This window comes from Rhinolophus sinicus, linkage group LG01, assembly GCF_036562045.2.
Source record: "Rhinolophus sinicus isolate RSC01 linkage group LG01, ASM3656204v1, whole genome shotgun sequence".
NCBI classification, from domain to species: Eukaryota; Metazoa; Chordata; class Mammalia; order Chiroptera; family Rhinolophidae; genus Rhinolophus; species Rhinolophus sinicus.
The window spans coordinates 74,679,774-74,968,131 of NC_133751.1; the positions used below are offsets into that span (position 1 = coordinate 74,679,774).

Consider the following 288,358-nt stretch of genomic DNA (forward strand, 5'->3'; position numbering starts at 1 on the left):
GTGAAAACAGCATGGACTCTAAATTTAAACAAACCTTAGGTAATGTCTTCAGCTACAGCACTTACTTGCAAACTAATTTATTTATCTGAGCCACAATTTTAATTTTTAATATATAGTTTTTTTCCCCACTTTTTTTCATTGTTGTTCATGTTAAATATTGTGATTCGGTCAGGAAAGCCCAGTTTAGGAGAGACAGTATTGTAAGAATTTGAAGAATGGGCTCTGGAATCAGAAAGACCAGGGGTTGAATCCAAGTTTTGCTGCCTAGCTTTGTGATTGGCACGAACTACTCGATTTTCTAAACATCCGCACCTGTCTCATAGGGGTTTTGTAAAAATTAAAGAATTATCTGAGAAAATACAAGTACATGGTACCCACTATATATATACATATATATTTTAAATGCAAGCTAATAGGTGTTAATTACCTGTCATACCCAAGGCAAATTTGTATGCTACAAAATAACTTTCATAAATTCCATAAACCAAAATAAAAAAAACTACAAAATGCTGCTAAATACATAAGTGACAATAATAGTAATAATTGTCACTGTTGTTATTAAGGCGTGAGATATTCCATTAATTCAATTCAGCTGTTACTAAAACACGGTCTTTTTCTCAACATTTTACTGATCGCCAATGGATTAAATGATGTTGGTATTTCCTAAATGAGCTTTATCTAAGTGAAAAGAAATTAATAAAAAACTGTTAAATTAATGTTAAAATAAACTCAACTTAGTAAGATTTCTTTGCTGTAATTTCACTTTTAAGTAAATACATTTTCTTCTGCCCATCTACTAAGGCATGTTAACAGGTAATGGGCCGATTCCATACCACATCTCAATTTTGAAAGATGACATTTACTCTTATGACATTCACTTTTATGACCACAGAGTTAAATTTTGAAATGGTGAAAAGAATGAATTATTTTATATTTAGACACTTCCACACATGCACATTAAATTTACTCTACAGAAAGACTTTAGATGGCTTTAAATTCTATTTGGAAAAGCCTTAAAAAAAAAAAAAAAGGATTTTCATGCATTGACTGGTTTGTGGTTTTACCTTCATATGTGGTTTTTTTAAAAGATGATATTTAAACCATATACTATATATTTTCATGTTTTAATCTATAAATGTTTTATACTGTATGCACTTTATTAGTCATACTGAGGTGTATGTTTGTATAACTATGGCTTGGAACTACAGACAGTCTGTGACTTAGGATGGTGGGATTAATTTTGACTTTATGATGGTGCGAAAGTTATGCATATTCAGTAGAAACTGGCTAGGCTCAGCTATAATTTTCAGTAGCTTAGGTGTATCAAATGCATTTACAACTTAATGATATTTTCAGCTTTTGATGGAGTTATCAGGACATAACCCCATCGTAAGTCAAGGAGAATTTTTAAATAAAAGACATTAAACATAAAAAAATAGTGACTATATGCTTAGTAAAAAAAATCTTAATACTTAGACATGGTTTATGTAGAAGTAATACTTAAAATGAAAGATAAAATCTGCTTTAAAATACAGAAGAGTCTTACTAAAAATATGTGCAAATCATTTGGTAAAGTATATGTATAATTATTAAATATACTATTTAAAAAGCGTAGGTTTAGTGTTTTTGCAGAAAAGAAGATAACATTGTGCTGTTAGCAATCAAAACCATGATTTCCAGATTGACTACTATGGAAATAAATACAATCAATACTATGGTAAGTTGTCCTGGCTTAAAGAGTCAAGAACACCTGTGTTTAACCTCCCCAAGAAAGAATTGAGTTGAAAGAAACTATTGCAGTAAAAGCCAACTTAAAGTTTTCCAGGGCTACTATTTTTGCACTTACAGTATCTAGTATTAATTTAGATAAACTTTATCTTTCTCCAATCTTTAAACAGTTCATAAATTGCATGTCATCTTCGAGTACAGAAAAGCACAAATCGTTAATAAGTGTTTGTGCTCGTTGTTCCTAGATCATAATTTTTAAATCCTGCTCTTATCATTTTGTCATTTTTTTTAAAAGAGCTATTCTTAAACAGCAAAGCAGGAAGATTTTGTAAAATCTTGTTTTGGGTTGCCTTCTCAAAAAAGATATGAAAAAACTGTGAAAGAAAAAAAATACATATGAAAATATTTACCCTCCATAGACTGAAGCTGCATAGAAAAATGAAAGAGAAAGGAATGAAGGAATTCATTAAATATATCTATTGCATCTCATTGGGGTCCAAAGTCCCAGTGTTAATCACTGTAATCTCTACAATGATAATTATTGTAAAAGTCTTGAATGTAAGAAGGTAATCTAGAAAAGGAAAGTAGAATTTGTGTTTGAAGTACAAGGAGCTATATGGGAGAAAGTATTACAGATAAAGTTCCAGAAGTCGTAGACACACGGCATGTACTGGGTACTCAAATACTTCAGTTTGGTTGGAACATAAGATCTGAAAAACAGGATGTTTAGAGTTACTTGCATGCTGGACACTGTATTGAATAGATAGTTGGGAGTCCTAAAATCATTTTTATCATAGTTGCGACATGAACAGTGTTGGAAGACTGGAAGACAGATTGAGGCAAGAAGAGATTAGATGTGGAATCCAATTGGGTGATTTTGCTGCAGCCCAGACACAGGATGTGTGGAGCCGACCCAGGAAAGCAGTAATGGCATTTAGTAGGTTTATGCAAAGTGTGCTCTGGAGGTAGAGTCAGTGATACCTGGCAAACAGTTAGATATAGATAGCAAGCAAGAAAGAGAAGCCAAAGAAGTCTGAAAATTTCTGGGGTATAGGAGATGAATTAGAGAGATCAGAAGGGTAAGCATTTGGGGGTGAATTGATGTGTTGAAATGATGAGTTTAATTCTTATTCACACTTTTAACAAATATTTATTGATATCCTATTATGTGTCAGAAACCAAGTTATGTGCCAGAAACCAAGTTATGTGCTGGGCACAAACAGATTACAGTCTATTGAGGAAGATAGCTGGGCTGTTTGATAATATAAACATATATAAACTTAAAAGTGTAACAAATGTGAAGGGGAGATGCCAAGTTACACTTGAGGCTACAATTAAAGGTGTGATTTGGGGGCTTCTAGAGAAGTACTTCTCCCACTACAATGACTCTGAAGTTGAAACCTGAAGGGTACATGGTGGGAACCAAATAGGAGAGGAGGGCAGCAAAGAGCCTTCCAAATCTGTGTGTGTGTGTGTGTGTGTGTGTGTGTGTGTGTGTGTGAAAAACAACTGCCACCACTGCTACAGCACCTATGGAGAGAAGGAGGATGACATGCATGAGAAATAGAAAGACGGCCATGTCACTAAAGTAGAGACAGTGAGAGAAGGAGAGGCCTGATTTTGGACAAGAGGGAAGAGAAAGAGCCGAACCGTGCAGATCCTTGTAGATTATGTTAAAGCGTCTTTTAGCCTAACAGCAATAGGATGACATTGAAAATGTTTAAGCCCAAAAGTGCCATAATCACCATATAAGATAGTTACACAGACTAGTGCAGAGATAGCTAGACGGGGAGAAGTGAACATGTTTAAGAAATATTTCAGAGGTAAAAATAATAGAATTTTATGATGAATTGGAAATTGTTCATTAGGGAGAAGGAAGGGTCAGGGTGACTTTTATATTTTTGTACTCTCCAACGAGATGGATGAGATGGGGATCAGTGGAAAAGGTCCACATAAGAGAAGGAAACTATGAGGTGAGTTTTGGACATAAGCAATTTAAGACATCAGGAGGATTTCCAAATAAACGTATCTGTAGCTATTAAAATTGCATAGATGTTCCTGAGGCAGGTAAAAAATGGAGGTAAAGACTTGAAAGTCGCTGGCAAGGAAGTGATAGTTGAAGCCATTAGCGTAGATGAAATCCTAAAATAAAATGCAGAATGAGATGAGGGAGACCAAAGACAGAACTTTAATAAATATCCACATGAGGAAACAGAAGGAAGACATCCCTGGGAAGGTAGCAGGAAAGGAATAATCATAGAGTTAGGAGTCAAATCTGAATAATGAAACACCATAGAGTTTCATGAATACGCAATTACCCACATTGCTCATATATAATCCCTGTCATTTATTTAATTATATAAACGGCATCAAAATGTGCAAACATTGCCTTTGGTTGTCTTCTGGATACCCTTTCCCCACCACTCTGAGACACACACACACATACACACACACACAATCTGTTAGGTAAGTATGAGTAAATGGTTACGAAAGTTACTTTTTATATTCCTCAATAACCGGTTTGAATTTAGACCAACAGGTTCTTGCTATATTCTATTGAGATCTAAAAAAAAAATATCAGAAGTAAGTGAAAAATTATCTCTGGCATTAAATATCAAGAAACTAGAGGTATTGTTTATCTGAGCTTAACTTGTTGAGATGTGGCATGGGGCCAGTTTAACTTAACAATGGACGGTATCAGCCTGTAACAACAAAGTCACTGGCTTACATGAAAACTGCAAAAGGATACTTGCCGTATTGTTTTGCCTTTGGAATGCTCCTTCCTTCCTTTCCTGTTTTGTTGCTGTCATAGGATGTCAGCTCAAATTTACTGTCATTGTTGTCATTTGGCCAATGAATATCATGAAACGTGGTAGGCGCTTTACTTTGTGTGACTCCACAAGCAGGCAGTCTGAAGTCTGACTCCTCTAAGGAGCTGTCGGATGGGCTGAATGTTCGTGGAATATAAATGTGACAGTGAGGTTTGTCTTATTTTTTCCCCAAGTGAAATTTACCTTTCAGAATTGCATCTCATACAAAAATTACGGTTTTTCAGAAATACAATCTTCCTTCTCACAGGTTTTCAAAACTAGCCTACAGATGTAGGTAGCATCCTGAAATTCCATAAGCAATTTTCTAAAAACAAAGACCTATTTTCATGGGAAATAAGCCTAAGGAAGGGTTTCTTAACCTCAGCACTATTGCATTTTGGACTAGACCATTCTTTGTTGTGGGGTTTGTCCTGTGCGTTGTAAGATATTGAACAACATCCATAGCTTCTATCGTCTAAATGTCAGTGGTACCCTTCCCCCAAGTTGTAATAATCAAAAATATCTCCAGACATTGCGAGAGGTCCCCTGGTGGGCAAAATCTTCCCAGGCCGAGAGCCATTGACCTAAGAGAAGGGCCTCAGTGTAAAGTAAAAACAAATAGAATTTGTAAAATTTGTGTCTGTGGAAACATAATTGAAATTTCCTATTGTCTTTTTGTCATGTGGTATACCTAAAAAATAAATAGAAACTTTTAAATAGTAAAATCATCTATTTATAGTAATAATATTCTAATCTTTCTTGTAATCATGAAAAATTAGGTAAACACTTTGAGGTGATTGTTTTTGTAGTGTTTTGAATTTTATACACCAGTTTCATTCATTCATTCATTCATTCATTCATTCATTCATTCATTCATTCATTCATTCAGTGTTTAACAAGCTCCCTCTATGCTCCAGTCATTAGGTGTTAGGAAAAAAAGCAATGAGTGAGATAAGCAAGGTCGCTGCTGTTCTTATACACTTTAATTCAAATGAGGAAAAACGCAGTGTACACATAAGGTGTTGTGAAGCAGAGAATCAAAACAGTTTGATGTAATTAAGCACACATTGGCAAACTATGTTGTCCTGTTTTTTGCAAATAAAGTTTTATTAGAACACAGCCACACTCATTTATTTATAAATTTCTATGGCTGATTTCGTCCTGCAACATCAGTCAATTAGTTGTAACAAAGAACATGTGGCCAGCAAAGCCTAAAATATTGCTATCTGGGCTTTACAGAAAAAAATTTGCAAATGCCTGTAATGGAGTGAGATTGGGTGGCCATACTTTACTAAATAATTGGAAAACAACTGTGATACTAAGATTTATGATAAATACATGTCTGGTCTTGGCCCCTTCCTGGCACATAACTCCTAAAACTCTTAGAATTTCCTAAGTGATAATAACAATAAAGGTGTCTTTGATTATTCATAACAGGCATTTCAACCACACCATATTTATATTAATGAGAAGGCTTTTGGAAAGCCCCCAAGGATGGGGGGCTGATTGCTGGGGTACCAAACAAAAAATTATAGGGTTTTTACCCCCCATCCCCTCTTACTTCCAAGGGGGGTGGTGGTATTAGTGAGTGGCTTAATCACCAATGGCTAATGATTTAATCAACCATGTCTATATTTATTGAAACCTCCATTAAAAACCCCAAAAGGGTGGAGTTCAGAGAGGTCCAAGTTGGTGAACGAATTTGGTACACTCAAAACTTCACAGGGTCAGAAGCTCCTGTGCTTGGGGTCCTTTCAGACTTTGCTCTATGTATCTCTTCATCTGACCATTTGTATCCTTTAATTTTTTTTGTAATGATAAATAGGTAATCTAGTCAATAAACTATTTTCCTAAGTTCTGTGAGCTGCTCTAGCAATTGAATCAGACTAGAGGAGGGGATTGTGGGAACTTCTGATTTCTAGCCAGTCAGTCAGAGGCACAGGTAGCAACCTAGACATGTGATTGGTGTCTGAAGTGGGGGTGGGGTAGGCTTTTCTGGGACTGAGCCTCTAGCCTGTGGGCTCTGATGCTAACTCCAGGTATATAGTGTCAGAACTGAATTGAATTGTAGGACACCCAGTTGGTGTCCATCATTTGGAGAATTTTTTGATGTGAGAGAAAAACTCCCACATACTTGGAGTACAGAAGTATTAAGTGAGTAGTAGAGAAATAACAGGAGAGTTTTTCCTAGACAACAACATTTTGCAGAGATAAAATTTAAACTGATAGCTGACTAGAAGGAATCAGTCCTGAAAAGATGAAGAAGAAGAGTCGTCAAAAAAAGAGAGGCTAGAACAAAACTCCTAACGCAAGAGTGAGCACTGTGGGTGAGGGATACGAATGATCAAAGATGAAATCTGAAAGATAATGAGGGCCAGATCATGTAGGGCTTTGTAGGCAATACTGGAGATGAGGGCTTTTACTTGAAGCGAGATGGGAAGCTAAGTGAAATATGAGAGTTTTGTGTGATATGAGCTAAATTACATTTTAACAGGATACTCTGGCTGTTCTGCTGAGAATAGGATATAGGAAGGCAAGGGAGGTCAATTAGAATGCTCAGAGTCAAACAAACAGACAATGGTTTCTTGGGCTGAGCTGTTAATAGCAGAGATAGAGGAAGAATTGGGGATAAATTTTGAAAGTTGAATTTATATGACTTGCCAATAATGTGGATTTGAACAATGAAGGAAGAAAAGTATTATGAATAATATCTAGAATTTTGTCTTAAGTATTTGCATGAGTTACAATGCTGTTTACGAATATGTGGCTCACAAGGGACGAAATGGGCTTGGGAGTCTATGATATCAAAATTTCTGTTTTGAGTCTATTAAACATTCACATGGAAATAACACATAAGTATTTGGATCTATGAGTCTGATGTTAACAGGGAGAGGTCAAAGTTGGAGAATAGATATGTAGAGTGGCTATGTACATCATATGTAAGGCCATGAGAGTGAGTGAGTTCATTTAAAGAGATGCAGATGGCGGCGAACAGGAGGTGGATACAGGCTAGATCCCTAGTCAGTCCCACATTTACAGATCCCCACAGGAGGAGGATGCAACAGAAGACATGGAGTATCTGGTATAGTAGAAATAGAACTAGGATATTTGTTGTTTTGGACTTGTCATACGGAAAACAGAATACTCCATTATTTTGTGAGACCAACCATTGATGTTTCCACTTTAGAAAAAACTGAAGATTAGTGAGATTGGGTGATTAGTTAGGAGACAGTAATCAGTAGAGTGAGGACTAAACACAGATCTTGTTCATCTTATATAGAGAGCTCTTTAACCACAAGATATCTGAGGGTACAGTTGGTTTGTGTCTAGTTAGCATCTAGCCCTCCCCACTCCACTCTCACTCTGTATTCCTAGAACGAGGCCCCCTATTCAGCCCTTCAATTTCCTGGCTCCCATAACTGTTTAACTGTTTGGAGGATGGATTAATGATGTAAGCCAAGCTAATCAGAGCCTTCCCTGGGAGTTTCCTCAAATGATTGGGAAAGAGAGACTCTTTCCACAAGATAATAATCTGTGAGAATGAGGAAATGTTAGAACCACCAGAGGAGAACTTGCTATCACATGGGGGACAGCTGGTTTACAAATAGGACCAACACAAAGGCAACACATGGATGTTTGAACCCTGGGCAATCCAGTGGGGTCAGAGCCAAAGGCACCACTCCCAGCAGCTCTTTACTCATTACTCTACTTAAACCGGTTTGAGGTGGATTTTTATCACTGAAAAACAGACAAAAAAATTTTATTTTTGCTTTTTCTTGTTTACTTTGTATACCAGTATACCTTCATTTATGCATTAAATAAAATTGAAACGCCAGTATTTAATGATAATAACATACCTTGATTTTAAACCAAGCAATCAGTTTAGCTATTTAATATACACAAATTTAAGGATTGTAAAAGCTTTTCTTCCCATTACTACTCAAAAATATTCAGTTATGTGAGAAAAATAGTTTCAACCAAATTGTTGGCCTCTTCAAAATGTCAACATTTTGAGAAAGGAATAATTTAGATTTTTGTTTGTTTGTTTGTTTTTTAATTTAAGACCACTCTCTTTTTCTCCTCTCCTTTATTTTTATAGTTTATGGATGGACAAATAAATTTTTCAAGGCACTGTTATGCTGATGGTTTCATTTGACCTTTTAACTAATCTTTAAAGTATACTATCATATTTACCTTCTTTCTTACTCTTGCTGCCCCTTGAGGTCTGATTTAATAAATTGATTCTCACTATGAGTGTTTAGTGTAATGCTTTTTATATCCCTAAATTGAAAATAAACTTTTAAACTTATGAAAAAAATATAAGTTAATGTTATTTGTCTATTAATATAATCAGTGTCACCATTATTATTATTATACCATTGTTCTCTTGAAAATTCTGCTTCTGTAAACCTGTATTGATATGTTTTGAGTGACAATAATCAGATATATGGGCCCTCCATTGTGTGGGGAGTGGAATAGGATTTTCAATTATTCCTCATTTCACTGGGATCAGAATGCAAAATCTGACTTCTGTTTCCAACTACGAATATTGTGGTCATCATTTTGGTGCCTTTTTCCCCCTTCTGGAATTAGACACTGTTTCATTTTTTAATTACCAGAGAGAAAGTAATATACTATTTTCTAGGACTATCTTAAAGACAGAGGAAGTAAAATTTTAGCACCCTATGGCATCTTTATTTGTAAATGCCCTCCTCAGAGCCTATTAATATTCTGATTGTACATACCACAGTCTCTGGGCTTCTAATGAGAAACTGGTATTTACTTCAGAAACTCAATGATTCTGGGTTTTGATTATGAACAGGGTGGGTTCCACTGAAATCCAAGAACAACCAACCTCTACAGTTAACTTTAGTCACTGCAGAGCTCATTCCCTCCACTATGTGTTTTTGTTACATCAAAAGTTATTAATTAAAGTTCTATTTGCCCTTTTTATGGCCTAATCTGATCCAGCTCTTTTTATTCTTGTTTAACACATCAGATTATTAATTAAATTTACATTGATATAAAACAATTTCCTTCACTATCAATACACCTTACAAATTTTTTCACTATTTGGACAAGCTAGCATTTATTAAACGCTTATATTCATACATTGTGCTTTAAAGACTATGCTTAACTCTTTTTCTGTTTTCAATGTGGATTTTATGAGATAAGCATTATTAAGGCCTCTTTGGAATGAATCCCACCCATTTCATTTCAAACTTCAAGTAAACGTTTTTGTGTCCACAATGATAAGCTTCCTTCACTAGTTAAGTATTACATACTAGAAGCTGCTATGTATGAAAAAACACAAACCTAAAGTATATAGAACAAAAATATTCTCCTCAAATCCTGTTTCAGCACATCTCTTTATATGTGTTATACATGAAGTTATAGTAATTTTTGTTCTTCTCTTGAATTCCTTTTTAAAGTTTAACCTTTGATGACACATCAAGGAAAATGTTGAAGCATTTCTAAATGGCTTACCCATTTCAGGTATTAGCTAAATGTTATCTGGCGTCTTGTGTTACATAAATTTGAATTTAAGCAATAAGAAAAATTATCTGAAGTGGATTTGAAGTCTCTGCCTTTGATCCTGGTAAGAGGTCCTTTAAGGTCTACTTAAAAACTTTCTTGCATTTTGCCCTGCTGTAGGGTAAATGGGTCCTACCGATCCAGAGAGTTTGGGGGTGTGTGTATGTGTGTGTGCATGTTTTAACTGATGGATGGTGAGAAAGTTTATTTATGCAATAGGCAAAAACATAGCTGAGTAGCATTTTGCATGAAATATACTTGAGCTGAAACAAATAAATGAGCACATAGCCCACAACCAATGGTAAAATGACCAAGTCCAACTACATCTGTAATGAGATCATTTCTGACCATCACATTTTTTTAAGACTTATTTTTTAGAGAAGTTTTAGGTTCACTGCAAAATTAAGAAAAAGGTACAGAGATTTCCCATATACCTCCTGCCCCCACACGCATAGCCTCCTTGCTCCATGATCAACATCCTTCACCAGAGGGTACATTTGTTAGAACTGACGAACCTGCACTGACACCTCATAATCACCTAAAGTTTATAGTTTATCTTAAGTGATTATCATATTTTAAGAGATACAAACTGGAGTATGGCCAGAGAAGAACACCAAAGAGGTGATAGAAACCAAATAACTTGAGGATTAGTTTAAGAAACTAATTTATCCTAAAGAATAGAAGGTTCATGGGATACATGTTGTCATATTAATATACTGTGAAGAGCTTTCAACCAAAAGGAAGATTGCATTTTTCTTTATGGTCCCAAGTGGCAGAACTGAGGTCACTGAAGTAGCTCTGAATACACAGACTTTGGCTGTTTGTAAGGAAGAGCTCTTTTCACAATCAGACATGCTTCAGGAGGAATGGAATCTCCTCTTAGTACGTTTAACCAAAGGCTATTATCTCACTAAATAGGGTTGTATAGTTGGAATTGAAACATTGGATAGTCTTAATCCAAAGATTTCCTCTATCCTAAGATGTTTCCCCATCTATCAAACTGATGATTACCTAGCCAGATATTGTTAGATATTATTATATTGAAGAAGACAGTGAACCTCCATGAAAAAGACCTCTTTATCACCTAAAATGGCATCAAGCCCATGTGTATAAAAATTAACTCATTCTAACCTCAAGCCAAGTCTGTTCCCCTTCTTGACTTCTCTATTTTTTATCAAATACAAATATGAGCAGATGTTATTTTTCACTTATTTTTAAAATCATATTTGGTTAGAGTAAAAGTCATGATTCTTCTTCTTTAAAGTGTGTCTCGTGTCCATCCTTTTAATTTTTTTCCCACTGCTAGAGCTACTACATCATTCCAGATCCTAAACTGCTCAAACCAAACCATGTCAACAGCCTCCTAACAAGAGCTTTTGCTACTCGTCGCCTCACTTCCATATTTTCTTATAGTCCACCACACTAATAATGACTTTCAAATATTGTATTTTGCCTTTACCCTCTTCAGCAACCCTTGAAATTCCCTTTTAACTACAGAATTCTGTACAAATTCCCAATTATATCATTTGAAACTTCCCATAATTTAGTTTAATTATCGTTCAAATTTTATAATTTTCAGTATGAACTTTCTGGCATAGGAGTTGATACTTTTCCTTCCCTTGGACATATAGACTTGATTACTTATTATGAGTCTTGTGTGCACTCCATTCGTCAACCTTTAACCTGCATCTCTGAACTTATATTTTCTTCCTTACACACCTTTGAAGGTCTATCTTACTTCCTCCCTCACCTCTTTTGCCCAAGTTAAACACCAATTTCTTTCTTACCTTTATAGTAGGCACTATAATTATATGTTTATATCAAGTACTTGTTGAATAAACTAGTAGCAGCCAGTTTACAGTGTGTAAGAGAGAAATTCCAGATACATAACGTAGTCCTGTTCACTTTCTACCAATAATATTGCTTAACTGTGCTTTTGTCATCTCAATTCCACAGTAACATTTATTTCCTACAACATTAGACCCTGAAAAAACATGTGGCAGTTCTATGTCAATACCCACAAGTAGAAGGAAAGGCTTCTACCTGATGCATTACAGTTAAAAGGCAGAGGGTACTCTGATACGTGAGAATTTAGAAAAAAAATCTTGCTTGAAAGCTGGGTGGTAGCATCTCAGTTTATTTTTTGCTCTGCCAAGGAACAGTTAATTTCATGCAAGAGTTACCTTGAACCTAACCCAGGGCAAAGCCTCTCTGGCTATTCTTTACATACATTGATGAAGCAGTAGAATTGTTTAATGCTTTAAATACCAAGTAAGGAAGATTATGAGAAAAAGAAGAGACTTGTAGGGTATGAATCGGTTTTCTTTCTTTCTGCCTCTTCACCTTCCACCTTCCCTTCCTTTTTCCTTCCTTCCTTCCTTCCTTCCTTCCTTCCTTCCTTCCTTCCTTCCTTCCTTCCTTCCTTCCTTCCACAGACTTATTTGTAACTGAAGGGGGAAAAGGACTCAAGAGATTTAGCAACTGGGAAGACCTGAAGTGGTATTTTCCCCAAGAATTTTTTAAACTTTTTTTTGTTTGTTTCCTAATGCTTCTTTAGAAAATTGACTAACTTTAACATGCAGTCTCTTTCTCTCTCTGTCTCTCTCTCTGTCTCTCTCTCTCTCTCTCTCTCTCTCTCTCTGCTGTTCACATTCAACTCAAACAATTCCCTCATTTATCCTTTTATGTACATTAAAAAAAAATCAATGTTCATAATTTTGATTGCCTTCTCAGCAATCTTCTGGTGACTTGTGAGAGTAAGATGGAAAATTGAAAAGAGGTCATTTAGAGAGCAGGCATAGGGGGAAGAAGAGTAGGAAATCAATTGTATTCACCATCTCAGTCCCTTCCCAGAGAATGCCTTCCAAAATGACGCCTTGTATTTTCAAATTCATGTTTCCTTATATTTAGATGCAACTGTAGCTGTGTAAGAAAGCCTTTGATCTATATTTCCTAGGTAAGTATTATTCATGTGATTATTCCTTTTTATTACTATAGAAAATACAAGCAGCACATATCTCCTGACTGAAGTCTCTGCCTGTCATCCTGGCTTGCTGGTCATGAAATTACATTTAAAAACTACGTCTGCTTTTTTATTAACACCAGAGATTAAATAGCAACATGAAGCCTTCTTGATCTTCTTTTTTTAATATTGGAAATTGACACTTTCTTCTAGTCAACAGGCAAAACAAAAACAAGACATGATGAGGGGTGGGGGGGAAAGAATGTATATAATTGGACCAAGTGACTTCCTGCTAGAGAGGTGTTTGATGTGGTGGTGGGGTGCAGATAACCAAAATCATCAACACTACCCCAAGCCTGACACTTCATAAAACACTACCCAATGAAGACATCTGTTATCCTGGAATAAATATAACTATTTGGAAAAAGGTAACATATTGAGCTCATATACCTACCATGTGAGAAAATCTATGACAATTTTTCAACCAGGCATGTACAATGTGGGTAAACTTAGTATTAAAGAGCAGACAGCTGAGTCCTAGAAACTTGAGATTGTTTAAGTAAAGCAGGCTGGGTCAGATGGCCTACATCACGTGTGTGTGCACATGCGCACAAAAAAATGTATAGGGGCAACACTGTGAAGTGAGAAAGGGGTGCTAAATGGGGAAACTATTGAAAATGATCAGATGATATTCATCATACTCAGGTCCAGCAGTGATTGAAAACATTGGAAATCTAGTTCATAAATGGTACAGTCTGATAAAACGTCTATTGAGAGATACTGACAGTTGACAGAGACAAGAGTTTTGGTGATGCACTTAATAATGTTGATTTTTTAGATGATGCCTGAGAGAGCTGGGGCTTGATTAGTCCCTTTTCTGATTTTTTGACATGCAGAACCCAGTTATTGGAAATTAATTCCACAAATGAATTTATATCCTTTCCTTACAGATGAAGATTAACATGGCATGTAGCAGTCCAGAAAGTTGTCCTTGGTGTGTCCTATGTTTCTGTATGTCACCTTATAAAGCCACTTTCTTTTCTAGATGATTACTGTTTCACTTAGTGTGAAAGGACACATTACCAAGTTAGTGGTTAGAATATACAAATGGATAAAAAGCAAATAACCCTCTTGGGTTTTTTGACTTCCGTTGTAATCTGGGGCAACCCATTCATTTACAAATAGTAAAATGAATTTAATAGGTTGTTTTAAAATGTTTCATTGTTTTGTGAAAAATATATTACCACAAACATTTTAAATCAATTTTATTAATATGAGAAAATATATTATTTCCTATTTCACTCTGGTTACTAGAAAATTTGCTATAAATGAAACATATAAATTTAAATATATTTAACTACATCGACTATACATAAAGGTGTATCTAATGACATAAAATGCTATACATAACCATGTAAAATTTTATACAAGCACATGCACACATGTATGACCAAGTGGAATCATTTCTTTTGGGGTTGGATTATTATAACATGGCTTTCCTGGTAGGCTGAGGCATGTCAACACACCACATTAAAAAGATAACCCTCTTTTCGATGTACTATCTCTTCCTTCCTGACTCATCTTGAACCCTATAGTCAATCATCTGAACTACTCTCTCATCAAAAGCCTTGATTTCTTTCATTTTTGTATTTCTGCAACACCTGCTCATGAAAACACAAACCTGTTTTGAAGCTACAGTCTTTCTTTCCCAGTACCTTGCTAGAGAAATTTATAAATTCTTCCAGCTTGGCATCAACCATCCAAGTCAGAGTCTCCACAAACGCCACTGCGCCCTCGGAATAGATTCTCAGTCTTTCTCCTACTTGTCCTTTTCTAGTTTTTCAACTCAAAACTTTCACTACTCTCCTCAAGTTCGCTTCAGTTTGAGAACGCAATTTTGTCTACTACTTCATTTGGTAGAGAGGGAGACTATCAAGCATGATCTCTCTCAACTTCTTATCACCTCTAGAAACGTATTTGTAATTAAAGTATACATAGTTTTATAGATATTATTTATGTATTTCCACACCTCCACTTTTTATTTTCAGAGATCTCCTTTTTTTCTATTCTCATAGGATGAGATGCCCTTTAATCTTTTTTTTTTAAATATATCTTTCAACACATACACTCACACTTAAATTTCTCTCAACCCCTCCTTAAATGTTGCCCTCCCTAACTCCACCAGATTCTGCATTCATCTATATATACTGTCTAAATTCTCTTTGCTGTCATTATACAGATTTCTTAAAAGACTAATTTCTACTTTTCAGTTCTTCACCCCACATTCTTTTCAATTGACATTGTTTCCACTAAGGTCACAAATGATCTCTCAATTGTTAACTCCAATAGATGCTTTGCAATTCTTTTGTGGTTTTTTTTGTTTGTTTGTTTGTTTTTGTTGTTGTTGTTGTTGTTGTTTTAATTGGACCCCTCTCCTGCATTTGAAATTGTAGTTTGCTCCATGGAAATACTGTACACCCTTGGTTTCCAGTATACCACACTCAACTGGTTTCTTTTGTGATCTCTCTCTCTCTCTCTCTCTCTTCCCTCTGCTTTTCTGAATTTATATTTATTTTTTTAAATAAAAAACTCAATGTTTTATTAATATGTGTATATCAAAATGCACTAGGACTATAGATAACTTTTATTGTGACAAATTATATCACATTTTACATTTTTCACACAAACTCTGGAGGGGAAATAAAATTATACATATTTTTCTGAACCAAGGCATGTTAGATGATCATGGAAATGTACTATGAAACATGAAGAATCCAATGGAGGTATGAAGGAATACAGAACGGAGACAAAGTAGTAGGTTTATTCAAATTTTGTTTTTATCTGTTTTTAACCCTTTGGTATAAATCCCTTTTTATTACAAAGAACAATTGCCAAATAAATAATTATCTGGAAAATAATTATCTGGGAATCAATTAGGGGAAAAAAAATCACAAAGAGTGATTGAAGATATTATTTTTTTCAGATATGTAACTGTTTAATCTGATATAAACCTTAGAATGGAATATATTAAGGCAATTGCTTACTTAATTTTACCCACTCGGCATTCTGTGATATATTTCCTTTCTGAAAATGTGTATACATTTCTCTCTCTCTCTCGCTATATCTATATATCTATATATATATAGATATATATATATAGATATCTATATATTTATATATATATGTATATATATCTCCATATATATCTCCATATATATGTATATATAATCTCCATATTCCATAAAACTTGTAATTTAATGATATGTTTATACCATAGGCAGTGCCAATTTCTCTTTGTCATCTCTTTCAGTTGCAAAACTTACATAAAATAAATGCCACATGCTATCACATGTATTTTACTTATTCTACATTTATCTAGATATGAATATGAGTAATGTACTTAGTTATAATATTCCCTTAAGCCACTGTGTTCCTACATGCTGAAATACCTTGTATACATAGTTTATATATTGTTTGGATTTGTTTAAAAGTTGACGCAATAAGTTTTTCCCATTTTCAGTCTTCCCTCAGTAAATACAGTTATTGTTACTATGAGTAAAGGAGATCTGTATGGGTGGGGAAGATATGGAGAGACCAGCACTTTTGTAGATAAACACAATGTGAAAACAACGAACTACTCTTTCATTATTGGCATAGAAATAGTGGCAAAGAAACAAAATTACTTCCCGAACCACATTTTATCACCTTACTAGTTGCAAAGAACATGTTTTGCCTGTTTTAATCAAATGAAAATCTTAACCATCAGAATTTAGGACTGGAAAGTATGTTTATAAGAACTCAGGATCCTTGACAGTAATAATTACAGTACTAAAATGGTTATTTAGGTGGAAAGTGGTGAGAACCGTTGAGAAACATTTTATCAGTTTCACTGGTTAGAGAAAGAATATATATATATATATATATATATATATATATATATATATATATATATAATTAATTTTTTTAAAGGCACAAAATATCACAACATCTGAGAAGCCCACGGTGTAAAGTTTATTTAACACCAACTGGAGTGGAAAGAAAATTCCAAAGCATGACAATCCAGAGCAATTGTTAGTAGCATCTGTGATAGAATTGAAGTTAAATAGAAAGAAATAGAAGGCATTTGTTTAATCTATGATCTTGTTGAAAGAAAGGTCCCAGCACAATAGCTTTTTCCTTGTAAGACTAGCCAGATGTAGGCCTTTCTAAGGATATAGCAATGGAGCCACAGAAGGAGAGATTACAAAGGCTGGGAGAGAATGGCATATAAAATAAGGTTTGTTACAATCAAAAGCAAATGTAGACCAGCCTTGAAGGTTGTCCCCTGAGCAGACAAAACCAGTTTAGTCATTAATTTAGCTTATAATTACCAATCACTGTGAAGACATTGCTTTCTCACTATATAAGCTGCTTTCTGACGTATACGCTGAGCTTCATTCCATTTTTTGGTTTGCGTGCTCCCGGTTTGCAAACTGTTTTTTTGAAGTGTGCACAATACATTTTTACCAATTAGTACTTCAGTGAGTCATTGGCATTACTTTGCTATTTCTGAATCTTTGACAGGTTGTTTTTGAGACGGAGAGAAATCTATATAAAGGTGACTCAGACAAAAAATACCAAAGCTGTTTGCTCTTCAGTTATTTATCCATAAACTTGTACAAAATAAAAGGGGCAATGTATATATTAGCAATTCCCATCATGTTTTTTAACTGCCCTGCCATAATTAGTGGAGACTATTTGGACAGTATTGTCAACTATTTGCTTTCTCATCAGCTTGATATTTGATCTGCAATCCCTCCAGAACTAACTGTAAAAGGAAAACACTCAGAAATTTAGAAAGTTTTTGTTGGCAATCAGGCGTTAATACTAGTCTACTCTATGTGAGGTTTACACTTCATCTTAGAAGCTGGGTGACTATTGCTTTTTTTTTTTTTCATAGTCAACAAGAAGCAATGCCTTAGACCTGTTTGGCTGCTGTCCTGGGTAGAAGAGTTTGGCAGCCCTAGGGAGATGAAATTCTTCAGCCTGGGACACGCCCCAAGTAGAGAAGCAACACCCTCTCAGCCACTACTCTGTTGCTATGAAACAAAAGACTAGGAAGGTGAGCAAAGCAGGAAGTCCCGCCTTTTAAGCCCCAGTTGGCTTTGGCTCCAACCCCAATGCTCACACCCACCCGCCCACTCTTTATTGGTCAGCTCCCTAGTGCCTTGCATCCTATCTTCCATTTCGTTTCCCTTTTCCACTTTCGTGCTAGGGTTTGTCCAGAACCCCCTATCCCTCGGAGACCCTTTCCATTTGGGACTGCTGCGAGCGGGCCTTCCTTAAGGGCCATTGTGTACGGTGGAAGACGTGGACTGGGTGGCAGTGCGAAGTGGACGGGCGCCTCCCGCCCATTGGCGCCACTCGCTGTCTGGCAGTGCATGGATGTGCCGGATTGGTCCAGCCTCGTGTGTTCCCGCCCCTGGCCCCGCCCCACGCCTGGGTTCTCGGTGTGTGTAGCCTACAGGGGTGGGGTGTCCAGCGAGTGGTCTCCTCCTCCGGCTAGTGCAGCTGCGGCGTCCCGCGGCCTCCCCGAGAGTCGGGCGGGAGGGGAGAGCGGGTGTGGATTGGTCTTTACGGTAATTGTTGCGTCTCCCTGTCTCGGTGGCCTGCGCTCTGGGTTGCTCCTTCCTTGGGAGCGTGGTTTTACGGCGATTACACGCTCCCTGCCCGGACTACCCACGCACTCTGGGCTCGTGCGTGTAGAGTGAGATTCGCGCACACGCGTGTCTGTGGACAGATACGGCGCCGAGAGGCCAGGAGGGAAGGGGGCACCAGGGAGGCTCGACGTTTCTTTCCGGCCAGGGGGCCCTGGGGCAGCCAGGCGCGGGCCACGGAGGAAGAGGGGATAGCCCCGGCTTCCAGCTGCTGTCGCCGCCGCCGTCACAGTTTAAAGAGGGGTATTTAAAGACCGGAACCCAGGCCCGGCCCGGGGAGGAGGAAGAGTGGGTAAAGCCAGACGGGCGGCTGTGATTCTGTGATTGCAGAAAACCCGGGGAGGTGCGTCTACTCGGGAGATGAATGCGGAGCGCCCTGGACGGATGGGGCTGCGGGCGCTGGAGATGCGAGGGGATACTTTGTCCTTTTCTCTTCACCTTCTCCTCCCCAGCTGAGGTCCGAAAGTGGCAGGGGAGGGGCCTGAGCCGGGAGGGGGGCCACAAACGTCCAGAAACAAAGCTTTGACCGACACCTCCACCCCCCACCCCCTTTGGGTGAGATGAGAGGCGATGAGCGAAAGAAGTGAACTCTCCTTTCTGTGCCCGCTCTTGTCAGTTTCTCACTCACTCTCTTAAAATGTTTTTTTTCGTTTGTTGGTTGATTTGCCTCTTCACTTGGGGGTAACTCCTCACCGCATTGGTCTAAAGAACTATGTTCTAGTGTCCATGTTCATGTGTGTGTACTTGGTGGTTTTAGTGGGGGAAAATACAAGTCCTGAGCCTTTGTTGACAAGAGACGTGCTTCTTATGCTCCTGTAGAAAACTCTTTACGTTTATAGAACTTGGTGAAATCGGAGTGAAAGTGCGGTTTTTGAGTGAGGCTCCCAAAAATGTTTCTGGGGGCTTCAGTTCTAGAATTTTGAATTGGGTTTAAGGCAGGGAGGGGGAGAACATTGTGGTCTTATCTAGTTGGAAGAAACCTATGTAAGTTGTTTGTTGTTGTTGTTGTTGTTGGTGTGAGTTGGGTATTAAGCCTTACCTACTTGAAATGTGAGAAGGATGCATCCTTAACGCTCAGTGTTCCAAAAGTAAATCTAAGGCCATTGCTACTAAACTTGTGTGTAAAGATTGAGAGTGCAAATTCTCATGCTATTGAAGTTGGATCTGGGACCCTGGAGTTTGTTCTCACTGATGGAGGAGAATGTAGGGGGTACAAGTTAACCAGTTAAGTTTTCTGTTTTGTAAATATTTTGATGACCTACTAACTTTTATAAAAATTTACCTCTCAAAGAACTAAGATTCCAGATGGCAAATTCTATGAATGGCAGAAACCCTGGTGGTCGAGGAGGAAACCCCCGAAAAGGACGGATTTTGGGTATTATTGATGCTATTCAAGATGCAGTTGGACCTCCAAAGCAAGCAGCGGCAGATCGCAGGACTGTGGAGAAAACTTGGAAACTCATGGACAAAGTGGTAAGTTCTGTCTGTGCCTGTATGTAGCCCTCTTCACCCTGGATATGGTTTCTCCACTTTCATTTATAATTGCTAATTAATAATAATTACGCTTTGGGCAACAATCTTCTGATTTGGATTGAACATTTTTCTTATATCCGCTTTGTATGTTTTTGAAAAGTTGGATTCAGAGCAAAGACTTTTTTTTAACCTTTTGTCCTACTCTTCAAGGTTCAAAGTTCCTCTATATGACTCAGATATGCAAAGATTTTACTGTTGGCTGCTCTTTGTTGGTGTATGACCATAGAATAGTTTGGAAGTGTTTGTTCTATCTTATGTGAAGTTATGTTTTTGTTGGATAACAAAGGAGTGCAAACAAGTAATTTAAGAGGTCTCTGATGGACCACTCTTGACAACCACAATGTATGATGCTGAGAATATTTACAGGGGAAAAAAACAGATTAGTCCTTAAGTGAGGAAGTAGTATTTGAGAGAGTTTCCATTTTCGTCTTTGAGAATTCATCTTCATTAAGAAACTTTTTTTTTGCTGTTGTTAATGGTAGAGTCACAGTTTCTTTCATCTATTCCATTTTGAAACAGGAAACCTTTTTGATTGCATATTGTTTATTGTGAAAGGAAAATTTATGATGGAGTTGGTGGGGCTGAGAGTATCAGAAACCTCTGTGGTTTCTACATGTTGCTTTCAGATGAACTATAATTTCACAGGAAGAAATCAAGCTGGATGTCAGAACCAGAATTAATAGTTCTTGCTTTTGAAGCGGTAGTACTGTCCTCTATATATTGGTAAATGTTTTAGCACCTTATGGTTTTATATAATAGATATTTGGGGCTAATTGTAAATTTATTTGATTCAGGTCTCTTGATATCTTTATAATTGTGGAAGTGGAGGTTTAAAAAAAATACTCCTTTGTAGGGATATGTTAAAACCTCCATGAAATCATATGGTAACAGTCATCTTTGGTTTGTAACTGTGTGCAAATATTTGCCACAAAAACCCACTGTCAGAGGTATTTGCAAATACAGGAAGGTGATAAGATTTACTTTATTTTCATTTATCCTTATGGAAAGTACAGATGGATAGATGAATGATAGGCCTGTCATTCTGTGGTTGGTGGTGCGAAATGCAGAGCCAGAATAATTTTTGCCAGATAAGTATCCTTAGTTTTGGGCTTCATTGTGACCTATTTAAGCTTCTGCCAATTTATTCAAATTGTGATATTAAAGCTCCAGACAGAATGATGTCATAGTGTCAGAATTGCAACTTGCTGCTTGAGGTCAGTCAGGTTTTGATTTTAGCATTGGATATTTAAGAATGAGGAGTATGCATTTGGAAAAATTGCATATATTTGGCAGGCACAATACTAGCTGTCTTTGCTTTTCTAAAGAGTATGGAATTGAAGGTCACTCTCATTGCCTAAATCATTATTTGGGCGTAAGAGAAGGAATCCAAGGTTTTTCTCTAACTTATCTGTTACTGACTGGGCAAGAAAAGGGTCAGAGTCTACCAGAGAGCTTCTCCTCCTCCTTCACCCCTTTCTTTGAGTGGTCAGAATTTGTACATTTGTGAGTGAATGTTAGAACATCAAATGAAAAACATTTATGTAAGGAAGTGGTGAACTATAGTTAATATAAAGTCATTATTTTTGAAATATTAAAAAATGTGTGCATAATTTTGACCTATGATTATTAGCATAAGTTGTACCCATTTTTAATTATTTCTCCATTACTTATGGTAAAATAGGTGGTTATTTGATAGTGAAGCTTCAATAAACTATGGTTTATTTTATTAACCCTTTTGTGGGTCTGGGTTTAGCCTCTCCAATTGAGAAACTTGCTTACAAGGAAATTTACTATCTCGAGTCAGTACTTACTGGAATGCGGGTGTGGGTGTTGGCAAAGGTGCCGTGTATGGCTTTTCCCCATTTGTCCTCGTTATATGTCCATGATGAAAACTGTGTTTACTTGTGAGTGAATTTGTGGGCTTTGTGGAGGGACATTACATAAATGTTGTAAAAGAATTCAGTATATTTATTGCTACTCAAGCACACAATAACAAAAAGGCATTGATTATTACTAATTGGAAATATATTTAATTGTGTAACATCGAAGCATTCCCACATGTGTTTATATTTTCTTCTTTCTCAGTGGTGAAGGAAGTGGTTCATAATATCAACATTGTCCTAGCGATTACATCAGGAACTTTATTATTAGTCCAAAAGTTAATCCCTTGACACATTACCTAACTGTTTTGTAAAATAACTGCAATAGCATGAGTTTAGCTTGTGAATAACAGAAAATCATAACTTTTAAGTCTAACCGGAAGTTACATAAAAAGCAGGGGTAACTGTTTAGTTAGCTTTTTTTTTTTTTTTTTTTTGGTGAAGCCTCTCCGGCCGTAGAAGTATAAACAAGAAAACAAGCTTTAAGTTTTTTCTGTCTCAACTACACATAAAGTAAAATAACTTATTTTACAAGGGATATGAAGCAGTCTTAGATTGTAGGGGACAATCTAGTGTGTAGTTTCACCATTCCCGGGCCTCTAGAATTTAAAAATGGTCAACTAAGATTTCAGTTCCAACTAATTGTTATGTTTTCAGAGAGCAGGCTTTCTATACAAGGTTGCTGAGAGTAGGAAGGAGAAATTGCTCAGTTGTGTTCCTTACCAGATATAAAGTGTTGTGTAACAGAACTTTAGTTGCATAGGGTTAGCATAGTGCATTCACCGAGAAAAAGAATAGTAGAAAAAGAATGTTCCAAAGCATCCCCTGTAGACATATTTTCTGGCCTTAGCTGCATGTGTCAGTGTTAAGTCAGTAGCTGACCCCAGACTCTTCAAGTCAGTGGATGTCTGTTTGATACAGTGACAGAACTACTACTCATCAACACACATCTAGGTTCAAATACGCCTGAAATGTGGAGTCTGTTCTAAAGCTATTGCAGAGATGGAGTTTCTGAAACACATGATAAACATTTATTGAGGGCCTACTATGTTCCTACTAAGTACTTGTTCCTGGGGATGCAAAGCTATTATAGATAAGATAGAACTGTGCACTTGACCTGTTGAGGAATTCAGAAACCAGCACGGAGCCAGGCATATAAATGGACGAGTGCCATGTAGCAGGGAAAGGGCTGCAATACAGACTATACAAAGGGCAGTGGGGGCAAAGTAGAGAACAACTGCCTTGTTTTTTTGGCCACTGTTCAGACACTTGTCTGTCTGGATTCTGCTGGCCACTGCCTTCAGAACAGCATGATTGTATTCTTGTTGGAAATGCTGAGGTGAGGAGGGTAAGGAAATGATTGCTAATCAGTATGGTAGGAATGATGATTTATTAATGTGAGGTTCCTGAGCATGGTTTTCACAAGCGTCTTAGCCAGGTGATGGAAAGTGGAAGAAACAATTTTCTATCTAATAGATACCAAATGTACTGAGCATATGTGGCTGTTCAGGAAATTAAAAAATAATTAATTGATGCCAAAGAGCAAAGCAAGTCGAGCACCTGTCTGCATTTTTGTCTTGCTGTCCTTGTCATTTATTTGAAATTGCATTACTGAAAGAGTTTTAAAAGCCTTTAAAAAGTGATGACAAACAGCCTTTTGCTGCCTTTTCCCCTCAGTACATTTAGTACATTTGTCAGGCTTGGAATATAATTCATTCTCTATCTTTGTAATTTTACTGTGACCATAATATATTTTAAAGTTTGTCAACCAAAGTTGAGTGGATTATATGAAACTATTTAAAAGAAAAATAAAGAGTAAATGTTCTTTTCTAAGTTGAATTCCTCATACTTCTGGGAAGAACATTGCATGTGGAGTAAAATTTAGGTTTTGGATGCCTATTGTTTGTATTTGTTGGGTTTGAGAATATCATCTTCCTTGGGCCCTTGGAACAGGGAATATCATTTATTTGAATTATTCTTCTCGTATTTCCTTTTCCTCAGTGAAGTTGTTATGTGTTAGCAGAATCATGGGTCCTGGTAGACTTGGATAGATGGTAACACATTAAGTGTCTTGGCAATTTTGTTTAGTACTGAGTTAGGTTCTGAATTTGCGCTTAATTAAATGAAGTTATCCCACAGTTTGCTAGTACTTATCACTTCTAGGAAAAGCTTTTGATAAAAGATTTAAAGGAATCCTCCCAAGGGTTACCTTGGTTTATCCTTATGGTACAGGGCATACATTTAGCAGAAGTAATCAGTTAGTAATCTTTTAACTTGTGTACAATTTTAACCATTCAGATTTTGAATCAACGTCTTACTTTCTTTCAGAGTTGCTTTATATGCTGTCTATTGAGTTCATTATTCACTTATCATATTCCAACTATAGAGAAAGATTTATAAATAACCATACATCTTGTAGCATGTAGTAAGTGCTGTGATATGGTATAAGGGCTGTGACATGGTGTGAGGTGGAGGTGAATCTTGCTGAGGGTGAAAAGTTGGTGTAGAGCGCAACACGTGGGAGGTACTATCCAGCTATTAACGTGAATGTTTTAGGTTCCAGTGAGATGGAGGACATACCAGGCTGAAGGAATGATGAGGTAAAGGGAGGTTGAGGAGTGAAAGAAGATCAAGTTAGAGGAAGATGAAGAGGCTTTGACCACTGGGTTAAGGAATTCGGGCTTTATTTATTTTGTAAACATAGAACCATTGAAATCTTTGAGCAGAGTGACAAAAAGTCAAGGCTATGGTGTGATGGATTATTCTATTGACTCTACAAAAGCGGGTTAAGAGAAAACAAACTTAAAAGTGGGAATAATGATCAAGAGAAATTAAAATGGACTAGGCAAGAAAAAATGAAGGGCTAAGCTAGGGAACTGAGAGGAGGTAGGCAAGCATTGGTTCAAATATGGGAGGCATTTTGAAGGTAAAATCTACAGGTCCTTGGTGACCCTTCAGAGACAAAGGATGAAAGAGAAAGTGAAGTGAAAGTGACTCTTGAGGTTTTCAGCCTAGTTAACTCTGAAGGCAGTGATGCCCTTAATGATATAAGGAACACAGGAAGAAAAAGAGGAAGCTTGGGAGTTGGTGCATGATAAGTTTATTTTTGGCCATGTTGGGTTCGACATGCCAGAGAGAAATCCATTTTGAAGTCAGAAAAGTGAATGCACAGTTCAAGAGAGAAGTTGTAACTAGAGACATATGTTTGGTAGATATGCCCATAGAGGTAGCATTTCAAGCTATGGAACAGCAAGAGATTTGCAAGGCAGAGTGGAAGGTGAAAGTCAGAAAAAAAGTCATAGAGATTGGAAGTTTTGATTGTGTGTCATGTTGTATCTGCAGTTCGATGGCAGTGAAGGAAAAGGAATCCCTCTAAGAGGAGTGATAAGAGAGGTAGGAAAAGAATTGGAGCATTTTGATTTTTTTGGGTAGAGACAACTTCAATAAGGAGATAGTTTCAAATTCTAAGGGAATTGAGTTCAAGTGGAGAAAACACAGTAGGATGTAAATTTAAGAAGTCATTGAATTTCATGAGTAGAGACCACTGTTGATCTTTCAGAGTAGTTTCACTTACATGATGGGTCTAGATTGAAAAGAGTGTGTGGATTATCTAAAGATTGTTCTAAAACTGTGGCAAGTAGTGAAGGAAGAAAGTTACGATAGGTAGCCTTAGGGTTTGAGCAGAGCCTAACATTGTGGTGGATGCTATAGGAGAGGTTCGCAGATTGAGGGGAAGGGATGTTGGTAGGAAATGATTTAAGGTGTACGGGAAGTAGAAATAGTTGATAAAGTGGCATCCAAGGGTAGGAGGGAAAGGCTAAGAACAAGTAAAGAGTAAATCCTTGGTAGGTAAGTAACTTCCACTTAGACAAAAGGGAAAGAAGGAAATATACAGAGTTATTTTGAGGGAATTTGTAAATTTTACGTTGGGTTGTCAGGAAGTGATATAAAGGTATAACATTTGTAATGCTTAACCCGTGCTTTAAAATTGTATGTTATAGAATAAACAATATATATTTTAACTGGTCTTCTACCAATTAAAGTGGGTAAATAAATACAACATTGTTCCGTTCTCATCCTGTACATCAAGGTCATTTTAGGAACTACGCTGTGACTTAAATGATACAACGATGCTCTTTGTATCTACTCTCTTGAGCATATATTTAAGAGTTTTTCATTTTTTAAGGGTTTTAAATTTTTTTTAATGTATTTGTAATTGCTGATGTTATTCCTAGTAATGAAAGAAGCGTTTTGAAAATATCTGACTAAACTTTTAGCTCTTTAACATATTAATATTTCAATAATTGTTACACTCATATTATCTTCCAATAGCCATAACAAAAATAATTATAAAATGTTCTGCCTGTTAAAAAATTCACATCAGTGAGTATGGATGGACTATATTCCACATCAGGAAGAAGGCCCTGGGCTTCTCAGCCTTATTTGCTGCTTTCCTGCACAAAACATTACAGACTTTTTTTGTAAAGGTTTAGGGCAGTATTTTGCTAAAAACAAAATGGTCCGTACCCTTAGTTCTGATTCTCATGATTTTGCCATGTTGTGGTAAAATATAAAATATGGAAGGAAAAGAAATAGGATAGAATAGTGAGTGCTAACTATGTGTCAGGTCCTGTGCAGAGCACTTTACGTTTTCTCTTCTAAGAATTAGAACATCCTAAGGGGTTTCCAGAAGAAGAAACTGGCGCATAGTTTTAAAGCTAGTAAATGGCCTCATCGTTGGTTTGATCGATTTTAATGTCTGTTCATAGTGGGAAGGTTCAAGTACACTTCTCCAATGGAGTAAAAGGACTCTTTCTCTTTCCATGAGAAGTAAATCAAAAGGATCTTTATCTCCTATATTTGATAAGATCAAATTCTTTCCCAAACTTTATACTCATTTTTTTAGGCAGGTTTCTTCAATGTATTATAGATATCCTATTTGTAACATTATCTTACTTCTTCTGAGAGGTTCTTCTTTTGTTCCTTTCCTCTTGTTCCTCCTTCCCTTCATTAAATATATATTGCACATCTATATGCAAGATTCTACATTAAGTGATGGAGGTAGACCAGTGAGATTAGATAGGTTCTCCACCCTTAAGGAAATTTCATTCTCATTTGGAAGAGAGATCGTGAACAAACGAATACACAATTGCCATTTTAATTACAGATAGTCAATTATTTAATGGTGCTTCTTATATCAGTCTTCTAAAGAAACTTTCATTGAAAACCATAAAGGAATTGTTAGTTCCCTCCAAATCCTACTTTAATTGATACACTATACTCATAACCAATTTTATATGCTAACCTTGTTTTGTAGAAACTTTTGTATTAATTTTATACTTTTTACATTTCATGCTGCATATATTTTTGTACTTTTGCATATTAGTGATGATTTGCTGAATCAAAATGGAAAGAACCTAAAGAACTCATAGATGCTTTTTATCATGATGATGTACTGTTATGTAACTGCAATAAGGAATCTTTTACAACATTTACATGAGGAACATAGACAAGGGATTCTTTCAGGTTTTCTGTACCGTCTTTAAAAAAATAGGATATTTCACTTTGCCGGTATATTACTTGGTTTAATATAACTGAATGCTCCATGAAGTGAGGTGTTTCATAATGCAAGTCGGCTATTATGTAGACACAGTTCCTTACTGTTGAAGCTTCCATTTGCTTCAGTAGAATTTCTTCCTAAGTTTTAGGGGCTGGTTTGAACTTTGTTTGCAAGAAATATGTTAGGTGACCTAATACCTCTGTTACCTTTTGGCTGGAAATTTTAATTAGGGCACAGTCAGGAAACTCTTTAAAATGCAGGAGTGTTCCAAGAATAATTAATGGCTTTGAAAATTCTTGTAGCACTAGTAAATCCTGTTTATATGTGTGCCTCTGCTTTGATTTGATTGAATATATATTTATGGTGAATACATATTCATGTATTTATTGAAATACATAGAGAGTATGTATAGATTAGGCATATTTTTATGTATGTCAAAGAATGAAGACATATGCAGAAAGAGTTGCTTAAAAATATTTAAATACATTTAAACAAATACAACAGGCAGTTGTATACTGTTATGGCGAGAGTATCTGACTCTTAAGTCCAGACATCATGGTTCTGAGCAGTAAACTCATGTAGGTTCCATTTCTGTGTTGTAGTATTGTCATGTCAGAAGGAGGGACTTGGTCTTGGTGATGTCCAAGGTCTTCTTTAGCTAGCTCTAAAATCCTTTTGAGTCAATGAGTATAATGGCATTTGTAGCCTAATTCCAATACTAACTGTTGTGCCTTTTAGTTCAAAAGCAAAGAGTAACATTGCTAATGAACCAATCCTTTCATGCACCAGTCGATTCTCAAGTGCAAATTTAGAAAACTGTGACCTGTAAGTGCCTTGATGAACTGACACTAGCCTGTTTTAGATCTGTTTGTACCACTCACCCATGGGCTTTTTGTCCCCGTGCTGCCCCCCCGCCCCCCCACACACCTCTTTGAATGACTGCATTGCCTGCTCTCTTTCCAGACCCTACATTCTGGTTCCTCTCAAGCCTTTGTACACCCCTTTGCCCGGAATATTCCTTTTACAAATTTAGGTGTGCCTTTGTTGTCCCTCACATGTAGACATGAGTGAACAGCGTCATCTCTCCTCTAGCCCTTCATACTCTCCTTTACAGTACTCACATTCTCCTGTAATGCTTTTCTAAGTCACTGGTGTTTTTCACTAGAAAACTTCGGGAGGACATGTCTGTGATTTATTTCTTCCTGTATTCCTTAGGGCCTGAAACAATGCCTGACACAAACGTTTGTAGAATTAAAAATGGGTCCTAAAGTACATGTAAATTTGCAAATGGAATAAAATAAAAATGTAAATGAGTTTAGCCAGGGATCATTAATTATATACTTGATTCTAATTAAATTGTGATATAGTTAGAAAGATCAGCCTAAGATTCAGAAGATGCAGGCTCTTGTGTTGGATTAATGACTTTTTAATAGTTCCTTAATCTTTGTAGTTCTTAGTTTTTTTGTTTTTTTTAATCTGAAAATGAATGGATTGGACAGGATCTTTACTAAGATCCCTTAGAGCAAGAATTACATTGCTCCTAAGTTAATTATAGAGAGCTTGGTCTCTTCTGCCAGACTCCTTGAGGAAGGAAGTATGTTCTAGTCATCTATAATTTCCTGGCACAAAGCTCAGTACCTGGTGTATAGTAGTTATTCAAACAATGTTACTGAATAAAGCAATACATTCCCAGATAGAATTACGATTTAAATAAAGCAAATGAGAAAAAGATCAAGTAGAGAATAGAAAATTGAAAATGTGTGAACATATTAAAGAACAGTGATTTGGAATGTCTGAAAAAAGTACCTGGGAGGAATTTTTTATTTATCAGTTAAAATATTCACCAGTGGAAGAAATGAATTTGCAACTGCCTAGTCCCCTACTACAAGTTAATAACTTATCAGTCTGTGACGTGTTGTACCACGTTTTATGTTGCTGAATTACACTGTGCCTGCTTTAGGATGTTGGTAGTGATATTTTTGAAATTTGTGCATACTTGTGATGCTATTTTTTAGTTTTAAGAAATTGAAAAACTACATTGTATATTAACCAGGATTTGTTAAATCATTGACGTCTTTGTGACTTCATCTGTCTTTAGGGGAGAATGAGCTTTTCTGACTATATCAGAGTGTCACAAAAATAGTGTAAACAAAGCTTCCTCAGCCCTTTTAATTATAGTTTTGTAAAAATAAGTTATTTGCTGTCTGAACCTTTCTGTTTCTTTAGGAGATCAAAACAATGTTTTTATATTTAAACTATGCCTATACTTTCGGGTTATTGACTTGAATAATAGTATAGTTCCATCCTGAAAATGCGAAAGTAATATATTCATACTATTTATGTATAATATATGTAAAAAGTATTCCGGAACTAGTCAACCAAGCCTTCTGTACATCCATTTGTTGGTTCTGTACTATATGCTACACGATTCTGTTTTAGGCACTGTATACAAAGAGGAGGAAGATACAAAATTGTCATCAGCTAGTATGAGAAATGGTCAATAGCAAGATTTTTCTCCCCATAAAACCATGATATGGCTATTTCTTAAAGAAAGCAAGTGAGCTAGTAAGTTTAAGAGTATTTTTCATTTGTTGATTTTTTGTTTGTGCTTCTTGAATTATTATTGTTCAACTGTTTTCTATTTGGCCCAGGCACTTTTATGAGTACTCAGCAGTATAGCCATGTTTTGTGGAACCTGAAAAATTGAGGGGTCCTTTTAATAACAAAGAATACACACATAAAAGTACTCATACAAAATTGGGTATGAAAGTTAAATTTTTTAGAACAATAAAGTCACAAGTAATACATTTTTTTAAAAATCGATAAATTCATAAACATCAGAGAATCTTGACTCTGTACATTTTATACTTTGATTCTCTTCCATTGTACACATATACCTCCCGTTCTGGGTACCACTGGACACATTCAAATTACCAGATTTGACCTGGACCTTCCTGCTGTCTGGGCTAGTCAGCATCGTGGGCACTTGAACTGTTCCTAAAGCCATTCTTTCATCACAATTGCTGACAACAACTTAACTAGTTCCAGAAGTGACTGCGTACTTCACACATACTTTCCACTAAAACAAAACTAAATGTGTTTCCAACTCAAATTCCAATTAGCCAGATTCCAAAAATGCCCATGGCTAGTCCAGTGCCACTCACCAGGAGGTTCAGTGTGATGGAAGGAGAGTCAGACTGGAAAAAGACAGAAATTTTCACCAGTTGTGTTTAAAGTAGCTTGCTCTAGAAAATTTGAAAAAAGCGAAAAAAGATGAAGGCCTTAGAAAAGAGCAAGTGTCTCTGGAACCCTCACATTTATACTTCACTAACTTCTCACTAAATATACCTGCATGAGTACATTTTGCCTTTGGTAAAATTGTGCACCTTCACGCTTATGTACACGTATGGTTTTGTGCAATTCCTTATGATTTCATTAAAAAAATTAATTTGGTTGGTTCCTTATGTCCTGGTTTGAAGGGTAAGTGACTAAGTCACATGAACATGTGGAAGTGAATATAGGAGTTGAATTACTACCTTGTCTTGCAAGCAAAAGGTCTTTTCAGGTCTGCAGGCAGCCATAAACGCCCCGGTGGTTGGGTGGCACCTGATGGAATGACAGAACTGTCATGTGTACTACATGTTCATAGGCCTGGGAGATAACAGTGGAGTGGAAAAGACTCATTCTGACCGAACACCCTTTTATTACTTAATAATTCAGTTATTAAAATTGCACCTCTTTGTTTTTTCTCCTTGGAGTTAAGAACAATATACCCAAACATTAACTAAAATCTATGAAAGCATTTTAGTTGGAAGTTCAATGTAATAAAATAATCAATAAATATGAAACATTGGGTTACCAGCAGAAGAGGCTCATTTCCTCATTTTTTATTTAAAAAAGAGACTGTTAGTGGTATATAATAGTTGGCACCCTGAAGTTTTCTTAACTCATGAACAGTGGGACATTGTAGAAGAGAGAATGAAAACTTCAAGGGTTGAACATAAAGGTATGACAAAGAAAAAAGAAAAAGAAAAACAGAACTGAATGCGAGAAGAAAATAGGATTCTAATTGTGAAAATAGGATTCTAATTGTATTAAGATAGATGCAAATATTTGTCAATTCTGTGTTGACGTTAGTAAGTTTAAGATCCAAATTTATATTAGGCAAAGTGAAGAAATAGTACTGTTTCTCTGTTTTTCTATGAAAGTATTGTCATTCATATTAAATGTTTTATTTTTGTCTTTGGTTTTAGGTCAGACTGTGCCAAAATCCCAAACTTCAGTTGAAAAATAGCCCACCATATATACTTGATATTTTACCTGATACATATCAGCATTTGAGACTTATATTGAGTAAATATGATGACAACCAGAAACTTGCCCAACTCAGTGAGAATGAATATTTTAAAATCTACATTGATAGTCTAATGAAAAAGTCAAAACGGGCAATAAGACTCTTTAAAGAAGGCAAGGAGAGGATGTATGAAGAGCAGTCACAGGACAGGTAAGAATATTGCAGACTTTATTTTTCTTAGGGTCATTTTGCTTTTTGCTTCATGGGCAGCATAAATGTCACCATGTGTTTGGGGGGAAATGTCATTTCATATGTGTATTCACTTTTCACATTATTTAAACCTTACAGTTTTACATAAATTTATGCTAATATCTCGTTCATGAGATAGTGTTCCTATTTTTTTAATAGACATGTTTTAGAGCAGTTTTGGATTTACAGAAAAATAGAAAGCACAGAGTTCCCATATGCAGTTATTTCTGTTATTAATATCTTGTATAGTGTGGTGCACTTGTTACAACTGATGAACCAATGTTGATACAGAATTATTAACTAAAGTTCATAGTTTATATTAGGGTTCACTCTGTGTTGCCCAGTTCCACGGGCTTTGACATTGTATAATGTCATGTATCTACTATCACAGTATCATATAGAATAGTGTCACTGCTCAAAAAGGCCCTGTGCTCCTCTCTATGGTTTTGCCTTCTTCAGAAAGTCGTAGTTGAAATCATACCGTATGTAACATTTTCAGACTGGCTTCCTTCACTTAACAATATGCATTTAAGGTTTTCCCTGTCTTTTCATAGTTTGATGGCGCATTTATTTTTATCACTGAATAATTCTGAATTACATGGGTGTGCCATAGTGTGTTCAGCCATGCACCTATTGACGGACATCTTGGTTGCTTCCAGTTTTTGGCAATTATTGATAAAGCTGCTGTAAATAATTCACATGCAAGTTTTTGTGTGGGCATAAGTTTTTAGTAGCTTGTCGGAGTAAATACTTGGGAGCATGATTGCTTGATCTTTTGGTGAGCCTATGTTTAGCTTTGTAAGAAACCACCAAACTGTCTTCCAAAGTGGCTTTACTGTTTTACATACCCACCGACAATGAATGAGAGTTCCTGTTACTCTGTATCCATGAGCATTTGATATTGGAGACAGTGTCTTTAACACACAGTCTTAATTGAATGTGTGGGTATGATAGGTGTGGGTGGGAGATCTAGCTTCGATTCCCATACTTTATTCAGTAAGAAACTAGACTGGGTGGCAAAGACTGAAGTGACCTCAACTGACTGACTCCTTATTTTATAGCCAGAATTCTTGACTTAGAATCTTCTCATTAAAGTTTGTTGTTTGGCTATTCCAGTGTTAATTTTTATGATCTATCTTAAACCCAATAAAGAAAATAATAGTGTTTGTCATTTCTGAAATGTTTTAAATATATCTAGAATAGTCACTGACAGTGACAACCTATTTAGATTTCCAAACAGAAAACAAATACAGTATTAATTTAAATATATATCAACATAGTTAAGTTGACTTTCAGTTTAAGTCACTGAACTTGTCTGGATTTTAGTTTCCTTACATATAGGAGAACCTCTATGAAACCTCTAATATTTCAGATTGGGAAATACTAGCCTAATGAAATACAGGATTATATAAGACAAAATTCTGTTATCTAGGTATGTAGATTATGAAGTTGTAAATACCAGCCAGATAACTCAGAGTAAGTAAAACCAGTAGATTCATACATAGAAAAACCCTCTGCCAAATGTAAAATGGCATAATATTTACTTATTTATAATTTTCTCTCTAAATTAGTGATGAACCAAAACATAATCATAGGAGTCTAACTACTTATGTAACTGTGGGCTCATCACTTAATATTCTTGGACCACAGTTGACACATCTTATAGGTGGCGAATCTTCCAATTGCCTTTTAGCTGTAAAGCTCTAAGACTCTCCAGGACTACTAAGGGGGGATTGCCACAAAGAGCTAGAAGTAAGGTAGAAACATATAGTGATTGTTTCTTCTTATAGACCTTTCAGGAATAGCCAGTGTTACTGTTGTTTCTCCGAAAATAAGACCTAGCTGGACAGTCAGCTCTAATGCGTCTTTTGGAGCAAAAATTAATATAAGACCAGGTATAATATAATATATAATATAATAAAGTCTTATATAAGTCTTACATAATATAAGACCCGGTCTTATGTAAGAGCGGGTTTTATATTAATTTTTTTGCAAAGAGATGCATTTGAGCTGATTGTGTCCCTATCTCCCTTTTTTTGAGGAAACAGGGTATGGGAAGTCAGATGTTTAAAAAAAAAATTTTTTTTTCACTTTGTTCTTCTTCCATTGAAAAAAAAAAACTTTTTTTTTTTAGAAATACCTTTATTTTTATTATTTAGGTTTAGTAGCCTCTCTCTTCCCCCTCCAGCAAAGTAATCCATTATACTTTTTTTTTTTTAGGGTCAGGAGAGAGTGAAGGTGTGTCTTCTCTAGGGGGGAGAATGAATTGGTACAATTTTTTTTTTGGATATATATATATATGATGTGTGGTAAACTTGTATCCCACTTTTACATCATTGGTAACTTCAAATTTTTTCTAATTTTTTAGATGTCTTATAACAACCATTTTTTTTGTTTTTTTTTTTTTTTTTTTTTTTTTTGTGGGAGCATATTGTGGCAGAATCTCTGTATTTTTTTTGTGTGCGTGATTTTTCCAGATGATGATATAGATTTTCACATTGATTGAGGCAACTCTAAAGTGTTTGTTTTAAGGTCCAAAAAAAAATTTTGTCTCTCCTAAATTCAACCCCTAAGACAAAGTTTATTAGTTTCTATGCTATATATATTTATTTTTATTTTTTTTTTGTGTGTCATGTGTGTTTTTTTTTCTGTGTGTGTCTGTGGCCAGTGTGTGTTAAAAAAAACTGACATTTAATAAATATCTAAAAATAAATCATAATGTTTTATTATTATTGGTACACAACACAAGGACATTTTTTTTTTTTTTTTTTTTTTTTTAATAATAATTTTTTTTTCACATTCTCTTTTCCTTTCCCTTAATTCCAAAAAAAAAAAAAGAGGCTAGTGTGTGTGCTTACATGGATGGGGCTTTTTGTTTGTGTAAAAAAAAAAAAAAAAAAAATTTCTTTTTTCATGGTTGTTAGGCAGCAGAGTATTCTGTTTAGTAGAATGACTTACCTAACATGAAAGACAAACTAATTATTGGGAATATTATAAATTCTCTGAACAATCTTTTTTTATTCTGCAAGTAATGTCACGAAGGACATTGGTATTCAGCTAAAAATGAAGGACAGTAATAGTAAAAATAGTCATTTGAAGTTAATTGACTAAACCAGTCAGTAATGCCTCTAGTGAGTTGGTGCTTTATTGAAGAACGTTGTGCTGGATGAGTACTTGAATCAAAATGTTTATTTTAGTGCTCCTGGTATTCAAAAATAAACTTCTTTGTGGATTTGCTTTACATGTAAGGGCAAATGGGAAAAATTCAGGTATCCATTTTAAACTAGCTATGTTTTAATTGCTAACATAGAAGTAGCTTGAGTTTTTAAAGCAGTTTCACATAGTGATAACTATAAAAACATAGAAATATAAATATAGCAAGTGGCACACAATGTATTTCTTGTGTAGAAGGCGAGAAGTAAAAATTATAGATGAATTTATTTACTATTGAAATAGGTAATGAGGGCACACAATGCTAGCCTCTTGCTTTGAGAATGGGTGGAATGATTTCTGGTAGAGGCAGGCTGAGTGCCTTCTTGACTTTAACAGTAAACCTCTTCCTTCTCTAGTATCATTTTTCCCCAAGTTTTTTTTTTTTTTTTAATTTTTTCTGTTTTTTCCTCTTACAAACAATTGAACCTCACACTGAGTTGGTGCTTCTCCAGCTGAGTGTCCAAACCATTCTGTGGTGGTATTTCTGGGAAGAGTAATTCAGTGATTTTTTTTGGCACACACATGGTTTTTGTGCGTATGTGTGGAGTGGGGGTTGGGAATGTTGTAGAGAAGGTAGAATTTATAGTAGTTTCAGGCACAAAGAGGAAAAACTTTATATCATATTGCTTAAAGTTTTAGTGGCAAAAACAAAGTGGGTGTGAGGGCAGTTATCGCTGACAAATGTTAACACCGAAGGAGGTACCTTTCTTCAGTGGTTTGCTGGCAGTTTCATCCGTTAACCATTTTAATAGTAACATATACTTTTTCATATAACATGTTATGTATTAATCACTGGCTCTGCAAATCCTGGTGTTGGACAATGATTTTAAGAACACACTGAGGAGATGGCCTAATGATATTCGGATTTTCCGTATTTTAGAACTGCTTCAGTGAACCAGAGTGCTACAACACATTTTTTTCCCCTCCCACACTCTGGTTTACAACCACTGAAACAAAACCAAAAGTCAACTGAGGTGGAAAATAGTTCTGCATTTGATAACCTACTGTGAAGAAAATAAAGGCTTTTAAAATATTTGTGCCAGAGAGTAATACATAAATGTGTTGTTATTAATGTCATTTCAAAGACCTGGACCATTTCTTATGCACGTGTGTTGTAGAAACAAATCATAGTTTGCATAGCTTGTATAATAATATTCATTCCAATTAAGATTTTTTTTTTTGAAAAAAGGTATTTTGGCATCAAATTAGTTCTAGGAGATGCTAGCCTTTATTTAAAATCTTTCAGGAAAAAAGTCTTTTTTCTCCGTTGACCATTTGGCTGAAAAAAGAAAAATGTGTATAACCTGTTACATTAATGAAGTTTCATGAGATAGTGTTCAAGAACATTTTGGAACTGATATATTAAAGATACATGGTTAAGTTAAAAAGTGAATCGAAGACATTAGCTACAACAATAACAATAAAAGCAACAACAAAACGCAAAGCTGCAGACAAACCCACTTTCTTTCTTTTTACCACTGTATGACAACATTACTTTGGCCAAAGAATAATGTTGCATTAATGTAAATGTTTAAATTTGTATAAACACAAAGTGTTGATTATACGGTCACTGAAGTAGTTTTAAAATTTCTTACGGGTTTTCAGTTTAGCCACATAAAGAGGTTCGCCGGTTTGCACAATTTGGGCTTTATGTAATGGTTTTAATTGTTACTGGACCTCACAGGTTAATGGCCTTGTTTATAATCTCACTTAATTCCACATTTTCTCATAGGCAGCTCTGTGCACTGTGAGAAGGAAATGAGGAAAGAGTGGCTGTTGAATTGAAGGCAGGAATCTCAGGGTTTGATCCTATTTCTGCTCCAAGTGTTTTTCGTAAGCTTGGTTGATTTCCTGACTCCGATCTATGTTTTTTAGCCTTTAAGTTCTTTTCTGGATAGTCACAATATTTTTTGGCTCAGGTATTTCAACATCATAGAACATGTAGTTCGTTTCAGACTAAGGCTGCTGTTAATACATTAGTTTGTTAAATTTTCAAATTCAGTAGTAGTTTATAGTAGAAATTTTGTTTTTGTTATTACGGTAATCATTTACAGGAGAATTAATCTTAGGGTTATGTCTTTTATAAATAATTTGTGCACTGTTGAATGAATTCCATTTATTCTATGAAATATCTATTATTTAATGATGCATGAGAGGAAATGCTTTATATTCATTTTAAGAATAATGTACATTTAAAAAATTAACCCAGTCTATTTCTCTTTTTTTATTTACAAATTGTGAAAATTGCAGTTCTTTTGCATTTCATGAGGACAAGAGACAAGTTACAAGTGGAAAAATATGATTTCTAAATAAATCAAAATAGGTTACTGATCTTTTTTGAATCTAAATATTTTAATATAAACACGTACAGTTGCTGTTTTTCTATATTTGTGTGTATTCTAGGTATATATTTTCCTTTTCAGTGGAAGTCTGAAGGAATTAAAATACTAGTTTTTGGTATTTTAAAATGATAATATAAAACTTGAGTTCAGAGGATAAATAGTAGTCAATCCTTTTAAAGTAGAAGTATGTCAGCCATATACGAAATGGAATTTTCTTTAGAAACCTTGAACATCTTCCTGAAATTGACTAACTATAAGTGAATAAAAAGTTTATTAAGTCTTGATAAGAATGCTTTCATTCATATTTCAAACATCTGGGAGATGTGAAAGTACTTTTTTAAAGTTTGGAAATGAAGGGGCTTAGTTCTTTAACACTATGAAAATAAGAGGCCACAAGAAAGTTATTTAGACAAATGTTTTCAAGTTAAACAAAGAGAGTCTGTTAGAGTGGGCAGGTGAGAACTTGCAGAATCTTTGACTGTTAAGGCCTTTATGGCTAACTAGTCCATGCTGCTTTGCTAACCAGATACAGAATGATTTTCTTGTTGATTTTCATGTAAGTGAAAAGTGAATGGGGGTTTTCCCCAGCAGTTTCCTTTTGGGGCATAGTGTCAAAATACAAAAGAGATCAAATTATTCAGATATAACTTAAAACTAAAGCCACTGTTTTTAAATAAAATGTTCACATTTAACCTCTTGTTATTTATTTTACTTACTTTTGTTTCAGCCCTGTCTTCATACCATTCAGCCCCAAACTCTTTGTTTATTAGTTGTTAAAAGTTTTATTGCAACTTATTTAATTTCCTTCCAAGTCAAATAATATATTATAAACACATGATATTGGATTTTATTTTAAAATTGGAGAATTCTTTTTCTTGCAGTTTAGTTTATCAAATGTTTATAAATTCCTGAGAGTGATCACCACTGTATTATAAGACAGTAAGCCAACTCACAAGACTCAAGTGAACTTGGCGTTATGGTTGAATACCTTTTATGTTTTCAGTCTTAAGGCAGCTTATTAAAATTGATGTTTTCCTTTCAGTAAATATCTGATGACATTCAAATTTGATAATTAAAATCCAGAAGCACTTAAGAAAGAATGCCTGTTTTTAGTTTCATAATAACAATACTCCCACAAAGAAGGTTGATAAATGATGTCTTTCAAGTGGCAGATTTGTTATTTAGTTAAAGAAAGCTCCTTTGGCAGTTTTTTACAAAACCAAATTAAAGTCTGTTTATAAAACAGACAGGCTGCAGTGATAATCCTATAGCCTGAGGAATGCTTGAAAATCTAGCCCTAGAAGCATCTTTTTCTTTTTAGCCATTTAACAAAGAAGTGGAATTTCCAGGAATCCAAACAGATTAGCATCCTGCAGAAATTGGGTAGGTCATAAAAATGTATTCACATCTGTTTTGAAATAATGGCTTCAGAAATAGTTTTCTAAGCCCATTTTTAATACTAATCTTGGGTCTCTTTCAACTCATTGCTAGAGCATGCATTCTTGCTTGAGTTTGCATTTATACACATATAGTTTGCAGGATAAATGTAGGAGATCATTACAAAAGGTTCACACTTACAGATTCAAATAATAAAGAGAGATTGAGGTTGCCTGTCTTGTTTAGTTGAACCATTAAGGAACGGATTAAACTGAAAGATAATTTAGATTTATTATTGAATTGTGTTACTTTGAATATCTGATCACGTGAACATGTACTCACAGAATTGTGGCTGCATTAGTTTCCTAGGTCTGTAGTAACAAAGTACGTACCACAAACGAGTGGCTTAAACAACAATAAGTTGATTCTCTCACAGTTCTGGATTCTAGAAGTCTGAAATCAAGGTGTCTGCATGGCTCTGCTTCTTCCAAACCCTTTGGGGCAGGATGCTTCCAAGACTCTTTTAGCTTATGGTAGCCCCAGGCATTCCTTGGCTGGTGGCAGCATAACTTCAGTCTCTGTCTTCCTCTGGTGTTCTCCTCTATGTGGGTGAGTCAAAATTTCTCCCTTCTTACAAGAAGAGCAGCCATATTGGATCAGGGCCTGGGCTAATGACCCTATCTTAACTTTCTTGTATCTACTGAGACACTATTTCTAAATAAGTTCATATTCACAGGTAGGGTTGAGATTAGAATTTCAACATATCTTTTTAGGGGACACAATTCAACCTCTAACAGTGACAAATAAGGCAGTGTAAAATTTAAACTAAGAAGAAGAAAATTGAAACTCACTGGAGTATGTTTATGAAAGTGTGAAAACTTTGTTAGATAATGCCAAACAAAATTGCTTAAAATTATTTTTTTGAATGACCTGTAGCTCAATATGTTTGTAGTTTTGTTTTCAGGTTTATAATAAAAACCATGGTGAATTAATTTATTGATTAATTTTTAAGCATATATTGAAAAGCATGGTGAATTTAACTTTCATCAATAATAAAACTTTCATATACATTGACGTAAGAGAATTTATAATTACCTTGTTATAATGTAACATTCTTACTGATTTTAATAATGTATAAAATGCCACCTCTCTTTAGAAATTATTAATATTATAACTATGTATATTTAATTGAAAGTTATATTAATAGCCCTGATTATCCTTGATTAAGAATTCCTGTTTTATTCTTTTATTTTGTGATAAACTCTGGAAGTTTAAAATAGTAAATTATGACTTACATTATTAAATCTGTTTACAAAATTTTCTGTGTTGCAAATAAAGGAGGTGGGAGGTGTTTTCTGTGTTGGTGGCATGGAGAAGGGTACATTTCACATTCACTTTGAGTCTCTAATACTAAGATAGAAAGTATTATAAGTATGATTTTCAATTAAGATTTCAGTGAATCAATTCAAGGATTTTAGCTTAAACAAAAGTAAATAATTGTTTCTCAAAATGGAATGTTAATTGGGTTAAACCAGGGGTCAGCAAACTGTACAGAACTAGATAGTAAATATTTTAGACTCTGTCAGATGGTCTCTGGCAACTACTCAACTTTACTTTTATAGTAGGAAAGCAGGCATAGACAATATGTAAATGAATTGGAATGGCTGTGTTTTAATAAAACTTTATTTACAAAAACATGGTAGACTAAACTTGGCATCTGGGCCATAGTTTGCCAACTCTTGGCATAAAGTATTAATACAAATTTTGGATGATAAAATTTTAAAAGTGTTTTCTCAACATAGACTGAGTAAATAAGTTGCATCAATTAGGAATGTGTTTGGCTAAAAGTAACAATACCTGACCCATAGTAGTTTACCTATATCTCTCCACATGCTGTCAAGACACCCACGTTTTTTCTGGCTTTATAATATTGCTTAGTATTAGGGTTTGCCTTTATTCTAGTCACCTTGTGGTTGTAGAATTCCTGCTGGAGCTGCATAGTTTTTAAGGCTACGAGACTTGAGGAAAGAAGGGCAGCACCACCTATGGCGGTCCTCTTTCTATCACTGATCAAAAGAATGTCCTGGAACCTTTCCACTCGACTTGCTCTCTCCAGCACATTTCTCTTAGGTCTTCTTAGGCCTGAAAAAAATGTGACATCTAGAACGATAGTGAAAACTTTTTCGTGTACATTTTTTTCTGTTCTTGATGCCTTTCTAGGAAAAAATAAATAAATATAAAGGAAGGAACAAATATACTAGGACAGTTTCATCTCAAACTCATTATCTTTTAAAAGAGAAAACAATTGTTTTCTTTCTTCTTGAGTATTACCTCATTCTCTAAAACATTTGAGTACTGTTAACTTCTGTTTAGAACCAAATAATTGAAAGCAAATAATGAGTTTGTGAGGAAGATTGAAATTAACTTGTTTCCCCCAAAATAAGACCTAACTGGACATGACCTCTAATGCGTCTTTTAGAGCAAAAATCAATATAAGACCGGATATTATATTATATAATATATTATATCTTATAGTAAAGTAAGACCGGGTCTTATATTAATTTTTGCTCCAAAAGATACATTAGAGCTGATTGTCCGACTAGGTCTTATTTTGGGGGAAACACAGTATGTTTTATAAGAATTATATCATTATCTTTGTTATCAATGTCTATACCTCAGATGCGAGGTAAATATTCCAACACCATTTTCTGTCTAGAGAAGCTAAATTAAGTGGCGCTTACATGACTTGACAGGAATTGTATATATATGTGTGGCGTATTTCTAAATGAGGTCTCATTACCAGTTGGCATGTGGGAGCTGCAGCTGTTGGCATCTGAAGGATATCAGTATTGTAAACCTTTATTTCAGCTTTGTTTCAGGCGGACTCATTTGAACAATTAGTACGTTTTATACTTGTGAAAATGAGGTGTTGTCTCATCTTTATTAAACCAGTGTTAATATTGTATGTCAAATGGTCAGTAAATGCAACTTTTTTTTAAACACGATAGCTTATATTCATTAAAGTCAACACTGTTTATTTAAAGCTTCATCTCTGAAGCATGCCTTTTTGTGTGTATGTGTGTGTTTCTGTGTATGTGTGTGTGTGGGAAATGTTGCCTGTGATTTTTTAAGCTTTTAATTTCTTTAGATGAACATTGTTGTTTTTTTTCCTTTGAGGAAATAGGAAAGATTATGTAAGTATTTTTTTTCTGAAATATATTAACGAAAATAAAATGTTAGCTTATTTTGCATATGCTACAAACATTCAGTTTTTGTTCTAAAAGTTTTTATGGGACATATTGATTTTCCTATGATTTTAACAACATGTGGGAACTGTCAAGTTTATTTTTTTCCAGAAATTTCAGAAAACTTTAATTTGACCAAAGATCTCCATTTTGGTCAGCCAGATCTCTTTTGTCTGATTCAAATAAGTTTGCATAGATTCAAGTCCTAAGAAACAGCAAATTCTTCTGACCAATTTTTTTGTGAATGTTTTTTACTGTACAATTTTGATTTTAATTTTTTTCTCCCCACAGTTGGATATGTAAAAATTATGTTTTTGTAAAGCAACCAAAGTCTTGAAGTTGCTAGTTTATCACAGTACTTTTTGCCCACTTTATTAATATTTTGTAAACTACAGCCTGTGGGCCAGACCCAGCCTGCGCTTCTTTCTGTAAATAAAATGTCAGTGGCACATGTACATTCTACCTACAGTGACAGAAGTGAGCTGTTGCCGTGAGACTGTATGGTCACAAAACTGAAAATATTTACTCTCTGGGCCTTTATTGAAAAGGCTTACTGACCGCTGCACTATTTCATACTCTTCTACAGCAGACATAGAAACTTGGCATTTAGAAACTTCATCATTTTCTTTCTCTTGATTTTCTTTTCTCCCCTATTTCTACCACTACTGTTTTATGAGTGACTGACCATTGTGATAGTCTAAGGGCAATAAAATGTTAATGGCAGGTAGTCAGTGATTGAGAACCAAAGCCCTGTTAGACCCCCATTTCCTATTTTATGTCAGTATTCTTATGTATATGATAATTTTAAAATGCAATAAATTTAAACTTTTTTGTAGCTTTTTTTTTGTTGAGTGTGTTTTTTGTTGTTTTTGTTTTAACACAAGGTAGGTCACTAGTGTCTTTGGCAGTCGTGTAGTCTAGTGGCTTTCCTACACAGTCCATGCACAGCTGATGCGTTCTAATCCTCTGGAATGATTGAGTCCAGATCCCAGACTTCCTGTAATACCTCTGTCTTGACCAGTTGGGCTCTGAGCATCCACATTTGTTAAAAGTGCTCTAGGTATTTCTGATGACCTGCCTGCTCTTAGAATCCCCAAGTCAGATGTTTTTTTATATATACATTTATCAGGGATTATTGAGATGGGACAGATGGGATTAGAATCCTGGATCTGTTCAGAACTCTTTTCACTTTACTAAGCTTCCTTTGTCATCATTGTGGGGATCCATTCCCAGTTGTAAGTTAAAGGATCCCCATAAAGATAAATTTCTGTAAGGCCGTTGGAGGAATGTTGTTGGCACAAGAAGGATTGAAATCCTTTTTATATTATTTTCAGATTGGCCTAATCACTACCTTAGACTTTAATTTTGCGCGCTAGCCTATTTTATGCTGCCATTTCCCCTTCCTCTTCCTATGCCCCTTCTGTTCATGTAGATCCTTACTGAGTTAAAGATCCTACTCTGCCCCCGACCCCATCTTTTTTCAGCATTTTCTGATCACTCTTTCCCAAACAGCTGTTTTTCCTCTGAGCATAGCATTTATCAAGGCCTTTCATATGGCACTTAACTATATACTGTCAACTATTGCTGTCTTTTAAAAATGGTGGAGAGATAGGTCATCTTAAATGTCTGTCTCATCATAACTTCTTTAAAGGCAAAAGTCACTTTTTCTCCTTTGCAACTAACTCCCACAGTATCCAGAGCAGTGCTCCATAGTTGGCAAACATTCATAAAATATATGATTATTTCTCTAGAGTTACTGTAGGATTATTCAAAAATCCTGATTTATTCATGGATTATGTTATTCTGGGGCCTGGAAACAGGAGGCAGGAAAGTGTCCGGTGAAGTGTCCAAAGAGACTACCTTTTAAGAATTTGTAGATAAACTCTGAATATTAGCTTCTTCAGATTTGGCAATGAGTGCCATTGAGTTTGGGAGGAAAAAATGCCCATAAGCGTAGTAATACCGTTATTTATTATAGAGTAATTATACTTTAAAGTAGTTCTTAATTCTGCCTGTATACAAAATGTCCTTACCATAGTGACACATTTGGATAAAGCTGGTGAGGTTACTACGGTGTGGAAGCACCTCTTTAATGGAATGTCCTTGTAATTACCCTCAGCATCTGTAAAATAACCCCCTGAATAACTTAGAGCTTCACCATTCTGCCTGCTCCCACAAACTACATGTGGCCATGAGCATGTCTCAAGGCTTTCCCACTGACTTAGTTCTCCTTCTGAGCTCTTAACGAGTGTTCTCACTTCCTCTTATTCTTATTTTAACATTTCTTCAAAGACTGTTTTTGTTTCTGTGCTATGTTGTATTGATGACTCTGAATACACAGGACTTTTCAGCAACTGGGGAATCCTCCAAAACTGTATGCTTTCGACATGAATAGTGCAGTTTCATTTGGCATATATTATTGACAGAGGTGCTTCATCCTTTTTATAGCTTGCTGTGCAGCAGATGGTCGTTATATCATTTGCAACTCTTCAGGGAGTGCATAAATACATGGGCACACAAAATGGCTTATTGCAATCCTCTTGTGTTCTTGCTGATGGGGGTTCCCTGATACAGATGAGGATTTTCAAACTTGCAAATTAGTTTCCAGATTTTAGCTAAGATGTTTTTGTATTTATGCATTTACTCAACTGCCATCTCTTTTTCTTGAAAGAAATTTGGACCATTGGATCTAGTATTCTTGCCATATATGCTGCTTGCTCGCTCTCTCTCTCTCTCTCTCTCTCTCTCTCTCTCTTCAGGCACATACCAGCTCTAAGGGACATCAGACATTCAGAATATGTAGACAGGGCTTTTAAAGAAAGGAATTGCTGTTCTCTTGTATCAACCATGCAGACTTAGAAACAGACTTTAAAGGAAAACAGAGGCCTGTGTGTTCTCACTGTGTATTATTGTTGCGCCCCCTCACATAGCTGTAAGGATTTGTCAGCAGTTTGTTTTGACTCACTATACCAAGGTGGGGGTGGTTTTCTGTGTTTTTGTAAGTTAACTAGTGTGGGATGTCAGTCATCTCAGCTTTACCATTTTGATTGGCCGTGATCCATCCTTTTCCCAGGCTATACTTTAGATCTAAAACTTGCTCTAAAATATTTGCCAAATAGTTTTGCTCTTCCTATAACCCTGGAGGTCAAAACCTGATCCTTAAGACATACACTCTTTTGTTTCACGTTGCCTCTGTGTTGTGTGTGCATGGTATTTGTACCAACTAATTTGGGAACCTCCTTCAGTTGTTTTTAATTTATCTTGATAGTTCTTATTACATAATAAAATTTAGTTTTATTTAATATGACAAGTTTGGGGACACTCCTAAGTCCACATTTTATTTCTTGGGAGGTGGTTTTAGACACATGTAACCACCATTGTTTTGATTAGGGATGAGGAAGTCCTTGGTAGCACATGAAAGAGAAGAATGGGTGCCTGGGCTTGATTGAATGGGTCTTCTGACTTCAGAAACCATTAACAAAGAGAAGGTGGCCTAGGCAGATCTGTCTTGATCCATCTGCTGTTTCCTAAGAGAAATGGCTTTCCAGGGAGTTGTACAACGTGGTGTACATCTTTGATATGACTTTAAGGTTGGGAAGTTAAGCTTTACAGGTGAGACACAAAAGGCAAACAGTGTTTTCCTTTAGTCACCCAAGGTAACCAGTACGTTTGAAGATCTTCTGTGTCTTATGTTCCTGATAACTTTTCATTATGTAACAGCTCTTTATTTACTTCCTCTACTGTATGTGTGGCATAATTCCAGCAGCAAGTTCAATTCTTCTTTGCATGCATTTATTGTGAACTGTCATTTAGGTGGGATTAAAATAACTAGAATTCTTTTAGCATTTTTCGGTACTTGACATTTAAGAGAGAGGCAGATGGCAAGTAAACAAGGTGAGAGAAGGACTTTATTTGCTGTATTACAATTTCAAACTACTGTAAAGTATTTTAATTAGATGTTATTTTAGGAAGTTTCCAATTCGCTGCAGGTCATTGAAGCTTGGACAGAAGCAGAATGTACACCAAGTATTTTAATATGTCAACAATCTGCTGCATGTGGTTGAAAGTTCATCTGGAACTAGTATGTTATATTTTTAAGAGTGTAAAAAATTTTCTGAGTCCCAGTGTGCCTTAGAGTAAAACTAATTTTCTAATTAATTTTAAATACTATTTTAAATTTTTAGGGGGAATCAAGTTGATTTGTTTTAAACACTTGAGAATTTCTTTTGTATCTTATCTCTTCTTTTAGTAAGCTCATGTCCATTTTTCTCCATGGTCATTACTTTTAATTTCCCACAGCTCTACTGGAGATTTTCTTCACTGTGAGATAGTAGTTGTTACTTAACTCAAAACTCAGTTCTTCAATTTTCATAAAGAACTTTTGTGAACTATGACTTCAAAGTTATTTTTTCCAGATTGAAGGTAGTATTTGAAGCTATTCATTGTGTAAGAAAATAAATTCATATGTGGAGTCTTCTCATGTTATTCTTCATAGAATTACGCATTTCTTTTCATCTGTGCAAATAATATAAAGATCTTAGAAAAACATTTGCTTCTCACCATTAAAATAAAAATAAAGAGCCTTGAAAAAGATCTGGTACTGATAGTTCATGGATGTTAACAAGTGATACGCTAAAGGCAGACTCCTTCAGTTGCAAAATATTACATACTTTGTACAACTCATCAGCTCAGGGGACAACATGCATTCATAGTTTAATTGGTGCATAAGAAAAGCTTTCAGTGAAAGGCCCAGTAGATGATTATTTTCCCCTAAAAATTACAGCATTTCTGAAGAATATAGAATCTCTCGTGATATGGTAGTACTAAAGTTAAAGTTGAAGGTGACTTTCTTTTAGTGGTATAAACTTTAGAGCAGATAACATTAGAATTTTGAAAGACCTACACACGTTATGTGTTTCGTTTTATTTTTTAACATGAATGAGTCCTTTTTTGTTTCCTTTTCAGTTTGGGTTTGTAATCAACTTATATAGTGAATTTTGTGCTAAAATTTGTTTTAAATATAACATGATAACATTATGTAACTTATTCCCTCCTCCATTTAGTTATATTAATCTTCTGGTTTCTCTTCAATTGGTAGAGATACTACTATATTTGTGTTTCCTTCAGCTCTTTTGTTAGTTTAAGTAGCACTTAGCATTGTTTTATTGGACCAATACCAACTACTGTGTATAACTATGTACAAAATAGTTGCTTGGATTCTGAGTGAAAGCCCTAGAAATGCACCATCAGGAAGTCTGCTGTACTCTTGTGTTATGGAGTTTTAAGAACTGTTTCTCCAGATGAAGTCAATACGGTAGAAGAAGTGCCGAGTTCTGACCTTCTTATTAGGCTAGAATTTCCCTGTGTCATGTGTTATTATATCACCAGAGTTTAACCCAGTCCTTAAACATTGTATTTTCAAATTCTTGAGCTCATTTTAATGTACAACAGGGACTTTTTGATAAAAGTTTTTAAGGATGTGGAGTTAAAGAGATCTTTTGCAGTAAGAAAAAAAAATTACCAGCAAAACAGAAAGGCTATTTAGTGGATAATTTGAGAAGGCCAGTTTATTCTGGACCTAGCAATCTTAAGATCTAGGAAAATAGTAACTTTCAGTTTTTTTTTTAAAGAAACATTAAAGGTTTTACTTAATTATGAAGTTCTAAATCCTTTGGGATACTTTTTTTTAAGTGATTGTTTAACTGTTTCAGAGGAAACTGTTACATAAAACTTAGAATTTTCATTTTAAAATTTGTACTCGTTTAAGATTTTTAAAAAAGCCTTATCTCTAATTAATTCATTGTCGATGTCAGTGGATTTAAAAGAGAAACATCATATTTTTGAAATTTCCATGAATAAAATTATTTGAATTCTAAGGAAAATGTCTAGGAATCTGAGTCTTAACTTTTTTTCAAATCAGGATTAAACACACACATTTATGCTTGAAATACGCCTGGATACTGAAAACAAATCTTAACACCATTTCTTATTCAGAAAATGAAACTGATTGCAGCCAGAAAGAGAATATCCTACCAAGTGTCTGTATGCCAAATAGGGTTGTAAAAAAAATGAAAATCATTAATTTTGATCTCACATTAAAAGTCTTTAATTTTGTCTTTAGTTTTCACTGGTCATGGGAATCAATAAGCCTGTTTGTCCCAGAGAAAGAATCTTGGTCTGCTTTCACTGTTCGGCTTGAAGCAAAATCCTGGCATGCTCTTTAGAACCAGCCTGCCGAAATGAGTTGTAGTTTTTATTTGCTGACCTCAAAATCTATTCTCGTTATATGAGACCATATGGTTGAAATGAATGGAAATTATGATGGCAATAACCTTGAGAAAAAACATGACAAAAAGCATTATTCATATGAATGGTTTATCGTTTATATTTCTCCATTATCTGCCTGTCTAGCCCCATCTCAAGCCAGTTTCCCTCAGGTCTTTTTGCTCCAGCCACTTAAGCCATTTTTCAGTTCTTCAGGCTTTCAGGACCTCCACATATCCACAGCTTCATCTGCCTGAAAATATTTCCAGCTATCTAACTCTTGCTCATCCTTCAGATCATAACTTAAATGTCAGTTCCTCAGCGAAGCCTTCCTTGGCTGATCAATTATTCTGCACATTATTTTCCCTCATGGTACTTCGTTCTCCTTTTCCAGAACCTGTCATAATTTATATGAGTCTGTCTTTTCTTCACCACTCTCTCCCTAGTGCCTACTCCAGTTCCTACACATAGTAGGTATTGAATAACTATGTACTAAAAGAAGAGGGATGAATACACACTAATCTCAAGACACATGCTATTTAAGGAATATCGTAAAACTTGGCAGGCATGGTTAAACCTCTGTGTGGACAGGGTCTATTGTTGGTTTTTCTTTTGTTCAGTTTTGTTTTCTTTCTGGGGATCGAAGGGAAAATTTAATAGTTATTAGGGCAGAGAAATTTAATTAAATCGGGCTTGTTAATCTTATGTGATATTTCTTTTAATCAGTTGAGGATTATTTTCATGTGCCATTTTAGAAAGGATGAAAAAGACCTTGCAGCCACATACATCACTCTGACCTGCTGATCCATAATTAGAACCATTGTCTGGAATGTGTTTTCGCATAGAACGACATAGCGTAGAAACATCACAATTACAAGGGAAATAACTTTCCAAACGTTTATTTATTTGGTGTACTTTACTGCTTAAAGTTAGCATATTTAAGAGTTTTACTGAGAAGTATGAAATTGGAACCCAATGCATCCATATTATAGTTCTTCTTAATGCCAATTAAAATAAAATTTCAAAGTCCCTATAATAAAGTGCTGTTGAGTAGTTTCTTGGTGGTAACTTTTAAGATAAGGAGCATAATATTTTGAATATATTATCTACGGGGTCTTTGATACACATCTGTCTTCATGAAACAGGTGAATAGCATTCAGGCATTACTTTATTCTGTCTTGAAAGAATTGCCATCCTTAATGATTGTATCATGTCAGATTATTTTTATAACGTTTTTTAATGGTTCCTTATTTGCAGTTGTATCAACCCGGAACTGCTTTGACTACCTTGTTAGCTTTACCTTAGTTTTCTGAACCATGTTCTCTACCTCCATCCATTAGTCAGTGTCCCATACTACAGTATTCCCTCCTTATAGCGTTGTTTATTTGGTTCCCTTTATTTGAAATAATTTAAAAAAATATCACGCTGCTCTCTTGCATACTCTTGAATAACATTTAAAGTTCAGCCTCACTTGTCTAATTTCACTTCCTGGATTGAGCCAAGATCTTTTCCACCTTGTTGCCTCTTCGAATTGCTTTCCCTTCCTGAAAAGCTCTTTCCAGGACACTTCACATTTTTTAGGGTGAGAAAAAAGATCTGAGTGTACCTATTGGCTCCTTTGATGGGTCTTCTTTGACCTCTCTATCTGAAATAGTTGTTCCAATTAGTATTGTCAATGTTCGTTAAGATTTCTTCCTTTTCCCACTTATGTCACCTGTCTTTCAGGGTATAGTTGAAGTTCTTATTCTTGACTCATTTTTTGAACAGTTTAGGGCTGTCACTTGAATTTTTTTTAGCTTCTACTCTTTGTCAAAACACTGTAGTTGGTAGTGTAGAAACAGAGTTCTGTTTTGATTCTTCGAATGTCCTATGTCTAGTTGAGGGACACGCAGAGTCCTCAGGATTCACAGAGAGGGGGCACCTGAGCCCACTTGGGGATCAGGGAAGACTTCCAGTGGAAATAATATATGAGCTGATACTCGAAGGTTGAGTAGCAGTAAGATAGGCAGGGCAAGGGTGTCATGTAAGACATTTTAAAGGAGTAGAACGAACGCACCTACATCAGGAGTATGTGAAAGTGTATTGTGTTGGGGTCCTGTGGTTTTGGGTATCTCAGCAGAATGGGAATGTGGGGATTTGGGTTTCCTTTGTATACTTTCTTTTTCTCTCATGCTCTCTGACTTTTCAACTATGAGCGTGATTGTGTTTCTGATGGGGGAAGGTGTAAGTATAGATCGGAAAAAAATAACCAGAAGGGAAGTTACTCTGGATAGCATACCACAGCATTTCATATTTAAATGACAGAAGTTTTGCATTTTGGGTATTTCATGTGTTAGCTGTTTATTTTGCAGTTTGTTGCTATTGATTTGTATTGGCAATGCTTCCCTGCTTTTAGTTTCATACTAGTGCCCATGCCATATGCACAGTGGGCACTCAGTACCTGAAAGAATCGACCAACTTTTTAGAATAGAGTTTGATTTTTAAGTTTGGTCATTTTTCTTCGTTGTGCCCTAATTGAAGTTACTTCACTTTAGGCTCATTAGATAAGCATTGGATTTCATGCAGGTGCGTGCCTTTGATACCCTAAAATGGCTTTTATCTCTGAAAAATATATGATCAGATATTTTCCTCTTATAACTTAAAGATTAAAATTTAATCTTAGACTGCAAGTTTGTTCAAATAAACTTTTAGGGACAGAGATAGTTTTTTTTAAAAGACAAAAAAATGTAGGTCTCCTCTCTTTACTGTCTCACAACAAAATCTGATTGATCTTTCTTGTTATTATATGACGCTTCATAAGGTTGATCCTATATCAAGGTTGCCAATACTTCCCCTAACAGAAGAAAAACAGTCAGATCCTTGTATTGCTGACTTGGGAAAGTACTACATACAGAGGAAAAGGCTTTGATAGGAAATGTTGCTTCCTCTAGGAAATGAAGTACAAGGATTTAAGTGTCTGTCACATAAACAAGTGACAACCTTATTAGGCAATTTTTGAACACCTATTCAATGACTTTTTTAGTACTGTTTTCCCATCGTGACTTGAGGATTTATAAGGTGGTTTTACCACAGACAGTCATGCAAGTTGTTTTGATGTTGACTGCAGTGCATTATGGAGGAGGAGTCGAAAGAACAGAGTATGACTCTACATTATAACTCTCTTATTTGTGTCTTAACATCTAGCGCAGTAGAATTCCCAAGTAAATGTTTAGTGAAAATGGAGTCAGGTCATATATACCTGATCGTTAGTTGGAGTTCTTGGGTTTACAGGTGTGCTGACTAATTATATTAAGTTAAAGTTAATATAAAGCACTTGAGTGGAAACAGTATTTAAGATAGCACTTTGAATACTGTTATTAGGGCTGTATTAAATTAAATTTTCAGCAATAATAAGTGATTTGCACTTCTTGTAGTGGCTTTCAATAGCAGGAGTTTCTCCTTCAGAGGGATAATCATTTAGAAATGATTATCAGCAGATGTTTCCAAAATTATGATAATGTATTTTTAAAAACTCTTTTTGCAATATGCTAGACTCAGTGATAGGAAAGTTTACATTAAAGTGAATGCTAATTAAATTGAGAGGTTTTTCTTTTTAGAATTTAGGTTCCTTCTAAGGATAATTGGGAGAATTGTGAAGTGAAACAGGGCTAGGAATTAACTGATCTCAGATCTTATTCTAATAGAAGTGGAGAAGAAAAAAAAATTATTTTAAGAGAGGTTCTTCCATATCATAAAGACAGCTGCAGTTTTGTGTGTAGGAGCTGATATTGTACCTTCACTGTGAGAAAACAACTGTGTAGATAAACAGTATTCATTACATTTATTTTAAGTGTTTATTTTGTCACAAACAACAAAACCAGATTGGAAAAGTAACCTGTAGTTCCTGAAGTAGGCATATTTCATGACTTTTATAAAAATGGTATTTTAAAATACTTTGTTACACTAGAGGATATTATAGTGTCTCCTTAGCAGTTACTACATAGGATGATAGAAGATTAAAAAAAAATGATCGTTACTTAAATTATTTTTTATTTTCTGCAAGATTGTAACTTAAAAAGAATTGTAGCAAGTTGTATATGTTAAATTTTCTGATCTAGAAATGTGGCCTAGAAGTTCCCTAGAAGCTTGTGTTCCATTGTGGTTGAGATGTTTTCTCACCTTTTTGAACTACCTCCTTGCTGCTGATGTAGGTGATATCTTGAAATGTGCCTGGAGAAAGTTGTGTAAAACTTCCTATGACCTTTTCCGGACTGAGGGCTAAGGTACCTTAGACCCACTGATTATTTTAAAAATCAAGTAGGTTGTATTCAGATAAGTTTATTTATTAGAATACTTCAATTTATATTTTATATATAATCATCTCTCTCGTAAGTGTATCACTCAAAGAAAGGTAGAGAGTATTTTGCTCCAGGGTCAATAGTAATATTATCTAAACTTAGAGATGTGTATTTATTTATTTTCTATACTATGCTATAAAAAAGTTTGAGGCTGAAATGGGAAAAATATTTTCTTCGGTGTTTTTAAAAATGTTTTAGTGTTTCATATACCTTTAATGTGTGTGGGCATCTAAATATTTTCTCCTTTAAGGAAAGATGATCTAATTTGGCTTAATTCCCTAAATGAAACTTCATTTAACATGTAATAAAAATAATTTTGTAGTTTCCATTGTCATCTGTATTAGAGGTTGCTAAATGCCCTCAAAATTCATTTTGCACCTTTCTTATCCTACTATAGTCCCCTAGTTTTATCTACCCATAGTAAAGACTATTTCCTGGGCTTGCATGCAGCTGATGTGGCCCCGTGAGTAAGTTCTGACTAATTGAATGTGACTAGAAGTGAGGTGTACAGCTTCTAGATAATGCCCTTAAGGGGAGGCCACATGTCCTCCTTTCCCCTTTTCTGTTCCCTGCTGGCGAGTGTGTGAGGATGGTTATGAGTCATCTTGGGCCACATATGGAGAAGAGTGATGGCACAGGAATGGTGGAACTTCAAGGGAGAAACAGCCTTGGTCATTGACCATCTCATAGACTAGAGCTACTTTTCCTATTTATTTTAGGAAATAAACATCAGTGTGAACCACTCTTTCTATGTCTCTGCCACGCACAGCCACAACTACATACAGTATTCTGAAGGTATTCACCAATTCTGCATTTTCTTGAGATTTAAGTTTGAAATTTGTTTAATAGTAATAAGGCATGGCCATGTAAATAAAGCTTTATTAACTATTCCTTGCTTTGCTAAAAGCAAGCATTGAATTCATACTAATGAGGCTCCTTAGTGTTATACTGTGATTTATATTACGTGGTTATTATCTGTGTTAAACCATTTGTGACTATCCCACTATCCCTAAGTCTGTTGGATTTTATGACCCATCACCGGTTAAACAGGATATTATCTGTTAATAGCCCAGATTTCCTTTGTTTGTAGTCCTTGTGTCTGCCTTACTGTACTTTCCTTATTTGATCTTGTTCTTTGGCTGGTGTCTGGGGAAGGAAACGCGGGTGCTGCTCTGCTGGCCAGTTCACCAGGGCTCCAGGACCTAATAGAGACCAGGTGCCTGGCGTTATTCCTGGACACACACACTGGTGAAATCCAGTTACTTGCTTGGGAAGTTAGTGGGCTTATGTTACGATGGGTGGAAAAATGCTCTGTACTTTGCAACCTTTTAGACTAAGTAATACCACTTACAAGAAATTGCGAATGTTATAGGAACCAAATTTTGCGTGGGAGATAGGAAAAAAAAGAGTTTCAAAATGATGACTGAGAAATTTTCAGAAAGCATGGTTTGGTTTGTCATTTTCAGTCCAAAAGGCAACTTACATCATTGCACTGGGGATGGGATATAGCTTCACTGAATGATAAGGTTTGCTACCCAAACTATTTAGTTACGTTTCACTAGATTGAAATACTCTGCCCTGGCAAAATCATTGTAAATTATGTGTGAAGCTCTAGGTAGGGAAGTTGAAAGAAGGGCTGTATTACATTACAAGAACAATGCATGTCCTTCTAGTGGTGTCCTTTCCAAGCTCCCTGTTTGTGGCTGTGCCAAATTCCATCCCATTCTGTATGCACACATATGACCGCATTCAAATATCACACCTCTTGCATGTTAAAGAAAACTAGGGAATGGCCATATGTAATCGTCCTTGCCTGTGATTCATTCACATTTTAAAATTCATTTTGTATCTGAATAGAAAAGTAGAGGGAACATTTCCTTCCCAATTAGTACAGAAAACCTTCCAGTAACCACAGTCTATATCCTCATCTGTGCAGCAATATTGGAAATCTCTTGTTTCACTAGAGCCACTTAATGTACCATTGCTTTTCGATTTGCTTTTTTATCCAGTGCTGAGACTTTTTTATAAAAAAAAATTTAGTGGACTGCGTTAATAAATGTTAACATAACTCCTTTGTCCCTAATACCATGGGTAGCATTTAATGCCCTCCAATGAATATTAGCTCAATGGATGAATGAAAGAAACAGTAGTGAGCAAAATTAATCACAGGATCCCTTTTAACAACAATAGTAAAAGATAAAGAAAACACTGCCATGATTGTATGCTAGGTAAATTCTTGACATTTTCTTTACTTCTGTATTTTGACAAATTAATACATTAGAGCAAATCATCAAAACTTCAAATAAATGGTTTTGTTACTTTACCTAGAAAATCATTTTTGAGTTTTAAATGAGTCAAGTGAATCATCATTTTTATTATTTTGTAATTTTGGTCAACAGTTACTACAAAACATTTTGTGTATGTGTGTTTCTCAAGGTACAGTTTTTTGGTTATCTGAATTCCAGCTCAGGGCTAATGAATGACCAGAGTGTTTCCTTTGGCTGAGACTTAGGACTGACTACTTTCTGCTAGAGTGACAGGCAAGAACTTCTGCGTTTTTATTGACTGCTTATTGAATTACAACATATGAGGAAGAGACACCTGAATTGTCCAAGCTAAATCTTCTCCTCCAATTACTGTATTACAGAGGGGAAAAAGGTTCTGTTTCATCGCCATACTTGATATTGTTTACAGGGAGAAATTAGTTGAAATGTGTCTGTGTTGTTGGCTATCTTTTTTTCTTTCTTTCTTTTTTTTTTTTTTTTGATGATTAAATATCTGTAAGTCATCTAGTTGATTGTTCATCATCCACGAGGACCATAAGTCTGAAGTATCATTTTTGAGTTCAGCTGCCTACACCTGTGTTCACGTACTAAGTGAATACTAAGTACTTTGTGCCCTGGTGATATGGGGTTAATGAAAAAAAGAAAACAAACAGAATTCGGTGGCCCCATAAAGACTGGGCAACAATTGCAAAGAAACTAGGGAACAATGTGTATTGAGGGAGCTGGATCGCTCCTACAACCTTGCTTCATCTGTTTTAGGACTGGTAAAGAAAGCCAACTCCAATCCTGTCTAGTCCAAGCTCTTCTAATGAAATTGAAATTTCTTTCATAGGGGTCTTTGAAAACATGGAGTAAGTAGCATGATTTCTTTTATCTTCTACTTCTATAGAAATTATTAGCAGTTATAGAAATTACTAATATTCAAATTGTTAGCATGCTTTTTTATTTTTTAAGTATCTTTATGTATATGTTTTATTCTTCAGTTACAGTTGACATTCAGTATTATTTTATGTTAGTTTTAGGTGTATAGCATAGTAGTTAGACATTTATATAATTTATGCGGTGATCCTCCCGATTAGTTTAGCACCCACCTGGCACTATACACAGTTATTAACTATATTCTCTATGCTGTACTTTACATCCCCACGACTATTTTGCAACTACCAATTTGTGTGTTTTAATCCCTTTATCTTTTCACCCAACTCCCCAAAACCCCCTCCCTTCTGGCAACCATCAGTTCTCTGTATCTATGAGTCTGTTTCTGTTTGTTCCTTTATTTTGTTCTTTAGATTCCACATGTACGTGAGATATATGGTATTTGTCTCTCTCAGTCTTGAATTTCTTAAAAAAACACAAAAAAACCCACAAAAAAACCTTTGTGTTAAGGCTTCCACAGTCTTCAGACCCCCCTGGCAGGCACATCCTTGCCGATAGCAACATTCGTCTTTATAGACTACACCCGCATTTGAAGGGAACTTTTCCCTCTAGTCTTGCTGCACTCCAGAACTGACCTTCATTCTAGGCAATCTTAGTTCTCACCTCATTGACTTCACTGTGAGGGACTCCTACCATTATTTCCCACAGCCACGTGTATCCCTGGCCAAATCATGCTACCTTTTTGGAATCCTTAATTCCAAAATCTCATGCTGCAAACATACCCGCCCCCACTTCTTCCACCTGTCATTTCCTTATATCAATGAAATCTACTCTTAAACTTTATTGGTATTCTCTGTTATTTGTACTTCATTCTTCTGGTCTCTTTATTTTCTTTTGGCTTCACTCACTTCCATACCAATTTGGATCCCATTAATCATTAGCCAGACAGATCTGAGTTCAAACTCTAGCTCCCAAAGTTACTGTGTAACTTAGGTAATTTACCTAACTTTTCTGCGTCCCAATATCCTTCCTTGTAAGAAGGGTATTACAATATCCACATAGTGAAGTGGTTGAGGTTATATAGGAAAATATTGATTAACTGCCTAATAGAGTTTAAGGCAGTTAGTGGTTATTACATTAATGTGAGCTGCCTTTATCTTTAATATTATTTGAGATAATGATGAAAGATGATAGAAAGGGTGAAAGAAGTTGGGGACAAAATAATAAAGAGTTAGGAATATAGATGTGGTCTTACAGAAGCTGTGGAAAACCATTGTAGGTTCTTCAGCAGTAAAGTGACCGTTTAAAATGCATGTGAAAGGTTACTCTAATATAATTTATGTGGGAGTGTTAAAGACTAGAGAACAGGGTAGGAACTAGGAAATTTGTTGGATTCATACACTGAAGCTATGGAATTCTCAGGTTAGTGTGTCTTGTTTAATATTTTATCTCTTTTTAATGTAGATCATGTTTTATACTGCATTGTTACATTTTGTACCACATGGTTTTATTACTTCTTTGTGAATGACTTAATACATAAAGAGAACACTTCATGTATGTAGTATATGTTAGTTCATTTTTCTGGTCAAGGAGATAATGTATTTCTTTTGAAGTATCTACTATCTTTTTGTCCTAATTGAGTTGTACAATGAACTTGAGTGTCCATAAACACAATTGAGGACGTGTCACACTGGAGTCATTTAGAAACCCAAAGTGCTTGGCTTTAAATTTCATAAGCATTTAAATTTGTTGTTTCGGTGCTTAATTAAAGCAATCTTCTCAAGAATTTAAATCTCATTAAATTGATTTTATCTAATTTCCATGACTTTATGTTATCAAAATACTCTCAAAGATGCCATTCAGATTTGAAATGAAACATGAGTGGAAAGATTCAGGTTCCCTTGATGATGTGATGGTGCATTATTTATTATCCTGGAAAGTCAATGTGTAACATCAGCCTAGGATGGTGACATAATGCCTTCTTACATTATTAGCTTCACACCTTTTCATCAGGAACAGTCAGTCAGAAGCAGATAAGAATGCCAGCTAATGGCAAGTCACTTTGCACCTTTGCACCTCAAAACAATTGAATGAGGAGTTGTTTTTAATCTAAAAACTGAGACGGGATAGATACATGGCAGTAAAATCTGTTATTAATGTACTCTCAAATATTTATTTTATTTATTCATTGATTCCTTCAACATGATTTGTTGAGCACATACTTGTCCTGGCTCTGATTTAGTCACACAGGATAATTATGAATTACTGAGCCTGATTCCTCTTTCATATAGATTAGAGAGTAGACAGAAAATATCAGGAAAACTAAACCACAGCTACATTTTGTTCTGAATGTTTTTTTCCTTCTCTTCATCTTTTTCCCCTTTCCATCCTAGCTCCTCCTTTCTGTCCCATCTCAGGGCTAAGGAGATGAGGAGATAGGACTTTGGACTATTTTCCCACCCTGGGGTTGAATCTTGGCACAGTGTCTGATAAGACATTAGCTGCAAAGCTGTGAAGGGTGACGCTGACTAGATTGATCCCTTCATCCCTCTGTTATCTGTTGAGGGCTCTCGGTGCCGGCCGTGTTCCAGGCACGAGGGATTCAGTGGTGAACAAACTACATGTGCTCTAGTCCTGGAGTGTGTACAGGACTTAGTGTCGCCAGCAGGTTCTGTGACTTGAAGCTAAACAGCGTATAATGAAACCAATATTTACCACAGGTTAATTGATATAAGCAAGATTTAAGTTCCCATGGCATCTCATCAATGTTACATAACGAAATGGTGTTGAATGAAAGGACGTTATTCTAGGACCTGCTGTACATTGTAGTGGGGGAGGCAGACCATGAAATCAGCAAAATGCTATAATTTCAGTTGGTGAGAAGTTCTATGATGAGGAGTAATCTAGTGTAAGAGGACAGAAAAAGAAGATGCTTCAGAGTAATGTTCTTAGGTATTATTCTGGTTACACTCCAGTATTACGTGCATGGTTCTGTCATTCCCTGACACATTCTCCAGGAGTGGAGATAGTTCTTCTTCCTGGAGGTCTAAGTCTGAAACAGAGAAGGTAGAAGAAATTGCCCGCTCCATGGCTGGTATGAAGTGGAGGGATGGAGGACACTGCCCCCCTGCTCTCAGTGCTCTTGCTACCTCATCAGATATCAGGCTGAGTTGTCTGCTTTCTCCTCCATTTCCACCACCCGAAATTCCACAGTTGGTATCAAACTCCTCTTTTCAATTGTTACTACCTTATGCCAGCTGTGACTAGGAATGGGCTAGGTGATGGGCACCAGGGAAGAATACAAAGAAAGAAGAAAGGGGCCCCGAGAAGGGAGGGCGGAATTCACTGAAGACAGCCTTTGCTTACTTCACAGGTTCCCTGAGCCAAGGCTGTGTTTGTGGTCTTCAACCCTTAAGGTGACAGAAACATGTGGCGTTTGGTTTAGGCTCTATGTACGTGTTTGTTAACTTGCTTGGACAGAGGAAACCAGTCTGTAGTCCATTTTACATGCATAAGCAGGTTGGTGTTTGACATTTGAGTCTCAGGCTGTGGTAACAGTTACCACAATAGTACACTTTACAAAGCCCATCTTATGCATAAAATTACTGTTTAAAGAAAGACTTAAAGAAAGACTGCTCTCTCACATTCATCCCTGAGGAATGAGCAGGGCTGCAGAGGGAGTTCTGATGGATTTGGCAACCTGTAGATCTGGAGTTTTAAGAATTTTGAGGCTCCAGGAAGAAAATACCAGTAGGCTTAAATTTAAGATTCCCAATTAACTGCCTACTTCTCAGGAGGACTGATGATGGGCAAAAACGGGTTATGAAAGAAGGGGAGTTTAGAGAACCTCTGAATTCAACAGGTAATGTAGGAATGGTGACAGTGTGGGGAGAAATGGGGAGAGAGAAGCTTATTTGAATTTTTTAAAAGAAGTAAAGGAAGCATAGTGGGGGAGAGCAAGAGCCAGCTATTTAGAATTAGTAGTAGGGCTAGAGTTTGGGGCAGGGGGGGGGCGGCATTGAGGAAGGAGAGTAATGGAGAAATGATAAAAATGGAAGCTCAAGGGAAAATCTATAGGGTGCTTTTTACCCTGGGCAGGGGAGAATTTCTCGGTGCAGAGTTTAGGGGACCTTGGCAAGTTAGAGCTCAGCACAAAAGAAGATTAGTTGCAACGTGAAACAAAGAGGGTAGTTGTGACCAAGATAGAAAAGCATCCTCCTTTTCAAAGGTCAGGATTGCTGAGGTGCACGTTCTGGTCCACGTTCTGCAGGCAGCAGGAAGCGGAACCCAGTAGGAAAGGCAGTAGCCTGTTTATCAAACCGTGCAGGTGATTGAATGTGTGTGTGTGTGGGGGGGGAACTTGGATTAGATTGATTGCTTTGGAAGTAGGATCTAAGCTAACCAAGTAACACGCAACCTGTATGTTTCTTAAAATGATTACTCTGAACTCAAGATTTTCTTGTAATGTCAAAATAGTGTGTAGATCTGAGCATGTGTGTGCTGGTGGGCTGTGGGCTGTGAAGGTCTGGTGCGGCAAGCAAAATGTGAAACTGAGTGTTTAAGTTTGGGGGGAGCGGGGGTCCTTCTCCCCCTTCCCCTTTAATGGCGTGGATGGAAGGTCTCCAAGAGAAGCAGAGATGAGAGCAGGCCAGGCAGCCTTCTGTTCTGTGTGGTTTTCTTTGTCAGTGACACATATTGTAGCCAGAAACAGCTGTTTCAGTGAAGTTCAAACTTGCCATCTATTTTCAGTAGAGGCAGGAAGAATGTCAGAGGTGATGTTTAAATTTTAGGGCCTTTTATAAGGGCCTGAGATAAAGCTGTTTAGACCTTCTGTCTTCTGTCATTTTACTTATCAAACTCAAGTGCAGCCTTTTAATTTCAACCCACTTAACTCCTGGGGATGAATAGGGCATTGAACGGATTCTATAAACAAGTACGTTTCTGAGCCATAAACAGGAACACAAGTGGCACAAAGATAGCATGTCAACAAGACAGGAAATGTGCTGAGAGGGACACGGCTGGAGAGCTTTCTCTGCCCCAATCTGGGGAAGGAACTCTGTTGTTGTCTTTGATTTAAGGAGCAGTGCAGTTGTAAATCACAAAATGCTGATGTACCTAACCGCCATTATTCAGTTCTCTAGGCAGTGCTACTGAGTGATACGTGAATAATATATGTTGATTAAACACATGTTGCTTTTTATAGAAACCACAGATGAAAAAGACAAAAAAGCAAGATGGATAGAATTGTTTGGGTACTAAGAATAGCAGAGGAGACACTGAAGAAAATTTTAAATCCTATCACATGGGAGATTTATTTTCCCATCCCATTTATTTTCCCATCTAAAAGGGTCCTACTGTTCTCCCCTTCACTCTATTTTAGATTTAATTGGTTTGTTTACTTTGGCTCTGAGTGTGCCTGAAGAGATACTAACCTCCCAGCACATGTAACTGACTGAGAGCATTATTTCGGTTCACTCTGAAGGGAGGAGATCCCATTCACCTCCCTTCAGATCCCAAAATAGAGAGTAGCAGTTTGTTCCAGAATTAACCAGCTGTGGAAAGATTTAAAATCTTTGCCTGTTAGCATGCTCATCCTAAGACTGGAACCTGGGCTGTTGGAGTTGTTCAAGAATTAGCAGGCCTGAGAAGTGTGAAGGCGTTTAATTTCTTTCACATTTGTCAGCTTTTCTTGAGCAGCTTTTTCCTTTCCTGTGCCTCTTGCATTTAGAGATATGTAACACGTTACCCCATTCAAAAGCGTAATTTGTTATGAAATAAGGTAAACATTGTCACTATATGTATGTGCGTATGCGCACAACTGTATATATTCATATATAAGTGCATATGAATAAATGTCATTATAAATAAAAATTGGAATCTATAGTAGCAAATGACAGAATCAAAGAAATTCTACATCTATACAATGGAACATTTTTGTAAAAATAGTGATTTGTATCTGCATGTGCTGGTATGGAACAAGTTTCAAGATTTTACACTAAAAGAAAAGAAATACAAGATGTAGACATGTGTTTTGTATGGTAACATGATGTCAACAGGGACATATACAGACACACACGTTCACATGGATGCTTGTTTATATTTGGATAATGAGAAGATGTGAGAAAGGATGGAGTTGTGACCTTGAAAATGAGAAACTCTGTTTCTTCCTCTGAAATAGGAGGGAGGAAGAAGATGGGCAAAGATGTAGAGATATTGAAATGATGAAAAAAGTAAGGGAAGTTAATGAGCACAAATCCTCCATGTTTTTTTAAAATGCACACTTTAGTACCTGAGAATCTTGAGAAAGCAGGGTCATTGGTTGGATGATTGCATACGTTCAGGGAGAAGAGTACAAATGCATACTTGGTACCAGCATACTGAAGTACACCTGACCTTTGTAATCAGGTCCTCTATCTATGTACCTTGCATAATTTCTCTTCCCATCCTCTCTCCCTTCCTTTCTCCCTCCCGCCCTCCTTCCCCCCCATCCTCACCCTCACCCTCTCCTTCCCCCTCTCTTTTTTCTTTCCTTCCCAGTAACATTTATAATGAATGTGTACTTTTATTGTGAAATTTTAACATCTTGCCTATAGACTTGTTTCTGTGATAGTGTACTACCTATTGGTAGAACTAGAAAGGACTGACTAGTTATATCGTTTGCTCTGGCACTGTTTTAGAAGGTGGATGTATAAACCTTTGAACTGTTTGTCATTGAAATCTTGATGGTTCTTTTAGGCAGACTTTTACCATTTGAGTAGTAGGTTATGTGTCTAATCTTTTAGGGACTAGGATTGTTGAATAATATTAGCCAAGCACCCAAATTATTTTGTGTTTGGATGTGAGAGACAGAAGGAGAACCTACAACACTTTCCTGAATCCTATAAAATTAGGTAAATAAAAACAATGGAATATTTAATTCTTACTTGACATTTGTGTAAAAATTTAAGTGTTGGAGATCATAGCATCATATGGTACCTCACAACTATCACTTCATATCCTACCTTTAAGAATAGAGGTTAAATATTTTCTTTAAACCAGATCTGATGAAACTTCATTAAAATTGTTGAATTAGTTTTTAAAAAATTAAAATTTCACTTTCCCTAGTAAAGAACAAAATGGAGTGGGGAGAGTAGCAAAGAGGGAAAACAAATTTTCTAGATCTTTTTAAGCCAAATGAATTTTTAGGTATTCTGTTGATTTCCTTGCAGTGGGACAAAGTCCAGTTTATCTGTATGCATTTTCTTGGTTTTATGGTATAAAAAATTTAAAAGTTATCCTCAAGAATTTCTTTCTGTACTTGTTGAGGCTTTACATTGTTAATTTTGTGTGTATGTGAAATTCATACAACTTAACTATGGTGATGGGTTTAAAACAAAGTAGTTGCAATCTCTAAGCTGGAATGGGTTATTTTCCTTAGTCACTATAAGAACAAAAAAAAAGGGATTGGTGTGGAGGAAGAGAAATGTTAATTGATGAGCATGAACTTTTGTATGTGGCAGTTTTTTCTCTAGAACCAAATTAAATGTTCCCCCCAACCCCCCAATCTTCTACTTTAAACTCGTTCTGTTACCTTCTTTTTTCCAAATCCTAATATAGTTAGGATAAGTGGACTTCATATATAAAGATGATTTTCATTTTAGGAATTTTTTTTCTATGTAATAGGAAAATAATGTATCAACAGAATTTTGGAATTGTTTGATATTTTATATGCAAAGGGAGGAAAACTGAAAGGAAGTGTAGCGCCCTTCAGAGAATTTTGCTAGATAGCAGTTAGTGCAAGGTTCTGATATTATTGTGTTTCTAGAAATGAGAGTTGAAACTTTTCAGGAGCAAGGAAACCAAAGACACAAGAAACACAAGAAAGAAACTATACTTATTGATTACTTTTGACCAGAAGTTGAGTTGTAGAACAATTCAGTTGAGTGTAGAAACTAAGTTATATTACCTCCTCTTACCTCATATATTTTGACCGAATCTTTTCATTTGACTTTCAGAGAAACTTCATGCTCCAACTTAAATATTTATATTTATACTTTTCAAATGGTTTTCACAATGGTTGACTATATTTAGCTGATATATGAGTCTAGACTTACTCAAGTTATATATAACATTTTGCCAAGTGTGTTTGAAGCATAATGGAGTTATTGTCTGCATATAAGTAGAAGAATTTCTGTTTTGCAGATTGACAGGTGCAGTTGTGAAGTTAAGTCGGACAGAATTGAGTTGAAACACTTTTTTTCAGTTTCCTTTTGCTCACCGATGTAACCAGTTTCTCTGAGGATTTTTCAAAATTATTTTTGTAAGTCAGTAGTACAGGCAAATCCTCACTTTTCTAAATCTAAATCTCTAGATTTTAGTTTTTCTATACTCTATACTTTATAAACTACTAAAACTCTTGAAGTGATGGAGTAGTTTAAAATAGCTGTATACTCTATTGTTTGTAATTGTTTAATAAAACTAACCTTCATGATCACCCATTTTTCTAAATTTCTATAGGTTTTTCATAATTTATTGGTTGAAGAATTCTTACAGTTTCTGTTATGTTTAGAATTATTTAAATAGTATTTGAATTAAATTCAGTGGTAATGCACAGTTGTATTTATGGTATATTATCAAAAGTAATGAAAAGCATACATGATTTTTTTTCTTTTGACTTAATTTTGAAATTTAGTTTGTTGCCTTAAAAATGTCAGTGCTGTTTCTCAACATTTTTATTGACGTGAAAAAACTGTGTAATCATTATGCTTTGTTTTTAAATTGCTCTTTTTCAATACGGAATGTTATTAACATGAGCCCCATTTTATTACCTTTTTAATGCCCTTCCAGTTTCTGTGACTGCACTGTAAATACCTGGAGATTTTATGTCTCAAGCCTTCCTAGTATCAGTATAAGAATATAATCTCATTCCATGTTGATTGTTGATGATGATGAATCATTAAAATTAATGGCTTATTTACTAAGTTGAATTATTATGGAATAAATAAAGGGTTTTTGTGTTTAAGTCTAGAAGCTAATTTTTACAAAATTATGCCCATAAATACAGTTGGTTATTACCAGTGTATTAGTTTCCATTCTTTGGAATAGGTGTTGTCAAGTTTTTCCAGGACAAAATTTCACTAATTCTGAGGAAGTGTGTGGTATTTTTAAAAAAGCCACTTCAGTAGTATTGTGACATTTAAATGAAAGCACATGGATTTCTGGAAACCAGAATATTTAAACAAGAGATAATATAATTAAGCCTTTTGAAATAATAATTGTTTATTTTCACAAGTGTATTTTCATTCCTGGAAACAAGTTTTGGCATAATGATTTAAAATGATAAATTGATAAACAAAACTTAATGCAAACTGGATTTTATTGGTTGTTTCAATGTACCTTCCTTTATGTATATGTATATAGTACATTGGACATTTAAAATGCTTATTAAATACCAGCTGCTTTTGCACATCAATCTGAAAACTTGCATAAGTCACTTTTCTGCCTGCTTTTATTGCCGAACTAGTGGTGTACACAACTCTTTAATTTTTCCTAAACAGTACATTCTGTTATTTCCTGGATTCGGGCTTCAGCATATTCCAGTTTTCAGAATTTGCTCTAAGATTTCCTTTGACCTTATTGTTTAACTCAGTGGCTTGGCTTCTGCTGCTCCTCCCACTGGTTTTTGAAATATTCACTTCTCTGGTTTTCAGTAACATTATCTGCCTCAATTCGTTTCTTACCTCTAAACTATTCTGTCTGCATTCCTCTTGTTGGGTTCTCTTCCTCCTAAATGCTAGTAATTCCCCCAGGTTTAGTCTTTGACCCAAGTCTAATCTTTCCTTGGTGATTTCACTTAACTGTCAATTATCGATGTCAAGTTTGTGGTTCTCTTGTGTCTAATTCTTTCTGTTCAACTTAACGCTAGTTCCATATTGTCTATGAACGTGGATGCCTGGAACTCATAACATCATCTTCCTGTTATTCCCCAACGTCCTTGCTTCTATTAGTGTCAGCAAGTTTAAAGTCATTTATGACTATTCATCCTTCTCATCTGGTTCCCTCCTTCATTGAGTCCAGAGTTCTACTGAATCTCCTCTTCCTTAAAAATAATCTTTGCTGCTGCTTCTTGTTCCCTATTCTTGCAGCTGTGTTATTTTAGCCTTTCCTCTCTCCTGGCTAGATTACTGTTAATGGCTGGCCTCCCAGTATCTTGTTCCTCTGTTGTGCTAAAGCTTGAGAAGTCCCCTTTAACACTTTAAACCCCATTGTGGGCATGTGCCTTTGTTGCAAAAGATTAAAAGTCTTTGTAATCTGGTTTCCTTTATATATCCTATCTCATCTTTCACTACTGTAGACTTATCTCCATCTATTTTTCATTCCTTCTTAATCCTAGAAACCTGTCAAGTTAATTCTTGTCTCTATGCCTTTGGTCACAATTTCCTTTCCCATCTATCTGAAATCTCTTCGGTTTACCCACCCAGGTCCTGTCCCAGCTCTTCCATGAGTCTTGGCATTGCTGATTTCTCTACTTCCTGAACTTGTTTTAGCTCTTAAGAGCTTGGTACCAATGTATGCCAAAATATACTTTGTTTTACATTGGTTGAAATTGTGGTAGACTTGTCCTCTGTTGAAATTTAGATTCCTTTGGCAGAGATCATTTATTTTTTGGTATTCACTTAGATATTTGCTGGACTAATCAACTTGATAGTGGTTGACTTGATTAAGGAGATGATCATTCAACTTTTGTTTCTTAAAAGTACTTAGCTTGACATTGGGTGAACACATAAAGTAGAATTCAGTTTATGCACCATTTACTCCTGTGGGTATTTCTAAAAGATACTTTTTGTTTCACTCTTTTTCTTGTTTTGTAGACTACGTTGTGGAGTGCTTTTATTTCTTTAAAAAAAAAAAAGTACTTTTTAGCATAGGGATTAATGAATAGTATTTGTAAGAGTTCCATTAATACACCTGTAACCTTCATATACCCAAGAGAATTAATAGAGCAAATTTAAGAAAGAGAAGCTTAAGTGCTAAATATGAATATTGTTCAAACCTGCTTAGTAGTTGTTTAAATGGTTTAAATGACATTGACTAACAGGTTTGTTTCAAGTGGCTTTGGGGCAATCAGTGTGCTCTTACTAATTATAGTTTAGCCAAGTGGAAAACAAGATTAAATCAGATAATACCACACAATCTTTGTATGTTTCAGGGGAACTGGTAAAAGTTATTATGGATATTCCATTGTAATATAAAGCCATTACCAGCCTTTCTTGTGTTTTTTTGCTTATCATCCTTTGAATCTCTCTTTTTACTACTACACTCAGAGCCTTGAACAAAGATATTTTTATACATTCAACAAACACATAGGTACCTGTAGATGTGTAAGGTATTCTCCCTAGATTTAAAGCTGTCTGCCCTAAAGCAAGTCTCAAATTAGGGAAATAATATAGGTATACAAAAGACATTAGGATTTTACAGAAGAGGATTGCTGGGATATGCTTTGAACAAAGTATAAAAAAGGACCCCTGAAGATGGATTTCTTATGCTAGGCTGGACTAATCATGGAGTTTTGTGGAGAACGTTTGATTCCATCTTCCAGAACAGATGCAGGGGGTGGGGGGTGTCAGTGGGCAGATGATGGGAGATGGAGAAACTGTACTGGGCAAGGTACAGGACAGCAGATACAAGGTATGTAATGCTGGTGGGGGAAGGGTAGAAAATACAGGTCTGGAGATGGGTAATGCCAGATTTTGAATCTTAGACTAAGGAATATGTCTCATATTCATTAGGATGTGAGGAATAATTGAAGAGCAGTGACATGACCGGAGGGATGTTTATGAAGATTTGACACCACTGTGCAGGAAAAATTGGAGTTTGATGGAATTAGTAATGAGGACACTTCTATCGAGACTGTTGTTATAGCATAAGTAAAAAGTAATTGAAGCCTAAATTTACAGTAGTGGCAGTGAGAATGGCAAAGAAGGAATGAACACAAGAGTGATTTCAGAAAAATCAGCAAAACTTGGTGCTGCATCCCTTTATGATTCCATGAGTACATTTAGTCATTCGTTAAGCATATACTATACTTTTATAGTATTTTCAAATATGGTCAGTGGTGGAAGGACTTTACTTATTAAAAGATTTTTATTGTAGCATCAAAGTCACTTTACTCTTATGACAAATAAATTAGATCAGATTTGTTACAGAATTTAAATAAAATATACTATTTTGCATAAAGCAAAACAAAATGAAAGCAACAGTTACTTAGCCTCAGTGATGCTTGTTAATTGATTTAGGTATTTTGACAAATCCTCATATCTGAGTTCTATCATCAAATTATATTTTTCTTATTATTGGTGCCATTGATGAGGAGTAGAAAAGCAGATTTCCCGGGAGGGAAAACAAACAGCCACAGTTTTCTAAGAGGAGTTGAGTAATACCAGGCTTGGAGTTCTTGTTATTGAAGTTTTTTTGTTTTTGTTTTTGGTGTTTTGTTTTTGTTTGTTTGTTTTTTAGGTATAGGTCTAACAATTATGTCCTAGTATTGGTTCTGTATGCATAGCTGCTTACTTATGCCTTAGATGTGAGTCTTTCTCCACAAAATCGTATATTTTCTGATATTTCTGTGATAAATTATAAATGCAATATTGGTTTGGGCCTTTGGGGGCATAACCTGATAAACCTTAGAAGACAAATGTGTGATTGTATTTTGGACTCATATGTTCATAGTAAAAATATACTAACGTTGAAGAGGAAGAGAAATGATGGCTTTTCATAACTTTACTAAAAAAACCCTCTGTGTAAAAATAATGTAAGTATAATAAAGTGATTAAGGAGCACCCACTTTGTGTATAGTAATAACAGAATAATTCTGTCAATAGCTATTGTCTGCAAAGTGGCTTTTCTTTTGTTCTCATATCTGTCATCACTAATTTTTAAAAATATTTTCCTCCTTGGAACAAGCCAACAGAGATAAGCTCCAAGACACCTATGTTGGAGATGTTGTTTAATCTACTTAATTTGACTTCTTCCTGTTTTATGTTTCTATTTGTCATTTAGAAAGAATGTGTTAGTGAAGTATTCTCTAGAGTTTTTTCTTAAACATTTTATCGCTCTTCTTCCTTCCAGAGAAAATGACCTACCATTGTTTCCTTCTCTGTTTGCTGAGTTAGCTGAATTTTACCCATTTAAAAATATTTTTTAAGAACATGATGAACAAATGAAGGAACAAACACTCATAGACATAGACAATAGTTTAGGGGTTACTAGAGGGTAAAGGAGGAGGAGGGGCTCTAGAAGAGGGTAAATGGGGTCTAATATATGGTGATGGAAAGAGAACTGACTGGGTGGTGAACACACAATGCGAGATATAGATGATGTAATACAGAATTGTACACCTGAAATCGGTGTAACTTTACTAATAATTGTCACCCCAATAAACTTGAAAAAAAAATTTTTGTTTGGTAGGTCAGTTTTAATAGTGTTTGAAATATTTTTGAATCCATGTGCTATTTCATGCTTTATCGTTTAAAATGCAATTTGCCATTTAATTGGGTTTGTTGATTTTATTTATATTTTATAGGTGAGAAAATTGGTAGACTCAGTTTAAGTAACCTGCCTAAGATGACTAAGTTGAAATAAGAAGTTAGGATTCTGAAATTAAGATATTTTATTTTATTTAAAACAGTCATCAAGGAGGAGCTTAGCAGTTACCCTACATAAAATTTTTATAGTAATAGAAACAACAAAGAATAAAAATCTCACATCTTCGATAGGTCTTAAATCTTAAACATAACCTATAAGGTCTTCTCTAGTCCATCTCTTACTGCCCGTCTTAGCTTCATCTCACACCAGATTTCTTGTGTTTCTTTGCTGCATCCACACCGACCCTTTTTTCCCCAGTTCTTTGGAATTGCTCTGTTCCCTTAGCACAGAGCTTTTGCCCATGCTCGTTTTTGCCTGGACCTGTCATTTCTTCCTTTCAGTATCACTAACTCCAATTTATTCCTCAAGTTTCCTTCCTCGGGAAAGATGTTCCTGAATTCACTGGGTGAAATTCCTTTGAGTAGCTCACTGCACAGTTGCAATATTACTTTCATTTGCATTATTTGATTCCTGCCTTTGTCACACTGACCTGTAAATTCTCTGATGACTGTGATATGTCTGGGTCTGTTTTTATTCACTGTTGTACCCCTCAGTAACCAGCATAGACATTGAGACATATGGATGCTTAGTAAACATTTGTTGGATGAGTGGATAGGTTTATAAAACTATCTTTGTAGTAAAACTATATTTATAATCAGCCTGTCATCTTTGTCAGTTTCTGCATTTTTATCTATTGTCTTTTTTTTCACTCTGTGTGCCACTAGCAGCAAAGCAGTAATGTGGATATTACTGGTAGGCTTAAGGCATGGGAAGCTAAGTTAAAACAACAAACACATTTTAGAAGGGGGAATGCAAGAAAGGGAGGGAAACCAAGTAGGAAAAAAGGAAATGATTTTCACAGTGTTACCGAATTTCGGAGCTGGGTGGAATATTGGAATTTATATAGGCAAATCCTTTTTTTTTTTTTTTTTTTCCAACTTTTTATTTTGAAACGTCACCCAGTCTCCCTCAATGTTAACATCTTACAGAGCTGGAGCACAATATCAATAGCAGGAAGTTGACATGGCATGATCCACAGAGCTCATTCAGATTTCTCCAGTTACATGCATGCATTCATTTGAATGAGTGAGAGAGAGAGAGAGAAAGAGAGGCCAATCATTTTTAACATGAGAAAATAGACGTTTCTAGACTTGCTTCAATGACTTGCTCAAGGTCACCAATCCATGAGACAAAATAATTGCTTCTTAAACTGCATGTTGCTGTCTGTCCACCAGCCATGAGTTCTACCATAGAATTCTACAAGTATCAGGATTGTTCATTATTAACATTATCACTAGAATTTGATTAATCTTCTTATATTGAAAGGTACTAAGTATGCCTCTTAGCCAGCTATGTTCATGCTCACAACATTTAGTTTTATCATCTTGGATCTATGTCAAAAATTTGAATTAAAGCCCTACTTTTGTTTTTACCCATCGGGAGCCCTCTAATATTTAGGGAAGGCCTAATTAAGGTTTCCTGAAACTACTGTTTAATCACTTGGATTAGAATTTAAAAAATGTTTTTAATCACATACATGCCTGCTAATGCTTTTCTTCTGGTAACTAATTGCTTTGATAATAAAAAGTAGTATTAAAGTGGAGACTTAATGGACTTTAAACATGTGATTTCTGAACTGTATATGTATAGTATATAGTATATACTTAATGTATTAAGCAGTGTTTTAAACTTACACCTATGACGTACTTAAGGTTTAAAATTATCAGTGGGCAACCATAGTATTTTCTGGAAGTAGCAGGCATTTATTCTTAAGTATAAGACATAAATATAAGAGTTTGATTTGGTGTTGGAATTTAATAAAAGTCTAATTTCTTCTTGCGTTGAAAGCAATTCTATTTAAAATCCTTTCTACATTTTCTGATTGTAGAAAAATGGCTTATAAATATGGATTACTTTCTCAAACTATGGAATGTCTTTGATTGAGATGGTTAAGTTTTCTAGCATTTGACATGACCAAGACAGTTTTAATCTTCCTCTAAATTTTAGTTTTGAGGTTTAGAACTAAAATTTTACCAGAATTGGTTATTTCTCCCCAAAATTCAAGTTATACCAGTTGAGTAGCTTCTAACTTGTTTTTGTAATTTCAGGAGGATAAACTAGTTAGTGGACTATGGAATATAGCTTGCCTTTTGAAATATGTGATTCTTATGAATTTAAAATAGAAATATACTGCTTTAAATAAATCTGATTCATGAAAGAAAATTCTGGGTATTTTAATTGAATGGTTTAATTTTTCATAAGAAAAAGTTTTTTAAGGTTTTGAGCCAAGAAATTTTATTTTAGTAGTAAAATAGTGAATGGTGTAATGAATGTAATTATAATGTAAACTGTATCATTAATTTCATTGATTAAAAATGAGGGAAAAACATTTCCCAATAGAAAATGTCTTTGTTTTGGCACTATTTCCAGGCAATCATCGATTTTAAATGGGCAGATATCCATAACAAAACCAGTTTCACTTAATTTGTAGAGCTCCTAGCAAGGATGAAAACCTATTTCTGGGTGTATGTTTTCTGTACTTGGTGAAGCATTAGCTTATATTTCTTCTTGAAGTCAGTGGATAATTTTAGTTTCTTTTTTCTTCTAATGTCTATAAACAAGTTTCTTTAGGAGTTGCTATTTTTGCTATCCTAGCTTATACTTAGCTATTAGGGAGTGCTGGTTCCTTGTTTCTAAATATCTCATCATTTTTTCACTGAATCTCTGCATTTCAGATCATGATAATGGAGCATTAAGACCATGTGTATAGTTTGCCATTGCTTTGTTGTTTTGCTACATACCTTTAAACAGTGTGTGACCTTTACTCCATCTGAGCACTCATCTGTTTGAGAAAGCAGTTAATCAACCAGGATTTGCAAAGGAAAACAATAAGAACAGTGTTTGGCAGTTTGCTGGGTCTGCCTGAGATTTGTACACATTCCTATCTCCCAGTCCTTGGTTTTATGACTCTAATAACCATAAACAAGAGTGAGCATAAAGCAGACCTTTTATTAAATACATTGGAATTAAAAAAACAAACAAAACGCTGGTGAGGTTATTATTTTCTTGTTATCGACTGCACATTTTTAGGAAAGTTTTAGGTTCACAGCAAAATTGAGAGAACCGTGCAGAGATTTCCCACGTATCCTCCCCCATTATCAACATCTCCCACCATAGTGGCACATTTGTTATAATTGATGAACCTACAGCAACACACCATAATCACCCAAAGTCCATAGTTTGCATCCTGGGTTACTCTTGTGTTGTACATTCTGTGGATTTGGACAAATGTATGACATGTATCTATCACCATGGTATCATACAGGGTGTTTCACAGCCCTAAAAATCCTCTCCCCCTCTACCCCCAGAACCGCTGATCTTTTTCCTGTCTCCATAGTTTTTCCTTAGATTATTCTTTTGCTTGTTGTTCTTCACAGATTGTATGTATGCTTAACAGTAAGAAAAAGCCTGAAGTAGCTGTTGGTAGGCTTACAAGTGGCTCTGTGACAGAAGCATCATATTGAGCTGGTTTTATGGTCTCCTGCTAACCTTCTGTCAGTTTTTAGGCTTCCACATAGAAGTCAAACGATTACTGACACAATTTTCAAGTAATGATATTCCATTCATGTCATTCACTATATTAATAATCTCCTATGATTAAATTCAAATGTTGAGTATATTGATTCCTGAGCTCTTTGTACACAGGATATGTGTTGCTTATATACTTAAAAAACAAAACAAAAAAACTACTTCTGACTTTTTTGTATTAAAATTGAGTATACTGAAACCAAATTAATTTTTAAACAATTTGTTTCGCTTACATATTTGTTTGTTTTTATCGGACTCTTCATTTATTCCTTTATCTAAGTATCTATACATTCATAGGGGTTTTTCTTAATTTACTTTCTGTGCTTCTGGTGTTTGGATATAATTTAGTCTTGGATTTGTCCTAAAATGATCTTTTAAATTTCCACATGAAAGCACTGCATTACTAGTTATTAGTTTCAGTAAATGGAATAAAAGCAACCTAATCAACAACAACAAATAACTTAAATTTTGGAAATATTGGCAGTAAATGATATCTACTAATGCTCTTCTCATCTTTAAAGTGCTCTAATCTGAATGTATGTTACGATTGGTGGCTCAAAGAGTGAGAAATAGTTATAGGTTCTGTTATTTATGTCAACTAAGAACAGTTATGACACATTTGCTATGTACAGAGTATGTGGGGCAAAACAAACGAAATAGAAATTTATGATTCCTGCCTTCAGGAAACCTAAAAAGAGTATAGTTAGATAAATACAGTACAGTGACTTAGGAAGTCTGTGATACACCATGAAACTGATGTAAAGTTTATATTACGAAAACACAGAGTGTGCGCAAAAGGGATCTCTGGTGAATGAATGATTACTTAACAGCTTACTGCTAAACCAGACTGCAAAACAAATTCACCTACGTAGGGATCCTTAGAGAAACAAATCTTACTAAAGCATATGGAACAATGATTGGGCATGACATAAGGTCGAGGAAGGGAGAACAAGATTAATAATTTAGCTTGGTCTTTTATAGTTTTAATGTTAAGCTAAGGATATTTAAAATAAAATTTATTTTTTAGGGTTTTTAGGTTTTTAACAAAAAGCATTTTAGATGAAAAATCAAATAATTTTTGTAGAAGGATGGGAAATTGATTTTTTAAAATTGTTATATGCAAAATCCTTTTCCTATCGATTTTAGAAGGTTCAATAGAAGAAAAATGTTAGTACTGAAACCTAAATAGCTAAGCTGGCTAAACAGACGAAGGACCAACAATAGCTTTTGGGGAAAATTCTATAAACATAGATTCCTTCTTGGTGGCTTGATTTCTGATTTTATTATATAAAGCAGTGACATATTTATTATATACAAAGTGATAGTATAATGAGTGAGTGCTGATTAAGGTATCTCAAGTTCCAATTCTCGCCCTGCTTGTGTTTCCAACTAGTTGTATGATGTCAGCAAACTTTCTGGGCCTTTTAACTTTATCTTTAAATTCATGGAGTTGCATCACGTGATCTCTAGTCCTTTCCAGCTCTATATTGATATATGAGATTCCACTTCAAAAGCAGTAATTCTTTTTCAAATAATCTTTGCACTAACAGCATAATCTTGAGAAGGATTTCAGTTGATTTTTTATTTTTAAAGCAAAGAAGATTTTGTTTTGTTTGTTAAATTTTTATTATGCTGCGTGTGTGTGTACATACAATGAAGTTTTGTTTTCCCTTAATTGTATGTGTTTCTCTGAACATTGTGGTGTTATTTCACAAATAAAACTATGTATTGAACTATTAAAAATGCTTACAGGACACATTCCAAATTCTCAGGATTTGTTCCAAGATTATGTGGCTAGTTAGCATAATAATTGAATTGCTGACAATGAAAGATATCTCTTCCTATCATGATTTTTTTGATGAGAAGTAGAATCTTTAGGGAAAGTGATTAATCTTCCTGTAAAATTTTATCTGGTAAAATTTACTTCAGTGAAATTTGGATGTATCGGTAGAAATTTACTTAAAAAGTTAGTTCCCCTTTGTGTAAAGGTATTCTATTAGATATATGTGTGACGAGCTGTTCTAACTACTGATTGATGTTAATATTTAGTTCGGTATTTTTGTTAATGAAAACTTAACTCATTGCCATAGTTAGACAGTGAATAAGCCTAAATGAATCTTGATTTGTGTCTCTGAACAGCTCAGTAACAGTAGCTTAGTAAATCATATGGCTCCAGTTTTAGATTTGTAATAAAAATGAATTCCTTAATACATATTTTTTTTAGTTTTTGGAAGTAACAGTGAATGTTTTACACAAACCCATGGTCAGAATTGGTCTCATTTAAGTTTCTTTAATTCTGGTAGATTAAGATTTCATTTCTAAATATTTCTATATTATTGATCTATGTTTTAACAGTTTTCAGATTTTTTTTTTCACTGAATCTTTTTTGGAAATTTATACCCATTAATTTTTAACTTAAAAATAAAAATAACCTGGTGTAACACGTGCTGTTTCCTGTGGCATATCTATTTTCTTTGAGTTGCTTTTCAGCCAGCTATTTGCAAAGCTTACTGTGAGGGGTTAAGGCTCATCATATCTTTGTGACCTTTAAAAAGAATATCCGCTTGCTGATAACAGATAGGGATCTCCTATTTACTGTCTCTGCCTTTTTTGAGAAGTTCTAATGAGTCAGTTTATTGGACCACATAAATAAAATAACAAGTTATACTTTTGCTTGGATGTGGAGTTTAGTTAATATTTGAGAATACACGGAGCTTTCCTTGGAGGACCTTGTTCATTGTCCTAAAATTTTGTTTGTGAGGTAAAGATTGGTTATGTTTGTTGAGATCTTTCCAGGCACAAGGCATCTGTGTACCTGAGGGTATGCAGTTAATTTATTTATCATTAACTCAACACATGCTATATATACTATGTAGTAATGCCACATTAAAGTAAGAACTAAAAATCTCTGAATTCCTGAGTTTTTAAAACTAGAGTGAATTTCATTCACATTGGTTCTTCATTTAGCAAACATTTATCCTATTCAGTCCCTGCTATGTGCAGGTCACGGTACTATGTTGTTTCCCGAAAATAAGACCTAGCCAGACCATCAGCTCTAATGAGTCTTTTGGAACAAAAATTAATATAAGACCCGGTATTATATTATTTTATTATACCCGGTTTTATGTTATATAAGACCGGGTATTATATTATATTATACCCGGTCTTATAGTAAAATAAGACTGGTCTTACATTAATTTTTGCTCCAAAAGATGCATTAGAGCTGATGGTCTGGCTAGGTCTTATTTTTGGGGAAACAAGGAAAGAAGTCTTGATTGATCAGAGTGCTGTGAGGTAGGCCCCTTTTTACTGAGCTTTGAGAATCCTTAGGAGGCGGTTCACTCCATGAAAATAAACTGAATGATACTTTGAAAGGCACTGTACTTAATAGCATGTAGCGTTTATGGTGGGGAATTGGAGACATACAAACTGCTGTACACAGGTAATTCAGGAGGAGGCTTGAAAAGTTAAACCTCAGGCCTCATAAATTCAGTCCCTCTCCTCTAATACTGAGACTGAAGAAATAAATAGAGGTTCTGTAATTATTCTACAAAATGTGCATTCTAAATCTCTTGGGTAATTATCACAACTAAAAAGTACACATTACAATAATCACAACTAGCAAATTACCTGGAATTGCTTTCTCTGTGAATATCAGTAACCAAAATTTGTACATAAAATGATTATGTATGAATGCTATTTATAACGGAATGCTTGTTAGCCCTAGCTGGTGTGAAGACTTCGCTGATTTCTTTAATTTAATTTTCATCAACACTACAGGTTTAAATGTTACCTGCCTCAGTGTCTAAGCCAAAGAGTAGTCTTATTCTTTAGCTAGAGCATTTAAATTAAACTGGTGAACTCCAACAATACGTTGAAATATCTACATATACTTACAAATTCCAAGAAAATATTAACTTCTTCATTCATACGTTAATCCCCTTTCTCACTTCATTAACACTTTTTCCATTATTAAATGAAAATTTCAGTGTCTCCTAAATGTTTTAGGAAGCAGTTCATTTTATAGTAGAGTCCACTGATCCTATAAAATGTTTGAGCTGCTTTAAAAATAGTTGCATCGGAAGTGTAGCTAGAAGGCATATCTAGATGGCACCAACTAAACTTATCTTCCTTTTCCCTTCTTCTGACTTCCTCTCCCCAAACGTGGGGACGAGTGAATAATTTTTATGGATAGACTCGTTTAGGATTGGGACATTATTTTCATCTTTTGGTCCTGGCTGTGAGTCCCTTGAAGGCTGAGTGGGGCCTGCATTGGTAGCGAGCGTTAGTGTCTGTGACTTAGATTTGGTATTTGGCACCCATGCGTTACAGAACTTGCACTTAAGCTTTTAGTTGACAACTCTGGAGAGCACTGGTTCCTAGTCTCTTTTGCCTCAGACACCTTTAAGAATCTAGTAGAGATCTATGGATTCTTTTTTACAGAAAGATGTACATAAGTAAGCACATGAACAATTTTGCATAAGTCCAAGGAGGAATTAGTGAGACTAAGAAGTAAACTGGGAGCTGCTCCAGCTGGAGGGGAATGGGAGTGAGAAGGGCCAGTGGTGCCTGAAACAGCACCACCTGTTCAGGTAACTGCAAATCCTGTGTGTGAAGGTTCCAATAAGGAATGAGGCTAAAGGCAGGGCCAAGGAATGAAGAAGGGCAGGAAGCCGACATCCAGTAGGATGTGGGTATATGTGGGGGTATGAATTTTTCCTTGAGGTATTGTAGATTTATGTCACATTACTGACATGCTTACAGGATTATCTTGAAAGTTATTAATATGATTCAGCTTACTATATTTGGCAAGTTGGATACCCTTTATTATCTCTGGTTCAAATATGTATATTTCCCTTTATATATTTGAAGAAAGCTGTTTCTGTTCCCTCTTACCATCCAGGCAACCTCCTCATCTTCTCCCACACATCCCTGAGATCTCTCGGGATTCTGTCCTAGGTTGCAGCTCAGTGTCCTGCTCACAGAGGTGGAGTCCTGAGCTTGTCACCACTTCCGAAGCCTGTTTTTGAGGAAATCCTATTATTCTTAATTCTTACTCTTAGGACTTTTATCAAACTTGTTAGCAGTAGGTTAGCTTAGAGTTGTGTCTCGCCCATGCCGGAACAACAATAGCAGCAGCAGCAGCCGCAGCAGCAGCAGCAGCAACAACAAATTGCAAAGGTGCCTTCAAGATGGGCAACAGGCAAGGCCCAGCCTGTTTGGGAAGTCCCCTAACTGTTCACTGCACCACAGGGAGTGAAGAAGAAAAGAGACCATTTCATGTAAATGGATTCAGTGATGTGGTTAAGCACAACGGAGTTCTTTATAAAATGAAAATTTTAATTGTTCAGACTCCTCTTAAGGCTTAATGCTTACTTAGAGGCTGAATGACTAATTTGACTAGCCATTTGTTAAGACGATTACTCATGTTAACCTTGAGTTCATTATCTTTTATGTAGCTAAACATATTTTAAGTCATCTATAATACATTGAAATATTCAAAATATAATTTCTCATTAAAAAGTACTTTCTTTTCTCACTTTTATAAGCACTGCATTTAACAGAGTGATTATGTATCATTTTAGCCTCCTATACCTGGGTATTGCAAACTGTTGAACTTACATGTTAAACCATTTGTGTGTTAATAATGACTGCTGCTTTTTATGTTATTTTTCTGAGTGCTTTAAGGATTATTTTTATTAATAGGCCGATATTTCAGATCCAGAGATAGGCTAAATCCTCTCTCAATTTTGGCTTTCAACTTTCTCAAGTTATGAGTGATTAAAATTTTTTTTTTCATGAAAACTCATTAGTCAAACATTCAAGAAATGTGTGTGTGTGTTTTTTAAATTTATTGGGGTAACAATTGTTAGTAAAATTAAGAAATGTATTTTAAAACTCTTCCCAGGGAAAAACAAAATTTTTAACCTGCCAGGGTAGCATTTTTTCTCTCTCTCCTTTCTCTTCAAGTGCTTGAATAATCCAAATGGGTCAACATTCTTTTTTAATAAAGTATGCATTTGACTGTCTTTCACAATTTATTTTTATGTTTACTTACTAAATTTGATTTGTGCAGTTTGTTAAAACCCAAATGTCTTTACACATTTTTTTTTTCTTATGCCAATATACTATAGTTGCAATTTCCCAATAGTCAGATAATACCAGGGATTTATTCTAGAATTATCAGTAGGTGTCCTTGGAATAATGCTTGGCTCACAGTGTTGGATTAGGGTTAGTGATTTTAAGGTATGTTTTGTTTTCCTAGAATTGGTATGTAATTCCAGGTTTTGTCAGCAAACCTGTAACCAGATAAGAGCTTGCCTTTTAAAGAATTCTAAAGTTCCTTTTTCTGTAGATTAAGCATGTCAGTCTTGACAGTGATTCCCAATCACAGCAATTCATCAGAATCATCTGGTGAGCTTTGAAAGCAACAGCAGTGCCCCCAGACCCTCAGAGGCTCTGACAGACTTGGCCTGGGGTGGCCACAGCAGGGATAGGCTCTACAGGCTCTTCCCACCTTGGGAGCCACAGGGCATTACACGCACCTCATCCTCTTCTCAGTGGTTTTCAGTGTTCGCTGCCTGTTGGGATCACTTGGGGAGCTACAGCAATTCTGATATATGGGTCCTACCCTTGGAAGTTTAGATTTCATTGTTCTAGGATATTGCCGGTGCATTGGGATTTTGTAAAATAGCTGGGTGAATGTACACAAAGGCAAAGTTGAGAACCACTGGTCATCAACTTCATTTTTTCAGAGGAGGAGTCTGAAGCCCAAACCAAAGAGATTAAGTGACTTGTCCAAGATCCACAGAGCAGAACCAGAAATCTGATTTTTGGACTTGTAGTCAAATGTTTTTCCCAGAACATCACATATTTTTATGAAAGTGTAGGTTTTGGCATGTCAGAAGAACCCACAAATTATGTTCCTTAGCTGCGTAGTGCAGAAAATGACAAATATTTTCTCTACTTTAACACTGGAAATGTGAACATTATCCAAGGTTTAATCATTACCTAAATTATGACATAAGAGAGATTAGGAGCTAGGAGTTAGACACTTTCATTTTAGAACTTGCACATATTATCTGGAAGCAAATTAGGCAAAGAAGACACCTCAACTAAAATGCGTTAGTCCAGATTAACTCCATGTTACTGTTTCTGTAGCATTAGTTATAAATGCTTGTGTTTATAAATGGGTCATTCTCTAGGAGAAGGTTGCACAGGCCTATATGGGGAGTTCTAACTACAACATACATTACAAAGTGTACTTTACAAATAACATTAATAGGAAAGGTAAATGTTAGAGCAGTGGTTTAGAAATACAATTTTTAGAATGTCAGCAAAGGGGAAATACTGCAAAAATATTATAGGCTAATGATATAGTTATATATTTACAGAACAAATGTGTATGGTCCTCTTAGGGCAGAGGGAGGATGTTGTTATCCTTCAGCCCACATCTAATTACCTCCCTAAACACACACACAAACCTTTTTCTAGATCCACCTCTAGCCCCCTTATATAACACCTGTACCTTGCTTTACTTACTTCACTTGTGTTTCTGTAGTTTGTAGCCTAGCATCTCCATGGGCATAGGGTGTGTTTAAGAAATATTTGTTGAATGAATGAAGTAGACTGCAAACTCTTAGGGTGGTGGTTTACAAAATGTGATCTGAAGGCCAGTAGAATCATCAGCAGTAACAACTCCTGGGAAACTTGTCACAAAAGCAAATTCTTAGTCTCCACCCCAGTTACTGAATGAGAAACTCAGGAGATAGAGTTCAGTCATCCATGTTTTAATAGCCTCCAGATATTCTGCTGCTCACTTCACAGGTGAGGATGACCACCCTTTTTTTGTATTCTCTGAAGGAACCTAGAATAAAGAATAAGATGGTAGCATTTATAAATCAATCATGGATGGCAGGTACTATGCTGAGTGCTTTACAGAAATTACAACAGTGTTTAGCACTTAGTATTCCTATCAGTTTGCTTTTGCTGTATCGTGAACCTAGTGGCTTAAGAGAAGAATAATTTCATCTCATGAGTCTGTGGGTTGGCTGGGTGGTTCCTGTGGTCTGGGCTGCTCAGCTGTGGCTGAACAGCCTAGAATGGCCTTACTCTGTGTGTCTGGAGCCTCAGCTGGATGGTTAGAGTTCTCTACATATGTCTTTCATCCTCAAGGAGGATAGTCTGGGCACATTCACATGGTTGCATAATGGTTTCCAGCAGCAAGGAAAGGGATCCACCAATGCACAGGAGATGTATAAGCCTCTGCTTCTGTTGCATTTACTAATGACTTATTGGCCTAAGCAAGTCACATGATCCAGCCTTGATGAAAGGGGTGGGGCCAAAGATTCCACCTCTTGATGGACACAGCAGTCCCATTGCAAAGGTACATGCATACAGAGATGGGAGGAACTTGTAGCTGCTTTGTAATTTATTCAGTAAATATTTGTTGATAGATTACAACTTGTTTATTCTTCGTAGAATATTAATGGCCTAAAGGTACAAGACAGATATCCTTTGAAAACAAAAAGGACATTTAAAGAAAATCACCTTTGTGATTATTTAACATCTTGCTCTTTTTATAGTGGAGTTCACTGTTTTATTCCTGCCTTCTATAGATGTTAAGGTCTTTAGGTACATTTTTTGTCTGTGTGTAGATGTGTAACAAAAATGGGTACAATAAATAATAGGTTCAAATTTTGAGATATTTCAATACAGCGTATTTTTTATTTTCTTTAAAAAATACAATTATATAGATGTTTATTTTGGAGTCTTGGTGGGGTTCTTCCTTGGAATAGGTTTATCAGTCATAACAATAGCTTTAAGACTATATACACCCAATTCAAGTTGTGTGTGTGTGTGTGTGTGTGTGTGTGTGTGATGATTGGCATAGACACCAATTCAAGGTATGTAGTACAATACCAGTTGCTAGGAGAATATTCTTTCATGCTATGTCCACCTCAGACCTCAAAACTGAGTCTTTAAAAATGTATTTTATTCTTTCTGGATTATAAGGTGAATACATACTCATTATAGAAAATTTGGAAATATGTAGGTATATACAAAACAATAAAATAAAAAAAAATCACATGTATATAATCTTACCACCCAGAGATAACAGCACAAATGGTGTTTCTGAATCAAATATTAAAATGCCTTTTTTTCTTATATGTATTTTAATTTTGTATGGGAGTAGTCTATTTATGAGGTACTAAAACTTCATGATGCAGCCATTGCCTAATCTATTTAACAAATGTGTGCTAATTATGCCTATTTTATGTAGTTAATAAAAATGTAGACTGCCATAAGGTAGGTTTTCCATGCTTAAATGTCCTGTTTCACAACTTCTACATTAAATGCTTTGTTTTTTCCTACTCTTTATTTTGTTCATTTGTTTATTCTGTTAATTCCCTCTTGGTATTTTTCCTTTTTTCTTCATTTTCTCAGTTGAAGGGACTTTTCTTTCTTATTATCATGTATTCTTTTCTCCCATTGTTATTCTTTCCTACATTTCCATCTTTGTTACTCCGGTTATTTTTATGCTTTTCATTTTTCCATCAAGACATGTTGTTTATTAGATTTTGAGAGATTAGCAGCAAATTATCGCCCTGGAGATCTCATTTTATCTTTTATCATTTCTTCTTTTAAAAGTATTGATACTTCTTCAGAAAGGAAGTGGGTCTTTCCTTAATGCTTAGCACTACCACTATTTGTGCTCTTTTAAGGAGTCTATCAACTTTTGGCTTTCTTTGTGATGCCCTGCCATCCCCAAACAAAACAAAACAAAAATTTAACTGCCTCTCTAAATTCCTGATCTCCTCTCTCACTCACATACATTCACTAACATGAGATTTTGACTTCTAGGCTGCAACTTTTTATTTGAAACCTTGTGTGTTTGCATAAACTCTTGTCACTCAAAATAAGCAATTAGGGTGAAAAAAAGGGGTAGTTCTTGAGTTTTAAAAGAGGAAGTTTCTTTTTCAATCTGTAACATCTGGTTCTGACCACAGGGGAAAAAAAGTGACTTAAATCCCTATTCAGCTTGCTCTTGCCCCAAAACAGTTTGATTTCTGATAACATTTTTATTTTATTGTAGCCTGTAGGGTCAGATGTTTTGGTTAATGACTTGTAACAGATCTGAAGGTTGTGCCCAACCCTTCCATTTCTCTGAGTAGTTACAAACCATTGGATAGGGTTAAATTTAATCATTGGTTAATGAAACTTGGAAGGAGAGAAATTATTGTTGAATCCCCTGTGTTTCTGTCTTGTTTTAGAGACAACAACAAAAAAAACCCAGACACATTAAATTCATCTACTGATGATATTTTATTTTTATATTTTATTTTAACTTTGGAATAGGTAATAAATTCACATGGGCAGAATTCAAAAGGTGCTATGGAATATCTATTTATTTTTAAAACTCCACTTTTTTAAACTAGCGCTTTGCATCTCTGTTCAATATAACAAGTTCAAAGTATCATTTTTGAAAAAGATAATTTAAAAAATAATTTTCTGAGATTTCTCTGTATGTTAGCTTATCGCTTACAAAAAACTAAATGTATAGCTGCTTCTGGTAAAGGTGTCACCTTAAAATTTGGAATGACCAAAATCAGGTGGTCTGGATCTGCTCTTCAGCTGGCACCCAAGATGCAGCTCAGTAATTAGCCCTCATCTTGCTTTTATCATTGTAATAAAAATAACCAGTGGGAACGCCCTTACTCCACCTTAAATAGGTTAATGAAAAGGATAGAGCTTCCATTTTCCATTATTCTTTCTGCTTCAATGTGTGGAATCAGGGAATGCCTGAGGGAGAGGAATTCATGCCCAAGAAAATCAAATAATCTTGATATCTGAATCTAAAAATTGCAACCTTAAATTAGGCCTAATTTTACCTACATTGACTTGCATATTTACATCAGACATTTGAAAGTATTTTATTGGAAAAGTAGATTTTTTTGAAATCCTGAGTTTATTATGTGAAGTTGGTTTTACAATGGAAGGAAGATGAATTTAAAAAAACCCCACATAGTATGATATACACAATGACAGGTTGAAAAAATGATGAGCAGCTTTCCTTCTGATATTAGCCTCAATTCCTGGACTTTGGCAATTTCACGTTCATCTTTCAGGGTGTTAAAAGATAACGTGAGGCATATTAAAATTTTTAAGATTTTATTTGAGCAAAAATCAGTTCAAATCTGGCAGCATTCAACTTAGAGGAAAGGAGAGAGCCCTGAGGAGCTGTACAAAAGGCAAGACTTACACACAGAAGGGTGTGCGAACAAGGAAGTTATACTAGGCAAAGTGGGTTGGTTTTTGCAAGGTTACTTCCCTCTAAGGGGATGACAGGAATCTATTAGGCAGATTTCCTAACTAGTGCTGATCAGGTGGTTCTTGACTGACTGGTTTAAGATTCCAGACCCATGTCTGGGGGGGCTGAAACCAATTCAGTCTGCGGATGTGAGGCTTAGCATAAGCAACTCCATTTTGAATGTGATATTTTGTTTTTGTCTTTTTTTTTCTTTTAATTTGGGAATATTGGGGAACAGTGTGTTTCTCCAGGGCCCGTCAGCTCCAAGTTGTTGTCCTTCAGTCTAGCTGTGGAGGGCGCAGCTCAGCTGCAAATCCAGTCACCGTTTTCAATCTTTGCACCGTTTCAATGTGTTGCGGGCGGCACAGCCCACCATCCCATGTGGGAATTGAACGAGCAACCTTGTTGTTGAGAGCTCGCGCTCTAACCAACTGAGCCATCCGGCTGCCCCACTGATATCTTTTTTTTTTAGTTGGGGAAGGGGAACAGGACTTTATTGGGGGAACAATGTGTACTTCCAGGACTTTTTTCCAAGTCAAGTTGTTGTCCTTTCAGTCTTAGTTGTGGAGGGCGCAGCTCAGCTCCAGGTCCAGTCGCCGTTGCTAGTTGCAGGGGGCGCAAGCCACTATCCCTTGCGGGAGTCGAACTGGCAACCTTGTGGTTGAGAGCCCACTGGTCCATGTGGGAATCGAACTGGCAGCCTTCGGAGTCAGGAGCATGGAACTCCAACCGCCTGAGCCACTGGGCCGGCCCGATGTCTTATTTTTAACAGGGGATAAGTTTGGACTGAAAAGTAGCCAGTGGGGAGGTCAGTCTCTTGAGGTCATAAGCTTGGTTTCAAGGACTGAATGTGCAGAAAAGAGCAAAGTCCTCTTCCTCCTTCTTTACCCAGAGAACCAGAGAAGGGGATAGGGATGGATATTCTATGTATATAGGAATATATATATATATATATATATATATATATATATATATATGTATATGTATGTATGTGTATATATATATATATATATATATGTGTGTGTATGTATAATATATATATAATAAATATATATTTTTTCTATATATATTTTTTTATTTTTTTATTGGGGAATATTGGGGAACAGTGTGTTTTTCCAGGGCCTATCAGCTCCGAGTCAAGTCGTTTTCAATCTAGTTGTGGAGGGCGCAGCTCACTGGCCCATGTGGGAATCGAACCAGCGACCTTGGTGTTATGAGCCACTGCACTCCAATCACTGAGCCAACCGGCCGCCCTATTTTCTATATTTATACACACACACACATATATATATATATATACTAGTAGTATATATATACATATAGTGACACATACACATGCACACGTATATATATTATACACTGAAAAATGTCCACATATTTATGATTATCTTTATCCGTTAATAGGTAGTACATCCATATATTTAAATAAGTAAGAGTTACTTAAGAACTGAAATCATCATGTGCACTTTGAGCCTGGTTTCTTTTTGTTCAGCGTTGTGATTGTCGATATCATCCTATTTGCTGCATGTTGTTGCAGTTTGTTTATTTTCATTAATGTTTATTATTTGATTTTGTGAATATTTCACAATTCATCCATTCTGTTACTGATGGACATTTGACTAGTTTTGAATAATGGTACTGTGAAGGGCCTAGAACATGTCTTTGGTGAATGCATGCATGCATTTCTGATGGATATATATATACCTAAGAGTGAAATTGCTGTCTCACAGGTTATGCATATATTCTGTTTTAGTAGAATTTGTGTATGTATTTTTAACATTTTACTATGTTTACATAATATTGTTAATTTTTTGGTCATTTAAAAATGAGTTAGGGCTGATTAATTGGTTAGCCTAGCTCACAAGAAAATGTTGCCTATTTATATTAGGACAATATGTGTGTGTGTTTGGTCTGTGACATTGGGCCTGTCACAACCTTTTCGAGTTTGCGTTTCCTCTTCTATAAATAAGAAGGTCCAAATAATTATATGATTTCCAAGATGCCTTCATCTCTATTTATGTGATGAATTTGAAATGTCATAAAAGAATGTTAGTATGCTTTTGTGGAATGTGCTAACTCAGGGAGAACAAAACTACCTGAGAAGGTGAATGTTGATCATATCATTTTCACAGTACATAATATTGGGATATGCAGAAATCTTTCTGGGCTTTCTGGTAAGCAGGCAGGACTTTTAGTAAGAGGCTAATTCACATAAGACTCATGTTACAATAATGAATTTTTCTTTCTTTACATGGTAACAGTTGTCAAGGAGTTTAACAGAGAATATTTGAAATTATAGCACAAAATTTTACTATCCAAATCATGTGATAACCTGGAATTTTATGTCCAAAGAAATCTTTGTATTTTGTGTTAAACTTTCCATTGAATTAAATGGATTAAATGGGAAATGTTGTGTTCAGTCTTATTTTTAATATTGGCTGACTATATTTTAAAAGTCATTCTTTTTCCTCCTGGCCTTTTTTCCATATATAATCTGTATTCAGAAGTCAGTTTCAGAGTTGGAAACAATGAGCTAATATTTCATAGGTGAATAATAACTAGTTATTAGAAAGCCATATTTAATTCATTTTTGTGAGAACCTTCTTTGACACTTCCAACTTCATTTCTTTTCCAAAGCTTGTAGTGTGTCCCTAGATCAAATTCTTCAGCTGTGATTAGAGGATATTAGAGTTACTGCAGGGTAAAACTGCTATACTCCCTGTGATTTTTCTGAACTTTCCCTCAGACCTGTCCATGGCTGAGAACTGGAAGTTATAGCAGGCATTTTAGTGAGTCCTTCATGAAGTAAAATTTATTCAATTTAATACAGTACCTTCCCCCCCCCCCCCGAAATTGTGTTCCCTCTTGTTCTTGTGGTGTGAAAACATTCCTTAATGTCAAATAGATGATTGGTTTTGTGTTAATGCCCTTTTGCAATCCTATGTTAGTTTTCCCTGTTTTTGTTGTTCCCCATTTCAAGGTCTTTTAAATGAAAGAATTTGGAAACCAGTGGTTTATAGGACACCTACCTCCATCAGTCCTTTTATATAGCAAAGCTGGCTTCTCTGTATCAGTTTTTCAGAGCCTCTTAGTTTTACCCTTGATTTATGACTCTGAGCTGCCTCTCGTGTTGGGCATGCCTGTATGCTTTGCCAAGAGAGTCTCTTCCTGCCTTTCACTTTCCTTCTCTCAGGTGCCAGAATGGAGCAGCATTGCCCGTAGGGTTCTGCCGCCGCCCCTTTCAAGCTTCCCCTCTCCCTGGCCCAGCTCCAGCTTCTGGTGGTGTGTTCTCACTCCAGCACAGGCTGCACCAAGATCTTTCTCTTTGATTAGATAGAGTTTCTTGTGATAAAATTAGTTGGGCCTCTTTGACATTTTTCAAGGATATTTATGCTGGTGGGTGAGCAGGGAAGCCCTGATAGCTCTTTGATTATTAAGTTAGAGAGAGAGATATAGCAGTTGGAAAAATCAGTTTTAGGTGGAGAAAGCACCTTTGCAGCATTTGCAGAAGATATTTTTTTTATATCTCAGCTGGCAGGTCTTACTCTCCCCCAGCCCCATCCCTCTGCTGTTCTTAAGGATAGAACCAAATCTAGTAGAAGGATGGCTTGCATTTGGGAATCTGAAAGGATATTGATGATTGAGGGAGATTATTGAAGGGAAACTAATGTGCTCCTTGCTCAAATTAGACATGGGTGAGCCGCACTTAACTGAACTGGTGATGTGTGTGGTCGTCTTCTATTTCCTGTAGTAGGAGGAACCAAGCCCTCTCTCTGACCTCTGGCAATGCATTAACCAATCAGCAGAAATGAGCTCTTCTCCAGGATAGAGATGTAGGGCTGAACTGGGGTGTGGTGATGAGGTTATTATCAGTCTAATGTTGATAATTTACAAATATGGAAAGTACAGACTGTCCCAGGACTGGGTCATCAAGGACTAGTTGTTAGTTCTGTAGGGTTGTTGAGCAAGAAGGTTGACAAATGGAAGCCCCGTCACTAGTTGCCTTTGAGGTCTGTCCTGAAAGAGAAGCTAAATTGTTCTAAAACAATGATGTTTCAACCCCGTGTGATGTAGCTGACTCCCAGTACATGGATGAGGTCATGAGAGGGATGGAAAGATGGGTGGTTTCGGACAGCAGAGTGGAATCTTCCACAAATCTTTAACTAGGTGCTTAGATCTTGGGGCTGTTTTACACGCAGTTTTACCTAGAGGCAGAACAGTGTCAAGTGAAAGATCTTTTGAGGTTCCTGCTAAACCAGTGGTTTTCAGCTGTTTAAACATGCATGTGAATCACCTAAATCTATTAATCTGCATTAACGTGCAGAGTATGATTCAGTAGTTCTGGGGTAGGGCCTGGGATTTTGCATTTTTAACAACCATGAAGTGATGTTTATGTTGCTGGTTCATGGATCGAATTTTCAGTTTAATTATTAAACATTTATTGTTGTTCTTGCCCTAGATCTTGAGTGCCAAATTGAAATCTAAGGCCCACAAAGTAAATATTGTCACTCATTCTCATTCATGTTTAGTCTTTCTTTCTTTACACTTGACTATGAAAATACTATTGACAATGAAAAAGATATACTTAACTATTCTGTGTTGTGTGTGTGTGTGTGTGTGTGTGTGTGTGTGTGTGTGTGAACTATGGGAAGAACAATAATAAATAATAGATATCAATAGAATCTAAATTAAATCCACCAATCAACATACTGGAAATTCTTTCTGATCCGAAAATAAATGCTAGTGTACGTACTGCTATTTGCAGACATATCATGCAGTACCAAATTCATATGTGCGTTACACCGAACAGATGTCTGAGAAACAGATTTTTGTGGCAGATTTTGACACAGGAAATACATCAGGCTCCATAAAACTTAATGGAAAAATGTATTGCTTAACTACGGTCCATTTTTAAAGAGCAGATTACAGTGCACTCAGTGGAATCAAACGGGTTTTATTCTTGAGAGTTTTGGCACTCTCCTACCCAGGGAATTATGTACAAGATTGTCACTTGGGGGCATGGTGTTGGATTGGTTATTGATAATGTGGTGTTTGGGGTTGGCCATATTGACTATTCTATTTTAGACCGTGGAAAATGGTACATTTCTTTACTACACTAAATATTTATCTGGTGAATCATTTCTGGAAGTGAGGGAATTACTGTGGTATTTTGAAATGGAAACACATCTTTTCAGCTGTGCATCACAATGTGATCTCTGTGTCTGTTTCAAATGGTAATACACCAGGGGCTGAGAGTCTGCCAAAGTACAACATCTGCTTCTGAGACATAGGCTTCTGGTGCATTTCTCTCTGTGTGCTATTGTTTTCTCAATTTGTTAAATCTAGATTATATTCCATCAAGGGTATAGGGAAGGAACCCTCAAAATTCAATTATTATCTTACAATAGGGAAAACTTCAACAAAAGCTTTTAAATTTGGATGAAGCTCTAAGAATTCCTGGTTATTAAATTATACCTTGTGATACATTTGATTGAAATTGGTTTTCTTTTTCAAACTGCCCCTACATGCAGTCCTCCCTGGGGGGATCAGGTTTGGCCATGACGGCCTCTGCATCCTTGAGCTGCCGGGTAGATGGTGAGCCTGTGCTGGGGGAATGGGCAGGCCTGCTGCACAGGGAGGCAGTTTCGTATCTACCGTGTGGTCTTGCTACCCTATCTGCCTCTTCCCTGAGTACAAGTCACTTCTGACCCTGCAGTCTGTCATGTTTCCAGACTGATCTACAGCTACATGTCTTTGTCAAACACACTTGCTGCTTTTGCTCTGGCGTGTTCTTCTGCCTTTCCACTGCCTCTCTGAACTTTATTTAGGAGTCCCAGAGTTGAGCACTTTTCTTTAGCTCCTGCATTCCTGAAGCACACTGAATGTACCTTAGTTATACAGTTACACTGTGTTATAATTGTGTTTTTATATGTAATTACCCACTTACATGATAAACTCCCAAAGGGCAGGGATGTAACTGGTTTTCATCTTACTGTCCCCGTTACTTACCATAGTGGCAGATCATAGCAGAGCCTCAGAAGATATTTGTTGAGTGAATAAATTTTATTTAAAGTCACTGGCATTCTATATATGTAGAGCACTATTTCTGTGCATATAAAATCGTTCTGAAAAACAGGGAGAACTGACATTTGTGCAAGCAAGCTAGACTTTTAGACAGCGAGCTGCATCAGGGGGTAAGGTATGTCAGGAAATGAAAAGATTAACTGGTAATTGCTTTTATAGCCTGATCTCTGTGGATTATTTGTAGCTTTTCTTTTTCCCATATTTAATTCCTTTACTTGATTAAGCAGGAAATAAAATTTATATGTTATTACACGATCCTTCTCCCCTTATTCTGGTGTTTACCTGAATATTAAAAATGGCTTTAAAAAAAATGTTTGGATTTTCTTATTACTATTAAGTTTTAAATGATAGGTATCTCCAGGAGTGGCATAAAGATTGATTCTTATGCTTATTGTATAAATTAAATCCTACAAGTATAGATATAGCAATACAGCTATAGAACAACCATGTCACTTAGAAGAATTTACATGGGTAGACAGGTGCAATGATCTCTTCAGCAGTATTTTAAAATGTCTTCTCAAAATTATTATAACGATGGTTTAGGTGCAGCTGGGCGCTAGAAGAATTATGCTAAAAAATCAGTATGTATACTTCAGCATTGATAAGTAAGGGATTATTAATAGTGTTTGGCTTTTAAACAGAGACCGGGTGAATAGAACTAGACAAGCCAACATCCAGAATGATTTCTTATCTAGACATGTGTCAACTGTAGTTATGTTAAATTGTCTTCAGAAAACATGTGGTTTAAATGGCGGCTCAATTAAAAGACTTCCACAAAGTCTATAAACATTACAGGTTTTTGCTTACATTTTACATATGATGTTAAGGGGATTCTCTCCCTTTGAGCATTTGAGACTTGTAGAAATTAAGTTTGTTGTCAGTAGCAATCAGTGATTAGCCTAATGGTATTTTCGCAGCTCAGTTAGTTGTGTGGTTATATAAATAAATATGTTTGGGGAATTCATTGTAGTAGTAGGCTGCTTTATAATTAGTACAGTCCAGATTTCTTGTTGCAACCTCTCTTGGTTGAGTGCAGCTTCTACTTTATGTGTTGTTGGCTAGGGTACTGAGCCAGAGAGTCTAGTGGCCTCACTCAACATCTGCTGCTGTCTTGCAGTTGGGGAATCACTAGAGGCTTTCTTGCATGACTGCTTGGGCTTCCTCACAGCATGGCAACTAAATTCCAAGGGTGTTTTCTAAGATGTAAAGGCAGAAACTGCAGATCTCATCAGGCCTAGCCTCAGAATTGATACCATGTCATTTCTACCACATCCTGTTGATCAAAGCAAGGCACAGCCTGGCCCAGATACAAGGGGAGAGGAAATAGACTCCACTCCATGCTGGGAAGAGCTGCATACATTTTGGGGTCATCTGTCATCCTCCATGTATCCTCTGAGATAAGTACTGCTGTAATTCATACTTTAGAGAGGAGGAAACTAAAGTTTAGGTTAATTTAGTACCAAAGATTATCCAGTTCCTAAGTGGTTTAAGCTCCAGTTTGACTCTGGAGCTCCAGCTTTTTACTATAGTAATATGTTGCCTTCAGGGTATATGTAGGCAGATTAGATGTATTTGTCTTTCTACTTTAAAGCCAGTATCTGATGGGTGGTTTTATTGATGTGGGTTATTCCCACAGACTGAAATAGTTAAGGGATTTGTTTCATATTATTGATTAGCCATCATGTGGTAAACATAACAGTCTCCCTAAATTTGGATATTTCTAAACTCTTGGTTGAGATGAAAGTTAAAAATTCTTCAACCTGATAGTATCCTATGCCTACTACACATATTAGCACATTTCCTTACCAAGAACAAATAAATAAAACCTACTTTCTAAACCTTAAGTTTCCCAACGGGGATACTCTCTTCTAGTAGTCTGCATTTTTCATATGGTTTTAATATTCTGGTGTTTACTATTCATTAACATTAAACACAGAGCTTTTAAATTGCCTTTTATTATGATTTTTAAAAATTTCTGCTGCTTTGTGGTTTTCTTTGTTTTGAGAGCTGATGTTATTCAAGGATTTTTCTTTGTTGGAAAAAGAAAAATAAATGTAAGAGATGCCTATTATGGTAAAGAGCAAAATAAAAATCAAGGCTTCCAAATATACTAATGAGTTTTTATACTTACTATAATTTCAGTTTTCTATGTTAGCTTTTTGTATCCTGACTTCAGGATTTCTGCAGTCTCAGACTGAGGCATATTGAGGAATGTCTGGAAATTGAAGATGCTATATAGCATGTTATACTTACATATAGTTGCAGGTTGTGAACTGGATCCACAATTTTTGCCTAAAGCACGTGGACTTTTAGTGCCAGACCCATCTAATCACCTCATACTGGCTGGAGTAAAAGTGATGATAGTGCCGTAGAGTGTTATGGGACCTCAGAACTTAGGTACACAATCAAGTCGTGTTATAGAGGACAAACTTCGGATAAGAGCAGCTTTCAGTTCATTCTCACAACAGGGAGTAATCAGACAGGTAGAGTTGGGTCTAGAACTCTGTGCTACCAGTGCCATGTTCTCCACCACTATATACCTGTGTTTCTTTCATGAGGCTTTTTGTTGGAAATGTAGAAACGAGTGCACTCATCTAGAAAGGCGCTATACCCACCACTCACCTACAGAATAAGTTACATCCAGTTTAACTTTTGCCAGTTTAAGAAAATCTTAGATCTATTTTTTAAAAATATGTTTCTTGTTGTTGCTGTATTCAGAAAGTTTAAGAATTTTGTAGTGTTCCTGGGAAAATTTTACTGCTAACAACTGGTAAATTATTACAGCCATGTTTTTCTGTGATTGCTTTACCTTTCTGTTTTTCATTTTGAAAGGAAAAAAGTATCAATATAATCTTACTGCTTAAAAACAAACAAACAACCCCCCCAAAAAAAACAAAAAAACACACAAAAAAAACACACAGCATTTCTCTATGGGGCCATAGACATCTAAATTACTCCTTTCTCTTGAACCATTATCATACATACATGTCATATACCTGGTAACCTGAAGAAAAATGTGGGCAATTGAATCCTCTGCTCATGTGTGACTATAAATTTCTTTTATGCTGTTGTATGACAAAGGATATATGTGATGTGCTGATTTATCTATATAACTATCAGGGACGTTCTTGCTCCTAAAAATAATTCAACTTGAGTTGCATTTTTTAGGAGACTATTATAAAGATAGGAGATAAAGTCGCCCATTAGAATTAGACTCTTCATTTTATTTAAGTAGTTCCTGGACTGTTTGATCTTTGTATTCCCTGCTTTATTTTATTCTAAAAATGTGAAATTATAATTGAGTCCTTCTTTTAGGGAAGGATTTGGAAAAATACTCGTGTGCCACTGGTGAATGTACTATAGAGGAAAGGCTAATCCTTTGGAGAAAATTGGGAATTAATAGTTAAGTAAATGGTCTGGGGTCCAGAGATGCCTTCTCAACTTAGCCCAAGCAGCCTGCCTGGATATCAGGGGGGGCCTGTCAGAGGATGTGGGGGCGCGGTGTCTGGAAATCTATTTACTGTTCCACAGACACACCATAAGTTTGCCTGAGAAAATCAATATAATGGCTTTTCAATGACATTTTTGTTTCTTGTTGAATATAAGAAAATTTCAAGAAAAAAATGAAGAGATAAATTATAAACCATCCAGAGATTATTGTTTTTTATTTTTGTATATAGCCAATGTTTGTTTCTATTTATCTATAATGTGATATTTAGCTTTTTAATAGAACTGATACTGTACTGGCATACTATTTGTTATCCTGCTTTTCTCCACACTTTTATTACGTGGTGTGCACATACACATAAAACACTATGATGTGGTATACATACCAGATTATACCCAAAATAAATGAGAATGTCTTGGCCAAATTGCATTTGTTTTTATTTTTATATTTGCCCTACCATATGAATAAAGATGATTTTTACCCCAGGGGAAGATGTGGAATAAATCTCATGATTTTAGTTTTCTTCTGTCAGTAACATAAACATGAGCCCCCGAGTGATGAGCTAGCTTTCTTCCTTCTGTGGCTTATTTGTCTTTTACTTGCTCCAGTCCAAGAGAGCAGGATTGAAGTTGGAAAAAGGTATCAATGAGAAAAATTTCCAGAGCTAAAAGAAGGATGTAACTGTCAGGGAACAGATAGTGTGATGGGAAACGATGTTATGCTTCCTCAGGAAATACGACAAATGTGTTCAGTTTACTAGAGTTTCTGGAAACTGCTCATGGGGAATGTAGCATTAATTTCCTTTAGCCTACTGATATTATATTTTGCCATTCACAAGTAAAATTTTTGAAAAAAATGGGAAAGAAAAGAAAGATCTCAGAACTCACAGGACAGAGACTTTTCCCCCCTCTAATTTAGAGTCAAACATGGTATTTTCAATTGTCTATTCAAACGGTTTTTGTTAAAATTCCTCATCAAGGTTTAGAAAGTTGATGCCTTACTGCATACATAGTTTCTATAAACTGTGTTTTTTCCTTTTTGTTTAAACTTCAGCAGAGATTTTTTTTAAAATTAGTTTCAGGTGCAGAAAACAATGTAATAGTTAGACATTTATCTTTTATATCCCTCGCACAGTGACAACCCCCTCCCCCATCCACTCCCCCTCTGACATCACACACAGCCATTACATTTCCACTGTCTCTATTCCTAATGCTGTACTCCGCTTCCTGTAACAATATACATATATAGATAGATAGATATAGATACAGATATAGATATGTGTGTGTGTGTGTGTGTATGTGTGTGTATATATATATATATATATATATATAAAAAAAATTGTAGTTGACATTCATTATTGTTCAGCTTCAGCTTCAGGTGTACAGTGCAGTGGTCAGGCATCTACATCTTCCCTGAGGTGGTCTCCCTAATGAGACAAGGTACCGTTCCTATCTATTTGTTCATTAGGACTGATTTGTTGTCAGAAAATCCTTTCCTATTTATAGTTCTTTAAATATTTTCATAGTCCTTGACATTAACATTTGTTGAATATCTGTTATGATTAAGAAGCCATTACAGGTAAAGTTAGACTTTTTTTTCTCCAACAAAGACTTTTGCTTTGATAGAAATACGGTGCAATGTGCATATAAAATAACCGTGATACTCTTCAGAGAAACCGTTATGCTGTGGCAGGTAATGTGAAATGGCAGGAGTGGTGTGACATTTGAGAGCCTGATAGATCACCTGGGGAAGGGGTATGGAAATGATGCCACGGGAGTACTTGGACATAAAACTGGTGCAGGTGAAAGTTAAACAGGCTGAGGTATAGAGCTATGGATCAGAGAGGAGGAAGAGATGGATTAACTTGAGGTGTGGATCAGGAAATGCAGACCATTCAGATAGCTTGAGGGAAGCACTGAGAACTGGTGTGAGAAGTAGTGGAAAGGTATCTTGGTCCCATGGAAAGTAGAAGTCCTTGAATAAAATATTATCTTGGAAGAATTTTAAACTGTATTATTTGAGTAAAAACCTAACAAAGGCCATCCTAGAAGTGTCAAATATGATAAAAATTAAAATAGTGGATTAGGGATGTAACAACTAAAAGATAATTAAGGATTTTCCATTAGAAGCAGTGAATACTCACTAATTGTCATAATTCAGATTCTTATTTTAGTACATGTTTTTTTTATTTTTATTTTTATTTTTATTTTTATTTTTATGGTGGCCTAGTGGAAATTTCAAAGAAAAAAAGTGAATCTAGATTTAAAAATAATGTTTCAAGGTCAAGTTTGTTTTGTTTGTTGATGACACTCTTCTCTCAAATTACTCAAGGTCATAAGAATATAGTTTAAACTTCGAATGTTTCTATTTCTTTGGAAAAGAACCTAACAAAATCAAACAAAATAAAGTTCTATCTTCTGGTTGCTTCTATGTGAATGACATACCTATTATTACTTTCCCCTTAGTTCACAGAACTTTCATTGTATTTTATCTTAAATAAAAAGGACTGTAGGAGTAGATTCGTTTTCTTTTCTCTTTCAAGTTATAGGCTGGTCTATATTTGTAAGATTTATCTTTACAAATGATACTTGTTACAGATTAGGTTGAATCAAAGGACATCTAACACCAAAGACAAAAGAGTTTTCTTTATTGAAGTAGATATTGTTAAGCTTTTAAACCAGATGAAAGTACGAGTGATCATATCATTCTGTAGTAGGGTTCTCATAATAAATTTCCCATGTAAAACTGTTTGTTGAAATCATCAAAGCGATGTCGTTAATCCTACTTTGGCATTGCCACAAAGTTAAAATAAGTGGCATTTAAAAAAATTATTTGGGAAGCTTTATTGCATATATTGAGATAAGGTTTATTACAGTCCTTTTCTTCATGCAAACTGCTGTCATAATCATAAGAGATTTTAAAATCCACACGAACGGCTTCATTCAACCTTGGAGTTACCTAATTTGTAGCCTAATTCACCTTCACTCTACCTACCCAGTGCAGGGCTCTGGTCAGAACTGCGTCACCCCAGACATCATAAACTCCTCTGTCTCTCACTGATGACTCACTTTTTTCTGGTTCTATCTCAGCTTTATTCCCACTACATTTTTCTATACCTTTGGAGATCTCTAAGTCCTTTAAATTAATTCAGCGTAGGTTCATGTCATCTTCATCTTTGTACCATCATTGCCTAATCCAAGCCTAGAATATAACAGACAATCAAGATTTGCGGACTAAATGACTGAATGGATGAATCAAATACTTGTCCGTTGTTCGTTGTGGAATTTCGAAAGCTCACCATAGTAATTGATGATCTAAAGTTGATGGTGAGTTTACCTCATTAAGATGGCTGTCAGTTTAATGAGCGATGGAAGAAAGACTACTATGATAAATATACTTTTAAACAGAAGTGGTAGGTAGAATTAATAAGTAATTTGTTGAGTGTTTTTAAAATTAGATATGTGAGGCTCTTACCGACAGGTCTTAATTACGTCTCATAACAACTCAGTGAGACAGGCATTTTTATTTAAACTTTTTAGAGATGAGGAAACTGATTCAGAGAGAGAAGTTAAGTAACTTTTTCAAGACTACTAGCAGAGTGAGGATATGACCATCAAACTTCAGGGCCAAACTCTTTAACGTAGGATAGTTGAGAAATTAAGTGGAATATCTTTTGAATGTCTCCTGGGAACTGGTCAAAGTGTACTTACATTTGAACACAATAGGCATATTCCCTGTTTGAGTTGTGTTTAAGAAAGGCATTTGTAAATTGTGCATTTAAAAAAGCAAATACTATATTTAACCTGATGGCAGTATCCTTGTTTTGAAGGATAGCCTCTTGCTCTTAATAGACCCTTGTAGGCCCCATGTTCGAGAGTATACTACACAGAGATCAAAGAGATGTCCAGGGTTCATCTTTCCCAGCCACAATTTTGGGCTTCACCTCCCTAGCCTTGTTAATAGAGGCGTATGTATTCTTTAATATAAGAAAAAGACCTTCCTTGGTTACCTATTTTACTGTAGTTTTTGGACTGACCTCACTTGCTAAATTCCTTTTTAAACAAACAGTTCAATTTCTATGAGGTAACATGGAGCGGCTTGAAAAATTGTCCTACTTTCTGTGTTGCAGGTCAGATCATTTCTGTGCGCAATTCTGACTTCTTTTATGACCTGGGGTAGACTGAGTCTTTGTTGTTATTTGGACTTCTATGACATTTATGTCGTACTCCCCTTAGACAGATTGAAAACTTGAAAGCATTTGGGCAGGGGTAATGGGTAAGATCCAGTTTTATGTAAGGTTCTCAGGATCCATCTTAATAATAGTCTATTCCCCAGAGGGGGAAATGAAAGACAAGGTTTTCACCAGCCTAGTCCCCTCAGAGTCTTAGGAACTGAAGTATTCCCAAGGTCAAAAACAGTGTGAAGTAACTCTATAAACCTGTCTTGGTGGGCACTGCATCAGAAATACAGTAAACGGAAATTGCTCTTTAACTGGACGTAAGTTTCATTTTAAGTGCCATTGTTTGTGTTCTTTATGTCCTGCGTTTCTTTTTATATTGAATTTATTTCACCTTGTAAAGATTAAGAATATGTTCTAGCTTTTAAATGTGAGAATTGAATTATTAATAGTTTTTGAATTAAAAAAAAAATGGTTTCCCCTTTCTTCTCCCAAAGCAGTACATTCTCACAGACTTTGGACTTCACTGATGTAAAGTGTCATTTAAAGTTTTTCACTAACTCAGCATTTAAAGCTTTTTATTTTCCTTGATTTATGACACAGTTGTTTGTTTGTGTTTTTGAATGGAGAAAATGCAAAAAAACTACATGCAGTCTAATTAGATTACATTCGTCGTGTGCCCCACATGTTCAGTGAAGGCTACTAATCAAATTTTGATTTTTATTCTTCAAATTTAATTCATTACCTCAAGATGGCTATATTGTTGCATTGCTGCCACCATATTGTGTCATCATAATCTGTCTTTTTTGCCCCGTGCTCCGTGATACATTTATTAAGAGTAGGATTGTGTCATTCTGTATCAAACCTTGTGTATGTCTAGTTCCCTTATGATGTTGTCTGTAGCCACCTTAAGCTACAAGGACTGATTCATGAACAGTGAAGTTCCATCATTTCAGTAGTCATGTTAATTCACTCTGGTTGAACCTTGCATTCTGTGCAGTAATGTAACGACTTTTGGAGAAATTGGATCATACCATTTTAAAGAAATACAGTGTTAGGTGATTGAATCCAGGATAAATGAGATAGTTTGCTTCGTAGGTGATATTCTTGATATTGCGGATGCATTACTCATACTTGATGGTTTTCATGTAGTTCACTTTCCTTCTCTCCCCCCCCCCCCGTTTTTACTCCTCTTTCCCTCCCTTCCTATTCTTCAAGTCTCCTCTAATATTAACATCTTTATTGGTTTACCCAGTATATTGAAATCCAGAAGTGCTTATTGATTACCCGGTATATCAAAATACTTTTATTCCATAATGGTTTCTTATAACCCAAAATCTCACACAGAACAAATTTTTAAAAAGGGCTTAGCTTGTGATGGTTAATGGGAAATCTGTGTCAGTCGTTAGTCAAAATAAAGTATTTGTTATACTAAAAGAATATTGCAAAATTCCTTATAAAATTAATTAAATGTATAAGATTATTGAGATTTTTCTTTATAGACAGAATTTTACTATTTTCATTGTTTTGGGGTAGGTGAGTTTCAGTGATGGAAACATAGTCCTAATTAGTAAGCATCAAATCCTTATTAAGCAGTCATCATCATTGGTCTTTTGATGAGAAGCAATCAAGTGCACTTAGGGAAAATTGGCAAAGTGTGGAAAATTTTCTTAATAGGAAAAAATATATCAGCTACAAAGATGTATGGCTCTCGCCTTTCTTCCTACTATGTCTAGATGGTTAGAGATGACTGTATTCTTGGAATTTACCTTCAAAATTGGAGGTTAATTTTTTTTAAATGGGTATCTAAGGGTGCAGAGTAGGGTGGGGAATTAAAGAAAGCACATAATGTATAGCAAAATACAGTAAACAAACAAACAAAGAAACCCATTGAATCGTGTAAAAGACAAAACTTATTTGTTATAATAAATTTAAATGACACCGGCTAACAGAATTAGCTGTCAATTCTTTTCCTATCTTGTTATGGATTGCAAGCACTGTAAATTAATCTTTTAAATAATGGATATCCAAAATGATCACTTCCGTATGTATGGTGTATGTGTGTATTTAAAAATGAAATATAAAATAAACATATAGTCTGTTATATGTGAAAAATAAGGTAACACAAAACTCTTGCATTGACATATTTTTAACAACTTGAATTTGAGTTTTTTAAAGACTGAAGGCAAAATATATGTATTTTCTTTGCCTTAGGTGTGCAAAAAATCAAATAACTTTCAGGAACAAGAGAATTCAACTATGTACACATTTTATAATTAAACAGTGATTAGTTACATAGATATTAGTGATTATTAGAACTTTTGGACAGTAAATTATAAAGATAAAATGTTACTATTTTTGTTTTAAAGTTTAGTGTCTGCATAGCCTGTGGATCAAATATCCAAAATGGGTAATCATTGGCATAGTGTTTCAGACTTTAGATCTAACAAGTAAAAAATGAAAAACATTTGGATATGATTAAAGAACAAAGAAGCAAGGGGAAGGAGAGCAACCATTTCAGAAAATATGGAACAACTGGTTCACCCTAATTATAGCCATCTTGATTTTTCTTTTTTCTTCTGTATGTATCAATTGAAAGTTTGGTGGAAAATTAACCCTTTTGCCTAATTATAGAAATAAATTTGTTGCAGATTTTCTAAAGTGACTTTATGCTTTGCCATAAACTCAAATTTCAAAAGTCAGTTGCAGTTTGTGTTGGCCACAATTCTTTCCTTTGATAGAGTTCAGCAGTTTACTTTTCATTTCCTAAGACTGAATTTCTTACATCTACCATCATCTAAATGAGGATGTGTTGACATAAATGAGAAGATCAAAGATTCAACTAATTAAAGACGTTTTACATTTTAATTAGGCTGAGTTGTGCGGAAGTGTGGCTGAGTCTAAGCAAATGAGGGAACATTATGCAAAATGATAATGATTTTGCAGATTGTTTATTATTGCCAGTCAAGCACTAACGTCAGGCCTGTGTTCTGACCCCTCTTTTTCATAAATCTTCTCATAGATAATAAAGGTTATGGAAATTCATCTCAATAGAGATGAGTTATTGAGATGCAGATTACTTTATACTTTATTGCTTTCTCTTCATTCCTACTTTTTGCACTTTTTATCACAAGTACCTTCATTTATTCTGTATTCATCTTATGTAGATAGCTACATGTTTCTTTTGTAAATGTTTTTAGAAAAAGTGAAACCCATTGACTTTAATGACACGTACATATTATATGATCTCTTTGGTACCTAACATGCTTTTTTGCTTGTTACTTGAGAGTCATTAAACACAGGGACATGAGTAAAAATGAAGTAAAGAACCATAACTTGCAGTGTCAAAGTCCTTTTGAAACATTGTAGGGCTTTAAATATATTGCAGATTTGAAGGCTTTCTCTGTTAATTTTCCTCTCTACTTACTTTTATTCCTAAACTAATTGCAGCCCCACCTCCACCCCTCAGACCCCTCAACACACACAGAAAAGCAACTGAAGTTTCAAAACGGAAAGACTGTGTATAGACATATTGAGTGATGATGATTTCTGAGGAAACAGGAATATAATGAAGCAAGGTCAGTTCAAAACTGAAAAGTTCTTTACTATTTAGCACTCTTTCAGTTTTGGGCTGATTAACATAATTAACATTGTAAACTTATGAAATTAACATTGTAGGAAGGGGTGCAGATGATGACTGTTATTCTAAAATATGAATCATGTCAGAATCCTCAGCACTTCACATGGAAATTAGAATAGAGGCAACATCTACATTTCCCTCCATTGCAAACCAGTTTTTCACGCTGTGATAGCTTTTTATTTCTAAAACAGAGATTTGATTATGTCCTTAGTCTGTTTAATCCATTTTGGCTCCCCCATTACTTATAGCAGGAGCTCTCGCTGAGGGGAACACATTAGAATTGCTCAAGGATCTTCTAAAATATGCACGTATCTGGAACCCATCACCAGAAACTCTGATTTTTTTGGTTGGAGTGGAAAGTGTGTTTGACAAAAACTTTGTTCATTGTTTCAGATGCCTCTTTATGTCATGTTCCAACAAAACTTTTTCCTCCTTTCTCATGCCATTTCCTCTAGTCCCCTTCTGCTCTTCTCTAGCCATACTAAACCAAGATATTATACAAATAGTTTTATTCCGTACTTCCATACTTTTGTACATGCTATTCCTACTCTCCATAATATCTTCTCTTCCTTCCCTTTACTTCACTCTATTCTAAGTCTTTCATTTGTCAATTACTTATTTTCCTAGTTTCTCCTCTAATGACAAATCTTCCCTTACTCCCCCATGTTGAAATAGTCACTCTCTTTTGTGTTTAGCATTTATATTTGATTATAATTTATTAGGTGCCCATCTCTCCCGTTAAACTCATGTACATTATCTCATTCATATTTATATTGAATGATTGTATAAATTAATAATAAGTGAAAATCCTGTTAGGAATTTCAATGTACAATTTATTGTGAACACTGTTTTTAGGTGCTTTATTAAATTAAGGTTCATGATCAACATCAAAACCTAGGTTGATACTGTACATAATTTTACTTTTCGTAATACATGATTCCATTAAAACATATGCATATATATATTTATTTTTTTCCTTCATTTTTCCCCCTCTTGTGTCTCTACAGGCGAAATCTCACAAAACTATCCCTTATCTTCAGTCACATGCTGGCAGAAATCAAAGCAATATTTCCCAATGGGCAATTTCAGGGAGATAACTTTCGTATCACAAAAGCAGATGCTGCTGAATTCTGGAGAAAGTTTTTTGGAGACAAGTAAGTAAAAATCATTTTATAGTTTTGATCCCTCTTTGAAGAATGACCCTAGACCTGCCTCCAGTTCCTTATGGTATAGATATTACTTAGTATTTTCAGAATGTACTTGAGTGTTTTTGGTTGTTTTGATTCCTAGTTTTTCTGTTTAGGCACCAAAAGTATATGTCAATAACTGAATAGTTTTGTGTTATTGCAAAGTAAATATCAATTATACAGCATCTATTTATATCATGAACATTCATTGAGTTAAATAGTTTGCTCTAAGAAGCAGACGTGTAAGAGAGTTTCTACACATGAGAAACTCATAACTTTTTATAATTTAATAAACAACACACAAGACACATACAAAGTAAGAGGCAGAAATGGATACTTTAAAGATGGCATAAATAAATTGCTCTGACAATTCAGAGAGAGGAACAGTTGCTTCAGAGTTTTAGGAATCAGGGACTGCTTCCTGAGGGAGGTGGTATTTAAGCTTGGTTGAGATCTGAAATTAAGGTGGGAGGAGGCCTTAGCACCCTGATTCAGGCTTTCTTAGTATCATTGCACAGAGAGTATACCTGTGTAAACAAGATACAGAAATGAAGATATTGTCATCACAAAGTTGCATCATATCACAAAATAGGTAGGTAAAGATGTCGTCCTTTAGGGACTTCCTGTGCAGACAAAGTCAGATGAGTTTAGTAAATAATAGGAATTGAGTGTCCGAAGCCAGCATAACTTAAATAAAACATGCAAAACTATTTTTATTATTAGTTTCAGGTGTACAAAACAATGTAATAGTTAGACATTTACACCCCTCACAAAGTGATAACCCCCCACCCCCAATCTACTGTTCCTCTGACATTGTATGTAGCTGTTAGAGTTCCACTGACTCCATGCAAAACTTTAGAAAAATTTAGTAAGATGATCAAGAACTGAGCATCTGGAGGCAAACTTGTTCTTCAGTAACCTTTTAAAAGTCCCCTTTGATGAGAGAGCACCTCAACATGTCCTTGAATGTAGGCAGAACCCCAGCTGAGTATTAAGTGATTGCTTACACATAGATTATTGTTTTCAATCTGGAGTTGAAAGTCTACACTTACACATTAACTGGTGAAACCAGACAAAATACTGGTATACATTTCTGGTGGTCTTAGCCCTCTGATACTGGTGAATTAACTGTAACATTGTGTTTCCTTTTCTTTTTCTAGAAAGTGGTATGTTTGTAGCTACCACAATGATTAGACTATACTTACATAGAGCAATGCACATTTTATTACATACATAATGTTTTGGATTTGAAAATGTTCAAGTATTTTTCCCACTTCTTAGTAGAATATATTCTGAATTATTTTTAGGCACTAAAGGAGGAAATGCCATTATTGCCATCAACGGGGACATTCTGTTCCAGAAATCTAGCTATTTGTAATGCTCTAATATCCAATCACAAATGAGGAATTTAAAAAAGGGTTCAATCTCATCTGAATTAGAATAATAGCCAAAAGTGTACTAATTAAATATTTGTGAATAGTGGAAAGCAGAAAGGCATTGCTGAGTTCTGGGAGAAAGAACTGAGAGAATTTCTTGAAGTTACAGCTCATATATTAACATTGTGAGCCTAATGCAAACAGTCGGTGACCTTTAAAATAAACTGCATCTTAAAATTTTAAGAAAATCTGTGGGACAAATTGTGGTATTTCTTTTTGAAAACTGAGAATTCTAGTGAGTTATAAAATGGTTTGCTTATGAGGAGGTCAGTAAAAAATGGAAAGAGTGCTCATACATTTTTCAAGAGAAGAGCTTATTTTGCTGGCACCTCAAGCCACAGAGAAATATGCATTTGAAGCATCTTTATTTTCCTTTATTTATAGCCATAGACATCAAGGGGCTGAAATTTCTGTTGAACTGCTACATGAGTTAAATCACTACTAAATCAAATGATATTCTTGAAGTATCAATTACGTCCTCTCCCCACCTTCCAAATCCTTGTACTTATGTGTCCTGTCTTCATGTACTTGAGAAAGCTACTTAATTTTTCTTTAACATTTTCACTTTTGGGATGAGAGCCAAATTTAAAGCTGCTTCTTGAACTCAGACATATTTCTACAGTCATCAAACCTAATGATTCTTTTAATAGATCACTGGAGAAACCATCATTATATTCTCCATGGGTTTTCACTTTATAGTTCCACAGTATTTTATTGAATGAGGGAACAATGAATGAATGATACAGCCTTTCAAAAGGTTGAATTATTTTGTCTTCCTTATGCTCTAATACTAGTTTGTATTTTCATATAACTTAGTTCTTATATGGAAGCATTCCTGTCATTTATTTTGCTACACATTGAGGGCATGTGAAAATGCTTTTATTTGACCTAACCAGTGCCTTTGATCTTAAAGCAGTATTTTTTCCCCAAAAACAGAACCATTGAGAGGTTAGTACTAAAAATAGCCAAACATATCATGATTTTTTATAAAGCAGCTTTTAGCTTAAGGAGTATTATTGTGACTTTTTTTCCCCCAAAAGGAATTGTCTGCAAGAATGGAATGCTAAGATTGAATTAAAATTGGGGAAAAACTATTTTTCAAAGGACTTTGGAAAACTCCTAAAGACAATTTTAGGATTCAGACTTTATAAAAACAGGCAGCAGACAATAATCTTTAGGCATCATATGTCTAATGATGAATTTCTGTGCTTCTCAACTGTTTTGAAGTCACGGCAGGGGCCGTCTCTCTTTTTAGGACCCAAGCCTAGCTGTCAAGATGCTCTAACACATCATGTGTCATGGTAAACTGGTTGGGAAGTTCTGTATTTGTTAAACTTTTATGCAAATTAATTGAATGGTTTAATGGTTGAGTCCTGCTTTTGCTTTTTTAGTTTGATGACCAGGAGATAGTAGAATTATGTAGGAAAAGAGAAATGGCATTATTGAATAAATGTGTCTTAAGTAAATTCTGCAAAATGAGACCAATATCAAACTGAATTTTCACACTTTGTTAGTAGTTTATAATCTAGAAACTTTAAAGCATGAAGCTCAAAAAATATGTTACTAGCTGTTAAAAAAAATAAAGACCCATTAATGTGTTAGACTGTGGATGACAGTCATTTTTCTAAGCAGGTCAGGTCACAGCCACTGGGCTACTTGTGCTAAGTACTTCTTGACATTGGGGAGATTTAGACATGTATTTGCAACCAAATTATAATTCAGCATGAACCTTGAATTCTAACACCTGAATCATTTTATGTTTCCTTTGTTCCCCTTTGTTTACTTTAAGTTCTGTTCTTCAAGTTCAAATTCTTCCCTGGCTTTCTAACTGGTCCCTCTATCTTCAGTAACAACCTATCCAGTTGTTTTCCTTAGTGAGACCAGTGAGCTCTCTAAAAAGTAGAACTGATCATAATCATTCTCTCTTATTTTTTTGCCTAAAGTGCTTCTATGAATCCTTATTGATTCTCAGTTAAAGTGTAAAATCTTGTTAACATGACACGATTTAGGGACTATTTTTTCCAGTTTCATCTCTTTGTACTCAGTTCATCCTCAGAGAAACAAACTACTCAGCACTCCATACTTATTTCCTAATGTGCTTTTTTCCTCCCCCCGCGACTTACCTAGTATGTTTGTTTCTCTATGTTGCACCCACTACGTGGGAAGCCAGTTTCCCTTGCCCTACCTACCCAGTGTTGCCACTTTGGAAGCTGTCTTTGAGTACCTGAATCTCAGGCGGACACCCCTATTCTGTGCTTCCAGATAGATACCTGTGCTGATGACTGTCATACTAGACTACAGTGAACCGATGACATTCACGTTTCCAATAGACTAGGAGGATTCCTTGAAGGCAGGGACTGTGCCTTACTGATTGTTATTTCTCAGAGCCTGGCACATTTCCTGGTATGTGTAGACACTAATAAATGTTAACAGACCATCTGAATAATTGAATGGATGGGTGGATAGATGAGTGATGTCTAGTCTCCGCTCAGATTTTTCAGTGCCTTTATTATCTACATTAAAAAAAAAATCTACAGTTCTCCCTGGAATACCTGTCTTCTCTTTTTCTTTTCTACCATCCCAGAATTTTGACACCCTTCTTCAAATCTAGTTCAGAAATCCCCCTTTCTGGGTTGTTCTCAATAATGTATGCCCTGACACACATTCAACTTTGAATTACCCCAAGCTTTGTGTTCTTGTTGTATTTTAGATATATTATTGAATGTATGTTTACTATGTGGGTCTTTCCAGCTCGACTATGAAGCTCTTTCTTGACTTTTTATCCAAAAATTAGTGAAAACAGATACATTTATTTGAGTTATGTCAAACTCTGTGGCCAATGCTTTCATATAAGCTAACTCCATTTTTAAAATAATCTTTAATCATTCTTTGAATGGTTATTGAATGAGTCCTTTGGGTGCTGTAGACATAACAGAGATTTAGTAATTGCTGGTTGAGTTCATGACATATTTTCCCAGCATTTAAGTTTTCTCTGCCTTTACTTATGCCCTGTGTTTTAGTCAAGTGGATTGTTTGGCTCTTTCCTGACACATTAACAGTTACAAGTCTCTGTGTCCTTTCTCATGTTGCTCCTTCCTTGAAGATGTTTATAATTTCTGGCATCAAAGTTATTACTAATCTTTCAGTGCTCATCTCGCTTCTGATTCTATTCCTATTATTACTTGATCTCTTCTTAAACTCCTGTAAGCTCTTGCTTATCCTCAGACATTTACTATTTTCATTGTTTCATTAAGATTACTTGCCTAGTTATCTTATTTCCCATTAGGCTATCAGCTCCATGAAATCAGGCCTATTTATTTGTCTTTGTATTTCCTGAAGTAAGCTCAGCACAATGTCTCATATTTAGACTTTCGAGAACTGTTGTTCAATTAATTCAAATGAATTGAGGACTAGAGACATGTGTGTGAGCATGTGCATGTGTGAGATAGAGAGAGACACAACTTACTTGCTTAATTGGGGAAGCAGCATGCTTAGGGGTCATCTGTGTTCAGGTTCTGACTGCAATATTTACTAGTTTGGTGACTTTAGGTGAGCTACTTGGTCTCTCCATGAATCAGTTTCTTCATCTATAAAATGGGGATGATAGTAATAATACCTACTATCTGGGGTTGCTGTGAAGGTTCAAAGAGTTGAAATCTGCCTACAAGGCACACAGAACAGTGTCTGGCACATAAGCACTTTATGTTGTGGACTAATGAAACAACTTAAACCTTTAATCTTGCTCAAAACCCCATGAGTATATTTATTAATTCTACAAATAATATAATTAATATTCAACTTTGTATGATGGAGATTCTGTAGTCCCTAGAAATCTAAAAGCAAAAGCCTAAATAAATAAATAACTAGTTTTCTAAAATTGTGTATATCCCTAAATAAAAGTAGGGTAGAATATGAGAAACTGCCCTGCTTACCATGGAAAAACATGATCTATTTAGAGCTTGGTTCATTACCTCTACCTTTGATTTCCTGGGGAAGTGGTATGGACCTTCTTTGGTTTCCTGTATTTTCCTTTCACTTTTAATAAGAAACAAAGGACAATGTTTTTTGTTTGTTTGTTTGTTTTTTACCTTTCCAGTGAGTGAGATACATGTTTTTCTATCATATTAACTAGATCAGTTTTCTCTCTAGTCAAAGAAAGGGCAATTTAGTCATACTTAATTAAAGGAGGGGTCGCATAATACAAATTAAAGACTCTTTCCAGGAAACTTTGCAGCAGGAGCTCTAGAAAGAAAGAGAAAAAGAACTGAAATGGGTCTCAAGGAGTGCTATTTAGTGTTATTATTTAGTCAACTCCTATTATTTCCTGTTTTAAAAAAATCAAAGTATCTTTATATCAATGAGGAAAATAAAATTAGAAGTCTGTTTTGTTCGACCCATTGCAATGAGATCCTAAATACAAAAAGCAAATAAAATGCCACATTATAATTTTCTACCTTGAAGCAATATGTATTCAATTTGAGGAAGACAGTATATTGAAACATTAATATTTAAAGTCAGTTCAGTCCCATTAGGAAAGTGCCTAAGGAATGTCACAGAAGTAACTTAATTATTTACTAGAGCGATTAGAGGATGGCTCTGCTCAGTGGAGGAGCTGGTTTGGTGTCTGGGTTGCACATGTTAGTAAAGGACTGTGGCAGTCTCTTCAGCAGCGGGCAGTGCTGTGGTGGGGACTGACTTGTTACCGCCTCTGCTCTAGAGAAAGGTACAGAGTAACTTAAAAGTTACATAAATGCCATTCTTTTTTTCCCCATCTTTTTTTTTCTTTTTCCTTCTTCTGTCTTCACTGTGAATCCCTCGATAAGTGACATTTACCTCAGTGAAATCACCATTGTTTAGGTTCTGGTTCTCATCCTTGAAACCTGATTTCATTAGAACCAAGAGTATGTTTAGAGAATGGACACAGTTTAACTGAGCTCACAAACTGATCTGTAACCCAGAACAATGGTTTTGTTGTTGTTGTTTTTCCCCCCTTGGGCAGGTGAGGATGCTTGGTTCACTGTAGATAAATTATGTGTGGAGCCATATCATATCCAGAACATTCCTTGGTGAACATGGAATCAAATAAAGGGTTGTAGTTTATGATCCACTATAGGAACCCCCTGCCTCAAAGACCAAAGTAATTGAAATTGTTATTATCTCTCGGCTGATGCCCTGAAAGCTCTATCCATTTCTGCACCTTTGGACTTTCTTTTTCCATCTGCAAAGTTGCATTTTTAAAGCTCTGTTCTTTAGAGCCCTGAGAACAGTGGGGACCGACTGATGGGTTTGATGTAGAGAGGTGGTCATATTTGCATTTTAGGTGGGATGCTCTTGGGGAAGTATGGGTAATGAATTTGAGCAGTGGTTTCTAAACCCATTTCATTGTAGTTCTTATCACTAAGTACTTTTTGAGCATATTATCTGTCTCTTTATCAATCAGTATCTATCATCTATCTATCTATCTATCTGTCTATCTATCTTATCTATTGAACAAACAAACAAAAAACCTTTCACAGCTGAAAGCTTTTTTTGTTTGTTTGTTTAAAAGAAAGAGTTTATTGAGCCACGTGCTAACCGAAAAAGGACGAGCGGGTCCTGGGGAATGCAGTCTACACCACCAGCAGCAGGGTTAGGGAGAAAAGACAAACACGTCCACTACCCCTAAAGTTGATGGATACTTTTATGCATTGTGTTTCAAGGGGGAAAAACGTTATTTTGAAAAAATTTACATTGGTTAAAGATGGGGGGGGCGGGGACAGGAAACGTGAAACAGGGCCAGTTCTATGATAGGTACATAGCTTGTAAGAAAGAAATATTTCCTACTTTTGATTGGTTACAGCCTATAGTCCTGAAAATTCATGCATATGCAGGGTGCTGTGGGGTCTGGTGATCCCTACAGAAGCTGATTCAAAGCACCATTTAGGAATGTGAGCAGTCTTTTGTTAGTTGGCCCACAGCTATTAATTTGTTAATTATTCTTTTTCTTTTCTCTCTTCAGCCTGATGTAATTTAATGTAGGACATCTCAGAACTTTTGTCACTATCGTCTGCATGCATATATATATATATATATATATATATATACACACACACACACATATATATACACATATATATACATATATATGTGTGTATATATATATAAATACATATCTACTACTATACAAATAGTATGTATTATTTGTGCATAATACAAATCAAGGGCACATAATATACATTTTAAAAATGATATAAAAATGCAAGTAGAATTTCAGTATTTTCTTCTCATCATGAGAAGGTTCATCTTGTGTGCCACTTGGAATCTGTGACTAGGATTGTTCCCCCTCCGCACAAACACACTTTAGAAACTGATAAAAGAGAAGTAGGAGAGAGATAGATAGGAGGCTGTTGTAGAAAACTAGGTGGAGATTATAATAATAATAATAATACACTTAATACATGAAATGAAATATAATCAATATGCAAATTATATGTAAATAAAAAATATATGATTTTAAGTATGATAGGAACATACAATTAACCATGCTTGATTATTAAGATTTCTGAGGTTAAAGAAGGTAGTCAAATATGATGCCTCAGTCTCTGATTTTAACAACTGGGTACCATTCACTGAGACAAGAAAAAGAAGAGATTTGGAACCGCATAAATTCAATTCGGCATATGTTCAGTGGTGTGCACGTAGACAGATCCATGTGATGATATCTATTAGTAGCTTAGATATACAACCTGAGGCTGTGCCAAGAATGTAGACTAGGGATAAGGTTTTAGGATTGACAGTACGTTTAGGAGAGTTTGCAGATTGACAGCCTGTAGAATGTTTTCTTTGGCCTCATGCAGTGTTTAAATAAAGCAATTAGTTGGTAATTTTTAAAAATTATTTATTTTACTAAAAAAGAATTGTATTGAATTTCATTGAATAATTGGGAGTGATGGCAACACTAGATCTGACTTCGGACAGGGCAACACTTGGCTAGACCTGGATGTCAGCTGCCCAGTTTAGATGTGCTCTCCTTCCAATATATTGTAGTTCTTACCTGGACCTCTTTGCTCATTTACATTATGTACCTGATCCCCAGATACTTGACTTTCATAGTCTCTGAAAGCTATAGAAGCTATTGGACTAACTGATGTAGACCATGAAAAATGTGCAGGGAGAATGAGAACAGATCCTTAAGGAATTCTGGTGAATGAAGTATGCACAGAGGAAATTGAAGGAAATGGAGGAGTCACCAAAAAAGTAACGAGAAAACCTGGGGACTGTGGTATTATAGATGCTAAAGGAAGATAGGGTTTAAACAGCTAGGGAGATGAACCAGATAATACTGCTTCAAGGTCAACTACCGTGTTTCCCTGAAAATACGACCTAGCCAGACCATCAACTCTAATGCGTCTTTTGGACCAAAAATTAATATAAGACCTGGTCTTATTTTACTATAATATAAGACTGGGTCTTTAATGTAATATAATGTAATATAATATAATATAATATAATACCAGGTCTTATATTAATTTTTGCTCCAAAAGATGGGTTGGAGCTGATGGTCCGGTTAGGTCTTATTTTCGGGGAAACAGTAGATAAAGACTTAAAAGTTTTCATTAGATATTGTAGCAACAAAGCATTTATAATCTATTTTCTCTTTTTAAAATTCTGCAAGTCTCCTTTATAACCAAAGTTTTAATAGGCTCCACGTGTTACACTGAGTAGATGTGTTGGGATTTTGGTGTGCACTGAGTAGGTATGTTGGGTTTTTGGTGTGCACTGAGTAGGTATGTTGGGTTTTTGGTGTGCACTGAATAGGTATCGTTGGGTTTTCGGTGTGCACTAAATAAGTTGAGTGCATTGGATTTTGCCCTGTACTGAGTAGGTAGATTAATGTGTCTTAGCCCCTCCACCAAGACTTGGTGATTATGGCCAAGCATCCTAATGGATAGAGTCTTAAAGTGTCTTTCCTATTCTGAAGTTTCTAAGCTCCGGAATGATAAGATAACATTGTAACCATGTCCTCCAAGTCTAACCTGTTCTTGTATCCCAACTTTGGCTACTAATTTTACTTTGTTTAAAGAAGTAATTAGTTCATTTTTTAATTTGTTTGCTCTGCCAAATGAGGAAAATATATTCACATTTGCGGAGACCATTAGTATTTCCTGAATAATTCTGAGTACTAAGCCAATCACTCAAACTTCTAAACTTTTATGTTTCTAAAGTATCATTTAAAAAGCTGTCCTGTGCAGGGCCCTATTTTTTAAAAAGCAGACTTCAAATTTCATGTTTTAGTTCTTGTCAGCTACTCAGTTTGATTTAATTCATTAAAGTACATTGTTTCTTCTCCTTGCTCCATTGTATGTCTGTCTAATGAATAGTTTACCTGTTCGTTATATTCATGATGGACATTGGGTTCTTCCTGCGATGGATTATTATCAGTAGTGTTGCTATGACCTTTTTTGTACATTAAAAAAAACAAACTCATGTGTCTATTTCTGTTTGGATGTATGTCTAGGTGTGTAATTACTTTCTCCTAGTTTATGCATAGTTTTAGCTTTAGTAGCTTTTAGTGACCACCAAAGAGGTTTCTAAAGTCCTTTACCAGTTTAGTCACCTATGAGCAGTGCTGAAAGTTTCCTGTTGCTCCGTAATCCTCCCCAACACTTCATGATATCATTCTCTTTTTTCCTCTAGTAAGCCGTCTGGTGGGGTAGAGTGGCATCTTAGTGTGTTTTTAATTTACATTTCCCTCATGACCATTGAAGTTGAGCCCATCTTTGTGTGTTTATTGAACATTGTGATTTTTTTTTTGTATGTGTGTGGAAATTATTTGCCCTATTTTTAGAGCAATCATTATTACTATTCAGGTGTCTTTATATATTATAGATAGGAATTTTTTGTTGATTATGTGTATGTAATTAGCTCCTCCCAATATGTGGCTTTGTTTTTCACTTTATCATATGTTTTCAAGAATACAAATTTTTAATTTAGCTTGTCCTTTATCCTTTGAGCATTGTGGGTCCTGTTTAAATTTTTTGCATGCTCCAAAGTAACGTAGACATTCTCTTAATGTTTCTTAAAAAAAACTTTGTTTTATCTTTCATATTTAAGTCCAAGATTCATCTAAATTGATTTTTATATCGTATTAGATAAGGGTAAAGATTCAGTTTATTACCTTTATTCCTATTTATTTGAAAATTTCAGAAAGTATTGTAAAAGTCAAGTATTTTTAAGTCTTGCTTTCTAATATATTGCTTATACATATAAATATAAATGGTATTTGTATATTGGTTTTGTATTCAGCAAGCATGTTGAAGTCGTTTATTCTCATAGTTTAATCTCCAAATTTTTTTGTATTTCCAACATATAAAATCATGCCATAGGCAAATACTATTCTTAATTTTAATCTGTTCTTTCTGTTATTCTGTAATATCGTTTAAAATGGTTTTAGTATATCCTTTATTCCTTTAAGTCATCAGAGCATATTAGAAATACAGAAAACAAATCACTTGTAATCCTACCATTATCCAATTGTCATCAGTTAAAATTTGTGTTGATCTCTCCAGACATTCTAGATAGTTTGTAACATTGGATCATAAAAGACATACAGTTTTTAAAATGCTATTCCCATTTAATAATATGCCATAAACACTTTTCCATGTCAAAAAATATTTTTTCTGCATAATTGTTAATTGCTGTAAATTATTCTGATCTATGGATGTAGTATGTTCTGTTATTACTATTGAACATATTTGTTTTTAATATTTTGCTATATTTTGCTATTATGAACAACACTTTGGAGAGATTATACATATATATATACATATATATATATGTAGTGCCAAAAAAAAGTATACACATTTTAGAAAGGAAAAAACTATTAATTGTAATGTTCAATGTATACCAATAACAAAAGATGAATATAAGTCACATTTGACTTCTGCAATTACAGGAGGTGCTCAAAGTGGTTCATCAGCATCCAGACATTTCTGATTACGGCAAACTACTGCTTGAGCATAGATAGCATCTCTTAAAATGTGTATACGTTTTTATGGCAACCCTGGTGTGTGTGTGTACACACACACACACACACACACACGTATACATACTGGTGGTGGCAAAAAAATGTATGCACATGACTTGTATTCATCTTTAGTTTTCATCATATATTGAGTATTACAATGTTAATGTGGTTTTTTCCTTTCTTAAAATGTGTGTATGTATGTATATGTATATATACACATATAATCATATATATGTGTATATATACATATACATACATATTTATGTGTGTGTGTGTGTGTATATATATATATACATATATATATATATGTGTATATATATATATATTGACATAATTTCTTTAGGGGAAATCCCTAGATGTAGGCTTTCTGGGTTAAAATGTATGGGTTTTTGAAACTTGCTGCCAAATTGCCTTCTAGTAATGCTGTGTAAATTCTCACTCGCACCAGAAGTATACTAGAGTTCCTGTTGCCAAACACCCTGGCCTTTGTTGACATTCACACATTTAGTATATGGAATTTTTTTTTTGTATGAGTTAAAAATAAAACCTACAGCTTCCTTTGAACTTGTGGTTCCATAAAAGTGTTTTGCGTTTCTTTGGGTGTCAATCTCCTAACTTTTTATCTTCCATTCCTTATACTTTTGTCTTAGAAGTGCAGGATTTTCACTTTAAAATATGTAATATCCTCAACTTTTCCAGAGGAGGAGACAAGCCTGGAAGGTTGAATGATTTTTCAGTTGCTGTCCTGCTGACGTGTTTGCAATTTTGTTTCCCTGTATCAGTTTGATCTTATTTTCTCTGTAAAAACACCCTATTTTTAAGATTTTAAAAGATAATTACTTTGTCTTTTTGGTAGACAGACCAGGGCCTATTATAATAATAACAGAATTATATGATAGCCTTTTGTTTACCAAGTTCCTGTCTCTCCTGACATTATATGAACCTACTATCACTTTTTATTTAGTCATCGAAAGAGTTCTGTATAGTAGGCGAATGGTAGCACACATTTCTAGGCTGCTTCTGTATGAAACACTCCCGTCAAACAGTCCCTTGACTTCCCTAGATACAGTTTAATTTAAAAACACAAATTTTAGTTGCATGCTTTGTTTGTCTTGGGCAAAGAGGAATAAGAGACAATTTCTGTTGTGGATCTCTATCCTATGGGATTCCCATGGTACATGCATCTATTGCTGTGATACCTGTAGCACATGGCACAACATAATATTTACAAGTCTTTCCACTTTTTAGATTGTGACTATTTATTTATATTTCTGTTCTGAACCTAGCACAATGTCTAGCACATATAAAGTATTGAACAAAGCACTTCACCTGTTTTAAGCCTCAGTTTCCCCATCTGTATGGTAAAGATGAGTATATTATATGCCTCAGAGTTTTACTGTGACAGACTCAGATTGTATATATAAAGTACTTAACTTTGTGATTGGCAGATCATAAGCCATCCATAAATGGCAGTTCTTATTCCCATTGGAAGTCTAAAGATCCCAAAATCATATTATTAGTAAAGTACCTGGCATTGGTCTTGTATTCCATTTTTTGTGGATTGACAGTTACTTGTGCGTTTCAGTGTATTTTAAAGTTAATGCAACCTGTAATTAAAGTGATTTATAATTATAATTGGCTAAAGGACAGATTAAAATATTTCTGGATTGAGGAGAGCTTGAAATTTAGGTGTCCTTTTTAGTACTCTTCCTTTTCTTTCTCTTCCTCTTTCCTTTCCCCAGGTCTCTGCCAGCACACTGACATTTCTACATATTTGTAAGACAATTTGCCATTAATATTTCCTCTCACTTTTTTTATCTCTAGGGGAAGAGGTGGTAGAAACCACCACTGTCTTGTTGCTACAGTTTAATTAAAGATGTGAAAATTCATCCCCAGCCCCACCCCCAACATACACACCTCAGGAAAGAATGTGGTAGCAACTTGAAATACTCTTCAGAAAGTTGAGATCCTTAGTTTAACAGTTCTAAAACAGTCTTTTTAAAGGTATCATTGTACTTCTTTTCTTTTTTCACTCGTGACCCCCCCCCCCCGCCCCCTCATCTTCTCCCCATGCTGGGTGTTTGGCTCACCTGATCAAAGGAAGCGTATCTGTTGTAGGAACGCTTGTATATAGTAAGTTAACCGAATATTGCCCATTCTTCTTAATTCCTGGTACTATTCTTAATGTTCCAGCAAATGCTTGTTTGGACCTTCGGTTTATCACAAATGAACTATGAGAAAGTCTTATTTATACACGTACTGTGGAAATATAGCTTGCTCCTTTGCTAATTGTTGTTCCAAAGTGTTCTGTTAGACTACAGTATTTTTTTAATAATTTGCTCTGGGAAATCATTGGATATTTGAAAAAATTATCTCTATGAACCTTAAATATTGGGATGAGGATAGTTTTTTTTTATAGTAGTAGATATTAAAGGTGTCTATTTGATCAATTTATGTACTTTTTTATGCTTTATACACAAGACAAATTGTTTATACAAAACATAAAATATGCCGTTCTTTAATCAGTAGTTCTTCAAATTTTTTTTTTTTTTAACGTTGAATATTATGGTTTTGTGTCCCTTATATGTGTTGAATATTTGGAACTTTGGAAAAGGAAAATGTATTTCTTAAGCACTGTTTCCACGGTAACTGTCATGAAGCTGGATATAATGCATATTTACACTTCACCGTAAATCAATAGCCTTCTAATATTATCAAAAGTTCTTGTTCTTTTAAAACAGCAGCATTTTGGTAATGTTAATTGGAGCCTGACGTGAGTTTCTTCTAAACCGTGTCTGATGTGGTGTCTCTCTTCAGTTCCCTGTGGTTTCCTGTTTTTTTCATACATAGAGAAAAGCCTTTTGATGTATTCAGCCTCGTGTTTTTTTTTTCTTTTAATGGTATATCAAACCTAAACTTTCTTATAACTACAGTATAGTATTGTAAACCCAGCTCACCATTTATTTATTCATGTTGCTACCGACCTCTTCTCTAGAATTTCTTCAGCACTTCCTTAAATATTCCGCCTCTATATTCTTTAGCATTACAGATCTTATTTCTACCCTGAAAGTGTGTGTCCTTCAAGGACAGAGATAATGTTTTGTATTTCCATAGTTACATTTCTCCGTAGTGTCCTGCAATTAATAGATCCAATCAATCAGTGACTCTCAAAGTGGCGTCCCCAGACCAGGAGCATCAGCAGCTCTGGGGAACTTCGTAGAACTGGAAGTTCTCAGGCCCCACCCCAGTCACACTGAGTCAGAATAGCTTGAACTGAGGATCAGCAATTTCAGTGCTAACAGTCCCCTCAGTGAGTCTGATGCATGCTCACATGTGACAACCAAAGCAGTAGGTCATTATTGAATGGATGTGCACGTTGTACATTTATGGTGATGCTTCCCTGGGAGGGTTGATATAGGATGGGCCAGTTTATTCTGCCTGAGTTTTATTTCTCAAGAGATACTGGTAAAGAAAACCCTAAGATTTAAATATATGCAATCTTGTAAGAGGGTGTGTGTAGCTCTTATGCTGTCTTATCGTGAAAACCACAGCTTAAAAAAATTTAAAATAATGAATTTTAGATTTCCTTTTTTACCCATTCAGGAGTAGGCATTTAACATTCCAAAAGGAAGAAAATTAAGGAATGAATAATGAGTAATTCTTATTTTCATGGTGGGGTCTAGGTGGGTGAATGTTGGGAACTGGTCAAGTAGGGTATGGGTCAGGAGACTTTTCCCTGAATACCATTCTGTGCTATTCTAAATTTTTGAACCATGTAAATGCATTACCTAATAAAAATTTTCATACAGAATATTTAATATAAATAATGAATACGTGTTTAATAAATAAAATGCCATGGGATAGACAGTGTGTGTAGTTGGTTAAAAATATAAAAATTTCCCTTTGCATTAATATGAAAGGTTAGATAACATGTGCTTTTCATCTCTGCAGAAAACATTGAGGTGGTGGCCTAATGTCTTGATGACTTTCCACCTGACCTTTCTCAAAATGGTGGATGAATGGTGCAATGAACAAAGAATTCTTACTATTATATGAACCCATCATCTTGTAATTATTTTAAGAAAATAGAGGGGGAGAATTTAACTTGATTAAAAGTTAAATAATCTTATGTACACAAGAGGTCTGACATACAGGACTCTGACCTGATACGTTCTTTCAAGGGCTGTTTGAGAGAAAAAATGATTTAGATTTTTGTCACATTCTTAGCAAATGGAAAATAATCCAGTTAGCAAAACCCATTACATGTGTTAGCAAAACCCATTACATGTGTTCTGAATTAGGAACAATATTCTCAACTATTTGTCTTTTAGTACAAATGCAATTATATTAATGTTATGACTTGAATTGCTCTGTTTCAATGGAAGGTATGTCTTATATGACATTTGATTCAATTACTCATTTTTTTTCTTGCACAGAACTATTGTACCATGGAAAGTATTCAGACAGTGCCTTCATGAAGTCCATCAAATTAGTTCTGGCCTGGAAGCAATGGCTCTAAAATCAACAATTGATTTAACTTGTAATGACTATATATCAGTTTTTGAATTTGATATTTTTACCAGGCTATTTCAGGTAAGTTTCCATTCACTTAATCCTTTCTTCAATTCTGCCTTCCCTCCCTTGTGTGTGTGTGTAGTGCGCATGTGTATTTGTGTGTACTTGTGTATTTGTCTTTCACACACATACATATGCACACTCACAAACAAATATATTGGAAATAGTCTCATTTTGGGTAGTCTATAATTTTAAAATAAGTCATTAGTATAAGTTTTTAGTCATTGCTGTAAGTTTAGAGTTTGTTTGGACTATCAGGCACTGTGAGCTTAACGGTTGCTTATTATATTAGCTTTGAGAAGATTCATGCAAAGGAGCTTTGTTTTAAATTCCTTATTTTGTTTCTCACTTTACTTTGTTAGTCTTTTGGCCAGTAACTAATCTAATGCAACTTTCACAGCTGGGCATTTGCTGAGGTATTATCCCAACTTCTCTTCTTGCCTCCCATATTCATTAGGTGAGAAGGGAAATAGTAAACTTGGAAACAGATAGCATATTTATAGGTGATTACTCTGGTGTGTACTGTTTTATCACTTGCTTTGCTCATTCCACTATATATTATAAACATATTTCCATGTCAGAAAATATTTTTCATTAATATAATTTTCCATTTTCAGATGCTACATAGTCTATCAAAATAGATTGTCATTAATTTAACAAATTTCTCTTTTGGAAAATTAAGATTTTTTTTTCCTGTTTTCTCCCTAATAGTTATGTCTTTGAGATTAATCTTCTTGTCTTGTTTATTATTATTTTTTTAATCAATCCTTTATAATTGTCTTTACATAGCTATTTTTAAAAATCAATCCTTTGTAATTTTCTTTACGCAGGTATCGTTATATGATGACAGCTGGATGCTATCATTTTATTCTTTTGTGTGTCTTGATGAAGTTTCCCTAAACAATAAAGACTTGAAATTTGAGTTTTGAATTTTGCTCTGCCAGTAAATTGTATACCATCTATGGATTACAATTCAAGTAGTCACAAAATGAAAGCGTTCCACCTAAAATCTTTATGATTCTGATAATACAAATTATATAGTAAGCGAGGTGAATAGATCAAAAACCAGGCTGTCTTATGTTCTGATGAAGTTCGTCTTCTTCTTATTATTTTAGTCTGTAGTAAGATTCATCCTGTTTGAAACATGCTTTCAACACAGAGTATAATGTTGTTTTTCACATCTCCCATGTTATAAACATTTTGCTTCTGCAATTTATGATTCTGCCTGGCACTAGCCTGTAAGGATTGGATGACTGACATATAAGAATGAAAACAAGATTGCATGGGATTAACTTTTAATTTATGGAAGAACCTGTTAATAGAAAGCAAATTAATTCTTGTCAGCAATACTTTTAAATACATTTTACTTTATTACAATTTTGCAGTCGTAATTCTGCCTGGGTGTATAGGATAAGAAATTAGATAAATGACTGTAAAAAGTGTACTTTTACTTATTTTCAATTTACAGCAGTTTCATGATTATTCCGTTGGTATATATAGGTTGTCTGTCAGCTTAGGTGTTTTTTTTTTTCAATGATCTTAAGATAAATTTTAGGAAAAAGTTGTGTTACCTGATAGTGATCATTTTATCATGGATCTTCTCCTTCCATGAAAGGTTTCTGATAATTTTCCAAATACTTTATTTAACATGATACAAAGACATGCTCAGTAGGAGGAACTTTGTTTCTTCCACTTGTGAAGGAAGAGAGCGAGGGTTATTTTCATACATTAAACCTAAGCGTTCATTCTAGGAAGAGTGTGTTTTTTGTGGGGAGGCTGGATGACTTTTTAGTGTGAATGTCAAATGTTAGCACGTCTCCGAGTTATGTCTGTAGCAAAGGTGTAAGGGCAACTTCATGTTGGGTAAACGCTTATCCAAACTGCTACTTCATGTTTGCATATATTTTCTTAGAAACTGTTTTACTTTGAAAGAACCCACAAATTCGTAATACTCTAAGTTGTGTATATCTTATTTATGCTTAGTGGGATGGGCAAGGAATAGAATCTTTATAAATAGAGCTACTGTGAAAAGTTTTAGATTACAAAATCAAAATCTTACGTGTGGACCGAAGAATGTCTAATCTCTTCTAAAACATGCAATCATAGAAGTAGCTAAAGAACTCTCATTAGCCCCTATATGTTTCTGAGATTCCTCACTTCTTTTGGTTTCATTATTCAAATGCTTAGATCATACATGTACCTTAAAGTAACATAAAATTGGTTCTGTAAGTAGAAAAAGATATATTAACTTTTACTGATCTTTTTTACATAACTTTAAAAATTGAGTGACAGTTTTCTTAAGTTATATTCTATATGAAAATGTAAGTTAATTGCATGAACAAATATTCTTCTGCAGCTGTGATACTGGTGGTTAACTGGCAGTGAATTCTTCTAGCTCTAAATTGTTGGAAATAAGAGTATTTAGCAGAGTAGGATCTGAAAATGGACAGGGTCCATGCTCAGGATTGGGGGCTGACATGGAGAAGTCGTATAAGGGTTTGAAGAAGGAGTCACTGGAGGCTGAGAGACGAAGTTAAGAATGCTTAGAAAATGAAAGCAGCAAGAAAGCTGGATACTAGTTACCCTTTTTTCCACTCTTCCCTCATCCTGTTATTCTGTCAAAACTTGAACAAATGCCAGGAAGTCATTGGAAAGAACTTGCATTGGCTACCTGCCTTATTTCCTCCTCTTTCTTTTGCCTTTAACTTTCTCTTTTTCGTCTCCATGTAGTTCTGAGATGCTGGGATTGGCAGGTACTGAAGTCCTGGATGGAAATGCAGGGATTTAGTTTATTTCTTCCCTCTCCCTAGGGCTGTGCTCCCCTCTTCCCTCAATTTTTGCCTCTACTGGAGAACACCGGGCTATTGAGAAATAGAGCAATAAATTTGAGCAGTGGCAGGATAAGGAATGAGTGATTTGGTGAAAAACTGTGAAATATATGGCATTAATGGAATAGGGAGAAAAAGAAGTGGAGGGAAGTCCCCCATCGTGGCAAAGAATAAGAGTATCTGGGCAGGCCAGCCAACGCCTGTCTCCCAGCATAAGTTGTAAGTTACTAAATGGCTATTCTTGAATAGAATAGAATTTGGAGAGAATGGAGTGACTAGTCTCCTTAATTCACTTCATTAATTTCTCACTTAATTAGTTATTTTTAAATTTCCAAATAATTTTGTGTTGATATGTGTGAAAAGATTTCCTTTAATCTCTAAAAACAAATTGCAAAAATAATTCTTAATCTCCAGAGCACTTTGTTTTGCCTTCTTTAAGCCATTAGCTGGCGTTTCTGACTGTGGGTCAGAACATAGTACACAGACTCTTTCTATTACATAAATATTTTTGCAGCTAGGAGCTGGCCCTCTGGATTATGTACTAAGAAATGGTTGCTAAACACTGCAGCTGTTGGCTCAAAACTCCAATTTCGTTTTTGTTTTTTTTTCACTTGTATTTTGATCTGTGCATTGGCTCTCTATAAACTTCAGCATTTTTAAAAACAACTCTTCCATTAATTTGTGTGGACTTTAATGTAAGTGACCCAAATATTTTATATTGTTTCCATCCTTGTCCTTTGTAGATGGGGAAGCCGAACAAAACAAAACAAAACTCAGTGCCTATGATAGCAGTTTTTTGTCGCTTTTTTAAAAGCATGTGCTGCTATCCTTCCAAGTATTGTTTATGCAATTTTTAGTTATGCCTTAAGAAGAAAACTAAAAATGTGTTTTGTTGAAATAGACATAGACAGAGCCTCCGAAGAGCTCATTTTTGCACAATTAGGTATTCCAGTGTGATCGGGAAATGCCCTAAAGATTTTTCTTGTATCAGGAAAGATTTAAAAAACTCTTCATTACTAAATCATTCTTTCTTTTGCTTAACAATAATGAGAAACAATTCTCAAAACAAACAAAACCAGAAGCCCTCTACCAATAATCACTTGTAGGATAACTATTTTAACAACTTTCACTTGGCAACAGAAACTACCCTTTTTTTTTCTTTTATGTAGAAAATTTGATTTAATAATCTGGAACATCAGATAGAGTATTACCAATTCCTTGGGAAAAAAATGTAGCCTCAGCCTTAAAAATATGGCAGAGATGATTCATTCACACCCTCAAGCAAAGTTGTCTGTCATTGACTGCCTTTTTTCTCTTGCCATGGTAACTAACTGGAGGGACAACTAATCACATTAAAGAGAAAATGATACAAACTGTGTGTGTGTGTGTGTGTGTGTGTGTGTGTGTGTGTGTGTGGGAAAAGTTTTTACGTAACTCAGCCCTAAACCGTAAACCTTTTTTGATTTTGTAATTGTGCAAGGATAAACCAAATGTGAATGTAATGAATATTACCATGGAAAGAACACTAGGCTGGGAGTCAAGGCCATTTAGACAAGTCACTCGTTACAGTGAGCCATTCAACAACAATGGTGATCATGTTTCTGACACTGCGTCAGTGCTGGTATCCCTTTGGTGAGCAAGGCAGACATGTCCCTTGCTCTCGGAAGCAACATTTGGAGAGAGGAATCATGTAGGTATTTGGAGAAAGAATTCTGGTAGAGGAATTGGCAAAGGCTCTGAGGGGTGAGAGTGCAGTTGTGTTCAGTTCAACAGAAAAGAGGCCAGGGCACATGGAGAAGAGGCAGAAAGTGAAAGAGTCCCAGCAGATGGGGTCAGAAAGGGCACTGGGGTCAACCCTGTGAGGTCCTTCTATGCCATGCATAAGGACTTTTGCTTTTACCCAAAGTTAGAGGGTTTTTGAACAGAAGAGTGATGTGGTTTATGTTCCAAAGTGATGACAAGTGCTCTACTGGGAATAGGATTTTTAGAGAAGAGAGATTATGTGGTTTTCCTTTTTACTCTCTATATTCTATTCCTAACAAATCTGTTTTCTAATTGTATTTCTCCAAAAAGAGAATGTTTTTGCATGTTTGCTGTTAGACAGTAAAAGGTGATCTAAACCACATAAGCTCATTTTCACATTAAAAATATCCAAGAGAATTTCTGTAAGTGTATTAAACTGTAAATTGCTATGCAACTGATAGTTGATATTATCTAGATAATATATTTTAATTTATTGCATTTTTAGCCTTGGGGCTCTATTTTGCGGAATTGGAATTTCTTAGCTGTAACACATCCAGGTTACATGGCATTTCTTACATATGATGAAGTTAAAGCACGGCTGCAGAAATACAGCACCAAACCTGGAAGGTAAGACTTTGTAGGAGTAATATTATGTGATATAGGTAAAGATGAAAAGTCTGTTATGGTTCATTCCTAAGGAAATCAGTACCACCTATGGGCTAGAGTGAGGGAAACGTTAATAGGCCAAAATGATGGTTCATAAGTGAATCCTTTAAAATGATACATTGTGCTCATTCTAAAACTTAGTATTTATAAAGTGAAAGAAGATGTGGTACTAAGAAGTTTGATGAACTTAGAGGTTCATTAAGCCTCAGTGTTCTGATTTTCATATTGGAGTAGTTACTAGCATATTGACTGTTTTTATGACATTTGCATTTGTATATAAAATTGTGTGTGTATATTTGAGTATCAGTTTCATGTTCATTATTTCAAGACATTCAATTTGGCTCTGTGATGAACACATAAGTACCTATAAATACATATAAACACATATAAGTACATATAAGTATACATATATAGTAAACACATATAAGCACATAAACATACAGAAGGTACCAAAAAATGTATACACATTTTAAGAAAGAAAAAAAAACTATTAAAATTACGCTAATGGTAATCACTTTGAGCACCTCTTGTAATTGCAGAAGTCAAACGTGACTTGTATTCATCTTTTATTATCAGTATATATTATTATAATTTTAAGACAATTTTTTCCTTTCTTAAAGTGTGTATACATTTTTTTGGCACCCTCTGTATATAAGCCCATTGTAATAATCCAAACCAATTTTCATGTCTATGAGAACTTCTTCCATAATACTTTATGCTTCTTTACAGCCTCAGAATTTGTTTTGTTTTCCAGATGGTAGAGGTTGACTCACAGAGCTTGGCTGTTTGCTCAGCCCTTTTGGTTTTGCCCAAGAAATCACACCTTATCATTTGGCAAATCTGAGATCAGAAAAGGTCTCTTCCTTGGTTCATGCGTTTTCCCCACATCCCACCTAGAAATGCAGTAGGCACATTCTAGCCGTTTGTGCTGTGGCAAGTTGCATGCTGGGTACATCAGTAATGACAGCGGAGATGTATCATTCCAGTGTCAGGAGACCCCATTCCAGTGTCCATGAGTGTACTGGTTTTCATATAGGGGCCGTTTCATGTTAGTAAGAAATTTGTTTTATTTTTTAAGTCTACACTTGTTTTCTAATATTGTTTTTATTTGATTTGTAGCACAAGTGTTATTTGTCCTTTAACAAAGTCTTTTCAAGTACAAGCCCATATTGTTGATTCCTTTCTTGGCCATAATGAAAATTTCCACCGTTTTTATATAAGTCTGTGAAAGAAGGTCATGGGTCCAGAGAACAGTTTAGCTCATGTTGAAGTCTTCTGTTAAGATGAGGAAGAGTTGCGTCTCAGTATGACCGTAATAGCAGGTCAGACGTTGTGCATGTTGACAGTGACTTAGACGAGTCTTTTCATTTTATTCAAACTCTCAAACCAGGTTTTTCTATAATTTTTACTGTCCAGGTTGGTGTCAAAGTGTCTTTTTATTCCTGGAGTATGGTTTGAAAGATGTTATATGATTGGAATTATGCAGTCTTACAAATTTCACACAGAAATTATTTGGGAAATTATCTTGTTCAGTTCTATAAATATGGGAACAGTCTCTTTTATGTTCTCTTGTTCAAGATCCAGAAATTAGTTAATGACAGTGTTGGAAGCAAATGACAGGTCTCATCACTATGGAATGGTTCTCTTAATAAAAAGATAGTGCCCTCTGAAAAAATGTCTTCCTTTTTTTCCTAACTTGCCCTGTAACAGTTTATTCTACTAAGTTTTAGGTAGGTAAAGATGAAATGTATAATCTATGGTAAATTATAATACGTAAAGTGTGATGGAGTATCAAAAATGTGTTTAGGAAAACTCTCTTAGTGAACAAATCAAATGATTTTGATAAATATTAGCTTTACAGAATATCTGTTTTAAGTGGTCCTTTCTTTGGAATGTGTTTCATATCTTTGGCTTCATGGTAAAGAAAATTGTTGGGCCTTTTCCAAGGACATTTGTGTTCCTCAGGTTGTGTTTTATTTGGGATCCAACTTGCAGCCATAAGTCTGCATGGAATTTTTCTGTCTGACTAAGCGTGTCACCAATAGGTTGATATTCTGTCTTCAGGTTCCCTAGGAAAATGTTTTTAAACTTAAGTTCTTTCCAGAGGTTTACCAGTACAAGGTTCTTAATATTCAAAATCACACTTCTTCCTTTCCTTAAAAACCCAGTTTTATCAAAAACAAAATCACATTGCAATACTAAATATACAAGTTAATTAAATCCAATGACTATGTAACCAGTATGCATTGCTAAACTGTCCTGTAAAGTTACTTTTGCAGTACTTGGTTCATCAATAACTAAGGTATATTAAGAAATACTTATTTTTGCCCCATACATATAGCAGCCAGTTTACTTAAATATAGCCAACAGATTAAATTGACCTCCTTTTGATCTGTGTAAAGGGTTATAAAATCCAGATATGGATATTGTGATGGCAAGACCGAGTTCAGTACACTTAGAGAAATGATCTAAAATGAAATAAGTAAATAGGTAGCTAAGTTAATGATAATGACAAATTTAAAGCCAAGTCAGTGTCTCCTGTCATTAGGGATTGATTTTAAGGGACTTGTCATTAATTTGATTTATATTTTTGAACTATTATGGCTTCTTATTGAAAGACAGTGAACTTGACAGGGTTAGGTGGCAGCCACAAACTTACCTAGTTTGCCTTCTCATTAATATAGGTCACCTCTTTTGAGCTCTTATTTAAAGATGGATGGCTGGAATGTTTGAAAGAAAGAGTATTATTTTAAAACAAGTTATTAACAACTAAAACTGCATAATTTTTAAATTTTAAAATAATGTATTGAATTCCATGCTAGAAACTCGCTCAATTTCTGTCTGAGGTGGACAAATTAAATTTTTATGTATTTATATTTATTTTCCAAAAATTATTTCTGTGCTAGCTGTTTTATACCACCAGCACTTTTATACAGAGTACACCCTAATGATGATGGCAAAAAATCACTTGATGGTTTACAACTTCAGTTATTTTCTCATGTAACTAGAGATATACTCGTATTTTTAAATGAAATGATCATTGCTTCTTTTACACATCAATAAATGGAGAACAACAATGTTAAACTAAGTTAGAAGATAGAAGTTTATATCAGGAATTCTAAATGATTCTTTTTGCTTAAAAAGCTTAAGAAATGGGGGTGGCTGATTAGGTCAGTTGGTTAGAGCGTGATGCTCATTAACACCAGGGTTGCTGGTTCAATCCCCGCATAGGCCAGTGTGAGCTGCACCCTCCACAACTAGATTGAAACAGCTACTTGACTTGGAGCTGATGGGTCCTGGAAAAACAAATGAAAGTTAAAGTTTAAAATAAACGAAAGTTAAAAAAAGCATATGTGGCCTATACTATTAAAAAAACAGGCTTAAGAAATTGTGTATTACTTATATATATTTTGAATGTGGTTAAACATAATTTTCTCATGTTTTACAGTTACATTTTCCGGTTAAGCTGCACTAGGTTGGGGCAGTGGGCCATCGGCTATGTGACAGGGGATGGAAATATCTTACAGACCATACCTCACAACAAGCCCTTGTTTCAAGCCCTGATTGACGGCAGCAGAGAAGGATTGTGAGTATGAGAAATGGGAGGCAGGGCGCTCAGAGTCACAAATGTGAAAAATACAGACCTCTTTGAGGTGGAGAAAATGGGTAGTGAGGCTGATGATGTGGTTGTTTGTTTTTTATTTCAAAACTAAGAAGTGTAGGCGCCCTAGTTTTTATTGTGCATCTCTTTAAAATAGTCATTTTAAGGTCACCTAATCATTTGAATGTAACTATGTTACAGAAAATGAAGTCCAACATCAAATGACGAGTTTATACCTTTAATAGGAAAAAATTAGAATTTAAAAGTTGTTTTGAAATAGATGTAAAACTGTGTGTGTGTGTGTATACAGAGATAATTCTTTAAAAATTGACTCCTGTTGTCTCATGTAACCCTTAAATTGCTTTTACTTTTTATTTTGACTAGTAGTACTAGATTTTCTTTCTCTTTTATCTGTTCTCACTCGTTCTTTCTTTTTTCTTTATACCTCCATTTTTAAATTCACTTTAATAATAAATCCATATTCCTGAACTATATGTTAATAGCTAAATTCAGTTTATCTGAAGCTATTCTTTTTTAAAATTTAAAAATAAATTTTCCTTTGTTTCTTAGATTATTGATGACTTCCCCCGCAAACGCACAAAGTTCAGACAATCTGATAGGTCCCTTCATAGCAAACATATCTCTAATTCATTTTAGTCATGTGCTGTTCTTTTTCCTTTTGTTGTATTTTCAGTGTCACTTCATCACGCTGACTTTTATTGCCCTTTGCTTTGCTGAGTAACTTGCTGCAGCATGGATTATAATAGTTTCCTAGCAGGAGAAAGTCGATCAGAGTCAGTGGAGAGCAAATGATTTAATTTATACCTTTTCAAAAGTAATTGCAAAAAAATAAAATATATAAAAAATATGGGATGGGATCTATCTGAAGAAAAAAGATGAATTTTTTAAAGTTGTGAGCTTTCTAAAAATAGTTCCATAGGTGGGGATGAGGGAGAAGGCAAGGGGATTAGAAAGCAGAGTCCGTAACCACAAGATTGCCACGGGGATATGAAAGACCGTTTGGGGAATATAATCAATAATGTCGTAAAGATTTTATAGGGTATCCAATGGACACTTGTCTTATTAAGGAGACCACTTCATGGACAGTGTAGGTGCCTGATAACTGTGCTCTAGCTGAATAATAATGAATGTCAACTATAATTTTGTATGTGTGTGTGTGTGTGTGTGTATATATATATATATATATATATATAGTCACAGGATGTGGAGTACAGCATAGGGAATAGAGTCAGTGGAAATGTAACAGCTATGTACGATGTCAGAGGGGTAGTAAATTGGGGGAGGGGTTATTTTGTGAGGGGTATACATGTCTAACTTTTACTTTGTTTTGTACACCTGAAACTAATTAAAAAAAATAATAATTGTATTTCAAACTGTGGTACCAAGTGTGTACTTCTTTCTTCTCTTAATTATTATAAATTTGTTCTCAGTTATTTATACTTTCCCTCTGATGCAATAGAGATTCGTAAGTGTAGCTTTTGATTCACTATGATTGCAGGATTTTTGTTTTTAAGAAAACGTGCTTTAATGTTTTAATTTGTAAATAGAGTTTATGAGCGGGCAAATTTGTAAATGGAGTAATTAGATAGCTTATTTATGTTGTTATAGTGCCTTCCATCTGTTTTTCCAAAAGTCAATCCAAAGTAACAAATTATGATTTGTAATCAGTACTCTAGCCTCTGAACTCCTACACAAATTAACTGTTAATATTTTCTCTCTCTCTCTCTCTCTCTCTCTCTCTTTCTTTCTGTCTCTCTCTCTGAGGGGTTTGGTGAGTTGAATTTGTGCTTCAGGGATAGATTACATTAAAATAGATCAGATTCAAATTTTAATCTGATTTTAACATAGATGAAACTTTTCATTTAGATTAAAATAGATATTAATTAGTTGGTTTTTTGTTGTTGTTGTTGTTGTTGTTGTTTAAGATCAGTAACAACCCGGGAAGGATGTCATCTAGTCCAGCTATTATTAGGATCAGGTGTTCTTTCCTGATAGTTAATCCAATATTGTTCGACATAGGTGATAAGAAAAGTTTACTTTGATAACCACCTAAGATTCTTCACTGGCGTTGAAAGGGCTTATCAGTAGCACCCTGAGTTGCGGAGGACAATAATCATTGAATTGCCCCTTATATATTAAATAGAGCCTTTAAAATTTTCCTCTACTTTATTGTCATATTTGTAATCTTTCATTTCTACATGTTTTTGAAGTGTGGTGAATAAAATGTTATATAATAATTTTAAAAATTGGCCATTTCAAGTTATAAAAAGAAAGTTACTTATCAGCTTTTGCTTACCACTTGTTTAATATTTGTAGACTTGTATCCCATAAGGGCATTCTAAATTTGTATCATATTCAGATGTAGTCAACTCCTTTTCCTAAATCTTAATAAAAAATTATTTTACTGATCTGTTACTACTATATGATAATTGTCTCTTTTAAGTTCATTTTTTTCTGGTTTTCCTGGGTAAATTTTAGCACTTACTAAAATATTTATAGATTCATTTGAGGATAAATCTTTTTTGTTACTTCACAGGATAGTTTTAATATAGTTTTTCCCTTTCAGATATTCACCATTGTAGTAGGATATTCTTAATTTTTCGTTCAAGCCACCTAGAGCAAAGATACTGAACAAAACCATAACTTAATGAATTGATGAAATTCGATGGTAATACGTATTACCATTTAAAAAAAATCTAACATAGGTTTACCAATACAGTAAACTTCATTTTAATGACTTTCTGAGTGAATAAAAACTGTTATAGCACAGCAAGATATCATTATTATTATAACGTTTAGTCTTATGTCAATTCTCTCTAATAATGGAGCCTTACGTTTATAAACCATTCTCTGTTTGTAGCTTGATATGAAGTGAATTAAACATGGAATTGTTAACATTTTCTAATTTCTTTAAACATTTTGTATATACATAAGTTTGTAGTATGTGTTGGATGAGTGGAAGGTGAGATGGAAAGAAAGAGTATGGGAAACTGGAGAAACAGGAACACCATAGAAGTGTTTAAATAACTTCTGTGGGAAAATTGTGGGCTTTAATTCCTTTTTTTCTTTCCTTGTGATATTAAGCATGGAGTAAAATGATGCATTTCACATTAACTGCCTCAGATAAGAGACATAATAGTTGCAAAAATATGTATATTCAACATATTTTGGAATAATACATGAGGGACCAGAAAAATAAATTGTGAACTTGCTTAGTGGCTGTAATGTTATAGAAACAGTGATAGACTACACTTTTGATATAAGTTACATAAAAAGGAGATATCAAAATGGGTGTTTGAATATAGGAGAATCTGATCAGATAACCTTAATTACAATCAACACTTGTATATTTATAATAATTAAGTTTGTGTTTATAATCCAGCTACCTTTATCCTGATGGGAGGAGTTATAATCCTGATTTAACTGGATTATGTGAACCTACACCCCATGATCATATAAAAGTTACACAGGTAAGAACAATTTTTGCAAACTTATTTATAATTAATTAGTATCTATAATGTCTTTGAAATAAATAAGATTCTCCACTTATACTAGAGCCACAATTATGTATAACTATTTAATGCAAAAGATACTTAAGGAATTCTAAAAGTGTTTGAAAGGAAAATACATTACTTTCTCTATTTTTTGGATTCAAATTTCTGTTGTTAATATTCTTGCTTCCAATATAATACTGGCACTTATGTGGGAATATAGATAAATCCATAGGTAGTAAGTAGATAAATGAGAGAGAGCCATAGGTTTAGAAAACTCCACAGCAGATTAGAATAATTATGAGCATTTCCTTTTAGAGTCGAATGAATAATTGAAGCCTAATGAAGATAATAACTATGTTCTTATAAAACCATTTTTGACAGTCTCGTAGATTATGAAGGGAATGTAATTTAGTAAAGCGTTTCTTGAGGGTGATGTTCCTTAATTATCAAAATCTAAATAAAAACATCTTTTGACTCTAGAAAATGTGTGTGTGTATGTGTGTGTGTGTATGTGTCTGTATAAAATCATTCGCACATACAAAGATCTGTACACCAGGTGTTCACTTTAGCATTTTTCATAAAAATGAAAAATTACAAAAATACCAACTATTCAATCATAGATTAAAAAAACCTGTTACACTCATACTGTATTATACTGTAAAGTCATTAATAGGCAGATGGTAGCTTTACATATTCACATGGGAATTTGTTATGTAAAATTGTTCCATATATGTGAAGCTCAATTATGTAACATTTCATTATGTAAAGTTAAATTATGTAAGTTCAATTTCTGTAAATAAACATGAAATTACCACATATGAACATATGAGTATAGTTTTACAAAAATAAAAATTAAAAAATATGAAAATGATAACAGTGTTTAACTGAGGAAGGTTCAGGGAATCATGGAGAGGATGAAAAGATCATTTTACATATAATGTAGTTTTAAGTTATGAACATATATTTTTATGTTTTATATAATTAAAAATCTAATAAAAAACAGAAATTACAGGTTTTGGGGAAGACAATAAAAATTAATTTTATTTTTAATTCTTCAGATTTGAGCCCCAGTGGTCTTGATGTTGTTATGTGAAACACACTTGTTAACATGTGTACAGTTCATGGGCAGTTTTTTAAATTCAATATATGATTTCCATTTTTTTAATTATATAGTGATTCTGTATTTTATAATATATGTAAAAGGACACTCATGAGAGAAAATGCTTCTTTATAAAGCTGTTGTTTAAAAATACCTATTCAGGAGTAGTGTCATCCCCTGAAATGACTCAAATATTTGACTAACTTACCCCTTCGGTTGTATTGAATTCTGCATCTAAGGTTTTAGCTTATTGTAATTTTTTACATAATTGCAAATTAGTTCTGTGGATGAGATGACCAACACAAATACTTACCTATTATTTTAGGGACTTCAGTGATTTATAATTTATTTTGCATTACTTTACATTTATTTCCTTTCCATCTTGATCCATTCCCTCCTGTCTTTTTCCTTAATATCTTTAAAAATTATTTATGTAGTCACACATATATATACCATGGTAGACATAATTTACTCGTATATATAAGTGTGCGTGTGTGTTTGTTTTCTCAACCATGATTGTAAGATCTTTTAAATGGTTAGGAACTAAATATTGTCATTGTTTATCCTAACCAGTGCCATGTACATAGACACTTACTAGAATAGGACATTGCCTTACCTAAACAAATTTTATTTCTATAATTCGTTTTCTTTGTATCCCTATTAAATAACACTTTAAAAATTTTCTTTACATTCACCATATATTTGTATCTTCTTTGTGACAGATCTTTTCAGTATTTGAACACTGAGAATTTTACTATGCCGTAAGATTCTAAACTAGTAAATCAAGAGAATAGAGTTTTGATAAAACAATTTTGGATCGCTGAAGTGATTAAGATTGGGAAAAGAGTATGCAATTTAGAGATTTACTATAGAATTTGAGGAAAATTTGTAAACTTACTGAGCCTCAAATATATTTTTTTAATTCAATATATTTTATTATGCTGTGGAGATTATATGATATGATGCATATAATGGGCCATAGTACCTAGCTTTCAGGAAGGGGTTGGCAAATGTGCTGCTTTTTTTCCATTCTGAAATTTCTAAAGATATTTATTAAATATCTATTAGATAGATATCTAATAGATATTTAATAAATATCTTTAGAAATTTTATACACACACACATTTACAGCCAGAATTTTATACACACACACACACACACACACACACACACACACATTGCAATTTGACAGTAAAATTAGATGAGTATGTGGAATTTATAAAGAAAAGTAAGTTATTTAATGCCTCTTAAAACCATACGTTTTTGTCTTTTGAATCACTGTGACTACTGAAGCAAGTCCCTTTCTAAAAGAAAAGCACAAAACAGTAATTCCAAGTATTAAAAAAGCTTATACAATCACTGATTAAAGGTCAAATCTTTTAAAAAATGATTATGTAGACCAAATTGTGGTTGTCAATTTAAAACGTCTTAAATGGTAACAAAATCCTGATAGGATCAAGTTTGAGGAATTTGTTGTAAGTTATTATATTGGAGAAAATTCAGTATTAACAGTTCATGATAAAAATATATTAACATTGCCTCTTTTTTCCAAATTCCAGGAACAATATGAATTATATTGTGAAATGGGCTCCACTTTTCAGCTCTGTAAAATTTGTGCTGAGAACGACAAAGATGTCAAGATTGAGCCCTGTGGTCATTTGATGTGCACCTCTTGCCTTACAGCATGGCAGGTATGCTCAAGGTTTAATTAGCAACATGGATTCCTTACATTCCCTATCAGTATTTCTCTTTTCAGTTTTCTTCATCTTAATGATTCAGGAAGTAATACTGAACAGTGCATTGTTTGAATGGTTGTTAAAAACAAAACAAAAAAAACAAACAAAAAACACTCATGTGTTTGAGTTTCTTTTATTTATATAGTTTGATTTTTTTGCTATTTTATATTTTCATTCTTCTGCATGTAAAATGTTTATATTAGTCATAAGTAGTTCTATAACACTATTGATTTCAGAAAGTCACTTATACATATTACCAACGAACCATATTTACACAATTTATTTTAGATCAGATTCTATTTATTTTGAAGCAAAGTAAATCCTAGTAGATAAATCTTATGTTGATGTTTCAACCACCCCTCTTTTCCTGAGGAGGTGTGGCTCCTGTCTCACTTATGTCTACGATTGCTCTGTAAGGCTAAAATAGGAGAATCAGACAGGAAAAGCCTCCCGAATACTTGTAGTTCCCACAGAAACAGGCATTACATTTTTCAATTTACAGAAGCAGAATTTAACATAAACTGCCTTCCCCTCTGTAGACAGATGTTCAATAAATATAAATTGATTCAATGTTTTTAAATAAGACCTAGAGAATAACTGATTTCCCCAAGGGCATCCTTCTATTTCTTTACATGTAATAAAGGTTGAGATTTTAAAGTGGATCTTTGGACAGATTTCCAGTTTTGAGGTATTTGGAGAATTCCCAGAATATTTTGATCAAGCCAATTTTTTTAAACTGCTGTTTAACAGTCAATATTGAAGTGAATATTGTTGATGGTGTTTAGAAAGCCAATAAATTTTCTAGCCTTTTAAAAAAATTTGCAGTTGGGTGTATAATCAACAATCCTACCCTGTTCCTGAGTCCCTGATCTTCTCTCCAACCCAGAACCTGTGCTTGCTTGGATGGCCTTAGAGGGTCAGGGAGGGGGAGTGCGGCCTCCGAGGAGCGCTCATGTCTGTTGAGCTCATTACTTGGTAATAAAGTGTAATGATTTTCACAATCTTATAAAAAGGGCCTCCTTCTTCTTTTAGGGACATTTAAAAAGTGAAGAAAAAGAGGAATAGTTAAGAAATGATTTACAACTGATTTACGTTTTCAAAGCCGTTTCTGATCTCCCAACATCTTCGTTACCTCAGTAAAACTTGTTCACCTTTACCCCGCTGTCTTTCATTTGGTTTATATTTTACTTTAGGTTTTCTTTGATGTCCTTGCTGTAACTTCTGTTTATCCCTTCATGATGTTGGTGAATTTTGTGCAGTACAGGGAGGAGCTAGAGGAAGGGGGATACTCAGCGTGGCATCAGCAAACTCACTCTCAACTGCTAGGCAGTTGATTGCTATTAACAGTAATCGTTTTGCCGACTTAGCAATGCCTTTTGGTAGATGACTTTCAAGAAATTCAGTTATGCTGGTAGAAGACAAAACTGTCTGGTGGCAAGTGTTTTTCCAGTGTGTCAATAGAAAGTGTTATGTGTTACTGACCGTGCAGGGCTGACTGGGATAGGACTACTTTAGGATGCTCTGCTTTACTCCATAACCATTCAATATTTCAGGGGAAGTATTAAACTGACAAAGAGGCCAATTGTGTTTGTCACCTCTTGGATGGACTTATGCCTTGAGTGTGGCAGTATGGTTCTCACAGGTACAAAGAAACTAATAGCTTTGTGTTTCTTCCTCAAGAAAACCAGAATTTTAGGCTGGTACAAACTCCCAGTGCTCTCTGCATGGCCTGTGTATTTCAGCATCTCTTCTTAGAGTCCCTGGTCTTGGAGTGCACACAGACATGCATATTGCAGAACTTGACATCTTTAACTTGATACTTACCTTATATTTGGAAGTTAAGTGGGTTTAAAGTCAGAAGCTCCTATTAGTTTGGCAGAAGCCTTTGATTAGTAAAGATTATTGTATAAAATGTTATACAAAATAGCTGTTTACCTGTAGCCTAGGGTGAGTTAAAGAGTATGACAGAATATAAAACAAACAAAGATTTTATTTTACGATCTGTATACTCCTTGAAAGAAATAATATCTTTTAACATTTTAGGGCCAGTGCTATATATTTTATTTAGTAAGTTTGTGAACTATTTGCAGTTAGTATTTTATGTGCAGTAGACACGGAATACTTCCCGGTTGTCACGGCTATTAATCCTTTGCCTTTTACATCACCACAACTTTTCTCTCTATTACTGAGCATTCTCCAAATGATACTAGCAGTTCCTCTTGCTAGTAGTTAAATGTCAGTTCCTTGATTCAGTTCATGATTTTTTCATGTTGTTCTAATGGCCATAATGGTCTGATGGACATATAAATGAAGATATGTCCAATCATATTTATAAACTGTTAATATTTGCCATTTCTCCGTTTTAGTCAGAAGTACTTCTCAGTTTTACTTTTAGAAATTGAGGAAGTGTGTTAATCGCCAAGCACTGAAAACCGTCTTTGACTAAAATTTTAGGAGAACCTGTATAAGAAAGTAGTAATAAAGTAGTAGTTTACTAAGTAAAGGGGTAACAAAAAAGTAACAATTTCAAAAGTACTCAGAAAGTTGAAATAATAATCAAAATAAATCACTCTTGTTACTAGTCAGTAATGTTACTCTGATCATAGAATTTTGCTTATAGGTTAATGGAAAATATGCAAAGGCATTATTTAAGCATTATTTTAAAATTCTTCCCACACAATTAATAAACATTAATTTATTATAAATCCCTCATGATTAATAAATATTTTTGATACATTTTACAGTTTGATATATATTCCTGTAAGCTCTTACCTCACTGTATTTGTATTACAAATGTTTGCATATTTGCCTTTCTCCTCTTGAATCTGGATTGCTTTATCTGTTTTAGAATTCTTCTCCCCAAGTGTGCTGTCTATCTGTACATTGGTAGTTACTTAGTAAATATTTATGACTATATGCTATAGATAATGTAAAGCAATGAGATGAGGAAGATTAAGATTATAATAAATAAAAAGACTTCAGTATTATAGATCAATTGTGAAAAGCCTTTGTAATGTCTTAGTTGTGTCCATTTCTCTTCTGAGAAGTATCTGTGATCTTTTCAAAGGACTTTTATCATGCTCGAGATCTGAGAATAAATCGTAAGAATTTTAAACCTCAGATCCATTTGTTCCATTCAGAAGCTGCTGGGTGATTCCCTTCAACTTTTCAGTTTGATTTTTTTCTACTTATTTTTGAGCCATGTTATTTTACTTTTATTGCTTTCAATAATGCCAGCACTAACCTAGAGGCAGTAAGACTGAGTTTCTGTTTGTTGCTTTTTCACACCAGGAAACATGCATGGTGATCCCTGGTGCAAGTTTTGTCTGCCCTGAAGAAATTTGGTCTTAGGCCAAGGTTTGAGAATTACAAAGTGATATTCTATAGTCTCTGTATCTCTGTGGGATTTTAGTGGTTAAAGGAAGCTTCAACTTTTGAACCTTTCCATTTTTTTTTGTAGAACCTGAATATCTCTACATTTACATATGGATTTCACACAGTGGTGCTTCCTGCCAGCCAACTGATCTGCTTTGGCAGCTTTCATATTGTTGTATGAACAGCAGTGTTTGACAATCATTGAAACACATTATTGCAAAATCCCCCTGTTATTTAATAAAAATAAAAGTCATAAAGTTAATCCAGTTTAACCACAGTTGACAGACATTAGGTATGCTAAAAACCTTGTATCGTAGCCTCAATGAACAGCTCACTGGACTTGACCTAATTGATGGTGAATATGAGAACAAAAAGAACAAAATCACTGAACATTTCCATAATTTTACAACTCACAGATGTAATGGGAAATGTACGCTATTAAGTCTTTGGATATGACTGCAGGTTGTAGTACATGTTTCTTTCAAATTTCTCTTTATTCAAATTGGTACAGGGCTAGAGTCCGTATTTTCTGATTTTAAAGCCCATGGTTTTGTTTTATAAGCTTGTTTTTTCTATAGGAAGAAGTTATCAAACTTAATTATGCACAGGAATAATTTATTTTGCATCCCCTAAGTGGTTTGACAGAAACAGACATAGATTGTTTCATTCATCATTCTCCAAGATCTCAAATCCATTTATTCATTCACTCATTCCTTCATTCCTTAATTCATTCAATAGTCTTTAAGCCGCTTATGTATCCCAGGTTCTGTACTAATCTCTGATCTAAGAAGACCTACCCTCAAGAAGTTAAAACTAAATCAAAGTTTTATAAAGTATTCATAATTACTTGAACATCCTGTTATCCTTCAAATTTAATTATGGATTCGAGACTTTTTTTTGTTACTTTGGTTGGGTATGCTGATATGGAAAGGATTTTAAAGGCTGCATGTCTGCCAAGAAGCTCTGATAAATCAGTCTGAGTCCAATATGAAGTATTATACCCTGACCATAAAACATTATGCCAGTGTGAACTTTTAGCAAGCAATTCTTCACCCACTGTTCCTTCCGTTTGATGCCCTACCTTGGTTTAATTGAAATTCATTGGAGACTTCAATTTTGTGTAATTAACAGAAACCCTAAGAAATGCACTGTACCAGTGTCAGTTGTTATAGGCTGCAAATGGTTACTCTTTAATTGCTGTCATAATGGCCCATTAGTCATGCTTCCAAAGAGGTGTTAGATACTTTTTTCTTCTTCTGAAACATCTCTGTTATTTAATAAATTGAATAAGCAAGCCAGAGTTTGCACAGAATACTAAATAAGTTGGCTCATCATCTCTCTAGAGGCATTTTTTGAAACAGTATCACTCTGGGTGTGGCATTTCTGTTGTACCCTTGGCAATAAAATTTGGAGTGTTTTCTTTCATGTCCACACTATTCCATGGATATTAACAAAATATTTTTTTTCTTCACACTGAATTCCTCCATTTCTTCCTTTTTGTAGTAGCATATTGCTTTGCAGGGTTATCACATAAGGTGTAAAGGAAGGAATTGTTTTCATTCTATGTGTCTTGTTTTGTTTTTCCTGGAATCTAGAAAATGGCTTCTGAGCTCATGAATAGCACAAATTCTAAACCATGTTCCTCAAATATTGCTTTCAAAATAAAAATGGATACATATAAATCAGTTGGATTGGCAGCCTTATTTTGAATTACTGCCAAGGACTTTAATTCAATTAAAAGTAAAAAAATGTGTAGTTCTCTAAGAGAGGGGAGAAGCCAGCACAATCACAGGTATGGCACTGAGAAATAATCTTCTACTGTATCTGTCTTCAAAAGCAACCAACCTTCAAATTTCTGGCCTCAAGAAAAAATTTGGAACCTTAGTACTACAAATAAGAAAATAATATTTGCCTTTAAGAATGTTATAAATTTGTCTTTGATTACACATTTTGTCTTTTTGTATAAATGTGCTAAATGTTGGAGCTCCTCTTTCACTTTGGGAGTCATGTAGGGGCTACTAGAGTTGTCCAAAAATATTATAGTGATGAACTGCAGTTCATGATCCTACAGATGACAGGAATGAAAAGGAGGAAACAGATAGGAAAAAATAAAATCTGGTAGACCCAGTGCTGGACTCTGAGTCTAGTGACAGCATTCTATAGACGCTCACTGTATAGTGATAGTGCCTGCACAACGGCAGATATCAGCACTTGGGAAACATTTGCAGTTGGCTCTGACAAGGGCCTGTAATAGGTGCTTTAAAAGTTGGCTCCATTAAATCAGACATCTTCAGAATGCAAGCTCTCATAAACTGCTTTAAAGTTTTAACTTGGATTCTAGCAACAAATATTTAAAAAGAAAAGCTCTTAGTATGTAAAAAAATATATCTGAACAAGGATTATAATTACTAGGATAAGTTTTGCATCTTCCTGTTAAAAGATGAAACTTTTCAATTAGAGCAAACAGAATATTCATTGATTATGTAGCTTCTTTAATTTGAATCTTGCAACTTGAACAAAACACTTAATTTTTTTCCCCGTTTTTGAATGATCTGTAGTAGGCATCTATTTTTAAACTTTATTTTGATTTAACCTAAGTTATGAATCTGAGATTGTGGAATTACTACATTCTGATATACTAGTGTAGTATAGTAATAGTGTAGTGGTGAAAAGATTAGGTTCTTAAAACAGACCTCCTGGATGTAATTTCTTACTCAGTACCACTTAGCTGTGTGACCTCCATCAAATTATTTAAACTCTTAATTTTTCTCATTGGAAAAATGTGGACGATAATTGTACCTACCTCATAGGTTTAAATGAGTTAATATAGGGATGTTGCTTACAACAGTGCCTGGAATTTTAGTTGTAATTGTTCCTAATGTAGTAAATGATTGTAGTGGGAAGACAACTCATATTTCTGGTTATTTTTAACTTAGATACAATAATAATTCTGCAGTTTTTTATTGTAATAATTTCATGGAAAACTTATGGATATGTTATTTTTTTTCATATGCTATGTTTCCTCAATTACCTTATTTCTTTGTTCTTGAGTCTATTTTTATAGTAATTATACCAATTGGAATTTGCTTAGCACTTTGGAAATCTTTGTATTAATTTATCTCCCTTTGTCTTTAAGGTGTCCCTTTAAATGTACATTCTTTAATTGTACCCTACAAATAAGATGAAATTGCTTATCCAGTGTCACATAGCTGTAATTAATTGGTGAATGTGGGATCCCAATCCAAGTGTCTTGATTCAGAATGTCTGTACTCCTTTTCTGATTCACTGTTTTCATGGGCCTTCCAAAGTAAAACTAGAAGTTCTAAGTCTAGATTCACCAATGTCTTCTCCCTTGTCTATCATAAAACAGCACCACAACCAAAGATGTCTTCCACAGGGGGTAATTAGTCTAAGATTACTACTATCCTCATTCATTCTTTCATTTATTCTTTTAACAAGAAGTTATTGAGTTTCTGTGGGGAATATTAATGTCTGAAAAGGACCCAGTTTACTCTCAGTATGTATATATATGTATGTATTCAGTTATTTGTTTATTTACATTTGTTTCTTTTTTTTATGTTAACTTCAAATCTGCATGAACTATAGCAAGGTAATATAAATTAGAAGTTACAGGATAAAAAGAAGTTAGACATGGAAAACACACATGCACAGTAAAAATATAAAATGCACTCTTAGATGAGACTCATAAGTTCTATGCTTTCTCTCAGACCTCCATGTATATTGTATATATGGGAAGGCATGAAATGATTGATGTTAAAGTACAAATAAATTATGCTACGTATAATGTTTATCTTTAAAAAAATTAAAAGAAGAGATAATATCTGAACAATATTTAAACAGAAAGAAATGTAAGGTAAATTGTATATACGACAATGGTATAATGATACTGGTGATATTAGGATTTTTACATCGGGTGTTACTGAGGAATGATGCATTTTTTGGATATTAAACTTTTTTTTCTATTTTTCTATCGATGTTGATTTGTTCTCAGGTTACCTAAAGTTCTTTTCAATATCATTAACTTATAATATTAATGGTTGGCATATGAGTGTGAATTATTTTATGATGAGCGTATTACATAGTTAAGTTTCAGATGAGTGTGGTACTCACTGATAACTTCTGTACCCTTTATTTTGAGAGTATTTCTCATTTGAGGAAGTGAAATCTACTTAGTCAATTAGAATGGTGGACTCCCAAGTGCTTCCTCTTAACATTCTCAGAATGTTAATATGTTGGAAACTAGAAAAGGAGTTATTTCTTGATATTTCTTCTTCATTAAAATATATTCCTTGATCTTGCATTAAGTATATGTTGACAGAAACATTATTTTAATTATTGGGGCACAATGCTAATTACTTACATGCCTATTGAAGACATTCTTCATGTGTATTCAGTCAACCATCTGACAGAAACTAGGGCAGAGTACAAAAGTGGCATTTGAGAATTTATGGTTAAGTTTAATTTGCATATGACAGTAGTCAGTTTACAGAGAAAGAGTGATGGGTGAAGTCCTATTAGTGTAAATACCATTAGGGAGACATGTTCAGCGTGATCTGTTTGCAAATCAAAAAGGATGTACATTGCAGCTGTTTGTTTGTTTTTTTTTTGTTTTTTTTTTGGTCTAGTGAGTAATATAAACTCTCAACAAAGATAAAGCTGAACAGAAAATATAATTTGTGATACACCCTCATAAAACAGTGATTCTAACACACATCAGTAATTTGTATTAGCATTATACTTTCAGATAGGAGAGATGGAGTAAAACCTAAATTGGGTTTTAGATGAACTCTTCCCAGTCTCTTCCTTGTAGAATCAAGATGCTGCTATTACCTTTTACCGCCTTCCCTTTGTAAACTTAATCTTTTCAGTTACCCTTTAGTATTAGGAAATAGATAACATACACTGTAAGTCACCCTTTACCAAAACAGCATGCAAATTGACCATGAAGGTTCTAAGAGAAGCCTTTGTAGCCAAATAGTGGTTCACACATTCTAGACGATGCACTCAAAAAAAATATGGCTTTAATGTTTTAGATTGAGTGGACTCATTTTTAGTTAGGATAATTGTATTGTAGTTATGTCTTAAAAGATTTTCTATTTTTAGATATACATACTGAAACAGTTACAAATGAATTTATGTAATGTGTAGGATGTGCTTTAAAATAATCCAGGGGTGGAGGGAGCAAGTGAAAATATAGATAAAACAGCATTGGCTGTGACTTGATAATTGTTGAAGATGGGTGATAGGTACATATGGATTCATCACACTTTCTCTCTGCTTTTTTATGTTTAAAATTTTCTGTAATTTCTTTTTTAATGTATGAATAAATTGACTACTGCTTTCCATCCTTCATACATTAAAGACACAAAGAACATCAGGTCTTTCACATCTTGCTCTTCTATATTAGAATCTTTTTGAAATTATCTTATGCAGATCTGTAAGAAAATTCCACTGGATGCACACAATGCGGATTCCTTTTGACTTTTATAATAAGGGGATTTTACCTGGATGACAGCATATATTGAATATACACTTAAATTTAATGATACTGTTATCGAAAGATAGGAGAAAGGTTTAGCTTTGCTTAAATATTTATTCCTGCGTTAGGAAATGTATCAATGTAAGATAGAAGAATTAAGTCTCAGTTTTATCATCTGTAAAATGATAGGGCAAATAATATTTAAGTTGCCTTGAAGCCCACCCGACCTGAGCATGTGCGGCAGTGAACATCAAATGATTCTGAATTAGCATGTCTATTTTTTTTACCACTTTAGTGCAACTATTTTACCATTCCAAATTCCTTTCTCAAATTATGTAATAGATAATAAGGGAATGTTCCAATTTCTTTTCATTAACCAATCCAAAGAGTGCTTGTTTATCTTTTTCTTTGGCAATGTCTGTGGCAGTGGAGATGTTCAATTTGTTAATCTGAGTGACATTGAGAAAGAATAAACTGCCTAGTGTAGGATCTGCCACAGAGTGAATGGTTGCTCAGTAAATTGGCCCATGAGAGGAAAGAGCATTATCCTACCACTGATCAGAGTATTGCTGTAGGGCAGTTAGAGCACCAGTTTCAAGTGGATGGGGCCAGTGTTTTGAGTTAAGTACTGAAGGGTTTCTTTAAAGATGTTAGCTTTGTTTGCATCCCTTGTCTCATCTCTAAAACAGTGCTAATTCATCCCATTTCTGCCTTAAAATAAAATAATTTTATGATTTTTACTATTTTTTAAATGACACATTACTGAAGTCAGGGTATAATGCAGAAACAAAAATATGGTAGTGAACATCCTACATCATCTGTTTCTAGAAGACAGCATTGTCTGCAGGGCAAGAAAAGAGTCTTGTCCTGTTTCTCTGACAGTTGTGAGTTCTTAGTGCAGTTAGATTTGAGAAATTGGATTGAGAGACTTTGAATAATAACCAATAAATGAATTTCTGACCTAAAAGTATTTGCGCACATCTTTTTGCAGTATCTAGTTTGAAAGCTGGATGAGAGGCGAAGCTTACTATCTCACATAGTATTATATTCCACATGAGATGTTTCAGGATTTCAGGCTCAGGACAGATGATGGTTTCTGAATAAGACTTACTTTACCTTTTTCCCTACTGATTACTTATAAATCAGGACTTTAAATACCCCAGCAATTAAAATGGCAATATTTAGCTATAGTTATATGCACAGGAACTTCCAGAATTGATTTTGAAATGGATTATTCCAGTTGATACTATTATTTATGATGAATTTTTGTCAAAAAGTCCTCTATAAAATGTTTAGCACTGGTACATTTTGGTAAAGAGGGACGTGATTCAGTTTCCAGTTTCCTGCAGGACTCTGAGGTTTTGATAACATTAAAATTGTAAGTGAACATTAAGGAGAATAATGTTAGGCTCCTTTTCTTTGGCACATCAAACTTTTTAAAAGAAACGTTTCTACAAAAATTTGAAGTTTGTAATCCTGACTGTCTACCATAATTTTGTTGGCTCCCTGCTCTGCTCTACTACCTTTTCAGGACAGATCTTCCTCCACGCCCCCCTGCCTACCCTAAAGCCTCATTTTTTGAGCTGTTGATAGTTGTAGAACATTAGCTCCTCTTGATACTACTTTATTTGAACAAAGACCGATCAGCACCTTTTGTGTGTTTGTTCAGGAGTCAGACGGCCAGGGCTGCCCCTTCTGCCGCTGCGAAATAAAAGGAACGGAGCCCATAATCGTAGACCCCTTTGACCCGAGAGATGAAGGCTCCAGGTGCTGTAGCATCATTGACCCGTTTGGAATGCCCATGCTGGACTTGGATGACGACGATGACCGAGAGGAGTCCTTGATGATGAATCGGTTGGCAAATGTTCGAAAGGTAAAACTAGAAACATGGGTTTGATTAGGGTGGTGTGTGGGCATGAAAAACAAATGGTGCTGTCACAAATGGGGTATGACTGAGTGTGTTTGGGTTTGGAAAAGAACGATTCAGGCATCCATCAAAAGAAAGGTGAAGATATAACTAATGTTGACAGGATGATGAAATTATAGACTGAGAAGGAACTAGACTCTGAAGCACTCTTGCTGGTTTTAAATTTTAAAATGAGAGATGGAGAGAGCTTTTGTGTAGAATTAAATATCATCTAAGCAATAGCAGATCTGTGAAGCAAACTTTAAGAAAGTAAATTATTAAAATTATAAATATGAACTGATTAAAAATGGTCTTTATTGGAGTCTTAAAGAAGAGTCTGATAATTATTTTCATACCAGGAAAGTCAGCCTTCTGTTTGTTTACTAAGAGGTCACATAAGATTTACCTTTGTGAATTTACCGTAGTCTGGGGTTTGCTTATCAATATTGCAGAGTCAGAAAATTGACTTTGTCAGTTCACTGAGAATGGATGCAGCAGCCTAATTGCAGTTTATGTAAGCTCACAAGAGACTAGTCAGTGAACCAGAATGCTAATTGAGTAATTTATAGACCAGAAATATAATGGCCAGGAGATCTGGACTCTCTGATATCAGGCTATTCTCTGAACAGAAAGATACATGAAATTCAGATTATACTCAGAAGTTTTTTGCTGTCAATATCAGAGATATGACAATGAGTGGTATAAAAGAGTCTGCAAATACTGTGTGAAGGTTGTCCCCCTACCCCGACTCACGGCAGACATGGCTCGTTTATCACGGCACTCATCCCTGCTGTAGGCCGTGTTCAGACTTGGCCTACACAGCCCTATAGAACCTCCACTGCAATTCATTACAATTTGACAGGTAACATGAAACCTATTTGCATCTAGGTAGAGGGATGATAATGTGTAATGGCATCAGATTGTATTTTGCATATACGTCTATTTCTGTGGTAGAGAAACACTTGGTGCAGAGAACATCTGAAGCATATCTTTAGGTTACTCTTTCTTTAGGGGTATGTCAAAGTTTACCTCTTGGCCTCCTGCATTTATGTTCCAGTGTTCCATGCTCACCGAAGACATACTCTTAGGAGTTTTTACGTACAGATTTTTGCATATGGAGATACGTTAAAATCACTAACATGGATACTCAAATTTAGCTTTGGTCTGGGATGATTTGTATTCTTCACCTCATTGGTTTTCATAAATGTTATTATTTAACTCAGAGAAACTACTCTTGATTCCACCCGTTATCCTGACAACATTTAGTTTTTAGTTTTGAAGTGTGTGATCCCTTTGACCCAAGAGATGTAACAAAGGAAGTAGTTATCATTCAGTAACCCTAAAGGATGAAGAAGAAAAAGCATCTCAAATTGAAACAGGGAACTGAGACTTGATTTTAAGGTCAACTCTTTATCAATAAACACTTATCAATATCCTTTATATGAACAAAACTTTTTTACATCTTTTATTTTATCAGCAACTTGGAGAGGTTACTATTATTCTTCTCATTTTCAGTTAAGGAGATGAGGCTCAGGCTAGACGTGGTTACTTTAGTAGGTTGTAGAGCCAGGATTCAAAATTATGTCTTCTGGACAATAATACAGTGATATATCCAATACCTCATATGTAGCTGTCTCATATGCAGAGTAATGAAATGGTTTCTACTAAGTCAGATTATGGCTTCTATCCTAGAATATTTATCATATACTGTTATTAATTTTAATTAATATTGGTAATAAAACAGTAAGACTTATGGTTTCATTGACCTGACACTGCTATATGTTTTTAAATCGTTGATCTCATTTATTCATCACACCAACCCAATGGTGAAGCTACTGTTAACCTGTTTTAGAAAAGGAGGAACCTGAGGAATAAAGAGGTGAAATAGCTTGCCTAAGATCTTAGTAATACTCTGTAACAGAATTGGTGCTTTATTGCAGGGCTTCCTAACTTCAAAAATCTAGTTGTGAGCCATCATGCAATATGCCTCTTTTTCCTTCTTTGGAACATGTCACACACAATGTACTCAATAGAGACAGCTTAACAACCTGCCCTCTGAAGGTCTTTTCAAGTTCTGTAATGGACAAGCATACTTTGGAGATATTGCGTGTTTGCTTCCAGCCCACTGCAATAAGGTGAATATCTCCATAGAGTCACACAAATTTTTTGGTTTCACATTGCATATAAAAGATATGCTTACACTATACTGTAGTCTGTTAACTGTGCAATAGTATTATATCTAAAAAAGGTATGTACATACCTTAATTTGAAGATACTCTATTGCTAACAAGTGCTAACACCATCATCTAGCCTTGGGGGAGTCATAATCTTTTTGCTGGTTGAAGGTCTTGCCTCAGTGTCGATGGCTGCTGGCTGCTGATAGATCACAGTGATGGTTGCTGAAGGGTGGTGTACCTGTGGCGATTTCTTAAAATAAGACAACAGTGAAGTTGGTGGCATCAATTGACTCTTCCTTTCACAAATGATTTCTCTGTAGTAGGTGATGCTGTTTGACAGCGTTACCCACAGTAGAATTTCTTTCAAAACTGGAGTTAATCTTCTAGAACCCTGCCACTGCTTTGTCAGCTAACTTTATGTAATAGTATTCTAAATCCTTTTGTTGTGATTTCAAGAATCTTTACAACGTCTTCACCAGGAGTAGATTCTATCTCAGGAAACAACTTTCTTTGCTCATCCATAAGAAGCACCTCCTCATTGGTTCAAGTTTTATCATGCGACTCCAACAGTTCAGTTACATCTTTAGACTCCACTTCTAATTCTAATTCTAGCCCTCTTGCTATTTCCACCAAATGTACAGTTACTTCCTCCACTGAAGTCTTGAACCCTTCAGAGTCATCCAAGAGGGTTGGAGTCATCTTCTTCCAAACTCCTGTTAATGTTGATATTCTGATCTCTTATGAATCACAGATGTTCTTAATGGCATCTAGAATAGTGACTGCTTTCCAGAAGGTTTTCAATTTACGTTGCCAAGATGCATCAGAACAGTCACTATCTATAGCAGCTACAGACTTATGAAATGTGTTTCTCCAATAATAAGACTCAAAAGTGGAAACTACTCCTTGGTCCATGGACTGCAGCATAAATGGTGTGTTAGCAGGCATGAAAACACCATTAATCTCGTACATCTCCATCAGAGCTCTTGGGTGACCAGGTGCATTGTCAGAAAGCAGTAATATTTTAAAAGGCATCTGTTTTTATGAGCAAGTAGTTCTAAACAATGGGATTAAAATATTCAGGCAACTATGTTGTAAACAGGTGTGCTGTCATCCAGACTTTGTTGTTCTATTCAGAGAGCACAGGTATAATAAATTTAGCATAATCGTTAAGGGCCTTAGGATTTTCATAATGTGAAATGAGTGTCTGCTTCAACTTAAAGTCACTAGCTATATTAGTTCCTAACAAGAAAGTCAGCCTATCCATTGAAGCTTGGAAGCCAGGCCTTGACTTACCTTCTGTAGTTACAAAAGTCCTAGATGGCATCTTCTTCCAACATAAGGCTGTTTTGTCTACATTGAAATTTGTTTAGTGTAACTACCTTCATTATCTTAGCTGGCTGGGTCTTCTGGATAACTTGCTGCAGCTTCTACATCAGCAGTTGCTGCTTCACCCACACTTTTATGTTACTGAGACAGCTTCTTTCTTTAAATTCCATGAACCAACCTCTACTAGCTTCAAATTTTTCTTCTGCAGTTTCCTCACCTCTTAGCACCTTTCTATGCATTAGACTTCTTGAAGCAATGTTGTGAATGGTTTGATCTTCTATCCAGATAAGTAAAACTGGCTTCATATCAGCCATAGGCTGTTTCTTTTTCTTATCCTGTATGTGTTCACTGGATAGCACTTTAAATTTCCTTTAAGATTTTTGCTTTGCGTTTGCAACTTTGCTTATTCTTTGGAGCAAGAGGCCTAGCTTTTGGCCTACCTCAGCTTTCGCCATGCCTTCCTCACTAATTTAATCGTTTCTAACCTTTGATTTAAAGTGAGATGTATGACTCTTCATTTTCATTTTAATACTTACAGGCCATTGTAGGGTTGGTTATTAATTACCCTAATTTCAATATTGTATCTTAGGGAGTAGGGAGGCCCAAGGAGAGAGAGAGAGATGGGGGAACGACCAGTTGGTGGATCAGTCAGAACAAATATAACATTTATTGATTAAGTTTGCTGTCTTCTCTGAGCGTGCTTGTGGTGCCTCAAAACAATTACAATAGTAACATTAAAGATCACAGATCACAATAATGAATATAATAATAATAAAAAGTTTGAAATATTGCAACACTTGCCAGAATGTGGCACAGAGACACAAGTGAGCAAGTAGTATTAGAAAAATGGCGCTGATACAGTTGTTCGATACAGAGTTTCCACAAACCTTCAATTTGTAAAAAATGCAGTATCTGCAAAGCTCAATGAAAGGTCTGCCTGTACCTCCTGAGTAATTACTAACACCCAATGAAATTTTAACCAAAAGATAAAAATAATTTAAACTGTGATCTGTTGGTGTTATCATGGAAATATTTATGCCTTACACCTACCTAATGGGTCACCAAATCCCAAGCAAATTCATTTAGGCCCTACTAATTGATATATAAAAATAGGACTATTAAATCTGTTTTCAGTATACTAGCCATGTGTGACTATTTAAATGTAAATTTAAAGAAATTAAAATTTAATAGCATTAAAAAATTTCCTTCCTCAGACACATTTGGCATATTTTAAGTGTGCAGTATCCACTTGTGTCATGACTTCCATATTGCGCTGTACAGATATAGAACATTTTCTATAGGTATTGAAGTATCTGATAAAAATAGATAGAAATATCTATTATCCAATAGATGATACTATTGGACAGCTTTATTAGATCATTCCTGCTGGCTCTTATTGGAACAATCTAGGTCTCAGTGCAAAAGACCTTTGTTTTTATTTAATAACCCAATGGTCTTAGCTTTGTCAGAATATTGACTATGGTCTAGCACTGGAATCAGCAAACTATGGCCTGTTTTTGTTTGTTTGTTTGTTTGTGTTCCTGTGAGAATAACCATTTTACAGTTTAAATGATTATATATTTAAATGATTATAAGTACCTACATAATTTCTGTAATTTTGCATCTTGGCTTCCAAAGTCTAAAATATTTACTCTCTGCCCTTAAGAAGTAGATTTCAGTCCCCAGGTCTAGGGCACCATAAGCATTTAAAAAATGTTAATTGGATGTATGGATAAGGGATGATAAAAAAGTATTTGAGAAGCATACAGCAGCTCAAGTAGTTCAGGTGACCTGGATGGTAATGTTTTCTGGCTAGGAAAACGGCATTTCCATTTTCTTTACTAAATGGATTTTCTTCTTTAATTGATTCATATCAGGAGAGGGGAATCAGTAATTCTTTCGGAAACTTTGTATACTTCACTGCTTGGGGGACAGCGGTATTTGCCCTGTATTAGTTTGGAAAAAGTTGCAGTCTTGGCTTGTTTTCCACTGAATTAAGTTGAAGCTTGAGCCAACTTGTTTCAATAGTGGCACTGACAAGTGAAAGGAATCACTGGTAACGTAAAATGAGCAGAATGCTCTAAGATGACACGAGTGGTTTTCCCTGATATTTTCACCACTCTCAAGACCATGTAAGTTTTGTTCCCCCAGGCACCCAGGTGAGCTTCCTGTCAAGGAAGGTGAGAGATTTTTACATTAATCTTTTCTTTAGTTTATGTGAAAAAGAGAGTGGTATTCTCAGACATCGTTGTCCCAGAAGTCCCACTTCAGTGGCTTGTTAGGCAGTCACCAGTATCATTTAATAAAGCTTTTGCTACAGTGTTATTTCCATATGTTCCTGTGGCAGTTAGATACTGGAGAAATTTAAAGATCTTATAATTATTTGTTTTTAAGTTGAGGAATAGTATTTCAATTAAATGTCTATGTGCACTGATCTGCCTCTAGTCAATTAAACAGATGGTGAGTTTTATAATATTTCATAAATCGCTACCACTTAGCTTTCAGTGAAACATAAATTTCAGTGTAGATATATAAGCATCAATTCTTTCTGAATAACTGGAAAAAATATTGCTATGATACTATGTTCCCATATAGCTTTATATATGCTTCAATTTCAGGAGTTACACTAAATGCTAATGTTTTGAGGACTGTCTTTTCTATTAGACTATTAATTCTTCAGGGCAGGGCCAATGTGTTATTTATATTGGTGTTCCCTGCTACCTAAACACAGTCAGTGAATATTTACTAAGTGAAATAATACATGTATGTGCATGTGTACAAGTTTTTTTGAGGGCAGTGACCTGATCTTATATATCTTTTTATCTTTTTTTCCAACCTGAATACTGAATAAATATGCACAATAAATTGAGTTATAGGTTTTATCTGGTTCTGTCTTACAAGTGAGATTATAAACAAATATCACAGGCATTTTGACATATTAACTCTAATACCTGAATTTTCTTCTTCCATGTTTTTTATCTAACTCATTCTTTTGCCTTATTTATTTAATCATTCATTTTAAAACCATTTCATTTTCTCAACTTCAAGAGTGATTATCAGTCATTTTCCAGCAGAATGATTCAATTTTTTTTAATCTGCTGTTTCAAGTATTCATCTTACCTTTCTCTTTTATAAACAGTTTGATGACTACGTGTGGAATTGTTTCTGCCTGTCTTAAGCATATTGCATTCTTTAAATTAGTAGTGCTTCCGTATCATAGAGGACCGACCTATTTGTATTTTCCTGTTACCATGGTGACACCCTGCAGCGGGAGTTAATAAATAGCATACTAAACATATAGATTATATTTTTAAAGTTAAGTATATTTAATAATGCTAATCTTTCAGAAACAAATAGAACCTATAAATCTATAAGTGTATTGGTCACCTTTCTTGATAGGGGCTATTTTATGATTTTAAAGAGTAGATATTTTAGATTTTGCTTAAAATTGTACCACTGCCCATGTCTTGATCTGTCAGAATTTCTAGGATAATTGACTCTGCTGTGAGCCCTCAGAAAAATTCCAGGGTGTGATTGGTAAGATCACATCCTTCTGACTTCATTCAGTCAGATCAGAGCTTAGAAAAGGTATCTGTTGCTAGTCAGTATTTTGTTTCATTTTGCCAAAGGTATAAAGGGGAGCCTTAGCAAGTCCTTAGCAATTATGTTGATAGAATGTATTATTCACCAAATACATAAAAGTACACACAAATAAAAATTTGAATACAAAATAAAAGTGTTCACAGACTAACCTAGTGTATGATTCCTTTGGTTTTAATCATTATATTTTCTTAAAACAGTATTTAAAATCTTAATGAATTGTTATATCAGAACAATTGTTATAATAGAACAAAAACAGGTGTGACCATAGGTCAAGGGAATTATTCTTCTTTTATCTTTTATTATACATTCTCCTAAGTTGCCATCATCAATTAAAATACATATTGCTGAGTGATGTCAGAAGCATGTGGTGTGAGAGTTCCCCCTGATCTCGCCCCTTGAAGTTACAACAAGTTGAATGGCTATAATTCAAAAAAGAATTCCTACTCAACACATAAACACATGTGAAAGATCCAGCTGTATATATGAAACTTTCTTTTGCATAAACTTAATGGTAACCAGTCAAAAAACAAATCATAACTGAGACACATAACATAAAAAAGGAGAACAAAAGGGGGAAAAAAATCATAGAATTCCACCAAACTAAAATAACAGAAAGACAAGGGCAAAGAAACAATGGAGACACCATGCTACCAGAAAACAAAAGATAAAATGGCTATAGGAAATCTGCGTATGTCAGTAATCACCTTAAATATAAATAGACTAAACTCATAAATAAAAAGGCACAAAGCAGCAGGTTGGGTCAAAAAATAACCCAACCATATGCTGCCTTCAAGAGACACATCTCAGCTGCAAGAACAAATATAGTTTTAAAATGAAAGGGTGGAAAATCATACTCTAAGCAATGGCATCCAGAGAAAATCAGGTATAATCGTACTTATATCTGACGAAATAGATTTCAAGATAAAAAGGGAAACAGGAGACAAAGATGGACATTTCATAATGATAAAGGGTACATTACATCAAAAAGACATAACACTGTCAATATACATGTTCCCAATCGGAGCACCAAAATACAGAGGGTGCCAAAAAAAAAAGTATACACATTTTAAGAAAGGAAAATTGTATTAAAATTGTAATACTCAATATATACCAACAACAAAAGATGAATACAAGTCACGTTTGACTTCAGCAATTATAAGAGGTGCTCAAAGTGGTTACCGTCAACATCCAGACACTTTTCATTATGGCAAACTACTGCTTGAGCAGTAGTTTGAGAATGTTGACGAAAGTGTCCACTTGTATACATTTTTTTTGGCATCCCCGGTATATAAAGCAACTACTAATAGATAGATCTAATGGAAGAAACTGACAAAAACACAGTTATAGGAGGGGACCTAAATAAGCCATTGAAGATGTGGATAGATCATCCAAACAGAAAATTGATGAGGAAATATCAGCCTTAAATGACACATTAGACCAAATGGACAACAACCAACATTTACAGAGCCTTTTATCCCAGAACACCAGGTTATACATTATTGTCTAGTACACATGGAGCCTTCTCAAGGATAGACCATATGTTGGGGCACAAAACTCGCCTCAACAAATTTAAGAAGACTGAAATCATACCAAGCATTTTTTCCAACCACAGTGCTTTGAAATTGGAAATTGACTGCAAAAAGAAAGCAAGAAAAAAAACAAATATGTGGAGATTAAACAACATACTACTGAAGAATGGCTAGGTCAAAGAATAAATGAAGAGAAGAAAAGATACATAAAAAACAAATGTAAATGACAATACAGCCTATGAAACTTTTGGTATACAGCAAAAGCAGTACTAAGAGGGAAGCTTATTTCATTACAGGCCTATCTCAGAAAACAAGAAAAATCCCCAATAAACAACCTAACGTGACATATTAGGGAACTAGAAAAGAACAAATGAAGACAAATGTCAAGAGAGGGAAGGAAATAATAAAAAATTAGAGCAGAGTTAAATAGAGAAAAAAGACAGTAAAAAAAAAAAAAAATTAATGCAACAAAGAGCTGGTTCTTTCAAAAGATAAATAAAATTGACAAACCCCTGCATAGACTCACTAAAATAAGAAAAGACTCAAATAAACAAAATTACAAATGAAAGAGGAGAAGTTACCACAGATACCACAGATATCCAAAGGATCATGCAAGAATACTGTGAAAGACTATATGCCCCCAAATTCAATATCTTAGAAGAAATAGATAAGTCCTTAGAAATGTATAACCTTCCTAGACTGAATCATGAAGAACTGGAAAAATCTAAATAGACTGATCAAAAGTAAAGAAATTGAAACAATCAACAAAAACCTCCCAAAAGCACAAGTTCAGGATCAGATGGCCTCACTAGTGAATTCTAACAAACATTCAAAGATTTAATACCTGTCTTTCTCAAACTCTTCCAAAAAATTGAAGAAGCAATACTTCCTAACTCATTTAAAGTGACCACCTTTACCCTCATACCAGAACCTGGTAAGGATAACAGAAAAAGGAAACTACAGACCAATATCTCTGAGAAATATAGATGCAAAAATCCTAAACAAAATACTTGCATATTGAATACAACAATACATTAAAAATCAAGTGAGGTTCATTCCAGGGGTGCAAGGATGGTTCAGTATGTGCAAATCAAACAATGTGATGCACCACAGAAACAAAGGGTAAAAAAATCAGATGATTATATCAGTAGATGCAGAAAAGACATTTGAGAAGATACAGCATCCATTTATGGTTAAACCACTTAGTAAAATGGGTGTACAAGGAAGGAAAGTACCTCAACATAATAAAGGCCACATACGACAAACACTCAGCTAATATCATTCTTAAGGGTGAAAAACTGAAAGCTTTTCCTCTAAGATCATGTACAAGACAGGGATGCCCTCTCTCACCTCTGTTATTCAACATAGTATTGGAAGTCCTGGCCAGAGCAATCAGCCATGAAAAATAAATAAAAGGCTTCCAAACTGGCAATGAAGAAGTCAAATTGTCACTTTCTGCAGATGACATGATTCTTTATGTAGAAAACACTAAAGACTTCACCAAAAAACTATTACAAACAATAAACAAATACAATAAAGTTGCAGTTGCAGAATACAGAATCAACATACAAAAATCAATTGTCTTGCTATATACTAACAATGCAATTTCATAAATGGAAATGAGAAAAACAGTTCCTTTTGCAATTTCAACAAAAAGGATAAAATACCTAGGAATAAACTTAATGGTTGCAAAGGATCTTTGTGCTGAAAACTACAAGACACTATTAAAAGACATTGAACAAGACAACAAAGAAATGGAAAGATATTCCGTATTCATGGATTGGAAGACTCGACATAGTTAAAATGGCCATATTACCCAAAGCAGTATACTGATTTAATGCAATCCCCATCAAAATCCCAATGGCATTTTTTAAAGAAATAGAACCAAAAAATCTTCAAATTTGTACAGAATTAGACCCCTGAATAGCCAAAGCAATCCTGGGAATAAAGAACAAGGCTGGGGGTATCATACTCCCTGACTTCAATTTATACTATAAAGCGACAATAATCCAAACAGCATGATATTGGCAGAAAAGAGATACAAATACCAATGGGATAGAATTGCAAACCCAGAAATAAACCCACATATATATGGACAGATAATTTGTGACAAAGGAGTCAAAAACATACAATGGAGAGAAGAAAGTCTTTTCAATAAACTGTGCTGGGAAAATTGGAAAGCCGTATGCAAAAGAATGAAACTAAACTGCTATATGTCTCCATTTACCAGAGTTAACTAAAAACGGATCAAAGACCTAAACATAGGACCTGAAACATAAATTGCATACAGGAAAGCATAGGTACTGAACTTACGGACCTTGGGCTTAGAGAGGGTTTTATGAATTAACCTCAAAGGCAAGGGAAGTAAAAGCAAAAATAAGTGAATGGGACTATATCAAACTAAGAAGTTTCTGCCCAGCAAAAGAAACCATCAACAAAATAAAGAGGCAACCAACCAAATGGGAGAAGACATTTGCAAATAACACCTCTGATAAGTGGCTAATATCTAACCACAGGGTTCGAGCCTGTGCTGGAGCAGTGAGGACAGGAATTACAACAAAATGAAATACAGGAATAACAGTAGACATTCTCAATGCAGAACATGTTTCTCTACAATTGGTAGTTCTGCCTCCTGAGGATGTTCAGAAGTATGTGGGGGCATTATTTGGTTTTCACAATGACTGACAGGTGGCAGAAACCACTGGCATTTAGTGGGCAGCGCTAGAGAAGCAAATCACCCTGCACCCCATGGTACCGTGCAAACCAAGAGAATTATTCTCACCACATGCCAGTAGTCCTCACGTCTCCCACTGGGCAACCCAGCTAGTCACAGAATGCAGTAAGCAATCCAGAGTCAACAGGTATATGTTTGCCCCTTAATTGCACTCCGTTTATTGATTTTCTTAAAGGTCTCCATGCAAAATAGCATTTTCTTGATCCATGTGATTAACAAAGAAAAAAAAAAACCTGCCTTGTCCAAGTGCTTTGTGATATTATAGAGGTCCTTGAAAACATTGTTATGTATTCGTCAGAAATGTTTGTATGTGTACTAGTGTAGGAGAAGCAAGCACTTGACCTCTTTTATGTACTTTGGGGTTGGCCTCCTGGGGTAGACTGGGAGCTCCTGGAAGGCAGAGGCGCTGCCTGCTCTTTTCATTGTCAGAGACTTGCATAGTACCTGATGCACAGAGTGCCACTGAGAAAAGTGGGGTTGTTTTTTTGTTTTGTTCTGCTTTTGTTTTGTTTTTTTAACCATACGATGAGTGGTGACACTGTTCCTAACTGCACTTTTCTTAAGAAAGCTGTGTTACCTGGAGTCCAGCAACCTGAGTTCATGTTCTAGTTTTTGCTATTTAGTTCGTGTCTTTCGTTGGTTGTTTCATCCCCTGTGCCTCAGTGACCTTGTCTGCGAAGCCCTACCTCTGAAGATTGAGATTAAATGTGTTAATATATGTAAAGCCGTTGGAACAGTGCTGGTACATAGTAAATGTTAGTATTAGTTGTTATATATACATTACCTAATGTTTTATATGTACATTACATAAGACTCGTGAAATATTGCTATACTTCTAAGAATTAAATATCAGGATATTTAAGATGTCTGTGGAAAATACTGTTACCTATCATTGTTTAAGAAGAATGAGACACCAAAACTATGTTGGTTTCACAAGGTTGTATTTTTTTAATGTAATCTGTACATAGTTAAGATTTCATTGCATGGCCACATTAAAATAACAGCCATCTTTTATGTTTAAAAGTCAGAGAAAATGCAAAGTTGCCAACATTTCAGCTGAAGTTCTGTTTTAAGGACTAAATAATTTATATGATCTTACATTAGTCTTATTTTCTCCATACGTAAACTGAAATGCTGAAGTATTCTCTAAAGTAAGGTGAACAACTATAGTAACTGAATAATAATTGCATTCAAACCAGCTGTACTTGGTATTTTGGAGCAATAGGGGTTTCACATGAGAGCATTTTTCAGTGACTAAAGTTTATTCCTTTAATTCCCACAATATTCTTGTTTCTCAGCCATTTTTATGGAAATATTTCTGAATTATGTGTCACCCTTCCCTGACTTCTCAAAATTGGTTATGCAGCTGAGGGAGCCAAAGGGTATAAGAATACACTGCCATCAACATGACATACTTCTGGAAGCTTACATTTTGCTATAAGATTTAAAGGGAGGTGGCACATAGAGAGGGGAAACCACAAATTTAAATTAAAATCACCTATATTTTATGTGATCAGGATGCAAAATTTATAGAAATGTTTAAAATATAAAACTTCAAAGAAATTTCAGTGTTATGGAGGCTGGTGAGAAACCAGGAGATTATGCCCTTCTCATAAAAGGTAGTTCGAGGAGATGTAATAATAGCTCTGTGTAGTTAACAGTGTTTAACATTTTAATGGAGCTGTGCCCTCGGGGTTATTCTGCTTGTGAGGCCGTTTGCACTTCTTTAAAGTAGACCCTGTTGGCAATTTTATTGACCATCTTCCTGTCAAACCTCAAAGAGAAGTCAGCTCTTAATCTAGTCAGTATTTCTCCAGGTATGTTTCTGTCTATCTTCCTGTTCTTCATTGCTTCTAATTTGTAGTATCTAAAAATTTCCATAAGGTACTAGTGGTACATAAACAATAATAATAATTTAAAATAGTGAACCTCGCTTTACACACAAACAAATATTCATGTTATTATAGTAAAGTAACAAGGTTCCCGTCTTGCAGGGAGAAATACAGCAGAAATTTTCCCCCTATTTAGAGGACTTTTGTTGTTGGTTGTTTGTGTGTGTGTGTGTGTGTGTGTGGTTTTTGTATTCTAAGACTTTCAGAGTAGTTTTAAAGCTTTTAGAGCAATAAAATTGAGAGACACATACACGTACAGAGATTTCTCATGAACCCCCTACTCCCATCCTTGCATAGCCTGCCCATTATCAGCATCCCCACCAGAGTGGTGCATTTGTTATAATTGATGAGCATACATTGACAAGTCATTACCATCCCAAATCCATAGTTTACATTAGGGTTCACTTTTGGTGTTGTACATTCTATGGGTTTGGACAAATGTATAGTGACATGTGCATTAGTATATCGCAGCGTATTTTCACTGCTCTAAAAGTCCTCTGTGTTCTGCCTGTTCATCTTCTCCTTTCCCAATCCCTAGCAACCATTGATCTTTTTACTGTCTTCCTAGTTTTGCCTTTTCCAGAATGTCATATAGTTGGAATCATACAATAGGAAACCTCAGATTAGCCTCTTTCACTTAGTAATATGCATTTAAGATTCCACCATGTCTTTTCATGGCTTGATATGGCTCATTTCTTCCTAGTACTGAATAATATTCCATTGTTTGGATATACCACATTTTATTTATCCACTCACCTACTGGAAGACTTCTTGGCTGCTGCCAAGTTTTGGCAATTAAGAATAAAGCAGTTATAAACATCTGTGTGCAGGTTTTTGTGTGGCCAAAAGTTTTCAACTGCTTTGGGTAAATACCAGGAGTATGATTACTGTATTGCATGGTAAGAATATGTTTAGTTTGTAAGAAACCACCAAATTGTGTTCCAAAGTATCTGCCAGTTTGCATTTCCACCAGCAATGAGTAAAAGTTCTTGTGCCTCCACATCCTCGTCAGTGTCTGGTGGTGTCAGTGTTCTGGATTTGGGCCATTCAAAAAGGTGTACAGTGGTATCTCCTTTCTGTTTTAATTGACATTTCCCTGAATAGATGTGCAGCATCTTTTCATATGCTTATTTGCCATCTATCTGACTTGGTAAGATTTCTGTTAAAGTTTTTGGCCCACTTTTAAATCCGATTGTTAGTTTTCTTATTGTTGAGTTTTAAGAGTTCTTCATATATATTGGATAACAGTCCTTTATCAGATGTGCCTTTTCCAAGTATTTTCCTCTAATCTGGGGCTTGTCCTTTTATTCTCTTGATAGTTTCTTTCACAGAGCAGACAATTTTAATTTTAATATTGTCCAGATTATTAATTATTTCTCTCATGGATCATGCCCTTGACGCTGTATTTAAAAAGTAGTCACCAAACCCAAGGTCATCTATATTTCTCCTATGTTATCTTCTAGGAGTTTGATAATTTTGTGTTTTACATTTAGAGATGTAATCCATTTTGAGTTAAGAGTGAGAAGGGTGTAAAGTCTGTTGTCTAAATTCCTTTTTTTGCATGTGGATGTCCAATTATTTCATTACTTTTGTTGAAAAGACCATCTTGCTCCATTGTACCGTGTTTCCCCAAAAATAAGATCTAGCTGGACCATCAGCTCTAATGCGTCTTTGGAACAAAAATTAATATAAGACCTGGTTTTATTTTAATGTAAGACTGGGTATAATATAATATAATATAATAATAATATAATATAATACAATACAATAATATAGTACTGGGTCTTATATTAATTTTTGTTCCAAAAGGCATTAGAGCTGGTGGTCCAGCTAGGTCTTATTTTCAGGGAAATACAGTATTACCTTTGCTCCTTTGTAAAAAATCAGTTGACAGTTTATATGCTAGTCTATTTCTTGGCTCTTTATTGTGTTGCATTGATGTATTTGGCTGTTCTTTGCCAGGAACACACAGACTGATTACTGTAGTTTTATAGTAGATTTGAAGTCAGGTAGTGTCAGTCCCCCAACTTTGTTCTTCAATGTCATATTGAATGTTCTGGGTCTTTTGTCTTTTTATAAACTTTAAAATCGCTTTGAGGATATCTACAAAATAACCTGCTGGGATTTTGATTGGGATTGTATTTAATCTATAGATCAAGTTGGGAGAACTTTTCTTTTCCTACAGATTAAAGCTTTTGGAAGTATGACTGTGTATAAGCAGTAAATGATTGTGTTGCTCTTATACCACATTCCTCACAAGCTCTTGTTTATCATCTAAACGGGAACAATGGTACACGTACTACAAAATACATAACATAAATCATTTATACTTATAAATTACATGCGTGTATGTGTGTGTGTGTGTGTGTGTGTGTGTAAATGTTTCTGTAATGGATATTTTCTGAATAATATTCTATATAGGGTATTTCAAAGATTTTAGATTTTGTTATATTCATAAATTAATATAAGAAAAGAATAAAGACAATAGTAGCAAGGAAAATACACTTAGAGTATTATGTTGTATGTGGTAAAAGTTTTATCAGTGCCCTTGATTAATTTTCATGCATTTAGAGAAAAATGTTGACCCTCTAAGAGCTCTTCTCATCGTCCTTATAATGCGTGTATCTATCTTGTTCAGATATGAAAATTCATTAAGTAAAACTCTTGTGAGAAATATTATAAAATTGCCTTTGATTATCTATGGGATTGTCGGAACTTTCATTTTATTAGTAATTGGAGAGGTTCTGTTCTCTCTTGTCCTGTTTTTAATAATAGCCTGACTGGGTTTGAAGTTTCTTACTAAATGTTTTGCCATTTCCATAATAATGGGTTTTATTAAAGCTTTTATAAAATTACTCTGTAAAAGGTGTGGGTAAAATGAAGAGCGACTAAAATAGAATGAGTCCCTAATTATTATTGGTAATTGCAGAGCGTGTTGAGACAGGCATTTGAGTACTTTACTTTTTGGGCCTTTTCTCTCAGGATTTGCTGTTAAAATTGCAAATTTGGATTTCTCTATTCGTTATGGTAGTCATTAGAATTCTATTCTAAATGCTAAAGAATTCTGTAAATTTTGTCAGAGAAATAAAGAATAGCACTTATCATTTCAGGAAGCAAAGGGCTGGGAAAAATTGGTGACTATGTAGACATAAAAGAATCAAATGGGGGTCTTTAAATTTCTAGAGCACCAATTTGTTAAAGGCGTACTCATCAGCTCCTAGTATTAAAGAACTTAAGAGAAATTGTTAGACAAATATGCTGGTGTGATGATAATACAGGCAGGAATCAAGGTGCCCATCTTTTGTATTTTGAGAAGAATGGAGACAAAAAATGACAATGTATTATTCTAAAGTTCAGAAAGCAAGTGTAATACTAGAAAAAAGTGAGTATTACCTAAAATCAAGATAAAGGAATAGAATTATACAAATCTGCTGTCCTGTAACTTGAAAGGATGGCCCATTCTTCCCAATCCTTGTAGTTACCTCTTTTTAAATGATTTTTTTATATTGTGTAATGAATTCTATACAGTTCATTCTTTGTCCACATCCTACTTCCTATACTTGACTAGTTAATTTGTGCATAGCTTTCCATTTTTTATCCTAACTTAATAGAGTGGACCGATAAAGATGAAGGAGTAACAAAGAATGGAATTCATTTAAGACAGTGACAGAAAGGACAGGATCCTTTTAAGAACCCCTTGATGAATGCCTTTTTATTATACTAATTAAATTTTGTTTCTTCATTAGGAGATTAAACCAGAAAAGCAGCAGTAAAATCTCTACCATAAAATAATTAAAAGAAAAATTAAACTGGGGGAAAAAAGTGTTTATAACAATTGTAACATGTAGAGGTTCACTATCCTAATATATAAATCAGTGAGGGGTGCATATAAGAATATGATAGATAATGGGACAAAGAACATAAGCCAGTGACAAGAGAAGGCATACACATGGCGAACAAATACTGTAATTTTTTTCTAATTATTTGTTAAGGAAATTCAAGTGTAAACATCAGTGTGGGTCATTAAAATGTCAATCAAGTAGCAAAGTAAACAAAAATTGAAACCTAAATATACTCTGTGCTTTTGAGGTTTGTGCAGTGGTAACCACCACACATGACTGATAGAAGAATAAATTGGTTTTACCATCTGGATAGCCAAAGGATTTTGTAAATATTCTTCAACTTTTACCTAGTTATGAGTTTATTATTCTATGCTCAAAACATTCTAGACTTCTGTCCTTAAAAATTAAAATGTATAAGGTCGAAGACTTCTTTGTGTTACCACTTTGTAATAGAGAAAACTTTAGAACAACACAAGGGTTCATAGCATGGCAATAGTTATGTAAATATTAATATATCCATATAACTCACCCTTTAGAATTACATTTATGAAGAATGTTTAGATTCTTTTGATATAATATTAACGAATGAAGAGTAGATTAAAAATTGTTTGTTTGTAAAGGAATCATCACCAATGGCTGTGTGTAGGTGTTTTCAAAACATCTTTATATTTTCCTATAATTCCACAATTGTATGAAATGAAATTATGTTCTTAATAATGAGTCGAAAAAATTGAAATGAAAACACAATTGAAAAGATAGGAGAGTAGAGCCCAAACCACTAAAACTCATTTATTATGGTAAACAGTTTGCTAACATGCATACCCCTAAATTCATGAACCTACTCTTACTCTTAAACTACTCTCCTCTTAGTATTCGTTATTTCTGTATTTGAGACACTCTGTAGAGCAATATGGAAAAATAGAAATATTAGTTTCAATTCTAGATTGTTGTGCTAATGGTTAGTGTTAATAACAGCAAATAATCCAAGTGGCATTTCTGTTTGACTTTTGAACACATTGTTAAGAATTTAGTCTACAGATACCTGTTTAGAAATTTGATTTTGTTACTATTGATTTGTGTAGGCCTGATAGTGAGAAGAATTGTGGACGACAGAAAAAAAATAAATAAGAAGGGTAGGAATATTTTGTTTAAAGATATCTCTGATAGAGTTATCTTCTGGTAGTGAAGATGAGCAAGCTTTGACTGGAGATGTAATAGATTGCATCTGTCACTTCTGTATCAAAATAGTCAATATTTCTAGCTATATCATCTGAATAAAAATTAAGTGTTTTATATCAGCTTTTATTTTATCATACTTCATTTAATTTTATTAACCCATAAAGTCTCCATGGAATGGATTAACCTTATTCTATAATCTACAGGAAACAATAGCAACAGGTGGTGATTTGTGTAAGACTTCATGGCGTTTTAAAGTTCTAGCTGAAATTTAAATATTAAATAGGATATGTGCATATAAAATTAGATTATAAATTTAATTATATGGTTGTTTTTTAAATCCTCATTTTTTTTATAATCAATTGACATTAGAACTTTGTCCGCCACACTTGAAATTCACATATTCCAATCAAGTGTATCCCTATCAACAAAATATCTGTTACTAGTTGAGATTTCAACTAATGCTTTCCTACTTTTCTATTCAAGATATTTTGTGTATATATCTTAAATCTGCATATTAACACAGAACAGAAATGGTAGTAATTATGAGGCATACTGGACACATCACTAAGAGGTGATTAAGTTACCATAGTTTACAGTCTTAGAATTTAAATCTGAGGATTGTTCCAGATTTGTTGTTTATTGTTGTTTTTCCCTAGTAACTCCCTTTATCACCTATCAGAAGTAGAGAAAGATAAATGGCATGAGTGATCTTGGGATAAGGATTAGATCTGTGGAAGGAGAAGGCAGAGAGAAGGGCTGAGGGAGATGTTTGTGGAATATATGTAGGGAATAATATAAATCAGTAGACTAACGATGACTGGCCACATCACTTTTGTCACATCTCTGCTTTAGGGACATTTGTTGCAACTGATGACTACCTGTAACAGGAAAATTGTGATACTCTAGAAATTAAAGTTCTTTAAAAAATCATTAGGAACCAATATATGGTGATGGAAGGAGAACTGACTGGGTGGTGAACACACAATGGGATTTATAGATGATGTAATACAGAATTGTACACCTGGAAATATGTAACTTTATTAACAGTTGTCACCCCAGTAAACTTTAATTAAAAAATCATTAAATATCCAAATATTATATAGAGACAGAGGTATAGTTTAAAGAAGAAATAATTTAGATCTATATTAAATCAATCTAGTTTGCTTCTCTTTATTTTCAGAAGAGAAAAAAATGGCAAACTGTCTATTTTCTGTAAGTTGAGCTGATAAATTTTGATGCCGTGAATTTTTAATGTCTCATCCAAAAATTTAATTATGAGCTGGGATGTGCAGCATTGTGTTAGGCTTCTTTTCTTAGACTTTCAAATAGAAAAGAGAAAAATGGTACTTATTCAAATAAATTAAAAGTGACCTTTTATGTGACCATCTACTAAAACCATCTACTTACAGTGTTTACAGATGTTCATAGTTGGCATTGACTTTTACCAGCAATAAAAATTAATGCAAAGTTTCAGTACTCTAATTGCGGAATTATTCATAGAGATAGCAAAGGGTTCAACCAAGGGTAATGCATCGCTATTGAAAGGGCATTGTTATCTACTCTTACATGGAGATTTTACTATAATTTAGGAGAACTCAGGGAAATGAATAAGTTATGGTAAATTTAGTCCATACAGTCAATAAAGATAAAACGATTTTTGTTCCTTCATATACAAATATGTCCTCCGTAAAATCCTTCTACCTGAGCCAACATACAGATACTGTCATGCTTCAAAATGAATTAGGGTTCAAATGTATAGTCTGTAATCACCTTGAGAATGCAGTATGAATTGTGCTAAGCAAGGTCTGCTTCCAGTTACATTCACAAAGCTGTTAGTGTGCTTGTCTGGAAGTATCTAGAAGTTGAAGGTAATATTGCTCCACCACACACTTTGGTTTGGATGTCTGTCTTGAGGATTTTCATCATGCCCTTTCCATATCTAACAACTCACCAATTTCAAATAAAATCCATCCCATTACTTAATTATACTAGGAATTTGGTAACTGCTTAAATAATAGCAATGAAATTGGAAGTCAAGTTTGGATGGTGGTGATGGTGGGCTGTTGGCTCTGTCAGAATTCTCTTTCCTGTTTCAGGTAGTGAGGAAAGCAGGAAGATAGTAGTGGAAGAAAAGTGCTTGGAGAAACATAGGTCTTGTTGAGCAAGCTGTCTTTAAGTGTGTGCTCCTAGCACTGAAAAATTTCTCTGTAAGTCACAAAGTTAATGAAGTACTATGTAGTCTATATATATATACAAAAATTTTGTCTGGGATAGGAATTGTGTGGATAGATAAGCTTTGCTTCTTGAGTCTTTTTTGTGAAGGATGATAACCAGGTCAACCATTTTTATCAGGTATGTTTTGCTAGTTCTCAAAGAATGTAATTTATCCTAATGGGAATTGTAGAGAATTAGATATCCAGTGACATCTCCTGATTTGAAACGTGATACTGTGGTACACATAGCTTTACGTCAGGAATTCTTCCTGTTCAGTCTATGACCATTTTCATATTGGTTTAACTCCATAAGGTTCAAATTCATGACCGTGTGAGGCCTCATCACTTTTGGGGTCAAATTATTATTTTGTTAAGAATCACTGGCTCCGTTAAAATCACTTTATGATACAGAGTTTCTACTTTTTCCTTCTTCAATTTAGTAACAATTGAAAAAATTTTGCTTTATCATAGGTAAGAGATAGAAAAAAGAATCATGAATTACTAAAAAGAAAAGATTCTTAAATTTGTCTTAAAATTATGTCTAAATGTATTGTCCTATTTTAAATTTATTTGGCTTCAGTTGAGAGAGACAAAGTCTTGAGAGTTTAATAATGTGACATTATTCAGGCATATCTGAAGTATGGTCTAGAAGCTTCTGTTTAGCCATTCAACTTTATGTAAAAACCCCTTTACATGGGGAAGCTTAACGCTTCACTCCTAAGTGTGGGCTATGCATGGTGACTTCCTTGCAGAGAATACAGTAGGGAAAGTGGGAGAAATGATGGTAACTTTACAGTGAAGAAAACTTGACAGCTAATACCTCAGCCAGGTCAGTATCAACAGTGATGAATCATATTGATGGTATGGACCCTTGATATGATGTGGACTTCACCTCTGTGGTCTTCCTTCCGAAAACCAACAACCCCAGTCTTATTATGAGAAAAGCATCAGACAAACCCCAACTATAGTGAATTAGAAAAAAAATGTCTTACACAATGTAACAAAGTGTGGATATGAAAACAAATCTATTATCCCATCTCAGATAAAGACAGAATGACTAAATCTTTCTCACTGTTGCTAGAGTTCAATTAAATTGTCAATTGTTGACATGGACTACTCTTATTAAAAAGGTGAGTAATGTTAGGGGAGAAATAGCTTAACAACAAGCTTAAAGGTCTTTATAAATACTAGTATTAGGAAACATGAATATCACAGCATGCTAGATTGATGCAGTGGGGGTAAAAATGAAGCCGAGATCTCCAAAGAGCTAGTAACAGTCTTGAAAAAAGAAACTGCCTGATACTTCAGAACAGAGTGTTGTTTATCCCAGTTAGGCTATTGGGATAGTTAGTGTGGCTTTTATACCAAGTAGCAATCAGGTTATCTCACATTTAAAAAAAAAAAAAAACTTCCAGAAATCTTCCAGAGTAGAAATAATTATATACGTAGAAATCGAAGTACTTGTTGCTGGCTTTTTGATGTTATCTACCAGACAAGATCAAAAACCTGTAATAGCATAGAAGTACATCAGTTTTTAGCAGAAGTACAGACTCTTTTAGATTTAGTTAATTGTTTTTAAAGAAAAAAACATTTAACTTGAGAATTTATGTGAAGGCTTGGAAAACATATTTGGGATCAAACCGTTTATTTTAAATACACAATTTTTTTTAACACTGTCCGATTTAATTGGTTTGTAGGAAACTAGACTATATACTAGATGCATATTTTATATGAAACAAAGTAGTTTCTAAGTTCTAGAATGTACTATAAATCAAAGACTGAAGAAGATTCCACACTACAGATAACCAAGAGCAATGTGCCTTATTGCACTGTGTGTTTCTGGTTTCCACATAAAATGTAGACAGGTTTCTAGAAGAATGTCTATATTTGATGATTTTTAAACTGTGCTTTTGCTATTGTTGTTTCCTAGGCCCTTTCTGCAATATGTAGGAGAAACTTATCCATTTATTCTTTACATAATACTGCCCTTAATGGACAATGTAAGCTCTTCTCATCTGTTAATCAATGTTTACTAAGTGAGTTTCTTTCTTTATTTTTTTTTTAATTAAAGTTTATTGGGGTGACAATTGTTAGTAAAGTTACATAGATTTCAGGTGTACAATTCTGTATTACATTATCTATATATTACATTGTTTGTTCACCACCCAGTCAGTTCTCTTTCCATCACCATATTTTGGATCCCCTTTACCTTCATCTACCACCCTCTTCCCTGCTTACCCTCTGTCCTTCGATAGATAATTAGATAAAGAAGATGTGGTATATATGCACAATGGAATGCTATTCTGCCATAAGAAAAGATGAAATTGTACCATTTGCAACAACATGGATGGATCTTGAGATTGTTATGCTGAGCGAAGTAAGTCAGACAGAAAAAGTCAAGAACCATATGATTTCACTCATATGTCAGATATAAAACTGAAAGCAACAAAAGAACAGGACAAACGAAGAAACAAAAACTCATAAACACAGACAATAGCTTAGTGGTTACCAGAGGGTGAATTTATTTCAATAGATATTCAATGGCAGATACCTTTTCCAAACCAAATGTCTTCCTTAACAGCTGAAAGGCATACACTTTACACATCCAATAAACAGCATCTTTATCTGTTTCTGTTCTAGTGCACTGAAAGGCAGAACTCACCCGTTACATCACCAGGGTCCTCTCCCCTTGCACAGAGAAGAAAGCCACAGACAGACCCTCTCCAGATCCCACATCTAAGTCTGCCACCTGTGCCTCCTCGCCTGGATCTAATTCAGAAAGGCATAGTTCGGTCTCCCTGTGGCAGCCCAACGGGCTCACCAAAGGTAAATAGATTTTATTACAAATACCAGGTAATAATTTTATATGACAATTATTGATAGCTCAGGTTCTTTTACATTTATTCTCTTATTTCTTGTGCTCTTAATTGTTTCTGAACAGCTTTGATAGGTTTCTCACTTCGTTGATGGTGAGCCTACTATCATATTCTTTGCTGTATTACTACAAATGTTACATAATTATTGAGAGAGAGCTCATGTCTGTAACAGCCCACTGATTTGCTAAAATAAATAGCAGAGTAGGTACAGTTATTCTGTAAAATGGATTTAAAAGGTCATTATATGTATTAAAATACTCTATCAAATGATATTTTACCGTCGTTTTCATAGTGTCATGACAAGAAAAATGTGATGGGAGTTTATTTGCATAAAGGCTTAAGGTGTGATAAATCATCACCCATGTTTCAAGGTGACCCAGAAGAGAGAAGTAAATGTACTTTTTATACCTGAAGCAATTAATTACAATATTTGCAGAGTAATTACATTACTGTTTAATATTAAAGACAAAATTTTAACTGTAAACCTAAGCCCACAGTTTTAGTTCTGTGCAGAGTTTTTCCCCCAAATTGGATAAGGGCATATTTTGCTTTATTAAATACAAGATTTGAAAAATTAATTCCATTTGGTAATATGCTTTACACACTAGTATTAGTTGGAGGCACAATAGTTTAGTAGTATTTGATTTTTCTACATTACCGTTAACTTGGTTTTAAGATCATATTAAGAGTTTTGGGATGTTATTTAGGCAGAATTATGTAAACACACATCACATTCCTTTTCTAATATTTTCTAACAAAAGCACAAATCATTCATCAGATTAACCAAGTATATAAAAATAAAAGCCGTGCAAGTCACATAGATTTAATTCAGGAGCATACACTATCTTCATATCTACATGTAAGAATCAAACTGTTTTTTGTGTTTTTTTTTTCATTTTAAGGATTCACAAAATTAAGTAAGGTCTGTAAATAATGCTGCTCTATTAGTTGTGATTTTTCACTATTCTGGTAGTAATTGATAAAACAAAGAACCAGAGCAAATATGCCCCTTATCAGCTGCTTCATATTGCAGAAGCGAATGAAAAAGTAGCAAAACCAGCACTCAATCTTCCAGAGATAATACAAATCAAGTTGCTCTTTAAAAAGTAGAACAACTTTGATTAGTTTCTTCTATCTCTCTTAAATCATAGAAACATGCAAATAACTTAATTAATGTCTCAGTATTATTTTCATATAAACCAGTCAAAATCATCGTATAATTTTGGTATTCTGCTACTGTTTCCTGTATAGTCCTTATAATTCTAACATTTGAATTTATGTATTCATTTCTACAGACAACTTCTAGTGCAATATTCCATTAACTTTTTAAAATTTCATTAACTGGTGATAAAAAGGAACTTATGAAAAGATGGCATAGGAATCTAATAAAGCTCCATTATTGCTTAGAAAACAAAAGCAGTAATGTACTAGTCTGGAAATCATTTCAGTGCGTGATATAACTTTTGAGGGTTTTTTCTCCCCCCCTCTTATGTCTCCTTAGTCTTCTCCTTGCATGGTGAGAAAACAAGATAAACCACTTCCGGCACCACCTCCTCCCTTAAGAGATCCTCCTCCCCCTCCACCTGAGAGACCGCCCCCAATCCCACCTGACAATAGACTGAGTCGTCACTTCCATCACGTGGAGAGTGTGCCTTCCAGAGACCAGCCAATGCCTCTGGAAGGCTGGTGCCCACGGGATATATTTGGGACTAATCAGTCGGTAGGATGTCGACTCTTAGGGGATGGCTCTCCGAAGCCTGGAATCACAGCAAGTTCAAATGTCAACGGAAGGCACAACAGAATGGGCTCTGAACCAGTGCTTATGCGGAAACACATACGTCGTGATTTGCCTTTAGAAGGATCCAAGGTAAGAAATAGGCAAAGCAGAAGCTAAACAATCTGCTTAAACTCCTCGCATAGGAGGTGGTATAAAAGGTTGGGCAGTGTTTTTTCTGTCTACTGTGGTACTTCCCTGCAGGTCTTTAATTATCTCGAAGTTGTAAATAATCAGAAGCTCATTAAAACTTGAATTTAAAACAAGGAAAAAAAATGGTTCTAAGTAATGATTTAATATTAATGTGAAGACACTAGACAATTTCTCAGATTTATTTCACCTTCCCTTATTTCATCTGCCAAAATTTTTTCCTGTTAATAAATGGTGGGAGAATCAGTACTGTTTTCTTTTGTTTGTTTTTGTTTTTGTTTTTTAATAACTCTCCTAGTTCTATCTAATTTGAAAAAAAGTTCTTTAATTGTAGTATATCAGTATTGGGATTGCTGTCTAGGACAGTATACCTTGTGCAACCAGGTAAAATAAACTTCTCACATATGTAAAAACACCAAGTCCAGTTCACTTCTTATGAAGCAAGCTATTTCTCCATAAAACTGAAAGAGACGGTCACACATGTTGAGTTCTTGAAGGATGTCACCACTATCATGTATATGTCCAGGAAATAATTTAAGCTTACAGGACCAAAGAGGCAGCAACAGAAATCATTGAGTTTAGAACTCTTAGTAAGCCCTTGGCAGAATGACTTATACCGTGTTTCCCCGAAAATAAGACCTAGCCAGACCATCAGCTCTAATGTGTCTTTTGGAGCCAAAATTAGATTAAGACCTGATTATTATATTGTATTATGTTATATTACACCTGGTATTATATTGTATTTTATATTGTATTATATTGATTATATTGTATATTATATTGCATTATATTATATTATATCTGGTCTTATATAAGACCCAGTCTTATATTATATTAAAATAAGACTGGGTCTTATATTAATTTTTGCTCCAAAAGACGTGTTAGAGCTGATGGTCCCGCTAGGTCTTATTTCCGGGAAAACACAGTTCTGGTATTTGTGTCTGTGATACTTTTGGCTCTATGATCAGATAAGTGCCATCTTCCCTCAGCTAAAGGAGGCTTGCCTCTTTTGAAGCCTTTAATATTAAGATGGTCCCATCTCTATTGCTCTTAAATTGATATTTTAAGGAAGTAACTTCTTCCTTCAAAATAATGGATTGCAGTTGGTGAATTCACCCCATAATACATTCAAGAAACAAACAAGTGTGAAATGTGACATGTTTTCAACTCCTGGGTGTGTATGTGTGTGAAAGTAAAGTGATGATGAAAACTTCATGTAATGATATTTCACCTCCATACTGTTCTGGGGTAGCCAGCATAGGAAAAGTCACAACAGTCTAGCATGGCATCCAGCACAAAAGGCAAGAGTGGTGGTGGTTTGCCATTGCTCTCTGCCAGTGACTATCCTTGGTATACCGTCAGTCTCTCATCTGTTGTAAATATGAACATCTCTAAAGGTTTCCTCCAAGGTCATCTAAATACGATGCAAATGGAAGAGAAAGCACGTATAAAAGCATCTCTGTGAAGCTTTCTGAAAATGGAGAGCTTATCCTCAAAAGAATGTTTCCACCACCCGATTGGAGGAACCTGCCAATCTTTTTTTTTCCCTTTAGTATCTATTACTTTTCATTCCTACGTGACCACACATGAGAGTGTTGAAGTGATCTCTAACATGAATTGACTAATTATATCTTAACAGCATGTTACAATTTATTTCCTGAATTGACTTCAGAAATACTTAAAATGTAATAATTACCTCCGCCAATTCATTGAAAACCTCTCGTTTCAAGTTTATTTTAGATACTATGTTAACATGGGTTTAGCACTGATATAACCTGCTCTTCTAAACCCTAGAATGCTGCCTGTTAATTTTTGTATGGAAGGCTACAGTTTCAAAAATCAAGGTTATAATTTCTTAGGTTATAGGCATGATATTTTTATTATAGGTATGAAATATTAATACTGACTTCAGTTATAAAGATTGCTTTAAATGTTTTCCATGTGTATCTCTATGTTCTAATCATTGATACATACCAGTATCCCAGAGAACGTGGAGACAATTGTAAAATTTCTCTCTTACTCAAAGCTGGATTTTACTCTTATTTAGTTCTATCTAAATAATCCTCATTAAGATTCTTTAAGGTCTAATCTCATATGCTGTGTATATTAATATTGCAGTGATGTTCTCAAAGTGAATTTCATGTGACAACTAGATTTAGCATTTCAAACAAAATTAGACTTCTAAGATTTCAAATTTCAATCTTGTTTGACATCTAAGGTGGATTTTAAGGAAGGATTTATATATAATTAATGTAGTAAATACTGTAAAACTATAAAACAAACCACATTTCCTCCTCTTGTATTATCTGTATGAAGTAAGAATGGTTCCACTTCAGTAAACCACAGGGTATGTCACAACTTACATAAAGTAGAAAAAGCCTAAATCCTGTTTTTATTTCACTGTTGGGAGACTTAAGAGGCTGGCTTCAGCTGACAACTGACAGAGACTGAGTCTATCTAGGATCCTCTAGTTCTGTTTCTGTGATCCTGGGTTGGAGTTGGCGTCTCACCTTACTTCATTGTACTTCCTCAATCCACGTGTATTTAACCACATATTTTTAACCACTTTCTATATGCAAGACTCCTGGTGTTCGGGATAATCAGAATCCCAATGTTCTCTCCCCTTTCAAATTTAATAATATACATTTGTAGAATAGAACCATTGAAATTCTTCAGGCAGAAGTAAAATAAAGCCAACCTGATAGCCTGCATTTTAACAGAACTAAAAATCTTATCAACACATATTAGCTAGTCTCTGGAATCAGACCTCAATTTTACTTCTGGCTCTAGAATTGACTGGCTCTGTGGATGCCAGCAACTTACTACATCTTTGCCCCAACTCCTTACTTTTTGAAATGGGATAATTATAGTACCTGCTATCTAGGAAAATACTCTCCAAATATCTAAATCCCCCTACCCCTCCATTCTGGTTTCGTTTTGGAATAAAACCAGAAATAACAACTAGACACGGAGTTTCAGCATAAATTGTAATAGTTGACATTTTCATTCAAAATAGTTGCCCTTTTTTTCCTCTTAAACCAAACTCATCTCTCTCTCCCCTTCCTCTCTCCTCTTAGTTAGCATAGTTCCTAGTGAATATTTGGTAAGCACTCAATAACTTGCTTGCTATTTTTATAATACTAAATCTGATGATAGAGGTGAAAGAGTGTTTGCATTTTGGGGTTGGGGGTGGGCAAGGATGGGGCAGGAAAGGGTGGGACAAGAGGACATCCACAATACAGGAGTACAGATGGTTTTATGTATGTTTTCCAACACTGGCCTTTAGCCAAAGGTAGAATGTAATTTTGTTGTTTAAAATAGGATTTTTTTTTTCTCTTTAGAAGAGTAATAGTTTCTATAGGTAGATGACATACAATAAGAGTGTATGACAAAGGACAGGGGATGAAAAAGAAGGGGAAATTATTTGGATTCAAAAAAGACTCATTTTTAATGAAACTGGTAGAAGTTACAGTGTAGTCTCACCTTCCATACCCAGTGTGCAGTTTAAAAAAAAAGCATCATGAAACTAAAGGGTATGGGGCCTTAAATATTTGGAGGTTGATGTGTTTTCTTCCCAGGTAACCCGTCAGTCTCTCCAAATGTAAACAAATACATTTTTTGTGTCAAATATAACAACTGTTATTTAGACTTGTTTTCATTAAAAGTAATACTTCAAATTCAGTATCACCTTCCCATTTTAAAGATAAGAAAACTTGGATACATACTAAAAGTTTAAATTAAAATTAAATGTACATATGGAATACCATAAGGGAAATTCATAAAGCTAAACACCCTGAACGTGGAGTGACAACTCCCTCCCCATCATCATGTGTCTTCTCTCAGTGTGCCAGTTCCCATCATCCATCAGAACCATTTGCCCTTTTTATTTGCATCTTCAGTAGATAAATGGCAGGGGAAGCAAGAATAAATTAAATTCTAATTACTCCATTTGCTAGTTGTAGAGAGCTCTGAGGAAAAAAGCCCTCTAATTCATTGTTAAAATGAAGTGTAAGAATTTTCTGTGACTTTCATTTACTTCCTCATCTCTTCCTCTCCTACTTACCATAATCAAATAGCTAATGTTATACTTTACTTACAACATGCCATCTGCTAGCTAAGAGTTATTAAGATTATTTATCTTGTTTCATTTTCTTGGTTGGAGATTTCTTTCCTATAGCACTGTTTTCATTCTGTGAAATTCTCAGGTTCTAGCCACATTATAAACCTGTTCCTTAAGTATTTTGTTGGCTAGATTTTTCTTATTGTTGATTGGTTTTAATTATCTGAGATGAAAATATTGCACTAAAATGTTCTAAAATGCCATTGGAAACTTGAAATTTATAGCCTTATTTCTAGATATTAACATTGTATCCAACGACCTTTATTCATTCCTCTTGAAAGATTAAAAATACTGCTGTTTCTTCTGTGATAAAAAGTACCTCTGACTTGTCATATGACTTCATGTGACATTGCTCTAAAATGACCTGTGGACAATAATCTGATAAAGATGTTGGCTAGATGAATACATCGAATGATTACACTTTTTGAGATTGTGGCTTTTGCTCTTCTGGTGGTGAGACTCTGGTTTACATGAACGACCTTAAACTTATCTACAAATCTCAAGGGCTGTCTTTTAGAAAATAATTCCTCTATGTACACTGGTTTCATTACTAATCGGATGTTGTGGAAGAACAAATTATAGCAACATTTTTGAGGTTGTGTATATGTGTGATTACGTGTATGAGATGGGGGAAATGAAGTGTGTTAGGGGTTTTGTATAAATAAAAAGATTTTTCTTAATTGTGCCAAGATTATCACAGAAACATTCCTCCCCCCACCCCCGTGTCTCAGGGGTCTCAAATGCTTTAACCTTAATTTTTAGGTAATGTCGGAACCATAAGAAAATATTTCAAACTTCAAGATTAGGATTAAATGTTCTCTCGAGGCATGTAAAAAATATTAATCTAGGATAACCTAGAATTTATAATAAATTATGTTATAACTCAGATTATACTTCTTCCATAAGTCTAAACTTCCCCTAATGTATTGTTATTCCTTCAGCCTATTTTAGCTATATGAGCACTTAGGATGCTCAGGATACTGTTGGGAATACCAAATGAAGAAAGCACAGTGAGGGTGACACAGGTATACCGTTAACTAAGAGATAAGACACAGTAGTAGCATCCAGAAAATAAACTGTGGAATCCCCAAGAAGAAGAAAAAAACATTCTAATTGAGATGCAGGGTAAAAGGAAAGAATAAAGAAAGCTTCATGTAAGACAGTCACTGACTGTAGACATTAGAAGGTGGGTAGGTGTGGGTTTTTTTGTTGATTTTTAGCCATGACAGGAAGGGGTAGTGTGGAGGTGGGAAAACATGCATAGTGTAGGAAGTCAATTTTGCACAGAATATAAGCCATATAAAAGGAATAAGCAGGATAGATAAAAATAGATGGCAATGTAGAGTGAAACCAATAATGGAGTGTCATATTCTACACAAAGTTATCTTTGATTTGTTAGGCAGGAAAGAGCTTTTAAAATTTTTTTGGCACAGGAATGATAAGATCAGAATTCTTAAGTTGATAGCATGTTCAGTGGAAATGTGGTAGATTTGGGGCAGTGAGCTAGGAAGGCAGAAGGGAAAGATGTTTCCTTAGTTGTGGGCTAAAGAAGGCATGATTTTATTTAGTTCGATTTCAGTGTGACCTTCAGTCGATACACACTTGGGCAGCTACAGTTTTCCCCTATTTGCAGACAAGCTCTTCAGGATTCCAGAGAAAATAAAATATTTATTTTTAGCTCAAAAAATTGGGAATTATGACGCTCCCTCAGGTAGAGGCAGCTAAAATGTTTTTAAGTTGAACAGAATGGGCGCAGATGGGAACATGGAATTCAGGATGAAATTACGTTAAATCTTGCCATCCAACCACTATTAGGTGATATAAATGAGCACTTTAGATGAACAGAAATATGAACATTGCCTAGTTCTTGCGTATTTAGGTCCTTTATTGTTTTCACACATGTGAAATCTTAGTCTATTAGGAAAAATGATGAAGAATTACTTGCTTGGTATTAGGCATGTTGTTCACCCTCAGTACATATTTTAGAGCAGTATATAAGATCAGCCATTAAATTGCGTATTTGCTGAGAGAATTTTAGTAAACTAATGAGTTTCTTCCAGCTGTACCCAGGGAAAGTCATTTCATTGGTTAATACCTCCATTAATAAGGTCATCTAAGCAGTCAGTTTTCATGTCAGCCCTACTGTGTGGAAAGCACTGAAGGAATGTCCAATAAAATGAGGAAATCAGAGTCCTTGTGCCAAAAGAGACTCAGTGTGGCATGACTGCTCACATAACTACACAGAACATAAGCAAAGTATCAGTTCATGCCAACCACCAAATGAATGTTTCAGGAAAGACACACTGGCTTTTCAGAGGCAGGAGAAATAGTAGAGGTTCTATGTGTTAACAGCGTGTCTAAAGCAGAGAAAATGCTGCTTGCATTTGAAAGCGTATTAATAATTAGGACAAGTCACTTAACTTTCTTGGGGTTATTGCTCTCCTAAAGGGTAAATAAACTGCATCATTAACTGTGCTCCATGGTTTTAATGATGATAGACTCTGTTGCCTGTGTGACTTGCCGAGATTTAATGGAGGTACACAAAAACGCTCTTATTAATATCTTTATTCTTTCATTTACCTAATGTGCAAGGTGAAAGCATTTTTATTATTAATGTTTGAATATATTGATATTCCTTTTCTCATAAGTTCACAATGTTCTGAGAATAAAATTATGGTTGGCTTATTGTTACATGAGAGCCAGTATAACAGAAACTGTTATTTCCATATCTCCCTTTTATAACTGCTGAAATTTTATTAGGTGTCAACAAGATAATAGATACTTTCTCCTAATAAAACAAATGATTGCATATAAAATCCATATTACATTTTCCAGAATGAATTTTAAACATACTCGTATCTGTGACTGAAACATCAAGGAGATTTGATTGAGAAAAAATCTTACATTGTACCCATTCTGGCAGCATTCACAGGACTCCAGTTAAGGGTGATTTTAAATACTCATTATCACAATGAGCATTTGTGGTTTGATATATATATATTTGTTTGAAAGGAATTTTTTTATGTTAAAGGTTTCTATTGAACTTAGCAATGATGTATCTACTTAGAAATTTTCTCTAGCAAAGTTCAAAAAACTGTGCCTTGTTCTGTTATTTGGTTCATAGTCAGAAGCCTGTGATAAAATAATTTCATTTAAAGATATATCTTGTCATAATGTAACTATGGTATATTGAATCTAATAAGGAAAGATATGAAAAAGAAATTTGAACTTCAGTACAGGAATTAGTTTTTAGAGTGAAACTTCAGGGCTATAAAATTTAGATTCTGTAGCTTTGAAATGCAAGTACTGATATACTTTAAGTGTATCTTTTAAACATGTTCATTTTCTTATTTTAAGGTGAAAGAAAAGGATATGGCCTTTTCAATTTTGCATTCTAAAGCTTCAGAACCATTTTAGAAATATGAAGGGGGAAAAACAAGAAATTGGTAGGTTATTGATTGGGTTATCTAGGACTATTCAAGTTACATTACATTGCCCCTTTTTGCCCCCACATCAGTCTGCGCCTTTTAAATATTAATTAGTGAGAGTTTGGGAAAGAGGCTAATGATAAAACTCTAAAGATTCCTGAAAGATCTTAAAGTATATTTAATCTTTTTTTGTGAATATGTCTTTGCAAAGTTCTTCTCTCTTTTTTGTAAGTTGCTTTAATTTTAAGTTGTTGGATTAATAAAGAGCAGTCGTTCAGACAGTTGGTACAACGTACCGTGTTTCCCCAAAAATAAGACCTACGCCGAAAATAAGCCCCAGTTAAGATCGTCAGCCAGATGGACGCATTTAGTATATTATGACAATGTTCCAGAAGAAGATGACATGACTGTAATTGAATAAATGTAGATTGTTGTACATGAAAAAAATCAGACATCCCCTGAAAATAAGCCCTAGTGGAGCAAAAATTAATATAAGACCTGGTCTTATTTTCGGGGAAACATGGTAACAGCATCCTGGAAATCAGAATGTCCGAATTCTGAGTAATTATACCCTGGCTCTCTATGGTACCTTATGAGCAAGGTGACAATTTTGTTTTGTGTTGTTTACATACTGAAAACTATGTATCAGATGATTACCTGCACTTTGTATAAGAAAACCAGGACATGTCTCTAGTTACCAGTAGTGCTGAAGCTTGAAAGAATAAAGACATTTCTGACTATACTCATGTACTGTTTCATTGAGAAGTTTTAAAATGTTGTGTTAACCCCAAAGAGGCATAATTTAGAACACTTTTATTTAGTACGAACTAAGATAAGAATCCCACTAGTGCAGCTTTTTTCTTTACTGAATCCTTACAGAGAACTCTTAACTTTTCAGTAAAAACTGATCATGTTTGGAGAGTTTTAGTATTTACTTGCCCACCTATCTATATCTGATTTATAGAAATTTAGCATTCCCTCTCAGTAAGTTTAAGAATCATGTTGTATTGTATTTCTTTCATATACCTGGCTACTACTTTTGGTGGTTGCGAATAATGAGTATGATACTACTGATTCTTAAGTAAATCAAACAATATTTAATAGAGGGGGGTGGTAGATGAGGGTAAATGGGATCAAATATATGGTGATGGAAGAACTGACTCTGGGTGGTGAACACACAATGTGATATATAGATGATGTAATACAGAACTGTACACCTGAAACCTTTGTAACTTGTCACCCCAATAAGCTTTAATTAAAAAAACTAAACTGATATTAAATATTATTTTCAAAATTCATAGATGTTTTAAAAGCTGCCATTGTGTTACGATCCTCCAATAATCAAATTGGAAACTAACCCTTTGATTGCTTTTCAGGTCTTTTCCAATGGTCACCTGGGAAGTGAAGAATATGATGTTCCTCCTCGGCTTTCTCCTCCTCCTCCAGCTACCACCCTTCTTCCAACTATCAAGTGAGTTTTGTTGAATTTGGAGAACATTTGTCTGTGCATAAAGATCTCATAAATAGTAGTGTTGAGGTTCTCAGCACAAAAAAAGTGCAGGGTGAATAGAAATGCATCAATAAAAATGATGCAGCCAGGTTTATAAAGTGAAGTACCAGAAATCAAGATCCTTCCTGATTCTTGACCAGTAACCACAGCATCCATGAGACTTACCTGAACTCTGAGATGACACATAGAGCAACAGGGTGATAAAGCTTAGTCTTCCCTGTTTCCAGGAAGAGGATAGAGTAGCACATGGCAAACAAGCTCGTCCTTCCAGTTTAGCGCTCTTCGTTGAAGATGTCACATTTTTCCCAACTACCCAGTTTGACATCAGAAGATAATCTTTGTTTCTTCCACTTTTCTCATTTCTCAAATCCATTTAGCCACAAAGTCCTGTTGATTGTTCTTTTGACGTTTTTCATATTCAGCTAATCTTTCTCATTGCCCTGGCTTCACCTTGTAGCTGGAACACTGAGCAAGCCTTAAACCTGGTCCTCTGATATGATCTCAGAATTAACATCAGTGGGAAAAATGAGTGAACATGGGAACACAGGAGGCACCAGGGACAGTCACATGGATCTACCCAAGTCAGGGCAGGCTAAAACAAAGTGTCCTGGCTTTTATGTTTTGTCACTCTTTAAGTTTTCCTACTCTTTAGATTAAATCAGGCTGCCTTCCTTCCCTCCAGCATATTTTGTTCACGCAGCTGATTTAATTTAAATTCTGCTTTCCCCAGATTACTTTCCTATTCAAAACCCAGCATTGTTCTTTCTTTCTTTTTACATTATCCTATGCTTGTCTGCCACTGTGTTTCCCTGAAAATAAGACCTAGCTGGACCATCAGGTCTAATGCGTCTTTTGGAGCAAAAATTAATATAAGACCCAGTATAATACAATATAATATAATATAGCATAACATAATATAATAGATAAATAATATAATACCGGGTCTTATATTAATTTTTACTCCAAAAGACGCATTAGAGCTGATGGTCCAGCTAGGTCTTATTTTCGGGGAAACATGGTAGCAGTAAGATCCACCGAATTTTACCCAACTGAAATATTGTTCAGTAATTCCTAATGCTTGCCTTCTCATCTTGTCTTGCTTTTTTTCTTGCTTTGTGAGTTGTTCCCTCCTATGAAGAACCTTTTCAGAATCTTTATTCTAACAATCCTTGACTCCAGCTCCGTTTCCTTATGAGAACTTCTGTAACTTTCAGTCATAATGCTGGTAGTTAGACTGATTCTCATTCCTCTACCTAGAGTTTCATGTCTACACATTTCATTAAACTCTGCTCTGCTATTTTCTAATTTATAAGTGCCTTTCCACCTTGAAAAGACTATCCGGTTTTAAGGGCAGAAACCTATTCTTGTATTCTCTGAGTTTCCCACATAACACCTTACTGCTTTTGCTGTATAGTGAGTACTGAAACTACCTGATTGCTTGGTTGATTGACTTTATTATCTGCTGAGATCCTCATTTCTAATTGAAAGTCTTAGAGCATCTTCACTCCATCCTCTGCTGGTCACTGAACTCCTACTGTTCATATGAATGCAAAAGAAGGATAAGCTAGCTACCAGCTCCCAAGAATTTACAAGCTACTTTAAAATGAAGTTAACATACATGAAATCACTAGAGAAAATCATGCACTACATTGTGCAATTCTAATTTGTTAGTTTTTATATAAGCTTGGAGAAGAGGCTGTTATAGACTTTCCAAGTCAAGGATGTTTTATAGAGAGGATGGAAATTTCCTGAGTCATGGAGGGTAGCACAATTGGAAAAGGGGGAATGCCTGAGAAAAAGCAAGAGTGTGAAATTTGACATCATTCAGGGGACAGTAGGAAACAAAACTAATTGGACTGTTCTCCAGTGGCAACATTTCTTGTAACTGCCACATACGTAGCAGACATAGAAGTTGGAAGCAAATACACGTATTTTATGTAGTAGGCTCTAAGTCAGTAAGGACATGATATTCTAGCATGAATGAACTCTGGATATATGTATACACAATAAAACATCTAAGTTCAATTACCTTTGATAACTTCGAAAACATCAGAAAATGAAATAAATGAAACTTGCTAATTAGAGATTAAATTTTCACATTCTGTTTATTAAATTCATATTGGCAAGTGGGATAAGAGACAGAAGTTGCATTTTGCTTCATTTGTATTTAATATTAAGTACCTGTTTCTTTAAAAATAGAGTAAGAATAACAAATTCATAATGAAATGTATTTTATTGATATTTTTCTAATACTTCAGTTTGTATGTGCATGTGGATATACTTTCTCCATATTTAGTCTTGAGTTTTCCCTCAGAAGCAATGCAGTTGCTTTACTTAATGACAGACATATTTTAGCAATGCATGCTTAACAGCAGTTTAGGTTTCTATTTTGCATGCTGCAAATTAACCATAGTTAATATTAATAATACAAATGCTGGCTTTTAATGGCACATTTACTGCTGCAGTTTATTTTTTATTCTGACTATATAGGTAGCAGTTGTTCATTATAGAAAATATGGAACGTATATGAAAGAAAGAAAAAAATTAAATACATAAATACAGATATCTACATATCCCAAAAGTCAGTGCTCAGAGTTCCAATATTTTTATGTTTTGGTCTTTTAAGACTTTTTTTACATCATTTAGATTATATTGTAGAGATAATTTCATGCCCTCCTTTCTCACTTAATACTTGAATAAGCATTTTTCTTAGTCCTTTATACACTGCATTTATTATAAAACTTGCATGCAATTCTGAAGTGAACGTTAAAATCAGACTTGGTCCCAGACCTGACTCCAACGTTAAGTATTTGTCTTTGAACAAGATAATCTCTCTGGGCCTCACTTTCTCCACCTGCTAAATGAAGGGATCCATTTATTTAAATCATCTCTGAAATCCTTTTGAACTGCAACTTTTTAGGTTCTATGCAATATGTTCTTTTAAGGGGTCTTCATCTGTAGTGTTAATTAAATATGAATTATTTGGCAACTTCAGTGTTCATTTGTAGTTGGTTGGTTGTGTCCCATTGCTGAGGCTAGTATGTGTTGGATTACTGCCCTGGTTTTTTATTTGTCTTTTATGTTTTGTCAACTATGGCCTCATTACAGTACAATGATTATAGACCCTTAGCTCTGGAGGGGCATAGAACAGAGGTCTTGGCAAAATATAACTCACTGAAATAGGGTTGTTGGATGTTCAAGGACCTATTTCCATGTTAGACTCTTATGTTTCAAAATCAGGCCAAAGCAAAATTACAGGTTACTACCTAACAGACTTTTGCAGTTCTCACAAGTGTTGAAAGCCCCAATGTTGAATTCAGTAATTTCAAAGCTAGCATTTACCCTTAAATCTACACTGTGTTCTTGTAACTATTTACCAAAGTATAATTGTTATGTTATTTGATGTTTTGTGATTCCCATTTACTTGATATAAGAGGCTACGCTGTGATAGTGTTTGCTTTCTTATACAACTATATGTTTACAATTATGTGACTCTTACTGTGTAACTTATCTTGAGACCTAGAAGAATATAGAATTTATCTTTTAAAAATATTGTAAAAGCTGAAACTGTATTAGTGTGTATAGATTTACTTATTTTTTCTTAACTGTTTTTTTGAAATGGTTTCTATTTAATTAACATCATTGACATTTAGCTATAAATATAAATTTTTAAACAAAAACTTGAAATATGGGTAATTATTATTTTGACGGAGAGAATGAAAAAAATCTTATGTGGATTATTTTTACTTTGTAGTGTAAAATTTTACTAAATTATATTTAATCTTGATATAATTTGATTTTTCAAAATTAAATGAAACCTGAAACAGTTAAAATATTTATTTCATTTGACACGATATTGGCAAATAAGCAAAGGAGTTATTGCAAATAATAATGGAATAATTACTTCCAGGTGAGATAATGTTCTGGAATGCTGAGGAATGCCCTTTTTTTAGAAGAGTATTTTTCTTGTGCCTTGTCTTTTAGAAATGGATCTTTTTTACTTTTGACATATTAAGCTTTCAAATACACATGAACCAGTTTTACGTGGCTCATATTTTTATAAAAAGGCTTTTTTTGTTGTTGGAGGTGGTAGTGTTGAGTATTATGATATATTTTCTAAACAGATGTTGCTAATATTTTAGTTCAATGAATAGGGAATCAATTTTACCTAACTATCCTATTTTCATTCAGTTGCGTGTACTGACTGGAGATTCAGTGTGAACAAGATAAAATCCTATCCTCATTAGAATTTGTGCTTTAGTGAGGGAGAACAGAAAGGAAAACAATATTGCACATTGTTAGGTAGTGATAAAGCAGGGAAGGGGATAAATAGTGATAGAGAGGTTTATACTTTAAATAAGGTCATCAGGAAATGTAATGTTTGAACAGAAACCTGAAAAGAAGTAAGGGAGCAAGCAAGCTATGAGGTTGTTTGGGTAAAGAGTATGAACAGAACTCAAGGGCAAAACAGTGAGGCAATGAGTCCCTTTGACATATTTGAAGAGCAGCCAAAGGGCAGTGTGGCTGGAGTTGAATAGGTATGCAGGAGCTAAATCATATGCTGCCTTTAAGGCCATGATAACTTTGGTTTTGTTAGTTTTAAGAAGCCAGTGAAAGGTTTGATCGGCATTATGACTGATGCTAGTTTGTGTTTTTAAAGAGTTTCGCTGGCTGCTGTGTGGAGAGCTGTCTTTCAGAAAGCAGAAGTGGTAGTGAGGAGACCAGTGGAAAGTGTAGTCATCTGATGTTGTAGACCAGTAAGAGATGGTCAGACTGACTGGTGTGATGGTGATAGAGTTACATGGCCAGCTTTGAGTTGCATTTTGATCCAGCAGTACCTGTTAATAAATTGGATGTCTGTGAAGTATGATAGTCAGGGATGAATGACACTTACACAGGTTTGGGCTAAAAAAACTGGGCGAATGGTTGGTGCCATTTACCAAAGTGAGGGAGATCAGAGAAGGAACATGTGTGGGAAGGAACCAAAGGTGGTAAAATGAAGACTTAATGATCTGTTGAGTTTGGGATCCCTGTTGCGCACACACGTCCACACAGGAGTGTTGAAAGGATAGTTGGTCGTCCCATCCAAACTTTAAACTTTATGTTGTTCAGGTAAGTATTATAAATATTCAGGTAAATATTTCAGTTGTTACCGGGTTTCCCCGAAAATAAGAACGGGTCTTATACCATATTTCCCCGAAAATAAGATCTGGTCTTATATTTTTGCTCCAAAAGATGCATTAGGACATATTTTCAGGGGATGTCTTATTTTTCCCTGTTCAACAATCTACAATTTATTCAAATACAGTCATATCATCTTCTGGAACATCATTATAATGTACTAAATGCATCTGTCTGAGATCTTAACTGGGGCTTATTTTCGGGGTTCGTCTTATTTTCGGGGAAACACTATATGTGCTATTGAGTCAACTTCCAACTCCTAGCGACCATATGAATGAGTGAACATTCTCATCTTAGGGTTTCAAAGTAAGACAGATGAAGAAAAATAGAGAGTAAGACCAGAAAGTGCAGCAGTGGTGTACCATTGCCTCCTGCTGCATAGTGAGTCAACCCACATGTGTTCAGGTCCATGGTGTCGCACATCACCAAACACCTGTGAAAGGAAACACCTCACAGGGAAGCATTTCAGTAGGTATTACATAAAGCTGCTAAATTCATTTCTACATTGCCTGTGCCCAAATGTAGTAGCTTGATTATATTCTTAGACATAGGAATATAATTCAGTGAGATTTTTAACAATATAGAAACTCATATATTTAAAGCATTCCCTTGGGTATATACCTGGGTAAAAGTATACCATTAACCCCCGTTGATGTTGTAGAAAACATATTTAGAACATTTCTATGTAGTAAAATTTCAGTAAACATTATCTAGTGTGGTCATTATCATAATTTCCTTTTATATACCTAATTGCTGTGGGGGAATAAACTAGAAATGTGGGTTTGTGAATGCAGCCTCAACTACTGCCACCTTCCAGTGAGTTATTAAGGGGTCCACACCTCCAAACAACATCTGCGTCTGTGAGTGTGTGCGTGCCTGTGAGTGTGGTTGTCTTTAAATAGTGGCCAAAGTGGTCCAGAGATGAGTAATGTAAAACTATAAAGCTAGACCAGTTTGACTAAAATGATGACCAAGTTAATGCAAGAGAGGAAAGTTTGTTTTATTTTGCTTTGTTTTTAACTGGAAAGTAAGGAAAAGAAAAAAAGTACTAAGCCGTGGGAGTTATTAAAGCAAATATCACATTGTGTAATTTTTAACAACTTAAGAGGAATGTGCTTGATGAACATTTTTCATCTTGTGTATGGTGCATACTAGGCTACGTTTCTTATGCTTCATGTCAAAAGACCAGGAAAACATGTTCTGTTATTTTTCACCTGAGGATTTGTACACAGTGTGTGCTATAGTTTTACATTAGTGCAGTTTGTGTTTAATAAGAAATTAGTATCACTGATTTAAATATCTGGTAGAAAACTTTTTTAAGGGAAGATAAGTCTATAATTAAGAACTTCTCTGTTTTTCTTACTCTAGTGAATGAACGTTGTTGCTTTTTTTTTATTAGTCTTTGAACCAGCTTTCATTCTCATACCTTAAAATCATTTTAAGAGTTGCCAAGATGATGCACTATTTTTGTTTGTTTTGCCTTTGGTGGATGAAAAATGCACTATTATCAAAGATGGCAGTCCCTATAAATAATTAATATATAGGGGATATGTGGAATGAGTCCTTCTTTTCAATTTGTTCATTATTATTGCTGTGGAATTCTTCTTTTATTAATGTATCATGTAGAAATGTATGTGCATTTGGTTTGGACCCACTGATATGATTCAATATTTGAAGCTCAGACTTAATTTATAAATCGATGAGATGATGCAGAAAAAAATCCAAATCTCCTGCAAAGCAGCTTGACTATCGTAACGTAGGTTTTCTAGTGTTTTGTGGTGAATCACTAGAACCTACTTCTTGACACATTGATAAAAAGTATTGAGGGCTGCAAGTATATCATTTTATTAACAGGCCTCAACAGAAAGAGCAATAGTGTTTGAAGAGGGTAAAAAATAAATATTATGAGCATCATTTTTCCTCCTTTTTGTTTTAGTATTATAATTTCTAAATTCAGATAGAATTGTAATCCCCCTCTCTTCTTTTATATGAAAATGACATTTGGAGGATGGCTGTAATCAGGGTCGGGGAATGCTACTAATTCCACTAATCTTTCCTTTTCTCTGACTAAAAGCTATGTTGGGAACTGATATTAACATTAATCCCCATAGTCTGACAAATCTGTTACTTTTAATTTACCATAAAACTGACTTATGATGACAAATAATTAGGTAGCCTTAGACAGAAACGTGAACCACTGGATTCTATTTGAAGATAGGATCTGTACTCGTATTATATTCTTTATACTGTCTCTGTTTTGTCTCTCAGAGGCACAATCCATTCATCCCTGAACATATTGATCCATTGATAGAAAATGTGTAGGGTTAGAAAGAGATTTTATTTTCATATTAAGTGAGTGGCATCTTCGTGTATTCCGTACACCATGTTCAAGCATTGCTTATGTTTCTGTTAACATTTCTCCACAGGCTCAAATGGAATTAGATAAGTGATTCTTCGGGCCACTGAAAATATTAAGCATATTTATGTGTGAAAGGTGCTTATGTGTAATATCTTAAATGAGTTAAAATAAATTTTTAATTGAAAGTTCCAGTTGTAAAATTAAAGCATAATTTATATACAGCAAAATTCACCCTGTTTAGTTACAGTTTTGTGAGTTTTCACAATCGCATAGTCACGTAACCACTACCACAATCAAGATATAGAGCAGTTCACCACTCCAAGAAGTCCCCCTGTGCCTTGTGTCAATTTCTCACCTCACCCCACACCCTGCAAATTACCAGTCTGATATATGTCCATATAGTTTTGCTTTTTCCAGAAAGTCATATAAATAGAATCATACAGTATGTAGCCTTTTGATTCTGGCGTCTTTCTACTTAGCATAATGCATCTGAGATTCATCCATGTTGTCTAGTGTATCAATAGTTTGTTCCTTTTATTGTTCAGAGTAAGTATTCCATTGTAAAACACACCATGATTTGTGTAGAGGAATTTTTGGGTGTTTCCATTTTTTGGAGATTGCAAATAATGCCACTTTAAATATCTTTCATATTCAACATGTATTGGAAAATTAGATTCTCAGTAAAAGTATAAGTTTCCTCAACATTTACCTTCTTGATTGCTAAATAAAGCAGACCCCCTGAAAGTGTTAAAAATAATATTGGTCCTGAAAAAGGTAATTTAAAACTGTAACTTAAAATTTGTTTCTCCAACTTAACAAGTGAATGAAAATAATTATAAATAAAGCTTATATTAAAGCTTATATTAAACCTAATAATACACCACACTGCCTTGTCTTGATATCATGAAAGAACCCTCAAAATTAGTATGTATATTATAAAACTTACTCTGATATATTGGGGAAATGACTTACATGTGGCAAATGTGCAATCATATCAAATACAGCTTTATTTTGTATTACCACTTCCTCCAAGCAGTGATTTTCTGAGTTAGATATTTTCCCTGTTAGAATTTGGGTAGTTACAAGAAATATGGACTAATGTGCATGGCAGGCCCTGAAGATTTGGTTTTAATAAAAGATATCTTTTAAAAAATTACCGTCAGATATTATTAAATAAGTTATCTTAAATCTAGAAAACAAGCAAAATAACAACATATTTAAAATGCTTTTCTAGATTATGAAAGGACCCTAAAAAGGATTGTTCTGTTGCCCTTAACAGCTTGGTCGTATATTACTCTAATCAGAAGTCATTATTTTTCAGTAAAAGCTTGTGAGTACCCTGACACTTAACCATGCCAGGCCTTTGTTGACTCAAAGCCTTCCTTTAAGTATTTTGCAGTTCAAGACAGAAATAGAAGACAGACAAAGATGAATATATAGAAAACAGAATGTCAATGAATGAACATACACTAAATACAGGTAGTAGAAAAGATCAAAGTTCAAAGAAAATTACCGTTTTGTGGAGCAATGTCACAGGCTGTTTATATAAAGACAGTAAAGATGGATGTCTGTACTTTGCTTTTTATCTGGAAAAGCTGATGGACTAATCAAGGTATCAAGAATTACTCAAATGAAGGAAAGAAAAGTACTTGGTAGGGTGATGTTTGAAGTATGCTATTTAGGTAAAGCCAGTGGGATATGCAGAAAGTCACCCATCTGATTGTATGCTTACCGCTGGGAATATAGAAGGCTCTAGAGGAATGTACCTGTGAGCCTTCCATTTCAGAGTGTGAAACTCACTAATGAACAACATCAGATCCTATATTCTTGGTTTGTTTCAAATGTGCACATGCAGAAAATGGATGTATTTACTCACTGAAGGCTCACGTGACTAACACAGTGAGTTTAACAAGAGGTGCATCTTTCAGTGTGTGTGTTCCTTGTGCATGACCAGTGTATTAACTCAGTAGTGATGGCTACAGTGCAGAATACACCGTGAATGAATGTTGATAATATAAAGAGGATGGAGTAGTGGGTGTAAGTGGTCGGATGGTTTACTTGGCAGCTTTAACATAGAACACTTGCTCTATTTTATTCCTCTGGTATCCCCCAAATTTCCCATAAGCTAAATGAATGACTGAAAAATTTCCCATGTCCCAAAGTTGGTTATTTTCTCCACTTCCTAAAGTAAGCATATATGATAGCTAATGAAAATTCTTAAACTGCTTTTTTTTACCATATACTTACTTGCAAGTAAAATTGAACCTCCTTCTTGAATGAATTTGTAAAGAGAAAAGAAAATCTGACATTTTGTAATTCTTTACAAGAATTGAGATTTCTCTTTTGGTGTTTTATACACATTGTTTTTATCTTACATGTACCTTTCTCTTCTGCTATTTTTTTAAGTTGACTTTATTTTTTAGAGCAGTTTTAGATTCAGAGCAAAATTGAGAAGGTACAGAGATTTCCTGTATACCCCCTACCCCGACATGTGCCTAGTCTTCCCTGCTTTGCTTTTCATTTCCTTCAAAAATACTCCATCTGTTGATTTGCAGCAAAGTGAAAGAGTAGGGGGAAATTACCCAAATGAAATTCTTTATCACTGGAGAGAAAATATAGAAATCAGCCACAACAGACGTGATTTCAGAAATGGTCTTTTCTTGTTTTATAATGCAGGGCTTCTTTAAAAACTCTTAAATCTTTGGAAGTAATCTGTGATAGGCAAATAGGAGAACATTCCTGAATATTTGATTGATAGGTCTTTTTCTTATGTACAGTATATCTTTGAATTGCATAGGAAGAACATTTCATTATGAATGCAAGAGTGTGTTAGGGCATGGAAAGGATGTGTATTTTTCTCCTTTCATTTGCTTAGAACCCATTCTGATCCTTGAGTTAGCTAAATTGATGTTCATGTTTATTATAAGAGCTTATGGAAGGTAGTGTTTGAAATTCCCTGCTCCTTTGCCTGTCAAATCACCATTTTGCAGTCCGTATCCTCACCAGCTGACCTTCACTTGGAATGTACATCTTCCAAGGTTATACCATAAAAGGTGTAACCCTGAGGTTATTAATAAGGTTATTAGCTTGTGTTCTGGGCACTGACAGTGGACTTTCTGTCACTGTGTCACTGTGCATTCATCTCACCATAAACTGTCATTTGAATTTCAAGGTCCTTCAAACAAACAATTCAAAAATTGGTATTGAAATAGTCTCCAAAGACAGGTAAAAATACACTTTTGAAAAATCTTCAAAGAAATTTTTCTTTGATCTCTGAATTTCCTAGAGACTCAGTTATATTGTTGAAATTTGAAAACCTTCAGGTTTGTCAAAATGTCTTCTTGTAATGGGCACAAAGAAAGCTCTTAAAATTGTTTTCATTCTAACTAGTGAGAAGAAATGAAAATGAGAAAGTTGTTTCAGGCTTGATAGCTGATATACCAAAGGCCTCTTGCTCCCTCTACAGAAGGTGCTTCAAAATTGCAGTCGAAAAGATTTGTTTCATTTTCATTTTTTAATTTTAATGAAACAGATTTATCATTGATGTTCATGGTGATTAAGAAAAAGTTTTAGATACATCTGTATCTCAAATGTCTTGCAAACTGGTTGGTTGTCCTAAAGTTGGTCAGGGTAGATTTGTGTGTTTCTACTTTGGTATTTTTCTCTTGCATCAGCAAGGATTAAACTCCAATAGCAACAACTGTGAAAAACAGTAGTTTTTGGTTTGTTTTTTTGTGTGTTTATTTATTTATTTATTTTTTGCTTGTTCAGCTTTGTTTTATTTTATTTATTCTCAGAGATGAGTAAAATGCTTGAATATTTCTTTTAATATTAGGTGATTTTTTTCACTTATTTTCATTCTTTTTTATTTAGCCAGAGAATTTAAGCCATAGAAGAATGTATTGTAACTCAACAACTTTTAGTTATTTTATTATTGACTTCTAATTATCCTGGTCATTTTTAGTTCTTGGTTGATTGAGGTGGAAGGGATAAAAATTGGAATTGTAACTTCACAGAAGAAAGAATTGTTTCATTTAATTAAACTGGATGTTTTTTTCAGCTATCGATGATATTTATAAGAGACAGAAAGTTTGAGCTTTCTATAAAAACTTCATTAATACATAAAACTATCATACATTATATTTATCATATTAATTTACCCATTTAAATTGAAACACAAGGTTAATATTTTAGTAGCTTTGGTTTGAATAATTTTATGCATTTTCTCTTACAACTCTAAGACCATTTTATCTGACAGGTTGCTAGTTTTTCTTATTGTGCCATTTAAAATTACACGTATGAAAATTATTTTATTCCATCAATAGAGTCTTAACAAAAGATTGAAAATCCTTTTCATTTGTATTTAGTATTAGAACAGCCCTTCTGATGTTACCCTGAAATTGAAAAATGAACACAAGTGACAAAGTAGCTTCTTTGATTTGAATATGTCACATCAGACTTCCTGTTCTAAATTATTATGCTTAAACTAGACTGGATTTTTTTTTCCCCTCTGGTAGGTGTACTGGTCCATTAGCAAATTCTCTTTCAGAGAAAACAAGAGACCCAGTAGATGAAGATGACGATGAATACAAGATTCCTTCATCTCACCCTGTTTCCCTGAATTCACAACCATCTCATTGTCATAATGTAAAGAATCCTCTTAGGTAAGAACATGGGCATCTTTTTAATCACCTCACATCTGCATAAGCATTATCATTTGTGGTGTTTGTTTTTAAGCAATTAAATCATCTAGTTTTTTAAAAAATTATTGATTGCTTGTTCAAAGCCTCCTCCTCCTAGATAACTATTTCCTGCATTACTTTCAGAGAAAACGAAAAGATGCAGATTGTTCATGAGTCAGGGAGTTATTTGACTAAATTAGTTGACTAGTAAGTCTAATGGGACATTTTGTAACCCTTCTTTCCCCCAAAACAAATTATGTTTTGATAAAACTTTGCTGTAGGTTATGTATAGTGGTGATTAAGTCATGAATTTTCAATAAGCTATTTCCAATCCATTTTATCACTTCTTAGTATATATCTCATGAAGAAAAATTCGTAATTAGAAGCTAAGGTATTATGCCAACCTTCCTTAGAATTTTTCTTCATTATGTAAAGGTTAATATAATTTACATTAATTTCCCTATTTGATGTGCTACCTACTTATATTCAGATCTTGAAGAAATTGAAAAAAAAAAAAAAAGCTAAAATTGTTTCCCTTAACTGTTTTTTTCCAAATCACTTTTTTTTCCAAGTTGACATTCAGTATTATTTTATATTAGTTTCAGGTGCACAGCATAATGATTAGACATTTATATAGCTTTCAAAGTGATTTCCCCGATTACTCTAGTACTCATCTGACAATCATATGAAACTATAGTAATCAGAACAGCATGGAACCATAGAAACAGACAGATCAGTGGAACAGAATAGAGAGCCTAGAAAATAAATCTCTTAACTGGTTTTTTTTTTATTTGTTTGTTTTGTTTTTTAATCAATTGCTCTCTGTTTTACTTCTGCTTGGATCAAATAAGAATGTGAGGAATAGTTTTTTCTTTTTTTTTCTTGTCAGTTGTTTATTCTCACTATAATGGAGAAATCCTTGAGCTTTGAAGTGGCAGCCCCATTGAGGTATTTAAGAGTTATAAACAATGGATGGTGTGTATTGAAATACTGGTTTGTGTTTAGGTAGAAGGATGATTCTGCATTTATATAATTGAATTAGTAAACCGTAATCTAATATTTTTTGTTTATATTTTTATCACACTGACATATATGAGGTAATCAATAAGTGAAATCTCAGTTTTGAAACTCCAAACTCCAGTGTTCTTTGTATAAAGACATCCTGGAGCCATGCTGGGAACACAGAATACAGCCCACCCAGCCTCTTGCCTTCCAGTATCTCTTGATTGACTGAGAGATAGGAGAGCTGTTGAACACTTCAGTCATCTATGTCATCTTTACTTAGTGTATGTACCATTTTCTTTTGAGGTCAAGTTAGTGGAAAGCAGTTTATGCATAGAGTGTTCCCTTCTTTTCAGATGAAAAACCTGAAAAATGTTTCCTTGCCTTTCTTTGAGTATCGTACTAAGGTAGAAAATGCAATACTTGGAAAAGGGAAGCACATCCACATTTTAACCAGAGATCTGTCTTAATGAGTGATCCTGGTTAGAAGTGTCAACACTCTCCAGAGTTATTAACCAGGATTATTAACACCCTGCAGTCCAGGGCTTCTTATGTCAAAGCAAGAATCAAAGTATTTCTTGCTAATTGCTGACATTTAAGACATTTGTTGCTAAAATAGTATCATTGAGAAGGCAAAGAAATAAACTGAGAGGCAATTTGTTGTCACAGAAGAACCAAATGTCTAGTACTCTTATTAGAGAAAGAAGTTATCCCTTTACATCAAATATAAATTGTTACAATTTTCATTTCCTTTGGCTCTTACAAATGTGTAGTAATTTTTAAAAACAAATAAAATGAGCTTTTTTGATCTCTGTGGGATTTCATTATTTTTCATTGCTGAAAAAGTGAGGGTTATAATTTTAATACTTTAAATTTTAATTGTCACATAATAATTGAATTTGCTATTTGGTGGCAAGCCTTCCAAATCCTGAAAATAAATTTGAATTATGACCACTATTACCACCTTTGTACTATTACAGAGAAGTAATAAATGTTGATAATCCCTAAACTTAATTTGAATGAGATTTTTATCTAATTTGTTTTTGAAAACTGACAAATTAAGTGTCTTCTTACGTCCTGTACAAAACACTCTTTAAGCTTAAAAACAGTTCTTTTTGCTCTGTTTCTTTTCCCCCTTTGGAACATGAGGAGAAGTAAGTTGTCAATATGTAGAAAAGTTAAATAGTAGATGAATAATTCAATTCAATTTCAGTAAAAATTCATCATTATTATGAAAATTCAATACATGATAACTATTTTTAAATGAACTGTCTCTGGCCCCTTGGAGAAATGTGGTCACCAGAGAGAATGGAAATGAATTTCAGATGAAGCACTCTTGCGATAACTATTCAAATATCCACTATCTCCTCCATTATGTATGTACGTCTACTTCTCCCCAAGAATTCAGAGTAAATTAGAGAAAAGTAAAACATAAACTCTGCTTTCTATAGCTTTGTGAGCAGAATAACTTGGTAAGCAGAGTTCATTGTTACACAGCTCTCTTCTGAAGACAGAATATGCTCTGTAGCTTCTCTTCCGACTGATATCTTCCCATGACCCAGTTTTATCCATTGTGTTCATAGTATGATTTCAACAACAAAAATACTTTAGTATTATCCTTTATAGACACCTAGAATAAATTATTTGTTGTGTATCCAAGGCCTTTGGTAAAGTCATTTCTGTACAGTTGTCAGAAGTGACAGAGTTTTGTTCATGGCAGGTGTGAAATTATACTAGATTCTAGGTTTTTCAATATGCCTATCACAATTTTAATGGAATTGCTGAATCTTTAATAACTCTCCATCTTTGATGGGCTCTAGTGCATTATAAGGAAAGCTTAAATTACAGAAATAAAAATCTGTTAAACACCATCAACAAATAATGACTTCCTTAGGATTGTTACTTATTTTTTGCCTTACTACATTTTGTTCTTCAAAAACTTGGCAAAGTATGATTGAACTCTTCCAAAACAGCATGTTAATTTTACAGGTGTGTTTAGGGTATCAACAATGTTTGTGACCCTTGTAAATCTTGTTTTCACTCAAAAAAGGAAGAGAGAGAGAGACTATTTGTCTTCAATGGGATATTTACTTGTGCCTTAGATAATATTAATTGTACTTTTTCCAGAAAAGAAAATTAAATTATATTTTCAAACTTTATTATATGAGCTGGCTTACTACTTCCCATCAGTGCCCCCCTACCCCAACCCCAAATGACTTAAATGGAAAGTAATATCCTTAAGATTTTTGTCCTCTGATCTCTACTTTAGGTCTTGTGATAATGGTCATTGTATACTGAATGGAACACATGGTACATCTTCAGAGGTGAAGAAATCAAACATTCCTGAGTTGGGCATATACATAAAGGGTAAGTATGAAACATAGTCTCTTTGTGTTCTACATTTCAATGGTCAGAATTTAAAGGCATAATTCCATGCCATTGTTGTACTGAAAATACATTAAGATTTTGTGTTATCCTCTAGGAGATGTTTTTGATTCAGCCTCTGATCCAGTGCCATTACCACCTGCCAGGCCTCCAACTCGGGACAATCCAAAGCATGGTTCTTCACTCAACAGGACGCCCTCTGATTATGATCTTCTCATCCCTCCATTAGGTTGAAACCTTTAAAAAATTTTCAGATAAGCCACCCCACCTCTTCTTTCAATTAATGTCTGAATTACCAGAAAGCAGAGTTCAGGGTATTGCAGACTCACTAGATTATGGATTTGTCTGAATTAGAATGGATTCTACAGGTGATGGTGGCTCTCAAGTTCCTATGACCATTATTCCGTTTAGATGTTTTAAGCAATGGTGTAAATAGCTGGCCATTGGTGAGGATTTTATCATGTTGTCTCTGCATGTGCTAAGTGCAATCTACAAAAAAACCTATGAGAGCATTGTTCATTTCCCAGGCACTTATGTTCTGGTAGATTTGAAGTGTTCATCTGCGATTTTCTTTAAGTACAATTCTTAATGAATGTGTACTTTTTCTTTCAGCATAAAATGATCCAGTTCCACTTAGCTAGTTACATTATGGAAAATTATATGGTTTGTTGTAGACAGCTGAGAATACATTCTGTCTTATAATCATTGAAAATACAACACGTCCAAAGAATGTCATTTTCTTTGTTTCAAATTTAATATGAAGAAGTTCACTAGTGTGTGTATGTGTGCGTGTGTTCATGTGAAAGTATACAAAGGTGTGTATGTATGTGAAAGTTGGCTGGTGCTGGCGTCTGTGTTTATTTCATTGATTCCAGGTAGGAAGCTTCTCACCCAGTTTTTAGAGGAAAACAGAACCTCCACACACCGTAAGGTTTCACAGTAACAGCTCACCGTAAATAAATGTAAGCTTATCTGAATTATTAGGCTACCAGACATGTGAAATGAACCTTTCGATTTTTTCCACAAACACCATCAGCTAATTTTTCCAATTATACTGTTGCAATGTCTTTTGCTCTCCTGTTCTTTCTGTAGTTCAGTGTTTCATTTTCACCTACATGAATTATAAGAGCCCCCTAACTTCTTTCTGTACCTAGTGTTCTTCTCCCTTCTGCTTCTTCCTACTATACACTGGTTTTTGACCTGTTGCCCAAGTCTTCATGATCTAGTCAGTATCGTCCAGTAGAACTTTATGTGGTGATGTAAGGGATCTGTGTTTTCACATGTGTGAATGTGGAACTGAATTTTAGTTAAATTTAAACAAAATCGCTGTATGTGGTTAGTGACTACCATATTGGACACTGCAGATAAAGGTTCCAACCTTTCTTTTTTAACTCCACCTCCTAGTGTACATCTCATGCTTTATGTATACTGTTGACTCTGCCTAGAAGACACTCTCCTCGCATTTGATGAATAAATACTTTTGAGACCCTGATATCCCAGACCTTCCTGTTCTTGGTAACACCTTGCTAAATGCCACTTTCTACGTTTCTCATCCCTCTTACAATGAATATCTCTCACTCTGTGGGGCCTGTGGGACTTTGACCTTGAATCATTTGTGAACTTTTCTTAGATCTCCTATAGAATCTAAGCTCCTTAGGTCAGGGCCTTATGATTTTGATCTCACATTACCCATGTGCCTAGCATGGTGCCTAAAAGGAACTTGAATGAATAAGATAATGTAGCAGATAGTTGAAAGTTGAAATGATGACAGAGCTCCCTCTCCTATACCTTCAAATATTTTAAGTTAGAAAAGTATTTATGATCATTTGGAGGAAACATTTTCAATATATTTTGCAAGGCAAGCTGGATGAGTGGTAAAACCATTTTCTTTTAAGTATACCTTTATGTTTAAGTCAGTAAATTTAAATACATGTGAATTTTTATTACTGGAATATGTGTTTGTATATACACTGTTTCATTCACAAAGTATTTGAGATTACAAAAGTACATATACTGCAACTTTATTTTTTTAAAGAATCAATATAAGGGAAAATATGGGTAGAGTAGTAAGATGTGGCAGGGGAAAAATAGACATAAAAGCATCCTACAATATTACATGTTCTAGTTACTGATGCTGAGAAATATCTAAATATAAGTAACTAGCTTTGGGATCACAAAAGGTAGTTCTATATTTAATTGTTCCTCTTTAGAGATATCTTATAATTAGAAAAATATCATATTCTTCTACTGTAGGTACATTTTCTATATATTCTGACAATGAAATATATGGAGGATTAACTTCAATGAATTAAAATCCAGCAGAGTAAATTTTGACAGATAGTCTATTCTGTGACATTAAATTTTTCATGCATAGTATGATTTTCTAATTAGAGGCTGTGAACTCGTTACACAGAGAATTCTGTTCTGATGGGGTTACTTACAATAATTTTTAGTTCAAACTTTCAGTGTTTTAATATTGTAAAGGTTACAGGTGAGTAGTATGCTGTTTAATAACCTGCAATGCTGCTTTTTAATAGAACTAAGAGATAGAAAAAGTTTGCATACATGTGTGTTTGTGTGTCTGTGTTGCTGTTCTCCAAACACTCCCACAAAATAATTAGCTCCCATTATCCAAGTCAGTGGATGGCTGGATAAACACTGCAGGTGAAGTTCTTTATAAGCAGCAAGAGAAAATAAGTTCTTACTTTGGCCTGATACTGTGTTTCGATTAATGTTTATACTGACCTTTCTTTAAATGCAGGTGAAGATGCTTTTGATGCCCTCCCCCCATCCCTCCCACCTCCCCCACCTCCTGCAAGGCATAGTCTCATCGAACATTCAAAACCTCCTGGCTCCGGTGGCTCTGGTAGCCGACCATCCTCAGGACAGGACCTTTTCCTTCCTCCTTCAGGTAGGAGAGAAAAGCCAAGGAAAACTTTTCACTAAAAGCAAAAATTATTTCTAAGACCGTGCTGTCAAATAAGCATTGGTTATTCATTGGTTTCTGTCTCTTTCGCATAAAATAGCTGTTGGGTTGGTTTGTTTGTCAGTGGGTTGGTTTAATGCCAAAAGGATTATAAAAATGGCAAAAGCAATAATAAGGAATCAGAATTTAGAAATGGTGCTGTAGAGATCTTCCAGTCCAAATAACACCTTATGTTGCAAAGGCATCCATTAGAACCAGAAATGTTCTAATCATTGGGCTGACAGTGACGGGAACAAAATTTAGAGATCTGTCTCCCCTGATGCTAAGTACAGTAATTTTTTTCTAATAAATTTTAAAAATTTTACTACATATGTCTAGGCTTATAGTTTTGTTCTATCAGAACAAAATAGTTTTATAGTTTTATCTATCAAAAATGTGATAGATAAATTACGTTGTTACAACATTGATAGGGAAGTTTTTCTGAAATATCTGTATTTTAATACTGTTTTGTTACTGTTTTATTTTTAATATCTCAATGTATCTACTTAAATTATTGGTCTTCATGGAAAAATTAATATATAACCTTTTTTTTTAACTCGTGAGGAGTAAAAATAAAAATAAACAATTAATGAACCATTCATCCACTCCATTAGTCAGAATTATCAAGAAACAAATATTCAGTTATATATTAACTGTTGTTGCAAGCTGTTCTATTGGTGATACTGCGATCTGTGCTTTGAAAGTTTGCCTCTGATTTGGATTGGTTAAACATACGGTAAATTTTCTTTCTTAACAATTGCTTTGCATTTCTGTATGTGATAAATCACACAAAAAAAAGCCTTTAAAAAGTGCAGTTTATCTTTGGCACCTATATGCCTCAGGGAAAACTTCAGATTTTTAACCTTTATCATTCAGCTTTATTGTTCATTTTTCTGTTTTTTGTTTTGTTTTGTTTTGTTTTGTTTTTCCACTTGGTTTGATAATTTAGAAAGTTTGAGGCAATTTGTGGGTAAGACACAAATTACAGACATATACCTTGGAATATATATAGCTTCACTTTCTAAAAGTAGTGCATTTTCAAGGCATAATTTTGAGTTTAATTTTTCATCAGTAAATATTGATTGAATTGTCCCCGGTGTAACCCACTCTGTTAGATGCCGCCTGGCCCTCATGGTGCATGAAGGCTACCATCAAAGGGCAAGGGTCATAACCCCTCTCATTCGAGCAAAAAGCATGGATAGACATTAGGCTCTTATTTATACAGCTACATATGAACACTAACGTTTTGCTATCTTTTTCACTTACACTTTTTCTAATCTTTGATACATGGACTTTAATTCAGATTTATTAAAAAATTGAATCACTCTAAATCTTAGTTAATGTAACCTTTCCCGGGGCTAACTTCTGGATAGTTTTCGGCCAGATTCCTGCAATGTATCTATCACCTTTTATATATGTGATTTAAGCCCCAGCAAATGAGTGTTTAAGGTAGTGCCACCTTTTTAAATTAAGTCAAGCTTTCCAGGAGTTGCAAGAAAACATTTTATACAAATACACACTTTTACCTGTTTTTATCAAAAGAATTAATTGTAATTTTATCGTTCTTATGCTTTATGTACAAATCTTCATTAAAATGCTCTCAAAATTACTAAAAAAAAGTATTACTTCAAAATGAAAATATCCCCCTTTTATTACCGAGTTTCCCCGACAATAAGACCTACCTGGACCATCAGCTGTAATGCGTCTTTTGGAGCAAAAATTAATATAAGACCCGGTCTTATTTTAATATAAGACCGGGTATAATATAATATATAATATAATATAATGTAGTATAATATAAATACCAGGTATAATATAATACCCAGTCTTATATAAAATTTTCCAAAAGACACATTAAAGCTAATGGTCCGGCTAGGTCTTATTTTTGGGGAAATATGGTAGATAAAACAAAGTTGTATAAATTGTTTTATTTCATATATAGGTTTGATTGTTTTGATTTTACTTAGCTGCCAGGGCACACAGCAGCAGTTACCCTTAACCTATGGTGTGAGGCCACCATGGGACCAAGCATTGATTGTCATTAGAACCTACTCACACTCTCTCAACCTCCTTTTAGACATGGAATTATTCCAATGTTGATTTCCCTTGTTAATAAATCCTTCTAAGAAAATACTTCTTTTTTCCTTTTCAAGCCTTTCATATCATTAACATGACAAATTTTAGTCTGTTGTCAGATCCTTTGTGAAATCCATTGAGAAAAACTATTTTTATTCCATTTTAAACCACATATATTAGCTCTTCTGCTTTTCAAAAGAAATATTTTAATTCTTCTTACATAATATCATAGAATATGAAGGTTTCTTTCAGCTCATAAATACACATTGACTGTCATTTTGCAAAGTATTTAATACATTACACTGTCTAAAATACAATAGAAGATTCACAGCAGTGGTTCTTCACCTTAAGAATTGAACTTCGTGAAAAAATACTCTATAAATGTTAAACGAATGTTTAATTCAATACTTGTAGAACATACAAGGGGAAAAAAGTGATTTTCAAATTTAAGGAGACGGCATGAGCATTTTACAGCTATTGTTTTCACATGTTCAATGTGTAAAATTTTAGTCCAGTGTAATGGTAAATCTTTTCTGGCATTCTTGAGACTTGGTTTCGTTGAGGAAATCATTATCCCCAATTAAAGACAAAGGTTGGGTTTTCTCATGACGTATTAAATATCTAATCAGACCTACCTCTTTATTCCAGTATCCCGTGGCCTGCACACTTGTGTCAGGTCCACCTTTCCAGCCTTAAGGCCCAATGACTGCTCTGTAGTAGTCTCTTCAAATGGCAGAGTCCTGTGTTTCTGCCATGGAGCCTCAGGACTTCCATAGGATCCAAGGGGGAAAGGCCGCCACGGCTCTGATGGCGGCCTTTATCTAGTTTCTAAGTTAGGCCCTCACATGAGACTTCTTTTGGCAAAATAGTAATGCCCGCTGCTGTGCATGAGCCATCTTCTCTGGACAGGCCAGTCATATCCTAACAAAACCTGAAGAGTCCTCAAAGAAAGCTTTACAGTTTCCTGTCTCTAAACAGGGCGCTACTGCGAGCGTTTATGTGCTTTTGTCTGAATTACAAAAAGGCACTACTTTTGTGCTGGTGGGTTTAAACAGCCCCCCACACACACACACTGTGTGCCGGAGCCCATGCTCCAGGAACCAAGCCAAGGCTGTATTTATGTCTGCTCATTCCCATAACTGCATGTCTTGGTGCACTGCACAAAATCCCCAGTGTCTTCGGCAGCCCTTACTTTCACTATTTTTCTTACCTGGATTCTCTTTTGAAGTCCTTATCCAATCTTAAAGTCGCAATTGAACTCTAAAAGCTAGCAAAATTGACTTTATTAGAGATTAATGAAAATTTTCCATTTGGATCCGGAAATGCAACTGCCTAAGTAAAATACTAAGACAATTTGGATCATTAGCAACAGTACTGAAAAGGATTTAGAGGATTTTGTTGACTGTGGCCTTTACAAAGCACTGTCATGATGTGGCTACCACAGGGCGTATGCTGTTTGAAGGTTGTGCTCACAGAGTTCAGATCAGAGCAGGAGTGAGGTGCGGTCTTCCCCGGGGCTTAGGTGTTGAAGGATTGATGGGCTAGAGCGGTGGTTTCAAACTGCGGTCTTCAGACCAGCAGCATCAGTATCACCTGGGGATTTGTTTAAGATGCACATTTGTAGGCTCCACCCAGGGCTTCCCAGATCAGAAGCTCTGGGAGAAGAACGCAGCAATCTGTGTTTTCATAGGCCTCCTGGTGATCCTGACGCATGGCCAATTTTAAGAGTCACTTGAGTGCGATATTCCTAGAGGTGTGCAGCCAGGGTAGAAAAGGGAATTCAAACCATACCATGTAAACGACAGTAGATTAAAGAAACTAAGGATGTTTAACCAAGAGAAGGGAAGACCCTGGATAGATATAGAGTTGTCTTTTATTGCAATAGTTGTGAAAAAAGGATTTAATTTCTTCCATGTCTCCTCAGAAGGTAGAAGACCAGTGAGAATTATTAAGAATGGAAATTTCATTCATCATGAGAAGCAGCTTCCTAAATTATTATTCTTGTATCTCAGAGGGGTAGAGAGTTCTCCAACACTGGAGGATTTAATCAGTGGCCAGATTGCTACATAGTGGGCATTTTATGAATGTGACTTAAAGAGCGAGGGCAGCTGAGAGGGAGGAATTTTTTTTCACCTAAATAGCTCTTCAAGCCCTATCTAGCAATTAGGTCCCTGCACTGATATTCTTTTAAATTTGGGGCGATAACTAATAAATTTTCCAGATGATTTTGGGACAGCCTGAGGAAATTGTATTTGTCTGTTTTTCTATACTGGAGTAAAAATTTGGAAGTGTTTCAGATTGTGGAAAAAATTTTTTAAAACGTCCGCAATGCCTCCTTCCAGAAATAACCATTTGATAGGTTTTTACAGCATAATTTTGATTGATGCATATTTTCCCACTTTTTTTGTATTTATAAATTTTTCAGTTACAGTTGACATGCAATATTATATTAGTTTCAGGTGTACAACATAGCGATTAGACATTTATTTATCTTATTAAGTGATCTCCCGATAAGTCTAGTACACATCTGACATCATTACAATAATATTGTAAGAATACAGTATTATTGACTATATTCCCTATGTTGTACTTTACATCCCCAGGACTATTTTTATAACTGGCAAGTTGTACTTCTGAATCCCTTCACTTTTTTCATAGAGACCATCATCCCCCCATCCACCTAAAAACCATCAATTGTTCACTATATTTTTGAATCTGTTTCTGTTTTGGTTTTTTGTTTGTTTTATAAATTCCACATATAAATGAAATCATATGGTATTTGTCTTTCTCAGTCTGACTTATTCACTTAGCATACCCTCTAGGTCCATTCATGTTGTTGCAAATGGTTAAGATCTCGTTCTTTTCTTGTGCTGAGTAATATTCCATTGCATATATGTACTACCTCTTCTTTATCCAGTCATCTACTGATGGGCACTGAGTTTGCTTCCATATCTTGGCTATTGTAAATAACACTTCAGTGAAGATAAGGATGCATATATCTTTTTGAACTAGTGTTTTGAATTTCTTTGGATAATACCGAGAAGTGGAATTACTGGGTCATAAGGAGTTCTATTTTTAATTTTTTGAGGAACCTCCATACTGTTTTCATAATGACTCCCAATTTGCAATCCCACCAACAGTGCATGAGAGTTCCTTTTTCTCCACATCCTCACCAACAATAGTCATTTGTCGATTTATTGATGATGGCTGTTCTGACATGTGTGACGTGGTATATCATTGTAGTTTTAATTGTCATTTCCCTTATGGTTAGTGATGTTGAGCATCTTTTCATATGTCTATTGGACATCTATACATCTTCTTGGGAGAAATGTATATTTAATTTCTTGCTCATTTTTTAATCAGATTGTTTGGGGATTTTTGTGCTAAATTATATGAGTTCTTTATATATTTTGGTTATTAACCCCTTATCAGATTTATCACTGGCGAATATCTTCTTCCATTCAGTAGGTTCTCTATTCATTTCTTTGATGGTTTTCTTCACTGTGCAAAAACTTTTTAGTTTGATGTAGTTCCATTGGTTTATTCATTTATTTTTTTGTTTATCCTGCTCGAGGAGACATATCCAAAAAATATTACTAAGAGTGGTGTCACAGAGTTTACTGCTTATGTTTTCTTCTAAGAGTTTTGTGACTTCAAGTCTTACATTTAAGGCTTTAATCCAGCTTAAGTTTATTCTTGTATATGTGGTCTAAGAAAATGGTCTAGTTTCAGTTTTCATATGTATCTGTCCAGTTTTCCCAACACATTTATTGAAGAAACTGTATTTACCCTTTTGTATATTTTTGCCTCCTTTGTTATAGATTAATTAACCATAAAGACATGGGCTTATCACTAGGTTCTTTATTTTGTTCCATTGTTCTGTGTGTCTGTTTTTTGCCAGTGCCGTGCTCTTTTGATTACTGTAGCCTTCTAGTATAGTTTGATATCAGGTAGCATGATACCTCCAATTTTGTTCTTCTTTTTCAAAATTGCTCTGGCTATACAGGGTCTTTTGTGGTTCCATATAAATTTTACAATTATTTGTTCTAGTTCTGTGAAGAATTCTATTGGTATTTTGATAGTGATGGCATTGAATCTGTAGATTTCTTTGGTTAGTATGGACAAGTTGAATGATATTAATTCCTCCCATCCATAAATGCATGGTATATGCTTCCACTTATTTGTATCTTCAGTTTCTTTCCTCAGTGCCTTATAGTTTTCTGAGAACAGGTCTTTTTCCTCCTTGGTTAAATTCTTTCCTAGGTATTTTATTCTTTTTTTTTTTTTTGCATTTGTAAATTGGATTGTTTTCTTAATTTCTCTGATAGTTCATTGTTAGTATATAAAAACGCTACAGATTTCTGAATATTAATTGTATGCTGCCATGTTACTGAGTTCATTGATCAATTTTAATAGTTTTTTGGTGGAGTTTTAGGGTTCTCTATATAGAGTATCATGTCATATGCCATTAATGACAGTTTTATTCTTCCTTTGCATGCCTTTTTTTCCCTTTTCTTGTATGACTCCTGTGGCTAGGACTACCAATACTATGTTGAATAAAACTGATGAAAGGAGACATTCTTGTCTTGTTCCTGATCTTAAGGAAAATTCTTTTAGCTTTTCACCCTTAAGTATGATATCTGCTATGGGTTTATCATATATAGCCTTTATTATGTTGAGGTATGTTCCCTCTATCCCCACTTTGCTGAGAGTTTTTGTCATGAAAGCATGTTGAAGTTTGTCAGTGCCTTTTCTGCATCTATTGATATGATCTTACAAATTTTATCCTTCATTATTTTAATGTACTGTATCACATGAATTGATTTGTGGATATTGAACGACCTTGCATTCCTGAAATAAATTATACATGATCATGGTGTATATTCTATTAATATATTGCTGAATTTGCTTTGCTAATACTTTGTTTAGGATTTTTCATCTATGTTCATCAGGGGCATTGCCTGTAATTTTTGTTTCATTTTGTTTTTTTAGTGTCTTTGTCTGATTTTGGTATCAGAGTAATAACTCTGGCCTTATAAAATGAGGCCATTTTTTTAGAGTAGTTTGAGAAGAATAGGTATTAATTTTTCATTGAATGTTTGGCGAAATTAATCTGTGAAGCCTTTAGGTCCAGGGACTTTGTTTGTTGGGAGAGTTTTTATTACAATTCAATTTTGTTAGTAGCTATCGGCCTGTTCAGATTTTCTGTTTCTTTCTGATTCAGCCTTGGAAAATTGTGGTGTCTAGGAATTCATCCATTTCTTCCAGGTTGTCCAATTTCTTGGCATACAATTGTTCACAGTATTTTCTTACAATCCTTTGTATCTCTGGTGTCGGTTGTCACGTCTACCCATTCATTTCTGATTGTGTTTATTTGGACTCTTTTTTTCTTGATCAGTCTGGCTAAGGTTTAATAAATTTCGTTACTCTTTTCAAAGAACCAGCTCTTGGTTTCATTGATCTCTTTTATTTATTTATTTATTTATTTTATTTTATTTTTTTAGATTCTTTCATTTATTTCTACTCTGATCTTTATTATTTCCGTCCTTCTACTAACTTTGGGCTTTGTTTGATCTTTTTATCTAGTTCCTTGAGGTATAAGGTTAGATTGTTTGGGATTTTGTTTCTTGAGGTAGGCCTATATTGCTATGAATTTCTCTCCTAGAACTGCTTTGGGTGTGTCCCATCCATTTTGGGTTGTTGTGTTTTCATTTTCATTTGTCTCCAGATGTCTACTGATTTCTTCCTTGATCCCATGGTTAAGCCATTCATTGTTTAGTAGTATGTTATTCATCCTCCACATGTTTGTGTGTTTTTCATTATTCTTTTTGTATTTGATTTCTAATTTCATACCATTGTGATTGGAGAAGATGCTTGATAGGATTTCAATCTTTTTAAATTTATTGAGATTTGTATTATGGTCAATCAAATATGTGGTCTATTCTGGAAAAGGGTCTGTATGCACTTGAAAAGAATGTGTAGTCTGCTTCTTTGGGGTGAAATGTCCTAAAATTATCAATTAAGTCCTATGGTCTAATATGTCATTTAAGGCCACTCCTGTTGATTTTCTGTCTGGATGATCTATCAGTTGACACAAAGGGGGTGTTAAAGTCCCCTACTATTACTCTGTTACTATGGATCCCTCCCTTATGTCCATCAATGTTTGTTTTATATATTTAGGTACTCTGACGTTGCGTTACATCCTCCTGTTGATTGATCCCTTTTTCATTATGAAATGCCATACTTTGTCTCTTGTTACAACCATTGTTTTAAAGTCTATAGTCTGATATAAGTATTGCCACCCCATATGGTTTTTTGTTTCCATTTGCATGAAATATCTTTTTCCAATCCTTTACTTTCAGTCCGTGTGTGTCTTTCAATCTGAAGTAAGTTCTTGTAGGCAGCATATGTAAGGGTCTTGTGTATTTTCCTTGTAGCATATAATCCATTTACATTAAATTTATTGATAGTTATATAGTTATTGCTATTTTTAAAATTGTTTTCTGATTGTTTTTGTAGTTCTTCTCTGTTCATTTCTTATTCTCTTGCTCTCTTCTCTTTTATGTTATGACTTTCTATATAGTGTATTTGGATTCCTTTCTCTTTATTTCTTGTGTATCTCTTGTAGATTTTTGGTCTGGTTACCACGTGCTTCAGATATGCAAAGCTATGGTTATAGCTGTTTGTTTTAAGTTGATGGTCGCTTAAGTTTGAACATAGTATAAAATCACTACCATTTTTACTCACCTCTCTCCATGTTTATGTTTTTTTATTTTTTACTGTTTTGTGCACGGGCATGTGTGTGTCGCTTAATTTGTTGTAATTACACATAATCTTCCTACTTTTTCCCTTTAACCTTTGTACTAGCTTTATAGTTGGTTGATCCACTGCTTTCACTGAGAATTTGTCAGTGAGAATTTTTTTCTTTCCTATATTTTCTTATTTATATTTTTGTATTTTTCCCTTTCCACTTATGAAGTCCTGTAACATTTCTTGTAATACTCTTTTAGTGGTGATGAACTCCTTTAGCCATTTCTTGTCTGGGAACCTCTTTATTGCTCCTTCAATCCTAAATGATAGTCTTGCTGGGTAAAGCAGTCTTGTTTGTTCATCTTTGCCATTCATCAGTTTGAATATTTCATGCCAATGTTTCTTTTGACAAATCAGCTGACAGTCTTATGGGAGCTCGTTGTTCATAACTAACCGCTTTTCTCTTGCTACTTTTAAGATTCTCTATTTGTCTTTAACGTATGGCGTTTTAATTATGATGTATCTTGTTGTGAACCTCTTGTTTGGGACTCCTTGCTTTCTGGATTTGTATGTTTATTTATCTCACTAGATTAAGGAAGTTTGGGTTATTATTTCTTCAAATAGGTTTTAAATCCCTTGCTCTCTTTCTTCTTCTGGTTATTTCTTCAAATAGGTTTTAAATCCCTTGTTCTCCTTCTGGTACCCGTATGATGCAAATGTTGTTATGCTTGATGTTGTCCCAGAGGTCCCTTAAACTATCCTCATTTTGTAAAGCTTTTTTTTCCTCTTGCTGTTCCAAATGGATGTTTGGTATGCCCTTGTTTTCGGCTGTTCAGTCCTCTGCTTCATCTAATCTGTTGATTCCCTTAAATGTATTCTTAATTTCAATTTTTGTATTCTTCATTTCTGACTCGTTCTTTGTTTTCTGTCTCCAATTTTACGTTTCATATTTCTTTGTTGAAGTCCTCCCTCAGTTCATCTGTTTTTCACCCAAGCTCACTGAACAACCATATAACTAGTGTTTTGATGTCTCCATTTCATTTAGTCCTTTTCTGTAGTTTTCATCCTGTTCTTTCATTTGGGACATGTTTGTCTCCCTATTTTGGCTGACTCCCTGTGTTTTTTTCTATGTATTAGGTAAATCTGCTATGTCTCCATGTCTTCGCAGAGTGGTCTTATGTAGTTGATGTTCTGTGGGACCCAGTTGTGCAGTCTCCCTGGTAACCTGAGCTGGGTGCTTCCAGGAGTGTCCTTTCTGTGGGTTGTGTGTGCTTTACTGTTGCATTTGAGCCTTCATTGCTATTGGCATGTCATGGGGTGGGTTTGACCCTTACGCTGACTGACTGAGGACTGGCCGTGACTATAGAGGTCACTGTTGTGCAGGGGGCTGACCCCATGGAGCAGGAATCATTTTAGTGGAACTCTAGTGCCAGCTGAGTCTGCCCTTCAGGTGAATCGTTTGTGAATGACTGGTTGTGTGGTGCTCTGGTGTGGTCTGAAGCCCGCCACCAGGTGTGTTGGTTCTGGAGCCTCTTGGGAGGGGATCCAGTGAAGGTCAAGATTAGGTACTGCTTTTGCCAGGCTTGGTGCCATTTGGTAGGAGTTACAAAATGATCTGTGGTAGGTTGCCACTGGTACTGGGCTTGGAGGTGCTTGGAAGAGGCTATTCTATGAACCAAGGCTGGATGCTACTAGTCTCAGGCTTGGGCCCCTTTTGTGGGCACCACAATGTAAGTTTAGGCAAGTTGCCACTTGTGCCATGTTTGTGGCCACTTCATTAAGGCTACATTTCAAGCCAGGACTGGCTACTTCTTATACCAGGCTCTGGCTACCTGATGGAGTTACAATGCAAGTTGAGACAAGTCACTGCTTTTGCTGGGCTTGGAGTAGTTTAGCAAGAGGTACAGGGCACACCAAGGCTACACACTGCTTGTTTGGGGTTTGTGGACCTTTAGGAAATTCTGCAGCTCAAGCCAAGGCAGGCATCTTGTGTGGAGGAGGCACCATTCCAAAGTTTAGCCAGGTATGCAAGTTGGATGGGGAAAGGCCTCAGGGAATCACCAGGGTTGGGTGAACAGTGATAGCCAGGTTAATGGAGGATAGATTTAGCTCCCACCTGCACAAGGACGGCTGGGAGAGCACTCAGTAAAGGAACAATGGTACCTGCCGGCACTACCGTCCCTGAAGAGAGCTGTCTTGAGCCCTGCCCCTGCAGCCCTCACCCTGAAGCCAGTTAATGTAGTTCCTTCCACATGTCCTGGTGCTTTTCAAGCTGCTGCCTGTGCACTGGAGCTCGGAACTAGTGAGTCAGTGTTGGGGCTCTTGAAGATATGCAGCACCTAGTCCTCCTCTCACTGGCTTTCACAGCTAGATGTGATTGGGACTCCTCTTCCCAGCTGGAGCCTTGTATTGAGGAGCCCAGCATGGGGTTGGGACCCCTTGCACTTCAGGGGGGGACCTCTATAGCTGAGATATCCCTCCTGATTCTTAACCACCACACCTGATGCATGTGGGATCTGCCCATTTCACATCTCCCTGCTCCTACCAGTCTCAACATGGCTGCTTCTGTATATCCTCAGTTATAGGACTTCTGCTCAGCTAGTCTTCAGGAGGTTCTATAATTTAGTTGTAAATTTGATGTGGTCCTGGGAGGAGGCGAGCACAGTGTTTACCTAACTCTGCCATCTTGACCAGAAGTCTTTCCCACTTCTTCTATAGTTAGCAAACCTTCTCCTTCCTGTCTTAGTTTTTATAATCTCTAAAATAAGTTTTAAGTATTCAATTTAGCATTACATACTGTAAAATTACGCTCAGTAATACTTTGCTTTTTAGAATAGATTAATCCCATCATGTTTATTTATTCATTTCTCATTTATTACTGTATAAATGGTACATTGGCTGTGGTATTTTCAATTTGTATGTTTTAATCCTAAGTGTGGATATAAAATTTTATTGTAATTAGTTTTTGAATAATTTATTTTTAAAAACATTATTGCTTTTCAAATTTGCCTTATCAGGAGACAGTTGGTAATTATTGTACTCTAGGTGGTAATTGCATTGTATATCTTTTCCCATTGAAGCATGAATGTTTCCAACTTTACAACTGGCTATAAAAGCCCAGTTTACCCAATACCTGACCAGTAGAAAACTTAGCATGAAGCAAGACAGGACATGGTAGTGATTCATAATTGAACTATAAATATTTTTGTTGTTCATAGTAATATTTTTAGTTAACCTAGTGATTTGTTAACTGAAATAGTTTAGTGGAACAATATCATACAACTGTATATTTTGTAGTTTATATATGATTCTGCAATGTATCTAGAATCTCATGTATAGCTTTAAATAAATTGATAATTAGAAATAGCATATATGACAAACCTATAAATTACCTCTAAGGAAATAAGAAAAAGTATATGTACTGTAAATGATAATCTTTCCTCCAACCTGTTGTATCAGTGATGTTTTAGAATGCACAAAAACTGAAAGTACATTTTACTGAATATTTAAATGTAAATCCTTGGGAAATGTCTAAATTTATGCAGAAATCACCATATTTGGTTCCTTTGGTTACTCTTCCAAATCAAAACTTAACATTTGTTGCATAGTATTTATCTTCGCATTCCTTCTTAATGTTTCAGCAAAATTAAACAGGCTAAACCATTGACTCTTCAAATACAGACAGCTCAAAATCTAAGACTCATTTTAATGTTGAAATTAATGAAAACAAGTTAAATAGCCTTGCTTAGGTCAAAAATTCTCCAGCAAATCTGGGGATCATTATTGTATGTAAGTGAGTGAGGGGGGGATATGATTTCAATTCTTGCCTTACATTATCTTGTCAAAAATTAGTATAAATCAGCATGAATTTCCTTCTTAAATAATGAAACTTACATGTTTTTAATGATGAACTCTAATAGAAGTTACAACAATGAAATATAATCAGCTCTTTTTTAGTATTTACAATTTTAGCATTATGATAGCAATTCAAATTTTATGGATTTGTCAGTGAAATTCATATGTTTGATTTTGAATTTATGGAAAATCTGAATATGTATGGGTTCACTTTTCGTAGTTAAAAGTAAATATTTATGAAGTACCAGCTAAATGGCAGGCAGTGTTCTTAGTACGATGTTTGTGTTAGAAGATAAAATTCAAGCAGGATGAATAAGACAAGGTCTCTGCCCTCAAATAAACCTCCAGTAGTACCTTTGGAGATCTTGGCAGACATAAAAGTAAGTAATATGAGAGAGGAAAACAGAGGAGCCTGAGATGGAAGTAGTGGCTAAATAAATTATCAGTGAACCAAAGATTGCATAGGTAATATTCATCTACTCAAAACAGGAAGCAGTTCTATAGATTTAAAACCATGTATTACTAATTTTAAACCAGTTAAGTTTATGGTCCTAACAATTTAGTACATAGCATCGAGAAAATCTTTTTCTGCCTTTAGTTCCAGTTAATAAATATCATTAGAAGTAGTGAAATTAAATAATTTGTCTACAATTTATGTTTTCAGATTGCCCCCTCTCTGACTGCAAAGGTGCTAAAAAATAAAATCACATTTTACTCTGTGTTCAAACCTTAATAATAGCACAGTTTTTAACAATTGAATTTACTATTCAGTGAGCCAATTAACAACAGTGATTTTTAACATGATGCCCATGTAGTATCATTTTTTAAAAGCACCTATATACAGGAGATTTCAGATAACATGAATTCATTTAATCTTCACAAATCCAAAATGTAAGGCCATTTTATAGATTATGTCTGCCTACTACTCAGAGACATTAATTGATTTGAAATATTCTTAATAGACAAAATTCAACCACCTGCTTTTTTTTACTTTTACAACAGTTTGTATTCATTGTACAGGAAAAATTGGGATAGAAAATAAAAATTAGCAGCAGTTCTACCAACAATTTTATAATTAAAAAGGATCTAAAAAATATAAAACTACATAGTAGTCTGTATTAGAAAGTAGTCTAGGAATAAATGAGAAGAGCATATTTGAGCAAGTGATAAATAGAAAATATTCAGGCAGATCAAAAAATGGTTAATGTCAGTCTTGAAATTAGTTTTCTAATTTTTTTCAAAAACTGTGATCTTTATAGAGAATTTCTAGAATTTGTTCTTCAGCTAACTGGCAGAGACAATCATTCTAATTTGAAAATTACCATTATTTTCAAGATCCCTTTTTTGATCCAGCAAGTGGTCAAGTTCCTTTGCCTCCTGCAAGGAGATTACCAGGTGAAAATGTCAAATCCAATAGAACATCACAAGACTATGATCAGCTTCCTTCATCTTCAGGTGAGTTGGCTAATAATAGTAATAATAATACCTTACGTTTGTATAGTGCTTTTTGGAGTACCTTTCTATTCATTATACCATTTAATGAGCACTGCCAGACTAAAAGTACTTTTATCACTTTGCAAATGCTTATAAAGCTTGTATTTTGAGAGTGCCTACAAAATTGCCTCATAGAAAAGAGACAATACAAGTCATACTATAATCATTAAATGAAATGCTGCTGCTCTGCTTCTTCAGCAGGCTTTCCCCGACCACCATATCTAAACTAGCTTCCCCACCACCTTACACAGTTATGTTCTTTCCCCTTCTTGGGCTTTAGTTTTCTGTACAGCCTGCACTGCTGCCTGAAATTTTGTTCACTTATTTGCTTGATTGTCTATCTCTTCTGCTAGAGTATTAATGCTTTGAAGATAAGACTGTTTGGTTCTCTGCTGTATCCCCATGTGTCTAGAAAAATGCCTAGGATGTGTTTTTTGGATGAGTAGAAGGAAGGAAGAGTTACTGATGTGTGTGTTATGCAGAACATACACATCTTTTGAGCAATAGGAACAGTATTTCATCTCATAATTGTAAACATCAGAAGTTTTTCCTATGCAGATATTGTTTACCATTTCAAGATTTTTGTTTTTTTTATTTTTAGGGTCAAACCTCAGTTCGCAGAAGAGTTGTTAATAGTGATACCCCTATGTCTTGTAACTTCTGAATCAAAATAATGAGCTGTTTTCAGAATTCTCAACACAGTAGTTCTTACATACTTGATGACATGCATGGGAGATGCTGAAATCCCTCTATAGTTTTATAAGTTTTAACACTTTCTCAGGAAAGCATAGAAAATTTTATTAGCCTTTTCAAATTTTGGTCCATGCCATCTTACCAATTTATTTCTAGTGATTCCAAGATTTCCATGGGTAGCCAATGAAATACTGTAGTTCAAGTCAAAAGGATAGAATTCCATATTGATAAAAAAATGTGAAAGTCAAGATGGAGAGACAATATCTGACAGTCTCTTTGTAAATGAAGGAAGCAAATCCCTTAAGAAAATAATGTTAAAATACAACTTTAAGAAGAGTACCATGACTGATTTAAAATAATATTCAGTACCAAAAACTCTGGATTAAAAGAAACATTTACTCAAGTTATGGGAAGAGTTGTGGCCAAAATGCTCTATTTTCACAGCTTCTTTGCAGTTCGCTCCATAATATGTGAATGCTGTAGAGCCCAGAGGAACATCATTCACATATGGTTTCAAGTGGTAGGAATTCCGATTTAGCATTACACTGGAAATTTTAAGGACAAACCTTGAGTCACAGACCTTGTTGAAATATTCCCAAATAGGCATTTACCAGAAGCCTGAACTGGCTTTTACTTGAGTGATAAAATAGTCCGGATTATTACTCTGAGACCTTTAACTAACTGTAACATCAAATATTTATTTCAACCTACTCCCTGAACTCTCTTTACAAACATAGTCAAACCACAGAAAATAAGATACATTTTCCAACAAGATATTTGCTCACATGCATGCAGCTCCCAGGGCTCCCACGCTGTCCACATGTTTATTTCACACCAACAGAGGGACTGGGTTTGCCTTCTGGATTAGGTCTTTCCATCAAAAACTTGACAGCAGATGCTATGTGCCTTTAGGATTCTAATAGCCCTGTTTTGCAGTAATGTGTTTTTATTAGGTTGGTGCAAAAGTAATTGCAGTTTAAAAGGTTAAAAAGTGCAAAAGCCACAATTAATTTTGCACCAACCTAATATTAAGGCGTTTTTAAGATGACCCTTGAGGACTCTGATAAAATTACTGAACATTATAAATTCAATTTCTCTTGGTTTTATTATGATCTAAATGACTGATAGTGACTTATTTATCAACTTTCTATGAAAAGACTTTCTAAATAATTTAAAAATATAATTTGATTTAAATATACTTTCCTTATCCTCTTATCTAAGAAGGATGTGTACATGTATATGTATCTACATATACAAAGACCCTTCCAAATGTTTAATCCTCTCCCCCTAAAAGTTGTTTAGATGTAATAATTGATGTTTAATGATATGAATATATCATAATGATAATCAGAAATAGGTGGATTTACATATATCTGTATATGGGGCATTTTTTTGCTGGTAATCTGCTTATTTCTTCATGTGAATATACTGTTTATATGGTGTTCATGTCTATTACTACCTATGTTTGAGTTTTTACACATTTTACAGTTAGGTTTTCTCTCTCTTGTTGTAAGATATAATGTACTACAGTTTGAATACTATTCTTTAAAAACCCAGGGAATCCAGCTTCTAGTCGAATAACAGTCATAATGATGATGTGTATGTGTGTGTACTCATGCTGGTGAAGTGCATCCTTAGCGCTTGAGATTTTTCATATGCATAGTGTTTAGAGGGCAGTTCAAGGTAACACTTGAAAATAATGCTAGATTTTCAGCTAGAATTTTAGCACATAACTTGTATTAACTGTGCTTGTAACTGATAAAAGATCTTATTGCCAAATACACCGACAAAATAAGGGAGGCCTCATTATAAAAGCAATTAATTCCAATGCTACTTTTTCTGTACTAGCTTAAAGGAAAAATAATTGAGTATTGAATGAACTTTATATTAATACCACATATTCTATAGTTATCTCCATTAAGATCTCAATTGGAAATCATAGATTCACTTCACACAAGGGTTGGAATTGGGTGCTGTATTACTGACATGATGTTTTAAGATATTGTGTTTCAACAAAGGAAATTCCCTGTTATAGTTTTCAAGTTCATTTACCTGAAATGTTTTTTCTTGCCACAGTATATGTGAGGATTTATGTATTTATTTGTAATTTAGTGAAAAGTATGTATTGAAACATGTCCTTCTAAAATTAGATAGTGTATCCATAGTGGCAACAATTCAAGTTTATAACATAAATGAATTCCAAATCAATTGATCCAACTTAGAATAACAAAATCATAATGATGATGTGTTTGAGATTTCTTTTGATCAGTTAAATTTGTGTTTTATTTTAATTCTCAGACATAGTTGAGAAAATCAGTATTCTAAGACTCTTGATGTCACTTGATCCCAAGTGTTATCACTGAAATACTAAATAAGTTTAGAGATTATGTAGAAAACAATCGTTTTTAAAATTGGTTAAGCACATACTGTGGGCCAAATGCTATGCTAAGTATTTTAAATATATATATTATCTTCCTCTATATAAGCTTTACATAACAATTTATATAGTTATAAAGTGTAACTAGGAAGTGCAGATAAATCCAAAAAGGCCCACAACAAGATACATCATAATGAAAATGCCAGAGATTAAAGACAAAGACAGTATGTTAAAAGTAGCAAGAGAGGGGCCGGCCCGGTGGCTCAGGCGGTTAGAGCTCCGTGCTCCTAACTCCGAAGGCTGCCGGTTCGATTCCCACATGGGCCAGTGGGCTCTCAACCACAAGGTTGCCAGTTCAATTCCTCGAGTCCCGCAAGGGATGGTGGGCTCTGCCCCCTGCAACTAAGATTGAACACGGCACCTTGAGCTGAGCTGCCTCCCGGATGGCTCAGTTGGTTGGAGCCTGTCCTCTCAACCACAAGGTTGCCGGTTCGACTCCCGCAAGGGATGGTGGGCTGTGCCCCCTGCAACTAGCAACGGCAACTGGACCTGGAGCTGAGCTGCGCCCTCCACAACTAAGACTGAAAGAACAACAACTTGAAGCTGAACAGAACCCCCCACAACTAAGATTGAAAGGACAACAATTTGACCATTGTTCCCCAATAAAGTCCTGTTCCCCTTCCCCAATAAACTCTTAAAAAAAAAAAAAAAAAGTAGCAAGAGAAAAGCAATTAGTCTTATGGGACCTCCTTATATATAACTGTCAGCTGATTTTTCAGCAAAGTTTGCAGGACAGAAGGGAGTGACACAAAATATTCAAAGTATAAAACAGTAAAGGTCTATAACAAAGATTACTCTATCCAGCAAGGCTGTCATTTATTATAGAACCAAAGGAGAGAGAAATAATTTCCCAGACAAGTAAAAGCTAAAAGGGTTCATCACCATTAAACCATTATTACAAGAAATGTTAAAGGGACTTCTTTAAAAAACTATCAGAAATAGGAATAAGAACATATAGGAAAGAAAAAAATTTCTCATTGACAAATTCTCACCTAGTGAAAGCAGTGGATTAACCAACTATAAAGCTAGTGCAAAAGTTAAATCACAAAAGTAGGAAGATCATGTCGAATTACAACAATAAATTAAGTGATACAAACACATACACAAAAAAGTAAAAAATAATAAAACAGACTGGAAAGGGTTTGTAAAAATGGTAGTGATTTTAGACTGTCTTCAAACTTAAGCAACCATCAACTTAAACTGCTAGAACCGTAGCTTCACATATGAAGCGCGTGCTAACCACCAACCAAAAATCTACAAGAGATACACAAGAAATACAGAGAAAGGAATCCAAACACACTATAGAAAGTCATCAACATAAAAAGAATAAGAAAGGAAGAGAAAAGAACTACAAAAACAATCAGAAAACAATAAAATAGCAATAACTGTCAATAAATTTAATGTAAATAGACTAAATGCTCCACTCTAAAGACACAGCGTGGCTGAATGGATAAAATAACAGGATCCGTACATAACAGTATGCTGCCTATAAGGGACCCACTTCAAATGAAAAACACACACACAGATTGAAAGGGATGGAAAAAGTTATTTCATGCGAATGGAAATGAAAAACAAACTGGGGTGGCAATACTTGTATCAGACAAAATAGACTTGAAAACAATGGCTATAGCAAGAGACAAAGTAGGGCATTCTTAGTGATAAGGGAATCAATCCAACAAGAGGATGTAACCCAACATAGGAATAGAATACCTAAATACATAAAGCAAATATTGATGGCCATGAGGGAGAGAGCCACAGTAAAAGAGTAATAGGGACTTTAACACCTCTTCGACATCAATGGACAGATCATGCAGACAAAAAATCAACAAGGAGAGAGTGGCGTTAAATGACACATTAGAACAGAGGACTTAACTGATAATTTTAGGACATTTTACCCCAAAGAAGCAGAATATGTATTTTCTTTCAAGTGCACACAGACCCTTTTCTAGGATAGACCATATGTTAGGTCACAAAATAAGTCTCCATAATTTTAAGAAGACCGAAATCCCATCAAGCATCTTCTTTGATCACAATGGTATGAAACTAAAATTCAGTTACAGAAAGAAAACTGAAAAATATACAAACTTCTGGAGGATAAATAATGTTCTACTAAGCAGTGAATGGGTTAACAATGGGATCAAGGAAGAAGAAATCAATAGATATCTGGAGACAAATGAAAATGAAAACACAACAACCCAAAATCGATGGAACACACCCAAAGCAGTTTTGGAGAGAAATTCATAGCAATACAGGCCTACCTCAAGAAACAAAAATCCCAAATAATCTAACCTTACACCTACCTAAAAGAACTAGATAAAAAGACCAAACAAAGCCCAAAGTGAGCAGAAGGAAGGAAATAATAAAGATCAGAGTAGAAATAAATGAAAGAGTCTTTAAAAAACAAAACAAAAAAACAAACAAACAAAAAAAAAACAGTAAAGATCAATGAAACCAAGACTTGTTCTTTGAAAACACTAATAAAATTGATACACCTTAGTCAGACTCATCAAGAAAAATAGAGAGAGGGTCCAAATAAATAAAATGAGAAATGAAAAGAAGTGACAACTGACACCACAGAAATACAAAGGATTATAAGAAAATACTGTGAACAGTTAATTATATGCCAACACATTGGACAACCTGGAAGAAATGGATAAATTCTAGAAACAGAATCTTCCAAGGCTGAATCAGGAAGAAACAGAAGATCTGAACAAACCAGTAACTCCTAACAGAATCGAATCAGTAATCAAAAAAATCCCAACAAACCTGGACCCAATGGGTTCACAGGTAGATTTTACCAAACAGTCAATGAATAATAAATACCTATTCTTCACAAACTATTCTAAAAAATTGAACAGGGAAGGCTCCCAAACTCATTTATGAGGCCAGCCTCAGCCTCATACCAAAACCAGACAAAGACACTGAACAAAAAGAGACAAAAAAAGAAAAAAAATTTATAGGCCCATATACCCGATGAACACAAATGTAGAAATCCTCAACAAAATATTAGCAAACTGCATCCAACAGTACGTTAAAATAATCATACACCATGATCAAGTGGGATTTATTCTTGGCATGCAAGGCTGATTTAATATCCACAAATCATTAACATGATACACCAGGTAATAAAAATGAAGGATAAAAATCAGATGATGATATCAATAGATACAGAAAAAGCATTTGACAAAATCCAACATACTTGCTTAACAAAAACTCTCAGCAAAGTGGGGTTAGAGGGAACATACCTCAACGTAATAAAGGCATATATACAATTCCACAGCTAACATATTCAACAGTGAAAAGATGAAAGCTTTTTCTCTTAAGATCAAGCACAAGACTAGGATGCCCACTGCCTTCTTTATTCAACGTAGTATTGGAAGTCCTAGTCCCAGCAATCTGACAAGAGAAGAAATTGACATCCAAATTGGAGAAGATCTAAAATTCATTTGCAAATGAAATGATACTCTATATAAAGAACCCTCAAGATTCCGCCAAAATCTATTAGAAATAATAAGTAAGTTCAGTAAAGTATCAGAATACAAAATGAATATTCAGAAATCTGTTGCATTTTTATACGTCAATAATTATCAGAGAATTTAGGAAAACAATCCCATTTACAATTGCATCGAAAACAAAGTACCTAGGAATAAATTTAACCATGACCTGTACTCAGAAAACTGTAAGACACTGAAGAAAAATCGAAGATACAAATAAATGGAAGCATGTACTGTGCTAATGGATGGGAAGAATTAATATTGTTAAAATGTCCATACTACCTAAAGCAATCTACCAATTCAGTGCAATCTCTTTCAAAATACCAATGACATTTTTCACAGAACTAGAATAGATACTCCTCAAATTTATATGGAAGCAAAAAAGCCACAGACCAAGAAGAAAAAAGAACAAAGTTGGAGACATCATGCTATCTGGTAGCAAACTCTGCAGTATGACCAAAACAGCATGATACTGGCATAAAAATAAACACATAGATCAATGGAACTGAAAAGAGAGACCAGAAATAAACCCACTCCTATATGGTCAATTAATCTGTGAGAAAGGAGACATGAATATACAATGGGGTAAAGACAGTCTCTTCAATAAATGGTGTTGGGGACACCAAATAGATACATACAAACAAATGAAACTATCAATTTCTACACCATATACAACAATACACTCTTGTATATTTAATAGATGGATTTAAGACTTAAATGTAAGACCTGAAACCATAAAACTCCTAGAGGAAAACATAGGTAGTAAACTCTTTGACACTGCTCTTAGTAATTTTTTTTTTAATAGTCTCCTCGGGCTAGGGAAACAAAGTAATAAACAAATAGGACTACATCAGACTAAAAGGTTTCTGCACAGTGAAGGAAACCATCAAAAAAATGGACAACCTACTGAATGGGAGAAGATACTCGCTGATGATCCATCTGAGAAGGGGTTAATATCCAAAATATGTAAAGAATTCATACAAGTCAATACCAAAAGAACAAACAATCTGATTTTTTAAAAATGGGCAGAGTACATGAATAGACATTTCTCCAAAGAGGACTACAGATGGCCACTAGACACATGAAAGGAAGCTCAACATCACTAATCATCAGGGAAATGCCAATTAAAACCACAATGAGATATCACCTCACACCTGTAAGAATGGCTATCATCAGTAAATTAACAGATAACAACTGTTGGTGAGGATGTGGAGAAAAGGGAACCCTTAATGCACTGCTGGATTGTAAATTGCTGCAGCCACTATGGAAAATAGTATGGAGGTTCCTCAAAAAGTTAAAAATGGAACTACCCTATGACCCAACAATCCCACTTCTGAGTATTTGTCCGGAGAAATCCAAAACACTAATTTGAAAATATATGTGCACCCCTATGTTCATTGCAGCATCATTTACAGTAGCCAAGATATGGAAAGAACCTAAGTGTCCATCAGTATAGGAATGGATAAAGATTTGGCACATATATACAATGGAATATACTTGGCCAGAAAAAGAATAAAACCTTGCCATTTGTGACATGGACAGTATTATGCTAAGTGAAATAAGTCAGACAGAGAAACACAAATACATATTATTTCACTTACATGTGGAATCTAAAAAACAAACAGCAGCAAACTCATAGATGCAGGGAACAAATTGATGGTTTTCAGATAAGAGGTGGTTGGTGAGCTGTTTGAAGAGAGTCAAGGTGTTCAGAAATACAACTTGCCAGTTATGAAAACAGTCAGAGATGTGAAGTACAGCATAGGGAATATAGTCAATAATATTGTAATAACTATGTATGTTGTCAGATGTGTATCATACTTGTCTGGTTGATCACTTTGTAAGTTACATACATTTCTAATCACTATGTTGTACACCTGAAACTAATATAATATTGAATGTCAATTGTAATTGAAAAAAATTTTTTTCTTAATTGTACATGCATTTAACAATGATTGCTAAACTGATTTTGGAGATGCCCAATGATAAAATCAAATAAAGACAGTAGGAAAGGAATAGTTCCAATGACAAAGTGATGGGAGATGTTATTAGAATTGTGAAACTGTACTAGTGATCTCAAAACCTGAATTCTGATCATTTTTCACCTGACATTAGGAATCCACTCACTATGTGGCTTTCTATACTCTTTATAGCAGCAAAATCAATCTGCTTCTCCATCTTAGATCCTTGAGCTGATCAGACCTGGAAGATTAGGAGACAGAATCTAAGGCAATTTTTTTTTCTAAGTATGTAAGTAGTACATACACATTGTAGAATAAAAAGAATGGGGTGGGGGGGAAGTCACCTCTAACCTTGTCGTCTATAAGGAGCATTATTGCCACTTTACAGTACCTCCTTCTGTTTTCTCTTCAGTGTGTCAGTCCTGTCTCCATTCCATTTAACATAGTATCGGAAGTACCTTACATCATTAAATTTTTAAAATAAGTGTAATTTTAAATGATGGTATGATAGTCCATCATTTTTATGTATTCTCAAATACTATTTAATATTTTAAAAGTCAGTTTAAAAGTCAGTCTGTTTAAAAGTCATTTAAACAGAAACCCTAACTTTATATGCAAGAAAACTAACACATGAAATACCTTTGCTTTTGTCTAGAAACATAGAAACTTGGTGTTGTAGCTATTATAAATAAAACTTAATAAACATTAATAGAAATAGGAAAATGTATTCATCAGTATGATGACATTTGCTTATTAGACACATCTTTGAAAATAGGGACTAAAAAACATCAATAAATAAAACCCATCAAACGTTAGATAATGAAGGAAGTAATACCATGTTTCCCCGAAAATAAGACCTAGCTGGACAATCAGCTCTAATGCGTCTTTTGGAGCAAAAATTAATATAAGACCTGGTATATTATATTACTAATATTATATTATATTATATTATATTATATTATATTATATTATATTATATTAATTATATTATATTCTAGGTCTTATAGTAAAATAAGACTGAGTCTTATGTTAATTTTTGCTCCAAAAGATGCATGAGAGCTGATTATCCGGTTAGGTCTTATTTTCTGGGAAACTCAGTAAGGACCTCTTGTGGTAGAATAGTTTGTTAGCCACTGCAGTGGAAGTACCATCCACTCCTGGAGATGCAGACAGACAGCAGTGTGTCTCACCTTTTTTTTTTTCTTTTTCTTTTTTTAAATCATAGTCTGCCTAAGGGCCTTTTTAGGCCTTGCTTCCCCTATTCAATCCTGCCCCCCTGCAACAATGAAAGTTGAATGCCACACATATACTACATCTCTCTGTGGCCCTTAGGAGAGCCACAAACCCTGTTAGCATCTAAGATCTTTTTTGTCCGTCATGGACCTGTCGGGATGATACTGCCCTCATTTAGAATGCATTGCATAAAGTAGTCACTCGAGGCATTATTGTAACCATGCTTTCAGCAGGCTGATTCCCATGCCACCTAGGACTTTATGTCTCTTCTCTTTAAAGTTCAGAAAATGAAAATTGCATCCAGATTTACCCTTAAACCAGTGCTTCTCAAATCTTTCTCCACACCAGAGTTAACAACACAGGGACTAAGGCTTTAACTAAAAGTGAACAATCACATGTGTGAAATTGCTTCGACGTCTGTGTAATCTCAAAAATGTATGCAAATTTTGCATCGTATTCCTCAGTATGTCTGTATTCATTTCAATATTAAAAAATATTAGCATTCTCACACCCTTGAGTAAAACTGGTGCTCCAGGAAAATGTGCTATTTATATTAACATGTACTTACTTTGGTGTTGTTGCCTTTGATCATAGGAGTTTAAAAATACTAGAATAAATGCATGCCCTTCCAGTGTTTTTAAGGATGACATTTGGCCAGGTACAGAAATTCCCATAGAGCTGGTAAAATTCCGTAGTCATGCCGATGTATTACAAAATGACAATATAATAACTTTAGGGGAACTATGAGATAGTTGTATGTTGTTTCATTGCTGCCTTCTAGTTCCCACGTCCTAAAGTGAATAAGGAAGTGGTGTCTCCTACTTTTAGACACGGAGAAAGAACAAGTGGGGACAGTGAAGGCTGCCTCGTGAGCTTTGTGAAGACATGTATACAAAGAGGGATTGGTTTTAAGCTATTTGCTATAATGATCAGCATGCAAATGTTTTTGTTTTTCTTTAAAATGGCTTCATTATTCAGCTTTTAACATCTTGCTTGTTAATATCTTGCTTAAGCACTTTCTATAGAATTGGCACTAACAACAAATTCCATGTTTTTTCCTCTTCCATACTTCTCAGACATACCTCTTCATTTACAGTAATTGCTGTTTTGAGTATAGCAGTTATCACTGTGAATTCATTGTCCTTTTTGTTTAATGGTTTCCTCAGCACATACACTGAGCATACCATGAATTAATTTGCATACTTCCTGAGACAGGATGAATACCTCTAAAAATGGAAATGAAAAAGTAGATTTGGAAAGTGAGAATACTAAAAGTAAATTGCTTATCTCACGGTCCCTCAAAATCTTAGTAGCCAAACTGAGATGCATCTGACCAAAACAATCTAACAAAAAAATTAACATATTCCAAATTAAATATTCACTGATATGTAGAAACTTATATATAACTGGTGGCAAAAGTTACAACACAGATTCCATTTTACTTCCATTTGTAGGCTCTTAATACATGATACAGTTCAACTTCTAAGCACTTGTAAGATTCTGTAGAGATCTTAGCATCATTTTGGTGAAATAGATTTTGAATTAGGGCAATGAGGACTAAAATTAAATGAGCTAAGAGCTATGAATTCTGGATTTAAAGGAGGAATCTATCAAAAAAAGATAAATAGTTGCTTCAAGAAGGTTTTGGGGTTTTTTTTGCTTCAAGGTTTTTTTAAATATCTAAAAATGTCTTCAAAATCTGTCATGATTTCTTCTAGAGGTTGTTTAAATCATTTTCTCTAGTTGCTGTGTCAGATATATTTTGAATGCAAAAAAAATACCAGTTCCAGGATAAGAGAGATATTTTCATTACTCTAACTAGAATTTTGATTTGATCATAATGTGTGTGTGTATCCCTGGTAACTTAGGTTATGTGTACTATTTATTTTTTTCCAAGTAAAGAATAGCTTTCTCTTAAATAAAATTAGCCATCTAAATTCCACTGCATTTGGCGAGTATTAATTATAGTAGCCTCACAGGTAGGTATGTTTTTTGGGGTTTTTAATAGGTGCCATCTTTTTAAATGTCATCTACCAAGATCAAAGATACATGTGTTTATTAATAATCTAAAATCTTTAAGTCCTGAGACTTCATGACGGTTATATTTGATGTGTCTCTGGCTTCCAGAGTACCCTCCCATGTCAGTAGTGTGTATACATAGCTGTGCTTTTCACACATGCTTCACATTTATGTGCCCTTCTCAGTATTTTGGACAGAAACAAAATAACATTAGCAAACCTCAGAAAATTTCCAGCAGATTACAAGAAATTTAAGACTTATATTTAGGTCTAGATTCTTTTCTTACGGAAATCAGAATAGATGAGATTTCAGTGTATTGATTCTGTGGGAATTGATTAAGGAAAGGCTTGCTAGAATTTCTGATAGTTTTTTGGAAATGATTAGAAGCAAAGTATAATTTATTGTCCATCTCTGCATGACAAAATGGAAAGACTTAATAGAAAACTGGAACCTCAAAACCTGGTAAAAAAAGGAAATTTAGCAGACCATAATAATTTGAGATGTTCAGTTACAAATGCAAGAAAAAATACAGACTTAACAAGAACCAGGAATTAATATGTTCTTGTGTATGAGCATAATTTAATAAGTTTTATCTACCACCATATTTTTTTTTCCGAACTGGGCATTATCCTATAAGAAATAAAAAAAATAAGTAAAAGTAAGACTATTTTCCAATTTGGTGTAAAAAAGCATTTTTATCCTGGATGCTTTTATTTTATGCATAGTGTATTGATACTGCTAGAATTGTGACTAGAATGATGTTTTTTTACCAGTTGGCATTTCATAGAAAAATTGCATACTTAGAAAAACATGAAATAATGCATCCGATAACTTTTTATGATTTAGATTTGATTATTAGTGAAAATACCCATTTACAGTATCTCCTGAAACTAATGGGAGATGTGGCAAGGCAGCAGAGACCGGGAGGGACAGGAGTCAGGAGGCATTTGGATTCTGGCCTCACCTTCCTCATTTATTAATACTTATCTGTGTCCTTGGATTTATCATTTGGCATTTGTCTGTGGTCTTAAGAAAAATATTAAATAAATGTTGATGTCTACATAGTCTTACGGTATTTCATGGCATAAATTTGATAATTTTAGTTTTATGTCAGAAGCCTAGATTTTTAAAAATATTAAAGTACCAAATCAGACATAAGGAAATCCATGATAAAAATGCCCTCTCAAATTACTAGCCCGTGACCTGGTGATGTGTATGGGGTGATGGCCTGTAATGAATTTTCTTTACTCTTAATAAGACTATCTTCCATTCATGGGCACTAATGTCATTTGATTTAACTCTGAGAGACTATTATCCTGAGGGGGCTGATCTGGAACCCATCTGGCCCCTGCTCTTGTTTCTGCCGACTTTGCTTTTTCTCAAGCAAGACTTCCCATGTTGGAATCTGGATAAAGTATTTGAGCAAAGCACTTCTTGTTCAGCCCAGCGACTAACAGTAGACTCGAAGCATCTACTCTTTTCTTTTTTCCCCCAACCTTGGTATCAGTAAGGCATCATTTTACAGCATTATTAACTTGAAAAAAATCAGAAAGGCAGAAACACTACAAAGCATGATTCTCAGCAGTTCTGCGGTGACATGGGTGGGTTGGAGGGTCTGGAGCAGGTGTTCTGCCAGGAGTATCTATGAGCTTGTAACAGAGTTTCTTCCCAAGCAAGTTCCTCCACCTGGTAAGTAAGTCTGAGCTGTAGTGCCAGCGTGAAAACCTTTCTTTTTCAGACAGGTTTTATTGTTTTCTTCTGTATCTCATTCCATATGTCTCGAAGAGTAATATGCGGAATTGGGGATACATTTGTGTTAATTTATCAAAGTTCCAACACATTCTATCTCAGTTTTCTAATGTTCAAAATGAGGACAATATAACCAACCCTACAATAGTATATAAAAACGTAAAAAGGATTTATTTGTAGAGATAATGAAAAAGAGGTTTTCATATAAAATGAGATCATACTAGTTATTATGTCTATTTTAATCTCATTATGTAAATGATATTTCTCTTTAAAATCTAAACAGATGGTTCACAAGCACCAGCTAGACCTCCTAAACCACGACCCCGCAGGACTGCACCGGAAATCCACCACAGAAAACCCCATGGGCCTGAGGCGGCACTGGAAAACGTTGATGCAAAAATTGCAAAACTAATGGGAGAGGGTTATGCCTTTGAAGAGGTGAAGAGAGCCTTAGAGATAGCCCAGAATAATGTTGAGGTGGCCCGTAGCATCCTCCGAGAATTTGCCTTCCCGCCTCCAGTCTCCCCGCGTCTAAACCTATAGCAGCCAGGAGCATAGACACCCAGGTGTAGAGCTATCGGTGAATATTCCAGGACTATGGAAAGGAGAGAAGTACAGTGGAATTCAGCAGAGAGGGTGTCTCCTCCTCACGTGGCATCTTGACCGAAAGAGGCTTGGAAAGGCTGCTTCTCAGAAGACAGCTGCTTGCTCAGGATGTCAGCAGCTGCGGCTTCCTTACTTTTGCTAGCCATACGTTTAAATCAGGGTCGAACTGACAAAAATAATTTAAAGACGTTTACTTCCCTTGAACTTTGAATCTGTGAAATGCTTTTCCTTGTTTACAAGTTGACAAAGTTGCAGTTTGTTTTGAGTTTTGTTTTTGGTTTTTTGGGTGGTTTTTCTGTTTGTTTGTTTGTTGTTGTTGTTTTTTGATACTTGTACTGTGTTCTTGACAGACCCTTTGTAGAGTGGTCAGGTCTGCTGTAACATTTCCCACCAACTCCCTTGCTGTCCACGTCAACAGCTGAATCACGTTCATTTCATTTTGATCTCACCCATCACACCCCCATCCCGCCACCCAGGTCCAATTCCATTTCTCCCATTTACAAGATGCTTTAAGGGTTCTGATTTTCAACGTATCAAACTAATGCAAAAAAAAAAAATGTGTGGCCTTCACTACTGAGTCTTTTTTGGAAACCATTGCTTTTGAGAGATGGGGAAAATCTGAATGTATAAAGCATTTTTTTTTGTCAGTGAACTGCCTTTTGTAAGAGGTTTTCATATAATATAGAGGAGCTTCCCTTTTTAGTGTAAGTTTGGGGATCTTTTATCTTCCATATTCTCATCTTTGTCATCCCAGGGGTGTCACGACTGTAAAAACCTAAAATATTAGAAAGCAACTACTGCAGATGTGGGAGAAATACACTTGCACATGACTATGCCTTTTAAAGTTATATAATGAGGTCCCGTGTGCCTGCATTACTTTAAGGATAGTGAATAAGAGGGCCGTCTCCCTGAAGTATATTAATAATTTTCAAATAAAATTATGGTCAGACCTCTTCTAAAGTAGAATAGAGTTCATTTCCTATTTGAGTGATTACTCAGGTCCCTAACAGGTTTAGGAACCAGTTCATATTGCAGCAGAAACATTAAATCTTTGATGCACTGTTAAGTGCTAACGCTACTGTGGCAATGTTTGTTTTGCAAAATTCTTAATTTTCTCTCTGCCATCAAATTACAGTTCCTATTTAATTTTTAGATTCTCTCATTGCTTCACATAGCTCCATCTAGTCAGGTGAAAGAAATTTATATAGTTTTGCCTTTTTTGCAAAATGGAGGTTGGTTCTTCAGAAACCGTGTTAATACTTTTAATAAATCTACAAATATTTATTGAGCATCTGTGATGTGCTCGGCGCTGTTTTTAAAGCACAAACTGCCGCAAGCTGAGTTCAATATGTTTTGTAATTCTTTATCTGCACTTTCAATGGTAAAGTCTCTGATGAACAAAACCTGGAAGGTTTCCACCAAAGCTTCAGAATTTTCAGGCAGTTTTTGCTTTTCTTGTGAGAAGTTAGTGGAGGAATGAGACAAAACCAGGTCTGTATAAAATGTCTGCACCCACAGAAGGTGTTCTAAATATGGACTAATTGCAGGGTTGTGCATGTTTCTGCCACTCCTTCCTTCACACGCAGTGTGATATAAAAAGATACATCTGATAGTGAGCCTCTCTTCAGGACTTCACAGGACATGACCAAACATCCATCAGATCCCACAAAAAGTAGTGCTGTTCAAGACTTGTGTGGTCGCCACGTTAACCTGGGAGGGGAACCGATGCATTCCTTTGCAAAGCGACACATGCCCTTGACAGTTTTGCTATAATGATACGAGGTACTTGAAGAGTCAGGTCTTGGATAGTTTGTGCTTGTGTTTTAATTTCTTCAGGTGAGTCTGAGCTGATTAATGTCCCTGGAAGGGAATTTTTAATTTGCCTTAGATGTTCTCCCTGTGAGTTAGAGATATGAGTGCAGTTTTGTTTGTTTTTTTTCACACATTTTAAAATTATATTGGCTAATTCTCCATTGCTTTATGAACTCCATGTTATGTCATCATGGTTTTTCACTTGTTTTATCAGTTTCTGATGTCACGTTGGAATAGCACTGTATATTTTGGCTTTTTTATGACTCGCTGATCACAGGTACAGTCTAAAAGCCAAAAGTTTCCACTTTATTTGATAACATTGTTATGACAGACTTAATAGATTATGGAATGGTGTAAAATACAAATGTTAGAAAGCAGTACACTGTTATTCAAACAGTTTTCAAATGATGTGTGAAAATTCTCCAGTGAGAATTAGAAGGATGATGATACAATAAATTTACACCTGAAAAATATTTTTAAATCTATTTTGCAAAGAACACCTACTAGCCTCCACCAAAATCTCTCTGCATCTTGTACTCAATGGCAACCATTAGTTTATCATTAAAAACAATGAATCAAACACTTGTACAGAATGGAACGGAAAGAGGGACTCTATCAAACACTGTCATGAAAAACCCATTGCTACCCATTACCTATGACTTACCAAACTCAAAGAAAAAAATTTAAGGAGATAATTAAAAATATTTTTCATTATAACAGTGACTGCCCATTAATGGTTGGAAATGATCCAGACTGGGTTTCACTGTAATCCAAAAAGTTAGACATTCCTCTCATTTGTCAAGACTGGGTAATACGATTATTTTTTAAGCCAGTATGTTATATAATCCCTAATAATTAAAACAAATCATGGCTAACATTAACCTCCCCCACCCTGCAACATGTCCTGGGAGTAGAAGTACTTATTGTCAATGACAGTCAAGTAAATGAATCTCCATAAACTTTTTCCCGCTTGATGTTGTCTGTAAGAGCCCAGCCAAATTTTCTGGAATTGAATCAGAGCAGTGCTTATTATGGTTAACTTGAACTCTTTCAACAAAGATGACCCTGTCCATTTCCCTTGCCCACATTGCAAATAATCTTCATAATAGAGCCCTAATTGCAACTTCCAACGTCCCATTTGTTAACATTTCACACAAAAGAATACTTGCAAAGATTTCATAATGTGAATTTTTTTTTCAGTTCCAGAAGCATTTTCTACAGTTTGGACATTATTTTTCCTTTCAGATTTTCAACTTGAAGCTTTAATTTGCACTGAACTATCTAACCTGGTTAAAATTTTGATTATTTTTCTTAAGCTGACAGATTTGGAAGCAAATTGCAGTATGTTTTCAACAATACAGGTACTGCCTGTTAACCTGGAATTTTAGTGCTTCTAGCAAAAGTTTCCAGAAAAAGACAGCAATAGAGTGAAGGGTTTTCTTCCCCATTACTATTTTATTTTTTTTAAATGCCTTTTTAAAACTTGTCTAATGTGGCAAAATAGTTATGTGTTCAATTAATTTATATTTTATGCATCCTTTTTCAATTCTGGTTATTATGTAAATTCAAGTACTTTATCTGTTCTTTTAAGGTATTTTATAAAATGAATTAACTAAATGCAGAGTTGGTATTTTATTTTTCAAATGAACACAACATTTCTTTCAGAGCATTTCTATGTTGTAATTTTTCTTCATGTTAAGCAAAAGACATTTAAGAGCTAACTGGACCAAATAATGCAAAGTACCCACCCCAGATGATTTATCAAATCCCAAAACCATATCATTTGAAGATATTTGCATAGTCAAGCTACTCCCATGTGTTAGAATTGAAAGTCAAAGTTATATTAAGGTTCCAAGTAGGAAATACCATATCTGGGAAAGGCTGAATGATGACATACCATATACTTGATAACTCCTAATCAGCAGTAACATCTGTTCTCTAAATTGATTTTTCTAATTTGTTACTGGCCAGTGTGTAGTGGGGAGAGAACAATGGAGATAACAATGTGAAGAACTACTTTTATATCAAGAACCATAACAGAATGTTGTGAAAGTAATGGTACATGCAAAATCCCATGCTTAGTAAAATTATACCCTTAAAGCACACACAATTAAATGGGAGATACACATTAGTAATTCCAATACAATAAATGCTGTACATAATTTATCGCACTGTAAGGGTATTGTGTGCTTACGGTATGTGTTTAAGAACTAACTTTTATTGGGCCCTTGATAACGCTGTTTCCCCGAAAATAAGACCCAGCCAGAAAACCAGCTCTAATGCGTCTTTTGGAACAAAGAGTAATATAAGACTTAGTATTTTATATTATTATATTGTATTTTACATTATATTACATTATATTATATTTATATCCGGTCTTATATGAATTTTTGCTCCAAAAGACGCATTAGAGCTGATCGTCCAGCTAGGTCTTATTTTCGGGGAAACACAGTATGTTCAAGGAACTTAGTATTAAAGCATTTTATTTAATCCTTTCAACAACCATCATGCCTCTTCGAGGACTATGGAAAGAAAGTAGGGTTGATGCATTCCTTCTGGAAAGTTTGACAAATGAAAGGCTGAACAGAGTCAGCCTAAAAGAGGAGCAAGGATTTTTTTCTTGCTAAGAAAGAACTTGGGGAGGTAAAACTTTTCAATCAGGAACAGTGCGCACGGTAACACTGTTATTTAGACAAAGGCAAGAAGCAGTGGGGCTGGAGGAACACAGAAGAGACTAGAGAGGGTCTGTCAGTGCCTAAAGTGGAAGGACAGTGCAAGCCACTCAAAGATCCTAGGAACCACAGGATTCAGAGTCACTGGCTGGAGGTCAGAGATGACAATAACTGACAATACTCAGGAATTAGGGTGTGCCTAGCAGGAAGAGTTGCCATGTCAAATGACAATTAGACAACAAGCTCTGGGAAATTTAATTTGCATGCCTTTTCTTTATGTCTGTCAACTGTTTAATTTTCAAGGGAAACTTGGGCAGTACTCTTAATTATCTATTTTTTTCTTCTTTTGATCCCTACTGACTACCCTCTTTTGGATCTGAATTATGACTCCCTAGAATTTTGAATACCCTCTAACTGACCTTCATGGCTCTAGTGCAAAACAGAATGAAGTTCCTGAAATTCAAATTCAATGTTAATCCTTGATCTAAAACCCCTTATGGCTTTTTATGGTAGAGATTCCTTTTCTGCATTGTTCTTTATACTTCCCAGCTCAGCTCCTCTTCACTTTTGTTGAGCTTGCAATTGTTCAAATGTGCTCTGTCTTTGTGCATGCCAGTCCTTCTGCATACTACTTGCCCTTTTTCCAGCCTGGCCATCTCTTACTCTTTAAAGCCAGATCATGAATCATTTCCTGTCTTGTCCCACAGGTTGAGCTGAGCAAGGTATCTTTTATGTCTCACACAGCACCAATATCATAATACTTAACGTGGTTTTACAATTACTTCAATCCATAGATGGCCCCAACTACACTGAACTTTAGTAGAGGAAGCATGCCTAATTTATGCCTGTATCCCCGAGCGCCTCATACTGAGCCCAGCACATGGTCACAATAAATTGTTTCAAATAAATAAAAATTGCACATGTAAGTAGCAAGTAGTGGAAACAGTCCTGAGTTCTGGTTTCAGCTCTGCCACTAGCTACTGGTGTGGAAGGGCATCTTTTCTTTGACCCTGCTTTTTTCACACAGGGATGAGAAGATAAGCCTACTCCCTAATGCCATTACAGTAGATACCTAAGTTTTTTGTTGTCATCGTTGTCACTGGATGAGGAGCAAAGTTATTTAGTAGTAAAAAAAATCAGGTTCACAAAGTAAAGGCTAGGAGATTTAAAAATTTGGTAAAGCTCAAACCTGTTTTCTAGTAATTTGAGAAGCTAAGAATACTTAATTCTTCATAATGAGGTTATGACAAACATGTCTATTCAAAAGATTACTACTCACAGACTCCCATAACAACATAATAAAGGTTAAGAGTGCAGGCTGTAGTCACGATAGCATTGTAGGCAAATCCTGAACTCACCTCCAACCACGAGCACATTAAAATGACAATTAGGAACACTGAGAACCACCAGAAGTCTAGATGAATGGAATTCCTATAACTAGGGATATAAAGAAGCCACGTGAAGATGGGTAGGAGGGGCAGAGATATGGTCAGGGCCAGTCCCACACCCACAGTGTAGTGAATTAATAATAAATGGGAGGGGAATCTTTGCTGCAGAGGTCCCCCCTGAGGAACAAGAGGTCTGTGCCCCACAGCAGGCTCCCCAGCCCAGGAGCCTGATAACATCTGGCATTGAACGCTAGCAGGGATTACTTCCTAGAGCATTGAAGGGCAGTGAGATTGAGATAAAAAGATTTGTGCACAAAATCACTTGCTCCGAGCTCCAGCATAAGGCAGAAGTTCCAGCAGAGCCTGCATCATATGGTGAAGAATTAAATTGACTAACTTCAGGGTGGGGGCTGTAGGGGCGAGGATTGGTGAGAACTCTTTCAGGGGACAGAGCACTAGTGGGCTCCACTGTATCTTTATTGGGATTTCCTCCCACCTAGCTAGCCCGGTGCAGGCAAAGACAAAATCTATAGCTCTCTATTCCATTAAAATGTAGCTCTCTGTTAATACCATTCACCCCACCCAACCTAGTTGCCCTGGTCAGAGCCAATTCCAGTGACTCCAAACCCTCCACACAAGCAGTAGCCAGCCTCGAAATGCACCTCAGTCTCCTGGATGTGCTCAGCTTCAACACAAGTGGCAGTCAGCCTTGGCTCACTTGGCTTGTCACTGTAGCTCCTATCAAGCAGCCCCAAGCCTGCCGCAAGTGACACTGGCCTCGGTTCACATTGAAACTCCCAATAAGAGGCCCCAAGCCTGGCACAAGAGGCAATCAGCCTCAGCTTGCATCATAGCTCCCACCAAATGGTCCCAGGCCTACCACAATCAATGGCCTGCACCAGAGGCCCTCCCAAAAGGCTCCAGAACCTACACACCTGGCAGCCAGCCTCAGACCACACCAGAATTCCACCCAAGAGGCTCCACAACCTACACACCTGATAGTGGCATCAGCTGCCACCAGAGCCCTGCTAAAGCAACTCCTGTCCCATGGGACCAGACCCCAAACAAAAGCTCATCCATTGTACTCTTGATCAGTCCTTACAATCAGCCTGAGGGTCAACTACACCCACTGACATGTCCGCCGCAATCACAGCCCAACTACAACAGGAGGGCACATGCAACCCATATAGGGGACACCTGTGGAGCACATGTCTCTTGTGACCAGGGAGGACTGTGCTATTGGGCCACACATTTCACCCTCTACATAAGGCCACTCTTTGAAGTCTGGGAGATACAGCAGATCTACCTAATACATAGAAACAAACACAGAGAGAAAGCCAAAATGAGGAGAGAGAGAAACATGTTCCAAATGAAAGCAAAGGACAAAACTCCAGAAAAATAATTAAATGAAACGGACATAAGAAATTTATCAGATACAGTTCAGAACAATAGTTATAAACATGCTCAACAAACTTGGGAGGATAGATGACTCAGTGAGAATTTTAACAAAGATATATATATATAATGTCTCAGAGCTGAAAAATACAATAACAAACTGAAAATACACTAAAGGGAACCAATAGCAGATTACATTATACAGAAGAATGGAAGATAAGGTAGTAGAAATCACCCAATCAGAGCAACCAATATATATATATATATATATATATATATATATATATATATATATATATATATATTTTTTTTTTTTTTTTAAATGAGGATGTATAAGGCACCTCTGGGATAACATCAAGAGTACCAACACATGCATCAGAGGTGTCACAAAAGGACAAGCGAGAGAGAGAAAGGGCTAGAAAACCTATTTGAAGAAATAATAACTGAAAACGTTCCTATCCTGGGAAATGAAATAAATATACAAGTCCAGGAAGCACAGAATCTGAAACAAGATGAACTCAAACAGGCCCACATCAAGACACAACATAATTAAAATGCTAAAAGTTAAAGACAGAGAATCTCAATAGTAGCAGGAGAAAAGCATCTAATTATGTACAAGGGAGCCCCCATAAAATTTCCAGCTGATTTTTTCAACAGAAACTTTTCAGGCCCGAAGGGAATGGCACAATATATTCAAAGTGATAAAAGAGAAAACCTACAACCAAGAATGTTCTAGATATATTAGCCTACGTGCTGAAGCCATTAAGTTAGGTTACCAGCAAGGTTACTATTCAGAATTGAGGGAGACATAACGAGTCTCGCAGACAAGTGAAAACGAAAGGAGTTCATCACTACTAAACCAGTATTACAAGAAATTGTAAGGAGACTTCTTTAAGTGGAAAAGAAAAGGCCAGAACTAAAAATAAGAAAATAAAGGAAAGGAAAACAAAAACTCACTGATAAAGGCAATACTTAGTAAAAGTAATGGATTAAGCAATTATAAACCTAGTATGAGGGTTAGAAGAAAAAGTAGTAAGATCATGTGTAAATACAATATTAAATTAAGGGATACACACACATACAAGATGTAAAATATGATTACAAAAATATAAACATAGCAGGGATGAGTCAGAAATGTAGTGTTCTTAGATGTTTGAACTTAAGTGACCATAAACTTAAAATAGTCTGCTACAAACATAGCTATGTGAATCTCATGGTAACCACAAACCAAAAACCTGTGATGGGTTTTTTGTAATACACACACACACACAAAAAAATAAATAAAAAGGAATTCAAACAAACTCCTATAGAAAGTTATCATGTACAATAGATGAGAGCAAGAGAAGAACAGAGAAGAACCACAAGAACCAGAAAAAATTTAATAAAATGGTTATAACTATATAATTATCAATAATTACTTAAATGTAAATGGACTAAATACTACAATCAAAAGACATAGGGTAGCTGAATTGATAAAGAACAGAAACTATACATATGCTTCCTATAAGAGACAGACTTTAGATCAAAAGACACACACAGACTGAAAGTTAAGGGATGAAATAACTTATTTCATACAAATGGAAACAAGAAATCTCTGGGGTAGTAGTACTTACGTCAGACAAAATAGACTAAAATAAAGGCTGTAACAAGAGACAAGGAATGGCATTTCATAGGGATAAAGGGATCAATTCAACACGAGGATATAACTGTTATAAGCATCTATGCACTCAACATTGGAGCACCTAAATACATAAAGCAAATATTAACAGACATAAAGAGACATCAGAAGAAGTACAATAGCTGTAGGAAACTTAACCCACTTACATTAACAGATCCTCTAGACAGGAAAACAGTAGCTTTAAATGACACATTTCAGATGAACTTAATTGATATTTATAGAACATTTGAACAAAAAAGGCAGAATACACATTCTTTTCAGTGCACATGGACCCTTTTCCAGCATAGACCACATGTTAGGCCACAGAACAAGTCTCAATAAATTTGAGAAGACTGAAATCATATCAAGCTTATTCTCTAATCACAATCGTATGAAATCAAGTACAAGAAGAAAACTGGAAAAAAACATGAACTCATAGAGGCTTAACAACATGCTACTAAACAATCAATGTGTTAATGTGGAAATCAAAAGTTATCCTGAAACAAATGAAAATGTAAATACAAATGTCAAAAATCTATGGGACACAACAAAAATAGTTCAAAGAGAGAAATTCTTAGTGATACAGGCCTACCTCAATAAACAGAAAACACAAACAGAAAAACCTCAAATAAACAATATAACTTACAGCTAAAAAAAAAAAAAGAAGAAGAAGAAGAAAAGAAAGAAAAGAAACTAGACCACTTTCTTACACCACATACAAAAATAAAGTTAAAATGAATTAAAGACTTAAATATAGGACCTGAAGCATAAAACTCCTGGAAGAAAACATAGGCAATAAACTCTTTGACATTAGTCTTTACAATATTGTTTTAAATATGTCTCTTTGGGCAAAGACAATAAAAGCAAAATAAACGAGACCACATCAAACTAAAGAGGTTATGTACAGTGAAAAAAACCACTAACAAACAAAGGGAACCTATGAAATGGGAGAAGATATTTGCAAATGATATATCTGACAAGGGGTTAATATCCAACATATATAAAGAACTCATACAACTCAACATCAAAAACACAACCTGATTGAAAAATGGGAAAAGGACCTAAATAGAAATTTCTCTAAGGAGGACATACAGTGGCCAACACACACATGAAAAGATGCTCAACATCACTAGTCATCAGGGATATGCCAATAAAAACCAGAATGAGATATCACTGCACACCTCTGAGAATGGATGTTATAAAAAACACAAGAAAAAATAAGTGTTGGCCAAGATATGGAGGAAAAGAACCTTCGTGCCTTGCTGGTGGGATTGTATACTGGTGCAGCCACTATGAAAAATAGTATGGAGATGCCTCAAAAAACTAAAAACAGAACTACCTTATGACCCAGCAATTCCACTTCTGGGTATTTATTTGATGAAATTGAAAACACTAATTTGAAATATAAATGCACCCCATTGTTCACTACAGCATTATTCACAATAGCCAAGATATGGAAGCAACCTAGGTGTCCATCACTGGGTGAATGGATAAAGAGGAAATAGTACATATACACGAGGTGTGAACAATTCAGTGAATGTTTAAATTAATAAAATTTATTACAGTAAAAGACACATTGCCAGTAATCCCCCTCAAAATACTCCCGCTCGTTTTGAACACTCTTATCCCATCACTCTTGCCACTTTCTGAAACAGTTCTAGAAATCCTCTTTCATGATTATCTTTACTTTATCCTCCATCATGACAACGCTCCATGTCACACATTGTTCTGGTATGGCAAATTCTGTCAAATAAAAATCTTATGGTGTATCCTCATCCACATTATTCACTGGATCTGGCATCATGTGACTTCTGGCTCTTCCCCAAAGTCAAAATGGCCATGAAAGATAAACATTTTGAATCTATTCAGGACATTGAGGCTGCGACGACAGTGCAACTAAAGACACTCACAAAAGAGGACTTCCAGAAATGCTTCATAAAGTGGCAAAAACGATGGATGTGTTTGAAACGAGGGGGATTAATGTCAATGTGTCTTTTACTGTAAAAATATTTTTTATTTTTATTTATTTATTTTTTTTAACTTTTATTTATTTTAAGTGTGTTTTTCCAGGACCCACCAGTCTAAGTCAAGTAGTTGTTTTCAATCTAGTTGTGGAGGGTGCAGCTCATAGTGGCCCACGTGGGGATCGAACCAGCAACCTTGTTGTTAAGAGCACTGTGATCTAACTAACTAACTGACCGCCTCAATATTTTTTTTCCCATTTAAACGTTCACCATATTTTTTGATCATAACTCATAAATGCAATGTTACTCAGTCATAAAAAAAAAAAAATGAAATCTTGCCAGTTGTGACAACATGGACTGACCTACAGGGTATTATACTAAGTGAAATAAATTCGACAGAGAAAGACAAATACCATGTGATTGGACTTACACGTGGAATCTAAAGAAGAGAGTAAATGAGGAAACAAAACAGAAATGAACTCATAGATACAGACAACAAATTAATGGTTGCCAGGGGGACGGAGGGTGAGGTAGTGGGCAAAAAAGATAAAGAGAATTGAGCAGTACAAACTGCAAGTTATAAAAACAGTCATGAAGATGTAAAGTACAGCATAGGGGATATAGTCAGTATTGTATTATAATAACTATGTATATGGTGCCAGATAAGTACTCAACTTTTCAGGGTGATCACTTCATATAATATTGTCTGTCAACTATAATTTAAAATATATTTTAAAAAGAAATAATATGCATACCTTTTACATAGTGACATTTGAAATTTTTCTTGATCCAATAAAATATTATATTAACTGAAAAATAAATAAAAATAAAAAAATAAAGAGCGCAGGCTATTGAGCCAAATTGCCTAGGATCAATTCCTACCCCTACCACTTCCAAGCTTCACGACCTTAGGAAAATGTCCTAACCTCTCTGTGCATTAGTTGCCTCATCTGTAAAGTGGAAATAGCTAACACACACCTACAGTAAAGGATTGATAGGGAGACTCAATGAGAGAATACAGATAAAGAAGTTAGAATATACCTGGTACCATTAAATGCTCAATAAATAGCAGCTCTCATTACCATGTAACCTATCCAGGGAACTTAAGCCACATTTCACCTACCAGAATCCCCAGAGAAGACAGCAAAGAGAGAGTAGCATGCCTGATTTTGTCCTATTACTTCCTATAGCAAGGGGTAGACCACAGTGAAACAAGACTGTTCTGGCTAAGCTCAGGGAATATGAAATTTTAAAGGGTAATGAGCTACAAATTCAGCTGACAAATTGCAGAGTTGAGTTTTTAACATAAAATATTTCGTGCCTCACACACTCTTCCTGTGCTTGCTACTTGAAGCCGAATGCAATGCAGGTAGAGATCAGAGATGGTGAGATGACTGGACCACCAAAGCTAGTGTGGCTTCCTCAAGAGCTGTTTTCTACCCCATTGACCATCAGTTAGACCAAATATTCACAAGTTCTTTATTTTATTAATAGATGAAAGCCCTTTTTTTTTTCAGTTTAGTTTAAAATCTAGTTCAGGCATGAAAAACAATTTTGTCATTGGTATATAGAGAAAAGTGGTATTGCTAATGGGTTCCTTTAGTTCCCTCATACTGAGTGCGACTGGATGTTGAAGAGGACTTTTTCTTTTTTCCTAGAATTAGGGTAACGCTCCAAAGCTGAAAATGAAAGATGCAAACTAAGTGCCTCCATATTCTAAAATCCCACCTAGCAAATCTCTGCAGGACCCATGAAGAAGTTGGTGGTAAAACTCTCTTCCACAGCCCCCAAAGCAAATAAGAAGATAATGATGGATTTGATGGCTGATCTGGAAGTGAGTGATGGGTGAGAATGTTATGCATTGAAACCACCTCTCCCAATTCAAGTAATGGTACCTCCAGAAGAGAGCCAGTTAGAGATTAAAAAACTGTCACTTGATTCTACTGGATGTCCGCTTATGCCATAGATTTAACTGATCTGCCATCTGTGAATAACTGAGCAGAGTGAAAACAAAATGGTCAAGAGGAGTCTGCAGTGAATTACGTGACAAGCAGCCCACCACCGAGAGGGCAAGGATACATCACAATTGCACGGGACAAGCGGATCCCTGTCAAGGCAGGTGAGCTTGAACCATTGCAACAGGACCCAAGAAGCCTGCCTGCCAGGTTCTGTAAGTGAAGCAGCAAGAGACTCTGGGGTGTACACGACTGGATCAGGCATGAGGGAGTCCAGCCAGTGGATATCACTTACCTTGCATGTCAGACAATAACCCAGCAAGTGACTTCGTAAAGAACTCGCAAATGGTCGATGACAGAGTCCACATTTAGGGGCTTACCACACAGATGAAATAAAAATAAATCAAGGACGGACTGCAAGTGCACGTCTCATGTATAAAGAATATTGGCCCCCTTTCTTTAACTCTCTCTCCCTTGTCCCAATCCTGAAGAAGCAGAAATATGAGAGTGAAGAGCAATGGTAGAACAGAGTCGATCTTTCTCCTTTTCTTCTAGCCCTGAGGTTGAAGCCTGGCCAGGGCTGGGAGAGGGTGGACTGACTACACTGGATTAGAATGTTGGTGACCAGACAAGAAAAGAGTGACTTAATATTCAAAAAGTAATAATGAGAGAAAAAAACATCACACCTTACCATGTTGGCAGCCATTAGATTGAAAGTGTTCAGTCAACTGGTTACTAAAAGGAAAACAAATTTCATTTCAAATGGACTCACTGGTTTCCTTAGTTTAAAAAGATAGAATTCAAAGTGAGATGGCCATCCCTAGAGGGTCCTTATCTGGGAAGATGCTGTGAGCTGCACAGATCCAGTTTGTTTTTCTGGGAAAACCCCCAGCCTGGCAAGCTCAGTCCTGTCCAGCCCTCAAGCTGACTCACTCACCCACAGTCTCTTCAGTGGAGACCCTCTTCTTTTTCTCACTCAACAGTGTAGAGTCCAGTCTCATCCCCAACTCTCCCTTCACTGCAGACCCTCCTTCTCCCCCACTAAAATATTGAAACCTCTTTTGTTACTTTGTTTATGAAGTAAACATGGGGCCATGAAATAAAACATCTGGCAGCAACTTACCTAGAATATCAGTGACTGCGCTGAAATTATTCTCAAAAGGAACTACACGTTTCCCTGAAGAAATGTTCCAACGTAAAATGCAAATTATCTTTGCAGAAAATTAAACTTAACCACAAGTACTGAGGCCCTAGGCTATTCAGACATGAATCAAAAACAGTGGTACCAAGGCGCTTATTTGTATAAATGTTTAATCAGGAGCAATGTGCAATGTTACTTATCTGGAATTTCTTGCAAAATAAGGGAGAATAGATGGTTGTAAGCAAGACTAATGTATCTCTATTGGGCTTTTTAATCAGTGCTAACATAATTAAACATTTATATAGCACTTGGGGTTTGAGAAAGTTTTATATTTCCTTTTCAAAGTTATATTTCTCAAAACTCTTTTGAATAGGTACATTACAGTTGGCATCTTCTCTTTGCACATAAAGAGAATTTATGAGCCAGAGAACAAAATTAACTTTCCCTGGGTCACTCAAGAATTCACAAGAGCTAGAATTATAATCCATCAATTAGTTTCATGCTGAATGTTAGATATAAAAAAAAGGCCTAAAAACAATCAGGCAAGATCTATGCAATCCTTTTGTGGGCAAGAAACGGAATAGAAAATGAACAAGTGACTTTCACCTATTATTGTTATTGCATATTGCAGCAAGTGTGGGCCAGAAAGATAAATATGTTTAGTTACTGACTGATAGTTTTTTATTAAGAATAGTTTAATTGGCCAACACTATCCTGCAAAGTAAACAGAATCATGTAGTTGAACCTGAACCACATACAGCAAATTCTACGATGTGATTAGCAAATTGAAAATGTCCAGGAGTTAATCAATCTGTATTCTGAAGCGGCTTAGCACTACAGGTCATTCCAGCTAGCTATTTTCAATGTGCCTAATAACCTATTTTGTTATTAATTTACTGTGTATATTAAAAGGCAGAAAAGAAAAAAAATTACAGGGTGCCATTTCTCAACAAAAGAAAGGCAGGTAATTGCTTGATTCAGTGAAAAGCCAACAAATAGGGAAGGAGAACAAATAAATATTCTCACAGGTTAAATTTTTAAAAAATACATCTCTTTCATTTGTGAAGCTCTGATGTGTAACACAGAAGCACTTTTGGCCACAATGCTATTAATCTCTAAGAGGCTATAAACTTGTCATGTTAAGGACACCACAAATTTAGCTTGAATATGCTTTGCTTTTCACATTAATAGCATGTAAGGACACTTATGCCTCTCATCATCACTTCAGCGCCTTGAGAAGACCAACGTTCTTGTTCTTCTCTCAGAGGACCACTACCACTTCAGTACATGACTTGTCAAATCTTTTGTGATATTAATCCCTTCAATTAATCTCACAGTGAGTTGAAGATGGGAACAAGAGCTCTGCTTCACTTTAGAGATCACACACCATCATCCCACCTGGAAAATTCAAAACTTTTCAAACCCTCCACATTAATTAAAATCTGTTCAGCTATCAATAAGGAGATTCAAGCTTCACTTTCTTCAAAAAAAAAATCAGGGATGTGAACTAACATTACAGAGAAAATGCTAAATCACAGCAGAGGTTTAAGCAGAGCTCATGCTCTATTTAATTTTGTGTTCTTCAGCTACATTGAACTAACTCTGGAATCCTCACATTTTACTTCATGCCCCAATTTCTTCACCTAGAAATAAGAATATATGACACAGATTGTGTGAAAATCCACAGATGAGTTTAAAAGACTTTAAAGGGCTTTAGTGATGTTCTCTACATTTTTAAAAGAATATATTCACAAATTCTTTACATTTCTCTTACAATCAGGAACCAGAACTCTCTTTCATTAACTGTTTACAGATTATTTTTTCCCAATTGCCCTAACATTCTGCTTCCACATGTAATTGAATCTCATCCAAATTCTTAGAAGGACATTCTAGAAAGTTGGTCATCTCAGTGAAAAAGCCCTCAGAAAGAGTTCTGGCATCTAACATTGTTCACCCACAACTTCAGAAGTCAGTCTATAATCTCATTCTACTCTTAACTTTCTTGGCATAGCAAGACACAGGAGAAATACACTCAATGAGATCAGATAGGTGACTGCCATTTTTGTTTTTGAGCTACATAAGCACGTCATGTCATTTCTCTATGCCCATTTCCTCATCTACAACATATCAAGTTTAGAATAACGTTTTTCCACAGATTCTTTCAAATCCCAATCTGTATGGTGGGGAGGATGTAACTAAGATGGCGACATAAGAGACTCATGAATTTTCCTCCTCCTGCAGATGCACTGAATATACAGCTACACATGGATCAATTTTCTCTGACAGAAATCCAGAAACTAGTTAAGTGACTCCTACATCAGGCAATTGAGGAAATACCCACATCGAAACAGGTAGGAAAGACTAAGATGCACTCTTGCCATAAATCCCAAAGCACAATTCAATCTGGAGGGAACCCCCAAGTCCTAGCTTCTCCCTAAGGAGGGAAAGGAGAGATAAAATGGTCCAATTTTTCAGTTACAAGATGACTATGGTCTGAAGATCTAATGTATAACAATGTAACTATAATTGATAATACTGTACTGTATAACTGAAATTTACTAACAGAGTAATACTTAAGTGTTCTCACAAAAAAGTAAATAATGTGAGGTATGATGTGTTAAATAACTCAGCTGTGGAAACCCTTTCACAATGTCTATGTATATCATATCCATCACATTATACACCTTAAGTGTATTACATTTTTCGATTATATCCCCAATAAAGCTGAAAAAATAAATTAGGCATGGAAAAATAAATTGATATGGGAAAATATTCTATATACACTACTTAATCTCTTGATAATGACTGTGAAGACAATCAAACTTTACGTTTCTTTGAGGTTAAAATTTATATTTCCTTTTCATTAGAGGACGCGCAGAGTTAGCTTAATGACACATGAGTCACATACACCTAATTCTGTTTGTTGCTTCCCCCATGAATAATAATCTGGAAAGCTTTTCAGACAAGGGTGTACTTTCAGCTGAACTTCAGCAATGCCCGGATTTGGGAGCCAACACAATTTCAGGCAGCACTGCAGGGAGAGTTCTGCACCAGCTTTCGGCTGACTACACTGCTGTCTTTGGTGTATTATTAGGGAGATTAACTTTAAGCACTTAGTGGTTTAGTTCTGAGCAAGACGAGTGACATTTTGTTTCCATTAGGGTAGTGGGTTTGCAATAAATCCCTAAGTGTTAAATTCTGGGAACCTAGAGATAAGCAGCTGCTGAGAGCTTTGCATTCTCTCCTGTTACCTGAAGATGCCCACAGCACATCCTGCAAAACCTCCCCACTTGAAGAAATCTTTAAAGCCCATGTGCTAAATGTGAACTTATTTGGGGCATTACAGATGAGCTATTTTCATAGATGAATAGACCTGGAAGGGCCCTCAAGAGCTCATCCTGTTCAGCTTCCCAATCTCATTGCTTGTTATCTTAATAGATATCCACACCAGGTGCAATCCAGACCCAGTCTTTGCTAGATTTCTGACTAAGAGCTGTTTGCTATTCTTTGTCATTTCATAACATTCCTTCCAACTCTAAAGGGGAGTTCACAGCATGCACAATCTTTGCTTAGTTATGTAAATTGAAAGCAACGACATATTCTTGACATTGCAAGACTATTCAACATTCTGGTCGTGTACACATATTTAACATATATTTAGACACAATTAAGTTTCCCTTAGGTTTGTATACTCTGGCTACCTGTAATTCAAATATTATCAGTGAACATTGTTCAAACTTTAGCTCAAGCTATGAGTACCACATGGTGCCAGTTACAATCCCATGCTTCATTTTCGCATATGCAAGTTTACTGCTGAGGAACACAAAGGAAATTGCTTCATTCAAAATTATCCACCTTAAGGACTCAATGTCCAATGGAATGGAATGCATGCATTAGCCCCCAAATTCCCCACAAAAGATTTTTACTGACAGACTAGTTTCCTTATCTATAAGGAAAAAATGGTAGTACAGCCTCTCATTTATTTAAAAGAACTTGGGAAAAATTAAATAAGTAATATCTTGAAAAGTTCTGAAAAGATTATTCAAAACCAATTAATAATATATTGAAAGATACATTGTTTTGACCACTGCAAATGATTGCGCTAGTGTATGGTTAGTAATTCTGTCTTTGAAGTGAGAAAGGGGACTCTTTTGAGAGACAGTCACATCCTCATTTGAGGCCCCCAACCCCATCCCGCCCGGAAATTAATCAGCATGCAGCAAATCTGCTCTTTAGTCAGTGTTAAAATTGTGGCCTGCTGTGCCTGCCAGCCTGACACAGCAATTACAGTGCAAGAAGAAGACATTATTATCAATCTCAAGATGCTGTTCCAGTGACAGCCCCCCAAAAAGGGAGTAAATCAGAGGAAATGGAACAAAAACGACAGGGAGACAACTGTACAGAGAGGAACAGAGCAAGGGAATGCAAGAAACAGATAAAACAAGGCTCTAGAGGAGAATAAAGATATTAAAAGGACAGAAAATATGGGACCAAAAATTCACTGCTGACTCATTTTATTTTCAACAGGCACATTTAGCAGTTTGAGCATATGTGATGAGCATTAATAAATAAAACCTAACAGAACTTGGGAAGTGGGATGCGAGCCTGCAATTTATTTTCCACCATTTGAGATTTAAGATGAGAGTAGAACTAGTTTTAAGGACAAAGTGGTAAGTAGGGCAAGGTCATTTGGGAGGATCTGTCAGTCCTGTCCATTTACTTCAACACATATTCATTGAGTGTCCATTCAGGGACCCACATTATATAAAATAACAGAAATTAGACACATTTCTTACCTCAGGGAGTTCAGGGTCTGGGGAGATGATGGGAAACATTCAAAAGTAGTTAAAATGCATCAATTATCTACTTACAAGTGTGACAGCCTTGTCGCTGCTGCTGACACTTAATTCAGCAGATAATACTCTCAGGGTACATATCCTCACCCCCACTCTCACTGCCGAAGGTCCTTTTATCTCTATTCTTTTTACAACGCCCCACGCTCTGGAATTTTCTCTTTCTCAGTGACCGTGTCAAGGAACATTCCTGGTAATTTCTGCAGAACCATTGCTGCCTGCTAGCTGACTATGGAAAAGAAACTGTGTATTATAATTTAGGAATATAATCTAGAAATTAAACATAGAATCTGAGAATTAAACATATGGATTTTGGACTCAGGCAGCATATAGTCAAATGACTGGACTGCGTCTTACTACCTTTATAATTTTTGACTTGTTACTCATCCTTTCTAAGTATTATCTATAAAATAAGAGTTAATAATTGTATTGACTTCATAATACTGTTGAAAGGATTAAATGAGCATAGAGTGAACACTTAAAATATTAGCTATTATTTTCTGTTTAGGGGGTTGTATAGTTTTCCAGGGCTGTCATAACAAAATATCACAGACCAAGTGGCTTAAACAACAGAAACTAATTTTCTCACAGTTCTAGAGGCTGATCAAGATCAAGGCTAACAAGATCAAGGTGCCATTGGGTTTGGTTTCTCCTAAGGCCTGCCTCGGCTTTTGGCCACCCTGGTGCCACTTGTTCACAGAGGCTTTTCTGTACACACACAGGCCTGGTGTTTCTCTGTGTGTCCAGGTTTCCTTTTCTAAAAAGAACATCAGTCAGATTGGACTAAGGCCTACACATATGACCTCACATAACCTTAGTTACCTCCTTAGAAGCCCTGTCTCCAAATACAGTCAAACTCTGAGGTAACAGAGGTTAATTATGACTTCAACATATGAATTTTGGGAAGGACACAATTCAGTCCCTAACAGGAGGTCCAACATGCTTACAGTAAATTTACACACACACACACACACACACACACACACACACACACACACACAATCAGTGTGACTACCTCCTAGAAGATGTAGAAATTTTTCCATCACCCCAAATGCTCTCTCATATGCCATCCCAATCATTACCATTTCCTCTTCCAAAAATAACCACCATTTTGATGTCTATCATAATAGATAAATTTTGCCTGTCCTTGAACTTCATATAAATGAAATCATACAGTGTATATTCTTTTGTGTCTGGTTTTTTTTAGTCAACACTATATCTATACAATCCATCTGTGTGGTTCCATTTTGCAGTAGTTTGCTCTTTTTAATTACTATGTTTGAATATACCATACTTTGTTTGTTTATTCACCCAATGAGGGGCATTTGGATTGTTTTCTGTTTTGGGGTGTATTATTAATAAAGCTGCTATGCACACTCATACATTCCCTTGGTGAACATATGCATTCATTTCTCTTGAGTGGAATTAGTTATTGAGAGGTATATTTCTTAATTTACAAGTGAAATTTTCTTGGTATCTTTTTATTTCTAGTTTAACTCCAGTATAGTTAGAAAACATGCTAAATTATTTCAATCCTTTGAAATTTGTTGATAGTTGCTTTGATGTCCATGTATGGTCTATTTTTATAAATATTCCACATGAACTGATAAAGAATGTCTATTTTGCAATTGTATAGTACAATGTTCTATAAATGTAATTGGTGCCAATTAAGTTAGGTTGACTACTCATGGTTTTTTTTATATATCTTATATGCATTTACTCATTTTCTGATTATTAAAGCCTCGAGTAATTATTATTTTTTATGTTTCTCTTTTGTTTTATTATCCTTATTTATATATATTGAAACTGTGGATTTAGGTGCATGTAAATTTGGACTTTTACATATTCCTATGAATTGACTTTTATCATTATAAAATGTCCCTCACTATCTCTGGTAATATTTTCCTTTAAAACTATTTTTCTTACATTAATAAATTCACACCTATGTTATTTTGGTTAATATGTTCATCATACATTTATTCAGTACTTTTACTTTTGATCTTTCTCCATATATTTAAAGTATATTTCCTATACATATGCATAATTGTCTTATTAGCATGATCATGTTTGTCTTTTAATTGGAATATTTAGTGCAGATGAATTTCAATTAATTACTCATATACTTGGAGTTAAGTCTACTTTTTTATTTGTTTTCATGACTGTTTCTTGTTATCTTGCCTTCCTTTGTATAAACCAAGCTTTTAAAAATTATTCATTTTTTCCCATTATCAGTTTTTAAATAATACAGTGTTTCATTTTTTTTTGGGGGGTAGTTACAAATATTATATTTTTCTGTTTTAAAACTGAATTTCTTTTTGACTTGTTTTTATAAATTCCAAGTATCTTCTGAAACTACAAATACAGTCCTCTATGTTCTTGAACATGTTATCTCTATTCACTTTAAAAGTCTTTTCTGAAAATATATCTAAATCACCTATGTGTCTATTCCTACTACCTGCTGTTTTTCTTGGTATCCAGTCTTTTTTTTATTTTTTTATTTATCTTATAATTCTCACTGGAAGCCAGACACTGTGGATGAGAAATTGTAGAGGCTGTTAATATTTTCTTTCTACAAAAGGATGAAAATGCTTTTTAATGGTATTCAGAATTCAGGTCAATCACTTATTCTTTTGAACAGAAGGTTTAATCTTTGATAGGTCTGGCCAGCTGGGTTTTGATCTTAGTTCTAGGATATTATCTTTCAGAGTGTCAAGGGAATGCCTAAGTGTTTTACAGGGACCCTCCGAACTGACAGGATTTCAACATCCATTTGCAAGTCTCCCACTTAGTACAGCAATCTCTACTCAGCTCTTCAACCTCCAGCTGCTGCTAACCTCTTGGTTTTGTGAAATCTTTGTGCAGTTTAGGAGTCAATAACTTTAGAAGAAATTACAGATGGATTTTTATCCTCCCTTCTTTATGGCTTTGTTCTTTCTGAAATTTTACCTCTCTAATGTCTGTCTCCTCAGGCCAGGTACAATGAAGATTTTTGTTTGTGCTCTATTCCCCTGCCTCGTTCCTCTCCAGTATCATCATCACACACACACACACACACACACACACACACACACACACAGACATGCACACACACATGCCAGTTCTTGTGTGTTTTTTATTGGCCAGTGGGTTAATCCAATAGCAGTTACTCTCTCATGAACAGAACAGGTACTTACTTCTGGCTACTGTTTTAAAAATATTAGTGTGGTTGCCCCCAGATTAAATTTGAAGTTAAACAATCACTAGACTTTATTGCCTTGATCAAATAGTGTTAATGAGTGTGGGTTTCTAGTACGGCACTCCTCAGGGAAATTAGTGGTGCTGATGGGAATATTATAGATAGTTATGACTATAAGGATAGTGTGCAGGTGAGACATACATGAAATAGTCTCTCAATAACCATGTGTTTAGGGCTTTAAGAAAGTGTACAGTGAGAAAAAGGATGAATAAATGAACTGGGAAGACAGCAGGGAGTTAGTAATTATATGGAAAATGCATGTCAAATAAAGACCATGGAGTCAAATAAACATTTCTGAAGTGCCTGGGTATTTAGTGCTAGTAGAACAGATGGGTATTTATTTGGGGGTATTTTCCCCCAAGAATTTACTAGTATTTCTGAGGAAAAACACAAATTAAATGGCAGATGGTTACTAGACTTATCATGGTCACTTCATAAAGTATATAAATGTTGAATCATTATGTTGTACATGTGAAACTAATATAATATAGTGCTGGTATGCTAACTATACTTTTATAAAAGAAAAAAGTACTTACAGGTCAAAGAAATAAATAAAAAATATTAAATGAAAATTGCAGATAAAAATTTAAGCACTATATAGCAGTTTAGAATAGCAATAAGATTTCTGAAAGAAGTATAAAGTAGAACTCAGTATATATATATATATATATATATATATATATATATATATATATGTATGTATATGTGCGTGTGTGTGTATATATATATATATATATATTGGAGAGAGAGAGAGAGAGAGAGAGAGAGAGCTTAAACCTATCTCCATTTACAATAAGCTGAAGTGAAAGAAAAAAAAAACACAACCAAACAGGATATTTAGCTCCAATTATCAACAGGATAACATTTTTTAATTTTTGCACTTTCTAGAAAATAAATGCTGCCAACTTGCATTTTACCCCTGCACTTTAGGGTGGCAGGTCAGTTTTAGTATATGTGCTGTCGAAGCGAGCACCAGGTGGCAGGTCAGAAAAAACAAATTTGCATGCCTTAAATAGAATGTTACGGTTCAATGAGAGTGTTCTGTATTTTCTATCTTTTTTTTTTTTTTTTAATTATGAAATTCTAGGGCTAAGTTGGATGCAGGTTAGCAACATTTTAGACTTGGTGGAACACAAGATTTTTGAGGCTCTGAGGGTTTCAATACATGTTGTTTGAAGTAGGATTTAGACTTAATTCCATTTATATGTGCTTGCCCCCCAGATTTACTGAATCACAATCTTATATTATTTTCGCCAAGCTCTAAAAATGTTTCTGACACAGAGCCAAGTTTACAAACCACTGTTTTAAACTGAGAATTACATTTTATCACTCCTTAATTTGCACAGTGGCATTCAAAAATTGAACATAAAACACCCGTGTGTTCAACTTCAGACAGACATTTTATTAATCAAAAGGAAGTGAATATATTCCTCCCAACATGAAATTAAATAGTTCTAAAGATGAAGGAGATAGGAAATCTTTCCTGACCATTGTGACTCTCCTATTTAATTGTGATTCATATCAGAAGTAATGGTCATTTTTGATGCTTAGAAAATAATGTAGAATTTCTGGTCAGGAAATATGAGTGTCTGTGGAACTGAAATATGTCCTCCTAAAAATAAATAGAGATGATGAACACAATAAAAAAAAATGTTTGATTTCATAACAGAGCTTGTAAGAAAGGGAAGAAAATCTCAAGGTGCAAGACACAAATAGTGAACTGAATACCAGGGTAACAAACAAGTGAACTTATATTGTTGCTGCCCAAGGGGCTGTTATTGTTCTGAGTTATGGAGGGGCTTGTTTTATAAAGCTCGCACAAGAAGAGTCGATTGGACTGTGGGTCCATGCAAAGTAGGAGCTAAAACTGAGACTCCTACATAAAAGTATTATAGGACCTCAAAGGCTAAAAAGTCAGCAAAAGGCAGATTATGGAAAAGTGTACACATACACACAGAGCATGAAAGGGAAGCTTACCTGTCTTGACCTAGACTCTAGATAGAAAACAAGTATCTCTTGAAAATGTGAAGAACTGAGGTTTGAAAATCCTGCATATTGAGATCTTGAAATAATAATACCTTTGAAATGATAGAGTATAATCTGAAAAATAGCACAAAATGAATATAGAGAATACTTGTTAAGAAAAAAAACAAAAAAAACATAAGGGTGAAAAAGGAACAATAACATTTTTGAATAAGGACTAATTAGAACATACAGAAATAGAATAACTGGAAGATGGATCTGGTATGTTATGGTGATATTCTTAGGGTCCATGGAAGAGAGCTTAAAAGCAAATGCCGCAGAAAGATAGATCCCATGCAAATGGAATAGTAGATTGATAGAAAAATTTTTATTTCTGCTGTCAGCAACGGAGACAGCAAGATTTAACCTCCTGACTTCAGTAACCAGAAAACTAAGCCTGCATATGTGAAAACAACTGTTTTCAGACACTGGGCCAAAGGCAGTTTTTGACCAGGGACAGAGAGCAGTGGAAACTAAACAGTCTGTGGCAGCCTTATGGAGTTGAGAAGTTGGAGATCAGTGTTACAGGAGACCAACACAGATGAAAGTTGTGGGTAGAGTTCCAGAAAAGGAGAGAGTGATGCAGAAAAGTGCCCCCAATACCTGCCTTAGCTTCCCCTTGAGTCTTTACTAAGGACTGTGCCACACATGCATAGAGTCAAATTCCACCAACCAGAATGAGGAATGATCAGGAAGTTGCAAGGAGAGCAAGTCCCAGAGCTCACACTGGGTAAGGGTTTATTTGAGTTCCAACCAGAGTGGAAAGTCATCTGTGGTCATCAGGTCACTCAATGGAGATCTAGCTGCATAATGTCTGAGCAGTGGGGCGGAATTATCCCTAGAGTGTAGGCAACTTAGACCCACCTTAAGAAAGCTTAAAGGCAAGCTCAAAGGCACCAAATTGATCTGTAAATAACTAATGTTAAAAGTAAACTGTCTTAAAAGTTAGACAACAAAATCCACAACTTCAACAGTGATCATCATAATACCCAGCTCCCTCTCCATTTACCAAACATGCCAAGAAGCAAGAAAATGTAACTCATAACCAGGAGAAAACTCAATGGAAACAGATGCAGAGATGCTTAAGCAAGCATACAAGTATATCACAATTGCTATCATAACTTTGTATATATTATTTTTGTATTTAAAGGGAAATACGAATATTAGAAAATTGTAAGATATTAAAAAATACAAGACAAATGGAATTTCTGAAGATGACAAACACAATATCTGAAGTAAAAATTTTACTGGATTGGCTTATCAGCAACTTAAACATAGTATTTAAAGATATATCAAAAACATACATCAAAAGGAAGCACAGGAAGACTTCAAAAGGAGCATCAGTGACCTGTGATCTAATTCCGAATGTTCTAACATGTATATAGTTGGAAACCCATGAGGAGAGGAGAGAGGGGCATAGAAAAATATGTGAAGATACATTGTTTGCAAATTTTGAAATTTGATGGAAACTGTAGACACTGATGGAAGCTCAACCAATCCTAAATAAGATAAACTCTAAGAAAATCACCAAGTCACACAATTTTCAATTCTGAAAAACAAATACAAAAAAATCTTACAAGCAGCTTCTCTCCCCCTCCAAAAAGAAATATTGCATGCAGAGAAATAACATTTTTAAAGTGGTAAAATAAATAAACTCTCGATCTAGAATCTACATACCTAAAACAAACAAACAAATGAAAACAAAACAAAACAAAAACCTGAAAAGAATGTTCTTTCAGACAAACAAAAGCTGAGATCATGCAATTTAAGTCAAAAATGACTAAAAAAACATAAACTTCCGCAATAACCAGAGAGTAGAAGGAATTCTCGGTTTCCAGTTCCAGACCATTTCATTTGATGCCCCAAAACTAAGGTGACCTTTTCTGATATCTCGGCTATACATATTTTAATTTCAGTTCAGTGGGGGGTAATCTAAGCTATTCAATAAATGGCTTTGGGACAACCAAGAATTTATAAAATGTAAATGTAAATTGTTATTTCATACAACAATAAATTTGAGCAGGAGTAGATACTTAAATATGAAAGACGGAACCATAAATATGCTAGAATACAATGTGGGAAAATACATTACCTTGTTGTGGGGAAGACCTTTTGAAACAGGACATTAAAATCAGAAAACATAAAGGTTATATATGTGTGTGTGATAGATGGAAAAATACATAACTCCACTATTTTCTCTTCCCTCTTTCAGAACTATTGGAGGAATAAGGCTCATGAGATAGAGATCAAAAGATCAGATCATTCCTGATAGAGTTGGCTGGGGAACAGGACTTCATTCCCCAGCCAGTTTGCTCTCCACCATCTGAGATACTAGTGTGAAAACTGTCTCTGGTGGAAACATGGTGCAAGAGGAATGAAGTTTTCCTCAATGGATAAAATTCATAAACCCAGTTATATAGAATAGCATAAACAATCACAGACTGGGAAGTATATATTCAATGTATATCACCAGGGACATACTCCCAAGTTTCCACAACATATATACTCTAATTTAATTGGATTCAGATTATAAATCTTGAATCTGGGGCAAGAAAGTGGTGAACTTCTCTGGAGGCTCCAAGCGTGACTCCTTGAGAAAGAGGGTAGCCTACACTGTCTTCCCAGCTCCTCTTCCATCTCCTCATTCCGAAACTGTTTTCTCAGATCACTAGTATTTGCCCTGAGTTGTCCAGGGAGGTAAAGAAGGCAGCAGACACACAGATACTTTTGTTACTGACTCTACCACTTTTTGCATTCAGTATGGATAAGTATCTTTAAAAATCTGCAAAAATGCATTCTAAAATACCATCCATCTTTGGTTGGCAGGATAATGTTGTATTCTTAATTTTCCCCCAGATCTATTTCCAGCAATAGAGGTCAAGGGAGACTCTGAGATCCCATTAGCTCTGAATCTCATGGAGTCATATTAAATCACTGACTTCCCTTATTGTTGCAGTCTTTCACCAACTCCTGGGTCATTCCCCTTCATTTCTCAATATGTGAAGTCCTGGATGAATAAAAGTCTCTCTCACACTATTACTGTTGTAAATCTTAGTGATTTTAATATAGAAGTTGATGATCCTTCCAACACAGTGGCCTCCTGGCACTTTGACCTTCTCTACTCCAATTATCTTGTCTTTTATCCTACCTCAGCCACTCACTCCTAAGGTCACATCGTAGACCTTGTCGTGGCTAATAATTAGCTCTCTCCACAATCTCCATTTCATGCAGCAAGTTCTCTGACCATTATGTCCATCTAGTGTCCTGACTCCTGATCCCGTAACCTTACCAGCACCTCCAATCTATTGATCCTACCGCCTTGGTATTCTTCCTACACCCGGGTGTCCTCTTTCCCCTCCTGTCACAGCTTAAATTCTCGGCCAACCATTATAATCTTTTCAGTGCACACACTTTCATTCTTTTACCCCTCTCGTCATCATATTTTCTTAGCCATACTAAAGTTCGATTAAATTAAATTTAAATTCTGGTTAAAGCAAATTTTCTTCCTACTGCATGCTTGCAGCTATGCAGCTGAACATGGCAAAAGAAAAATACAAACATGCTGACTGGTCTCACTTTAAAATCCTGACCCCAAACCTCAAGAGGGTGCTTCATGCTGGCTGAAATCCTGCAACGTTACCCTGCCCATTTGTTCTCACCGTGGTCTAGATGGTTATTTTACACACCGCTTTCTCTCCTCAAACATCCAAACCCTATGCCCTCCTTTCATTCTCAGCTGATGATTTTGTTTGCATTTCACTGATAAAAATGTGAAACGTAAAGAAATCAGTAAAAACTCTCGACGATTACCACTACTGTGTCTACCTACCTATGAGCATCTATATTCTTAGACTTAGCTTCCCCACCTGACAACACGGAAGAGCAACCTTTGTTCCTCTGTAAAGTCAATACCTCTATAGGTACGCTAGATTTCAGCCTCTTTCTAGGCCTTTCTCTAACAATGGTGGAATGCAGGCATGAGCACAAAATAAAGCCCACTCTCTCTCTCTATGTGTAGATAGATAGATAGATAGATAGATAGATAGATAGATAGATAGATAGATAGATATAGATATACATAGAGATCCCTGGAATTCATATATATGAATTCATATATAGTAAAACATTTTATTGACATATATATCATACATTGTATAGTGTGTGTATATCTAAAATGGTGGTGACAATGACACCAACATGAATAAGTAACTTTAGGTATATAATACTGTTTAAAAATAAAAATAATTTCTCTAATCAATAAGCAAATGATGAAAACGAAAACATACTGAACATCTGCTAAGCCCTGAGCACTGGGCCTTCAGGTCTTACATCATCTCATTTACCACAAAAAGTAATGCATAAAAGGAGACTGAGACTTTGAGCAGTTAGAGAGCTTACCCACGATCACACAGCTAGTAAACGGTCAAACTGGGTTTTGTCCCCAAGGACAGTCTGACTCCAAAGCCCATGCTCTATTCACTACGCTATGAGAAACACCATCATTCCCAGACGGCTAGTCCTAATGTAATTTCCTAGACATTCTCATTTTGAGACCATGCTTTGTAATACACAGCTCCATGGCATTGAATCAGGAGCTGACATGTCATTGGTTAGGCTGGGGTCTCTGTCCCTTCTGAGTGTGGCACAGTTGTCTTTTTCCTAAAGAGCTGCCAGATGGGCCCCCGAGGCAGCAGTATTTCAGGTGTGCTGATTCCTAGATGTGTGTTTTCTAATCAGGTTATAAAGTGCTCCAAGATTCCTCCAGATAAAATGCATCCTATAAATGTAATTTGTAGTTTCATTTGCCCTATAGTTTGGAACTGCCTGGTGATTTAATTCTCAGTGCACTATATTTTTAAAAGTGTATTGAAAGAACATCTTTTATCTAGAGGCCAACTTTCTAAACTGTGCTTGCAGAAGTTTTCAAAACAAAGGGGAAATTTTCACAAATAACCACTTCTTATCTCTGTACTTATTTGTGCTTGATATTTATACTCTCTTGCCAGCCCTGTCCTTCAAATTGTTGGGCAGTAAAACAACCTTTCAGCAAGGTACTTTAAGGTTAGATATTTAGAGGAGTGTGTGTTTGCTTTCATCAAAATTCCTACCTCTGTAATTTAAAAACACTTATGGTTTATCTGCAGCAGCAGGAGTACCAAACATATTTTAAGTGTATTTATTTTCTGAAAGCACGGAAAGTTAAATAAATGTGGTCTCTTTTCCCTAAGGGGCCATAACTTAACATGCAAGGCAAAATAGTAGAAAAATCTCACTTCTTATATGAGAATCAGGAGATCTGGTCTGTATCTACTACTGTAATTGTATATGGTTCTATAGCCCTGAGCAAAGCACCTGAGCATTCTGAGAAACCATCAATGTGGTGATACAAAGCAGGAGTAAGTACAGTTTCTTCATCTGTTAAATAAGAGGGTTGGACATTCCATGATTCTGTAAAGCTTATAAATTGACATCAAGATATATAGACAATCAGGTAACTTTTTGGTGCATTTGGGTGGATATTACTATGCAGTCCACAAACTGAAATATCCATATTTTTCATGTGTGTGGAGATAGAATTTTAGGGTAGAAGAGTGCTTTATAAAACATTCAGGTCAACCCCTCATCTAATACTTAAATATTTCCCCCTCTATTCCCATCTGGAAGAGATCCAGCCTCAGTTTAACTTGGATTCTATTTTAGGTCAACCCTTACTGTATGATTTTTAGCTGGGTTACAGTTTTTCTACAATTGGAAAGTTTCTTAATCATTGTTGTCTTTGTTAAGGGACATGGCACAAGAGACTGTTTAGTTCACAAACAAAGTTGCTTGAATTTAGTGTGTAAAACTAATTTTTTTCCCAGAAAGTGTACTGAATTTTTCTTAGAATATTTAAATTGTGATGAAATCGGCAATCAAAAAGGTATTGTCATCCACTGTTCCAGTTGTTCTTTGTTACTTTTGGCTCTTCGCACTAAATGTTTTTGAAATTAATTTTCAGGTTTTTTTAACCTCCTTTGAATAAATTCATAGCCCTCTATGCATCATAGCAATTTAAAGTTGGGCAAAGAGGACTTTAGAGACTGTACTTATATACTGCATTTTTGAACCAATGAATGATCTCAGTTATAAATATGAAATCGGCAAGTTGATTTAGAAATGGGGACATAAAGTCATTGAAGTGGACGATTTCATCTTCTTAATCTCAGTGTCTCACTAGTAAGCATCTGAATCTTTCCACAATTGAAGAATTACCCCCAAATACTTCTCATTTATCATCATAATAATAAACCCAGTATGAGTCATCTGTCCATTCTTTGGGGTTTTATTGTATTCTTAGATGTAAGTAGTATGAAGATATTTGTCATAAATAAAAAAAGAAATATTACATTATTGAGACTCAGGAAAGATTTCTTTGCATTCAGTATTTGGTTGCACAATATCTGAAGGAATGACACTTATAAAGAAGATTTAAAAGGTACACATTATCTATTTAGCAAGGCAAATGAAAAGTATACCTGTATTTGAATATTGCTCACAAGAAATCAAGAAATATAATATAGTTATTATAATATCATTCAGAACCACCTGCAGTCAGTTCATGGGCATATAGGTGAATCAAGGAATTGATAGTTTACCTTTAAGAAAGAACCAAACTGCTCTGGGCACACTACTTTTCAAAGAGCCAAACATCATTTTATTTGTATTAAAAATATATGTACAACTTTACTTTTTCATTCATTAATTTAACAAATATTTATTTTAAAATTCCCAAATATTTATTTCAAAATGGCAATGTGGTGCCATCACTAGATACTGAAAATACAATAATGAGCAAAAGCATATAGGTTTCAAACTTTCACGGCTCTTTCCTGGAAAAACACGATATGAATAGTTATGCTAATATCTATAACAAACTGATACAAGTTCTGATTAGGAAACATAGTTTTAGATTAAGGATAATCAGGTATGTACGTACTCAGTAGCTTTACCAATTAGCCAGCTTGGGAATCCCAGACTGACACATCACTTCATTCCTCCTCAGACAGAAGTCACAGGGATTAGATCAAGGGCCTTAAATCAAGCACCACTGCCAAGCCTTCTAATGCTCGCTCTTCACTTCAGAACTCTACTGCGCTTCCGAGCTATGAGGTAGTAGCAACAGCTTCAGAACTACACTGAGCAGGTTTATTAACATGCCTCAGTCTGCCTCCAGGGCGAGCTAACACTGAACCTAAGTGAACACTTCCTCTACTCTGCTAGGAAGCCAGAGGCCCAGGGAAGTGCTGGAACTCCTCTGGAAGGTCTCAGGAGCTGATTATGCACAACTCTTCCCATGTTCAATAGCATCAGGTGGGTACCTTGACTTCACCCGTGATGTCAGAAGGCTAATTTATACTCTGAAAACAATAAACACTACAAATCAGGGTTTCCCCACCAGTCTACTGGCCTTGTACTTCCTGGGCATAGATAGAATTGGGATCACTATCAGCATAAGGGCCAGACACACCTGTAATCTATAATCTATAATAGAAACTGGAGGATTTTAACAGCACAAGATTCCACTTATGACTTAAGGCTACAGGATTGGGTTTTAGCAAAAACAACTTCACAAGGCGGGTCCTCCACTCCATAAATTTCTGCCTTTTTTTTTTTTTTTTTTTTTTTTTGAGAACACAAGTTCTACTCTCTCAGCAAATTTCAATTATGCAATACAATATTATCAACTATAATCACCATGTTATACATTAGATCCTCAGAATCTCATCTCATAACTTAAAGTTTGTATCCTTCTATCAACATCTCGCTATTTCTTCCATGACAACACACCAGTCCCCAGCAACCACAATTCTACTCTTTGTTTCTATGTGTGACTTTTTTGGATTTTAACATGTAAGTGCTACCATTCAGTACTGGTCTTTCTCTGTCTGCCTGATTTATTTTTAATTTTTATTAAATTTATTATGGTGACATTGGTTAGTTAAATTATATAGGTTCCAAGGGTACAGTTTTATAATACATCATCTAGATATTGCACTGAGTCTTCACCATCCAGAGTCAGGTCTCCTTCCATCATTATATATTTGACCCCCTTCCCCTCTGGTAACACTAAGCTGTTGTCTGTGTCTATGAGTTTTTGTTTCGTCTTGTTCATTTGTTGCTTTCAGTTTTATAGCCCACATATCAATGAAGTCATATGGTTCTCGATTTTTCTGTCTGACTTATTTCACTTAGCATGATAATCTCAAGATCCATTCATGTTGTTTCAAATGTCAGTGTTTCATCTTTTCTTATGGCCAAGTAATATTTCACTGTACATATGTATCACAGTTTCTTTATCCAATCATCTACCGAAGGACACATTGGTTGTTTCCATGTCTTGGCCACTGTGAATAATGTTGCAATGAACATAGGGGTACATATATCTTTATGGATAAATGTTTTCAGATTTTGGGGGTAGATACCCAGAAGAGGGATTGTTGGGTCATATGGAAATTCTATTCTTAAATTTTAAAGGAACTTCCATACTGTTTTCCATAGTGGCTATACCAATTTACATACCCACCAGCAGTCCTTGAGGGTTCCTTTTTCTCCACAACCTCTCCAATACTTGTTATTCCTTGTCTTGTTGATAAAAGCCATTCTGAGAGGTGTGAGGTGGTATCTCATTGTGGTTTTGATTTGCATTTCCCTAATAGCTAGTGAAGTTGAGCATTTTTTTCATATATCTGTTGGGCATTTGTATGTCTTCTTTGGAAAAACATTTAATCAAGTCCTTTGCCCATTTTTAAATTGGATTATTTGTTTTCTTGCTACTGACATATATAAGTTCCTTGTATATTTTAGATATTAACCCTTTTCAGTAACGTAGTTTGCAAATGTTTTCTCCAAGTTGGTAGGTAGGTAGCCTTATCACTTTGTTGATGGTTTCCTTCACTGTGCAGAAGCTTTTTATATTGATTTTACTTTTGTTGCCTTTGCTTTTAGTGTCAAATCTAAAAAGTCGCTGTCAAGACAAGTGACAAGGATTTTACCACCATTGTTTTCCTTTAGGAGTTTTACAGTTACAGGTCTTATGTTCAAGTTTTTTATCCATTCAGAATTGATTTTTGTGTATGGTATAAGATACAGGTCCAGTTTCATTCTTTTTCATTTGGATATCCAGTTTTGTCAAATTATCTATTGAAGAGGTTACCTTTCCCCATTGTATTTTCTTGGTGACTCTGTCAATAATTAATTGATTATATATGCATGGATATATATATGGGCTCTCTGTTCTGTTCCACTGATCTATGCGTGTTTTTATACTAATACTATACTGTTTTCATTACTATACCTTTGTGTTAGGTTGGTGCAAAAATAATTGCAGTTTAAAAGGTTAAAAATAATTGCAAAAACCGCAATTACTTTTGTACCAACCTAATAACATAGTTTGAAATCAGAAAGAGTCAGTCATGCTTCCAGCTTTGTTCTTTTTCAAGATTGCTTTGACTGTTTTAGGGTCTTTTTGGTTCCATTCAAATTTTACAAATATTTTTTCTACTTCTGTGAAAAATTCCATTGGAACTTTGATAGGCATTGAATGGGTAGATCACTTTGGGTAGCATGGACATTTAAGCAATATTAATTCTTTCAACCCATAAACACAGAATATCTTTTTTGTCTTCTTCATTTTACTTTCATCAATGTTTTATAGTTGTTTAAATTTATTCCTAAATATTTATTTTTATTTTTTATGCTACTGTAAATGGGATTGTTTCCTTAATTTGCTTTTCTGATATTAATTATTGGTGCATAGAAGCACAACTGATATTTTCTATACAAAATCTATGAATTTTGTATCCTGCAACTTTACTGAATTTGTTTATTAGCTCCAAAAGTTTTCTTTGTTTGTTTGTTTTATTGTGTGTGTGTGTGTGTGTGTGTGTGTGTGTGTGTGTGGAGTCTTTTGTGTTTTTCTATATATAATGTCATCCGCAGAGACAATTTTACATCTTTTTTTCTAATTTGGATGCCTTTTATTTCTTTTTCTTGCCTAAATGCTCTGGCTAGGACTTCCACTACTATGTTGAAGAAACATGGCAAGAGTGGATATTTTTGTCTTGTCCCTGATCTTAAAGAAAAAAATTTCAGTTTTTCACCTTTGAGTGTAATGTTAGCTGTGGGATTATCATATATGGTCTTTATTATATTAAGGTATCTCCCATCTATATCTAATTTATTAGGAGTTTTTGTCATGAAAGAATGTTGAATGTTGTCAGATGCCTTTTCTGAATCTATTAAGATGATCATATGACTCGTCCTTCATTTGGTTGATGTGGTGCATCACCTTTATTTGCGTATGTTGAACCATACTTACATCACAGTGATAAATCTCACTTGATGATGGTGTATGATTCTTTTACTGTACTGTTTAATTTTGTTTGCTAATATTTTGTTGAGATTTTAAAATTTGTGTTCATCTAGGATATTGGCCTGTGATTTTCTTTCCTTGTATTGTCTTTGTCTGACTTTGGTATAATGGTAACGACGAACTTACGAGTTGGGAATTGTTCTCTCCTTTTCTGTTTTTCTGGAAGAGTTTCAGAAGGACTGGTATTAATTCTTCTTGAAATGTTTTATAGAATTCATCAGTGAAGCGATCCTGTCCTGGACTTTTGTTTGTTGGGAGTTTTTTTTATTACTGATTCAATCTCCTTACTAGTAACTGATCTGTTCAGATTTTCTGTTTCTTCATGATTCAGTTTTGGTAGCTGATATGTTTCTAGGAATTTATCAATTTCTTCTAGATCATCTAATTTGTTGGCATATAGTTATTCATAGTAGTTTCTTATGATTGTTAGTATTTCTTGTTATCAGTTACAACTCCTCTTTCATTTCTGATAGTTGTCTTTTCTTTTGTTCTTAGTTTGTCTAGCTAATTTTTTTTATCAATTTTATCTTTTCAAAACAGTTTTTAGGTTTATTGATTTCTTCTATCATTTTTTCAGTCTACTTATTTATTTCTACTGGTCTTTGTTATTTCCTTCCTGCTACTAACTTTGGGCTTAGTTTGTTCTTTTTCTAGTTTCTTGACGTTTAAAGTAAGGTTGTTTATTTATGATCTTTTTTAAATATATAGGCATGTATTACTATAAACTTCCCTCTTAGTACTGTTTTTGCTGCATCCCATAAGTTTGGCATGTTGTGTGTCCATTTTCATTAATTTCAAGATATTTTAGATTTCCCTTTTGATTTCTTCTTTGACTAATCAGTTGTTCAAAGAGCATATCGTTTCATCTCCATATTTTTGTGACTTTTCCAGTTTTCCTCTTGTGATTAACATCTAGTTTTATACCACTGTGGTAGGGGAAGATGCTTGATATAATTTCAGTCTTCTAAAATTTTTAAGACTTGTTTTGTGGCCTAACATATAATCCGAAGATCTCTGGTCCTTTCTTTTACGTGATCTAGTCTGCTGTTGAAATCTTCTATTCCAATTTTCAGTTCAGTTATTGTATTCTTTGGTTTTATGATTTCTATTTGCTATCTTATATTTTTTCCTTGCTGAAATTCTCACTTTGTTCATGCATTGAACTCCTTACCTTGCGAACATCCTTATGATTGCTATTTTGAACTCTCTGTTGGATAAATCACTTATCTGTTTCATTGAGGTTGGTTTCTAGAGATTTATCTTATTCTTTTGTTTGGACATATTCCCTTGTTTATTTATTTTCCTTATGCTCTGTATATGTTTCTGCACATCTCTCTAACTTGTCAGACTGGCCTCATGTATATGAACCTTGTCAGTCACGCCAACCCAAGCTCTCGGTTGCCTCTCAAACCTATGTGATTTTCCAAGCAGCTGTCTTGTTATTAATGGCTCCCAGAAGTTGAGGATGAGCCAAAACCTGTCAGTTTTCCCAAGGCATGGGAAATGCTTATGCCTGTTCAGCATGACCAGGATACTACTAATTGCTTTCCCATTCAGTTTCCAAATGCAGGATAATGGGAAGCTCAACTTATAGGCAGCAGCTGGGAAAGTCAGGACATTAGATATGCAGTCTAGACCCTCTCAAGGAGAAACTGGGAACTGGGTGTTTTTGCCTATTCATTCTATGTTGGGCCGAAAGGAATACTCTCTGGATTGCTTATGCACCCAAATAGAACTGCCTCTTTGTTTTGTGTGGCCCCTGGGGACTCATGAATGCCAATCCCTTATCAGCTCCTGGCACTAGGTGATTTGGGAACTAATAACAGTTGGATGCCAGCCATAAATGTTGGTGCGCTAGGTATGTTAACAAGCTCCTTCCAGGAAGAAATTGGACACTTGGTGTTATTGTTGGAACAAGCTGGGAGTAAACAGTGAGGGATGTGCCCACCAGCTCTATTAGGCTCCTGGGAGGATCACACTCAGCACATGATATGATTAGAAGTCAGAATCTCAGACAGCAGCTGGGAAAGTATGCCAATTTCTTCCAGGGAGAAACTGGGAGATGGCTGTTTATTTGCCTGCTCCTTCTATGTTTAACTCTGGAGGGGAAGGGAGGATAGCTGCATGAAGTGTTTGTTTACCTACTTGAAAACTAATTTTTAAAAATGTAATAGGTTCTGTAGGACTTGTGAAGGCCAAGCCCCGTTAGCTATCACAACTAGGTGACTTGAAGGCCTTTCCTTCAGGTCGCTGCCTCAAAAGTTGGAACACCAGATATGTGGACAAGCTCCTTCCAGGGAAAAAGTGGAATCTTGGTTTTATTGCTGGAGTGATTCAGGAGGGGAAGGCATAGAAGTGCATATTGGCTCTTTCAGGCTCCTGGGAGGATCAGTCGGCATCCAGATGTTGTCTGATTAGAAGCTGATCCCTAAGGTAGCATCTGATAAAGTATGCAGCAAATCCCTTCCAGGAAAAGACTGAGAGATGGGTGTTTTTGCCTGCTCCCTCGGCACTGAGCCCGGCAGGTGGGGGAGCAGGGGTGGGTAACCACAACCAGTGTTCAGGTGCCCATTAACAACTGCTTCTTTGTTTGCTATGGTCCTGTTGGGCTCCACTGGTTTCCAGAGCTAGGCAATTTGGGGGTCCATCTCTTGGATGGCAGCCTTAAAAGTTGGGGCTTTAGATGTGTGATCCAAATCCGTTGTTCCTCAAGGAGAAGCTGGGAGTTGGGGGTTCTCTTCTGATTTTATGGGGTTTTTAGCAAGAGTGTGTCCCAGCCTTTCCTGCCTATTTTGATGTGTGTTTTTCTCAGTTGCTTGAAGTGTAGAAGTCACTTAGCTAGATTCCAGATTTATCTCTTAATGTAATTACTGTGTGTAGCTGTATATTTGGTGTGTCTGTGAGAGGAGGGAAAGTCAGGAGCCTTTTCTGTTGCCATCTTGGTGACATTCATATTTCCATTTCTGATAACCATTGAGAAAGGGCTTGCTCAACCTCCAATTCATCATCCTAATAGCAATATTGGTAAGGTGAAAACTCTATTTTCTAGACCACCTTATAACTTAGATTCTTTAGAATTAGATTCTACCTGTTAGATGGACTGGTTTAAGATCTGGAAGGTGTAAGAGAGGCAGTGTTAAGAAGCAGTGTTTAAATGTCTATTCTCTTTCTTCCCCTGAGTTATGAGACAGTTTCCATGACAGCTTTTTACTTCCAGTTTTATAAAGCCTGAATCCGAGCCCCAGGGCGGGGGTTCTTGAACTCATAACTCTAGTATTGGCCTTCAGTGAAATAATGCTCTTGTGAGTTAGTCGTGGATATATCTGGAAATCATTCCTATAGACCAAACCTAGAACATTTTCCTTAAACCCTTCAAATGATGTTCCAACCACCTAACTTTCATCTTAAACTTTATCTTCTGAATATAAGTGTTTTCTGTTTCCAACACTAGTAAAATATTTGAAGCAAGAAGTTAACACTTAAGGATGAACATGTGTGATTGTCTTACCTGGATGGGATTAAAGGAGGTCATGATGGTGTAATACTATTAGATAATAGAATACACAAAATAGATTATAGGAAATGACAAAAATGTTACTTCAATTATCATCCAATATCACCTGAAATAAAGGCTAGGCTTTGCTAGAATAATAGGTTTCTAAAATGGGCCTTGATATAGACCAAGAGCAATACAGAGACTGTATATTGGACTGGCAGCTTGTAATTATACAACATATAAACAAAGAAGAAGGGGGGAGAGGAGGAGGGGAAGGAGGAGAAGAATAGGAAGGAAGGAAGGAGGGAAGGAAATGAAAGGAAAGGAGAGAAGGGGGGGAGATAGAACAAAGAAGCAAGCATTAAAAAAAATAATGAAATCATTAAATCTTTAGCTGGACGTATTGTCAAGGACCAGGAGCCTTGTGATTGCCCTAAAACGATCTCGTATCAGGACTTTATAGCTAAAATCAAAGGCACAATCTGATCACGTGGGCTACCAAATTAAAATGTAGATGGAGGTACAGTGTTATCAAGTCTCATGTATTTTAGGGCAACTTTCAGGAACAAAATATAGGTTTTGACAATTGGAATGAATATATTTAGGTAGCTTCAAAGGAATCTGAGTTTTCTGGTCCTTCAAACTTACTAATCCTCCCATGTTGGCAGAAGTAGCCTCTCATCCCTGTCTTATAAAGATAATTCTATGTAGTTTGGAGATCCTGTAAGTCCTCACATGATGTAGTTACCTAGTAAGCAAAAAACAACTCTCCTCAGGACACTGCCCCAAACTTATTGCTTCTTGATTTAGAACAGATTCAGACCCCACACACCCAGGGGCCAAAAACAAAATCCAAGGTGGGATAGGATAGCTTTACAGCAATAATTTTCAAGATTTTGCTAATTTATTTGACATCAAACTGAAAAATACGTGTGGAAAGGGATTCTTATTTCTTAAGAGGAAAGAAGGACCAAATTGTGGTTAGGTCAAATTTATCAACATGTATACATTTTCCAGAGATATGTAATTCAATGTGCCAGCACAAATGTCTGGGGATGTTTCCCACTCAAGATTGTCTTACATGGATGTAAACATTCCAGAAAATCCTTAGTACATTATAGAAAGACTTAGGAAGATAGGAAGGATGCAGATTTATTACATATAACTTACTCATCCAAACTGTAAATATGTTTTCAGGAGGACTCAGAGAACACTTTTCACAAAAGCACTGAGAAATGCATATGTGAGAAAAGCATCAGATTATTATAAAGCTCTATAGAGTTTGTCCTTATAGGCCAGCATTGAAATGAGAAATCCCGCCATTTAAATGGTGTGACTCATTTCACTGAATGATGGATCCTGGAAAAAGAACAGTGATGGTTAATTTTATGTGTCAGGTTCACTAAGATACAGTGCTCAGTTATTCAATTAAACATTAATCTTATGTTGCTATAAAATTATTTAGTAAATGAAGTTAACATCTGTAATCAGTTGACTTTAACTGAAGGAGATTGTCCTTGATTGATGCATAATTCTCACTCAATCAACTGAAAGCTTTAAGAGCATAACTGGAGGAGACTGATGTCATCTAGATGACAACAGGTAGTTCCTGACTTTGCTCACCCTCACAAAATGAACTAACAACTGTTGAAGAACAAGGCACCACTGAGAGAACATTAGAACACAGGGGTAAAGTGGGAGGGACCTCCTGCATTACAGAGACCAAGACACACTGAATTAGAGAAGCAGCCACATGTGGTCTACATCGCCCCTCCCCCAGGCTAGCACAGCACCACACACAGGTCTCCCCTGAACCGCTGGTTCCTCCAGTGGTAAAAAATACCCCTGGGGTGGGATGGAGGCAACCAGCTCCCTCTGCACTGTGAGTCACTTTGTGGGAGCCCCATGGGGATTGCATGGGAATCTGCTGGGCTCAACCACTGGGAATCTGACTGTGATGGAGAAGAGGGAAGGGTCTTACAGCAACCAGGACATGGATCTTGGCAGAGCAAGTATAAACCTGCAGTGCCCAAGTAATAATCCCAACCAGCGGCTTTGCTCATCTGCAGAACCAAGACAGGGATTCTGATCAGGAAACTCAGTTGGTACAGATCTGCCTTACTGAGTTCTTCAAATGAGGAGCTTTGTTGGCCTTTGAACTTAGTTTGCCCATACCCAGGCAAGGAGTTGAGTCATAGCCCCACTTGCTGTGGAGAGTATCTCCCAGCCATATCTGACTAGATGGGCTGGTGACAACTTTTGAAAATGGTGTAGCTCAGCAATGCTCATGCCAAGAGGCTGACAGGTAGAGCTGGTCACCCCCAGAGCAAAGCCAGTACCAGGTGTGGAGAGCTCCCCTGCTACACATTGGCAGGGGAATTACTTATAGCCAAGGCTGAGAGTAATGCCCAGCCTCCCCCACCAGACAGCCTGTTAGGGAAATTGAGAGTTGCCAGGAGTGACCCCTCCCCTTCCCACAGTCAAGGGAGCTGAGTATAACCCTGCTTGTTGTGGCTCCTCTCCACATCTGAGCAGAAAGACTGGCCAGAAAACCTGGAAGTTGTGTGGCCCAGTGACACGCAAGACAAGAGAAGAGAAGGTAGAGCTGCCCCCACCCCCAACCCCAGAGCTTGAACAATTGCCTTGCCTCCAAAATAGACCGTAATAGCTGGTCCCACCTGCCCAAGGATATTATCAGCAGATACTACCAGAAACCTAAACTGAGCTGACTGGTGATGATCTGTCTCTGGCAAAGCAAATCTGTAAAGTCCGGAAGAGGAATCCAGTTACTCAAATGCAGAGACACCAACGTAAAAAAATCAAGGCCACAAAAAAAAACACAGGTAAATATGATATCACCAAAGGAAACTAATAAAGCTCTAATAACTGACCTGGAAGAAATGGAGATCTATGAACTATCAGGCAAAGAATTCAGAATAATCCTCTTAAAGAAGTTTAGTGAACTACAAGAACACTCAGACAACTGAAAAATTAGGAAAACAATGTATGAATAAAGAAGTGGTAGTACGTATATACAATGGAACGTTATCCAGCCACAAAAAATGAGGCATCCCTACCATTTGCGATAACATGAGTGAAACTTGAAGGCATTATACTAAATGAAATAAGTCAGACTAAGACAAATGTTGTATAAGCTCACTCATATGTGGAAACAACAAACCCAAATAGAAAAAGAGGGTGGGCTTGTGGTTGGTTACCCGAGGAGTGAGGGGAGGGGAATTGAAGGAAGGTGATCAAACAGCACAAATTTCTAGTTTTAAGATAAATAAGTAACAGGGATATAATATACCACATACTGACTATAGCAACACTGCTGTATGATAGATAGGAAAATTAGGAGAGTGAATCCTAAGAATTCTCATTACAAGGAGAAATCATTTTTTCCTTTCTTGTTTCTTTTCTTTATATTGTATCTATATGAGATGATGGATATTAGCTGAACTTATTGTGGTAATAATTTCACAAGATATGTAAATCAAACCATTATGCTGTACGCCTTAAATTTATACAGTGATGTATGTCAATTTTCTCAATGAACCTGAAAAAAAAAAAATTAGAGCAAAGCTGAGGTGACTGTGTGAGAAGGCATTCCACCTATAGATTGCAGTTAGCTCCTGCTTGAGAGTTGCCAGCCTGCTGGCCGGCCTTGAAGATTTCAGACTTTCCAGCCCTCACAATCATGGAAGCCAATTCCTTGAAATCAATCAATCAATATCTCTCCTCTTCCTCTCTCACTCTCTCTCACTGGTTCTGGCAGAAAGAAGACAAATGACAGCACCAGAATCAATAAGCATAGCTGCTGTGATAGAAATCTAGTCCAGATTGTTAATCAAAATGCTTTGATAATTAGGAATCATTGGCAGTTGTTTAACATATTTGGGTGAGACTGTTGCCATATAGATTTTTGGAAAAACAAACAAACAAACAAAAACCCTATAAAACTGTAGGTTTGGCCTATGTCCGTGTTAGAAGAGGTCACGAAAGGAAGTGAGCCGCACAGTGGCAGGTGGGGACTAGACTAGTCAGGGGGATCACTTCTTAAATTATATAAATGTCTAACCACTGTGCTGTACACTTGAAATTAATATAAAATAATATTGAATGTCAAAATGAATACATAAAGTTTAAAAAAAAAAAAAAAAAGAGGATGTGATCACTAAGGCAACCTGAGGCTCTTACCTCCCTCCTCTGTCCTTGATGTGTGCGCTCCACTTGCCTTCCCCATGCTAGACGCTGCCCAAGGACAGTTTTGTGATAGTAAAAGTTTTGTGATAGTAAGTTTTGTGATAGTAAGATCATCTGGGCTGTATGCATGATTGAATCCAGGTGAGGCCTTCATACAAACTTTTAAGATTCTGTCAGGTGCGGCGCAGAGATCTACTTATTTTACAATCACCCAAGACAACCCTCGTATGTAAGTTACCTTGCTTATAAAACTTGCTGCCTACCATTCGAGAATGCTCTGCTTCTTTCCTGGGTCTTTCCCTGCTCTCTGTGTGTGGGGACCAATTTCAGATTACACTCAGGAAGCTCCCAAGCTCCCAACGGTCCCCCTAACTGGAATCACTATCACTATAACGAAGTGTCATTGCCTCTCACCCACTTCCAAGACCTGTTTTATCTAGACTGGTTTATCTAGAGACTTTTGAGTCAAGAGATAACATGTCCCTTTGACATTGTGACAATATATAATGTGAAGATTCTTTATGGCCTTCCCCAAAGGTCCTGCATCTCCTTAGCAGAGTTACCATCCACTAGGAAAGGGCAATACTCAAAGAGCTGGCTCTTGGCGTCAGAACGGCACCATGAGAGAAGTCAGACTGAGCACAGTTTATGGGGTCAGGTGATAAATGGGATTTCAGCCCGAGTCCATACCAGAATAGACCGAGTGAGTTTGCAGATACACTCTGAGGTGATTTTTTCCTTGCATAGTTGGCATATAAATAAATCATACTAGCAGCTCCCTGATCAATGGAATGAAGGCTATTAAAATAAAAAGAACATATTTGAAGTCGCTGAGGTAATCTTTATCCACAAAACACAATACTGAATCATTGGGAAAACTGAGTAGCAACATTGGTTTTGAGAAGACATAAAGATGGTGTCCCCCCAAAAGATATGTTGATGTCCCGGACTTCAGAATGTGACCTTATTTGGATTATGAGGTTGTTACAGATATAATTAGTTAAAATGAGAAGAGGCCATACTTCTGTAGGATGGGTCATTAGTTCAAGATGACTGAGTCCAGTCAGAAGAGGAGAGAGACACAGAGGGAGAAGGCCATGTGACAATGTAGGCAGAGGCTGGAGTGATGCAGCTGCAAGCTAAGGAATGTCTAGGATTGATGGCCACCACCAGAAGCTAGGAAGAGGCAAAGAAGATTCTCCTTGGCAGATTTCAGAGGAAGCATCGCCCTACCAACATCTTGATTTTGGACTTCTAGGCTCCAAGACTGTGAAACGATAAATTTCTGTTGTTTTTAGCCACCCAGTTTATGGTACTTTGTTACAGCAGCCCAAAGAAACTAATACAGGCGGTATTCCTTCCCCGTTTCATCACTGAATAAATTTAGATGGGTTTTGGAGAATGACATTGGAATAGCTCAACAGATCATGTGGTAACTTCAACGGGAGGAGACTTACCATATGGGCACTTGACTGGTGCCCTAATAATTGATATGAAGCTTTTGAGATGGCAAATGATTTTTTAAATAATAATAAACCAAGACTATCAGAATCAATTTTCTTTCACCTAACAGAGCCACAGTATTTTTCACAATCTTAGTTCATCTCTGTATTAGCATTCTAGTTCTCTGTCATAATTAAGTCCACAGGGATACGGAGTATCCCACATTTCCACAGCACATTACATGTCTGTTACATTAAAGACATCATGCATATTGGATCTGGTGAGCATAATGCACATACTATCTTGGGAAGAAAAATGAATCCAAAGTAATGCGAGATAAACCCTAAGAAAATTCAAGGACTCCCCAGTTCAGTGAAATGTCTAGATGTCCAGTTTTCAGTCATGTTATATCCTTCAAAGGAATGACTACTGCTCACTTTGTCCTCCGACCTCAGAGAAAAATGGTTAAACATTTAACCAGCCTCTTTGATTTTGGAGGCAACAAATTATATTTGGATGTGCTGCTCTGACCAGTTACCAACTTTAAATATGGCCTAGAAAAGTTTCCTCCGCTGTCCCAGGTTGCATTACAAGCACTCTGTCGCTTAAGCCTTACCCAGCTGATCTAATGGTGCTTAAATTTCCTGTGGGCCATTGGAATGCTAAATGGAGTCTGCCACAAACATTCATTTGAGTGTTTCAGAGTTCTAAGCAGAATGCTGTCTTCAGTAACTAGTCTCCTTTTGAGAGAGAGCTCTGGATTGTTGCTGGTCCTGGTAGACACTAAAGTCAGTCACCATAGGACGAATAACAAGGAACTTGAACTACTTGTCTTACACTAAGTCTCCGCTATTCCGCTAAGCCATATCAGGGCATGTGCAGTAGCAGTCCATTATCCAGTGGAAGTGGTATACATGAGATCGGGCTTGAGTAGTTTCTAATGGCGCAAGAAATTTGCATAAGCAGGTGACTGATATTCACAGTGCAGACTGCTACACTGATTCTCTCTCAACCCACATTTTTGGTTACATGAGGGAGTTCCCTATGACAGGTTGACTGAAGAATAAAAATTGACAGCCTACTTTACTATTGCTCTGTTAGATTTGTCACTTTATTGCTATTTCTCCTGTCAGAGTTGTCCCCGGATGGGAATTGTTTATGTTTTACATACAATAGAATCCCTTCTCAGAGCTCAAATTTGAGCCATAAAGAACACATACAAACTGACTCGTAATTAATTTCTGCTTTAAAGATCATATTTTGATTTTGTTTGTTTCTGTGATCAAAGATGGGGTAGCTGAAGTCATAGAATTTGATTCTGAAAAATTCACAGACCGCGCAGAAGGCTGAAGGAATCAGACACATGGGAGAATATCAGGAATAAAAGTCTAAAATCAAAATGTGAATCAAAAACTGTTAGTAGAAAATAGAGAAGGATGTACAAGTCAGGATAAATGGCACAGATGTTCTAAGTACATAAGGTCAGTGTGGCAGATTTGCAGTTGTCTTGAGAGTACAATAACGGGAGCTTCATGACAGGGAAAGTAGAGTTGATTGGGGAGGAAAAGGAGAGAAAGAACTTACCAGGGAGATTTTTCAGAAGAGACAAAGCAAACAAACATTAATATTTGACATTGAGGATGAGGTTGGATATTATTGACTATGTTTAATCTAATAAAGAGAATACACACAGATGCATTCGTATCTTCCCAAAGAACTACACTTTTGAACATTATCTTTACAAAACAAGGAGTTCTTATCTGGAATTTTAATATTGAAAGTATGTAAAAGCAAAGACACTCCGATTGAATGGGAGAATGAAAGTTGAGAACTCCCTTGTCTTGGTCTTCTCTCTACCCTTAAGCTGCTACTGGTTTGAAAACTATCCACGTTTATCCAAGTTTTTATTGAGGGCAAGATCACTGCTGCATTAAAAAAATAATATTGACTTAAAAGGGAAGACAGCCTAAGTTTTCTCTAAAAAATATATTTGAAACCTATAAAAATGGTATTTACAAATTCTTCTATAGCTTTGACAACTTTGTAGGTATGGGTCTCTTGACTTTTTCTTTTTCTTTCTTTTTTTTTTTCCACTCTCAAAAATGTCTTTGTGATTCTAGAAGCACAGAGTAAAGTAAATTCTTGAAATAGGGACAAACTCTTTGTTTACCAATTATGCCTGGGCCCCATGGGGATTTAATACTCTTACCCTACACCTACTTTGAAGGAGGAATCAACATTTGTGTAAAACATATAGTAGTTTTAAGACTTCGTGAAATTAAATTTGCTTTGGAGGTTTAGTAAATTTTTGTAGAAGAAGAGAGTTACATTTGCATGCCACACAAAAATACTTAACATATTTCCCCATTAGATAGTTCTACCTCCAAAATTCTAATACATCTAAGGTCACGTCATCGCTCCCTCCCTTCCACAAGCCAGCTTTTCCAGCTCTCTTGGCTTCAGTTTTCCCACCACTCCTACCCTCTGGCCTTGCTATAATTCATCCTTTTCTTTTTTCTCTAGGTACCAAGAATTTAACAGTCATTCTCAGCCTCACCATTTTGGTCAAAGAATACAACCTCCCTATAATCCATAAACTATATAATTAATGAAGCAGATACAAAAATGTATAACTTGTTGTCAATGGAGATTTGCTCCACTAGTTATGGAGCAAATCTCCATTGACAACAAGTTATACATTTTTGTATCTGCTTCATTAATTATATAGTTTATAGCCCTACTTCTACCTACGGCCTCTCCATGGCATAGTATAAGTAAATTTTCTAATACTGTATACATTAGTCAGGAAATGCTAGATTATGTTGCAGTAACAAGGAAATTCAAAATCTCAGGGACAGAAAAAAACGTCTATGTCTGGCTCATGCCATAGTTCTATTGTGGGTCAGTTTGGATTTTGGGTTTTGTGCCTTTCACCACACTCCAGAACCTAGTCTGATAAAGCAACCACCATCTCAAACACTGGTGGTCACACTGGCAGGAGAGAGAGCTCTGGGAGGTCTGACAACAACAATCGAATGCTTAGGCTCAGAAGTTTATATATCGTCTTCTCATACCTCATCACCCATCCATAAAAGGATCAAAAAGTACATTATTCCATGTGCCCAGAGGGTATAGGAAGACAGAAATACTTGTACACATCACTAATAATTTATCACATTGTGTTAGTAACTTCTCAACCCACATTTCATTTTTCTCCTCCAGAAAATGCAGAAGTGTAGTTCTAACTATTTGTCCCTTGTCCACTTATTTTATTTCTTGAAAAAATGCATTGTAAAAACAGCGCTTTCTACTATACCATCTATATGATTCCGTTTTTCTCTTCTTATTCTCGTTTCCTTTTTCTGAGTATTACCAACAAAATATTTCATCCATGCTGTAGAAGTGCCTGAGGTTGAGATGTGGAAGTAGGCCAAATTCACTCTAAAACGTGGTTTCAAAGCTTTCCTGCATGAGAATCGTCAGAAAAGAATCAGTAGATTCTCAGCCTGTTCCAGTCAGTTATTCCAAGGAATCATAAGGGCTAGCCAGATACGGATTCATGGTAGATAGAAACCGGAATTAATTTTTGTCACTTGTATGATTCAGTCTATTTGTGAGAGGTAGTAATTCATGACTGGGTTATAGTTGATTTAATTTTTTTTCTCCTTTCTATTTAGATTGGTAGCTGATATATATATATATATCAGCATATTATATATATACTTTTTTTTAACAGAGCATCCAATACTGATTTGCATATAGGCAGTTTCTAATTATCAGTTAAATCACATGCTGAGACACTGATATTCATTTCTTCTTAGAAATGTTTAAATAAACCAGAAGAAGCAAGGCCTCTTTTACTTTTTTTTTGCAAAAACTCCTTATTTATTTATAATTACTGTTTATACTGTAAAGTATCTAAAACACGTTATACAGTTTTATACTTCATTCTCTCAACAACTTTACCAGTATGTATTATTTTCCCAAATTTTAAAGTGGAGGAACAGATTCTCAGAAAGATTAAATCACTTTCCAGTTGTAAGTGACAAGAGTTGTCAGGAAAACCTGCAACAGAAACTCGTTTTCTGAATATAAATTTAATATATTTTTTTCTACTACTAATCTATTTGTTATAATTCTTAAAGCCAGATATACAAGTATTAGTTAGGATCAGGTTCAGTTGCATATACCAACAACAGCAGCCAGACAGACGTTCCCTTTTACTTATGACTCTATCTGGAGGAGGGCAGCCTTGAGCCGCTACGGTGACTCTATGAAATCATTGGGACCAGGTTCCTATCTTTATTCCTCACCATCCTAGCACACAGCTTCCATCCTCAATATCAGTTTATGTTCCAAGAGGACTGCTGGATTTCCAGGGTTTCCAACCATCACCCCCTAGTTGAATGTTACATGGAGAATTGTAGAATACTGCTAACTTTCCAACTGATTCAGTTCTTTTTAATCAATGTTTGCTGAAGCCCCCCACTACCCAACACTTCTACTTAGGTTTCATTGCTTAGAACTTAGCATATGACCACATCTCACAATAAGGATGGTTGGGAAATCTGGGGAGCATTGTCTTTAATTCCAAGAGGCAATGAGCCCAAGGTAAAACTAAGAGATAGTCACTAGGGAGGACGGGCTATTGCCTAGGACCATGGCAGTCTCAGTTGGGTACCTGATTTCAACTTGAATTCTCTCTCTCCATCTTCAACCTCTGGTTCTTAATAATTATGAGGATTATTATGATACTGATAGTCCTACATTTTATCAAAACTGAGGTGTACCCTTTGACACACAACTTTTCACATGATGTGTCGTCTCAACAGAATCAATAAAAATGATGAGTACAATTTTGATTATCATTACTTGTCAACTGTCCTAACAGCCCCTGATTCTGTTTGCCTTAGTTTATCATATATGATCCATAGATGCTGCCTACATGATACACTCATAAGAACCACAGGACCTGACCCATTCCTCACTGTGGCAGGACAGACCTCCATGAGCTGTCATGCTTGGACTCAACTCATTTATTCATTAACTCATTATTCTTTCATTTGCTATAAAATTCAGAAATATTTCTTGAGTGCCTAAGGCCAAGTACTGTACTAGGCCCTGAGAATACACCAGAAAACCATGCCCTTACTTTCATGGATATGGCATTCTTTTGGGGGATAATGTGACAGGGAAAATAAACAAATTATTTTAAAAAATAAACCAGAAGTGGTAAGTGTAAAGGAAAATAGAGCAGGATATGGGGTAAATGAGGTGTCTGTGGGAGTGGGGAACATTTTAGACTCAATAGTCAAAGAAAGTCTCTGTGATAAGTGACATTTGAAGGCTACTTAATTGAAACACAAGTACTCACATGCATACATGGAGGCAAGATATTTCAGGCAGTATGGGATTTAGGATAAAGCTACTCTCTCAGACTCAATATCTGATCCAGGGATTTAGGAGGTGGGCTTTCAGTAACTAGGTCACCTTATCACCAACACAATTCTATTTATCTGTCTGTTAAAAGTCTACAAGCTTCTCTGTGGCCAGGCTCAGTGCACTGGCCAAGATAACAAATTTGTCCTTGCTGGAATTGACATTTCAAAAGCCACCTTTGTAGAACACCAGTAGTCAACTGCCATCTTTTACTATGCTCCTGTGTTACCATGACCCATCTGCCTTACTGGTTTCCCTCATCCTGCGGCTGAGTCTACTCCCATGAATCTGTGCCTGCCCCAACTATCTGTTAATTTTCTAATTCTAAATCTTTCTATACCAATTGTCAAACACTGATCTCCTGATTTTATCCTAAGGTTGGCCTCTGAGACAAAACACAGTAAGCATTTCAAGCTTTCTTGCATCTGTATTTTCTTAGATAACACCTTTTGCTTGCCTCAAAATGTTTATTTCCAGACAGGCAGAGATCCTCTAACACAGGAGCTATGTGTACGCCAAAAAATTGGTCGTTATGATTAAAGAAGTCCCATGGAAATGCTCTTATCATAGTTCTTTGTTTCTTCTTGAATAAAAATGGGATTCACATCGATATAATAGATTGACATTTGCAGATTTTCATATTTATGAATGATGATTTCAAACTCCATGATGCATAAATGTTTTTGTTTCTATAGTATTCTCTGCTACAATCTCTTTAAAACCATTTTTCTGATGACTGTTCAAAAGTTTTAATCTTCATAATCTCTCCTGTAGACTAACAGCAATAGCTTCTTAAACAACCTTATTGTTTCCAGTGTCCAATATTTCTTATTTATCACAAAACACAAACTAGTTCATGTTTAGCATGGCATTGGTATGTTAACTTTCACAATAGGCCACCATAACAAACATGTAGTGTTTTAAAATACAACTATTTATTTAGTTAAAAGATTCTTGGCTCTGCTGAGTGGCTCCTCTGGTCTGAACCAACCTTGCTGATCTCTGTTGGTCTCTCATGTCTTTGAAGTCAGCTGGCAGATCAGCCTGTGGCTGAATGACTTAGCGTGAACTCACTGGCTGTCAACCAGGACTACCAGGGCCAATTGAGCCTCATGTCTCATCATGCAGCAGATGGCAGATGCAGGGTTCTAAGATTAGCAAGTCGGCAAGTTCCAACATATGTGTGTCAGTTTTCCTAAAGGCCATAAACCCAAACTAGTCAATGGTCAAGCCTGGATTCAAGGGATGAATGGATATCATGTCTTGCTGAGCGGAGCTGCAGTCACATTAAAAAGGGCTATGTATGAATAGCAGCTTTATCATAACTGCCCAAACCTGGAAGCAAACAAGGTGTCCTTCGATAAGTGAATGGATAAACAAACTGGTACATCCATACAGTGAAGTGTTATTTAGTGATAAAAAATAATGAACTATCAAACCATGAAAATATATGGAGGAAATGTAAATGCATACAGTTAAATGAGAGAAGCCATCCTGAGAAGGTTATATAGTATGTGATTTTAATACATGACATTCTTAAAAAGGCAAAACTATACAGACAGTAAAAGGTCAATGGATACCAGGGGTTTGTGAGGAAGGGACAATGAATGAGTGGCACAAAGAGGATTTTTAAGACACTGAACCATTCTGTATGATATGGTGGACACATGGTGTTAAGCATTTACAAAACCCATAGAATATATAATAGAGAAGGAACCTTAATGTGAACTATGGACTTCAGGTAATATGTCAATATCAATTCATCAGTTGTAACACATATACCACAGTAGTGCAAGTTATTATTAATTATAGGCAAAACTGTGTGTGTGCACGTGGGTGGGGGGGCAAGGGAGCATATGGGAAATCTGTTTTATTCTGCTATTTTTTCTGTAAACCTAAAATGCTCAAAAAGTAGTTTATTTTTAAAAGTAGGGTGTGTGTAAAGAGAGAGAATTAGTGACTGTTTTTGGAATCTACTGCAGCATCTAATGCCATTCAAAATTTGCCATTCAAAATCTGCCAAACCTTACCTTCCAGATTCATCTCCTAATTCATCTCCCAGACCACGTGGTCTAATGACCTAGAAACCTGTAACCGTTTCCTAAATACAACTGCATTTCTACATCCTGCTGCATTTTCTGCATGTTCTTCCCTTAGCTGGGGGCTCTGAACTCCCATTCTCTGTATTAAAGCTCCATTCATTTAACCAGACTCTATTACTTTCTCCATGAATCTTGTCAGTATCCTTCAGTCAAAAACAATCCCTTCTTCCTCTGCATTCCAATCACACCCTGCAAGTACCTTATTTATTTGTTTTGATTTTTCAATTACAGTTGACATATATTATTACATTAGTTTCAGGTGTACAACATAGTGGTTAGATATTCATATAACTTACAAAATGATCTCCCCACTAAATCTAGTGCCCATCTGACACCACACATACCGTGTTTCTTCAAAAATAAGACCTATGCGGACCATCAGCTCTAATGCATCTTTTGGAGCAAAAAAATTAATATATAGTAAAAAAAAAATAATCTTATAGTAAAATAAGACCGGGTCTTACATAATATAACATAATGTAATGTAATGTAATAACAGGTATAATATAATATAATATAATACCGGGTATAATATAATATAACATAATACCAGGTCTTATATTAATTTTTACTCCAAAAGACGCATTAGGGCTGATGGTCCGCTAGGTCTTATTTTTGGGGAAACATGATAGTTCTTACAATATTATTGACTATATTCCCTGTGCTGTACTTTACATCCCCATTGCTATTTTTCTAACTGCCAATTTGTACTTCTTAATCCCTTTCATCTTTTTCACTCATCCTCCTAACAACCTCCATCCACTCTGCCAAGTAGCAATACTTATATCAGATAAAATATAAGTTTTGCTACTTAAAACAAGTTACTTTAAAACAAGAGCTGTAATAAGAAACAAAGAAGGGTATTTCATAATGATAAAGGGAACATTCCAACTAGAGGATGTAAGTCTTGTAAACATCCATATACCCAACGTAGGAGCACCTAAATATATAAAGCAAATACTGATAGACACAAAGGAAGAGATTGACAGTAATACAGTCATAGTAGATGACTCTAACACGTCATTGACATCAATGGATGATAGATCATCGAGACAATCAACAAGGAAACAGTTGTCTTCAATGACACATGAGACCAGATGGACTTAATTGACATTTTTAGGACATTTTACCCCAAAATAATAGAATATACATTATTTTCCAGGACAAGTGTCTTATTATTGATCCTGGTTGGCTTTTTATTATGCTCAGTTTTCACATCTGTTTCTATCTGTTCTCCTTGAGGGCCAGTCCCTTGTCTTCATTTTCTTTGCTAAGTACAGTACAAGGCACATAATTGGAACCAAGTGAATGTTGATTGGAAACAGTAATTAAGTACAGAAAAGATGCGATAATTTAGTCATGAAAGTCTTGGTTTCTTGCCTTTTTTCTTAAGTAATTTGGATTTCCTAGTCTTTTTTCACTGCTAATGACCCAAATACCATTTCATTTGTAAAATATAAAGAAAGGCATGGAAAAGAGGTTATTAAATTACACAAATGATAACAATAGCAAATGGCTTCATCTAAAGTATATAGTAGAAAGGGGAATCAGATGTATTGCAAATAAAGAAAACTACATTTAACTTGTGGACTGTGGAGAAGGCGAATACATATAAATTATTAGCTATTAGAGCCAGCAGATTCCTCCTGTAATTGACAATACTAATATTATAAAAATTGCATTGGATATAGTTTCCTAAGAACGAAATTGGTAGTCAATACTGTCCCATTTGGGGGTACATTTTTCTTTATTACCATGACAATTGGAAACAGTGGGCATTTGAGTTTCTAATTTTTAATAAATAAGCAAATTGCTATTTGCCGAGTATTGAGCTCTAATGGCCTAAGGTCTGCTTACTTTTTCAACATCATTTCTGTGCAATTTAAATAAAATGATCAATTAATTTTTTAAGCACAGCATCAGTGTCTCGAGGGCAAGTTGAGAATGGAAGTAAAAACCATTTCGTGATGAGTCTCACAGGGGTACTGACTTTTTCCCTTCAGGAAAGTGCCCATCTCTAAGCAGAAGGCGGCTGCTAGAATTAGGGCAGAAGGGTAAATTTAGTACAGGACCTATGTGGAGTTTTAAACTGGTAACAATTGACATAACTGAGTGAGGATCTAATGATGCATTAACTGAGAAAAACACAAGTGACCTAAAGAGAATGATATCTACTCAGTGATACATACCTGGAAAGGAACAAAGTCAGGACCCTAACTGTACACCGGAGCTAATGTTACCACTATGAGGGATGAGCTGGGCTGTGATGGGAACTAAGGAGGAAGAATCTCTATTAATGGGAAAATCTACTAGGGAATAGCTTCATATAATCTCCTGGATTTTGTCATATATAATTGTTGATGCAAATGCTTGTAGGGATGTGCTTAGTGATTACTGTTTCTTTAGAAAATGGTCCTCAGAAATATATGTATTTTAAAGTGTTTATGCGGTCCGACAACTAAGTTTGCGAACTCATCCTAGAAAAAGTGCTGCATAACTCATTGTTGAATATCATTATGGTCACCTTCAAAGTACCCCCCTTAGGAAGCTATGTGCCAACTCTAGCACCTAGTCTATCCTTCAAAGCAATTTTGGAACTCTTTTTCTGGACTGGCCATCAGAGCTGTCATCATATTACCCTTGATGTCCTGAATGTCACCAAAATGTCTTCCTTTCAATATTTCCTTTATCTTCAGGTAAAGAAGTCATTGGGGGCCAGATCAGGTGAGTAGGAAGGGTGTTCCAATACAGTTATTTATTTACTGGCTAAAAACTCCCTCACAGACAATGCCATGTATTGTTGTGATGCAAGAGCCATGAATTGTTGGCGAAAAGTTCAGGTCGTCTAACTTTTTCATGCAGCTTTTTCAGCACTTGCAAATAGTAAACGTGGTTAACTGTTTGTCCAGTGGTACAAATTCATAATGAATAATCCCTTTGATAGCAAAAAAGGTTAGCAACATCGTTGCAACAAGTTTGAGAACTTAATCGTCAGACCTGGTTCACAGGACTAAGATAACACCAGAAGAAATAATCTGTAGTAATTAGAATTTTAGGTTAACGAACATAGCCTACAATGTAGGAAAAAGTGAGCAAGACCATGATATGTATACACCCAATTGACTACCAATGTGCTACACGACAAGCAACATGCCAATTTGGAAAAACTCCGTAAATTCATTGACAGAACAAATTTTGTTTAAAAAGGTAACCTGTTGTTTAATTTTCAATGATGGAGCCTAGAGCTAATCAGAGACATTTCACTGTTATCAACACCAGCATAAGCAGTCATCTGTATTCTTCCCCCCTCCTATACACACACACACACACACACACACACACAAACACCAGACTCAAGCGGAGGCAAGATAAAGTTCTTCATGTCTTGAATCATAATAAAAAAATATTTACCTCAGTAGTTGTTTTGCTTATTAAAAGAGCCAATCTTTATAAACTGTCTAGGACATAAAAATCTCATAAATATTGCTGCTTCCACTGTCTGTCTCCAAAGCAATCAACATAAAATCCAGGTATTAACAATTATGCAGTATCATGTAAAGAGCTGATCTTGGAATCACATCAGCCTAGCTTTGAAACCACTTACTGACAACTGTAAGGCTTTGGCTAACTTATTTAACCTCCATAAATCTCCAATTCTTCCTCTGTAAAATGGGGCAGTAACTTTTACCTCAGGATTTCTATGAGGAATTAATGTAAAGTAAGTAGGAAGTAGAAAGAAATTGATAAATGTCAATGCTTGTTGCCGTTTCCTCCTAAACCTTCCCTAGAAGAGTCTCCACTCCAGACAAGAGGATGCCACACTTGAATGAGTGGGTTGTAGCCCTAGACATTCCTTCCTACTCTGAGTGATTGATGGAAACCCGTTATCTCTTTCTGAGCAGCAGTTGCTGTTGACTGCTACACAAGTGTTCCCTGGAACGTGCTGTTAGGAGATAGTGATGCTTTATTTATTGCTCGTGGTCAGGTGACCATTTCTCTGGAGGAGTGAGAAACCCAAATAAAATGTGTGAACCAATGCTGTTGACAGATACAGAACATGGTCCTGGATGGATACAAGAGTGATGACATCCTTAACTACCCAATTTTCAGCAACTCTACATGCTTACATAGCACTGAAATGCCCATTCATTGTAATTGCACCCTTAAGTTGCCCCATTTTTATGTGAATCCCTAAAGGCAATCATATTCCTAAATTTGCTTTGCAAGTTTTCTTCCAGGGTATTTCCAGCCACTCTCTGGACTTAAGCTATTGTGTGGCTTTTTATCTCCTTCCACAATCCTTCCCTGCTCTATTTCCCACCCAGATGTTGGCTGTAAGAGTTGAAGTGGCTATACATGTAAGCCCTGTACTTTTCCTTCTTCAAAGAGGCAGAGTGATCCTGGAGGCAAGGGCACAGGTTTACAATATGAAATAATCCTTATTGTTTCCCTGTATGGAACCTACATCAGTTAAGCCTCAATTTTCTCAACTGAAATGGAGATAATAGTGCATTCTGGTAAAGAATTATTGATGCTTAAGTGAATGCATGAGTGGGAAATGCCTAGCACATAGGTGATGCTTAACTTTTCAATGCTTTCTTTTTTGACACACAGACTTACTCAGTCTATCTTCTTGATTCACCTTCTTCTAAAAAACTCTAATTCTGAATCTATTGCCCATTTCCACTAGCCCTGTAACAGCTTCAAAGGAGCAACTGGCTGTGGAAATGTCTCTAGCTGTATAATTCCAAAACATCAGTGCTTGGTACTGGGGATGGGAAGAATGGAGAGACTTCCTGGGAAGGAGAGGTGACACTGTGTTCCCACCTTCTGGGAAGCCACAGGTGGCCTGACCAACAAGAACATTTTCAGGGCACCCACTGAGCTCAAAGCACCTGATTAGGCTCAGGGAGGGATGACAAACAAAGAAGATGTGCCTCCTGCCTGGCTGTTCCGTCTGCCAACTGCTTGGAAGCCTGAGTGAAGCCCTAGAGTCAAGGTTAGCTGGAAGGATGTCACACCACAATGCATTCTACTCAAGAGGAGCTAATTTTAAGCTGGCAAGTATTCTATCTGTTAGCACAGAAAATATTCATTTCTGAAGTAAGGGAATTGGGAGATAACCAGATCCAGAGCACCCAGGGGGCCTTGTAAATCACAGAGCTGCCGAACAACCTAAAAACTGTGCTGAGAACAGTGAGAGTACGTATTCCAGTCACAAAGGAGCACAGAAGCCTTTTGTCAACTGAGTGAAGGCAGATGCTGTGCAATTGCTTCACAGAGAGGGCAAAATCTAGGACAGCAGATACAATAAATTCCAGCTAAGCCAAAGTCTTCCTGTTGTCTTTACATACTCAGTCACTTAAAATTTTTCTGACTTGTCATTTGTGGATATTGCCTGATCAAAAGGAAAATCTTGTTTCCCCAGAGAGGGGCTGGGGTTGGCAGGGGAGGCGTGCCCAGGTCCAGCACAGGCTTGTTTAGCTCTGCTGTGGTGTCATCCTTCTGCCTGGCCTGAGCAGCACTCTGAAGAGCAGATTGTTCCACTCTCGGATAATGTGGAGCATGATTTCCCCTGCTGTCTCAATGATTTCCGAAATGCAAACTTGCAAGGGCTGATTCACGTGCTTGTGTTTAAGAAAAAAACCCAAGCCCTCCCACACAGTCCTGGGCTTTGTGCTCATGGTTTGCTTCTGTGGGTTTCACTCTCCCCACGATGACTAGATTCCTGTAGAAACTAAACAGAAGGGGGAAGATTAATCCAGCTGGGTTACATGTCAGTCATTTTATACAACCTTTGAAGGTGGATGTGTGACAGGCATTTCTAATTATTTATAATGACACTTTCATTACTATGGCTCTTTTAAGGATTTTCTGATTTCAGCATGCTTTAGAAGGCTACTGCTATTCATCACAGCTTATTTAAAAATTGGAGTGAGGTGATATGCAAATAAGTAATATAAAACTTTCTTTTAAAATGACATTTTATACAGGTTTCCATTGTCACTGTCCTGCAGAGCGGCCTGCAGGGTCTCAGCTCCCGCTCCCCACATAAGAACGCAGGATGTGGCTAGGCCAAAAAGGAACACCCACAGAGCCACAGGTAGAGGAGTCATACTACTATATTCTCGCTGGCGGCTGAGATGGAGAAACAGGAAGCAGGAGCCACACTGTTCGCAACCCTCACTGCACTGCTTGCAGGCTCAGCCACCATCTTCTTGCTAGCCCCCATTTTCTGCTAGCAAAGCCATGGCAGTTTTATTAGTGGCCAATGGCTCACTGGTTACAGCTGATGGCCAACTAGCCACAGCTGATGGCCATTTACTACCTGAGCCAGCACCCCTCCACGTGAGGCCGAGAGCCTGGAAACTGCTCTCTGGGGCTCTGTCTCCACAGTCACATTTTTATATTGCCAACAGCGCGTACTTTCCTGTTTTGAATAAATTACTATTTTTAAGGGGAAATTTCAAAGTTGTAACTTCAAGCAATGATTAAAAATAACCAACAAAATCAATAATGCAACTTTAGTATAGGAAAAAGAATTCTAGATTGAAGACAAAAACACTAGGTTTGGTTTAGCTGTATATCACTTTAGAAAATATTATTTAATCTTTCTGGCCTCATGTCTTTAGGTATAAATCAAGGATGAAGATGTCTGCTTGACTGATTTATAGTTATAAGAATTGAATGTGATAAAATGCAAGAATGTTACCGGGTGAGTTTATGATAATTAGTGTTTTTCTGGAAAAATAGCGTATCGAGAATAATGCTCACGGAATTGAAGGAAAGCTTTAAACAGAGGTTCATATTTGAGGACTATGGATTCAGAACCAAAGACGGGCTTCTTCAGGAAGTCCATGAATCCCCTAAAACAATGTGTGAAATGTCTAGGCACCTACATATGTTAGGACTCTCTCAGTTGTAGGTGACAGAAACCAAACCCATATATTAGGTTGGTGCAAAAGTAACTGTGGGTTTTGCAGTTATTTTTAACCTTGTAAACCATAATTACTTTTGCACCAACCTAACAGCTTATTCAAAATGAAGCTTAATAAAATACAGGTAGAAACCTGGGTACTTTGGGAACAGGTGGAACCAAGGCTTGGAATAGAGCCAAGATGCTTGCTCCACTTAGTGGATATTTCTTCCTCGGGTGTTATTCACTTTTACATAGCTGACCAGCTTCTTCGAAACACATTGTGGGGCATGGATTCTGAATTACATCACTCACACTAGAGAGGAACTGAAACTATTTTTCTCTCTTCCCAAAATGAAAGAAAGCCCCAGGAAAGAACACTGATCATCCTGTCTTGATCAGAACCAATCACTGTGGCTAGGAGGGAGGGCATTTAAGATGCTAGTAAAAACCCTTGCATGGCATCAAGTAGAAAAAACAACAACGAACAAACAAAAAACAAAAACAAAAAACAACATTTCCAAGGGAAAAAAGGGGCTCAAGTATGGTTCTGAGGAGACAAATTTCACATATATAGACTATTTAGTGAGAATTGTTTTTCAGATTTCCAACTGTTTTCATTTTCCACAGAAGAACCATATATCTGTAGATTTGAAAATTAAAAGAATGTTTCCTCTTGTGGAAATATCTTGTGACAGATATTTTTTAAAGAAACCCAATGTTTCTGTGAATATGTAAAAAAGTTTTCACTTAACTTTAGTCCTATGATTAAAAAATTAATGCAAAGCATTATTTATTGATAACCTTCACATAAAAACATTATTCATATTTCAACTGAAGTGTACAGAAGACTAAGATTTAATAATTCACAATGGACATCTTAGGCTTTGTAAAAATGTCTAATATACGTAAATAGATGTCAATTTAACTCAACAAATATTTGAATATTTACTATGTATAAGATTTGAGCTAGACAATGTTAAAAGATAGTTGACAACTTGGGGCAAACATCCTTAGTGTTTGTGATGGTTAGTTTTATGTGTCAACTTGGCTAGGCAATGGTGTACAATTTTCAAACACCAGCCAGTCTTGTTGCTATTGTGGGGACAGAGCCTCAGAGAGCAGTTTCCAGGCTCTCGGCCTCATGTGGAAAGGTGCTGGCTCGGGTAGTAGATAGCTGTCAGCTGTGGCTAGTTGGCAATCAGCTGTAACCATTGAGCCATTGACCACTAATATAACTGTCGCGGCTACAGAGGAGAGTCGAGGAGAGTCGGTCGGTTGGCAGCAAAGTGGACAGCAGGTCGCACGTCGTGTGAACTGAACCCAGCCTCCGGTGAAACCATAGTGGTATGACTGCCCTACCTATGGCTCCATAGGTGTTCCTTTTTAGCCTCACCACATCCTGCGCTCTTATGTGGGGAGCAGGAGCAAAGACCCCGCAGGCTGCCCCACACGACACTATGAAAATATTTTTTCAATGTGATTAACATTTATGTCAGTGGCCTGAGTAAAGCAGATTACTCTCCATAATGTGGCTGGACTCATCCAATCAGTCAAAGCATTTAAGAGCAAAAACACATTTCTCAAGGAAGGAATTCTGCCTCAAATTGCCACATAGAAAATCCAGCCTAAGTTTCCAGACTGCAGATGTTGGACTGACGACCAGCATCAACTCTTCCCTGATTCTCCAGACTTCTCTACAGATTTCAGACTTGCAAGCCTCCACAATCACATCAGCCAATTTCTCACAATAAGTCTGTCTCTGCCTCTATTGGTTTTGTTTCTCTGGAGAATCTTGACTAATACAATACCCCTTTGTAATATAAAGTATCCAAAATTGAGGGAAAGAAACCAACAACCCAAGAATAAATTGAGTGGAAGCGGAGCAGAAGAGGCAGATGTTCCTCATGTTCACCTGCTGTGTTGCAGACCCCGACCAGACGCTGGACCTGTCCTAGGAACGGTGGATGCAGGTGGACACCACCAGCCACAGAGGCATCCCCACCCACCACCTGTGGGGGAGGGAGCCCTCCCGGAAGTGCATGCACACCGCCAAGAAGGTGGTGTCGCTGGTGGAAATATCTGAGGTTAAAGACACACCTGTGGGGCATTATCATCCTGCCCCAGATGGTGGGCAATGTGGTAGGCATCTACAATGGCAAGACCTTCAACTAGGTGGAAATCAAGTATGAGATGATTGGCCACTACTTGAGCAAATTCTCCATCACCTACCATATAATTCTGGGAAGCAAGGTAGGTCTGGCACAGACACGGGGCCACCCACTTCTCCTGCTTCATCCCCCTTCCAACCCTGCCCCCCACCTCACCTCAAGTAGCCTGCTCCACCAATGAAGGCACAGACTTCTCAATAAAAAGAAAGCGACTCCTCCGTAACTGTTCGCATATAAAAAGAAATATAAAAGGTATTTAATGTTGCTCAAAATAAAAGATTCACATTAAAATTACAGTGGTACCACGGTTTTTGAACATCTCAGTTGATGAACATTTCGGTTTACGAACGCTGTAAATTTTATGGATCGATGGTATCATTGGATAGTAAAATTCATGCTAAATTTGCAGTTTTAGGTGTTGATTTTAAAAGTTTGGAACAGATTAATCCATTTTGTATTACTTTCTATGGGGAAACTGTGCCTTGGTTTTTGAACGTTTCAGAACTTGAATGGTCTTCCAGAATGGATTATGTTCGCAAACCGAGGTACCACTGTAAATTAAGATATGTTTCTTACACATTACAATGACAAAAAATGAAATGCTTGGTCACACTCGTTGGTTGCGGGAAAACAGGATTCTCTTATGTTGTTGCCAGAAAACAAAAAAAAAAGATACAAAAATATGGTCAGGTATCTGGTAATATCCAGGAAAACTGCATACAGATTTACAGCTTGACTCAACAATCCTACTTGTAGCAATATATTCCAAATGTACACTGGTAAAAAATATAAAGTGTGCACAAAACTATTTGTGGAAATTTTATTAGTAATACTGAAAATTGTGAACATCGAAATATTCAATAGGAGACTGAATCAACCATGGTGCAATGATAGAATAGAGTACTATGCAGGTGTAAAAAGGATTAATCTGGTCTCTACTTATGTGGAGTTGATTGCCAGGGTATATTGTCAGGTGAAAAAGGCAAAGGACAAAACAGCGTTTATAATATGCTACCTTTTGTGTAAGATGAACATATATATGTATGTATCTCTATATGATATATACATACAAATATTTATTTATAATATTTTCAAAAAGAAACAATGGAAGGATAACTAAAACAATCCAATAATCATAATTACCTATCAGGAAGGAAGCATATACGGTAGAGAAAGAGGGATTGAAGTATGAACTTGTGATACAATTTTGATATAGGAACCATGTAAATGTTTTATATAATTGAAAAAATATATTAAATAGGAAGAAAAATTTTAAATTAAAACAAACAAACAAAAAAACACCTGAAATAAATGAACTCAACTGTTATTGTATAACAATCCAGAGACAAAAGTTACTTCAGGTTAAAAAACTTAAGTGACTACTTTTAGTAGTAGATATGTTATTTTAAAACAAAAATAGGTATATTTAGGATAAAAAAATAAGTAACTACATTAATGTAGTTAACGAAAATGATTTTCATTATGAGCAAACGGAGCAAAGAGATACCCACACGTGTATAAAGGAAAGGAAGTTAATAACAACCTGAGATCTTAAA

The 288,358-nt window shown here is 35.4% G+C and overlaps 1 protein-coding gene across 9 annotated transcripts; it reads left to right on the forward strand.

Annotated features, from left to right (window-relative positions):
* The first annotated feature begins 18,519 nt into the window (after positions 1-18,519).
* CBLB (Cbl proto-oncogene B) lies at positions 18,520-229,953 on the forward strand. 9 transcript variants are annotated; one of them, XM_019742950.2, is made up of 19 exons: positions 18,520-18,653; positions 20,023-20,204; positions 31,958-32,208; positions 103,065-103,211; positions 119,123-119,279; positions 124,338-124,459; positions 127,947-128,084; positions 131,503-131,590; positions 134,273-134,404; positions 144,994-145,197; positions 168,366-168,551; positions 170,103-170,468; positions 179,450-179,544; positions 191,641-191,787; positions 195,077-195,174; positions 195,290-195,421; positions 197,954-198,103; positions 212,174-212,293; positions 226,202-229,953. In XM_019742950.2, exons 2-19 carry the CDS (start codon positions 20,037-20,039, stop codon positions 226,459-226,461), a joined length of 2,961 nt encoding a protein of 986 aa, XP_019598509.1. In that variant the 5' UTR covers positions 18,520-18,653; positions 20,023-20,036; the 3' UTR covers positions 226,462-229,953. The 9 variants fall into 9 exon arrangements, with proteins under 9 accessions (XP_019598509.1, XP_019598513.1, XP_074188584.1 ...); XM_019742951.2 differs by having other exon boundaries at positions 18,611-19,074; positions 226,202-226,728; XM_019742952.2 differs by lacking the exon at positions 18,520-18,653 and adding an exon at positions 19,051-19,188 and having other exon boundaries at positions 226,202-226,728.
* The last annotated feature ends 58,405 nt before the right edge of the window (positions 229,954-288,358 follow it).

Coding starts and splice junctions, on each gene's coding strand:
- CBLB (XM_019742950.2), top strand. CDS start 20,037: ATGGCAAATTCTATGAATGGCAGAAACCCTGGTGGTCGAGGAGGAAAC. Junction 179,545..191,640: donor ACCCTTCTTCCAACTATCAA/GTGAGTTTTGTT, acceptor CCCCTCTGGTAG/GTGTACTGGTCCATTAGCAA. Junction 195,175..195,289: donor GTTGGGCATATACATAAAGG/GTAAGTATGAAA, acceptor GTTATCCTCTAG/GAGATGTTTTTGATTCAGCC.